The sequence below is a fragment of the Hyperolius riggenbachi genome, chromosome 3 (assembly GCF_040937935.1).
Source record: "Hyperolius riggenbachi isolate aHypRig1 chromosome 3, aHypRig1.pri, whole genome shotgun sequence".
In the NCBI taxonomy this organism is placed as follows: domain Eukaryota; kingdom Metazoa; phylum Chordata; class Amphibia; order Anura; family Hyperoliidae; genus Hyperolius; species Hyperolius riggenbachi.
In genome coordinates this window covers 468142266-468369565 of record NC_090648.1, presented here as the reverse complement: position 1 = coordinate 468369565, position 227300 = coordinate 468142266, and the positions used below count along the sequence as shown (strand labels likewise).

General features: G+C 45.4%; 2 protein-coding genes across 10 annotated transcripts; one reads left to right on the top strand and one right to left on the bottom strand.

The window, feature by feature from the left end:
* Positions 1–56045: 56045 nt before the first annotated feature.
* C2CD5 (C2 calcium dependent domain containing 5) lies at positions 56046–216109 on the top strand. Of its 9 annotated transcripts, none has more exons than XM_068277977.1 (28): positions 56046–56130; positions 62651–62753; positions 78608–78694; positions 78782–78953; positions 84518–84613; positions 88000–88155; positions 96971–97169; positions 107154–107305; positions 110656–110841; positions 120972–121057; positions 123436–123544; positions 157007–157121; positions 161673–161768; positions 171262–171453; positions 174802–174988; positions 175681–175845; positions 180138–180278; positions 182907–182970; positions 187901–187962; positions 188072–188170; positions 189053–189142; positions 189229–189316; positions 192173–192259; positions 194439–194483; positions 194638–194739; positions 204343–204533; positions 205170–205316; positions 211894–216109. In XM_068277977.1, the coding sequence occupies exons 2-28, from the start codon at positions 62664–62666 to the stop codon at positions 212032–212034; spliced, it is 3345 nt and encodes a 1114-aa protein (XP_068134078.1). In that variant the 5' UTR covers positions 56046–56130; positions 62651–62663; the 3' UTR covers positions 212035–216109. The 9 variants fall into 9 exon arrangements, with proteins under 9 accessions (XP_068134078.1, XP_068134076.1, XP_068134082.1 ...); XM_068277975.1 differs by having other exon boundaries at positions 161673–161858; XM_068277981.1 differs by lacking the exon at positions 110656–110841.
* Positions 216110–225758: 9649 nt separating this feature from the next.
* On the bottom strand, positions 225759–227072 carry LOC137562412 (E3 ubiquitin/ISG15 ligase TRIM25-like). Its single transcript, XM_068273753.1, has one exon. The coding sequence runs from the start codon at positions 227070–227072 to the stop codon at positions 225759–225761; it is 1314 nt and encodes a 437-aa protein (XP_068129854.1).
* Between the last annotated feature and the right edge of the window lie 228 nt (positions 227073–227300).

The window sequence follows — 227300 nt, the reverse complement described above, 5'->3', positions numbered from 1 at the left end:
GAAAGATATCACACGTGCAATACACCTGCAACCATGTACTCGAATGAGGAAGAACAGTGCAGTGGCGGACACCGGACAGGTGAAGTATTAATGCACAGCATCTGGGGGGGGGGGGGGGGGGGGGGGGGCGGGGGACTTTGATATATTTACATTTGGGGAATGCAACTGGGGGTTTCCGTCATATTTTTTCTCGATTATCGCAGCCCTTACCACTGCACGCCTGATTGAGCATGCCAACCTGAGATTTTCCAGCATGTCCGATTGATGCATGCGATCGATACATGCAACCAATTTCGGCCCGAAATTGGTTTGATTGTCAACTAGGCATGGTCTTGGTGGCACCGTTTTTTATAATATCAATAATAATTGTCTTATCTGTTGGTTGATCGGCTGACAAGTCTACGGATGTATGACCACCTTTAGCTAGAACAGTGTACATTCCAGAGTGATACGTGAACTGATAAGCAGTAAGTGCTGTGGTCTTCTGGGAAAGAGAGAGTTTTTTTTACAGACACCACAAATTTTTTCATGGACTTTACTGACAGCCCAGATTTTTTGACTTTTTTACTGACAGTCAGTAAATTTACTGACGGTTGGCAACACTGTCTGGAGGACCCTCCCTCAACTACAGTATTAGCTCTCTATTGGTTCTGTGCTCATAATAATGACTTCTATAGATACTTTGAATAGTGGTAATCATTAACAAACTGTTCCTCATCCCCTTCGTGCACGTCTGACACTGTAGCTGCCATTGGCAGGTTTTGGTGCGCCGTATCAGTTATGTATAGATTGGGGGCCCCAATGTAAAACTTGCATCAGGGCCCACAGCTCCACTGCATTAACCAGTGCCTAAATTGAATCTAGCTAGCCACAGACCTGTATATTCAAATGTATCAGATTTTAGGACTCGCCTGACCAAAAATGAAATGTAGTTTTACTTACCTGAGGCTTCTTCCAGAACCTAGAAGTTCCAGTGTCTTCCCATCCTGCTGGCAGCCTGTAAGGATTGCCGACCCCTATTGGGTCTCCGCGTGCATATGAGCACCTGCGCATGAATGCACTCACGTTATTGGGAGCATGGGTGCATTCTCGTGTGGGTTTGGTGCATGCACAGAAGGCGCAGACCCATTGGGGGGTAGGCGATCCTTACAGGCTGCCAGCGAGACCCCAGGTGTGGACTGCGCTGTGGGACTCAAATGACTTCTAGGGGCTGGAAGAGGCTCCAGGCAAGTAAAGCTACATTTCTTTTTTGGCCTTGTGAGTCCTTTAGGAAAACCCGAAACTTTAGGTGAAATATCAAATACTTACGCAAGGAGGCTCCCCCTGCTCGCCACTGCCCAGGAACCTCTGGAACATTGGGGCTGGGCTCCTATTGTGTACAGTGACCAGATTTTTCTGGGTTCAACCTGGGAGGGGGGGGGGGTATTTGCGCAGCGCCGAAAAATGGGCATGGGCATGACATTGTATGGGCGGAGCTAATGTAATGATGTAACAGCGAGGCATAAGAAAGCAGTGTTTCCGCCATGATGTGGTGAAACGAGGATTTGCATTATGGGTGTGCAGAAACTGTGTGATGCTATTTATTAGTATACCGTAACCCCAAAGCAGCAAATATAGCTAACTATGACCATTAAATAATAAATGCAGCAACAGTTACCCCAGACACCAGAAAATACACGCAATGTGGGCAGCATTTCACCAGAAAATAAATGAAATGGGGGCAACATTTCAGCAGAAAATAAACGCAATGTGGGCAACATTTCAGTAGAAAACAAATGCAATGTGGGCAACATTTCTGCAGAAAATAAACGCAATGTGGGCAACATTTCGGCAGAAAATAAACGCAATGTGGGCAACATTTCGGCAGAAAATAAACGCAATGTGGGCAACATTTCAGCAGAAAATAAACGCAATGTGGGCAACATCTCAGCAGGAAATAAACGCAATGTGGGCAACATTTCAGCAGAAAACAAATGCAATGTGGGTAACATTTCAGCAGAAAATAAACGCAATGTGTGCAACATTTCAGCAGGAAATAAACGCAATGTGGGCAACATTTCAGCAGAAAATAAACGCAATGTGGGCAACATTTCAGCAGGAAATAAATGTAATGTGGGCAACATTTTAGCAGAAAATAAACGCAATGTGGGCAACATTTCAGCAGTAAATAATAGTACAGTAGTGGGCAACATTTCAGAAGAAAAGAAAGGCAATGTGGGCAGCATTTCACCTGCAAAAAAAAAAATGTACTCACCTGACAGAAGTCCCCTCACCCAGCCGGCCTCTGGTGTCCAGCTCCCCGGGCGATCTTGCTCCTGCATATCTCCCGCGCTGAATGGAATAGCAGGGCTACGGGAAGATGGCGCCCTAGGGCCTGTGCTGGTGACACAAATAGTCTCCAGTACAGGGCTTCGGACACCATCTAAAGATTTCATAAGAAAAATGTGGTACTTTCTATTCTAGTTCATTTTCCTTCATATTCATCGCTTCCCGACCGCCTAACCCTGAATGGCGATGGGACGGCGGCTCTCTTGCTCCTCCGTGATGCATATATGCATCACCACGCGAGGAACGAGATTTGATGGGAGTCGTCAGTATACGCAGTCTATTATTATAAGTCTATTATTTCGATCTTTTGCTACCTGAGTCAAACTTGCGAAGATGCACCCCTCTGGTTTCAAATGATCTCACAGCACCCAACAATTTACTCTGCTTCCTTTAATGTTCACACGTGACATGCTGCAGCTCCACACAATAGCACACTGGCTGGCTGTGAGTCTGTGACAAACAAATTGTTCTCCCTCAGCCACTCCATTCCTCCTCTGTCAGGGCAGCAGTGCCACCTCCTCCCTTCTGCTGTGCAAGTCAAATGAAGCACTGCTGCTCTCCTGCTTCCCCCCTCCTCATTTACTGACAGACTCCTCACACATCACAACAAGCTGATTTTCCCCAATGATGACCTCTTCACCTCGCTCTCATCTTACTTCTCCTTCTCTGACTACATGCTGTAAGTGTAAACACACAGCGCAAACATACTGCCCCTGTAATCTCTGCACCTGATGCTTCATGAGAGAACCGGCCCTGTAGGTAAGTATGTGATTTTCTACCCGAGCTTCTGTTCCGGTATGATTGAGAAGCTCTTACTGGAACAGGTAGCCGAGCATTCAGAATGCTGCATAGCTCCTGCAATGAAAACACCAACTGTAGTTTACTCAAGTTCACTTGGCCGAGATAAAATATTTGATCTTAGAATGCGTTTCATCCCCGGAAGCTTGCTGCAATAACAAGAAGCTGCAAACATTTACCAAGGTCTTTCAGCAGAACAAGTTTCTGTAGTCAGAGTACCCCGGCTGCGCTGCAATTGGCCAGACTCCCAGGTCACATACAAGTTCATTATATAAAACCAGAAGTGAGGAGCTGGAAAAGCATATAACCCAATTCAATAAGAAACTAGTGATACAGAGGGACCAAAAGGTCCTCAGGGACAGGACAGCGTATAAAGTTGGCACAGCTTACCAGTGGAACGGCCACCCCAGGAAGCACCCTAGAGACAAACCGAAACCTCGTGTACCGACGGGGGATAGACCTCAGCCACATCCCCCCGCAACAGAGGAGTCCGATTCATCAGTAGAGCCCGTTAGTTCAGTGTCAGAGAGCTCGGCATCAGCAAAAGAGGGTTCGCGTAAATACAACACCAGGTCGGGACGCGACCCCTCTAAATCTGTGAAACAAAGAGAGAGGGAAAAAGAAAAAAGATCTAATAATAATAAAAAAAACGATAAAAAAAACGAGACATCATGTCAGGAAAGTTCGGAGGATGCTGGGGCCGCCATAGGAACAGGTGGCCCATTGGGCCAAGCCTGCGCCATGGCCGTCCCGGCAGGCCCCACCTTGGCCTCTTCCTCTGGTTCTGTTTTTTTAGCCAATGGTCACCCAGCAAGGTGACTGGGGGCTCTCGGCCGGGACAGCAGCACCCGGTTGTGACGGACTTACAAGTTATCAATTTAACAGGAGAAGCAATTCCTCAGTCTTATCTTACTCTGCTGTCGAAGGGTCTGGGTTTTTGCCCCACCCACAATGTCGATATCTTTGAGACAGTGGTGGATCTTCACCTTTTTGGTCGGAGAATTTTATTACAATCACTATTCGGTGATACACCGAAACATCCGAACGTGACCTTCGATGACAGACCCTGGACAGATGAGGACTTGCGGGCCCTACAATCCCTACAGGAATTAGCACTGGAAAGTGCACCTGAGGAATGTGATGACACGGGTGTTGGCTGTTTTGGCTTTGGGCCTTGCTTTCACCTACCCAAGCTGGATGATATCGGCCTATATAACAAATCTAAAAAGTTCCCTCCTTTCAGTCTCATTCCCAATCTTAAAACCTTTATTAATGTCGTAGAGAAAGACCTGTTGAAACTAAAAAATCAAAAAACCTCGGCCGACAATTTAAACGACGACGAGCGACAAGCTCTTCGTGAAATTATCGATAAGAACAATAAATGGGTTATCAAACCCTCGGATAAGGGGGGCAATGTTGTTGTCATGACGGTCGATTTGTACAGAAACATGTGCCTGGAAATATTGAACAAACGTGAATGTTATGTGAGGGTCCCCGCATCCAGGGCTACCATGTGCCAACGAAATCTGTTTTCATTAATTGACGATGCAGTAATGAGATCGGTGATCGACGGGAACACGGCGAGATTTTTGAAGGTGGATAAACCCGTCCTCCCGACTTTTTACACTTTACTCAAGGTCCATAAGAGGCTCGAGAGACCCCCTGGACGCCCCATCGTATCAGGCCGTGGATCTTTGACTGAGAAAATCAGTATTTACATAGATCGGTATCTCCAACCGCATGTCCAGGCACTGCCATCATACATTCGAGACACGTCACATCTTCTGCGGATTTTGGAGGGTTTACAGCTGCCCCCTGGCGCATTGTTGGTGGCCCTGGATGTGGAGGCCCTCTATTCAAGCATTCCCCACACTCTGTGTATCCACGCGGTGGGGACATTCCTTAGTGAACTAGGTGTACAATTTCTGGCACACAATGGCTTTTTGCTTGCCCTACTGGAATTTTTGCTGACTAATAATATTTTTATTTTTGAGGGGTCCCACTACCTCCAGGTCCAGGGGGCGGCGATGGGGACCACGTGTGCCCCCTCATATGCTAACCTGTACCTGGGGGAGTGGGAGCGTGACATTTTTTCTAGTGATGGTCTCTCTATGTACCTGTGCCATATTTTGTCGTGGCACAGGTACATAGATGACATCATCATTTTTTGGACGGGTGGACACGATTTACTCACACAATTTGTGAAGGTTCTTAACATCAATTCAAGAAACCTTAGGTTCACTATGCAGTGTAGCCCCTCGGAGATCCCCTTCCTTGACATCTCCATCCTCTTGGATGAGGGTGGCGGTGTGTCCACGAACTTATATAGGAAAACGACAGCTACAAACTCCCTTTTAAGGGCGGACAGTTTCCACCCGTCTCACACTGTAAGAGGCATACCAGTGGGTCAGTATCTTCTGGCAAGACGAAACTGTTCAGATGACAGTACTTTTAAAGCTGAGGCCGCCAGACTTAAGGGGAGATTCAGGGAGAGGGGATACCCTGAGGGTGCTCTGAAAAGGGCGTTCAAGAGAGCGGACGCAAGTGACCGCTCATCCCTTCTTGTTGATAAATATCGGGATACTCGGGACAACAGGGACACCCTACGTTTTTGTACCAAATATTCGGCCCAACATCAACAAATTGTACAGATTATTAACAAACATTGGCACATTCTTACCAATGATACGAAATAAACAAATCAGTTCCCGAAAGACCCCGGTTTTCATTTCGACGGGCACCCTCTCTCAGAGACAGACTGGTCAGCAGTCATTTCTTGAACCCTTCAACCACAACGAAACATTGCAAAGTAACGGGCACCTACACATGTGGAGGTTGCACTATGTGCAGATACATGCAGGTGTGTCGGAATGTTAGGCTGCCAGATGGAAGAGACTGGACATTGGCACATTATGTGAATTGCAATACCACTTTGGTGGTATATATGCTGTTGTGCCCATGTGGTGCATTTTACATTGGGAAAACCAAGCGGGAGTTACGCTCCAGAATTTCTGATCATGTGACTAATATCAAAAGTAAAAATATGTCCAGTCTCACCACGGTAGCCAGGCATTTCAAAACCATGCATGCAGGTAACCCCACTATAATGCGGGTGATTGGTCTTGATCGCATCCATGCCTCTTCTCGAGGCGGCGATATGGACAGACTTTTATTACAAAGGGAATCCAGATGGATTTTCGACCTTGAGGCAACTGTGCCCCCAGGTCTGAATGAAAACACAAGCTACGTCTCGTTTCTGCCAGTGTGATGTCCGATCTGCCCTGACTTTTGTTTGGGGCCGATCGACTCTGGTCCACTCTCGCTCCTACCTGTGTTAATGGGGGGGTTGTTCTCCTCCGTTTACATCGCTGGACAAGCAATTTTTGAAGAAGGTGATTGGAGCCTTACTTAGATAGGCTTCACATTTTTCAGGGGGGGAACAAGAGGTTATTTGTAGATTTCGGTGACTTTGTCATCGACCTTACATAAATCCCCCCTTTACTTTGATTGCTATGTACAATTATTTACCACCCATCTGATATGAGAATGACCGAATGTGCCTTAAATTATTACTTTGTACTTTTGAAATCCTCTGATATATTTTGATATATAGATGTTTATATTTGATCACCTCTGGTTGGGGTTCTTCGCTCCCTCTGGTGCCCCCTCGCCGGGTGTTCTGTCTCGCTCGCCCCCCCCCGGTGGCGCCGTGCGGTGCGGGCGGGGCTGGCGGGCGTCGGGGTGAGTGGGCGTGGGGCCGCGTGCTCCGGATTGCGCCTGGCGCCCTTTGATGTCCGCCTGCCCTCCCCGCTCCTATGCGCGGCTGTCGGGCGGGTGGGCGGGGTCTGGCGGACGCGCCGGCGGGTTGCTATGGCGGCCTGACGTCGTGTCTGCCTGCCCCGCCCGCCTGCCCGGCATTGGCCGCCGGCGGGGGCGTGCGTGACCGGCCTCCTGGTGACGTCGGGCGCATGGGGGGATAAGATCCTCCCCGGGGATGGTGGGGAAGATACGGAAGCCTCCAGTGGAAGCCGGAAGTCCGGCGAAACCGGTCGAGGACGCATGTGCTGCGTCCCGGCCTCCACCTGCCTCCCCTGGGGATCTCTCATGCCTCTCCGCTCTGGCCCAGGCACCCTCAACTGATCATCTGGTGGGAACCAGCCAGCCACTCCACAGCAGGACATTATGGAGCACGTAAGCTAGCCCTACGGGGAGAGACTTTGCCATATATCTGTTGCTACACTATCGGCTTGGCTTGCTTACTGCTTACTGCTCTTTCAGCGGGCATCACTTCCTTCTTGTACCAAGCTTACTAACATGGAAGTATCCATACCATGAATCTTTGCTATATTGAGCCTTGCTTACGTTGAAGTTGCTTACAATATGCCTGCTGGACTTTCTGTGCATGCTGGACTGTCTATATTGTAATGTGCTGGGCTGTGATTCACACCATAGAATGTGCCTTGACCTATCTGCAATCACCATGAATATGTGCTTTTCCATTGGCATCCTGCACCTGTCAGCATATCCACATTGGGACATTGTTCTGAGGAACCCATTGGTATCTTTGCTGCTCATTTCAATCACTCTGATGTGTATAACAGGCCTGTTTCAAATATAAGCACTGAGGATATCATATCCATTGGCTGCAGCCGTGAGCTCTTTTTACAAGCATTGACTGTGATCCTTTATAGAGTTGCTGGATCCCTTGTAGATTTGCTGGACTATGCCTATTAGTCCAACAGCTCTCCCATATAAAATGTTTTGACCTGTTTAAGTACATGGATTAGCGGAGAATGGGGAGGATCATTTGGGGTTCCCTTATCGTTGGGGGGGTGCGGGAGGGGGTGCGGGGTGGGCACTTTTTTATTGGGGATTTTTTAGGGTGTTTGATACAATTTTTGATTAATAAAATAAATTTTGGATTGATTATCTTTTGTGATTTGTGCTCAATCGGGTCATACCTGCTTTTTTACCAATCTCGCTGTTTTTGACAAGTTCATTAAACACCCTGGTTGCGGCATGGAATGGCAGCCCCCTATGGAGTTACATCTGAGTGCAGCCACTGCTATGCTAACACCACTGTCTGTCAAACAATGACACGTGTGGTGTTACCAAACACTGCCATTTGGCTACATGAAATAGCAGCAAAAAGCACTTGTGGTCGGCAGCCAGGAGCAAAATGCTATGAAGTCCTAGGACAGAAACCAAAAGCTCTGTCCAGTGAAGCCTGTATATACAGTGGGATGCGGAAGTTTGGCAACCTTGTTAATTGTCATGATTTTCCCGTATAAATCGTTGCTTGTTACGATAAGAAAAAATGTCAGTTAATTATATGATATAGGAGACACACACAGTGATATTTGAGAAGTGATATGAAGTTTATTAGATTTACAGAAATTATGCAATAATTGTTTAAACAAAATTAGGCAGGTGCACACATTTGGGCACCTCTTTACAAAACATCTCTAGTTCATTCAGGTTTGATGGCTTCCGAGCATGGACAGCTCTCTTTAACTCACACCACAGATTTTCAATTATATTCAGGTCTGGGGGCTGAGATGGCCATTCCAGAATGTTGTACTTGTTCCTCTGCATGAATGCCTTAGTGGATTTTGAGCAGTGTTTAGGGTTGTTGTCTTGCTGAAAGATCCAGTTCCTGTGCAACTTCAGCTTTGTCACTGATTCCTGGACATTGGTCTCCAGAATCTGCTGATACTGAGTGGAATCCATACGTCCCTCAACTTTGACAAGATTCCCAGTCCCTGCACTGGCCACACAGCCCCACAGCATGATGGAACCTCCATTATATTTTACTGTAGGTAGCAGGTGTTTTTCTTGGAATGCTGTGTTATTTTTCCTCCAAACATAATGCCCCTTGCTATGCCCAAATAACTAAATTTTAGTTTCATTAGTCCAATTTGAGCTCCAATAATTAGTTATAAAGGTTTTGGAATCAATAAAATGACAACAGTGCCCAAATTTATGCACCTGCCTAATTTTATTTAAACAATTATTGCACACTTTCTGTAAATCCAATAAACTTAATTTCACTTCTCAAATATCAATGTGTGTGTGTGTTTCCTATATGATATATTTAACTGACATTTTTCATCGTAACAACCAATGATTTATACAGGAAAATAATGATGATTAACAACATTGCCCAAACTTTCGCATCTCACTGTGTTTTAAAGTAATTATTGTAAAGTAAACCTGAGACAAAGCTAGAACCAGTATTTATACTTACCTGGTGGCTTCCTCCTGCCCCCTCTAGCCCGTTAGCTCCCTCCCTGTCGGTCTGTTCCCCTCCATTGCGCCGCAGTGGACTCAGCAGTCCATAAGGGCTGCAGGCTACTGCGTATACATGGTATCAGCTGCGTGCACCACCGATCATGCTCCCATACCCAGGAGTGTTCTGCAATTACAGTGTTAGCAAATAACGCTCCTAGACATGGGAGTGCATTTGGGGATGGGGCCGCGTATGCGCAGTATTCCCCAAATGGGGATTTTACTAAGGCTGACAGCGGCACAATGGAGAGGACGCAAAGGACAGTGAGGAGCAGACAGACTGCAGGGGACTGAAGGAAGCCCCAGGTAAGTATAAATCCTTGTGATAGCTTTATCTCGGGTGCACTTTAAGTTGCTTTACTGGGCACTGCCTGAGGATGCATCATCGGCATGCCAAAATGTTTGCAGCTCTAGTGCAAAACTAAAGCATGAAATGGAGAGTTTGATCAGTCGGTGTAGAGTAGACAGCAATAACAATGCTTTCTGAAGACACTTTTCTGCACATCGTCCGCTGTTATACATTCCAATTGGCTTCTATGAGGGCCATTGTCATCTGGATGATCATATAATACCTCACTATAAGTAACTGCAGCCTGCGTATGGACACAATACCCTTTGACGATCCCTTATAGAGCAGTCAGGCTTCCCTCCCTCACAGTCCCTTCTCTGAGCTATTTTCAGCAGATGTAAATGAAGTTTCCTTGGTTACTGAATCTCTTTCCCTCCCTCCGCAGATGATTAAAGTAGGCTTAATAAGCAATTCTGGGAATTGGCCCAATCCCAGGGACAGATCTGTTACCCCAGCCAGGGTTGACAAGCAACTTTAGAAAAGTTCTCATTTTTTTTGTTCCCATGAAATACAAGACAATGGAGAAATACAATACCCAACATGTAATATCACTTTACCCTGCATATACAATACCTCTCCTACCACATCTACAGCATATTCACCCTGTCGCTGTATGGAGAGTGGGATGAGACTACCTCGTGGTGTTGCCTGGTCTAATCATTGATAATCAAATCAGGCAAGAATTTAATACCTTCAGGTAGAACTTTATTAGACCACCCATCCTTGACTCTATTTGGAAAATATTGTGACTTGCCACGTTAGATGTTCCCTGTCAAATCTGTTGGTAGTATCAACAGAATTACTTTAAACTGCAGTATAGTACAGAAACCTCAAGATGTCACTGTGTGTAAACTGAGGTGATGATCTCTATGGTATTGTGATTTCCTGCATTCACTCTGTGTTCCTCTCTGTTCTAAGTAAGCTGCACTACCTGATGGTTGTGTATGATCTATCTCTGCATGTTTTTCTTCAATAAAGAGTTATACTGGGTGCCTATCTGCGTGTACAGGTCACTTTGCTCCATCAAAGTTGTCAATGCATTTCCTGAAATAAACCACTTTAACCACTTAAGGACCACAGGCTTACACCCCCCTAGTGACCAGGCTATTTTTCACAAATTGGTGCTTTGCATCTTTAATGGCTAGCTGCAGAGCCATACAACTGACCACACAAATAAATCCTGTCCCCTTTTCTGCCCACCAACAGAGCTTTCTGTTGGTGGGCTCTGATCGCTGCTGCAGGTTTTTGATTTTTTTTAATTAATTTAATTCTCATAGGCATTAGTCTATGAGAGCCGATCGCTCTTGAGCCTTTCTAGGGGACAGCCGAGTGACATGGCTGTCCCCAGTATAGCACTGCCATAGATTGCAATGCTGTACAATGTAAATAGACGGCGATCGCCGCTGGGAGATTGATGACGGAGCGGCACCCCAGGACTTGACGTCTTTGGGCATTAGACAGTCCTGGGGCTGCCACCTTGCCGACACCTATCAGTGTTAGGCGATCGGGAAGAAGATAATGAGGGATTATACCCCCAAAATTAAGTTTCAGTAACTACTCTTAGTTACATAAAAGAACATCTAAAAACATTCCCAAGTATTCCCTGTGTGTAAAATAAGTTATGTATTTTCACTGCAGAGAGCAGTAGAAACTTGCTTATCTCTGGTCACTGGCAAAGGCAAGAATCTCCCTGTGCCTGTGTCTTCACTCTGCCCCCCTTCTTTTCTGCTGAAGTGACTCAGCCAGGGCGTTTTGTCTATTCAGCAGAGGGAGGGGGTAGAGTGAAGACACATGCCTCAGAGAGCTTTAGCCAGCAATGATTACATTTGCCGATGACCAACCAGATATAAGCAGCTTCTCCTGCTCTCTGCAGTGAAAGTAAATGGTTTGACACACAAGGAAGTACTTGAGAATGGTTTCAAATGTTCTTTTATGTAACTTACAGGAGTTTTAATATTGGGAGTATAATCCTACTTTAAAGTAAACCTGAAATTAAAGAGTATAAAAGTTTTATACATACAGTACCTATGGTTTCCTCCAGCCCTCTCCACGCCGATCACTCCCCCGCCATGTTCTTCCTCTGCCTGGATTGTCTGGTAGAAGCCAGATTGTCTGGTAGAAGCCGCACGTTCCCAGCCAATGGAGCGCGACAGTGGTGCACGCACAGTTGGACTGCATCCGCACTGCCTGCCCTGGACTGGCAAAACTAACAGAGAATCCAGGAGGCGGAGGAGGATGGCGAGAGAGAGATCGGCATCCCGTGCATAAATACTTTACCTGTCTGTGTCCGCTGCTGTCTCTGCCTCCACAACTCTTCCTCACACACATGCACCCCAAGTGGTTTGCGTCGTATGCATGGATGCGTGTAGAACATCACACTTGCGCCCATATGCAATATGCCTGAAACCAGGAACGCGTGTGTAATGAAGAGTGCGGAAACGGAGCCAGGGGCGGAGAATGGCAGGTAAACTATTTATGCATGGGGCACTGGGAGGGGCACATTTTACACTAGGGAGGGGCAGCACCAGGGGTTCCGTCACGTTCGTCACTCGCCCTGATATCGCAAGCCGTTACCAATGCCCACCCGATCAACCACGACAGCCCAACATCTTGCAACATGTCAGATCAATACATGCAACTAATTTCGGCCCAGAACAGGTCACATCGTCGATCGGGCATGTTCTCGGCGGCACAGATTTTTATCCGATTTGTTTATATTTATTGTATCAGATGGCCAATCGCCTGCCAAGTCGAGTAATGTTTTGGCACCTTTATAGTTTTTTTTCAATAATAAACGTGCTTATTATTGCCCCTAAGAAAGTGACAGTAGAAGCAGGGCGGGGTTTGGGCCCTACGGCGATAGGCATTAGGATGTAAATAAGAGAACATTTACAACTACTCCCTCTATAAAAACTTCCTATAGCACCTTTATCTGCTTATGTGTCAAACAGATGATTGGCATGAGATAGCGGATTGTTATCCTATCTGCCGATAGCGCTGCCTGTGCTCAGCAAACACGCCAATCCGCGAGGAGTGTGCGGGGGTGTGAGTGTGCTGGCCTCGACTGACACGTTCAATATTTAATCTCCAGTGAAAAGGAATGTGCACTTTGCTCACTGTCTCTGTCACAACACAGGGAACACATTAAAATTTCATTAGGTTCACGCTCAAGGTTCTGGGGGTCCTCAGGGGGTGAGCTGTGCACAATGAAGCTAACTGAATGACAGCAGGTGACGATATCGTGTAATGCACCTGAAACTGGAAAATACAACATGGCCGTCGCTAAGTCATGCAGTACATCATCATGTATAAACCAAAGTCTACCTACAAAGGTCAGTGTACAATAGATATACAATAAGGCTACTTTCACACCAGGACGTTGTGTTTAGGGGACGTTATAGGGCACATAACGTGCCCTATAACGCGCCTGGTGGTGTTGGAGCAGGACGCTACCAAGAGCCGCGTTACAAGCAGCTCTTGGTGCGCCTGCTCTGTCGGAGGCACTGCGGAGACCACGTGAGCGGAGCTCTCTGCATCACGTGGTCCCGCCAGCCAATCCGCGGCCGCTCCAGGATGTAAACACTGCAAGTGCAGTGAATAATAAGTAGCCATGTGCCTGGCTACGTAGTGGCCTCTCCCCGCCTCCTCTCCGCCCATAAAAGGAAAAAAACAACAACTACTGAGCATGTGCAAACCGTCTAACGTGGCTTAGCCGCATGTAAAGTACTGCATGCAGTACGTTATGTAGACGTGCTGCGTTACAATGTAACGCAACGTGGGCACTGTAAAAAGCCCATTGATTTTTCATTGGGGTGCGTTACAGGCTTCTCTAACGTGCGCCTGTAACGTCCCACTGTGAAAGCAGCCTAAGGACGGTTTGACACCTGGCCATAGCGTTGCGGTGCGATACTCCGCCCCCAAAAACGACATTGATATGACCCTGTGGCAGAGTGCACCGACAGGGTCATATCATATCCATATCATCACCCATCCCAGCCCCCCCTCCCCCCCCCCCAGCACAACCCTCACATGTCTTTTATCACCCGTCACCATTTTATACCAGTTTCCATATTTGATGTATCTCATTGTCTGTATCATTATGTACCCCTTGCTAGTTTTCTTACTTTATACAGCGCCAGGGAATATGTTGGTGCTTTATAAGTAAATAATAATAACAACAACAGTGTAAGCAGAGTAGGAAATGAGAGACAACAATGAAAAACTTAGAGGTTTTACTTCACAAAGAGGTTTTTTTTAATGAATTTTGAAAACATTTTTGAATTACACACTTCCTGTTGCACAGGAAATTAGTATTTGTTTTTTTATTTTTGTTTTTTATTAACAGTGATAAAAACAAAAAAACAAACAAGGAAAAACTACTAACAGGTCCCTAACCAATTCCCACTTCATGTAACACGGTATAAAAAAAAAATGGGGAAACAAATTGCTCTGATAAATTGTTACAAGCAATTCACCCTTCAGATAGAAAAACATTTTGGAACAGTTTACCAAAGCATAAAAACTGCCTAAAGCCTCTTACACACACTTGACTTAAAGAGAACCGGAACTGAAAATAAAAAAGTCAAAATAACCATACACATGTCATACTTACCTCCTGTGTAGTCTACTCCTCAATCTCTTTCTCCTCTCCTGCGTCCCATTTGTCCACTGTGTGATCAATGGAATTCTTCGTCCTCCATTTTAAAAATAGCCATTACCCCATAACAGCTTCCTGGTCAGCACACTGTTAAACTGTAATATCACCCACTAGAACCATAGGGAAACATGGACATTACCTTGCACATTCAGTTGTAACTGACTGCAACTGGTATATTTCAGTTCTGACAAAATATTGTCAGAATTGGAAGGGATCACTGTAAGAAGAAAATGGTGTGCCTCTGAGAGGAACTGACGGTGAGGTTAGTATGTAATATTCATTTGCAGCTACGTCATGTGTTTATTTTAAATAATTTTACTCTCTTCAGGTTCCCTTTAAGGTGGCCAAGGCAGACGATAATGACCGCTTCAGCCGATAACCAGGCATGTGTACAGAGGCACCCAGGGCCGGATTTACCATAGGGCATTGTAGGCACGTGCCTACAGGCGCCTGATAATGGAAAGGCGGCTCACCGGCCCCCCCAAGTGCCTCCCTCCCTCCCTCCCTATGCAGAGTCCTGAGCAGAGTGTAAATGAGAGGTTACTCATCCAGCTCTTGGGATTCCACTGCTGAGATCTCCCTTCAGTCGGGGGCACCTCTAGCTACTTAATACTGAGGATACCTCTGGCTACCTAATGCTAAGGGGCACCTATAGGCTGTAGCTACCTATGATGAGCAAGGGAAGTAAAGGAGTAGTGACAGCTGGGCCAGCCAGCCCACTTGTGGTGCGGTTTGGTGGGGGTTTGTTGTTTCATGGAGCATGAAGTCTAAGGTGCCAGGACATCTGGGCCTATAAGCTCCTGTGATGTAAATCCGAGCCTGGAGGCACCTGATCCCCAACCCAAAAGCAATCTACATGGCAGTTAAACTCTCCCCCAGCGATGGCCAATTCCTTTGTGTCAGTCATCCCCCAATCCCCCCACCCGATGTATGATGTCACGCGTGCGCTGCTCCATCCTCCCTCAGCATAGCAACAGTACACAGCTGACTCGGATCTGTTCAGCCCCGCCCAGCGATGTCCCCCTAGGGGATCAGGTCCCGATCCTCAATGGGGGACGTCCATCAAAGGTGTGTGTACGCACCTTAAGTTGTGTGTGTGATGATTATAACAGGGAATCAGTTGGGTTTAGTGCCTAGGCGGTCTTAGCTCCAGATGTGTGTTAGCTAGCAGACAGACACTGTAAAATGATTTCAATGTAAATTCCCGTGTGGCCGATGTGACAACACGCATGTGCTGCACTGCAGCCTCATTCCAGGGTGTACACAAACAGTATAAAGTCAGCCTGTTGTACGCATAGAAATAAAATGTCTTCAGTGCCGAGAAACGCCCAATCTTACATTCCTATCTGTAACAAGAACATAACAGAATAACCAGTAAGTCACTTCTTGAAATGTGACTCTGACCTTTCTGAATCATGTGAAGAGTTGCATTGTTGATATGGGAGGATCTGCCCATGATCTGAAGAAGACAGCTGTACACGGGGACTGTAAGGTGCACAAGTGACCACTTTCATACCCATGAGCAGAGAACCTTCATTTGCAAGGGCACGGCTCTCTCACCCTTTTGTGTTGTGGAATTTGTTATACATTTTATTCATCATGTTACTTTTGACACTGTAATTATCAATTCTACATTAATAATTATCTAATTATCAATTCTATATTTTGTATCAGTTCTGTATTTTGTCACTAATTATGTATTTTGTATATTGGTGTATGCCCTTGTCTGTATTATTATGTACCCCATGTTTGTCTCTCACTTTGTACAGCACCAAGGAATATGTTGGCACTTTATACATCAATAATAATAGTGGTTTCCATCCACAGACTTGAAGTTTACCTGAAGTGACCTAAAAAAATGGAAATGATTATTAGGATAAAAGCACTTTGTAGCGGTGTCACTCTTATTCCTACAATGAGCTTGATTCACAAAGCGGTGCTAACCTGCTTAGCACGTCTAAAGTCTTTAGACGTGCTAACCAGGGTGCTAAGTAGGTTAGCACCAGATTTCTCAATCAAATCGCGCGCTAACTTTGCGCGCGCAAAGTTTTACGCGCGCTAAGTTCCATAGGCTTTAATGGGCACTTCGCGCGGAGCGCCCTGTGCTCTGTGCAGTACGCGCGTAAAGTTTTATGCGCATAAAGTTTTGCGCGCGTAAAGTTTTATGCGCGAAAAGCTTGTTTAGATGTGCTAAGGGGGTTTTCACAGGCGTGCTAACAGTTAGCACCGCTTTGTGAATCAAGCCCAATTTGTGCTATGCCACCATCGCAATCACTGTAGCACTACAAGAACAAGACATATCATCAAGTTTCATCAACAATCGTCAATTCATAAAACCGTTTAAAAACATGGTATCAACTTCTCTTTCAAATGAAATTTTCCTTTTGCTCTTTTCTTGTTCTATTTGCACACTGCACTTTTTCTTACAAATTGGTCTTCCACCATAACAGAGGCTGTTACGGTGGTGCTCTGTTCACCACTCCACTGAGGTGAGAGAAACCCTTAGAGTGCAGAATCTAAGTGCCCACGGGTGTTCACCAGAGCGCCCCACAAGGGAAGATGGACTTTCAGCTGCCAATTGTTCACCAGGTTGCACTCCAGAGTCCTCTAACAGTGGATAGGAGAACAGGGGGACACCTCAATGTGGAGGCTGGAACTGAAGTATCCTGGAAAGACAGGTGGCAAGGTCTCGTAGTGATCAGAGGTTCAATACGGTTAGACAATCCAGGTCAGAGACAGGCAGCAGAGGTTCAATACGGTTAGACAATCCGGGTCAGAGACAGGCAGCAGAGGTTCAATACGGTTAGACAATCTGGGTCAGAGGCAGGCAGCAGAGGTTCAATACGGTTAGACAATCTGGGTCAGAGGCAGGCAGCAGAGGTTCAATACGGTACAAGGCAAGCAGGGTCGGGTCTGGCAGCAATCAGGAAGATCCAGAAACAGGCCGAGGTCAAACCAGAGATGCAGAGATCAAGAGTAGTCAAGGCAAGCCGGGTCAGCAAGAAAGATCAAACAGGAAGAACAGCAGGACTGGCGAACAGACACACTAGCTGACAGACAGTTTAGCGCAGTGTGCTGTGAGCAGCTGCCTTTTATACTGCAGGGGGCCTTGCTCCAAGATTAAACCTCGCACCACACATGCGTTATCATGTACACCAGTCACCGTGCATGCGTTCACAATGCCCGGCGCTACTTCCGCCCACTTCCGCATATGTCTCCCGGCAACAGAGGCCAATCCATTGCCAGGGACACACACGCAGACGCCTTTGCCCGGAGACCAATCCGGAAGCGTGAGCCGCGGCAAGCCACGGAACTCCAACTTCCCTGCAGCAATCCAGCTAGACTGCTCAGAGGACCGAACTGACATCCCAGGACATGGTGAGACTGTCACAAGGGCCCGACAGACCACCACATGACCCTGACAGAGGCAAGGTACAGAGGAGGAGGTGACTCTGCAATGGACCAGGTAATAGTGCTTCTGCTGTGGCTGCTCTGCATATGTAGATGGGGCGATGAGGACACTGAATATGGTCGTACTGGGGGACGAGAGATACTACCCTTTCTAACAAACTTCTTTCTAACGCTGTGGGGCAGGGAAACACAGATATTGGCCGCAATTCTTCACTTCTTATCTGGCAGGGAGGTGGCGGGTAGGGAGCTGTGGGGGCACAGTGGCATCAGACGACATTAGAACTGGCCCTGGGAACAGTGCAATGTGTCACTCCATGACGAGACAAACACTGGTGACAAATCACCACTAGCGATGGAGCAACACATAACCTGGTAAGATCAGCAATGAGTGGAATGGAATGACGTGGGATTAGTGATGGGCCGAACCTCTGATTTTAGGTTCGCGAACTTCCGCGGAAGGTTCAGTTCGCGGAAAAGTTCGCGAACCGCAATAGACTTCAATGGGGAGGCGAACTTTGAAAAATAGAAAAAAATATGCTGGCCACAAAAGTGATGGAAAAGACGTTTCAAGGTGTCTAATACCTGATATCTTTCAGTGACTACAAGAGGGGAATTTTTTTTTCAAAAATACCATATAGTTTTTGAGAAAATCAATTTTAAAGTAACTCCTTCTGACCGTGGGAAAATTAAGCGCCCGCCGAATTTAGCAGTTAATAGCAAAGCCGCTTTAAAAGCTAGAAACACCAAACTTGCAGAAAATGTTAAGGAGAACAGTGGGAATAAGAGGAAAAATGTTTTTTTCAAAAAGACCTTATAGTTTTTGAGAAAATCAATTTTAAAGTTTCGATGTAAATTCTCCTTCTGACCGTGGGAAAATATACCCCCGCCGACTTTAATGGTTAATTGCAAAGCCCCTTTAAAAGCAAGCAACACCAAAATTACTGGGAATGTTAAAGAGATACTGAAGCGAAAAAAAAAATATGATATAGTGAATTGGTTGTGTACTATGAATAATTACTAGAAGATTGACAGCAAAGAAAATATTCTCATATTTTTATTTTCAGGTATATAGTGTTATTTCTAACATTGCATCATTCTCTAATATGTGCAGATTACACAACACTCAGCATTCAAAATGATTCTTTCAGAGCAGTCTGTGAACTAATGACCTCTCCTCTAGCAGAGAAAAAGTAAAAAATTAACTAACAGTTGAGATAATAAAAGTCAGATAACAGCCCTCTCCACGACTTTGAAAGTCATAGAGCTTAATGGCTTTTTTGTATAGAGATAACAACTGGAGTTTCTTAAATCTTCCTGTACTGGAAACAATTACACTGATGTATCTGATCTTAATGTTTTATTTCTTAGCTGTGCTACACATACAAATCATAATTTCATATTTTTTTTCCGCTTCAGTGTCTCTTTAAGAAGAACAGTGGGAACAAGAGGAAAAAAAAATTTCAAAAAGACCTTATAGTTTTTGAGAAAATCGATTTTAAAGTAAAAAAAAGAGTCGATTCATAAAAAAAGAACCGATTCATTAAAAAGATCCGGCTCATTCAGGAGCCGTTAGTATAGCAGAGAATGCGTCCTCGGAAGGACGTGAAGCTGCTGGCTCCCGCTGCTGTCTCTCCCCACCTGCCTGCACCTGTCAACCCCCACCTAGGCTGGCACACAGTGCACCCATGGTTGACAGGTGCAGGCAGGCAGGTGGGGAGAGACAGCGGGAGCTAGCAGCTATGCGTCCAAAAGGACTTTTGGACGCATTCTCTGCTATGTGGGTGGGGGGCTTCGGAGATCTTCAATCAACTTAATAGAAGATCGCAACATAAGAGGATACAGTTCGTTGGATCATTTACCGAGGATATTGCCGTGGGAATTTTTTTTTTAAAGTTACAGGTAAGTATTTCTGGTTAATTAAGAAAATTAAAGGACCTTTTTCGTGGTTGTGTTTTTATTTCCTTTAACCCTTTGTGGAAATGGGTACTTTGTACCTCTATACTCATTTCTCCTGGGAGGGGGTGGGCATTTGGGGTCCCCTTCTTAAAGGGGACTCCCAGATGCCACCCTGAACCCCCCCCCCCAGGGAGTCGTCGAAAGGAGGGGAGCCAATGAAAGCCTATGGGGGATTTTACTACTTTTGCACCCCTGTAACTCTGGTTTGCAGAGATGTAGGGACCCCATCTTTGGAATCCAAGTCTAACAATATGTCTTCTACCTGCATGAGACATTTCGTGAAATTCAGACGTTGCTAACGGCCATGGCTGCGATTTATGTACGCCAGGATCTCCTCCATTGAAATTGCCCAAATAAACAGGTTTTTGTGACCCTAGGCTATGACCTCTTTGGCCTAGGGGCCCGAAACTCACCAGTTATGATCCCCCTAACAGTTCCTACAATGCTAGAAAATTTGCCCCTGCTGAGCAATTGCCCTTTGAAAAGGTGTGAGATTTTGGAAAGTGAAATAGGGAGCCAATGAAAGCCTATGGGGGATTTTACTACTTTTGCACCCCTGTAACTCTGGTTTGCAGAGATGTAGGGACCCCATCTTTGGAATCCAAGTCTAACAATATGTCTTCTACCTGCATGAGACATTTCGTGAAATTCAGACGTTGCTAACGGCCATGGCTGCGATTTATGTACGTCAGAATCACTACCATTGAAATTGCCCAAATAAACAGGTTTTTGTGACCCTAGGATATGACCTCTTCGGCCTAGGGTCCCAAAATTCACCAGTTATGAGCCCCCTAACAGTTCCTACAATGCTAGAAAATTTGCCACTGCTGAGTAATTGCCCTTTGAAAAGATTTGAGATTTTTGAAAGTGAAATAGGGAGCCTAATGGAAGCCTATGGCAGAATTCAGCACTTTTGCACCCCTATAATTCTGGTTGGTTATCATCACCCGCCGACTTTAGCAGTTAATAGCAAAGGCCCCTTACATCCTAGCAACACCCAATTTGCAGGCTATGTTAAAAAGATAGCGGGAAACAATATTTAAAGGACTTCCGAGGCCACAAATGTGAAAAAAGTTAAATACCTTTTCATAATCCAGATCCATGGAGGACGCCATCCACGCCCTCCCGTTCATTCCCCCATGGCTCCCGCAGTAATACCAGCCCCGGTCGGGTCCCGACTCTCGACCCCTCCGAACAGGTCGGGTTCTCATTCCCCAGTCAATATGGCCGCCACAGATTGCCTCGGCTGCGCAGTCCGCACAGACGCGATTGCACCTGCGCAGCTCTAGGGCCTCCTCCTGCCGCGTCATCAATATGCGTGCTTACATCGGACGCATCGGGAGGAGGACCTAGAGCTGCGCAGCCGCAGTCGCATCTATGCGGACTGCGCAGCCGCGGCAATCTGTGGCGGACATATTGAGGGGGGAATGAGAACCCGACCCGTTTGGAGGGGTCGGGACCCGACCGGGGCCGGTATTACTGCGGGTGCCATGGCGGAATGAACGCAGCGCAGATGGCGTCCTCCATGGATCTGGATTATGAAATGGTATTTAACTTTTTTCATACTTGTGGCCTCGTAAGTCCTTTAAAAATAAAAAATATATATATATATATGTGTATATATATATATATATATTTATTTTTTTTATGTGCTGAGTGTGGGAAATAAATGAAAAAAAATGACGTGGGGTCCCCCCCCCCGAGCCTCTGTAACCCCTTGTCCCCCATGCAGGCTGGGATAGCCAGAATGCGGAGCCCCGGCCGACTGGGGCTTCGCACCCTGAGCTATACCAGCCCGCATGGTCCATGGTATGGGGGGGGGGAGGGGCGGCCAAGCCTTCCCCTCCTCTCCCCCCCCCGGAGCCCTTGTCCAATCTCTTCCTCACCTCCGGTGCCCCAGGAGGAGGTGGGGGCAACGACTCCCTGGGGGGGGTTCATGGTGGCATCTGGGAGTCCCCTTTAAGAAGGGGACCCCAGATGCCCACCCCCCTCCCAGGAGAAATGAGTATAGGAGTACAAAGTACCCTTTACCCATTTCCACAAAGGGTTAAATGAAATAAAAACACAACCACGAGAAAAGTATTTTATTCTAAATTAACCATAAATACTTACCTGTACCGTTAAAAAAGTTTTCCCACGCCAATATCCACGGTAAACGATCCAACGAACTGTATCCTCTTATGTTGCGATCTTCAGTTAAGTTGATTGAAGATCTCCGACGCCTCCCACATAGCAGAGAATGCCTCCTTTTGGACGCATAGCTGCCGGCTCCTGCTGTCTCTCCCCACCTCCTCACCTGTCACTCTCACCTAGCCTGGCACCCATGGGCACTGGGTGCCAGGCTAGGTGAGGGTGACAGGTGCAGGCAGGTGGGGAGAGACAGCAGCGAGCCGGCAGCTTCACGTCCTGCTCAGGACGCATTCTCTGCTATACTAACAGTTCTTGAATCATCCGGTTCTTTTAATGAATCGGTTCTTTTTTTATGAATCGGTTCATTTTACTTTGAAACTTTAAAATTGATTTTCTCAAAAAGTATAAGGTCTTTTTGAAAAATAACATTCCCAACAATTTTGGTGTTTCTACCATGTAAGGGGACTTTGCTATTAACCGTTAAAGTCGGCGGCCATTAAAGTCTATGGGCGAACCGAACTTTGAAAAAAAGTTCCCGGTTCTCTGCGAACGCGAACCACCAAAGTTTGCCTGGAACTGTTCGCCGGCGAACCCGTTCGGCCCATCTCTACGTGGGATCTGTCTTTTCTGTTCATCTGCCTCAGGCTTTCTTGGAAGCCCTTTTCTGATTTTTCTGCATAAAGGAACTGAATCTGCATTTCTGTTGTTTTCCTGTGTATGAATGTCCACATGTACAGTGATGTGTCACACAGTAATATGAGGAGGTGACAGTCAAAGGTAGCCAACAAATTACAGATCAGACAGCAACTGGCTTATCATAAATGGCTGGAACAGGAACATTTATCTGCTGCAATTCTATCTTCTAATAAAGAAAAAAAAAGGGGAGAGATCATTGACCTCTTTCTGAGGGAAGTTCACAGCAAAACATTAACATGTCAGCAGAAAAGGACAAAGATCAAGGGGTAAATACAGGGAGGAACTGTCTCTGGTTCCAGGAGGTCAGAGGCAGTGAGGTAGCTACAGAACCATGGACACCAAAGTGAATTTTACTTTGTCTGAGATATGTGGACATCATATTATATTTGCCTTTTTGTATCATCAGTTTAATGCCTGAGCTTAATTTCTTAACCGCTGGGGGCTGACAGTGTGCAGGTCATTGAACTGAGGCCTGGGTTCAGCATCAGTGGGGAAGATGGCAGCCATTGCGTCTCTGGGCTGAGGTTCCGCCAGGCAACAGTGAAGTGGCAGGAGGTGACTGGGCAGAAGATGCGGGGGTGGCGGTGAAGACCTCCCAAGAGACCGGCAGCTGTCGTGTTAGCGTTTGTTATTTTTATTCATAGGTCTTAGAGCTAGTAAAAAAAAAAAAATCACTTTTCTGATCATGAACCTACAGTGTGGCCACTTCCTACCCCAAAGAAGTCATTGCTAAAGTCTGCAATCTTCTTAGAGAAATTTGGTCAGTGACTTCTTGCCCGTAGTCTTAAAAGCATCTATGATGCAATCTGAGGGGCAGCTTGACCTACAGCGGAACCCAAGGGCTCTTTCAGACAGGCAGCTGATAGGTGGTGAATTAACTGCCTGCCAGCTGCTCTCTTGCACCACCCGGGCACCTCACAGAACTCGGTACTGGCAGTGGACAGGGGGCACCCCCATAGAATCACATCTGAGTTCGCCTATAGCCGTGCTTAGCTGCCACATGTCACAGTTGTCTGCCGCTGGGTAACTCCACCATGTGGCAAATGCTGACTGCTGCCATTTGGCTTCATTTAAACACTTATTATAAATGTGGCTAGCCCCCACATACTATTATACAGAGGAGTAGCAAGCAGGCTGTCTCACAGAAAGAATGTTCCTTATATCTAATTCCACTAGCAAAAATACAAAACCACCCAATATGTTTCACCTATATGTTTGGGCTTCGTCAGGGATAAATATATCAAAAGTGCAAAGTGCTAAAAGAGGTGAATTAGTGCAAAGCAGTTAGCCCAGTATAGTGACACTGTGCGCTAAAGAGCTACTAACCATTTGCACAGATAGAATCAAGAATGCAGAGGTACAATATTCAAGTGGGGAGAGGAGAGGGAACATTTAGAAGGTCATCACACATTACACATAAAGCATGATGATGAGGAATATTTATCCTCTAACCCCTTCCTATCCATCTAATCTAATGCTGTATTCCCAACCCCAAGTTATATTGACTTATGCATGGCTAACTTTAGGCTACTATTATATAGGCCGAATGTAAAATCATTTACTGTACATGAGAAGGGTGGCAGTTATTGTATGGATCTCCACAAGACATGCTCCGCTGGTGAGACCAGAGAACTGTGATATGTGATACATTCAAACTTTGTGCAGATCTCCATTATACAGAAGAGGAGGAACCTAAACACCCAACTAGCTGATGATAGGAATGTGAGCTGACGCTGCTTTCACCTGTCTGTAGGCCGTGGGTTCCCTAGTGTAAATTAAGCACCTGTGACAGACTTCCAGCTCCCATAGTGGGAAGGTAGCCCCCACTCCCCCACACCTCCTTCCTATCCAACATGTGTCTGCACACACGTAGGGTGGAAGAGTTCTGCCCTTCAACCCAGCTGTATTTTTAACAGTTGAAACTTAATGGAAAATTTAAACTTTTTGTGATAAGACTGCAATAAATGTAGAGTGGTAACAATCTATAGCTCAAAGACAAAGTAAGCACAAAACTGAACTAGGCAGATTCAATGGCAACCATAATGATAAATGAATAAAGTATACAATACTATAACCCTATGTACTAACAGAAGGTTGAAAATATGCATGGACCCAAAAGCACCTGTGGGCGGTTTGCTGCATTAGAGGTCAAATAACATTTTTTACACAAATCCAGGCAGCTGAGCATAACAGAATATTTGATGTTTGCAGAAAGGCAGGCTCCAGCCAATTTACCGCCCGATGTAATTAGCGCCCCCCCTCCCCCAATTAGAGGTGGGGCCAGTATCTGGCCCTCCCCCTGATCCAGTAAAAAGTAGGGCCAGCATCTCTTACCCTCCTCAGCCCCAGTTAGAACTGTGGCCAGTATCAATTCTTCTTCCTACCTCTCTTTTCCCTGTAAGAGGTGGGGTCATTATCTAGTTCCTTCCCCCAAACTCTCTTAATAAGAAGTGCAGCCATATTTTGTGCCCCCTACACCGTAATACAAGAAGTGCGCAGGCCTGCCTCTCTCTGCCCCATTTGAGTGGCCACACAAATACCTGGTTCAACGCCAGGTCTGTTTCTCTCCTGTATTGCAGTCTATCACAGTACAGAAGCAATCCTCTGTAGGCACCTGGTGCATGTTACCGGACATCGGGAGCGTACAAGGGAAGCTGCTGCATGGTGATAGGCTGCAGAGCAGAAGAGGAAAGGGGCTGCTGTATGTGATAGGCTGCAGTGCAGAAGAGGAGAGCAGCTACTGCATGGCGATAGGCTGCAATGCAGAAGAGGAGAGATGCTGCTGCATGGCAATAGGCTGCAGTGCAGAAGATGAGAGGCGATGCTGCATGGCATTAGGCTGCAGTGCAGAAGATGAGAGGCGATGCTGCATGGTGATAGGCTGCAGTGCAGAAGAGGAGAGGCACTGGTGCATGGTGATAGGCTGCAGTGCAGAAGAGGAGAGGTGCTGCTGCATGGTGATAGGCTGCAGTGCAGAAGAGGAGAGGCACTGGTGCATGGTGATAGGCTGCAATGCAGAAGAGGAGAGGCGCTACTACATGGTGATAGGCTGCAGTGCAGAAGAGGAGAGGTGCTGCTGCATGGTGATAGGCTGCAGTGCAGAAGAGGAGAGGTGCTGCTGCATGGTGATAGGCTGCAGTGCAGAAGAGGAGAGGCGCTACTGCATGGTGATAGGCTGAAGTGCAGAAGAGGAGAGGTGCTGCTGCATGGTGATAGGCTGCAGTGCAGAAGAGGATAGCCGCTACTGCATGGTGATAGGCTGCAGTGCAGAAAAGGAGAGCTGCTACTGCATGGTGATAGGCTGCAGTGCAGAAGAGGAGAGGTGCTGCTGCATGATGATAGGCTGTAGTGCAGAAGAGGAGAGGTGATGTTGCATGGTGATAGGCTGTAGTGCAGAAGAGGAGAGGTGATGTTGCATGGTGATAGGCTGCAGTGCAGAAGAGGAGAGGTGATGTTGCATGGTGATAGCCTGCAGTGCAGAACAGGGGAGGTGCTGCTGCATGGTCATAGTCTGCAGTGCAGAAGAGGAGAGGCGGTGCTGCATGGTGATAGGCTGCAATGCAGAAGAGGTGAGGTGCTGCTGCATGGTGATAGGCTGCAATGCAGAAGAGGTGAGGTGCTGCTGCATGGTGATAGGCTGCAGTGCAGAAGACTAGAGGTGCTGCTGCATGGTGATAGGCTGCAGTGCAGAAGACTAGAGGTGCTGCTGCATGGTGATAGGCTGCAGTGCACAAGAGGAGAGGTGTTACTGCATGGAGATAGGTTGCAGTGAAGAAGAGGAGAGGTTCTGGAATAAGCACTTGTGCGCCACTGCAGCTGCTCTGCATAGTCAGTCGATTTTTTACATTAGCATTTTGAATATGCCCCGTTTTGAATATGCATTTTTTTGACAGTTACTTTCTTACATTCAATTTTAGTGACTGTATTGTGAAAATACAATAAATACATTAATGTATCTTAGCAAATATATTTTCAAAATGGAAAATAGCATTTTAGATGCAGAAAAACCTGAACACTGGACATTACTGTCTTCTTTACAGTAACCAGCTTGTGACTGTGGTTTTTGAAACACAGGAGACCTGCTGGAATTTGCTTACCATGTGCTTTTATATGGAAAATATCCAGAAGCACTGAGCACTGTACACAACTAGTGACTCATTAAAACGCTGTTTACAGATCAGCACTAGACTAAAACCGATAAACAACTAATGTACAATTTCACTTTTTTAATAGCAAAAATATGAAATAGGTTTGCATATGATGAGGGGGTGTGTGATCACGCACTCACTAAGGGCCCGTTTCCACTAGTGACGCACGTGTCTGCAAGACGCACGGCGTCACTTCCTGGTGTGCGGATACTGAGATGAATCCTATCAGCCGTGCCATGCATGGCTATAGGATTCGCAGCCCCCACACCATTTCGGATGGTGGTGTCGGCCGAATCACTAGCTCAAGCGATTCGGCCGGCGGCTCCATTATACCCTATGGCAGAGTTTCCCCGCGCGACTTGCCTGCGGGGAAACTCTGTGGATTCAGCGCGGAAACCATGCCAGTGGAAACGGGCCCTGAGATTTAGGCTAAGTTCACAGTGCCATGTTGCAGAGCGCACGCATTATCATGAGTGTGAGCTTCAATGGAGGCTGGACTTAGACTTTAAAGAGACTTTAAAGAGACTCTGAAATCTCACTAAAATCCAGTTTTTACTTAACTAACTTCATTAGCTATAATGCCCTACCTAAAACGCTGCATCCCTGCGGCTGAAATCCCTATAAAACCCCCAAAATACCAGGGCAAAAATCCACGACTTTCTTGGTCGTGGATTTTGCTGCTGGGGGAGGCAGAGCTTCGGGCTGCAGCTCTGCCTCCATTCTCGTCAATCAGCGCTAATCGACTCCTGTCCCCCACCCCTCTCAGTGAAAGAAGACTGAGAGGGGCGGGAAGAGGCGGAGATCAGCGCCGATTGATGGGAGTAAAGGCAGAGCTACTGCTCAAAGCTCTGCCTCTACAGGACACGCTGCCCAAATCTCCCCCAAGGGTTTTTTTTTGGGGGGGGAGGGGGGGGGGAGGATAGCTATTTCAGCCGCAGGGATGCGGCAGTTTAGGTAGGGCATTAGGGCTAATGAAGTTAGTTAAGTAAAAACTGGATTTTAGCGAGACGTCAGAGTCTCTTTAAAGTAAACCTGCAAGGAAAAAAGTGCCCCTGCATGTCAACTCACTGCACATACAATTCTATGGGCCAGTTCACATCTCTGTGTTGTGACTGATTGCGTTATTCAAACTCGCTGCATGCAAGCTGAATTAAAGCAAACCTGTAAAGGAAAAAGGGCCCCTGGGAGCTACAAAGCGATGCTTAAAAGTGATAAACTACCGCTTCCAATTTATATGAATGGAAGCGATTGTTTCCCATTGTTTGCATAAACGATGCACTAGATTCTGTCATCTTGGGATCGGCTATGGTTGGTCGTTCTGTGTCCTTCTGTAGTGGTCAAAACGCGCTGAAGAAACGCCAGGAACCGCCGCCAAAGGATGCCAAATGCTTTTCAAAAGTGCTTCGACTGCACTAATGCTCTCTCACTTATGCACTGCTGCATTCATTGTCAGTAAATGGGATCTGCACCTCAATGGATTGGAACACAGATGCTGTGAGTTGCCTTGTAAGCACATAACCACCAGCGTTGCATAGTGTGAATGGGGCCTTAAAGCGGACATGAACTCAGAGCTTTCTCTCTGCTCTAAAAGATAAGCAAAAGCACAATAACCTTTAAAGAAAAACATTTCTTTCCTATTATTTCCTATAGCTGATACAAATCCTGCAATACATCTGCACTATGCCTACTTCCTGCTTTCATGAAAGCAGACATATTGTTAACAGCCTGTGCTTTCAAATGTGCTTATCTGCCATGGCAGTCAGGTGACACAGGGAGAAATCAAATTACAACTTGTGATTAGTGACATATGAGGGGGAATTAGAGAGGTAAAACTCTTTAAATACATACAGAGTGCATTTCTCTCTGTTTTCCATTTGTCCTGTGCAAGAGTTCAGGTCCACTTTAACCTGTGTTTGAAAACTGTTTAATACAGGTTTACTTTGAATTTTGTTCTTCTGCTGCAGCCTGTTCTGTTCTTTTGTATTTGAAGTCCTTCCCTGAATCAATAAAGAATTTTTCTGCCTTATGTAAAGAGATGTTTTATCTTTCCAATACAACGTTTTGTAAAGTGAAAGAAACCCTCACTTCAGGTTTGATACTTCCCTGAATAGGGGGAAGGCTCTGGATAGCATAGAATCTTCCCTTTGGTCCATCGGCTCATTGTTCCAGCACTGTCCTCCAGTAAAGCTATTCGAAAAGCTCAGTCAAACAACTCTTTGAAACTTTTTGTGTTACCAAGTAGTGCCGAGGACGAGTACATTACTACTGCGCATGCGCGAGTCCGAGCCCATTCTTAGAACTATTCAAAGAGCTATTCGACTGAGCAGTATCACTGGTGGGCAACGCTGGAGAGTAGGGCCAGGCAGAGGAACGGGAAGGCTCCATGGTATACAGAGTGTTCCCTATGCTAGTGTAAAAATTAAACCTGAAGTGAATTTTCCCACTTTCGGTCTGCTTGAGGCTGGTTTTACACCAGGCTGTTGTGTTTGGGGTGCGATGCTCCAACCCCATCGCATTGCAACGCAGAAAAGAAATTCATATAACCCTGCAGCACAGTGCACCATCAGGGTCATATGCATAGCACCGCCCCCCTGCATAGCCTTCGCCGACCATTGCCCAGTGACGTACTCCACACTCAGGGACGGATCTAGACCGAGTTGCCCCAAGTTGCGCCTGGGGCAAGGTCAGGTTTTGGCGCCTAAACTGCCATTCCCCATCCATTTTTTGCCGCCTTTTTAAGAATTCAACAAACTGCGCCTGGGGCAAGAGACCCGCTTGCCCCCCCCTAGATCCGTCCCTGTCCACACTGGACAGGAAGTACATCACTGGGATTCCTGGGTTTCTGTGGTGTATCCACATCATTCTGCGCACGCGCGCCGCACCGCCACCTCCAACAAGTTTAAAATCCCTGCATCCCCTATTAACTTACATGACTTGTGTCAGCGCAGAAGTCTGACGGTAACAGGCCACTGACTTTGCAACTGGTCGGTCCGCCGATAGGGAACTTGCGGTAAGTGTGAGTAAATGTGCTGGGCCCCATTGCCTTGCATGGGGGTAAGTGTGCTAGGCGCCATTACCTTGGATGGGGGTAAGTGTGCTAGACCCCATTGCCTTGGATGGGGTAAGTGCGCTAGGCCCCATTGCCTTGCATGGGGGTAAGTGTGCTAGGCCCCATTGCCTTGCATGGGAGTAAGTGCGCTAGACCCCATTGCCTTGCATGGGAGTAAGTGCGCTAGGCCCCATTGCCTTGCATGGGGGTAAGTGTGCTAGGCCCCATTGCCTTGCATTGTTGTTGAGTTACCATGCGGCAATACAGGGTAACGCACCGCACACTTGCAAGGCAAGTGTAAAAGAGGCCTTACGGAAGAACTATGAGATGTACTCAGTAAAAGTAGCCCTTTTCAGGTATCTATATATATAATAGAGTAAGTGCCTCAACCATCAAGCAAGAAGAAGAAGTAGTGCCCTGCCCCCAGGGCCGGTCCAAGCAAGAAGAAGGGGCTGGTCCAAGCAAGAAGAAGAAGTAGTGTCATATCAAACCAAGGACAAAGAGGGGTAATTTGCATATTTAGTAGCAGTGCATTGTGAGTAACCACAAATGTTCACTTATAGCTTAATTATTGCTGATTTGCTTCTGTTTTAAGAAGGAACATTACACCAATCTTTGCTTTTTTTAGTAGGAGGGCTTTTTGGTCTCATTTATCCTCCTATACATTCTTAGTAGTTTGAGTCACCCTGAGCTGCTTGGTTACTCTGTTGTACTGGTCCAAGCCCTATCTCATACAGCCGTATCAATCCCTGTTGCATACTGATGAGGATCAAACCTCTGAGATAGGCTGTCACATGTGGGTTTGAAATGACTGTGTAAAACTTAAAGCTATAGGCTTGCTTGACTTACCAAGGGGGAAAAGGAATAATTTGCATGTTTAGTAGCGGTGCATTGTGGATAATCACAAATGTTCACTTATAGCTGGATTATTGCAGATTTTCTTCTGTTTTAAGAAGGTAAATTAGACCAAGCTTTGATTTTTTTTAGTAGAAGGTCTTTTTGGTCCCTTTTATCCACCTATACATTCTGAGTGGTGTGGGTCACCCTGAGCTGCTTGGTTATTCTGTTGTACTGGTCAACGGAACTGGAACACGGAAGAGGTGAGTCATCCCCGCCCGCTGCCTCTTACTAATAGTGGCGGCTGCTACTGTGCTTAAGCAGGAGGGAGAGCGCACATGGGGGACCCAGGTGGGGGGGGGTTCCTGCTGAGCTTAAGCTGGAGGGGGAGCGCACATGGGGGACCCAGGTGAGGGGGAAGGTTCCTGCTGAGCTTAAGCTGGAGGGGGAGTGCACATGGGGGACCCAGGTGAGGGGGGGAAGGTTCCTGCTGAGCTTAAGCTGGAGTGCACATGGGGGACCCAGGTAAGGGGGGGCGCACATGGGAGACCCAAATAAGGTAGGGGGGGTCCAACCCCCCCTCCCCGCCTCTGTGCCCAATACCCCCTTCCTGCCCTCTACCCTCCTATGCGGCGTATGCTACGCCGCGGGTCGGCTAGTTGTAATTAATGTTTATTTTTTTACAAATGCTTATTTACTTACATATTGTAAAAAATGTATCATGAAAACACTGTGCATACCATCTTTTTTTTGAGAAATGGCGAGGCTGAACAATCCAGCGGGAGACTCTGGTAGAAGGTGTGGCAGGTAAGCAAGACTGGGGATCTAGGAACAGAGAGGCGGTAAGAAAAAAACAATTCAGTGGGGTGCGCATTAAAGAGACACTGAAGCGGAAAAAAATTATGATATAATGATTTGTATGTGTAGTACAGCTAAGAAATAAAACATTAGGAGGCGAGACATAAGTCTAATATTTTCCAGTACAGGAAGAGTTAAGAAACTCCAGTTGTTATCTATGCAAAAAAGCCATTGAGCTCCACAACTTTCAAAGTCACAGAGAGCTCTGTCTTCATAAGCTTATTATCTCAAGTGTCTGGCACTGTATTGTTTGTTTACCTGCAGAGAACAGTTCAAAAGTTAATTGGCCTGCTCTGCAATGTAAAAAAACTATATAACTGAAAATAAAAATATGAGACTATTTTCTTTGCTACTAATGTTCTAGTAATTATCTGTACTACACAATCAATTCATCATATCATATTTTTGGGGGGCTTCAGCGTCTCTTTAAATAGGTGCTGTAGGTGTGCAGAAGTAAGAACTCAGGAGCACCAGGGTCTCACTACCATGATTCCGCCACAATGAATCTACGATCTGGCAGGTGTATGGGTGTGATTGAGGTTTATTTGCATTTGGTGACAATAGGAAAAAAAAAGCTGTGAAAATATTTTAATTTGCCAAATCGCTCAAAAATCGCACAGCAGCGCCATTGCTATGTGATTTATCTGCGCGCCTATACTTTGTATTTTGCGATTTGATCACGGAAGAGGCAAATAAAACGGATAGATTGCTTATCTCTCCAGCCTCCACCGAGCACCGTAATATCGATTCTGGATGAAAGAAGGTTTTAGCAAAGCTTTTCTCTGAACAGATCACTTCATTTGCGGTCAGACTCTGGCCCTGAGTTGGCTGAAAACAGAGCCAAAAACAATAAACACTTATCACCTCGCTGATGGTTCTGCATATCATGGGATGCTCTATATAGATGCCCCAACCCAGCTCACACAGCCCGGCCTTGTGCTGAACCTGTCCTGTCTGTGTGGAGAGCCAAGGCTGCCAGAGGGTACAAGAAACAGGCAGCAACTGCATCATCAGCATACAGCATTAATTCATTCAGTAGGACATGGTATTCCTACACCCTGAACTAGCATCACCACTGATCAGATCCAAAGGTGCCCATTAACGGAATGATCATATTTTAGATAAGATCAGTGGCATAGCAATAGCGGATGCAGAGGTAGCGACCGCAACAGGATCCCTGAACCAGAGGGGCCCAGTAAGGACCTTCCTTTAACCGCTATATTATATCTTTAGTAGTGCTATGCTGGTAATGATCACTTCTATATGCACTTTGATTAGTTGTAACCATTAATAGATTGTTCCCCTCCCTAGCTTACACCTCTCTGACACTGCAGCTGTCCCTCCCCTGTTTACACCTCTCTGACACTGCAGCTGTCCCTCCCCTGCTTACACCTCTCTGACACTGCAGCTGTCCCCTCCCCTACTTACACCTGACACAGCAGCTGTCCCCTCCCCTACTTACACATCTCTGACACAGCAGCTGTCCCCTCCCCTACTTACACATCTCTGACACTGCAGCTGTCCCCTTCCCCTGCTTACACCTCTCTGACAGTGCAGCTATCCCTTCCCCTGCTTACACCTCTCAGACACTGCAGCTGTCCCCTCCCCTGCTTACCCCTCTCTGACACTGCAGCTGTCCCTCCCCTGCTTACACCTCTCTGACACTGCAGCTGTCCCCTCCCCTGCTTACACCTGACGCTGAAGCCACCCCCTCCCCTTCTTACACCTCTCTGACACTGCGGCTGTCCCTCCCCTGTTTACACCTCTCTGACACTGCAGCTGTCCCCTCCCCTACTTACACCTGACACAGCAGCTGTCCCCTCCCCTACTTACACATCTCTGACACTGCAGCTGTCCCCTTCCCCTGCTTACACCTCTCTGACAGTGCAGCTATCCCTTCCCCTGCTTACACCTCTCAGACACTGCAGCTGTCCCCTCCCCTGCTTACTCATCTCTGACACTGCAGCTGGCCCCTCTCCTGCTTACACCTCTGACTCTGCGGATGTCCCCTCCCCTGCTTACAACTCTTTGATGCTGCTGCTGTCCCCTCCCCTGCTTACACTTCTCTGACACTGCAGCTGTCCCCTCCCCCGCTTACAACTCTTTAATGCTGCAGCTGTCCCCTCCCCTGCTTACACCTCTCTGACACTGCAGCTGTCCCCTCCCCTGCTTACACTTGAAACTGCTGCTGTCCCCTCCCCTGCTTACACCTCTCTGGCACTACAGCTGTCCCCTCCCCTGCTTACACCTCTCTGACACTGCAGCTGTTCCCTTCCCCTGCTTACAGCTCTCTAACACTGCAGCTGTCCCCTTCCCCTGCTTACAGCTCTCTGACACTGCAGCTGTCCCCTTCCCCTGCTTACAGCTCTCTGACACTGCAGCTGTCCCCTCCCCTGCTTACTCCTCTCTGACACTGCAGCTGTCCCCTCCCCTGCTTACACCTCTGACTCTGCGGATGTCCCCTCCCCTTCTTACAACTTTTTGATGCTGCCGCTGTCCCCTCCCCTGCTTACACTTCTGTGACACTGCAGCTGTCCCCTCCCCCGCTTACAACTCTTTAATGCTGCAGCTGTCCCCTCCCCTGCTTACACCTCTCTGACACTGCAGCTGTCCCCTCCCCTGCTTACACTTGAAACTGCTGCTGTCCCCTCCCCTGCTTACACCTCTCTGGCACTACGGCTGTCCCCTCCCCTGCTTACACCTCTCTGACACTGCAGCTGTTCCCTTCCCCTGCTTACAGCTCTCTAACACTGCAGCTGTCCCCTTCCCCTGCTTACAGCTCTCTGACACTGCAGCTGTCCCCTTCCCCTGCTTACACCTCTCTGACAAGGCAGCTGTCCCCTCCCCTGCTTACACCTCTCTGACACTGCAGCTGTCCCCTCCCTTGCTTACACCTCTCTGACACTGCAGTTGTTCATGGCAGGTTTTGGTGGCCCATATCAATTTGTATGTATAGAGAGCTTGAGGGGGAACAATGTAAAACTTGCATTGGGACCCAGAGCTACTAAGCTACGTCACTGGATAAGATTCTTGAAACTGAAATAAAAGTTCCTATTTAAAGAGAATCTCACCTAAGGAGAGGGAAGGCTCTGGGTCCTATAGAACCTTCCCGTTCTCCTCACGGTCCTCGCATTCTAGCGCTGGATCCATGGTTCAAATCTCCCGACACGGGAAGCTCCAGAAGTCTTCGGGAGCACTTGGGCACATGCGCAGTACGGAGCGGCCCGTCTTCGGAAGCCCGAGTGCCTCTGAAGACTCCTGAAGCCCACCAGAAACAGAGGAGAGAAGTGTCCGACCAATCAGAAACTGCTAACGGGGAGCCTGCAGGGAACCGGGAGGAGCAATGGGCCCCGTTGCAAGTTTTACATGCCCCCCCCCCAAACACTCTTTATATGACAATTGATATGGCACACCAAAACCTGCCAAGGACAACCACAGTGTCTGAGGGACAAAAGGGGATGGGGAACAGCTTGTTAATGGTTACTACTATTCAAAGCATTCATACAAATGATTATTATCAGCACAGGCTAGATAGAGGGCAAATACTGTGGTTGAGGGAGGGCCCTTCTGGTCCAAGGTCCCTGATGCGGTTGCATACTCTGCAACCCCTAATGCTACGCCACTGCTGGGAGGAGAATGGGAGGGCTCTATAGGACCGAGAGCCTTCCCACTCCTTAGGTAAGTATCTGTTTTTTTTATTTTTACTTTCTATTCAGATTCTCTTTAATTAATACACACCGCTAAACAATCCACTTCACCAGTTATGATCATATTTATGAAAATAATCTGCCAAGTGGAACAATCATTTCTTAGCAGTATATCTATGCCCTGCAGGACTTCATCTAAAGTCCCAGGGGCGTAGATATAAGTCTCTCACCGTGATCGGCCGTTCATCTTGCCACCCGTTAGTACACTGATCAGTGATTAGGAACGCAGTTCCCATTTTCACTGATCAAAGTGCCTATGATCGACGATCACCGGCATCAATGTGATGAAAGTGAAAACACACACTCTACACTTCCTGTGTACATTCACAGTACCCAGGAATAAACTGGGAACAAACTGGTGTCGGGAGGGGGGGGGGGGGGGGGGGGGTTGGGGACTTCCAGTGGCCGAATAGTAAAATTACACCTACATATATAATATTCAATAAAAATACATAAAACCCCACATTCATTGCAGATCCGATGTTTCTGACTGACGTCTGACTGGATTAGCTACATGCTTGATTCAGGTGTGACTCTACAGCAGCCTAAATGCAAATAGCACACTTGAAATCAACTCTGGACCTTTTATCTGCTCATTGTAATTGTGATAATGAGGGAATAACACACACCTGGCCATGGAACAGCTGAGAAGCCTATCGTCTCATTAATTTTGCTCCACCGTTCACCTGATTTGGATGTAAATACCCTCAAATGAAAGCTGACAATCTGTAGTTACAGCACATCTTGTTCATTTCATTTCAAATCCATTGGGGTTGTGTATTGAGCCAAAGATGTTAGAATTGTGTTGACGTCCCAATATTTATGGACCTGACTGTAAATTAATAATTTAGCGCCTTACAGAGGCATACCTACAATTAAAGAGAACCCAAGGTGGGCTTTAAAGAGAATCTGTATTGTTAAAATTGCACAAAAGTAAACATACCAGTGCGTTAGGGGACATCTCCTATTATCCTCTGTCACAATTTCGCCGCTCCCCGCCGCATTAAAAGTGGTTAAAAACAGTTTTAAAAAGTTTGTTTATAAACAAACAAAATGGCCACCAAAACAGGAAGTAGGTTGATGTACAGTATGTCCACACATAGAAAATACATCCATACACAAGCAGGCTGTATACAGCCTTCCTTTTGAATCTCAAGAGATCATTTGTGTGTTTCTTTCCCCCTGCATCTCTCATGCACTGAAGTTTCAGGCTGCTCTTTTCTTCCTGCAAACAGCTTTGCCCTTGCCTGTAATTCCTCACTATGTGAAAGCCCAGCCAGCTCAGAGGACGATTTATCCAGCTTGTAAAAGATAAGAGAGAAGAGAGAAGCTGCTCTAATCTAAATAACACACAGGCAGTGTGCATAGAGGGGCCTGAAAGGGGGAGTTCATAGCAGAACCACAACACTGAAGAACTTGGCAGCCTTCCAGACACAGGCTGACAAGTCTGACAAGAGAGAGATAAGTTGATTTATTACAGAGACTGTGATAGTACAAAGTGCTGCAGTAAGCCAGAACACATTAGAATAGCTTTTGGAACTTGTAGGATGATAAAAAACAGGATGCAATTTTTGTTACGGAGTCTCTTTAAGAATGCCATTAGGACACAGAGGCTAGTTCTGCATACTATCACCAGCCTCTGTGTCAGTACTGTGCCCCCCAGTCTCCCCCTTGCACTCTGCTATCCCCCATAAATAAAACCGCTGTGCTAGCGACATGCACCTTGTCGTTAGCTGGCTGTTTACCTCTGAGTTTTTGTCACCACCACTCCCCCGCCTCCTCTATATCGCGGCTCTCCGCCTGCGTCCCTTCCCTCCAATCAGCGGGGAGGGAAGGGACGCAGGCGGGGAGCTGCGATATAGAGGAGGCAGGGGAGCGGCGGTGACAGACACTCAGAGGTAAACAGCCTGCTAACGACAAGGTGCATGCCGCCAGCACAGCGATTTTATTTATGGGGGATAGCAGAGTGCGAGGGGGAGATTGGGGGGCACAGTACAGACACAGAGGCTGGTGGTAGTATGCAGAACTAGCCTCTGTGTCCTAATGGCATTCTTAAAACCCACCTCAGGTTCTCTTTAAAGTCATTGGGAATCGTAATTAAGAAAAAAAAAAAGCCAGATATTTACCTAAGGAGAAGGAAGGCTCTGGGTCCTAATGAGCCTTCCCTCTCCTTTCCCGGTGCCCTCCGTGCAGCGCTAAGTTAACCTCCCCGTTTGAATCCCCCGCCGCAGGGGACTTCGAAAGGATCCCCCGTAGCAGCATTCGAACAATTTGGTCAAATGCTGCTGTCTTCACCGCCGAAGGGACTCTTCGGGAAGCCGAGTTCTCCCGAAGACAGGCGGCTCCATACTGTACACCCGTGAGTGAGGGCTCTCGCATGTGTGCAGTCTGGAGTGGCGAGGGCTCCCGAAGACTTCCGAAGCTCCCCTTCGGCAGCTGAGACAGCAGCATTCGACCAAATTGGTTGAATGCTGCTACGGGGAATCCTGCGCTGGAACGGGCACCGGGAGAGGAGAGGGAAGCTCATTAGGATACCAAAGCCTTCCCTCTCCATAGGTAAGTATCTGGCTTTTTTTTTTTTTTTTAAACTGATGATTCTCATTGACTAAGCCACTGGGAAATTTGGGCATGGGGTAAAGCCAAAAAAACGGCTCACCCTGATCCTGCAAAAGTCCCGGCGGCGTTAAATACTATTCCCTTTCCAGGTCACTGTGGACAGTGGGAAAATATGAAATGCAGCTTCCAGCTATTGCTGGCGGCTTAACCCATTTTGGTTCCTGGACGTAGAAACTACGTCCAGGAACCATGCGCGCTACCACGCGCTCCCGCGGCCGATCGCGTGCGTGCACGCGCACTCCCGGCCGCGGATTCGGTAGCCACGGAATCAATGTATTGGGCCATGGTGCCCGATCACTGATTCCTCTCCCCCGCTGAAAAAGCGACAGCTTCTCTCGGAAGCTTCGCTTTTTCTGGCCGTTCCCTCCCCGATGCGTCACTCTAAGCGAGTGACGTCATGTAAACAAACTCATGGCCGCCATCTTGTGGCCAAAAAGTAAAACTACAACAAAAAATAAAAAAAAATTAAAATCAACACACAATTACATTAAAAAACTATGGTTTACATCCCACCCTCCCAAAAATACCCAAATAAAATGTTTAATATAAAAAAAAAACCCATTACAATAAAAATAAAAAAAAAACATGTAAATATTTACCTAAAGGTCTAAACTTTTTAAATATCAATGTAAAGATGAAATATTTCTATATTTTTTTTCCAAATAAAATATTGTCGCCATACATTGTGATAGGGACATAATTTTAACGGTGTAATAACCAGAACATATGGGCAAATACAATACGTGAGTTTTAATTATGGAGGCATGTATTATTTTAAAACTATAATGGCTGAAAACTGAGAAATAATGAATTTTTTTCCATTTTTTCTTATTCTTCCTGTTAAAATGCATTTACAGTAAAGTGGCTCTTAGCAAAATGTACCCCCCAAAGAAAGCCTAATTGGTGGCGGAAAAAACAAGATATAGATCAGTTCATTGTGATAAGTAGTGATAAAGTTATAGGCTAATCAATGGGAGGTGAACATTGCTCAAGTGAAAACGACGGAACGCGAATGGGTTAATTACGCTGGATTTACAGTAATTTGGGCTCTGTCATTTGACGGCGCCCAAATTACTGTCTGAGCGCCGCAACTGTTATTACGGCCTAAGGCGGCGTTACAATCTCCGTTGCTGCTTTTAATTGCTTTGCGTACAGAAAGAGTGTGATTTGGCCTCCCATGTTGTGGACTTCTCGCCATACTGATGTAAGACTGGACAATGAAACCGTTGCACATGACGACACAAACAGCAGTGAAACGCCAAGGAGCAGGTTAACCCAACTGACCGGATTAACCACAATCCACCGCCAGCCTGATCCCCTATTAATGAATCAGATAAAGTTAATTGAAACATTTCTCTCCGGCTCACTAAGAACAAGATCGTACCGGTCTCTGTGCTGGCATCAGATGGACTGAATAAGGGGTCGCTAGTACAGATTCACAGAGGCAGCAGAAAAAGCTTTACTCCGCTCAGAACTGAGATGTTAGCGTTTTACAAATGCCAGAGTAAATTACTCCCCACACACTCCAGTGGTGAGATCTCTGCTCTACCCAGTTCCCAGCTCTGCTGCACCCATTACCACACCCGATTCTCCTTTGTCTGATATTGAGATCTTTAAACGGATGAGCTCCATGCTGTGCCCACCCATTATTGGGACCCCTCTTCTAACTGCACGTTTCATTTCTCAGGGACTGTGGCTCTGAGATCTCTGCACTCCTAAGGTTCTCAGCTTTGCACATCTGTAGCAGACCTTACCGGGGTTTTACATTCCCAATACAATGTGTGTAATAGTTGTCTCAGTAGAACTTCAAAGACTCGAGTCAGAGATGAGACTTCTTTCAAGGCCAACTGGAGTGAGAGGGATGTGAAGGCTGCCATATTTATTTTCTTTTAAACAATTCCAGTTGCCTGGCAGCCCTGCTGATCTATTTGGCTGCAGTAGTTTGTGAATCACACCAGAATCCAGCATGTAACTAATCCTGTCAGATCTGATAATAATGTCAGAAACACCTGACCTGCTGCATGCTTGTTCAGGGTCTATGGCTAAAAGAATTAGAAGCAGAGGATCAGCAGGACAGCCAGGCAACTGGTATTTCTTAAAAGGAAATAAATATGACAGCCTACATATCCCTCTAGCTTCAGTTGTCCTTTCAGGCCCCTTTTACACTAGCAGAGTAAACCTGAATGCAGGATGAGCGAATAAACTTCCAGGCCAAACAAGTATTCAGTTAGCAAAGTCCAGTAACAGTCCAGGGTCATACACGGGTGATCAGATATATTGCAGTACAGGAGGGCTAGGCAGAAAGAGGTCAAAAACGTATCCGAGGTCAAACCAGGCAGCAAACAGTCATATCGATAATTCTGGCAAGAGGTCGGTTCAGGTGGCAGGCAAGGAAGATCCAATAACAGGCAGAGGTCAAAATCCAGGAAATCCAATACAACAAGACAGCGCTGTACAGAGCAACCAGCAAACTAGAGCTATCACAGGCAATATGCAAGTGTCACAGCAAGGTTTAAATACTGACAGCATCCAATCAGTGGCCGGCCACATGCACACAACAGCCAATCACACGCAGGCATTATTCTAGTTTAAGTATCAGCTGAGAGAGAGATCAGCTGACACGGATGGCATTACATGTCAGCTGAGCAACCAGTTCTAAACAGCAAAACATCTTGACTGTGTATCAGCTACAGCATAGTGGTCAAGAGCATCGCCTCCGAAGCGAGAGACCAGAGTTCAATCCCAGCCAGGGTCAGCATCCATAAATTATTATTTATTACATAAACCCCTGCCTAAAGGTGCGTACACACATGCGACTATAGTCGTTTGAAACAATCGTTCACCGATCGTTTAAAAAAAAGCAGCCAACGACCATCAAGTCTAACGACGGACGAGCTAGATCGTTAAAAACAAACGATCTAGCTTGGCGGTTTTTTTCCAACGACGGTCGTTTGCAAAAGTAGTACATCGTTGGAAACGGTCGTTCGTACTAGGCTTGACATGCGCATGTCGCTATTTCTCCATGGAACTTTTCATTTTTATGCGCAAGCGCAATAGTTGCTTTACGTGATGTAACGTTCGTTCTAACGATCAGATCGTTACACACATTTAAAAACAAACAATCTAGCTTGGCGGATTTTTTCCAACGACGGTCGTTTGCAAAAGTAGTACATCGTTGGAAACGGTCGTTCGTACTAGGCTTGACATGCGCATGTCGCTATTTCTCCATGGAACTTTTCATTTTTATGCGCAAGCGCAATAGTTGCTTTACGTGATGTAACGTTCGTTCTAACGATCAGATCGTTACACACATTTAAACACTAACTTTACTTAGGTCGTTCTTTCGTCAATTAAAAGTTCGTTCGTCGTTCACAACGAACGATCGTTGTCGCATGTGTGTACGCAGCTTTAGTGTCAGCTGACTCTATTTCTGTCGCTGCCTCGGACCATACTGCGGCTGAGAGGAGCGATCCCTTCCAGATATTACCAGTTACTCTGTTTGGTATTGGCCTTTGGTTCTTGTGTTGTATTTAAAAAGAATCTGTACTGTCCGATTTGTACAATAAAAAACATACCAATCAAGTCACTGTGATCTCCTGGGTCCCTCTTTGCCATTTCCGGCGCTCCCCGCCGCGATCCTGGCTTTTAATCGCCAGTTTTAGGCAGTGTTTACAAACAAAAACCATGGCCGATGACCAGGAAGTGATGTTTGTGTATGTGTGTGTGTATATATATATATATATATATATATATATATATATGTTACAGTATATTACAAATTTTGACTGCACAGTGAATTATCTGCACTCCAGTCTGGGTTTCTCACAGTTTCTCAGCATGTGACAGGCAGCTCCCTACCCCCTCAGCCTCACAAACTGCATCAGCACACATAGCCTGGAAGGGGTGTGCAGGGGGCGTGCATACCTTGTATTCATTACAACAGAGGCAGCCCATTCCTCCCTGGGTTGACAAAGCTTGACAAAGAGATATATTACAGAGACAATGCAACTAGAAAAGGCTGCAGTAATGCAGACCACATAAGAACAGGTATAGGAAGTTATAGGATAGAAGAAAAAAGGCTGAAAATGTTGTTGCAGAGTCTCTTTAATTGTTTTTAGGGCTTGAATAATTAAAATTTTGGCTATGATTAATATAACTTTAGCATTTTTGAATTTATTGCATTAGTTCAGCTTGAATTATTTCAGTTGAATTATAATATGACAGTGGTGCTATTTTAAAGGAATATATCTCCACAATTATAATGAAAAAAATGGCTTATTTTTTACAATATTCACTTATAGATTGTTCAGTCAGGGTTTGCCCTTTGTAAAAATCTTTCCTCTCTCTGATTTACATTCAGAAATGTATTACAGGCTGCAACATCTTTAGTACTAACAGGTGATCTCTGCGAAATGTTTATTTTTCTAAGAGTTTCTAAGAGTTCTAAAGCCAGTACAAAATACACCTGGTCTTCTGGGATGCTCTGTGGGGAAGAATTCTGCATAATAAACACCATAGTTTAAGCTTCAGTAGGAGATTGATGATACATACCAATAACCAGCAATATACCGTATAGGCATTCTGATGCTAAAATAATTACATTTAATGTAAAAGTGAGTATACTGGAAAACTGACTGCATTCTAATATGTGTTGCTACAGTTCCTGTTTAATTATATTTCAAGTAGACAGTATGACCAGCAACAAAGATTTTCAATGAAGGGTTTATTCACTTAGCATTGTGAATACAACAGCCAACGTCCAGTACTTATAGAAAGATGTAATAATAGCTCTTAGCAGTAGTAATAGCTCTTCGCCGCTCACAGCATAGTAAGGCACACTTAGGGATAAGCTGTGTCTACACTGCAGCTGAGCATCAACAGACAATGGACTGTCGCCGTTTCGAGCGTTCTCCCGTTCTTTGTCAAGTGTATTAGAGCTCTTTAATTATATTAGATCTAAGAGCTATAAAAAAAAAATCACCCTGAGCGCGTCCCACACACCAGCAACTATACAGTGTAAGCTCTTAACTGTAACCCTGAAAGATTATGTTTTATATTTCCAGGAAAGTATTCTATTATTCTCGTGCTCACATAGAAACTAGATAGTAGGTGAATTGTTACAGAACGTTCCATGGAGCTGATAGTTCTCCGCAGTGTGTACATCATGTTATTAATGACACGATGATTAGAGACATTATTGGGTAACTCCCGTCATTGTGTGGCTGAGATACGAACGAGTCCAACCAAACATTAGGATTAGGGGCTGTCCGGCAGAAAGGCACCTGCTTCTCTCCTACTGCAGATAGGAGAGGCACGCACTAAAGGATGATGTAACAGAGTTGCGCATTCTCTCACTAAGGTGACCTGTAATTCAGAGTGTGCCATCATTTAACAGGCTAAGAAATCAGAGCTCTGGAATAATATCTATACAGTACAGCATGAAGGCTGTATCCACCTTAGTTCAAAAATCTACAGTGTACTGTAATTCATCCCTATACACACTGAGTGGCCAGAAAATCAGAGACACCCCTTTTTTGAAAGTAAACCAGTCCAACAGGGACGTAGAGTGACGTAACAACGCAGAGCTGCTTATACAGAAGAATCCCTTTAGAGCTGGTTCACACTTGTTCTAAAAACTTATCCGTGGCTCTGGTTTTTGGCCTGGATCAAAACTGGAGCCACGGATACCAATGTTAAAAATAGCAGCCCTCTTCACTCAAATTAAAAATGGATCCGTCTGCCTTCAGGGGGATCTGTGTTGAAAACCTGAAAGGACGGTCTGAATTTGCAGGATTTTCACAGACCGCACATGGAGCCAAATACACAGAGGGGTAGTGAAAATGAATAGGGAAACGAGTCCCCCTCTACACAGGCAGCTTTGGACACGGAAACAGATCCGTTTTCTGTGTCCCAGCCTGTGGGTGGGGAGGGGGCCGCCATGGCGGAGGGGGTAGCAGCTAGGACGGGGGTGGCAGGGAGGGGGGTTGCCCCCCCCTCACCTGGGTCCCCTGTTCCCCTCCAGCTATTTGCGCAAAAGTTGTTAAAAGTTGCTAAAATGTGATGTAGGCAGCGAGTGGGGAACCTTACTTCAACTTCCTCTGCACGCCGCGTCACTTCCTGCAATGCCGCTTTGTGAAGTATAGAGGGCGTCGTTGCAGGAAATCAAGAGGCGAGCGGTGGAACGCAAGGAAAGAAGGTAAGGTTCCCCGCTTGCTGCCTACACTACATTTTAACAACTTTTGTGCAAATAGCTGGAGGGGAGCGGGGACAGGTGACCCAGGTGAGAGGGCGACTCCCCTCCCCGCCGACACCCCTGTCCTGGCTGCTTTCCCCTCCAGTTCACCCCCCTCCCACGACTGGGCATACGTTTCCACGGACTGGAAACATATGCTGCAAATATATTGACTTTCAGCAGAAATGGAGAGCAAAAAAACCCAAAACGGATCTGTTTAAAAGGGTGGACCTAGATTTACGATACACTTCAATGGACTAGGAAAAGTGGTTTGCAATATCAGAAGTTTACTATATCAGAAATGGTCATACTCAAGCACATAACGTATACTATGTTATTGGATCATAATTCAGTCAATAATTGGGAGTCTTTTTTTTTTTTATTTCCAATGCTTCAGTAAGCGAGCACAGTGTCTAAGCTAAATCATAATACACAGTGCTCAATATGCAGGGATTTGCATGCAATAATTACACAACAGCTTGCACTGGAAGCATAGGTCTCACCTTTTAATTCAGGTACAGTACTCATAGTGTGTCTACATGTCTGTGCAGCCTAGATGATACTGTAGAGTTGGAGCCATGCACAAGCAAGTCCCAGATGACAGGCAATTCCCTCAGTAATTAGGCAGTAGCTTACAAAGGAAACACAAGTCTCACCGGCTGGTGCTTTTGAGGTAATCCACACAGGTCAGCAGATAGTGAGCAGCCTACAAGTGTCTGCCAGCACTCCCACCAACCACGGCTCATGGGTCTCCGACTAACATAAAATGCATGTGCCCGCCCACTTTCCACTATAGCTGGATACAAAATCCAGAAAAGGCCTAAAACAGGTTTACTAAATTACTATAACATACCGTATTTTTCGGCATATACAGTGGGTTGCAAAAGTATTCGGCCCCCTTGAAGTTTTCCACATTTTGTCATATTACTGCCACATACATGAATCAATTTTATTGGAATTCCACATGAAAGACCAATACAAAGTGGTGTACACGTGAGAAGTGGAACGAAAATCATACATGATTCCAAACATTTTTTACAAATAAATAACTACAAAGTGGTGTGTGCATAATTATTCGGCCCCATTTGATCTGAGTGCAGTCAGTTGCCTATAGACATTGCCTGATGAGTGCTAATGACTAAATAGAGTGCACCTGTGTGTAATCTAATGTCAGCACAAATACAGCTGCTCTGTGAGGGCCTCAGAGGTTGTCTAAGAGAATATTGGGAGCAACAACACGGTAAAGTCCAAAGAACGCACAAGACAGGTCCAAGACAGGTCAGGGATCAAGTTATTGAGAAATGTAAAGCAGGCTTAGGCTACAAAAAGATTTCCAAAGCCTTGAACATCCCACTGTTCAAGCGATCATTCAGAAATAGAAGGAGTATGTGACAACTGTAAACCTACCAAGACAAGGCTATCCACCTAAACTCACAGGCCGAACAAGGAGAGCGCTGATCAGAAATGCAGTCAAGAGGCCCATGGTGACTCTGGACGAGATGCAGAGATCTACAGCTGAGGTGGGAGACTCTGTCCATAGGACAACTATTAGTCATGCACTGTACAAAGTTGGCCTTTATGGAAGAGTGGCAAGAAGAAAGGCATTGTTAACAGAAAGCATAAGAAACCCCGTTTGCAGTTTGCCACAAGCCATGTGGGGGACACAGCAACCATGTAGAAGAAGGTGCTCTGGTCAGATGAGACCAAAATGGAACTTTTTGGCCAAAATACAAAACGCTATGTGTGGCAGAAAGCTAACACTGCACATCACTCTGAACACACCATTCCCACTGTTAATTAAATATGGTGGTGGCCAGGGGCGTTTCTAGGGTCCTTGGAGATTGGGGGCACCTGTGGGCACCAGGCGGGGGGGGGGGGGGGGTATATGCGGCACGCGCCGCGGCAAAAAAAAGGGCGTGGCCATGAGGTGAGTGGGTGTGGCCAAATGTACATGAACTTAGCAGCGGTGTAAGCCAGAGTTCCCCAACCCTGTCCTCAAGGCCCACCAACAGTACATGTTTTGCAGAAAACCACAAACATGCACAGTTGAGGTAATTAGTGTTTCAGTAGAGCTGATTAACTACCTCTCTGGATTTCCACAAAACATGCACTGTTGGTGGGCCTTGAGGACAGGGTTGGGGAACCCTGGTGTAAGCTACATATAACGGGCCTGCCCATCGAAATATTAGATGGAGCCCCCTGTCCTTTATTTAGATAATTTACAATCAGTATAGGCATAGATCAAAGATGTATACGCACATACAATTTTGATTGGTCAATCACTGACCCCCAATTTTACCACCCCTGTGCAGTAAGTGTGCCAACAGACAATGAATTTTATGAACAGAGCTAAAATTGGCTAATCAAAATTGTATGTGTGTACCAGGCTTTACAGCCAATACTGTACATACTGAAAGTAGCAGGGATCAGCATACAATATAGCTGGTTTACAATCAGTAAAGGCACAGAGTAACACCTTACACTGTACACACTGGAGGTAAATCAGCACACAGTGCAGGCACTAGAGAACAGCGTATACTGTACATACTGTAGGCAGCAGAATTCAGCACACTGCAGCTAGCGTGTCAAAAATATGAGGATCACGTTGTGCGGTGAGCTTATCGCGCCGCACCGAAAAATGGGTGGGCCATGGACCAGAATATAGGTGTGGTAACGGGTGGAGACAAATTTACATGAACCTAGCAATGGTGGGACATTAGATTATGACAGTGGTGGCGAACCTTTTGGAGGCCGAGTGCCCAAACTGCAACCCAAAAGTCACTTATCTATCGCAAAGTGGCAACAGCAATTTAAACTAAATACTGTACAAACGTTTTAACTCATACATGAACATTATGGAAAATCCAAGTTGAAAGTAAACTGAAGATAAACAATTTCATCCATCCTACTCCTGAAAAATGAGGCACATAAATAGACAGCATTTCACATAAATAGGCAGAATGCCCCCTTAATATGGTAGCCCCCCAAGTTAGGTAGTGAGTGACAGGGACCCCCAGGTTAGCTAGTGAGTGACAGGCGCCTCCAGTTAGGTAGTGAGTGACAGGGACCCCAATAGTGACAGGGAGCCCCTTTAGGTAGTGAGTGAATGCCAGGGAGCCCCTTTAGGTAGTGAGTGAGTGCCAGGGAGCCCCTTTAGGCAGTGAGTGAGTGCCTGGGAGCCCCTTCAGGCAGTGAGTGAGTGCCAGGGAGCCCCTTCAGGCAGTGAGTGAGTGCCAGGGAGCTCCTTTAGGCAGTGAGTGAGTGTCAGGGAGGCCCTTTAGGTAGCGAGTGAGTGCCAGGGAGCCCCTTTAGGTAGTGAGTGAGTGCCAGGGAGGCCCTGTAGGTAGTGAGTGACAGGGAGGCCTTTAGGTAGTGAGTGAGTGAGTGACAGGGAGCCCCTTTAGGTAGTGAGTGAGTGCCAGGGAGCCCCTTTAGGCAGTGAGTGAGTGCCAGGGAGCCCCTTTAGGCAGTGAGTGAGTGCCAGGGAGCCCCTTTAGGCAGTGAGTGAGTGACAGGGAGCCCATTTAGGCAGTGAGTGACAGGGAGCCCATTTAGGTAGTGAGTGAGTGACAGGCAGCCCCATTAGGGAGTGAGTGAGTGACAGGGAGTCCCTTTAGGTAGTGAGTGACAGGGAGCCCCTTTAGGAAGTGAGTGACAGGGAGCCCCATTAGGGAGTGAGTGAGTGACAGGGAGTCCCTTTAGGTAGTGAGTGAGTGCCAGGGAGCCCCTTTAGGAAGTGAGTGAGTGACAGGGAGCCCCATTAGGGAGTGAGTGAGTGACAGGGAGTCCCTTTAGGTAGTGAGTGAGTGACAGGGAGGCCCTTTAGGCAGTGAGTGAGTGACAGGGAGTCCCTTTAGGCAGTGAGTGAGTGACAGGGAGCCACTTTAGGTAGTGAGTGAGTGCCAGGGAGCCCCTTTAGGCAGTGAGTAACAGGGAGCCCCTTTAGGTAGTGAGTGAGTGACAGGGAGCCCCATTAGGGAGTGAGTGAGTGACAGGGAGCCCATTAGGTAGTGAGTGAGTGCCTGGGAGCCCCTTTAGGTAGTGAGTGAGTGACAGGGAGTCCCTTTAGGTAGTGAGTGAGTGACAGGGAGCCCCTTTAGGAAGTGAGTGAGTGACAGGGAGCCCCATTAGGGAGTGAGTGACAGGGAGTCCCTTTAGGTAGTGAGTGAGTGACAGGGAGCCCCTTTAGGTAGTTAGTGACAGGGAGGCCCTTTAGGCAGTGAGTGAGTGACAGGGAGCCCCTTTAGGCAGTGAGTGACAGGGAGCCCCTTTAGGTAGTGAGTGAGTGACAGGGAGCCCATTAGGTAGTGAGTGAGTGACAGGGAGCCGTCGCCGCCGCTCCCCCCCCTTACCTCGCAGTCAGCAGACCTCAGGATCAGCGGCGACCCGACCAGTACGAGCGGGCGCTGGACGCACCCGCTCTATATGCGGAAGTGATGTCACTTCCGCATATCAGTGCGGGTGCTGGGTCCTAGCGCCTGCACGATTGGTCGCCGCCTGATCGAGGTCTGAGTGACGTGGCGGCAGCTGGAGGGAGCCGCTGACAGAGGGGGTGAGCGGCGGCCGGGCGGCGCCTGTGCACCCGCCCAGGCACGGCCCTGCGGAGATCCGTGGCACCCCAGGACAGATTGGGGGCACGTGCCCCCCCCAAAATAGGGCTAGCGACGCCCCTGGTGGTGGCAGCATCATGCTCAGGGGGAGCATCTCTTCAGCAGGGACAGGGAAGCTGGTCAGAGTTGATGGAAAGATGGATGGAGCCAAATACAGGGCAATCTTGGAAGAAAACCTCTTGGAGACTGCAAAAGACTTGAGACTGGGGCGGAGGTTCACCTTCCAGCAGGACAATGACCCTAAATATAAAGCCAGGGCAACAATGGAATGGTTTAAAACAAAACATAACTATGTGTTAGAATGGCCCAGTCAAAGTCCAGATCTAAATCCAATCGAGAATTTGTGGCAAGATCTGAAAACTGCTGTTCACAAACGCTGTCCATCTAATCTGACTGAGCTGGAGCTGTTTTGCAAAGAAGAATGGGCAAGGATTTCAGTCTCTAGATGTGCAAAGCTGGTAGAGACATACCCTAAAAGACTGGCAGCTGTAATTGCAGCAAAAGGTGGTTCTACAAAGTATTGACTCAGGGGGCCGAATAATTACACACACCCCACTTTGCAGTTATTGATTTGTAAAAATGTTTTGGAATGATGTATGATTTTCGATCCACTTCTCACATGTACACTACTTTGTGTTGGTCTTTCACGTGGAATTCCAATAAAATTGATGCATGTTTGTGGCAGTAATGTGACAAAATGTGGAAAACTTCAAGGGGGCTGAATACTTTTGCAACCCACTGTAAGACGCACTTTTTCTTCCCCCAAACGGGGGGGGGGGGGGGGGGAGTGGGTGTGTCTTATATGCCAAAGATACAAAAAAATGGGTGCAGAGTGCTTAGGGAAGCTCTTACCCGTCCTGCCGCAGCGCTCCTTTCCCCCGTCACGCATGACGCGGCGCACGTGCAGTGAAGACGGGGAAGGAGGCGGCCAGCGAGAAGGACCCAGCGTGTAGCGGCAGGGGGCGGCTTTCCGTGAGGTGCATGGAAGGGGATTGCGGATGCGCATAAACTATCGGTAACGTGCCGCTGATGTACCTATCTTTATTTTCATCACAGGAGGAACAGAGGACCCAGCGGCGGCTGCAGCTTCACCGAACTTGACTTCCAGAGGGAGAAGAGGAGAGAAGGGGGAAAGGAGCGCCGCGGCAGGATCAGGTGTAGTATTGATGGTGTTGTAGTGTTAGTATAGTGTAGTGAAGTGAATTGAAGTGGTGTGTTATGTAAGTGCAGGATAGTGTTGTGAAGTGTATTGAAGTGGTGTGTTGTGTTAGTGCAGGATAGTGTAGTGAAGTGTATTTAAGTGGTTTGTTGTGTTAGTGCAGGATAGTGTAGTGAAGTGTATTTAAGTGGTTTGTTGTGTTAGTGCAGGATAGTGTAGTGAAGTGTATTGAAGTGGTGTGTTATGTTAGTGCAGGATAGTGTTGTGAAGTGGTGTGTTGTGTTAGTGCAGGATAGTGTAGTGAAGTGGTGTGTTGTGTTAGTGCAGGATAGTGTAGTGAAGTGTATTGAAGTGGTGTGTTGTGTAAGTGCAGGATAGTATAGTGAAGTGTATTGACGTGGTGTGTTGTGTTAGTGCAGTAATAGTGTAGTGAAGTGTATTGAAGTGGTGTGGTGTGTTAGTGCAGTAATAGTGTAGTGAAGTGTATTGAAGTGGTGTGGTGTGTTAGTGCAGGATAGTGTAGTGAAGTGTATTGAAGTGGTGTGTTAGTGCAGTGTTGTGTAGTGAATTGCTATGTAGCTTAGTTGGTAGGGCAGCAGGGGATAGTGTAGTGTAGATAGAGTAGGTTAGAGACAGTTTTAGGAGGTGAAAGGTCTATAAGATGCCCCTGCATTGCAGACGCACCTAGGTTTAGTTATTTTTTTCCCCCTAATTTTTGCCCTCCAAAGTTAGGTGTGTCTTATATGCCGAAAAATACGGTAAGTCCTATTGTATCAGAGTTTACTATACCAGGTGTTACTCCAATATACTTACAATGGAGCTTGGCTGGGGCCTGGACATACAGTTTGCTATACCTGAATATTTACTATATCAGAGTTTATTATAACGAGATGATACTGTATAAAGAACCCTCAAATTCGTATGAAGTAGTTATCAAGGAAGTTAATGTCAAATGGGTAAGACAGAAGATTTAAGCGGCTTTGAACAAGGGATGATTGCCGGTGCAAGAAGAGATTGTGCTAGCATCTCTGAAACTACCACTCTTTTAGGATTTTCTCGCCCAACAGTATCTCGGGTGTTTAGAGAGGGGCAGTTGAGTAAAAAAATCTTCAAGCGATAAGGACTATTCTGGTCAAAAAAAGGCTAGTGAACGAGAGAGGTGAAAGGGGAGTAGAAGACACAGGCCCGGATTTACCTCACAGGAACCTATAGGCACAGATGTCCTGGCACATTATGCTACACCCTCCATAAACCTACAAACCCCCACCAAACCGCACCACAAGTGTGCTGGCTTGCCCAGCTGTCACTTCTTCCTTATTTCCCTTGCCCGTCATAAGTAGCTACAGGTGCCCCTTAATATTAGATAGCCAGTACCATCAATATTAATAAGCTAGAGGGGTACCCAAGTAATAGGTAGCTAGAGGAACCTCAGTATTAAGCAGCTAGAGGTGCCCCTAACTGAAGGGAGATATGGTCAGTGGAATACTGAGAGCTGGGTGTGTAACCTCTCATTTACTCTTTCATCAGGACTCTGCATAGGTAAAGAGGGAGGAAGGCACTCAGGGAGGGGAGTGAGCCACCTTTCCATCATCAGGCGCCTGTAGGCACATGCCTACAGTGCCTTATGGTAAATCCGGCCCTGAGCACACATAGTCCGCAGCAACATAAGGGCAACAACACAACCAATTACAGCTGAATTCAAGGTAACCTTAACTGAAGGATAAAAAAAACGTTTCACTTACTTGGGGCTTCCCCTAGCTCCCTGTGCCTGCGCTGTCTCAAACCGATCCTCCGGTTCCCCGCAGGTAGCTAGTTTTGATTTTGGCAGTGTAGCACAGATTCTACGTCTGCGCAGGACGGCCATGGCGGCAGGTGGGCGATCGAGCATGTGCGCAGCCAGAGTCGCGCAGGCACACTGGCCAGCCACTGACATGCGGGGCACTGGAGGATCGGCTTGAGCGGGCACAGGACATCTGCAGGGGGCTGGGGGAGATGAAAACGTGTAAAAATGTAGGTCTTTTTTAATCAATAAAAATAGCAGCAGCAGAAATCAGATACCACCAAAAAAAAGCTCTATTAGTGAGAAGAAAAGGAGGTAAAATTAATATGGGTGCTAAGCTGTATGGCTGAGCAACAAACCGTTAAGTTGTGAAGTGCTAAAACATGGCCTGGTCACTGAAGCGGTATAAACCTATGGTCCTCAAGTGGTTAATGCACTTAACACGCTTGCAAACTTACCTACCTGCTGTACACATACGCTGCACATGACTGTACACTCTGTTCATATACAAAAGTCCTGCCTGCCCTACAGCTCTGACCTGGTCAGCAGATACACACCTGGCTGCTCTCTCCACTCCTCCTCCTAACCACACCACGCATCTTGCACTCCCATGCACGACTACAGGACTTCACTAGAGCTGCCCCCAACCTGTTGAACTCTCTCCCACTGCTCATCAGTCTAGACCCCTCCTTCAAACAAGTCCTCAAAACTCACCTCTTCAAGAAGGCCTACCCCACCTCGTAGATGGTCTAACTCTCTCTGCCAAGAACCTCTAGATGCAGCCCCTATTGTGTCACTACCAACTTTCTTTACATTGTAAGTGTAAACCTTTAGAGGGCCCTACCTCCTTGTGTATCCTACTTCATCTTGCATCATGCCCACAGAATAGTGTGAACTTGTACTATTTGGATTACTACTCCAGTGCACGAGCTGGCATTGTGTGTCTTGAAGCTTGTACCCACATCGCGATTTTGTGCGCGATTCTTCTGACAACAGGCAATTTTTTGAGCGATCATTTTCGTGATGTGGGTATGAGTGCACGATTCGGTGAACAACACTTTGCGACGTACGGCGATAACGACCGTCTTGGCTGATCAGATCTTTAAGACCCCTGACGACACTCGCGCAAAGTACCATGATCATTTGAACTCTCATTCGTGCCATCACATGTTTCGGTGGGCAGAAAGATCAGGGAATGATGGTCGTCTCAGTGATCGATCTTCCTGCATCTTCAGGTGAGCATTCAGCATTACTGCTTATTTCCCATATTGCGTTGTCTGTCACCCCTATTATCATTGTCTAGAACCTTTATTTATTGTCCAGGGCTGCATAATATGTTGGTGCTGCATAAATCCAATAAATAATAATACAATACCATGCCTTTGTAAAGCACTTTTCTCCCATAGGACTCAAATCACATCACATTACAACCTAATGTTATTAATTAATATTAATCCCTGCCATGTACTGATGAGGGCAAAAAAAAATCCGGAAACAAGCTGTCTACATGTGGGGTTGATGTGGCTGTGTAATATTTAAAGGGAAGGTTCAGGGAGAGTGGGTAAAAAATCAAAATCAATGTCCACTTACCTGGGGCTTCCTCCAGCCCGTGGCAGGCAGGAGGTGCCCTCGCCGCCGCTCCGCAGGCTCCCGGTGGTCTCCGGTGGCGCGCCCAACCTGGCCAGGCCGGCTGCCAGGTCGGGCTCTTCTGCGCTCCAAGGCCCGGAACTTCTGGCTGGAGGAAGCCCCAGGTAAGTGGAAATTGATTTTGATTTTTTACCCACCCTCCCTGAACCTTCCCTTTAAAGCTATAGGCTTGCTATACACCAGCGGTTCTGAATGCTTGCCAGGCTTACAGGGGCGAAAAGACATAATTTGCATATTCAGTAGTGGTGCATTGTGGGTAACCACACATGTTCACTTATAGCTGAATTATTGCAAGTTTCCTTCTGTTTTAAGCAGGCAATTTTCACTGAGCATTGCTTATTAGTAGGAGGGCTTTTTGGTCTCCTTTATCCCCCTATACATTCCTAGTGGTTTGTAGTGATGGGAATTCCGGCTCTTCTCGGAGAATCGTCTCTTCTGAATCGTCTCCCATTAAAGAGCCGGCTCTTACGGCTCTGAATCGGCTCTTCATTAAATATCACTAGACACCACTCAGAATCGGAGTAAAAGCCCCGCCCCCATCTCCATGACAACTCCAGACTGCTTCTCTGACTGGGGCAATCCCTCCTGCTACTGCTCTGCTACGCCCCATACACTCCCACAAGCTGCAAGAGGAGGACTACATCTCCCAGCATGCCTCAGCGCCTTTTATTACAGAGCAAATCAGATCTGTGTGGGGCGGCTGAGGCATCGGCTCTTTCAAAACTGAGAACCGGCTCTTGTTGTTTGCAGCAAAGAGCCGGTGTAGTGAAAAATTTTGCTACCCATCATATTTTGCAACTTGCCATAGAGGACAGTGTATGACTGTGTAGGCGTGGCTCCTCTCTGTTAACACGCCTGTAATTTTTTGCAACCACAGATCCCATTGGGCTAGAAGAGGGATTGTTCCCTCCAGGGGGGGTTATTAGTTGAGCAAGAGGGGGGGGGGTTGTTCCCTGGGTGGGGGGGGGTATTAGTTGAGGAAGAGGGGGGATTGTTCCCTCCAGGGGGGGTTATTAGTTGAGCAAGAGGGGAGGGTTCTGTGTGAGAGTAGGGTTTGGTTGGGTTGCATTTTCTGATACAGTTAGGTTAAAGTCAATGGTTAGGTTGCACTTTCTGATGCGTACATTAAAAAGGGGCGCTGGGAAAAAAGGGCGCCGGGTTTTTAACGATAAGCATGGATAACGTTTAAAAATGTATTGTACTGTATTTCGTTTAAAATTAATGTTTTTTAAAGTTATAAATCATTAAATAATGTGCATTAAATCGGCAATTGTAAAAACGTTAATCTTTCGTTTAAATACTGAAACGTATAATAACGTTAAAAAAAAAAATTACTAAGTAACCCTCCCTGTACCTACCCCTGACCCCTAGACCCCCCTGTTGATGCCTAAACCTAAGACCCCCCCTGTTGGTGCCTAAGTAACCCTCCCTGTACCTACCCCTAACCCCTAGACCCCCCTGTTAGTGCCTAAACCTAAGACCCCCCTGTTGGTGCCTAAACCTAAGACCCCCCTGTTGGTGCCTAAACCTAAGACCCCCCTGTTGGTGCCTAAACCTAAGACCCCCCTGTTGGTACCTAAACCTAAGACCCCCCTGTTGGTGCCTAAACCTAAGACCCCCCTTTTGGTGCCTAAACCTAAGACCCCCTGTTGGTGCCTAAACCTAAGACCCCCCCTGTTGGTGCCTAAACCTAAGACCCCCCTGTTGGTGCCTAAACCTAAGACCCCCCTGTTGGTTTTTTCGTTTAAAAATAATATAATAAAAAAAAGTACTGTTTTTCGTTTAAAAATAATGTTTGAAAAAAATATTGTACTGTTTTTCGTTTAAAAATAATATTTAAAAATGTATAAATCATTAAATAATGTGTAATCATGAGAAGCAGTAATAAAACATTAAGTCTCCGGGCGCCGCTTTTAAAACGTTATTTTTCACCGGCGCCCTTTTTTCCTATCGGGCGCCCATTAAACGATATTTATTATAGGAGTGAATGGCGGCGCCCGATTTGTCCACTAGCCTCAGGCGCCCGAATTTACTGTTTCCCTTTCTGATAGCTATACGTATAAATAAATGCAACCGGTTGCAAAATCTGATAAAGTTGCAAAAAATTTCACCACACCGGCTCTTTCGCGAACGACCCATCACTAGTGGTTTGGGTCACCCTGAGCTGCTTGGTTACTCTGTTAACAGATTGCTTCCCACCAGTGGCGTATCTAAGGAGCTGTGGGCCCCAATGCAAGTTATACAATGCACCCCCAAGCACTCTATACATAACAATTGATACGGCGCACCAAAACCTGCCAATGGCAACTACAGTGTCAGAGGTACAAGAAGGGGATGGGGAACAGTTTACTATTTAAAGTATCTATATAAGTGATTATTATGAGCACAGGACCAATAGAGAGCTAATACTGTAGTTGAGGGAGGGCCCTTCGGGCCCCGATGAGGTCGCAACCTCTGCATACCCTATTGCTAGTACGCCCCTGCTTCCCACTCCCTACACAGCTGTGCATCATGGACTGTTAGGATGGAGGCATACAGCGAGCTCTGCCATCCCTGCGGATGCCCATCACAAGCACATAATTATCAAAACCAGTGTAACGAAACCTGTCTCTATAGTGGAGCAAAAGCCCTGATCTCCCTGCATTGTGACTGTAGGCTCAGCGCCTAGTCTGTGAATCCTGTCTGCCTCACACCCACAGGCTGAGGCTGTAGGCTGAGTGTGCAGCTCTGCTCTTAACGCAACTCCTCCCTTTCTGTCTCCTAGCACAGCCCGTACTCCCGGGCGGAAGCGGAAGTGCCGAGCTGTGGGGATGTGAGGGGCAGCTAGGGAGATGTTAGGGGGACGAGAAGCTGCAAGGCTGGACCTGTGAGCGGGTGAGTGACCCAGGGGCGCCGCAGTACGGAGGGTTCAGACTGCAGGGGCTGCTGTGATACATTTAAACTCCACCACAGCGCCATTGCACTGACCTGACTGGGTGACAGAGCCTTCACTCCCTGGTTGGGTATGCCCCGCCCACAAGATGGCGGCCTCCAGTGCCTCCTGCCTCTCATGATACGCATTATTAGCTCCACCCACAAGATGGACGCCTTTAGTGCCTCATGCCTCAACCATGACACTGTTACAGTTGCCATCCAGAAGATGGCAGCACTTACTATCTTCATCATTATTATATAGGTCCTAAGATACCTGCTTACAATCAGCTATGATATACAGTGCCCTTATATACTATATGCATATATTTCTCCCACAGGACTGTGGTCTTTATTGTCTCAGCCATGTCATTAATTATAAATTCCATCCACAAGATGGTGGCACACAATATGCTTGACATTGCTGTTTAGTTTTCAAGTTAGGAGTTGTGAGTGCCTTATTCCTTCAAGCAAGTCTGAAGTGTCCTGAAAAAAAGTCAGATACTCATGTATGGAGAAGAAAGGCGCTGGATCTCATAGAGCCCACGCGGTCCTTTTTCAGTGTCCTCACTCCCTTATTGTCCTGCATACAAATTTGCCTCCTCTGGGAGAACTCGGAAGGCTTTAGGAAGCACTGATGCCTCCGAGTCGGATCTGGACCACGCATGCGCGATTGTGCGCTAACATGCACAGTACAGAGGCACCCAGCTTCAGAAGCAGTCGGGGAGACAGAAGTGTTTACAAAGCTGTCTGAGGATATCCAACGGTGTATTCAACCAATTGGTTGAAGAGCTGCAAGGGGAGGGGGGGGTCCGGGGGAAAGCATAAATCACATTGGTAAATTACAGTGCTAAGTGCTTAGCAGTTGCGTTTTGCCGTTTGAACTAAGCCTCAAAGATTTGGTGTGTAGCCCCTAGATGCCTGAAATCACTAACAAATCCTTGAACTTCTGATACTCATATTGTACAATCTTATAGTTTATCAATTCTGTATAATAATCATTCTCAATCATGTAGTCTTAACATGCATGAACTGTCACAAGGAACAGAGGAACTGTAATATGATGGATTTACAGTCTTTAAAGAGACTCCGTAACAAAAATTTAATCCGGTTTTCTTCCATCCTACAAGTTCCAAAATCTATTCTAATGTGCTCTGGCTTACTACAGCACATTCTACTATCACCATCTCTGTAATAAATCAACTTATCTCTCTCTTGTCAGACTTGTCAGCCTGTGTCTGGAAGGCTGCCAAGTTCTTCAGTGTTGTGGTTCTGTGATGCATCTCCCCCCTCCAGGCCCCTCTCTGCACACTGCCTGTATGTTATTTAGATTAGTGCAGCTTCTCTCTGCTCTATTATCTTTTACAAGCTGGATAAATCCTCCTCTGAGCTGGCTGGGTTTTCACATACTGAGGAATTGCATACAGGCACAGCTGTCTGCACTCTGCAGGAAGAAACAGCCTGACACTTCAGTGGAAGATAGCTGCAGGGGGAAAGAAACACACAAATGATCTCTTGAGATTAAAAAGGAAGGCTGTATACAGCCTGCTTGTGTATGGATGTATTTTCTATGTGTGGACATACTGTACATCAACATACTTCCTGTTTTGGTCAGGGCTGTGGAGTCGGTCCGAAAATCCACCGACTCCGACTCCTCAGTTTAGGATTCCACCGACTCCGACTCCACGACTCCGACTCCTCTAATTTGCATATTACAATTTTGTTGCTTAAAAGTATGTAACATGAAATTCGTCTCTTAACTGCCAACGCTTAGGAATTTTACAAGACAACTGAAGTGAGAAGGATATGTAGACTACTATATTTATTCCCTTTAGACTAAAACTAGTCCTTGGTAAGAGTACTTGTAAAAGGTACAAACCGGAACAAAGAACATCTATCAGGCCCTAGGCAATGTAACTGTGGGTACATGTAAGAATGATGTGCAGGTACTCTGCAGGGGAATGAGGAGATTGTAAACAGACAACACCTCTGTGTTCAATGTGCACAGCATTCTCAGTGGATTCCCTGCAGCTCTGTGGGGAGTGCATATGTAGAGTATAGTACTACTTTGTAACAAAGTAAACCTGAGACTGATAAAATTAAAGTTTTATACATACCTGGGGCTTCCTCCAGCCGCCTTCAAGATAATCAGTCCCTCGTTGTCCTCCTCCACCACCTGGATCTTCTGCTATGAGTCCAGGTACTTGAGCCAGTCGGGCGTAGTGCGCATGCACACACTCCGCCGCCGGGAGCGTACTACACCTGTGCAGCACTATTGCGCAGGTGCAGAATGTTCCTGGCTGTGGGAGCGGCATGCGGCCGGACTGCGCTGACTGGCTGAATTACCAGGACTCCTAGCAGAAGATCCGGGTGGTGGAGGACAGCGAGGGACTGATTAGCCTGAAGGGGGCTGGAGGAAGCCCCAGGTATGTATAAAACTTTACTTTTCATCCGTCTCAGTTACCCTTTAATTTGTAGTCACCAAACCAAATTTTAATAACATATCAAATTATTTGATTTCATCAGCAAAGGGAGTGCATACATTTGCATAAATCAGCATCAATGCGGAATTATTTCCATCTCGTTGACCATCTCTATTAGTGACACGGCTACACATCAGGCTTTATTCTTACAGCATAGATGTTATTTAGTATATATAAGAGATTCCTGTGTACACATCATATATACAGTCACAATCAGATATGTATATCTGACCTTAAAAATACGGGGACTGCTTTATTAAAGCAGCACAAGTAACTAATTTTGATTGGTTTATTTCATTTTTGTGGACAAAGCACAGCTATTACTGTATATATACTGTATATATACATTATTTTTAATGACTATTATCTGAGAAATAGAACATTTTATCATATTTTCTATTTTAATTACAGTTACAAATTCATTAGGAGTCGGAGTCGGTGCATTTTTTCCCGACTCCGACTCCAGGCACCCAAAATTGCCCGACTCCACGACTCCGACTCCGACTCCACAGCCCTGGTTTTGGTGGCCATTTTGTTTGTTTATAAACAAACTTTTTAAAACTGTTTTTAACCACTTTTAATGCGGCGGGGAGCAGCGAAATTGTGACAGAGGGTAATAGGAGATGTCCCCTAACACACTGGTATGTTTACCTTTGTGCGATTTTAACAATACAGATTCTCTTTAAACTACATAGATGTACATAGGTGCCTACACATGCTCAATTAGTGTCAGCTTTAGCTATTGTGGATTGATCACTAGGGCAGTATTTGAGGCCACAAGCATGAACTGTTCAGTGGGGAGGGATGACAGGCAGTGCACAATCGAGTTGCATACGGCAGTGCAGGGTAAGTAGTAAAATTGTGCTTGTTAGTCACATCCTGTCAGGTTGCAGGTAGTGGGGGAGGCGGGGGCAGGAGGATTGACTCTACCAACAAACTAAAGGGACAGCAATGGGGTTGAATATGGCTACATCTTATGCAAACATCTTCATGTACACTTACAAAGAACCATTTGCATATACTCATGATACCTTTTTGAAACTGGAAGTTTGTTGGTTTCATTATGTTGTTGATATTTTCTGCATGTGGGCTGATCCACATTTGACTTGAGCCTCATTGAATTTATCCAGTCACTCCTGGATAGATTATTACTATTATTGATTTATAAAGCGCCAACATATTCTGTGGCGCTGTACAAAGTAAGAAATAAACATGGGGTAAAAAATAATACAGAGAGTAGTGTACAGCAGCATACAAAATACACAATCAGTACAACATTTTGCAGTAGGAGAAGAGGCGCCAGCAGAATAAAAGTGGATAAAACCTTTAAAGAGAACCCGAGGTGTGTTTAAAGAATGTTATCTGCATACAGAGGCTGGATCTGCCTATACAGCCCAGCCTCTGTTGCTATCCCAAACCCCACTAAGGTCCCCCTGCACTCTGCAATCGCTCATAAATCACAGCCATGCTGTGAGACTGTGTTTACATCTGTAGTGTCAGTCTCAGCTGCTCCCCCGCCTCCTGCATAGCTCCGGTCCTTGCCCCCGTCCCTTCCCTCCAATCAGCAGGGAGGGAAGGGATGCAGGCGGGGCCTGGAGTTCTGCAGGAGGAGGGAAGAGCAGCAGACTGACACTATAGAGATAAACACAGCCAGCTCTGACAAGCTGTTTGTCAGTAGCGTGGCTGTGATTTATGAGGGATTTCAGAGTGCAGGGGGACCTTAGGGAGGTTTGGGATAGCAACAGAGGCTGGGCTGTATAGGAACACCCAGCCTCTGTATGCAGATAATATTCTTCAAACCCACCTCGGGTTCTCTTTAAAATTTACTAGGAGGAAGTGGTGGACTTGCCTCCATAAAACAGACACGAAAGACTGTCTGAAAAGTAGCAATCACATTTAATATATAGTACCCCAAAAAGTGCAACGCGTTTCGCAGGCCAAGCCCGCTTCATCAGGCAATAAACGTGGGGACAAAACAGAATTTCAGCAATAGCAGGTGTAGCGCTATACCTGCTATTGCTGAAATTCTGTTTTGTCCCCACGTTTATTGCCTGATGAAGCGGGCTTGGCCTGCAAAACGCTTTTCCTCACTGATTTGCCTTACTTCGTTTATGTTTTAACATACTACACTATATTGGGCTCTCGGTTCTCTACATTTTACAATCAGTACAAAATACAGAACTGGTAATTACAGTGATAAAATTACAATGAATAACTGTGTACCAAATTCCAGGACACAAAAGGGGGGGGGGGGAGAGCCCTGCCCATGCAAGCTTACAATCTAAAGGAATGGGGGGGAACAAGAGGTGGGGTAGTATTCAGTATTCATACCTAGAAGCAGTGTGTTTTTATTATCTAGTAAAGAGTACAACTTGGCCAGAAGTCAAAAGAGGAATGGCCTAAGTTAGAGCATATGCTTGACAGAAAAAGTGAGTTTTAAAGGAAGTCTTTAAAGGGAACCTAAACTGTTTGAATTAAAATAAGATTCACTTACCTGGGTCTTCTCCCAGCCCCCTGCAGCCATCCTGTCCCACGCCGGTCTTCCAGTCCCCTGCCACAGCTAAGTTTCGTTTAAGGGGAGCTCGAAGCTAAGTTTTGTAGAAGGGAAAAGCGAAAAAGGTTATGCGCGGCCAGCGGCCCGCAGACTCCGAGTTCTATGAGCATGTCATCAGGTGCATGATGTAGGACGCGAGCAGCCTGGCCAGCGCCTGCGCAGTAAAGCCTGGCTCCTGCTACCCGGGAAGAGGGTCATGGGGGGCTAGACAGGAGAACTGGGGAGCGCTGGGCATCAGGACAAGTGATAGTATATGCTTGCTCCCCCATTTCTCTTACTCTTTTTTTACATCTGGTATCCTTTAAGTGGCTGAGTGTCAGCATAGAAGTCAGGCAACTCGCATTGGTTATTAGAGAATGAAGAGGGCAGCCTCCGTATCACTCTCACTTCAGGTTCCCTATAAACCTTATACCAAAGTTTTCAGTCTTTAAAATAAGAATCATGGACTCTTGGAAAGTTCTTTCTTGGACTAGTTCTACAGATGCAATGATGTAGCTCATAAGTTTATTTTCACCAGGTTTGCTTAAAAAAAAAGTGCGCGTACAAAACTTTTCAGTATTTTTATATCTTAGACTGGGGATTAATTTGGTAGTAGAACAATCTGTGGCTTTACTGATGCAGTACTTAAAGGGGAACTGAAGAGAGAGGTATATGGAGGCTGCCATGTTTATTTCCTTTTAAGCTATACCAGTTGCCTGGCAGCCCTGCTGATCCTTTACCTCTAATACTATTAGCCATGGCCCCCGAACAAGCATGCAGCAGATCAGGTGTTTCAGACTTTAAAGTCAGGCCTGACAAGACTAGCTGCATGCTTGTTTCTTGTGTTATTCAGATACTACTGCAGAGAAATAGACCAGCAGGGCTGCCAGGCAACTGGTATTGATTAAAAGGAAATAAATATGGCAGCCTCCGTATACCTCTTACATCAGTTCCCCTTTAAATATTTAACATTACTCTTGCAGAGTCCACAGACTGGTTACTGATAATCCGGCCCTATAGTTCTCAACACCTGCAACAAAGTGAGGAATTTCTTTTTCTTCTGTTAGATAGTATAAAAAGACTCAAAAAGGTTTGGCATGAGCAGTACATTTGGTGCTAGTCTAGTTTAGGGGTCACAGAAGGAAACCTCATAGGGAGCAGATCTCCAACCAAAGCACCTTCTACAGCACCAAGTGTTGTGATTGGCCAAATAGTGTGGGCGTAGTTTGCTACAACCTATTGGAAACCTAGCAGTTCAAGAGGGTGCCGTCCACCCAATCACATTAGCTGAATTTCCCTATGAGGTTTTCCTGCTATGTCTCTTTGGATCGGTGGTGTGGGCAGGTTTGGATCTTGGAAACTAGTCTACAATAAGAAGTGAGGGCGGTCTGCAATATGACTGATTGCACATCTGATATATGGATGAGTATTGTACTGTGCGGTGACATTGCCATCGTTTGTCCTGCAGGAACCTGTAAAAGATGCCGGGGAAACTGAAGGTGAAGATCGTGGCTGGGCGCCACCTGCCCGTCATGGACAGAGCAAGTGACCTGACGGACGCCTTTGTGGAGGTCAGACATGTTCATGGTGTCACACAGACTGGTCACTGTTTGTCTTGTGTAATGCTCCAAATCATCTTGTTACAGTGAATAGGAAATGCCTTCACCAGCAGAAGAAAAACATGCAGGAGGATTGCACACTACATACATTTTGTTTAGTACTTGAAGAGGAACTGAAGTCAAAATAACATAACAATATAAATTAATCAATCATTTAGTCAGTTTGTCCATTGTAAATGCTTTCCTCTCCCTGACTTACTGAAATGTATCACAGATGGCAACATCTTTGGTACTGACAGCTGATCTTTGCAGAATGTTCACTTACAGAGTTCTAAAACCAGTACACAATATACCTGGTCTCCCAGAATGCTTGGGAGGAGGTGAGGGGATTCAGCCATGCAATGGGTTATAGGCAGTTACATGGCACTGGGTTGCAGGCAGTTACAAGGCAATGGGTTACAGGCAGTTACAAGGCAATGGGTTGCAGGCAGTTACAAGGCAATGGGTTGCAGGCAGTTACAAGGCAATGGGTTGCAGGCAGCTACAAGGCAATGGGTTGCAGGCAGTTACAAGGCAATGGGTTGCAGGCAGCTACAAGGCAATAGGTTGCAGGCAGTTACAAGGCAATAGGTTACAGGCAGTTACAAGGCAATAGGTTACAGGCAGTTACAAGGCAATAGGTTACAGGCAGTTACAAGGCAATAGGTTACAGGCAGCTACAAGGCAATGGGTTGCAGGCAGTTACAAGGCAATGGGTTGCAGGCAGTTACAAGGCTATGGGTTACAGGCAGTTACAAGGCAATGGGTTACAGGCAGTTACAAGGCAATGCGTTACAGGCAGTTACAAGGCAATAGGTTACAGGCAGTTACAAGGCAATAGGTTTCAGGCAGTTACAAGGCAATAGGTTTCAGGCAGTTACAAGGCAATAGGTTACAGGCAGTTACAAGGCAATAGGTTACAGGCAGTTACAAGGCAATGGGTTACAGAAAGTTACAAGGCAATGGGTTGCAGGCAGTTACAAGGCAATGGGTTACAGGCAGTTACAAGGCAATGGGTTACAGGCAGTTACAAGGCAATGGGTTACAGGCAGTTACAAGGCAATGGGTTACAGGCAGTTACAAGGCAATGGGTTACCGGCAGTTACAAGGCAATGGGTTACAGGCAGTTACAAGGCAATGGGTTACAGGCAGTTACAAGGCAATGGGTTACAGGCAGTTACAAGGCAATGGGTTACAGGCAGTTACAAGGCAATGGGTTACAGGCAGTTACAAGGCAATGGGTTACAGGCAGTTACAAGACAATGGGTTACAGGCAGTTACAAGGCAATGGGTTACTGGCAGTTACAAGGCAATGGGTTACAGGCAGTTACATGGCAATGGGTTACAGGCAGTTACAAGGCAATGGGTTACAGGCAGTTACAAGGCAATGGGTTACTGGCAGTTACACGGCAATGGGTTACAGGCAGTTACAAGGCAATGGGTTACAGGCAGTTACAAGGCAATGGGTTACAGGCAGTTACAAGGCAATGGGTTACTGGCAGTTACACGGCAATGGGTTACAGGCAGTTACAAGGCAATGGGTTACAGGCAGTTACAAGGCAATGGGTTACAGGCAGTTACAAGGCAATGGGTTACAGGCAGTTACAAGGCAATGGGTTAAAGGCAGTTACAAGGCAATGGGTTGCAGGCAGTTACAAGGCAATGGGTTACAGGCAGTTACAAGGCAATGGGTTACAGGCAGTTACAAGGCAATGGATTACAGGCAGTTACAAGGCAATGGGTCCTGGCAGTTACAAGGCAATGGGTTACTGGCAGTTACACGGCAATAGGTTACAGGCAGCTACAAGGCAATGGGTTACAGGCAGCTACAAGGCAATGGGTTACAGGCAGTTACAAGGCAATGGGTTACAGGCAGTTACAAGGCAATAGGTTACAGGCAGTTACAAGGCAATGGGTTACCGGCAGTTACAAGGCAATGGGTTACCGGCAGTTACAAGGCAATGGGTTACAGGCAGTTACAAGGCAATGGGTTACAGGCAGTTACAAGGCAATGGGTTACAGGCAGTTACGTGGCAATAGGTTACAGGCAGTTACAAGGCAATGGGTTACAGGCAGTTACATGGCAATAGGTGTGACAAAGTGACAAGGTAATGGGTTTCAGATTTGGTTATTGTAAAGCCCTGAACTGAGATCCCCCAAAATTATTGCAGCCCTTCATCCATTAAATGTACCTCCTCCTGAGTATGCTGGCACTGCTCATTGTCTTTGGGGTCCCCCCTGTTCCTGTCCACGGTCCTCTTCATATTCGATGGGATTCTCCAGTTGAATGCTAAATCCCCCCAAGCGGCACTGCGACTGACTACTACGCACAGTTTTGAGCTCATTCACTTTCTATCAGTGCCCAGGTGCAGCTCGAAACTGGTGAGAGCAGTCCATAATTGCTCTGTGTTGCTCAGAGGAACTTCCGGATGGCTGCAGAGATAAGAGGACCTGGGAAGGGGGAGTGGGGGGGTTCCGAAGACAACGAGCAGCACAGTCTGGAGGAGGTAATCTAGCCTACCATGGGCTTTAATTCCCGATTCAGGAGTACCTTAAAATTGAATTGAACATGTATTGCTGACCACTGCTGTTTACCTTGTAATAAGGGTACTTAAGGCATGTACACTTGACTGACTTTTTCAAACTACGGCTCATCAGACTCGTTCTGACTACAGTTGCATGTGAGTACAGGCTGTCGTCAGACTGATAAGACTGATTTTGACTGATCCGCTGAGATGATCTGCCGACCCGTAGTTTAAAAAAGTCTGGTGTGTGTACGCGCCTTTAGAAGCCTCGTTATGCATGAATGCTGACCATGCATTGTAAGATAATGAGCAGATCAGGCTAAGGCTCAACACACACCATACAATCGTGGTTGTTCAATCTTACCACTTTCATGTAGTATAAAAGCTTATCCAATCAATGATTCAAGGTATTTTCAATCTGTTGACCCTTATACTACTTAGATTTGGTAAATCTGTACAACCAAGATTGTATGGTGTGTGTTGAGCCCACGGGCGATTCTTTTATCTTCTGCTCGTTTTCCTTATCTTTTTCCATTGTCCCGCCCACGGTATCGAGCGCGAAATCGATCCGGCAGGTGATCGGAAATTATCAATCGAGCCATCTAATGGCTCTATCGTACCGTGTATTCCCAGCATTAGACATCAGTTCTAGTGTTGATCACAAAAGGAAACCGCTGCTACTTCAGTTCTGCTCAATGCAGTACAAATCAGTTGCTTGCGCATCACTCACTCTCGTTTTACTTCCACTCAATTACATTAGGAATGGTCTTTCCTTATTTAAGTCTGAGTAAAAAAAAAAAGAAAAAACTACTTAAAGTGGACCTGAACTCAGACCTCCTCTCTGCTCTAAAAGATACACAACAGCATAATAACCTTTAAAGAAAAACATTTCTAAACATACTGCCATTAAGTTACATTAGTTATGTAAATTAAAATAGATAGGTAATATAATCTCTTACCCACCCTGTTTTAAAAGAACAGGCAAATATTTGTTATTTCATGGGGCATCCATCTTTTTCATGGGGGCAGCCATATTTTTGGTTGAAAGGAGGTGACAAGGAGCATGAGACACAGTTCCAGCTGTCCTGTGTCCTGATCACCCCTTCCAGCTGCGCGCGCTAGGCTTCAAATCTCAAATTCAAAATGAAAAAAAAAATTGCGCCAAAACTGCAGAAGGAGAACAACATCAGAAATCCCATCAAGCTTTGCACAGCATCAGGGGAAAAATGCCCAGGCAGTTTTGTTCTGTGCAGCTAAAAATGAGGCTTAGGTAAGAAAAACAGAGGTCTGATGCCTTGAAACTGTTAAAGAAACACCAAGACTTTTCAGTGATGCAGAGTAGATTTTTAGTCTGGAGGTTCCCTTTTACCTCCTTGGCGGTAAGCCCAACACAGTGTCGGGCTAGCCGCCGCAGGGGATCGTATGGCCCGGGAGGATTTTTGCCTATAAAATGTTATTTATAGTCTTCAGCTAGCACTTTGCTAGCCAAGTATGCCCACCCCCAAGTGCCTTCGGTCCCCTCTGATCGCTGCCGATTGCCGCCGGTATACGTACCCCCCAGGGATCCCCCGATGGCGCAGCCTCCCAATCAGCTCCCGGCTTCGCTATGGGGAGGATCGGAACTGCGCATGACGTCATGATATCATGTCCGATCGTCGCCATAGCGACAGTGAAGCTGCATGGAGAAGCTGCGGCTCTTGTGGGATTGCGAACGGGTAATTCCCGGCAGTGATCAGGGGGATCAGAGGGGAACGGAGGCACTTGGAGGGCATACTTGGCTAGCAAAGTGCTAGCTGAAGACTATAAATAACATTTTATAGGCAAAAATCCTCCTGCGGACGCAGACATTGAAACGGTGTACCGCCAGGGAGGTTAAACAAAAACATTTTTGTTACAGCTGATACAAATCCTAAAATAAATCTGCACAGTTTCTACTTACTGATTCATGGAAGCAGACATATTGGGCTTGATTCACTAAGGGTGCTAAGTGTTAGCACGCCAGTGAAAAGCCCCTTAGCACGTGTAAAGTCACTTTGCATGCACTAATACGCACGCAAAGTTTGAGCACTTTTTTTTTTACTTGAGATCAGACACACATGAGAGGGAATTAGACAGGCTAAACTCTCTGAAACATACAGGGTGCATTTCTCTATGTTTTCTTTCTGTCTTGTGCAAGAGTTCCGGTCCACTTTAAATTCATGTTTATTTTCAGTAGATTTTTGTTACATTCAATGTTTTTATTGAGGCTGGTTTTACACTTATTTTTTGCGTTGACGTCTGACATTCCCCGTCCCTGTCTGCATGTCAGGGTGCATTTCCACAGGGCTGCCGCGTCCGTATCAGAAATGGATGTGGCACCCGTACTAATGGGAATTCACATCCATATCCCTTTGCCGTGCCATGCACAGCTATGGGGATTCAGATGCATGCTGCAGAAAACTGCAGTATGCATATTTTATTTATTTATTTATTTATTTTGCTTACACACTATTCAGAGGCAACCTATTGATTTCAATAGGCTACAATGATACATCCAAAACCGCACGTGGAAAACACCTGCGATTCACGGCTAGGGGATATAAGTCTTTGGGCCCTACTGCCCACAACCCCGACGCCCCAAGTACGCACTGGGCACTGCTATAGCCCCAATTAACATTGCAGTCTATGGCTGCACCCAAATTACCTGTCTTGGAGATAAAAGGATAAGATGACGGTCAGGAGCGTTTCTAGGGTTCCAAGAGATCCAGGGGCACTTTGGGCACTCCAGCTAAAAATGGGTGTGGTCGCGCACCAGAATGTGGGTGTGATCATGGGTGGAGCCACATTTACATGAACTTAAAGCGGATCCGAGATGAAAAACTAACTATAACAAGTAACTTGTCTATATATCTTATCTAAGATTTTGATAGTTTACACAGCATATCTAGCTGCAAACAGCTTCAAAAGTTTATGATTATTTATTCCTGTGATAGAATGAGGGCAGCCATGTTCTGTTTGTCACATTGTCACAGGCTGAGGGCTGGAGATGCTATCAGCTTGCCTGTGTGTAAATTCAGTCCCCTCTCCTCCCCTCTGCCTCTGAAATCAATGACTAGTAACCTCCTCCTCCTCCTACCCAGACTCAGGTCCCATAAGCCCTTGCTACAGTGCCAAGGCACGAAAGGAGCTGTGGACGAGGCTTGTTTAGTTTATATGGAATTGGAGTATTAAAACAAAACGAAAAAAGTATTTGGCTTGAGGAATGCCCTATAAACTATATGAAAGGAACACAATTATGCAATAAGTAAAAGAATCTCGGATCCACTTTAACAGCAGTAGGCCTGCCCAGCAAAATGTTGGATGAAGCCCCCTTACTATTAATACGAAAAGAAAAAAACTTGAAAAAAAAAAGTATAAACATAACTAGGCAGCGTTACCTGGTTTCTGGGCTGGCTATTGTGACTTTCTGCTGGGCAGGCTGGCCTGCCACCAGGTTATCTGGCAGTTCCCCCATAGCATTCCCTGACTTTCTAGTGGACCCCCTCCCATGCTACCACAGGCCTCCCGTTGAGGCACCACAACTTCCAGCATGCCCCATAAAAGAATCAGAGCTCCCCTGTATGCCCCCATAAAGGCATCACAGGCCCAGCATGGCACCACAGCACCCAGCATGCTTGCCATTTATGCGCCACAGCTGACTCTGCCTCTGGCTCATCCTGGGTCACCCCAGAATAGATCCGGGGCACCTGCCACTGATCTTTGAGGCTAGCAACGCCCCTGACGACAGTACTCCAAACCTGGCTTGTCCATTATGAAGCCAATGGAAGTGTAGGTGAGCAGATACCTCATACTTAGAAATGTAGATTTCCCTCTCATGATGGTCGCACTCCAGAAAAGGATAAAATAGTGCAGATACAAGAAAGATGAGGCGCCACCCAGAAATAATTTATTACAGTTTGAAATTGTATGAAGACAAGTGTTGGCTTACCTCCAAGATGAGCTGTCATGATCAGCCTTTATCCTAGATAGAAACATTTGGCAAGTGCTAAGCCAGCACCTTTTTTATGTATATTTTTTGTTATAGTGAGCTATTTATTACAACCTTTTTTTCTTGTCTTCTGTGCAATAATTAGAACATTCTTCACATAATTCCTCAATAATCTCAGTCAAATCTGACATATCCATCATCACATGTGTTACTTCTGAGAATTTTAGCCCTACGCAACCCTGCTTTATGTTGTGTACACAGAGGAGAGTGACATTTTTCTTCGCTTGTGTCAGCAGATTCTCACCGCTCCTCTTTTTTTTACCTTTCCCTAAAGTTTTAAATTTCTTTGTGTTGAAAGGTGTGGCCTCGTTCCGAGAATAGGCACATTCTGGTGTCACTGTAACAGGGCTGTGCAGTCTAAGCAATTTTGGGGTACTTGGAGTCGGTGATTTCATAAACTGAGGAGTCGGAGTTGGATGATTTTTGTACCAATCTTTAGCTTTGCCAAGGGCTGTGGAGTCGGAGTCATTTCAAATAGCCGCAGTCGGAGTCAGTAATTTCATAAACTGAGGAGTTGGAGTGGGCTGATTTTTGTACCGACTCCACAGCCCTGGACTGTAAGGCCTGGGACCCACTTACAATTGCAAAAAGCTCTTGAGTACAGTTATGACACATAAAAGCGGAGCGATTTCCAGAGCAAAAGTGATTTTTGGCCCTGGTTTCACTTATGAAATCACTCCAGAAATGCAGCATAAAAGGCGATTGTGATTTCCTGGATCACGGCCATTCACTTTCAGCAGCGAAGTGCTTTTGGAATCACCAACTATTCCTAGAAAGCATAAATCACAGCTGAAAGCGCTTTAATGGGTCCCAGTCCTTAAAGGATACATCCAGGCATATTAACCTGTAGCTGACTGCATCACGCCGGTGGGTGTGGCCGCGGAGGCAGCCCCAGGAGCGCCGATTGCCGTAAAGTCCTGGGGCTCTGTATTGCAGGAGAGCGTGCGCAGGCTGCGCGCACATCTCCTGCTCGGGGGGCGGAGCTCCACCCCGCCTTCAGTAGAGACGGCGAATCGCCTAAGTACTAGTACAGTGCTGCGATCTGCAGCAGCGATGTACTGGGGACAGCCGTGTGATACGGCTGTCTTCTCCAAAGGCACAGGGATGATCGGCTGTCATAGGCTGAAGCCTATGACAGCTGATCTCGGGGATTGGCTGGCGGGGGGAGGGAAGGGGGAGTGCAAGACAGTAAAAAAAAAAAAATTGTAAAAAAAACCCCACATAAACATAAATAAACAAATAAACAAACATCTGGGGGGGCGATCAGATCCCATCAACAGAGAGCTCTGCTGGTGGGGAGAAAAGGGGGAGGAATCACTTGTGTGCTGTGTCGTGTGGCCCTGCAGCTTGGCCTTAAAGCTACAGTGGCCAATTTAATTAAAAATGCCCTGGTCTTTAGGGGGGTTTAACACTGCGGTCCTCAAGAGGTTAAAAAACAAAATCCACTTACTTGGGGCTTCCTCCAGTCCCTGGCAGCCGTCCTGTGCCCTCGCCGCATCTCTGGTGGCTCCCGGTGTCCTCTGCTGCAGAAGCCGATCTTGCCAGGTCGGCTTCCCGGGCGGCTTCTTCTGCGTTCCACTGCGCGGTTCACGTGGTCTGGCCAACGCCATCAGGTCTGTACTGCGCAGCAGTTCTGCGCCTGCACAGTACAATCCTATACTTTTTAGAAAACGGAAAGACAAGTGTGACCCCTGCCTTACAGCAGCTATTGTAAGTTATAGAGAAAACTGACAAATTGCGCAAGATGTCAGTTTTTTTTCTGCGCACAAAATCTGCATTCAAGTGTGATCTAGCCCATTGGTTAAAGGACAACTGAAGCGAGAGGTATATGGAGGCTGCCATTTTTATTTCCTTCTAAGCAATATCAGTTGCCTGACTATCCTGCTGATCCTCTGCCTCTAATACTTTCAGCCATAGACACTGAACAAGCATGCAGCAGATCAGGTGTTTCTAACATTATTGTCAGATCTGACAAGATTAGCTGCATGCTTGTTTCTGGCTTAATTCAGATACTGCTGCAGCCAAATAGACCAGCAGGGCTGCCAGGCAACTGGTATTGTTTTAAAAGGAAATAAAGAGGGCGCATGCGTGGCGCTCACAAGGCATGACATGTCCTGAGTGAGCTCCGCTGACGGTCCGGAGCGAAAGGCCCTCTATTACAACTAGCATGGATGCTACGACCCCCTACTTGCACCCTAACCTGCATGATATGACACAGAAGGGGAATCGATCTGCAAAAAGCAAAAAAAACACGCTCCCAGGGGACTTTGTCAGCACTTCTCTTCTCCCAGGCTTCTACGCGGAGCTCTTCCAAGATGGCGTACGGCTCTGCCTCACGCAACAACTCGCCACCCTCTACCAAAACGAAGCAGTGCCAGACGGATGGATCCCTGCGAACACCCCCCCCCCCCCCCCCCCCCCGAGACGCCCAGCAATCACCCCCATGGGACAGGCAGGAACTACTAGCCGACATAGGCAAAATGCTCAACACTGAGCTAGCCACGGCAGTGAAAGACATCACGGCTCAGCTACACAAGGTAGGCCAGAGGATGGGAGTTCTTGAGAACCGCATGGACTCTGCGGCAGATGCACTTAGCGACGACAAGAAGCGTATCGATGATCTAGAAACAAGGGTTGAGGCCGTGGAGACCAGGCTCGAGGACTACGAAAATCGAGCCAGGTGCTCTAACCTTCGCATTCGCGGCCTCCCCAAATCCTCCGGAGCCATCAAAGAGGTAGCCGTCAATCTGTTCTCTGCATTACTCCCACAAGTCGACCCAGAGATGTGGCGGTTCGATCGCATACACAGAGCCCTGGGAAAACCGAAAACCCCAAACACCCCACGAGATGTTATCTTACAACTACATTTTGGAGAAATGAAGGAACAGATTATGATGGCCGCCAGAGACCTCGAGGACCTTCCGGGGGTTCCCTCATCCATCCACATCTATGCGGAATTGTCTCCGGTCACCCTACATAGGAGAAGGCAGCTCAGACCGATAACTCTATCACTTACTCGCGAAAGAATACGCTACCGGTGGAACTTTCCGTTTGCCCTGAACTTCACCTTGGAGAACTGCTCCCATTCCATTAAAACCCTGGAGGAGGGTAAGTCTGTGCTCGAAGAAGCTAACATTCGAGTTGAGGTACCCGAAGCTCTCCCACTACCACAGCGAGGCCCCAGGCCTCGGAGAGAGTGGTCTGAGGTGGCCCGTCGGTCACCCAGCTCGTGACTTGCTAATACCAGCCATGGCTTTCATTGTTCCTTTATAACCACTGTTTTTTTTTTATTCCAGTTTTGAATTTTTTTACTCTTTATTCAAGCCTGATCTGATCACTGAGGCCCGCTGTGACACCTCTCGCTGAGATGACTGCTACACTACTCCCGCACTTTTTTACCCCGGGTACTCTCTTTACGGTCCATAAGTTCACTTTCTTTTGATTTAAGGATCATCAGCCGTATGGTTTTTGCCACGTATGTGCTCAAAGTTGAACGATTGTTTTGCAAAGGTCACCCCTAGCTCATTTGGAACCTTTATTGAGCGTTCTGGCATGACCCGCCTAATCTTCCATCTACACTTAACTGTGATTTTAGAAGGCCACATTAGCTACTTGCACTTTGTATTTGCATACCAACTTATTATGGAGTTATAATTTCATTGCTTGTGAACTCAGGTGCTGGGGGTGGGGGGGACGGGGGACGGGTCTCGCTCGAGGGCGGGGCATGTCCCCCTGCTCCCCCCGCACCCTCCGGGTCCCCGGGTTCGGGCCTGCCCCAAGGGCTCCTGGGTGACCTACAATCTGGAAAATTGACGTCTATAGAGCTATGATTAATACTGTTGTAACTAATGCTTGGGTCTGGCTGGGGACTCGACCTACATTTTTGGCTTGTGCGGGGCCTGCTCGGGTGGGCTGGGGGCCCTGGGGGGGGGGGGCTGGCTTCGCCCTCGGGCGGGGTGTGCCCCCCCCCCCCCCCCCCCCCCCATCTTCATGGGCCTCCATCCGTCCCGGGCCTGCCTCGGGATTTTACGACCACTACTATTTTCTCTTATCTCGGGTCCGGGTCACGCCCACGCTCTTATGCTGGGGTCGGTGATGCCAAAGTTTATATTATTTTGGGCCCTGTTCCTGACTGTCAGGCTATGTTGTCCCTCTGAAGAGGTCTAAAAGGGGATCATGTACCTCCTTTGGCTTTACTTCATGTCACTAAGTGACGTCCTAGTGCGGCCTGTCTTGTTATAGGTCACCCTAGAAACTTCCCACACTCAAATCCAGGGTAATTTCATATGCTCTACTTCCAATAGGGTTAAATGCTCTTTATCTCATGTGGTCTCACACATTTCTCCTAATAGTTCAGCATTGCTTCCCCACCATATCAATGGTTCTGACGATTTTGTCACATCATGTTAGGGGGTTTAATATCCCGCAGAAGAGGAAAAAAGCGTTCCTAGACTACCAAAAACATAAACCTGATATAATTTGTTTGCAGGAGACTCACTTCTCGGCATCTTCCTTCCCACGCTACCTTTCCCACCATTACTCAAAATCATACTTATCAAATGCTCCTACTAAACGTTGGGGTGTGGCTGTCCTGATCCATAATTCCCTTCCACTTGAAATCTCAAATTCAATCATAGACAAAGAAGGCAGATTTATTATCTTAAAAGCCACCCTTCACACACAACAATTATGTCTTATTAATAGCTATTCCCCACCTGAATCAGCCTTCCGAACCTTTCAGCTCATTTTTAATAAGATTGATTTGTCTTTTAATACACAAATTATCTGGTGTGGAGATTTTAATCTAACACTAAATGACTCACTTGATAAGTGTAATAATTCCTCCGACAAACTTTCAAAATCTCAGAGAGCCTCACTAAACTCATCCCTCCACACAGCATCCCTAGCTGATTCTTGGAGAGAACTCTATGCTAGCAAACGAGGATATACTTACTTCTCCCCTCCTCACAATTCTTATTCCAAGATAGATCACATTATCATCTCAACCACCTTAATCAGAGCCCTTTTATTTCTTAGACATATTTATGCTGCCTGGTCAGACCACGATGTCCTTCTACTCGGGCTTGACTTGAATTCTTCTCTGAAACTCCAACGCACTTGGAGATTAGACGAATCTTTATTACTGGACCGTTCAATTGCATCAGATATTACTGAAAAAATACAGTACTACTTTTCTGAAAATGACTCAGAAGAAGTATCCCCCCTCACTTGCTGGCTAGCCCATAAAGCGGTGATTAGGGGCCACCTAATTAATGCAGCCAAAACTCGAAGCCGTAAAAATACTGAATCTCAAGCTAATCTGGAGCACAGGCTTCATAGACTCATACTAATAAATCAGCAATCCCCTAGCAGATATCTCGCTAAACAAATCTCAGACCTTCGGCTCCAATTAGACATAATCTTATATAGGCACGTAGAGAAAGCTCTCACCTGGACAAAAGCACGCTATTATAAGTATATAAATAAGCCTGATGCCTGGCTAGCCAGAAAATTAAGACAACAGGAAAGGATCAACGCTATTCACAAGATCCAATTAAGTAGTGGACAAATTACCAGTGATCCCTCTAAAATTTACCAAACCTTCCACTCAGTCTATTCTAAACTATTCAACAAGCCTGAAAGTGATCATCTATTAGAAACCACAAAATATTTAAGGCAAAGCTCCCTTCCTAAACTTACTACTACAGCCATCAAATCCCTCAACGCCAAAATATCTGAGGAAGAAGTCTCTGAAACCATTAAATTTCTCAAAAAAGGGAAGGCCCCTGGGCCAGACAGCTACACCTCGACCTACTATAAAAAATTCACAGACTTATTAGTAACCCCATTAACCAAATCATTAAACTTTCTAGCTAAATCATCCCATAAGCCCCCACCAGAATTTCTAGAAGCTAAAATTACTCTCATCCCCAAGCCAGGCAAAGATTCATTACAAGCTAAAAACTACCGGCCTATATCACTACTAAATCAAGACTATTAAATACTCACTGCAATCATGGCTGCGCGCCTCAATAAACTTCTACCTGGATTAGTGAGGAGGGATCAGGTGGGGTTCATACAAAACTGCCAGGCCTCTGATAATATCAGACGTACGCTACTATTAATCCAACATGCCACTATCCACAAAAAACCTCTAGTTGTCCTCAGTTTAGACATTGAAAAGGCCTTTGACAGCATCACCTGGTCCTTCCTCCTGGCGACGGCCAGAACATTGGGCATCTCAGGCACCTTTCACAACTTGGTTGAACAATTATACTCCTAACCCTCAGCAACACTTAAAATGCCATGTGAGTCTCCTGCAACGATTAATATATATAGAGGAACCCGTCAGGGCTGCCCCTTGTTGCCAGCTTTATTCGCATTAGCCATGGAACGTTTGGCCTCGCACTTGCGTCAGGACTCGAGCATTCAGGGCTATGATTTGGGCAAATTGCAACCTAAGTTTAGCATGTTTGCTTACAATATTTTAATGACAATTCAAAATCCCTCTACAACTATTCCATGCCTATTACAAGCTCTTAAGAAATTTGAGGAAGTCTCTGGGTTAAAAGTTAATGTAGATAAGACAGAAATTATCTTGTGTAATATTCCTTGCAATGAGATCACACAAATTGCATCTACATTCAAAGTTCAATATCACCCACACTTCCTCAGATATCTGGGTGTCAATATATGCAATTCCAATTCCAAACTATACGAGTGGAATTATGCACGGGTCATACCTGGTTTGCTCAGAGACTTAGATTTATGGCGCACCTATAAATTATCTTGGACAGGACGCATAGCAGCGTTCAAGCTGCCCCTCCTCCCTAAATTAACCTATTATTTCAGAGTGCTTCCCATCCCTCTTTTGCAAAAAGACATAATTTCACTACCCCAAAAATGTTTCTCCTTAATCTGGGGTCATAAAAAACCACGCATTCCTAAATCTTGTATGTTTTTGCATAAAACTGATGGTGGCCTCTCTGTTCCTCACTTAACAAAATATGTTATTGCCTCCCAATTAGCCCAAATCCCTCTCATTTATGGTGGAGATCAGATGCCTGCCTGGGTTTCCACATTTGTCACATGGCCACTATGTCCGTGGCCTACATGGTTGATCGGGTTTTCAGTGGTAACGGCATGTGATAACCACAAACCGCAAAAGTGACGGAACTCCCCCCCAACACAGTCCACCAATTGTTTACCTATCCGGTGTCAGCCACTGTCTCCGAACGTTTCCTCTTTATTTGCGCCCCATGTAGTTGCCAGTGTATTCCATATGGGATGCATGTGATGTGGGGCGCAAATGAGGAAGAAGAGTGCGGAGACAGCAATTGACACCGCACAGGTAAATTGTAAATGCATGGGGGGGGGGGGGGGGGGGGTACAGTAGGTATGTCTACATTAGGGGGGACTTGGCTGGGAGCGATGAGGTGTTGTCACTTGGCTGATTCCCAAAAGATTTAATGCTGAAATCAATTGGGAATCGGCCATTGGTTTATGGCACCCAACAGATCTCTTTTTGATCAGATTGATCAGAGTGAGATCTCTCTCTCTCTCTCTCTCTCTCTCTCTCTCTCTCTCTCCCCCCAAACCCCTCCCTCCCTCTCTCTCTCTCTCGCACGATCGACTGTCTAAATCGTTTAATGTATGGCTGGGCTACCTTTAGTTTTCTGCTTCTGGAGGGAAGAATTTCAGAATTGTTACCACATCACTAATGCCTCAACTAAAAGCCAAGTAACACTTTTGAAACCGAAGTTTATAATAGAAGCTATAATACAGTTATTCTGCCTGATACCCAATACTTTGCAAATTCAGTTCTGGCTTGCGACAAATTCACACATTTTACTTCTGAATGTAATGCCGCCTGCTAACCGCTTCCATCGGCAAAAAGTTTGTGTGAGCAAAAGACAAATAATCAGTTACACAGAGGGGCATCCCTGCCAAGTGAGGCAAGGAAGGGAGATGGCACAGAAGGGCATCCCCGGTGAGAGCGGCAAGGAAGGGAGATGGCAGTTAGGTTAAGCAATGTGTGTGCAGGGGAGAACATGTCAGCTGCTGCTGAGCTACTGACAGGAGATCCGCTGTTTCGTGAGGAAAAAAAAATGCTACTTGCAGGTATTTTTTCCCTTTTGGAGAAATGAATGCTGTAACTGCTACACAACTGATAGTAGGGATATTAGAATAGCGTAAAGTTCGCCACAGTGCCCCTTTAAAGTACACATTAGCCTCTTAAGACGCTGAAAGTGCAAAACGGACGTTAGGCGGGCCGTCGCTCCCACACTGCCCCACAGCCTGATCCACTTCTAAATGGGTATTTTAGTGTCATAGTGTCATGCTGATGAAGCAACTTTTGCTGCATGCATAAGAGCCACGTTCAATAAAGCTCTTTTATCTGGAATCAAGTAGGCTGTGCCAAACCATTTATTCTTCTCTACAAACCTTCAAAGTACCCATACACTACACAATATTCTAATTCCTATCATAATCGAATGTCCCTGTCACAGTTTATGGACAATTTAAAGAGGAACTGTAGTGATTAAAATTGCTTATTTATTTTTTTTCCCCACAATATTCATTTATAAATCACTAGTTTAAAAACAGGCTCTAGGTCTTTTTTTCTACCGCCGCCACCGCCAGTGCGCATGCCCCGTCGCGCGCACACGCAACCGTCGTGCACCCCTGCACCCGCCCGCCTACCTTGCTCGCTCCTTGGTCCCATCCAGCTGTACGTACTGCGCACATGCGCAGTAGCAAATAACAGGGACAGCTGGATGCAGCGACACATTGAGGTTATTACAGAGGATTAGTGTTTGACAATTGTAAAATCTTTCCTCTTCATGATTTACATTCTGAAATTTATGACAAATGGCGACATCATTAGTCCTGTCATGTGATGTCTGTGCATAGAACTCTCAGTAATCGAACATTCTGCAAAGGGAGATACTGATTGCTTGGCAGTTGGAAACAGCTGTTATTTCCTACAATGCAAGAAGGTTCACAGACAGCCACACTGTCATGACCGTGGTCCTGACATCACACTTTGGGAGGAGTTTCACCACAATATCAGCCATACAGTTATCCCTGAATATCTGTTTGAGATGAGGTAAAGATTTCTTATGGGATACGGGGTATCAACTTAGTTAAAGTTCCTCTTCAACTTATCAGTGTGTTTTGGGGTGTGGGAGGAAACCTCAGTGACCAGAGGAAACCCACACCAACATACATTTTCTCCTTACTCATTATAATCAGTCCTACTTTTCTTTACACAGGTGAAGTTTGCTAATACTACTTTTAAGACAGACGTGTACCCTAAATCTCTCAACCCACAGTGGAACTCCGAATGGTTTAAGTTTGAGGTGAGTTGTCTTTCAGGATGAGGCGCTTTTTATCCTGCAGAGTTGAATGGGAGTTTTAACCCCTCACTGGTTGTGCTGTGTTGGCAGGTGGATGATGAAGACTTGCAGGATGAGCCGCTTCAGATCACAGTCCTGGACCATGACACGTACAGTGCCAATGATGCCATTGGAAAGGTCTACATTGATATTGACCCCTTGCTTTACACCGAAGCAGCTACTGTCATCTCTGGCTGGTTTCCCATCTATGATACCATCCATGGTAAGAAATGACACTGTGTTGTTTATGCATAGAACAGGAACTGAGCACCTGCATTGTGCTAAAACATTGTAAAGAGGCGTAAGGCTGTGTGATCTACAAATGGACATTCGTGTCTTCCAAAGCCAGCCCCAGTAGGTCCCTGAAGATACACAGACGATAGATGTATAATTCAGTGTTCAAATCAGTCACTTCTGCATTACAAAGCACAAATGGTATGAAATGCAACACTAAGCTTCCATCAGGCTTTGCAAAATAAACACACTTGAGTCTGAAATCTGGATGTGTGGTCACAGCTGAGACTATTATGGAAACTTGATGAAATTATCATTTACACTCACCTAAAGGAATATTAGGAACACCTGTTCAATTTCTCATGAATGCAGTTATCTAATCAACCAATCACATGGCAGTTGCTTCAATGCATTTAGGGGTGTGGTCCTGGTCAAGACAATCTCCTGAACTCCAAGCTGAATGTCAGAATGGGAAAGAAAGGTGATTTAAAGGGGTTCTGGGTGTGTGTGTGTGTGTGTGTGTGTGTGTGGGGGGGGGGGGGGGGTGAGGATAAAAACCGCCACTTACCTGGGGCTTCTGTCTGCCCCATGTAGCAGTAATGTGCCACGCCGTCCTCCTCCGATTTGCAGTTTCCTGCCGCCGGCCCTGGTCTAGCGCTGCATGCCGTCCAACTGCGGCTGTGTGGCCATGGCCGCGCAACTGCTCACTCCCGCCCCCGCGTCATCGGAAGCTTACTGCGCAGTACAAGAAAACTTCGTACTGCGCCTGCGCAATAAGCTTCCGATGACGTGAGAGGCAGCGTGCATTATTCGGCTATGTCAGACGAATAATTGCCCAGTTCCGGCGGCGGGGAACGGCGGATCGGAGGACGACGGCGTGGGACATTACTGCTACATGGGGCAGATAGAAGCCCCAGGTAAGTGGCGTTTTTTATCCTCAGCCCCCTCTACAGAACCCCTTCAAGCAATTTTGAGCGTGGCATGGTTGTTGGGGCCAGGTGGGCCAGTCTGAGTATTTCAAAATCTGCTCAGTTACTGGGAACAGAAGAAAACCCCACCAGGTACCACTCATCTTCACTACAAATAGGAAAAAGAGGCTACAATTTGCACGAGCTCACCAAAATTGGACAGTTGAAGACTGGAAAAATGTTGCCTGGTCTGATGAGTCTGGATAGAGTCAGAATTTGGCGTAAACAGAATGAGAACTTGGATCCATCATGCCTTGTTACCACTGTGCAGGCTGGTGGTGGTGGTGTAATGGTGTGGGGGATGTTTTCTTGGCACACTTTAGGCCCCTTAGTGCCAATTGGGAATTGTTTAAATGCCAGGGGCTACCTGAGCATTGTTTCTGACCATGTCCATCCCTTCATGACCACCATGTACCCATCCTCTGATGGCTACTTCCAGCAGGATAATGCACCATGTCACAAAGCTCGAATCATTTCAAATTGGTTTCTTGAACATGACAATCTTGATGATCTTTGGGATGTGATGGACCGGGAGCCTCGTTCCCTGGATGTGCATCCCACAAATCTCCATCAACTTCAAGATGCTATCTTATCAATATGGGCCAACATTTCTAAAGAATGCTTTCAGCACCTTGTTGAATAAATGCCATGTAGAATTAAGGCAGTTCTGAAGCCGAAAGAGGTTCAAACACGGTATTAGTATGGTGTTCCTGATAATCCTTTAGGTGAGTGTAGAACGTCAATAGGCAACCACATTAAAACTGCCAGTACGATTCATATTGTTTTTGCTTGTTTTTTTGTTTTTTTTTACTTGGACTTTAACTACCTGCGGACCGAGCGAGTACGAATCTATGGCGGGCAGGGGGCGCTGCGGTCCCATTGACCGCCCGTCCCCGCCGCTCTGTCCGCTCTGCCCCCACTGCAATGTGCTGCCCTGCTGCCTCTATGATGGCAGAGCACTGTGAGCAGGGCAGAAGCCATTTTCATTGGCTCCTGGCCCTGTCATTCATGTAAGCCGTTCCCATTGGCTTACATGGAGTGACAGGGTCAGGAGCCAATGAAAGCGGCTCCTGACTGGCGCACAGTGCTCTGCCGTCATAGCGACGGCAGAGAGAGCAGCCTACGGTGGGGAAAGAGCGGCGTGTCCGGAGGGAGCGACAAATTATTGCGGCGATTCATCGGGAAGCGGCGGTTTGCTGGACCAGCACCCTCTGGTCCTTAAAGGGAACCAGAGATGAACGTTTCAAACAAAATAAACATATCAGTCGATAGCTTGTAAAGAATAAATGCTCTACCTGATAATTTCGCCGCTCTGGTGTGCCTTTTTTGGTGTTTTTATCCACTATTGCTCCAGGAAAAATCAAATATGGCCGCCGGCTCATATCCCTTCTGCTTCCGGGTTATGAGTTGTTCTGGATGTGCTGTCTAGGCTATATGAGACTAGGCTGCTGCAGCCTTTCATCTGTGTGCTTTCATTTTGGTATGATGTGCAGCTGCCTGTAGGAAGTGTCTATCATAGGAATGAAACTGCAGTCATCATCATTATCTAGTGCACACAGAGCACACAGGGATCATATTGCAGCCACACTTGTCTGTTTTAGAGATTCTCTCTCAGCAGGAGATCACAGCTCTCAGTATGCAAAGCAGGAAATCTGATCCAGGAGGTGGCAGGCTTGGGCTTGAAAAGACTCCACAGAAGAGTGACTCAGCTATAATGATTCCAGGTCAAACCTAGACTGAGCCAGTCGGGGATTCTTATCACAGCTGCTAATAGACTAATTAAGCAGATAAGAATGAAACTAAAAGCAGGGTAGGTGTTTACTGTCATGTTCCCACTGATAAATGTAATAAAATACATGAGGGTGCTTCGTCTCTGGTTCTCTTTAAAGAGACTCCGAGCAGTGCAAAAACTATGGAAAGATGCATATCATTTTAAAGCTCTCTTTCTCCTCTTTCCAATGATATATAACCGCCACCCTACGCCTTTTCGTTTTTGATATTTTCGAGATTGAAATTGCCGCGGTCGCAATTTCAATCGCGAAAATAGAGAAAACTAAAAGGCGTAGGGCGACGATTTAGGGGTCGTCAGAAAGAGGAGAAAGAAAGCTTTAAAATGATATCCATCTTTCCATAGTTACATTGTATTACACAGGGCGACTTTTTCTCAAAGTCAGCAGCTCCATTCAGCAGAATGGAGCTGCTGACTTTAGGAAAAAAATCGGCCTGTGTAATACACTGTAACTATGGAAAGATGGATATCATTTTAAAGCTCTCTTTCTCCTCTTTGTGACGATCCCTAAATCGTCGCCCTACGCCTTTTAGTTTTCTCTATTTTCGCAATCGAAATCACAACCGTGGCAGTTTCAATCGCGAAAATAGCGAAAACTAAAAGGTGTAGGGAGGTGATTTATATATCATTGGAAAAAGGAGAAAGAGAGCTTTAAAATAATATGCATCTTTTCATAGTTTCTGCACTGCTCGGAGTCCCTTTAAGGGGGCAGAGGGTGCTGGTCCCGAAGGGGTTAAAGTAGAACTACAGACGTGGTATAGAAAAACACAGTGGAGGCAGAGGTAGCACAAAGAGGGACGCTGAGGGAGCAGCGGGACAGAGGTGAAGCAGTGGGGGGGGGACACAAAAGTGGCATAGAAGGGGACACAAAAGGCACAGGAGAATAGAGGTGACACAGAGGGGGACAGTGGAGGCATGGGGGGGGGGGCCTTAGAGGAGCTACAAGGGACAGAGATGACATAGTGTTCTGAAAAGGTCAATAGACTGTGTTTCCCTTTGCTGGGAATCTTATCAATTACATGTCAACGTATCACTGTCGTGGAACTTCCCCAGACAATTTGCTGATAAAACTGAGCAAAGACAACAAAGAGTTTTCCTGCCGAAATCGGTGACTGAGCAGCTCTGTAAGCATAGCACACAGAATCCCCCTCACCAAAAATGTTGGAATGAATTTGATTATAAATTCTGACTGTGCAATGACATCCCATAGTAATGGGGCAAATAGGATAGTACTAGTTTTAATGTATGTCTTTGTATGTCAGACTGTAATTACACTTTGAAAGGAACCTTAACTGAGAGGGATATGGATGTTTCCTTTTGCACAATACCAGTTGCCTGGCAGTCCTGCTGATCTCTTTGGCTGCAGTAGTGGCTGAATCACACACCTGAAACAAGCATGCAGCTAATCCAGTCAGACTTCAGTCAGAGCACCTGATCTGCATGCTTGTTCAGGGGCTGTGGCTGAAAGTATTAGAGGCACAGGATCAGCAGGAGAGTCAGGCAACTGGTATTATTTTAAAAGGAAAAAACATTTCCTTCTCAGTTTAGGTTCCCTTTAACAGTCAAGAAAAAGAAAATCACCTCGAGCTTTCCAGAAAAAAAATGTAAACATTAAAGGGACCCTAAGCAGTAAAAAAAATGTAAACTGGAACTTAGGCCCTGTTCACATCAGAAAATGTGGACGGCCATGTGAACGTAACGCAACGCATATGAACGCGTTTATATGCGTTGCGTGGCTGATCCCATTCACTGAAGTGAATGGGTCAGCCGCGTGTTTCGGGAAAAAATGCGTGCAGCATGCGGTCCCGGACCGCACTGGTCCGGAACGCATGCAGTGTGAACATCAGACAGTGCACTCTATGCACTCATCAGCTCATCTCAGATTTACTTGAAAGAGACCCTGTCATCCATCCCACAGTGGTCTTGCTGTGCCCCTCCGAAGCCACAGCCGACAATTTATCAGGCTTTGGCGCAGGAGCAGTAGTACCTGCAATATTTGCCTTCCTCAGCTCCAGCGCTGGCGTAGTAGTGGCACTCGGCTCCGTATCGGGCGGAAATAGTTGATCCCAGTCAGGTCCACTCTACTGCGCAGGTGCAAGTCACCCGAGCAATAGAGCGGACCCGACTAGGATCGGCTATTTCTGCCTGATCGAGAGCCTGTATTGCACCTGTGCTGAAGCCGGGGAAGGTAAATATTTACATGGCTGGCGCTCGGAGGGGCACAGCGAGACCACCGTGGGATGGAGAAGGATGGGGGAAGCCTCAATGGAATCCAGAGGCTTCCCCCTCCCGAAGTAAGTACCTCCCCGGGTCGCTTTTTTCTGTTACAGGGTTTCTTTAAAGAGTGACTGTTAGGCATAAAATACAAAATCAATTCTCTATTGCTTGATAGGCTGTTACATGGGTCAAAAGGATGCTAACCAGGCAATTCAAACTACATACAGTAGTAGGTGAGTTTGTGCCTGCTGCATTTATTCTCCCCGCTGTGCTCAGAATCAGTGCGGGAAGGAAAGGGGGGGATTCTTTAACCTGGAGGACACAAGATGACCACTGCCAGGACGAGGATAATCTTGTGTTAAAATTGAAAAATTAATGAAATCCAAAACATGGATAGTGCAATACATCTGCTTTGTAAGTAGAGCAAGTACTTATCTACTTACGTGTATTGGGGGGGGGGGGGCATATTATGGCTAACAGTTGCTCTATAAAGTCACAATTTCCTTGGCTAGACTGAATGTCGCAGCTGTTTTGTTATTTCTCTCATATGCTCTGTGTTATTCCTTGTCTTGCCTGCAGGGATTCGGGGGGAGATCAACGTGGTGGTGAAGGTGGATCTCTTCAATGACTTGAATCGCTTCCGACAATCTTCCTGTGGTGTCAAGTTTTTCTGCAGTGAGTAGCCCCTACATCTGGATGAAGATAATGTATCTCCAGACTCTTCCAGCCCATCTCCAGGCACTGATATTTTCTTAGACCTCTGCAGTTCTCAGGGGCCGAGCTTTGTGCTTATCTGTATAGAATCTGCTTCATTATCTGTTATGTTAAAGTCGTATGAAACGTAGCATTTCTTCTTAGCTCTAAAAGATTATTTACAGCATAAAGTCGACTACTACAAAAAATTGTAGCAGAACAGCATTCAAACAGTTAAAACCGTTAAACACAGCTATTTCTTCTTCAATGGAAAGTTTGCTGCCACATCTGCAGAGGTGATAACATTATATTTTGTTTACATTCCTTTGTCTGCTACAATTAGTATACATACATTCCTAACTGTGAGCTCTCCTTGCTGTTGAAGCAGAGAGCTGAGAAGTGATCACTAGATACATTACAGTATTATATATAAATACAGCAGCTATGCAATAAAATGCAATGGCAGCTTTCAGAGCAGGTAAACTGTACTTTGGGAACTTGTAATTTGCAAACAGACAATCATACTTGTGCACAAAAGCAAATATGGTAACTGTATGTGTAATAAAAAGTAGGAAAATACATTTTTATTGAATGGTAAGTGGAATAAACTTTAAAGAGACTCTGAAGCCTAATAAAAGACTTCTTTTTACCTTCTACTTATGTTCAGCAATATCAGCAGTCCTCAAACGGTGCAGTCCTGTGGCACAACGATGCCTCTATACTCCCCAAATCCCGGGGCAAAAATCCACGACTAAGTCGTGGATTTTGCTGCCCGGGGAGGCAGAGCTTAGCGCTGTAGCTCTGCCTCTACTGAAGTCAATCTTAGTGCGGATCTCCGCCTCTCCCCACCCCTCTCTGTGAAAGAAGATTGAGAGGGGCAGGGAGGGGCGGAGATCAGCGGATATTGACTACAGTAGAGGCAGAGCTACAGCGCTAAGCTCTGCCTCTTTCAGGAAGTGCTCCCCGATTTTTGCCCCGGGGATTTCGGGGGTATAGAGGCATCGTTCTGCTGCGGGGCTGTGGCGTTTCAGGACTGCTGACATTGCTGAACATAAGTAGAAGGTGAAAAGAAGTATTTTATTAGGCTTCAGACTCTCTTTAAGAACAAAAACCACTGACCCAAAAATGGAAAAACTGAGGTGAGTGATTATCTAAATGTAATTCTTTTGTGGGGCCAGTGGACATTGGCTTATTAGGATAATGTTTTGCTTGTGACTAGTTATCTGATATACCTGAAGTGAATTAAAGATAAAAGTTAGATGCTTACCTCAACAGTGTGAAGCCTCTTCCTGGATGCTTCCACAGCTCACCATTGCAGTGCAGGGTCCCTCTATACCAGTGATGGCCTTGGCACTCCAGCTGTGACAAAACTACAAATCCCATCATGTCTCTGCCTCCCCGAGTTATGCTTAGAGCTGTCAGAGTATTGCAATGCTTCATGGGACTTGTAGTTCCACCACAGCTGGAGTGCCAAGGTTAGCCATCACTGCTCTATACTTACTTAAATCTTGCCAGTCGGATCCATGTGTGGACAAGCACATCCAGACTGGGCATGCACAACTAAGGTCCGCGTATAGCCAATAGAATAAAGCGCTCACTCACGGAGGTAAAATATGTGTAATAGCCACTTCAGTCTACTGGGCATACACAGACATTACTCGCGCTGCCCGGTCCTGCACACAGCTGGAAATGCAGCGTGAAGATAGAGGGACCATGTGTTGGAAGAATGGGCTCTTCAAGTGTCCTTTGGACCTCTTACAGGCTTCCAGCTGCTGAGGCAAGTATCTGACTTTTTTTTACTCACTTAGGGCCCTTTTCCACTACAGCGTTTGCGATTGCTTAATCGCAAAACCGCAAACCGCTAGTGATTTGTCAAATCGCTACAGTTTGCTTTTAACATAGGAATCGCGGTAGGTCATTTCCACTACCGCGATTCGTTTTTGACCGGATCGCGATCGCGCGGCGGAGCGATTATTGCCGCGATTTTGCTATGCAGTGCATAGCATAGCAAAATCGCGGCCGCGAACGTCGGGGAATCGCCGGTAATTGCGATTCAGCAATCGCTAGCGTTCAGCGTGAACGCTAGCGATTGCTAGTGGAAAAGGGCCCTCAAGGTGAACTGTAAAGCACCTGGTCATGTTCCACTCCTCCAGCCATTCCTGCAACACCAGAGCTTTATCCTGTGATGTTCTCAGGGTTCTGTCAGTGCCCAGCCCTGTTGCATTGTTGAGTTGACAACTGATAATTCTAAACTAAGAAACAGCCTCTCCCACATGTCCTATTGTTAACTCCAGCAGGCAGACTACTTTGTCATGTGCCCAAATATTTTAAACATAATAGCATCATTAGTTACAAAAGCATTGATTGATGCACAAAAATGTAAAATCTGAGGATCTGCTTTTACTCAGCTACCAGACGGAGCATTTAGATCTGTCAAGTGTTGGAATTTAAAGTAGAATTGAACAATGATTTGCTCTGCTTGTTCGGTTCCAGAAGCTACCCAAAACGTAACCTTTATTAGGTGTGTAGTAAAGTTCATAAGGGCGCACAAGTATGTAAATGTAGTGTTTATAGAAGTGACAGGTGTGGACCAGTGTCAACGCAGAGAGAGCATAAAGTAATGTCACTAATGTGGTATTTCCCTAACTTCGACATGAACTAGACCTATACATGACCGCTCTTATGTCTCTGGTGGGGGGATTTAGTTTTGATGTTATTTTTACTTTTTGTTTACATGCTGGTGGTCCTCTGATGAAGCCTTTCTCTAAGAATGAAACATATTAGGTTCGGTTGTGTGATTTAGAACTTTGCACCCAGTTGTGCTGTCCATTTGAACCAGTTCATGATTTCTAGCCCAAAATGGCTCCGACTCCTTGACTCTGACTCCTTTTGTCTAATACTTACCAGGGCTGTGGATTTGGTGCTAAAATCATCCAACTCCTTAGTTTATGAAACCTCCAACTCTGACTCCAGGTACCCAAAATTGCTCCGACTCTCTGACTCCACAGCCCTGGACCCTACTACTAGTTCTGATTATGCCTAACTGGGCTCACATGTGGCAATATTATTCTCTGTACCAATCTTTTGGGTTAGTTTAGGATTTATAATGCTTGTTCAGTTCCAGAAGAGTGCACTAGTACAGGGGAGCGAAAAAGAAAAAAAAAAGAAAATAAACAAAAGCAGCACAAGTAATTTAGTGGGAATTTCAGAAAGATCAGATAGCAGTGTGTGAGAGCAGTTAATTTGCAGTGACATTGGCGTAATGTTATACAGCCAGCATAGGTGCAGATATTGCCAGGCCGGTTTGTTCTGTTGTTCTGTGTACTGTTACTTTTTTGTAAACTTTTTATTTATTTTTTACATTTTAGCCACCTCTATCCCAAAGTCTTACCGTGCTGTGGTCATCCATGGTTTTGTGGAGGAGCTGGTGGTGAATGAGGACCCAGAATATCAATGGATTGACCGAATCCGGACTCCGAGAGCTTCCAACGAGGCCCGCCAGAGGCTGATCTCACTCATGTCTGGTGAGAAGATAGGATCTATTTATTTTTTGGTACTCAATTTTGTAAATCCGTGATAAAGGTATAATCCACTGCGCGCTTCCGCACCTGAAACCAGATCATGTATATAGTGTAATCCTGTTTCAGCTATAATTACATATAACACACGTAACCACTGTGCACGTGAAGCTCAATGTTCACTCGTGATCTGACCACCTCTAGTAAAAGAGCGGCTCACCAGATTGTAGCCACCAGATCAGGGTGGGGTACTCGTTCAATATATGGTACATTAGGTGCATCAATGATCCATATGCAGTATTCCATAAGATTAGATCCTTTTATTCCTCAATAAAACATATAAAAAACTTTCATTGCGCAACATATAAAGATAAAAAAACCACACTGCGCTCCTCGCGCCCTCCATACACTTACAAGCTCCCCAAAGGGGTCAGTAGCATGTCACAGCGGCAAGTCTGTTGGGCCTGGTGTGCCTCTCTGAGTCCGCACGCGGCGTCCCGCTCGGTCCCCTCACGGCGTTCACCTAACCCGAACTTCCGCATACAGCATCAGCGTCAGACGTACTGGCTCCGCCCATATACCTTTATCATTGTCTCTACTCAGAGGACTGTTTACACAGCGCACTGACTGTACACCTGTTAAGGACAAGGAGAAGAAAGTTTCACTTGAGTCACTTAGTGGACTTGTGGTTTGTCAATTATATTGAATAGGTGGCGCAGCATCTGATATTGTTTTATTTGTAAATCCGTAACTCCTCCCATCAGGCTGCATATTATTATTGTTATTATTGATTTATAAAGCGGCAACATATGGGGCTGTACAAAGTAAGAAACAATGGTATACACCAATATACAAAATACAAAATTGGTAATAATACAGAATTGGTAAATACACTGACAAAAGTAACATGATTAATAAAGTGTATAACAAATTCCGAGGCACAAAATTAATGAGAGAACTCGGCCCTTACAAGCTTACAATCTAAATGAATGGGGGGGGGGGGGGGGGTGACAAGGTAGTGTACAATATTCATACCCACAGGCAGTGTGTTTTTTTGTTTTTGGTTATCTAGTAAGGAGTACAACTTGGCCTGAGGTCCAAGGGGGAATGGCTTACTGAGACACTGCAAATTGATGCAATGTTAAAAATAAAATAAATAAATAACTGAAAATAAAAAAATATGAGAATATTTTCTTTGCTACTAATGTTCTAGTAATTCTCCATACTACACAACCAATTCATTATAACATAATTTTTTCGCTTCAGTGTCTCTTTAAGGTAGAGCGTATGCTTGTTGGAAAAAGTGAGTTTTGAGGGAGCGTATAAAGATTTCAAAACTTGGAGAGTGACAGTTGTGTTATGGAAGGGTATTCCATAGAAGGGGATGAAGCAGGTGAGAAATCTTGTAAATGTGAATGCAGGGAGGTGATTCTGGAGGAGGACAAAAGAACGTGAGCACTAACTATTTTTTGCTAAACCAAAACTTTTCACAGGGCTAGTTAACGAGTTAAGGTTAATGATTGATACCTACGAGAATAAACTCCTGGAGGTGCCCAATGTATGATAAAACAATTAAACAGTTTAAAATGAAGGTTTGTGTTGTCTTACTTTCTCAACACTCAATTTTCCGACTTTTATTGATATTATTGCACAAAAAGTACTATGCATTTCATAGCCCAAGGCTGCTTCCTCAGGTTTATACAGTGTTAGAGTCACAGTGAAATATGGCTAAAAATATGTAAATTGCTGCACCATCCCCTTGTATAAACATTTACCTACACATCTGCTGCTGCAGGACCTAGCTGTAATGTGCAATATTACATTCCCTAATATTGTTCCTGAAATATGGCTCATAGTGAAACTAGAACTGTACTGACCCGAGGAAGCGTCCTTGGGCTGTGAAACGCATAGTCCTTTATGTGCAATATTTACAATTAAAGAAAACTTACCAGTTGAGTGGTGAGAAAGCCAAAACTTATCTTCCTTTTAAACAGTTTGTTATTGTTTTATCATATACTGTATCAGTCTCCCCTGTTGAGGTATTGAATTTCATGATTTGTTGATAAGATTTGTTTGAGAGCAGAGACCAACATATGCACACTTGAATGGTTGCCTTAAAGGGACTCCGAGCAGTGCAGAAACTATGGAAAGATGCACATCATTTTAAAGCTCTCTTTCTCCTCTTTCCAATGATATATAAACCGCCACCCTACGTCTTTTAGTTTTCGCTATTTTCGCGATTGAAATTGCCGCGACCGCGATTTCGATCGCGAAAATAGAGAAAACTAAAAGGTGTAGGGCAACGATTTAGGTGTCATCAGAAAGAGGAGAAAGAGAGCTTTAAAATGATATCCATCAAGCCATAGTTATATTGTATTACACAGGACGACACTTTCCCCAGTGTCAGCAGCTCCATTTTGCTGAATGCAGCTGCTGACTTTGACAAAAAGTCGCCCTGTGTAATACAATATAACTATGGCTTGATGGATATCATTTTAAAGCTCTCTTTCTCCTCTTTCTGACGACACCTACATCGTTGCCCTACGCCTTTTAGTTTTCTCTATTTTCGCGATCGAAATCGTGGCCGCGGCAATTTCAATCGCGAAAATAGCGAAAACTAAAAGGCGTAGGGTGGCGGTTTATATATCATTGGAAAGAGGAAAAAGAGAGCTTTAAAATGATGTGCATCTTTCCATAGTTTCTGCACTGCTCGGAGTCCCTTTAACCTCTTTAGCGGTAATCACGAGTACAGCTCGGGGTGGAATAAACATGGCAGGAGCAGTGACCCCAAGCTGAACTCGTGGTAGCTGCCGGGAGGTCTATGTAGAGCAATGCACACAGCATCTTATAGATATTTCTGTTTATCAGTATGTAGCTCTGTTCGCTTAGAGAGGCTTAGCCTAGGCTATTTACTATGCAGAATTCTCCCCGCCCCCAAAGCATTTTGGGAGACTAGAGATACTTTTTTATGTTTCATATTTATTCATGAAGTTATTTTCACTACTGTTCCTTTTTAAATACAAATGCTGTAAAGTTATCGTGTCCCTGTAATATTACAGCAGCCTCTAGTCTCCTGTGTTAGAATGACCTGAGGTGTGAGGTCAGTGTTAGCCGTGGCCCATTTTGCGTTCATTACTCCCTGTTCTTTGCTTAGCTTGATGTAATCTCTGAGTACATATGTGTTTCAGGACATTGCGGTTGAAGGTTAGATTAAGCAAAGCAGATTCCAGAGGGGACAGTCAGGGCCAGTTCACACGGGTGGCGCTTTTCAGGAGTATTTCAGCACTTTGCTGATTGCCAGTGATTAGCGTTCCCTGACTGAGAATCACAAAGAGCAATGGCCAACCGTTCGCAATCGCTGGGCAATTACGATTGCATTTTGGGCCAGTTCACACTTGAGAGAATGCAAAACTGGCACGGTAAACACTCTGTCCATTTTGCATCCATTTGCAGCAATGCGCTCCGTGTCCACCCATCCGCTTCACCTGTGATCACCACTCAAGTGTCCCACCACCGATCACTGCCGCTTGGTCGCACGGTACACAGCCTGGAGGCTGGCAGGAGCATGGGGCTCTCCATAGAATACAATAGACCAATTCTCACTAGCAACAGGGAGAATTTATATTGGCCCATCATGAACCAATGAGAATGCTTCCTGTTGCTGAGGATTCCTATTGGTCTTTTGTAACCCAGTGGCGATCCCCATCCTTCTGCCGACCACCAATCTGCTTCCTGGGACCGAGCGAAGGAGTCAACGGCATGAGAACTGGGGAGACGTGAGTATTGAGGTCATGGTTCACACTACGAACCGGCCCTTATTTGGGATAAATGCGTGGTGATTTATTTCTTCCCTTCTGCTTTCTCTGCAGTCTATTTTTTAAAATGCTTCTTTACTTAGAAAAAGAGGGGGGGGGGGGGGGGACACTAGTACAACAGAGTAACCAGGCAGCTCAGGGTGACCCAAACTACTAGGAATGTATAGGGAGATAAAAGGGACCAAAAGGCCCTCCTACTAAAAAAAGCAAAGCTTGGTGTATTTGCCTTCTGTTGTACTGGTCCAAGCCCTATCTCATACAGCCTTATCAATCCCTGCCATGTACTGATGAGGACCAAAAGTCCGAAACAGGCTATCTACATGTGGGTTTGATGTGGCTGTGTAAAATTTAAAGCTATAGGCTTGCTATATACCAGCGGTTCTGGATGCTTGCTTGGCTTATCAAGGGCGAAAAGGGACAATTTGCATATTTAGTAGTAGTGCATTGTGAGTAACCACAAATATTCACTTATAGCTGAATTATTGCAGATTTCCTTCTTTTTTAAGAAGGCAAATACACCAAGTTTTGCTTTTTTTAGTAGGAGGGCTTTTTGGTCCCTTTTATCCCTCTATACATTCCTAGTAGTTTGGGTCACCCTAATACTTCAAGAGAAAGATCTTCGATCTTCATTCGTTTTGAACGATCTAGCTCGTCCGTCGTTAGACTTCATGGTTGTTGGCTGCTTTTTTTCAAACGATCGTCGTTTGAAATGATCGGGGAACGATCGTTTCAAACGACTATAGTCGCATGTGTGTACACACCTTAAGACCTAATAATTACAGTGTAGGCGATCCCAGAGGTGTCGTTCCGACTCCTCATTATAAAATGCCACCAGCACACGCTAGGAGGAAATTGCAAAGACCCCTGACCCTAGTGCAAGATGCTGTCCCCAAAACTGTCATCTCCAGTCTGTAAAAAAAATGGCCAGAAATAGCATTGGAAGAGATGGAAAACAGTAGATTACAATGAGGCCACTACTAATGCTCTGTAGCTGACCAATTGCTAGGAAACTTCCCATTCCCATACAGCAGTATGTGGAGCTGTCCTTCTCCACCTGCTCATCCCTCAGGTTTCTTCACATGGCAGCATTCCCCTCAGCAGTATGTGGAGCTGTCCCTCTCTCTCTCTAGCTGCTCATCCCTCAGGTTTCTTCATATGTCAGCATGCGTGCTACAGGCTGGATCCATTCCAACATGCCCTTATACTGCGCTACAAAAATAGACATTCCTTTTCTGAACAAATAGCGCTTTTGTCAGGCTAGTGATTCTTTTATAAGAGGCCTGGGCTTGTTAAGTGACTGTGTATCCCTCAAGCCCTCACCACACCCTTTGATCACTCATTGTATGATTTCTTTACACGAAAGGTGAAATGCAGCGTATTACACAGAGGGTATCATTTAAAACATGTATGCAGTGTAATATTGACAAATCCTCACATTGCATATTACACTATTGCCCTTAATCTCTGTCTGGTTTAACAAATAAAGGGTTTCCTGTGCAAATTTGATAGGGTATTGGGCATCTGCTTTTATAAAGATATCTAAAACCACAGAAGTTCTGATATCCTATATAATAATTCCCCGTTGATGAGTTCTCCTGTGTCTGTGCCAGCCGCCTGGAGCACATGCGTGGTACACAGCCGTGGGCGGGCTTCAGGCAGCAGATGAGTTCTGTGTCTGTGCCAGCCTCCTGGAGCACATGCGTGGTACACAGCCGTGGGCGGGCTTCAGGCAGCAGTTGAGTTCTCCTGTGTCTGTGCCAGCCTCCTGATGCACATGCGTGGTACACAGCCGTGGGCGGGCTTCAGGCAGCAGATGAGTTCCCCTGTGTCTGTGCCAGCCGCCTGGAGCACATGCGTGGTACACAGCCGTGGGCGGGCTTCAGGCAGCAGATGAGTTCTGTGTCTGTGCCAGCCTCCTGGAGCACATGCGTGGTACACAGCCGTGGGCGGGCTTCAGGCAGCAGTTGAGTTCTCCTGTGTCTGTGCCAGCCTCCTGGTGCACATGCGTGGTACACAGCCGTGGGCGGGCTTCAGGCAGCAGATGAGTTCTCCTGTGTCTGTGCCAGCCACCTGGTGCACATGCGTGGTACACAGCCGTGGGCGGGCTTCAGGCAGCAGATGAGTTCCCCTGTGTCTGTGCCAGCCGCCTGGAGCACATGCGTGGTACACAGCCGTGGGCGGGCTTCAGGCAGCAGATGAGTTCTCCTGTGTCTGTGCCAGCCTCCTGGTGCACATGCGTGGTACACAGCCGTGGGCGGGCTTCAGGCAGCAGATGAGTTCTCCTGTGTCTGTGCCAGCCGCCTGGTGCACATGCGTGGTACACAGCCGTGGGCGGGCTTCAGGCAGCAGATGAGTTCTCCTGTGTCTGTGCCAGCCTCCTGGTGCACATGCGTGGTACACAGCCGTGGGCGGGCTTCAGGCAGCAGTTGAGTTCTCCTGTGTCTGTGCCAGCCGCCTGGTGCACATGCGTGGTACACAGCCGTGGGCGGGCTTCAGGCAGCAGTTGAGTTCTCCTGTGTCTGTGCCAGCCGCCTGGTGCACATGCGTGGTACACAGCCGTGGGCGGGCTTCAGGCAGCAGTTGAGTTCTCCTGTGTCTGTGCCAGCCGCCTGGTGCACATGCGTGGTACACAGCCGTGGGTGGGCTTCAGGCAGCAGTTGTGGACAGGCACGAGGTGCACATGTGGGGGTCACAGCTGTGGATGGCGCTCAGCAGTTCCATAACTTAAAGCAAACCTGTAGTGAAAAAAAAGTCAACTACCTACTGAGAAGGACGGCTCTGGATCCTGTTGAGCCATCCTTGTCCCTTCTTGTTCCTCTCATTCCAGCACTGTCCCCCGGTGAATGTTACACCGCCTCCGTGACCCCTCAGAAGGCTTCAGCAGTTGTGTCCCCGAGCATTGCTGAAGATGTGTGGCTCCATACTGCGCATGCACGAGTGGGCATTCAAGCGCGCTCGTGCATGCACAGTATGGATCTGGCCATTTTTTGGAGCACTCCCCATTTATGGACAAAAATAAACCAAAATGCTTATTGCGGATGTTTTGATGGCAGCCACACAACTGCTAATTCACACATCTCTCAAATACCCATCTCTATGATCTGATAAGACTGCTGCGCACCGAATCAAATACTTGCGTTCATGCGACCATGTTAAGGCACCGATTCTCTTCTAATTTGATAAAATGATAGAATCGGAAGGTCGAGCATGTGGTGTATGGGCCCCTTAATTGTGCACTTTATGGACCTTTACTGCCTTTGATCTCTGCAGTTAAACATAGATAGGAGTTGGTTTTATAGCATAGATAAGATGCTGTACACATCCTGTTAAGGTAGCCATACACTGGCTCGATTCCCGGCCGTTTCGACAGCAGATTCGATCCTGGGATCGAATCTGCTGCCAATCGTTCGCGGTAAACGCAGCCGCCGATCCGATTCCCTCCCGGAATCGGATCGGTCCGTCGATCGCGCGGTGCGGGAAATTACCCTCGATCGCCCGCGGGTAAAGTGCGCGTCGCTAGCGGCGGCCGATCCGATCAGGTATACATTACCTGAGGCTGGCTCCCGGGCGTCTTCTCCGTGCTGCACGGCTCTGTTCCGGCTCCATCCATCCCGGCGCTTCCTGTGTCACTGCAGTGACCAGGAAGTTCTAATAGAGGGCGCTCTATTTGAACTTCCTGGTCACGGAGTAACACAGGAAGCGCCGTAATGGATCCGGAACAGAGCCGTGCAATGCGGAGAAGAGGACCCGGAGCCAGCATCAGGTAATGTATACGGGGGGGAGGGGGGGGGGGGACAGGCGGCAGGAGCAGCTCAGCAGATGGTGAATCGGTTTCAGGCTGAAATCGATTCACAATCTGTTTGCAGTAAAGGCAGCCATACGATCCCTCTCTGATCAGATCCGATCAGATAGGGATCTGTCAGCTGGTCGATCTAATGGCACATCGACCAGTGTAGGGCTACCTTACTCTATACTGTCTGGAGAGCCGTTTCTCCTGCTTCTGAGGTGCTCACCTAAGGTGGCCATACACTTATAGATTTGCAGCAGATTCGACCATCAGATTAATTTTTGTCCGATGCCTATCAAGTCAGAATCTGACAGGAATCTATCTGATGTGTGCCACACACTAGGAACAGATTACCAACAGATTTCAGAATCGGAATATTTGAAATCGATCTAAATGCATTATTGGACCATTAGATCCAATGCAACTCTATGGGCCATCGATCTGCTGGCAGCAGCAGATCGACCTAAATTTTCCATCCTGTCAGATCCATCAAATCGATCAAAATCGTCCGCAATCGATCGATTTGATCGAATCGGTCGATCGATGGCTGAAATTGACCAGTGTATGGGCCCCTATACTGACATACTGTGGTGATTGGCTGTGCTGGCCAGGCATTTCCTGCAGGAAAGATCTTTCATTGCTGAGAGGAAACCTAAAGGGGCCCATACACTGTTTGATTTCAGCCATCGATCGACCAATCGATTCGATCAAATCGATCGATTGCGGACGATTTTGATCGATTTGATCGATCTGACAGGATGGATCACTATATCCTCTATGCTGCTATAGCGTATATGTTATACGCTATAGCAGCATAGAGGGTGATATAGCGGCTGGGAACGTGGAAGATCACTCACGTTCCCAGCCTGTCGGCGGCTGTCGCCGAACCTGGAAGTAGCCGCCGGCGGGGACAGGAGGATCGGAGCGAGGCTGCGAGGGCACCATACAGCTTCAGGGGGCTGAGGGATGCCCCGGGTGAGTAAAAATCATTTTTTAATTTTGACTTAAGTATCCCTTTAAGGGTGTGGTGGGGTGTGTCTTAAAGTACTCTTTTTCTTTTATGGAAAAGTTGGGTGGTATGCAATTACTCATGGCCCCAGTGCAGGTGTTGTAATAGGAGCAGCAGAAGAGACAGTGTGGGATCTGCAGCTTCCTGAATACTTAATGTTCTCTCTTTCTACATTTCTCATTGTTGTCATGTTGTGTTTTTGTTGTGCAGGTGAGCTGCAGAGGAAGATCGGCCTGAAGGTTCTGGAGATGCGGGGGAACGCTGTGGTTGGCTACCTGCAGTGCTTTGATCTGGAGGGGGAGTCTGGTTTGGTGGTACGTGCCATTGGAACAGCGTGTACTCTGGATAAACTCACCAACCCCGCCCCCTTCTCTGCCGCCTGCAATTCCCCATGTAAAGAACTGAAGGAGTAAGTATACATACATGTGGTGTCACATTACTGTTGAGTCTCTCATGCATGTGTGAAAGCCTTTCAATAAGTGTGGGATGTGGGATGTTCTACTTTTACCGGGAACAAAAATTAACCGTAATGCTTGCTGTGGATGCTTCAACAACAGCCACACAACTGCTAATTCACACGTCTCTTAAGTACCCGTCTCTGGGATCTGATATGACTCGGGCTGCCCTGCAGGGGCACATGCTGCTATTAGTTAAAGCAGAGTTCCCCAACCCTGTCCTTAAGGCCCACCAACAGTGCATGTTTTGCAGGAAACCACACACAATCACAGGTGGGGTAGTTAGTGTTGTAGCAGAGCTGATTAACCACCTCTGTGGATTTATACAAAACATGCGCTGTTAGTGGGCCTTGAGGACAGGGTTGGGGAACACTGAGTTAAAGGACACCTTAAGTGAGGGATATGGAGGCTGCCACACAGTATTTATTTCCTTTTTAACAATACCAGTTTCTTGGCAGCCCTGTTGAGCTCTTTGGCTACAGTGTCTGAATCGCACCAAAAAAACAAGCCTGCAGCTAATCTTGTCAGATTGTTAAATCAGAGCTAATCTTGCAGCACGTTGGCGTAGAGGTTAGCACTCTCGCCTTACAGCTCTGGGTTGCCGGTTCGAATCCCAGCCAGGCCAACATCAGTTTGTATGATCTCCCCGTGAAAATTGGCCCTAGACTATGATACATACACTACACGATACATACATAGACACTATGGTAAGGACAAGATTGTGAGCCCCTCTGAGGGACAGTTAGTGACAAGACAATATACTCTGTACAGCGCTGCGTAATATGTTGGCGCTATATAAATACTTAAATAAATAATGTCATAAACATCTGATCTGCTGCATGCTTGTTCAGGGCCTATGGCTAAAAGTATTAGAGGTAGAATATCGGCAGGATACCCAGGCAACTGGTATTGCTTAAAGGGAAATAAATATGGCAGTCTCCATATCCCTCTCGTTTAAAGTGAATCTGAGATGACAGGGAGGGGTATACATACTTGGAGCTTCCTCCGCCTCCTGTATCTTCTGAGATTGGCCCCGGAAAGACCTCCGGTCTGCGGCGTACTCCGCATGCGCGGCCCGGATGCGTGCTCGCCCCAGTCGCACTTCCGTGGCGGGGAGCATTCTGCGCCTGCGCCGACTGACCCTGACTGGAGGACTTTACGGGGCCAATTTCAGAATCCAGGAAGCGGAGGAGGACAGCCTGGAGAGGGTTGGCGTAAGCCCCAGGTATGTATATCTCCTCCCGCCCTGCAATCTCAGGTACACTTGAAGTTGTCCTTTTAACCTCTAATTCACACACCTTTCAGAATTCTTTACTATGACAGGTTGTGACCCAGGCTTCCCTCTATCTGCAGGTGTATGATATACATCTACATAACCACTAATTCACGTGGCTCTTATCAGCCCTCAGTATGAGCTGATCTATCCAGACTGCCCTCTAGCGGCAGAGGCTGCAACTGCAGTCATACAACCACTAAGGGCCCGTTTCCACCAGAGCGAATCTGCATGCAGAAAACGCTTTTTCGCTATTTTCAATGCGAATTTGCGTAAGTTTTCGCCTAAAATCAATGTAAAAGCACACTGACATGGTTACATTTGCATACTTACAAAAATATGCGAAAACGTACGCGTTTTCATGTTGAGATTCGCATACAAATGCGTACGTTATGGCATCCGCAAGCAAATTTGTTTTTGCGTTTTCAGCAACGGAATCGCACCGCACTAGTGGAAACGGGCCCTAATTTACACACTATGATCTTATATAACCAGTCCCAGACTACCATTTGTCTGTAGTCATACAAACACTTATTCACAAATATGGTGATAATTGAATTCATATTCATATTTGTGCCATTGGAAATGTTTTATCATTGTTGCTACAATAATTTAAACTGAACTGCGGATGGCATAAATTCATACTTGCTACAGCTGTTTGATTTTTTTCAATGATTTTTCAAGAATATAGTTGAATAGTGTTCATTAACTTTATTGTTTGTTGCTAATGTTAGATTCTTTCAAAATAATTTGGTTTCCAAATTGATATTTGGCCTTCGAGAACCCCCTCCAAGTTCATTGCTGCCCAGTGGTTAAAATAACAACATAATTAGTTGTACTTTTAAGTACATTTCAAAGTTTCAGTCACATGACTGCTGCAGCTGCTGCTATGGTAGCGATTGACCAATAGATGTTTCCGACTACATCGCTAGCTACAGTGGTCACATGACTGCAAGTTTAATGTGTAAATGAAAGTCCTTTTTACAAATGATTTTTAGCCAACATTATTTAACATATTTTTGTACCATATTTTCTGGTTGAACTCTATTGGACATACCGTATATACTCGCATGTAAGCCGACCCGCGTGTAAGCCGAGGTACGCACTTTCCCCCCCAGAAACCAGGAAAAGGTGATTGATTCCCATATATGCCCCCTTCCCAGTAGCCATATGTGCCCCCAGTACAAGTCATCCCCTCTCATCATAGCCAGATGTACTTCAAGGATGATACAGCTGTGTCTCAAGAGGACATTAGATAGCGTCATAGATATGAGGGACAGGGATTGCCACAAAGGAAAAGTCCCCGATAATTGCACCGCTGACATATTACTGGGCTGGCATGCTCCGCTCCACAAGCCATAGGACTTGTCTTGAGCAGCATGCTCTGCACACACCATGTTGCAGAGGATGTGGCGCACAGACACAGAAGAGCGCCAGCTGGCAAGAGCAGGTGATCGGGTATGATCCTTATGCTCTTCTGCCAGTAACAAAACCTGCTCCACCATCCATTCTGCTCCACCGACTCGCATATAAGCCGACGGGGGTAACTTATCAGCACATTTTTTTGTGCTGAAAAATTAGGCTTATACGCAAGTATATAACATATGTCTTTTTTCAACCCAACTAACAATGTAACTAACATTGTTCTGATGTGTATATACTGACAAAGCAGAGAGATACCGTACTCATTTTGCCTACGAACATTTCTTCTGCATAGTATAATAATGTGCTCATCCATAAATTCTCTATCAGATAATTGGTTTAAAGTTTGGCTGGTAATGATCAGGTGATCAAGAGAGACTTTTGCTTCCTGTGTACACTGATAGTGACCTATACAAACCAATACAAATTGATTACCCAATAAATTGCCCGTGTGCCAGCTATAGTGACGAATGAGTCATCCGTTTATCATTGTAGATGTGCATAGGTGCATGCTCCCTGCTCCTCATGCGTGAACAGCACTCGCTAAGGGGAACAGTTAATGGAAGTGTGCACAAGCCATTAGAGCGCTTTTTTTTGCGCCACTTTGGAATCATTGGCGATTCCAAAAGCACTAGGCTTATGAAAGTCAATGGCCGCAAACCCACAGGAGGAATTGTGATTAGGCAAATGACAATGGAGGCTCCCTGCAGTATTAATGAAGCGATTGCACTCCAATACAAAAAGTGTGAGCGTTGCAAAATCGCTTTGCAATTGCTGTGCAAAAGCATTTTTGCAAGGTATTAACTAACACCCAATTTTTTAATTTAAAAAAAAAAAAATTGCAAGTCGTTAATCACAATAGCTCTGCAAATGCAAGCACTAAAAAACTATCATAGACCCCGGAAATTGCTGTACAAAACGTTAGCAAAATGCTGAGCGCAATTTTCAAATGCATGTGTGTGTCCCAGCCTTAAAGGGAAACATAAAAATGCACAGCTCCAGTATTCTGACCAAGGTGTTTAATACAGCTTGCTAAAATACTCAAAATATATTAACAGGATTTTTTTTTCTTTATTGGGGAATGCTGAGGTACAGTTTAAAGAGAACCAGAGACGAAGCACCCTCATGTATTTTACCATATATATCAATGGGGAACATGACAGTAAATACCTACTCTGCCCTTTGTTTCATTCTTCTCTGCTAAATCTGCCTGTTATCAGCCCTGATAAGAATCCCCGACTGAGCATTCAGTCTAGCTTTGCCCTGGAATGTTATAGCCGAGTCAGTCTTCTGTGATGTCTTTTCAAGCCCAAGTCTGCCCCCTTGTGGCTCTGATTTCCTGCCATGTATCCTCCTAGCAGGAAATCACAGCCACAAGGGGGCAGACCCGGGCTTGAAAAGACATCACAGAAGACTGACTCAGCTATAATCATTAGGGGCAAAGCTAGACTGAATGCTCAGTCGGGGATTCTTATCAGAGCTGATAACAGGCAGATTTAGCAGAGAAGAATGAAACGGAGAGCAGAGTAGGTGTTTACTGTCATGTTCCCATTGATATATATGGTAAGATACATGAGGGTGCTTCATCTCTGGTTCTCTTTAAGCACTGGCCAAGCAATGAGCTATTTGTGAGGGGCCAGCTTTGAGACCAGAGCCACCGTTAAGTATGTTTATGAAAGCAAAACAATTTAATATGATTGAGGAACTGGTCTGATTACCTCATTTATCACATGATGCCATTCGGTTGGACATATGACAAAGTTGGAACCTTTTTAATAGTAAAATTATTAGAGTGCTTGTTCTGGGACTGAAGAGGTTAAATATGTTATCCCTGATAGGAATAATTCCATTCTGCTGACAAAGATCCCATTTCCACTGTGTGCGTCTGTCTGCGGTTTTCTGCACACGAAAATGCATCTGATCTGACGGCCCATAAAAAGTCAGTGGGCTAATCCCATGTCATGCCGTTTTTGTGTGCAAAAACAGAAACTGCCAACATGTTGCTTCTTCCTGGACAAAATGGCCCATATGCAATTCACATTCTCCCCTGAGATTTCTCCTAGACATTTTCACATCTTGTCAATTAAATGCCTTTTAAACCACCAGCAAGCAGGAACATATTTAAAATATATTTTATATTACTTATTTACCCATGTGTGGCTACCCTTTCAATTGCAAAGTGCTGAAAAGTTATTTTAAAGTGAAGATCAAAAAATATCTCCGAGGAGAAAATTCAATAAAAAAAAGTTAATTGCATATGGGCCCATGCGCCTTTGTCCTATTAACCCTTTCCAGTCTATTTTCCTGATCATACACCCCCCCACCCCACTCCGCCCGCTCGGGGTGACCAGGATGTGCGGCGGCAGCAGGAATCCAGAGGGGTGTGTAACATCTCACACTAGAACAAGGGGTATCCTGGCACCAGTAGCAGGGACGGGACTAGCACCAGCTCCCATGCTGTAGTTCTGCCCCCCCCCCCCCCCCCCACCCACACACACACATGCGTGGCAGGGTAATTTCGCTATTACACAGCGCATGAAAGTGTCTGTAAAAGAGTGACGCTGTGCCAGACTAGCAACTGCGCCCCGAGGGATCAGCCCAAATGCACCCACGTAATTGTTATATTACGTGGTGCAGTGGCAGGGGGTGGGGCTGGCAGCCATTGTCCAACACTTTGATCTAAAGGGGCTGACGCTGAGACAGATTTATCCGGCAACAGCGCCATCTAGCAGTAGCCAGTTTTCGTATGACGTATGGAGGAAAATGTCGGACGTAGTCCCACATAGGATTGGAAAGGGTTAATTACACTGTGTATCTGTGGAAGACGCATACTTTTATTTTGGTGTGTGTTGGCGAACGCGCACGGTGTCCAGGCAAGCAAAGCAAATTTTGGTGGAAACTGGGCCAAAAATGGATTATTATCTGAAAAGATTAATGGATTCTTTCTATATATAGATGGACTGTTTATTGTGCCTTTGTTGCTGTGTGACTTCCCTGATCTCTCCTGAGCAGTTCTGTTCCGCTATCTGCATAGTCCTTTTTCTAGAGCCTTGACCCCCTCTGATCTCTTCTCTAGATTGCATGCTTCTAGGACGAGGATCGTCCAGTAACCAGATCTCTGCTTCAGTCATTCTTTAACCTGCACTCCTTGTGTATCCTGTTCTTTCTTTCTCTTCCACCTCGCTGCCATTCCCTTCAGGTCTCCGCTGGTCCAGCCACCGAGCCACGGATATCGATCAACCCACAACAGCCCCATACACACAGCTACTGGCTCCCGACTCACTCAGAACTTCTCTGTGTCTGTTCCTACCCTCATCTACACGGGTACGAGAGCTGGGGGAGGGGCAGCATGCAGGCAGGGTAGACCTCCAGACTCTACTCGGGAGGTATCTCGTCTGGAGGGGTCCCCGGAATCTCCTCCACTGGCTCTCCGCTCCACCCTCATTTGAGAATTAAAAAAAAATCAAAAATAATGTTCCGCTAGAGGGCAAGTCCATCCAAAACTGGAGAAAGTTCTTTTATTTCTCAGAGACTCTGGCGGTAGGATCTCCGTGTTTTTGAGTTCCCAGGTTTTTACACCCAGGCAAGTAGCAAATTTGGGCCCACCATTGGTGGCTACCTGGCTTTTTGGTAAGATTTTGTGGGGTTAGTGTCATCCCGGCACTTTTCACCAGGCCCTAGGCACCTGCCTAAAATTGACTTGTGGATGATTTGACTCTTGGTACATCGCATCTATTGCAAAAGTCCTCTACTTAGTATATTCACGTAACCACTGGACCCCTAAGCTTGTGAAAAAATACAGCAAGTGTTTTGGAACACGAGACTCCGCCTGTAAATAAAGTAGTCAGATCTGGAGTCCAACAAAAGTGATATTTAAAAGGCAGCGGATTTGGTTGCCTTATGCTGCTGCTGCTGTTACTGGAGGTCATGATCTCCCATCCAGAACTAGAAGCAGTTTCTCATCCCACCGGCCACATTCTCTGTATTGTAAAAGGAATGGTGAATCTGTCAGCAAAACATGAAATGCTGTCATACCAGACATGGCAGCTGTGTGGGGCCGGGAACACAAAAGCATAGAAGAACATAAAGCGGAGTAATGGCCCAGAGCAAAACCATGATATTTTGTGTCTATAAACACATATAAACCTTTCCTCGAGGCTCACGTCCCTGTACCTGGGACAATGTGTCACATTTTCTGTCTCTAGCCAGTTGTAGCTCCCATAGCCACAAAAACTAGGTGGCACTTGCATGCACCATTTCATGTTGGTCTGTAGAATCAGGACTGGCCAAAACTAGGAGAGGCCCTACCTCTGAACATTTAGATGGGCGCTAAAGAAGGAGGAGACCGCAAACCCCTCTACACTATGCACTTGACTTTGTGATAAAGTCAAATTTTCAGACTGAAATAGGCAGGGTTGCTGCTATTTTCCATCCTAACATCCTTCCATTCCATCCAAATAAGGGGACGGTAATGGGAGATGGTGATGCGTCAAGCCTAGCTCTTCCTTTCTGAAAACTTGGCTTTAGCTAACTAGAGGAGGGTAACTGTAACAAGAGTAGGAATGGAAACAACACACAGAGGTATATGGCTCCAGCATGAACACACCTCTTTTGCTTAGGTTGGGTAGATTTGCTCAGGTGTCCTTTAACTTCAAAAATGAGATTGTATAAGAAGACAGAGGCGCCAAAAGGATAACATTTTCTAAAACATTTAAAATGAGAGGAGGCAGAGGTGGACTTGCCTCCTCCAAGCAGACACACACCAGTGTTGTGTATATTCAAAACAACAAAAATGTATTTATACACTCCAGAAAGTGCAAGTGCGGCGCATTTTGCAGGCATCTCCGCACGCTGAGCTTTGCACCTGACCTATTTGAGTTTTATGCTCTGTTTCTATTGCCTGATGAAGCAGGAGATGCCCACGAAACGGGTTGCACTTTCTGGAGTATATAAATAATTTTTTGTTGTTTTGAATATACACAACACTCGTGTGTGTCTGCTTGGGGGAGATAAGTCCACCTCTGCCTCCTCTCATTTTAAACGTTTTGGAATATTTTACGCTTTTAGCACCTCTGTCTGCTTATACAAATCCAGTCGAATCCACCCTAGGTGGAGGGGTATTGCCCCTTATTTCCTATCTACAGAGAGCAATTTCTTAATCCTGAGCGGGGACAGGTCTAATCTCCTCACCTGCTGATATAGTGGTGACCTGGATGGTGTTTGTGAGTATAAATAGATACTTACTTGCCATATCCACATATTACACTATATTGGGCTCTCATTGTCTCTATTCTGTGTTCCCTCAAAAATGAGATTGCTTGCTCTAGGCCTCTACTCCACTTTAGAGTTTCATGTTCCTGTCTTGATAAATCATCCGTGAAGGCTTGTACACACTTGCAATAATGGTCTTCCAAAATTATCATTTTTGATCGTTTTGGTCAACCTTTCCCTATAGAAACCTGTTGTTTCTCTATCTACCTATAAATGTATTTTTCTCAGCGGAGAGAGGAGGGGTTAGGATTAGTGTAAGCAAGCTGCTCGCTTTTTTCAGCTGTGTATCACAGCGTTATTGGTTATGGTTCTCCAGTCACAAGCATTTGGTAGCGGTCAGGGGGCATACGCCAGGAATGATCTTGAATAATTCTTTTAGGCAACCTTATTTGCAGTGTGTACAGGCCTTTAGATGCTGCAGAAAGCCAATTAAGGTCCTATGAAGTGTTGGATAACAGAGTGCTATTATCTTCCTGGCATCTGTCCAGAATTGAATTACCAGTTTTTGGATGAAATTGTCGCTTTAAAGGATACAGACACTTATAAATGTGCTGTAATCGATAGATGCCCAGACGTCCAAGCTATTTGATGACACCTCCTACCTAGGATGATCTGCTCCTTGATAATCCATGCTGAGGCCTTCTGCTGCCACCTATGCCCACCACAACGAGGAAAAAAATTAAGCAAACCCTTGATGCTCTGTGGTAGTCAGACAGGTTGGGGTAGTTGTTATAAGTCTCTATACACCTAAAGAGGAACTGTACCAAAAGATGGGGGAAAAGACATTTCAAAGTGAGAAGATAAAAAATAGAAATGAGATCAGAAAATGGGTTATACTCGCAGTGTAATTCATTCATATTGTTTGATCCTCCAAGAGCCTGCAAGTCAGCATCTTTACTTCTGGCAGGCATGAAAAAAGAAAAGGACAGCATCCAATGCCAATATCTATAAACACACCTACTAACATTGTGATAGGCTAACGGTTGGGGTTGAGATGCTGCTTGCTTGGCAGCTGGAAACAACTGTTATCTCTCATAATGCAACGGTTTTCACAGATTAGAAACTGTCATGGCCATGACATCACACTGTGGACTGTTTCATCCCAATATTGGCCACACTGACGTGCCTGATGACCTATTTCAGGAAAGGTCAAGATTTCTCCTGGGAAAGGGAGAATTGGCTACTGATTGAGATGAAGGCCAATCCTGGTCTGCCCCAAAGAAGCTCGCTTGTCAGTAAGGGTTCCTATTTTTTAAGCCCCACCTCTTAATCTGCTATACAGAGTTCTGGTGGTGGGTGACAGACCTCAGCATGGACTTGTAAGGAGCAGTGCATGCTAAATAAGTGTTTCTGTTAACATTTGTGGCAGCGATCTGGGTAGGCTATCAATTAGGGCAGTTTGGTTTACACTTGCCCTTATCCTTTAAATTCTTATCATTAGAATATAACAAAGCATTTTATGTACCCCAGAAATAGCGTATTTGAGCACTGCGGGTCAGGGTAGGATGCTGACTGCCAGTGGACAGGATAGGGGGCGGCAGGTAAGTGATTCTATAGCTGTAGTTGTCGCTATGACCTGCTTTCCTTTTAGCCGCTACTGCTGCTGCACGTACTTACTGCTGGAGGATAAGGAAACTGGCAGAAGAATGGACATTTTTCTTTGTTGTGGCTGCAATCACTGGAATTAGAAGTGTCTTGTATTTACTAGAAAGTTCTCAGCTTACTTTTACTTTGTGCTTTTATGTTTTATTTTGGTGATATTTTTTTTTGCCTGTGCCGTTAGGACGTGTCGTGGCCCTCCTTGTGGCCGATGGCTGCTCTGAAGTGCCGCCGCAATTGCCGCATGGGATGCTGGGAAAGGCGTCCGCCCCGGCTCCTCCAGGGGGAGCCCAGTCAGCCAGCACACCTACGGCTGGGCTGCCACCTTGTACAGTGAGGGGATGTTTAATGCTTCTCCCCCTTCTTCTGGCAGGGCTCCCTTCAGTGAAGAGCTTAACCCCAATGCTCATTCATCAGGACCCTCCACCCCACTGAAAAACCAAACTTATTCCTTTTCACCTTCCAAGTCCTACAGCCGACAGTCCTCCTCTTCTGACACAGATTTGAGTTTGACACCTAAAACTGGTAAGACACATCCAGCCACACGTTTGCTTTGATTTCTTCCTTATGTCTCTTGGTTTGTCATATATCCATGCACTCCTTTCCCACCGTGAAGTTATCAAAGTCATTTTCAGTGGTTACAAACCACCCCCAGATATTGGTATGTGGCAGTTATAACCATATGGGCAGGGGATACCTGGTCTGCCCCAAAGAAGCTTGCTTGTCAGTTTGCTACATTTTTTCCTCTGTAATTTTTATGTACATCTACATTTTTATGTCATATCAATTGTTTTTTTTTCTTTTAACTATCATTAATTTTTAGTGTCTGTATACGTTATGTGTCCTGTTTCTTGCCCAGTATGTCTAGCATCTCCTTATTGTTTTACTGCTCATTGTTGGAGTTTATGCTGGATTCTGGACTAAATGTAGATCTTATAGGACAACAATGGGGAGAACAGCATTCTGGCTTTACCTCCTGAAGGAAGGGAAGAGGAGGGGGCAGGATCACCCTCAATTTTTTTAAGTGAAACTGAAGCCACCAGAAAAAACCCCAAAAAGGTAGACGCTGTCCTGTGGAGAGGAAGGGCTCTCGATCCTATAGTGCCTTCCTGGTCCTCTATCCATGTCCTCGGTCCGCTGCTGTCCCCATGAAAGTTATTAAACTAACTGGTCGAATACACCATTAAGGAGTCCATGTGTAGGCTTCGAGACTTTGAAAGCACTCATGTTCCTGAGTACATAGAAGACAAGCAGGTCTGTACTGTGCTTGTGTGCAGTATGGACGTATAGTCTTTGGAAGAACACGAGCACTCCTGAAGCCTTCTGAGGATTCGCGAAGGTGCAGAGCTTGAACAGGAGACATTAGTAGACTGAGGGCACGGAGAGTGGACTGGGAAGGCTCTATGAAATCCTTACAGTATGAAAGAAACCTTAAAGGACCACTATTGTGAAAAATTTTAAAATCTAAAATACATGTAAACATACAAAAATAAGTAGTATGTTACTTCCAGAGTAGAATGAGCCATAAATTACTTTTCTCCTATGTTGCTGTCACTTACAGTAGGTAATAGAAATCTGACAGAACCAAAAGGTTTTGAACTAGTCCATCTCTTCATTGGGGGATTCTCAGCATGGCATTTATTCTGTATAAAGACATTCCTTGAAAAGGATTTATATAATGATGCTGGCCAGCTTCCATGCTCACAGTACACATTTTTGGCAGTTGGAAGAAGCAACTGCCATTCACTAAAGGCTTTTGAAACTAAACCAGACCCTGATAATCCCAATGAGTAGACGAGCTGGTCCAAAACCTGTCGGTTCTGTTAGATTTCTACAACCTACTATAAGCGACAGCAACATAGAAGAAAAGTAATTTATGGCTCATTTTACTCTGGAAGAAATGTACTTCTTAATTGTATGTGCTTATGTGTATTTTAAATTTGACGACTTTTGCGATAGTGATCCTTTAAGATGGCCATTAACCTTCTGGGGGCAGCTAAGCGTAAATCCTACGCCGCACTTGTGGCTGCTTAACTCTGATGCGACGTAGGATTTACGCCACTTGCTTTTAGCGCTCCCGGTGTGAGCACACGCACCTGAGAGTGGAGATTAAGCTGTCATATGACAGCTGACATCTCCTCTCATTGATCAGGAGCCATGGTGATTGGCTCCTGATCACGTGATTACTACGATTGCCAGCCGCTCGTAGTGATCACTATAAGCAGCGGCGGTAGGAGGAGAGGAAGAGGACCGGGACTCACCTTCCTGGCGTTCTCCTGACGATCGGCGTTCCCCTCCGCTCTGCTCGGCATCCCTGCTCGCTCTGACTCTGATGACGTCATCAAGCCGGGACCCGGAACTTAGTGGCAGTGCGAGCAGGGATGCTGGACAGAGCGGATGAGGGTAGAGCTACTCATTGCTGGAGCTTGAGAGGTGAGTAATGGCTGCTAGCTATAATGGCCCATACTCATGGGCAACTGTTTTGGCCTGTCGCCAGCACACGTGAGCGTGTGCGCGACAGGAAGGCGACAGCTCGTCGCCAGGTCCCTCCGCATACACACGGCGGAGGGACCTGGCAACTGATGCGGCGGAAGCTGTCGCTGTTGCTCCTCCCCCCGCCGGAAACCCAATCTAAACCTATCTTGTTGCTGTCGCTAGTCCGCGTACTCACGCGGACTAGCGACAGTTGCGGCGGAGTGGCGGCGGCGACTGTCGCCAGGCGATTGAGCGACGAGCGGCAGTTCGGGGTGCGTGCCCGTGCAACGCCGCATACTCACGGGCGACCTGTCGCCGCAACACGCGCACGCCGCGTTTTGCGGCGACAATTGTAGCCCGTGAGTATGGGCCATAAGGGAGACACCTATCTATACGGGGACACCCATACCTAGCTATCTGTACTGTGGATACTGCTGCTTGGCTATCTAAACGCCCCCCTCACCTCCCCCAATCGCACAAAATGCTCTGGTTCTTAAGGGTGGTGGAGGTGCCAGTCCCCAGAAAGTTAATGATACAATAGCGGAAGATTGACTTTCCAGTCGATCACATTGGATAGTATTGATGATGCCAATCAACTATATGCAAACGACTTGTCGATCATTTCATTAATCCATTTTTCGGATCGATTCCATTTGAAATGATCGATTGGTTAATTTTTTTTTCTTGTTTATAGGCCCCATCGATCAATTCCTTCTGATCAAAATTATTGGATCGAAAAGGTCGATCGATCGTTTGCTAAATTGTATTGTTAGTGGGCACACATATTGGTCCGCCAGAACTTGAAGTGGCCAGACTTCAGGTCCTGGCTGTACCATATACAAAAGAAAATCAGTGACACTAATAAAATGTGAAGGTGACTGCTCAGGTCCGTACTAGCAATCTAATAATACATTTTATGACGGAGTTGCTCTGAGGTTCTCTTTAGAGTATACAGGTGATATAAGCTACTTCCTGTAACTTTGGTGGACCCCAATACATGATCTTTGGTTCTTGATAGCACCCTGACTCATTGGGGAGTTCCATGTTATGCTTCCCTCCCCCGTGTAGGTAAAGCCATTAACTGTGCAGGAGAACAAATCGCAGAAATCAACAAATGGAAACTGTCGACACATTTTCATACAAAGTTGTGACTTTGATAACTTCAGGGCATATTGTTGATAGTTGTGCCACATGGAGTCTCCAAACACCCAGTTTGTGGCGTCTCTTAGGCAAGCAGTATTTATCTGTGTTCACCCGTCCATTTGCCTTTTCCTTTTTTTTCTCTTTCATATCCATCACATTTTATTTCTTCTATCTTCTGGGTTTCTTTTATCATTTGTTTCCGTTCTGTTCCTCCTCCTCCACCTGAACACTCCATTCTCCGTCTGCCACCTCCACAGCGCCCCCTGGCGTGGGAAAGAGGATCTTCATGTGCCCAAGCTCACCCTCCCTTTTCTATGATCCCCGGAGTCTCCGAGGGTCCTATAGCCATCTGCTGGGCTGCAGCACGTCCCACTCGCCCTTTAGCCGTGCCAGCCCGTTGAGGAAGTCTGTGTCATTCAGTGATGAGCTGTTGCTGTCGGCTGGTAGGATCGCACACCATTTGCCTTGTTTTGCAGAGTTTTCACAAGCATGCTGTTATTTTGTTTATTAGAGAGCTTGATGTGCATAGTTTTGCATCACAAAACTAATAGTTTTACACGCAATAGCAAATACATCATTATATTTCAGTTATGGAAGGTAAACACTAACCACGGACTCTTAAGACAGCAATGCCCATGGGTATTGGATACTGGAAAAGTCTTGGGGCAGCTACATGCCAGGACTGGGGTTGGGCAGTACATAGGGGGTGATTTATTAAATGAGAAGTTAAAGGACACCTGAAGTGAGAAGGATATGGTGGCTGACATATTTATTTTCTTTCAAGCAATGCCAGTTGCTTGGCCTCCTGAAAAGACACATGGGCACTTGTGTATGTACAGGTAATTCACTTATTTCAGCCAACAAGATGCAAATTATACCCATGCCCGTGTTAATTGTATAAGTGACTTGGCAGACGGTGTGTACTGTTTTTGAATGTCTACATAAAGTTGTTAAAAAAAAAAAAAAGCGCATTGGCCCTTATTACATTCACTTTTCTCCTAGAATATGAAGTGGGTGGTCATCTAGTGGCCAAAAAGTAAAAAGACACCTACATACATAGAATTAAATAAAAATCAATTCCACATTATTAAACCCCTTAACCCTTCCCCTTTGGGAGAGTTTACTGATGTAGAACATGATGCATTGCAGTAAGCTGCATCTACTGTTTTAGACAAAAAATTCATTGTAGTAGGTCGAGCCTACTGATTTAGACCATAATGCATTGCAGCTCAGATTAGTACGGCTATCCCATTGTTTCTGCAGATACTACAATTTGTTTTCAGCCTTGTAAATAAGATACCTCACATATTTTCATTAGGAAACTTTGGGTTCTGCTTAGTGTCTTGCAGTTACCTAGAAAAGTTAAATCAGAAGCCATACCGTTAGTACATATACAGCGGGATGCGAAAGTTTGGGCAACCTTGTTAATCATCATGATTTTCCTATATAAATCGTTTGTTGTTACGATAAGAAATGTCAGTTACATATATATCATTTAGGAGACACACACAGTGATATTTGAGAAGTGAAATGAAGTTTATTGGATTTACAGAACGTGTGCAATAATTGTTTAAATACAATTAGACAGGTGCATAAATGTGGGCACTGTTGTCATTTTATTGATTTCAAAAGCTTTAGAACTAATTATTGGAACTCAAATTGGCTTGGTAAGCTCAGTGACCCCTGACCTACATACACAGCTGAATCCAAAAAGAGTATTTAAGAAGGTCTATTGTAAGTTTCCCTCCTCTTTTAATTTTCTCTGAAGAGTAGCAACATGGGGGGTCTCAAAACAACTCTCAAATGTCCTGAAGACAAGGATTGCTCACCATCATGGTTTAGGGGATGGATACAGAAAGCTGTCTCAGAGATTTCAGCTCTCTGTTTCCACAGTTAGGAACATATTGAGGAAATGGAAGACCACAGGCTCGAGCAAGTTAAGGCTCGAAGTGGCAGACCAAGAAAAACTTGGATGAACAGAAGTGAAAAATGGTGAGAACAGTCAGTCAACACACAGACCAGCACCAAAGACCTACAACATAATTTTGCTGCAGTTGGAGTCACTGTGCATCGTTTAACAATTCGGTGCACTTTACACAAGGAGTTGCTGTATGTGAGAGTGATGCAGAGGAACCCATTTCTCCACCCACAGCACAAACAGAGCCGCTTGAGGTACGCTAAAGCACATTTGGACAAGCCAGCTTAATTTTGTAATAAGGTGCTGTGGACTGATGAAACTAAAATTGAGTTATTTGGGCATAACAAGGGGCGTTATGCATGGAGGAAAAACAACACATCATTTCAAGAAAAACATCTGCTACCTACAGTAAGATATGGTGGTGGTTCCATCATGCTGTGTGGCCAGTGCAGGGACTGGGAATCTTGAAAAGTCGAGTGACGCATGGATTTCACTCAGTATCAGCAAATTCTGGAGACCAATGTCCAGGATTCAGTGACAAAGCTGATGCTGCGCTGGGGCTGGATCTTTCTTTGGAAGCTAACGACCCTAAACACTGCTCAAAATCCACTAAGGCATTCATGCAGAGGAGCAAGTACAACGTTTTGGAATGGCCATCTCAGTCCCCAGACCTGAATATAATTGAAAATCGGTGGTGTGAGTTAAAGAGAGCTGTCCTTGCTCAGAAGCCATCAAACCTGAATTAACTAGAGATGTTTTTTTAAAGAGCAATGGTCCAAAATACCTTCAACCAGAATCCAGACTCTCATTGGAACACAGGAAGCGTTTAGAGGCTGTAATTTCTGCAAAAGGAGAATCTACTAAATATTGATTTCATTTCTTTTTTGTGGTGCCCAAATTTATGCACCTGCCTAATTTTGTTAAACCAGTTAATGGCAAACTGACTTATTAAAATGTCCTGTTTGACACTGTTAACAGCAACAGGACGTTTTAATAAGTCACCTGCTTGCGCAATACAAGGTATAATACGCTTTGTACTGTATACAAAGCGTATTATACAGGCTGCCTCCTACACTGGTGGTCCCAGTGATCGAGGGACCACCAGGGCAGGCTGCAGCCCTCCCTATATGCACCCAAACACACTGATCTCCCCCCCCCTTCCCTCTGATCGCCCACAGCACTCCTCAGACCCCTGTTTGCACCCAATCCCCCCCCCCTAGTCACCCATCAATCACTCCCTGTCACTATCTGTCAACGCTAATTTTTTTATTAAGTCCTAATCTACCCTCAGGGGGCTCCTGATCACCCCCCCACACACACCCTCAGATCCTCCCCCCCTGTGTATTGTATACATCTATTCTTCCCTGCAATCACTCACTGATCACCTGTCAATCACCCCCTGTCACTAACACCCATCAGATTAGACCCTAACCTGCCCCTTGCGGGCACCTGATCACCCCCCCCCCCCCACCCTCAGATCGCCCGCACACCCGTCCTCAGATCGCCTCCGAAGTGCATTGTTAACATCTGTTCTCCCCTCTAATTACCCATCAATCACTCCCTGTCACTATCGGTCAACGCTATTTTTTAGGTTAGGTCCTAAATTGCCCCCTGGGGGCTCGTGATCACCCCCCCCCTACACCCTCCGATCCTCCCCAGACCTCCCCCCCCCCCGTGTACTGTATAAATCTATTCTTCCCTGTAATCACGCACTGATCACCTGTCAATCACCCCCTGTCACCACCTGTCACTAACACCCATCAGATAAGACCCTAACCTGCCCCTTGCGGGCACCTGATCACCCGCCCGCACCCTCAGATCGCCTCCGAAGTGCATTGTTTACATCTGTTCTTCCCTCTAATCACTAACTGAACACACATCAATCACCCCGTCACTACCTGTCACTGCTACCCATCAGATCAGGCCCTAATCTGCCCCTTGCGGGCACCCAACCACCCGCCCACATCCTCAGAATGCCCTCAGACCCCAGCCCTGATCACCTCGCCAGTGCATTATTTACATCTGTTCTCCCCTCTAATCACCCATCAATAACCCCCTGTCACTGCTACCCATCATACCCATCACATCAGACCCTCAGTCACCCGCCCACACCCTCGGATCACCCTCAGACACCCCCCCCCCCCCCCCCCATTAACCTCCCCAGTGCATTGCTTGCTTATTTCCCCCTCTAATCACACCTTGAGACACCCATCAATCACCTCCTGTCACCCCCTAGCACACCTAAACATCTGATCAGGCCCTAATTTGCCCCGTGTGGGCTCCTGATCACTCGGCCAAACCCTCAGATCCCCCTCAGACCCCCTTCCGATCGCCTCCCCAGTGCATTGATTGCATCTATTCTCCCCTCTAATCACCCCCTGAGACACCCATCAATCACCTCCTGTCACCCCCTAGCACTCCTATCCATCAGATCAGGCCGTAATCTGCCCACTGCAGGCTTCTGATCACCCGGCCAAACCCTCACCTGCCCCACCGCAGTGACAGAATATTTTTTTCTGATCACTGCTGGTCTCTACGACTTAATTGTCGCTGAGACCAACTGTTATGCCACACAATACGCAACCGCCAATCCAAGAAGCTACCATGCCCAGCCCTTTCGGTGGAAACCACTCCAAGTAACATTTTTTGGGGCCTTCTCCTTAACATGGGTCTAGTTAAAAAGAATGTATTGCGGTCTTATTGGTCTATGCACCCAATACATCACATGCCCATGTTCTCTGCTGCCATGTCCAGGTCACGATTTGAGAACATCCTGCGCTTCCTGCACTTCAGTGCCAATACAACCTGTCATCTAAGAGGCCACCCTGCTTATGACCGGTTCCACAAAATTCGGCCCCTCATAGACCACCTGTCATCAAAATTTGCAGATGCTTACACCCCTGAACAGGCATTTTGAGGCATTTGGTTTCCAGACTACTCCTCACGGTTTTGGGCCCCTAAAATGCCAGGGCAGTATAGGAACCCCACCAAGTGACCCCATTTTAGAAAGAAGACACACCAAGGTATTCTGTTAGGTGTATGATGAGTTCATAGAAGATTTTATTTTTTGTCACAAGTTAGTGGAAAATGACACTTTGTGAAAAAAAAACAATAAAAATCAATTTCCGCTAACTTGTGACAAAAAAAATAAAATCTTCTATGAACTCACCATACTCCTAACAATACCTTGGGGTGTCTTCTTTCTAAAATGGGGTCACTTGTGGGGTTCCTATACCGCCCTAGCGTTTAGGGGCCCTAAACCGTTAGTAGTCTAGAAACCAAATGCCTCAAAATGACATGTGAATAGGACGTTGGGCCCCTTAGCGCACCTAAGCTGTAAAAAAGGGTCACACATGTGGTATCGCCGTACTCAGGAGAAGTAGTATAATGTATTTTGGGGTGTATTTTTACACATACCCATGCTGGGTGGGAGAAATATCTCTGTAAATGACAATGTTTTGATTTTATTACACACAATTGTCCATTTACAGAGATATTTCTCCCACCCAGCATGGGTATGTGTAAAAATACACCCCAAAACACATTATACTACAACTCCTGAGTACGGCGATACCACATGTGTGACACTATTTTGCAGCTTAGGTGCGCTAAGGGGCCCAACGTCCTATTCACAGGTCATTTTAAGGCATTTGGTTTCTAGACTACTCCTCACGGTTTAGGGCCCCTAAAATGCCAGGGCAGTATAGGAACCCCACAAGTGACCCCATTTTAGAAAGAAGACACCCCAAGGTATTCTGTTAGTTGTATGGTGAGTTCATAGAAGATTTTATTTTTTGGCATAAGTTAGTGGAAAATAACACTTTGTGAAAAAAAACAAAAATCAATTTCCGCTAACTTGTGACAAAAAATAAAATCTTCTATGAACTAACCATACAACTAACAGAATACCTTGGGGTGTCTTCTTTCTAAAATGGGGTCACTTGGCAGGTTCCAATACTGCCCTGGCATTTTAGGGGCCCTAAAGCGTGAGGAGTAGTCTAGAAACCAAATGCTTCAAAATGACCTGTGAAATCCTAAAGGTACTCATAGGACGTTGGGCCCCTTAGTGCACCTAGGCTGCAAAAAAGTGTCACACGTGGTATCGCCATACTCAGGAGAAGTAGTATAATGTGTTTTGGGGTGTATTTTTACACATACCGATGCTGGGTGGGAGAAATCTCTCTGTAAATGGACAATTGTGTGTAAAAAAAATCTCAGATATTTCTCCCACCCAGCATGGGTATGTGTAAAAATACACCCCAAAACACATTATACTATTTCTCTAGATTACGGCGATACCACATGTGTGACCCCTTTTTGCAGCCTAGGTGCGCTAAGGGGCCCAACGTCCTATGAGCACCTTTAGGCTTTACAGGGGTGCTTACAATTTAGCACCCCCCAAAATGCCAGGACAGTAAACACACCCCACAAATGACCCCATTTTGGAAAGTAGACACCCCAAGGTATTCAGAGAGGGGCATGGTGAGTCCGTGGCAGATTTTTTTTTTTTTTTTTTGTCACAAGTTAGCAGAAATGGAAACTTTTTTTTGTTTGTTTTATTTTTGTTTCAAAGTGTCATTTTCCACTAACTTGTGGCAAAAAATAAAATCTTCTATGAACTCACCATGCTTCTTAGTGAATACTTTGGGATGTACTCTTTCCAAAATGGGGTCATTTGGGGGGTATTTTATGTATCCTGGAATTTTAGCACCTCATGAAACCTGACAGGTGTTCTGAAAAGTCAGAGATGCTTCAAAATGGGAAAATTCTCTTTTGGCACCATAGTTTGTAAACGCTATAACTTTTACCCAAACCAATAAATATACACTTATTGAACTTTTTTTTTATCAGAGACATGTAGCAGAATAAATTTGGACAAAAATGTATACAGAAATTTTACTTTATTTGAAAAATGTCAGCACAGAAAGTTAAAAAAAACATTTTTTTTTTACAAAATTCATGTCTTTTTTGATGATTATAATAAAAACTAAAAATCACAGCAGCAATCAAATAGCACCAAAAGAAAGCTGCATTAGTGACAAGAAAAGAGGGAAAATTCATTTAGATCTAGGTTGTATGACCGAGCAATAAACCGTGAAAGCTGCAGTGGTCTGAATGGAAAAAAAGGCTCTGGTCCCTAAGGGGTAGAAAGACTGTGGACCTCAAGTGGTTAAACGGTTTAATAATGGGGACAACTGGGCAAATAAAATGTGTTGGTTTTCTCCACAGGAGAACTTTTAATTTTAAAACTATAATGGCCAGAAACTGAGAAAGAATTAATTTTTTCCATTATTTTCTTATTTTTCCATACATCTAGAATAAAAAATATCTTAGCAAAATGTACTACCCACAGAAAGCCTAATTGGTGGCGAAAAAAAACGAGATATAGATCATTTTGTTGTGATAAGTAGTAATAAAGTTATTAGGGAATAAAAGGGAGGAGCACTGACAGATAAAAATTGCTCTGGTCCGTTAGGGTAAAAACCACTTGGGGGTGAACTGGTTAAACAATTATTGCACACTTTCTGTAAATCCAATAAACTTCATTTCACTTTTCAAATATCACTGTGTGAGTCCCCTATATGATATATTTAACTGACATTTTTTATTGTAACAACCAACGATTTATACAGGAAAATCATGACGATTAACAAGGTTGCTCAAACTTTCGCATCCCACTGTACATATAACTATTCATCTTATTGTTCATAAAATAATAGATTGTGCATATCTAATAATAAAATTACCTGACACAGACCATCCTCATTAACACTGAAGTAACCAGACTGATGTAATTGGATGTGATGGGAAAGGATGTTTACTTCCTGTGTATGTCAGTCAGCAGTGCCAGGTCATGTGATCGCAGTTCTGACAGAATTCTCTCCTTCTGCTGTACATACAGTCAGCAGGAAGTAATACGATTAGGAAACACCTGGAGTGCTGCCCTCCTATGACATCTGGGAGGGACACAGACTCTGGAGCATTGCTGTCTTAAAGAATTTTCTAGCTTGCTGATCAGTGTGAACCATGCATGCTCATCACAGGCAGCTGTTTGTTCCTTCAGCTTGTGAAGCATGCTAATTGTAGCACAGCCACCTATTAATTCAACTTCCTTTAAAAATTTCCACAGACTTCTTTTTACAGACATGCTGGTTAACAGGTCCTGCCAGTTATATAATCTGCCTTCCTGGAAAAGTGGAGGCATTGTGGTGGGATACCCCTCTAATGTGAGGCCGTCAAATGCTGGCTGCATTTTTTGTCCCTCCATTTTTTATAGTTTTGTAGTCAACTTCAGGTAAACTTTAGGTTTGGGTACATTAAGGGTAAAAGAGAACCCTAACATAAAAGACAAATGGATACCTGTGTAGCGGGAATCGTCTAGATCACAGTTCCCAAACCCTATCCTCAAGGCCCACCAAGAGTACATGTTTTGCAGAAAACCACAAACATTCAGAGGTGGGGCAATTGGTGTCTCAGCAGAGCTGATTACTTACCTGTGTGGATGTCCACAAAACATGCACTGTTGGTGGGCCTTGAGGACAGGGTTGGGGAACACTGCTCTAGATCTTCCAGAGGCTTCCCGTGTCCTTCTTGCCCTCACCGTTGCCACGCCCAGCCCCCAGGAACATATCTGCCAAGTCAAGTTGTATGTGCTGCTGCTCACTTCCTATATTGGGAACCACCAGGATTCATACTAACACAGTGGAGGTTCCAGGAATAGGAAGTGAGGGGAAGCTTCACAATTAGGAGTACTGATAAAGGGCAGAGAGAATTCAACTTTTGAAAAGACCTCCTATTTATTATATTAGGATGGTTCTCCATTGAAATCAAAACAGGCTCATTGGTAGTTGTCACTGGTGGGTTCAGGGATACTAACGTTTGTCTTTCTTCCGCTGCATAAAATAGAGATGAATTATCATTGGAAAGTTGGACCCTCTTGTGTTGCCTGTGGCAGGTGGGTGGAGCTGTGCTATGTAGAGATGTCACCACCAGTAGTAGATGCACGCTGCCAGCATCCACCCATCGCAGAGAGATTTAACATGGTCCTTCATCACGTGAGTTTTAATTCTGGGAGACAATGCTGGGATTCTAGATCTTCTACACAGCAGACGCTGTCCTTTCTGCTCTGTCACCCTCATTCCTGACTGTCCACTCCCTGTGTCCTGCGCCTGTCCAGTTACGTCAACCAGATGCACAGTATATATTGCTGCTTATTTCTGATTTGTTTTTTCAATAGCTTCTCGTCATAAGCCTGCCTTTTTAGCATGGTATAGTTCTCCAGACCTGACAGTGGGCTATACCACTCCTAACTGTGTTTCCTTATCCAATCACAGCTCCACGTGGGTCACATGATCCTCTTATCTAGCTCAGTAGATTTAGATACAATATCCTCTCATCTGACCTGGCTGATGTTCCACAGGCTGATTTACCTGACTGTAGGGAAGCAAGTGTGTGTCTTCCCCATACTCCCCCAGGCTGATTTACCAGACCAAAAGTATACCTGAGACAGGGGGAACAAGTTCTATTTGACTTACCTTGGGTTTCTTCAAGCCCCCATATAGCTATACAGGTGCCTTGGTTTACTCCCAGTCTTCTCTGTGGTAGCGCTGAACACTCCCAGCTATGGGAGCATGACGAGGAGGGGTGGGGCCACGCATGTGCCTTAGCCAGCGACTGGTCCAGTTGGGGAGCTTTCAGAACGACACAACGGAAAGGACTGGGACAGTGCATAACAACTGCCCTTATGATCCCTGCTGTAGCTGAGGGTGGGGGCAAAGCGGCCCACTCCTTGGTTAACATGCAGAGCAGCAGCAAAGCATACTCCTGGCAGCAGGACAGGTCCCCCTCACACCATGCAGCCTATCACCATGCGGCTGTTGAAGACATGCATTTAGAACCACATGGTACCCTCTTTCCATGAAAATAAGACCTAATCTGAAAATAAGCCAGACCTAGCAGAGGTAGCACAGTGGGCAAGGCAGGAGGTCACAGCACAGGAACACCACAGTACAAGGGAACAGGAACTGTTCTGCTAAGAGACACTTCCTGCTAGGAATATAAGACATCCCCTGAAAATAAGCCTTAGCACATCTTTTGAAGCAAAAAGTATATATAAGACACTGTCTTATTTTCAGGAAAACACTGTATATATATATATATATATATATATATATATATATATATATATATATATATATATATAGCACTGACATCTTCCAAAACATTGGATAGTCTTGTCACTCAGTCCTTTGGGAGAGTTCACAATTTCCTTTTTGATGGCGGGTACCTATTGGCCTATCTGCATTTGTTGGGGGGGGGGCAGAGGAAACAGGTACAAGCAGAAGGATAAATTTAGATTTTAAAGCTCCATGCAGATAGTGTCCTGGCTGAAATTACATCCAAGTACTCTAGCACTGCAAGGAGAGAGAGAGCTACCCACTACACCATCACTGTGGGCGTTACCCAAAGTTATTCTGATGAAATGATCTTCCTTACATACAGGTAGAGTTGTGAGCTGTGCAGCTGATGGCTTGTCCCCAGGAAGGAGAGAATTACTGATATTAGTCTAGTTGCCGTTTCCAGCATTGTTAGCGGCTGTGCAGGCAATCACCATTGTTGTGTGTCTTCATCCCTGAGTATAATTTCACCCTGTAGGTATGGGAAGCGGAAGCGCTGGCAGGGACGGCGGTGCCTTTAAGGCCTTACTCCGACAGCAGACGCAGTCAGCACTGGAGCAGAGGGTGAGTCTTGAGTGATAATGATGATAGTGATGTCACATTAATGTTGTAGCGTGTTTCATCTGCATTTTAAAGTGACAGGTATGCTACCCAGTGTGTTTCCACTCATAACTGAACTATCCTGCTTGCTTTGTGATGTTTGCACTGTGCTAAGAATTTTTTTTGCCTTCTGTGCCCAATTACGTCAGTCTGTAAATTGAAGCATAAACCGTCACACACAAGTCATTTAATTGATACTAAGGGCATCCTAGATGTATTTACAGTAAACAGGAAGTGACCGTGATGCCTAATGTTAATCTGGACCTCTGCTTTTCCAGTTTACAGCCTTAAATTGTTTTTCTGGAGAAAAGTCTGCTGTGGAGGATAAAAAAAAAATCACTATCTGCCACCCCTTTAAAAAAAATAAATCATATAGATATATTTATGAAAATCCAAAGCTACTAAGTGCATTTGTAAAAATTTGCCATGCTAACCACTTAAGGACCGTAGGCTTCCACCCCCCTAGTAACCAGGCTATTTTTTGCAATTCAGTGCTCTGCAGCTTAAAATGCTCGCTGCAGAGCCATACGATGCAGCATACAAATGAATCCCCCCCCCCTTTTCTGCCCCCAACAGAGCTTTCTGTTGGTGGGTTCTGATCGCTGCTGCAGGCAGTATTTTTTTTTTTATTAATGTATTCCTTCTTTTTTTTAAATAAATACGTGTATTTTTATGTACCTCCCCCGACAGCCAATCACAGGAGATCGCCTCTCATAGGCAACAGCCTATGAGAGGGATCTCTTTCCCTGCCACTCGGGGACAGCCAGGTGACAGGGCTGTCCCCAGTACAGCGCTGCATTAGATAAGCCATTTCTTTTCTTTTCAGTTTGCTAGCGGCGATTGCCGCTGGCAGACTGTTGACAGATGGGAGCGGGCGATTCCCTGCAAAACACTCCCCCAGGGCTTGACGCCAATCGGCGTTAGGCGGTCCTGGGGGAGCCACCTTGCGGCCACCAATCAGCGCTAGGCGGTCGTAAGGTGGTTAAAAACCCTATGCAGTCTAAATTAGACTGCAATTCAGAGGGTTATCAGCACAGCAGAGAGAATTATCAGGAAACCCCTTTCCACTCTAGACCTTATCTACAACACCAGACTCCAAAGCAAAGACAATTGCTGGTGACAACTCTCACCCAGGCCATAGCTTCTTCAGTAGGCTCAAATCGGGCTGGAGGTTTCAGGCCATCCCCATCAGGACCACAAGGAGTAGGAACACTTTTTTTCCCCGCAGCCCATAGACTCTTGAACTCTGCCCATGCCCCCCTCCTCCCAGCGGTCCTTCCCCCTTAGGCCTGCTTGACTGCCATCTGACTAACTGTTTACTGTCCTCTGTCTTGCTGTAAGTTGTATTACCATTACTGTTTTACCTTTTTATATCATGTTTTTTCTGTAAATCTGTGCTGTTTCTACTTCCTTTGCTGTATCATTTTCATGTGCCATATTCAATTCCGGGCATGACCCAGTCGTGTTTGGCGAAATAAAATTGATTCTGATCTGATTCTGATTAAACATTCAATGGTTCGTCTTCTTTTATAAGGTTATAATTACCTGCTGGGTCTTCTACTTACGAATCACTCCTGGATCCTCATGTCTGCTGGTTTCCGGTTGTAGCCTAAACGCCATGGCTTTCTCTCTACTTGACAGTCAGAACAATTTTGAGTATTTGGAGTTGAAGTCGGTGGTTTCATAAACTGAGAAGAAGTCAGTGTCAGATGATATTTGCACCAACCCTACAGCCTGCTACTTGAGATAGAGAAAGGGCAAAGGACCTTCACTGAAAGGAGGGGGGGGGGGGGGGCTAGGCTCCAAAAGCCAAAGGACATGGTGCTCCAGGAGTGTTTCAAAAGAAAAAGACCCCACAGGTAATTATATGTTTATATGAGAAGGCGATCCTTTGAATGTTTAATTGAGACTGGTTGGGCCTTTTTAAGTCTAAGTGCTGTAACCTTTAGTCCTGGGCCCTACTAGAAATTGCAAAAACAGTAGCATTTTTGAGAGGGATTTTAACACACGCACACACAAAACAGCGCTTTCCAGAGCGATTTCAAGGTAATGTGATTTTGGGCCCTTCAGTCCTTGAATGAAATCGTTCCAAAATTGCTGCAATCGCTTCTGTGGAGTTACCTCCATGGGTTTACATTGGCCAAGTACTTTTGGAATTGCTGCAAAGTGCTGTAGTGGGCCCCAGGCCAGTCTCTCAAGTTTTCTCTGTCATTGCTGGATCAGCGATGTTATTACCTCACAGGGCATTGTCATTGCCTCCTTTTAACCTGCCATATCGAGCAGATATTTTTTCATTTTCATATTTTGCTGATGCTGTTCTCTCTCTCTCATCTGTTTTGCAGGAATTCCCGTTTTTTACCCTGACAGCTTTTCCGCCTGGCTTCCTGGTTCACGTCGGTGGTGTGGTCAGCGCTCGCTCGGTGAAACTCCTGGACCGGATTCACAATCCGGGTATGTCTGTTAGCCTTGTGCAGAGAATTTTACTGATCAGCCCATCCTACATGATTTACATCCCCTACCGAGGAACAGTCACAACAGTCAGTAGACAGCTCTGTCCCTTGGCCTTAATGAAGCCCTTTCGGCTAAAACCCTTTATTTTGATATAGAGGGGAAGAGTTAGAGTTATGGCATAAGTCAGTGATGGCTAACCTTGGCACTCTAGCTGTGACAAAACTACAAATCCCATCATACCTCTGCCTTCCTGAGTTATGCTTAGAGCTGTCAGAGTATTGCAGTGCCTCATGGGACTTGTAGTTCCACCACAGCTGGAATGCCAAGGTTAGCCATCACTGGCCTAAGTCAAGGCAAATAAAAATAAAAAAAAAAGAAATCTTCATGTGCCTTGATAAGTGCCAAATATATTGTGGTAAAGCATTCGCTGGCCTACAGTGAACATTTATATATCTTATCCCATGATCAGACTTCCTGTTTAGCGCTCATGCTTCTAGAGTTCACCTGCTCAGTAAGGTAATGAGATATTCCCGCCCATTGCTGTTGTATGCTGCAATGCTAGACTGCGGACAAGCAGGAGACGTGCAGGAGGACAGCACTGGTGCGGAAGCAGGAGAAGGTCTTTGCTGTAACCCAACTGGCTTCCACTAAGGACAAGTACTGGAAAGAAAAAGGGCAAAAGGGAAGGGGATACAGGTGAAACCAGCCAGAGACCATTTGATATGTTTGTTTTAGTAACTTTGGGGCCACTTAAAGCTAAACTAAACTCAGAATCGAAGAAGTAAAATTCTAATAGCAGTCACAACAATAAGTGAATAAAAATGGTGTACAGAAGCCAACTGGGTAATTGATTACTTCTTCATGGGGCAAATTTGCTTTAGAGTTTGGTAGAAATTGCTTTGCTTTGTGGATTCAGTCAATGGGCGGGTCAGTCACGCATGACCACGTGACTCACAGAGTAGGATGAACAACAGATGCTTGACTACATTTCCCAGAATGTCGGTGTTTACAGGATAAGGTGGAGCTTGTAGTTCACAAGAAGGAGGTGAAAGTCCTCCTCTCTTCTAACAGGAAATAAAAGGCTCAAGAGGTAATTTGCATAACACACCTTCTACTAGCCACACCCATGTACTGTATATATAACCCAGGTTATGCTATTTGCACAACACACACTTTGTGACTTGCATATATAAGTACTATATAACCCAGGTTAAGATATTTGCTTAACGTGCATTTTGTGACTTGCATAAGTAGAGGTAAAATTCCCCTGTGCTGCCTCTGTGTCACGATTTCCCCATCTTCTAGTAAAGCTACAGTATATAGAATCCAGCCTTATTGCTTGGATAGGACTGGCTGCTGTCACAAGTGCCAGGTTCCCATAAAACTCCTCTATTAATTCAAATACCCACCCTGTCACCATGTGTTTTCTGCTTGGCCTCAGTATACATTGGTGCAGAGGCCAGGCAATGTCAGGTCAGGAAGGGGTGTGTCAAGGCGTGAGAGAAAGCGATGCAGTGGGGCGGGGAGAGGTCCTAGCTTGGCTTCTGTACCAGGAACTCCAGACAGACAGCAGGATTGAGTGTGCATAGCAAAAAATAGGTCTTTAACCCAGAGCTGGTTAGTTGCTTTAAAGCGGATCCGAGATGAAAAACTAAATATAACAAGTATCTTGTCTGTATATCTTATCTAAAGTTTAGATAGTTTACACAGCAAATCTACCTGCAAACCACTTCAACAGTTTATGATTATTTATTCCTGTGATACAGTGATGGCAGCCATGTTCTGTTTGTCACATTACACACAGGCAAGCTGATAGCATCTCCAGCCTTCAGCCTGTGGAAACGTCACTCCTCCCTCCTCCCCTCTGCCTCTGAAATCTCTGTCTAATAACCTCTTCCTCCTCCTGCCCAGACTGAGCTCCCATAAACCCTTGCTACATGGGACTGAGTGCCAAGGCACTCTGAAAAAGCTGTGGGTGGGGCTTGTTTAGTTTATAGGGAGTTACGAGTATTAAAACAAAGCAAAAAAAGTATTTGGCTTGAGGAATGCCCGATAAACTACCAGTGTATGAAAGGAACACAATTATGCAATGAGTAAAAGTTTATCTCAGATCCACTTTAACAGCCATCCCTATAAACAGGAAGTTGTGACGTAGAGCTGCAGTCAGCCAGTTTTAGTCAGGGTTACAAACTTTGTAAAGCTGTTATTACTGTCACTGTTCCCATAGAGATATTTCCCATTTCATAAACGTTCTCACGTGGTAGATTGCGCCCAAGTTTCCTGTAGAGCTCGTCACAGTCAGGGCCAGCGCTACCATAGAGGCAAAGGAGGCAATTGCCCCAGGGCCCCAGAGCCTGTAGGGGCCCCCAGTGGCTACAAGAGGAAAACATTTTTTTTCAAAAAGACCTTATAGTTTTTGAGAAAATCGATTTTAAACTTTCAAAGGGAAAAAAATACACATTTAAAAACCCGCCGACTTTAACGGTTAATAGCAAATCCACCTTAAATGCTAGAAACCCTAAATTTGCAGGGTATGTTAATGAGATCACTGGGAATAAGAGGAAAAAACAATTTTTTAAGACCTTATAGTTTTTGAGAAAATAGATTTTAAAGTTTTGAAGGGAAAAAAGTATACTTTTAAATGTGGTAAATGTCACTTTTAGTAGCAAACCTAACGGTAGTGTAATTTTACATGTATCAAAAGAAAGAGCAATAAATTTCCTGACGGGGTTTCCAGTAGATCCATACGCAGCCGCATCGCTTTGGCCAGGGATCGCTATACAGCCGCAATATGGCTGTATGAAGATCCCTGGCATTTTTTCCAGTTTCCCCATTTTTTATGTTTAGAGAGTGGGAAATGTAAAAAAAAATTATTTGGGGTCCCCCCTCCTGAAGCTTTTTAACCCCTTGTCCCTCATGCAGGCTGGGATAGCCAGAATGTGGAGCTCCGACCGATTGGGGCTTCACACCCTGACTATACCAGCTGCAAAAAAGGTCCCTTAATGCCGATTTTTGTTCCAGGGTATCTGTTGGGGGGGCCCCCAGGTTTATTTTGCCCTGGGGCCCCATTGTTGCTTAAACCGGCCCTGGTCACAGTGATGGTACATGTGACTTCAGTACTTCTCCCATGAGATGGCAAGAAGCTGCTTTGGCAAATATATATATTAGCTTTAGGCTGCTTTTACATGTGGAGCGGTCCGAACGATTGCACCACACTGTGCCCAAGAAGTTGCACCGCTCATTATAGCCGCTGTGCGACCAAATCAGTGAGGCATACTTTCCATTAAAAGTATACCTCAGTTCTGTATACTGTACCCACATTCAACTTTTCCTCACATGAGAAGTAAACATTGAGGCACGCAGCTGGTCTGTGTCAACTCAGGACCTTGAACAGTTTGAAAAATAGTTTATATTAGGAATCACCGATAAGAGGAAATCCAGAGATCAGGGAATTTTTCCAGTCATTTCCCAGTTATCCAGTCATTTTGATGAAACTTAATGCTAGCTTCTTTATGAGTGTGAAATGGGAGTCGCTATGGAAGCTGAGATGCTTTTTAGGAGGGAATTTCTCTGCCAATAACGACAAAAATCTGCTTTATATCTAGTACTAGCTGATGACCCGGCGTTGCCCGGGAATGTATTTGGCTGGTTCGGCTCTTCCCACTTTTTCTAACCCTAACACACAAACACTCAATGACCAAGTTTGTGAGCTTTGGCATCAATCATTTGTATATTCCCATAGAAATTAAATCAGATTGTCGGTTTGTGACTCCGCCCCTTTCCAGCATTTAAATCCCAGTCACCCAATAATCAACTGTAGCAGGTTTGAGGCATCTGCTATTAACAGTGTAAAATGGCAGCAACTTAATTTTTCTCATTGAAAATTAACAGGTGAATTTTGAATGGCTATTATAGACTCCACCCACTTCCCTGAATATTAATCTCAGTCACCCAGTGACCATCTGGGCAAAGATTAAGAACCCTGCCTTTAACAGTGTAAGAAGGCCTGCAGTTTATATTTTCCCAGTGAAATTTGGCTGTTTGTGGCTTTGCCCCCTTTTCTGAATTTGAACTCCATGACCCAGTGACCAACTGTACCATGTTTGAGGCTTGTGCCATTAACCACTTAAGGACCGGGGCTGCTTTCCTAGATCTGTGCTGCGTGGGCTCTCCAGCCCGCAGCACAGATCGTGATTGCTGCAGGGCGATCAGACTTCCCCCCCCTTTTTTCCCCCACTAGGGGGATGTCCTGCTGGGGGGGGGGGTCTGATCACCGCCGCTCACATGTGCCTAGCGGGGAGGGGGGGCTCCTCAAAGCCCTCCTCCGCAGCGCTATTCCTCCCTCCCTCTCCCTCTTGCTATGGGCGGCACAGGACGGCGATCCGTCCTGCACCGCCTCTGATAGGCTTCAGCCTATCAGATGCCGGCGATCCCCGGCCAATCAGAGGCCGGGGATCGCCGATCTCCTTTACGGCGCTGCTGCGCAGCAGCGCCGTATGGATGTAAACAAAGGGGATTTCTTCCCCGCGTGTTTACATTTAGCCTGCGAGCCGCGATCGGAGGCTCGCAGGCTGTACACGGAGACACCATCCGTGAACTGACATTGAACGGCCGCTCGAATGAGCGGCCGTTTCCATGGCAATCCACAAACGACCAGCCGCCACCTATCGGCGTTAGCTGGTCGTTATGTGGTTAACAGTGCAAGAATGGCAGCAGTTTTAATATTCCCTTGAAAATCAACAGGTGAATATTGATTGGCCTTTTTAGGCTCCACCAACTTTTCTGAATATTAATCCCAGTCACCCAGTAACCAACTGTGCAAAGTTTGAGAACCCTGCCATTAGCAGTGAAGAAGGGCTGCAGTTATATTTTCCCAGTGAAATTTGTTTTTGGCTCTGCCCACTTTTTGTAACCTAGACACACAGTCGCTCAATGACCAAGTTTGTGAGCTTTCAGGTCCTTGGCATCAATAAAAACAAATCTGATTGGCTGTTTGTGGCTCTGCCCCCTTTTCTGAATTTGAACGCCAGTGACCCAATAGCCAACTGTACCAGGTTTGAGGCTTGTGCCAACAGCAGTGCAAGAATGGCAGCAATTTTAATATTCCCCTTGCAAATCAAAAGGTGAATAATGATTGGCTTTTTTGGGCTCCACCCACTTTTCTGAATATTAATCCTATTCACCCAGTAACCAACTGTGCAAAGTTTGAGAACCCTGCCATTAACAGTGAAGAAGGGCTGCAGTTTACATTTTCCCAGGGAAATCTGTTTTTGACTCCGCCCAGTTTTTGTAACCTTGACAAAGAGTCACTCAATGAACATGTTTGTGAGCTTTTGGGTTCTTGCATCAAAATTGTGTGAATGGAAGCAGTTTATCCCGCAAATAAATCTGATTGGTTGTTTGTGGCTCCCCCCCTTTAGTGAATTTGAACCCCAGTCACTTAATGACTGACTGTAGCAGGTTTGAGGCCATTTAACAGTGTAAGAATGGCAGCAGTTTCAATATTCTCCTTGAAAATCAATAAGTGAATTTTGATTGGTTGTTGTAGGCTTCAGCTACTTTTCTGAATATTAATCCCAGTCACCCAGTGACCAACTGTGTCAAGTTTGAGAACCCTGCCAATAACCGAATAGCTGAAATCAATCTAACAAATCTGATTGGCTGTTTGTGGCCCCACCCCCTTTAGTGAATTTGGACCCCAGTCAATGACTGACTGTATCAGGTTTGAGGCCTCTGTCATTAACAGTGTAAGAATGGTAGCAATGTAGATATTCCTCTTGAAAATCAACAGGTGAATTTTGATTGGCTGTAGTAGGCTCGTTTTTCTTTTCCTGAATATTAATCCCAGTCACCCAGTGACCAACTGTGCAAAGTTTGAGAATCCTGCCATTAACAGTGTGAGAATGGCTGCACTTTATATTTGGCCAGTGAAATTTGTTTTTGGCTCCGCCCACTTTTTTGTAACCTTGACACACAGTTACTCAATGACCAAGTTTGTGAGCTTTCAGGCTCCTGGCATCAAAAATGTGTGAATGGAAGCAGTTTATTCAGCAAGGAAATCTGATTGGCTGTTTGTGGTGCTGCCCCTTTAGTGAATTTGGACCCCAATCACCCAATGACCGACTGTAGCAAGTTTGAAGCCTCTGCCATAAACAGTGTAAGAATGGCAGCAGTTTAAATATTCCCCTTGAAAATAAGAAAAAACGATGTGAAATCTTGCGCCAAACACGTCTTCTGGTTGCTCTTAATACCACCACTGGCAGCTCCTCGACCCCGGCTGAAGGGTATAACTGTAGCACAAGGAAGAAAAGTAGAAAAAGGAGAAGCGCTCCGTAGTGTATTAAACCTTTTAGTTTCAAGAGTTTTTATTGAAATTTTTTTAACAAAACAGGCTATGCAATAAAGTTGCCCTGTTAGGGCCATAGTTACAATGATATGCTCGGAGTATTAAACCTTTTAATTAAAAACCACGCAAGGGTTAAAAACACTTACTAAAAAGTGATGAACATCAGACATATCGTGGGTAAAAAAACCCAAATCAGTGACCTTGGGTGGCAACCTGTTCCTCCTCTGTGGCCAGCAGTGGAAGTAGTCCCAGATGTTGATGGACACCGGGAGCCTATCCTCTGGTCGATGGGTGCAGTAACTGAGCTAAGTTACTGCACCCATCGACCAGAGGATAGGCTCCCGGTGTCCATGGCTATGTTCATCACTTTTTAGTAAGTAAGTGTTTTTAACCCTTGCGTGGTTTATAATTAAAAGGTTTAATACACTACGGAGCGCTCCTCCTTTTTCTACTTTTCTCCCTAGAAAATAAATAGGTTAATTTTGATTGGCTGCTGTAGGCTCCAACCACTTTACTGAATCTTAATCTCATTCACCCAGTGACTAAAGGTAGCCATACACTGGTCGATTTGCCATCAGATTCGACCAACAGATAGATCCCTCTCTGATCGAATCTGATCAGAGAGGGATCGTATGGCTGCCTTTACTACAAACAGATTGTGAATCGATTTCAGCCGGAAACCGATCACAATCTGTTGTGGTGGTGGTGGTGCTGCTGCTGCCGCTCCCCCCCCCCGCCCGCATACATTACCTGCTCCGCCGGCGCGACTGCCCCCAGTCACCGCTGCTCCGTCTCCGCTCTGGTCCCCAGGTCCGGCATGCTTTACTTCTTGCTGCCCGGCAGGAAGTTTAAACAGTAGAGCGCCCTCTACTGTTTAAACTTCCTGCCGGGCAGGAGGAACTGAAGCATGCCTGAGACCAGCACGGAGACGGAGCAGCGGTGACCGGGGGCAGTCGTGCCGGCGGAGCAGGTAATGTATACGGGGACTCGAACGCCGCTAGCGACGCGCTCCCTACCCGCAGGCGATCGACGGTAATTTTCCGCACGGAGCGATCGACGGGATCAGACGAAATGGATCAAAATTCGGCGTGTAGCGCGAACGATTGGCAGCAGATTCGATCCCAGTGATCGAATCTGCTGTCGAAACGGCGGCAAATCGGGCCAGTGTATGGCCAGCTTAAGTGTGCCAAGTTTGAGAACCCTGCAATTAATTAAGAATGGCTGCAGTTTACATTTTCCCATTAAAAATGAATGGCTGAAATTTGATTGAGGCTAAGTTCACAGTGGGACGTTAAAGTCGCGCGTTAAAACAGCATTTAACGCAGAATAACTCACTGCAATGAAGAATCAATGCCCTGTTCACAGTGCACACGTTGCGTTGGTGTCTAACGCTGCACGTTAAGTAAAAGTACTGCATGCAGTGCGTTATACACGTTATTAGCTGCGTTGGACTATTTGCACATGCTCAGTAATGACTTGGAAGCATACATTTCATTGCCTGTAGTTTTTACTGTATCTGCTGTATGCGACGGTAACGCTGCGTTGCCACTTTTTGGGCGCGTTGCGTTGTAAGCTTGCGGTGCGACTTTAACGTGGCATCAAAACGCAACGTCCCACTGTGAATCTAGCCTCACTGTTTTATGCTCCACCTACTTTTCCTTGATTTGTAACCTCTGTCACCAAGCGACCAACTGTGCCAAGTGTGGGGACTCTGGCTTGATTACTGTGAGAATTGCAGCCTTTTCCATTTTTTCCATTGACATGAATAGGTGAAATCTGATTGGCTGCTTGTAGCTCCGCCCAGGTGTGCAGGGGGACCGCGAGACCCCCAGAACATATCATCCCAGGTAGTAAGGGATCTGCATACCAAGTTTTGTTCAAATCGGTCAAGGCGTTTTCGAGTGATCGCGGCACATACACACACACACACATACATACACACATACATACATACGATTTTATATATAGAGATTTCATTGGCAAATACTATTTTTTTGTTTGTTTGCTATTAAAAAAAAACACTTTAGACTTCTCTTGCTAGAGCTAATAAATATGTTGTGTTTGTCAGTTAGTTGTAACCGGCAGTTCCTACAGGTAACCTGCCAAGTGCTTACAAATATGTATTATAGCAGACAAGCCAGATGCAGTGGCATCAGTAAACCTAAACTGCTTTTAGCATTGCCTGATGTTTTCATAAATCGCTAACCCTAAAGGAAAACTGAAGTGAGAGGCATATAGAGGTTGACATTTCTATTTCCTTTTTAAAGGATACCAGTTGCCTGGCAGTCCTGCTGATCCCTTTGGCTGCAGTAGCATCTGAATCACACACCTGAAACAAGCATGAAGCTAATCCAGTCAGACTTCAGTCAGAGCACCTGATCTGCATGCTTGTTCAGGGTCTACGGCTAAAATTATAACAGGTAACGCATTAGCAGCACAGCCAGGTAATGTGCATTGTTTAAAAGGAAAAAAATATGGCAACCTCCATATACCACTCACTTCAGGTGTCCTGCAATCTGAAAATTTTTTACTCCCTAGTAGATAAGATAACACCACTATGTGGTAGCCATGGTTTCCTGGTGCTGGATATTGGCTTAAAGTGGATCCGACATAAACGTTTACTCATTGCATAATCGTGTTTTTTACATATAGTGTATAGGGCACTGCTCAAGCCAAATACTTTTTTTTGTTTTAATACCCTAATACCTATAAACTAAACAAGCCTCGCCCACAGCTCCTCCAGCACCTAGGCACTCTGAGACCCATGTAGCAAGGGCTTATGGGAGCTCAGTCTGGGCAGGAGGAGGTGTTACTAGCCAGAGATTTTAGAGGCAGAGGGGAGGAGAAAGGAGGAGAGGGGAGTGACGTTTTAACAGGCTGAAGGCTGGAGATGCAGAGCAGCTTGCCTGTGTAATGATCATAAGCGGAACATGGCTGCTCTCATTGTATCACAGGAATAAATAATCATATACTGTTGAAGCTGTTTGCAGCTAGATTTGCTGTGTAATCTAAACTTTAGATAAGATATATAGACAAGTTACTTGCTATAGTTAGTTTTTCATCTCGGATCCGCTTTAAGTGCTAGTACCATCCTCAAGTTGTCATCAACCAGCAGGGTAGTGCAAAAGGTCAATCAAACCTTCTAATTTTTATTTTTTATGCCTGAGCATCAAGTTACCCTCTGGAAACACAGGCAGAACCAAACTCATCATTGCATAAACCCCTGGTATATATCTGCTGAGAAGCATCATGTTTCAACAAACAGTAGTCGGCAGCGATGGTGGTCACGTGATCAGCAGTAGGTCTGCTGACATCAGAGTTCTGTGGACAACCCTCTTTCCTACAGGCACAGCCATTTCCCCTCCAAATTGAGAACTTTTCCTGAGAGTTCCTTCTGACTTCTGAAATGTGTCACCGTTGTAGCACTTCAGTAATGAAAGGTCAATTTCTTGGTTCATTTGTTAGAGACATTGCAAAATAATACCTGTAGCCATGGTGAGATGTGTCTTCCCCTCAGCTCTGAACTTTAATGAACTGTTCTGTGTGTCTTCTCAGTCTGGTATTGTGTGAACTTGTCTTCTCTTCTCTTACTGACCTACTAATTTGCTGTTTTGAACCCAGCCTTTGTCGGGATAATGGGTAACACCAGGTCTTACAAACTGCTAGACTGGAATAGTTACTATGCAGGTATTGCATTAGTCCTTTCATGAAACTTTATATATCTATATCAACATGACGACAAAAATTATGGCTGCTCAGTGAAGGTTTAAATTCCTCTAAATTTCTAACACTGTCCTCCTCTCTGCTGCTGCTGGGTGATGCCTGGCTATGAGCTCTCTGTGCTACACGTGATGTCTTACGCATGCTTTATCCGTTTGGGAGGTTTGGGAGTTTTTATTTAAATTTGTATTTACATGTGTTTCAAACATTTTGAGTATATAAGCGGTAAGTAAATTGGGAAAAGAAAAGTTAATTTCAGAGAGATTGTAGCCTGGAACCCACTTACAATTATGATTGGCCAATCACTGACAAATTTTACATCTTCCATGTAGAATGAGGGTTAACAGATATTGAATTCTATAAGCAGATTGTGTAAGTAAACCCTCATACTACATGGAGGTGGTGACAATGGTCAATGATTGGCCAGTCATAACTGAAAGAGTGTACCAAGCTTAGAACATGGAACGCGCATTCAATTCTGATTGGCTAATCATAGGCCAATTTTTTATACTTCCATGAAGTATGAGAGCTTACCTGCAAGTTTTTAAAATCTGTTGGCCCTCATGCTACATGGAAGTGGTAACATTGGCCAGTGATTGGCCAATCATAATTGGTCTTAAGACTTTTAAGTCTGGTACACACCTTCAATTATGGTTGGCTAATCACTGACCAACTGTACCACCTCCATGTAGAACAAGGGTTTACCTACCTAATCTGCTCATAGTATTCAATATCTGTTGACCCTCATGCTACATGGAGGTGATAAAAATTGGTCAGTGATTAGCCAATCATAATTGAACGTGTATAGCAGGCTTATTCATGATCTGCCTGCTTGATGAGATAGGCACAGTGATTTGAGTATGGTTAGATCTCATTGCTTCAGACTGTGCTCATTTATCGTCCACTATAACAAAAGATTTACCGTAAGTATCACATCAATATGTTGGGTCTGATTTACTAATAGTCTCGCGGACTGGAAATCGACGGATATGTCTTCCTGTAAGCATGGTCTGGATTTGGTAAAAATTGCTGTCAGGTGGGCAAGGTTGGCAATTCTGATCTGGACCATATGAGGTCATAACAGAAGTTGATGATAATTTAGGAAATGAGTGCTTGGGTAACTGCAGTGGCAACAATGTCGTCTATGCAAGAACTTTCTTTTCAGTAATGAAAAATGGGTATATGTGCTGGATGACTTGTGATCAGCCAGGAAAGACATCAGTAAATGTGGCCTAATGGGAGAAATCTGTCAGTAGTGTTATACAGTAATTATGGTTCACATGTTTGTAAAAGACCACTTTTGGAAACATTAACCTGTAAAGTCAACAGAATAACTATTATCAATAAAAATACTTTCCATTAATTTTGTGTGAATCATAAGAAGAGGTAAGATACCTCCAGCTATTTCAATTTTAGTGACCTTGAGCACAATACAGATAGTCTGCGGTTAATGAACGAGATAGGGACTGTAGGCTCGTTCTTAACCTGAATCTGTTCTTAAATCAGAACACTGTGCCATCTCTGTGCCCTGTACCTCCTCTGTGTCACCTCTGCCCTTTGTACCTGTTTATACAAGTTTAAAAGCCATTTTTACTTCACATTTTTTAAAATCAATTTTCTCAAAAACTCCAAGTCCAATTAGAATTTTTTTTTTACTTGCTCCCATGGAAACAGAGAATCCATCCCCTTCGTATCAGTTAGTTGTTCATAAATCGGGGACTGTCTGTATATAGAACACTGCATACTGGGCTCCTCCCAAAGACCCTTTGTTTAGAGTTCAGGCACCTACTCTGGAGGAGATTTTTCCATTGTGTAGTTATGTACAATTAAGATAAGCTCAAGGACTGACCAGAATCCGGAGGATCTGGGATACCTAGCGGAGACAGTTATTTCCTGTAGGTACATACCTTGGTTGCAGGTGCTGCTAATCTCCTGTCTGAGTATCCATTAACCATAGTTTCTGTTTAAATTTATCATTTACAGATACTACACCATTTGGCTCTTGGTTTTCCCTTCACACCATAGGCACCAGAGCTCCTCCAATTGAGGAATCTGAATAACCTAAAAACTGCTAATTACCTGTAAGGTTGTCATCTAACCCCGAAACTGTTTTGACAGGCTGCATCTGGGTAACCTCCAATTCACCATCTATTGTGAGATCAAGGGTCTGTGGGGGCCATGCCATTTGACAAGCCATACTGGGGCATTTGATGTGAGATTAGGGCTTGGTGGGGACCATAACATGTCGTTAAATCAGGGGCTGCATAGGACTGTACCATTTGTTATGAGATGAAGGTTCTGTGGGGGCCGTGCCATCTGATGAGAGATGAGGGCAGCAACATGTTGTTCTTGTACTTAGGTAGGTGTTTGTGTGCAAACTCTGAGAACCTGGACAGGTTTTCTCTAATGTCTGGGTGGGGTTAAGCTTTATGTCTGGACAGCCAAGATCCTCTGTATCCTGTATAGCATCTCAGCAGGGATCAATAAACTCCCAGTGGAGAAAAAAACCCGGCATAATTGCACAAACATGTTGATACCACAAGACCAATGTAACAGGTTGGTTTTTGTTAGTGTTTCTGTGACCAGACATATAGTATAAGTTGTAGACGTAAGTGTAGTATAGTAGACTTTAGTAGGGTAGATTGTGGGTTGTTGAGCAAGTTATGTTATTGTTATGTTCTTGTGGATGGATTTTGACCTCACTGAGTGATGAATTGGATTAAGAAGCTTCTGTGCTGCCATTGATAAGGGTTGTGAATATGTTATTACAGCTGCTTTTTCATTTTTCCTCCGATTTCATGTCTTTATTGCCCAATCCCTCTGAAAAGCCAGCAAGGATTAGATTATTGCTGCCTTGTTAAAACTACTTAACGGCCTTTGTTTGATTGTAAGTCCATAATAGTTGGCTTCGTTTGTTAGCTCTCCGGTTTGGATAGCGAGACATTCTCCTGTGTTGGGAATGGATTTTGTGATGAATTCTGCTGTCTGCAAGCTACAAAACAGTCCCGGGCCTAATGAAAAACTCTCCGTGAAACGTCAGCTTAATTGTGTTTTCATGCCCCCATCTGCTGCAAATCTTTTAATTCCCCCATTCTGTGACATCTGCCGGAATATCACATGGAAATTCCCCAGCCTAAAAAGGACCTTTGGAAATGCTTTGTTGGGCCATGTCCTGCTCCGGAAGCTGAACCTTCATCCCAGATCATTTCTGGGAAACTGGATTTAGCATTTGTTTCAGGCCACAGCCAACAGGCACCTCTGTGAAAACCTGAAGCGAAAATAAACTTATGAGATAATGAATTGTATGTGTAGTACAGCTAACAAATAGAACCTTAAAGAGAAACTCCAACCTAGAATTGAACTTTATCCCAATCAGTAGCCGATACCCCCTTTTACATGAGAAATATAATGCTTTTCACAAACAGACCATCAGGGGGCGCTGTATGACTGATTTTGTGCTGAAACCCCTCCCACAAGAAGCTCTGAGGACCGCGGTACTCTGGGCAAACTGCCACAATGTAACAATGTTCACAGACAGGGAATAGCTGCTTACAGCTGTCTGTAACAGCCAGAACAGCTAGCAGCAGCTACATAACCTGCCCACAGTAACAATGTCACCATGTAATAAATGTCAGAATGTAAATTGGGGAGAGGAAAGATTTTACAATGAGCAAACACTGACTAAATCATTTATACATAATTATGGCAAAAATGAAGCACTTTTTTTACTGCATTATTTTCACTAGAGTTCCTCTTTAATAGCAAAGAAAATATTTTTTCCAGTACAGAAAGAGTTAAAAAAATTCAGTTGTTATATATGCAAAAGAGCATCTCTGAGCTATTCGACCTACTGGGTTGAAGATAGTGCTGTTTTCGAAAGCCCTTATACATGAAAGAACAAGTGAGAGACCGCTTAAGAATAGGTTTTACTGCAGGAAAGTTCAAAGGGTCATTATTATATATTTTTAGACACCGTGGTTTTAAAACTGCAACTGTGACTGAACTATGCAATGATATATATATATATATATATCTATAACTGAAAATAAATATGAGACTCCTTTTTTTGTGTTTGAGTACTGTTAGGGCCCATTCACGACTAATGGCTAAAGCGCTAGTGCTTTGTTATCCTATGGCTGTGTTCTCACGGGCATTTTGCGATTAGCGCCAATCACAAATGCGTTACCTGCAGCCGTTTTGAGGCGATTCTGGAGCGATCGCAGTACGGTGCTATTAAAGCGATGTCTGCGATCGCTCTGAAATCGCGGAAGTGTTCAGTTATTTTTACTGCGATAATCGTGGTAAAATCACTTGCGTAAAACGTATTGTGATTTTAAAGGGAACCAGAGACGAAGCACCCTCCTGTATTTTACCATATATGTCAGTGGGAACATTAGAGAAAACACCTACCTCGCTTTCTGTTTCATTCTGCACTGCACAGCTTGCGTCTAATCAGCCCTGATAAAATCCCAGACTGAGCATTCAGTCTGGCTTTGCTCAGGAATATTTATAGCTCAGTCTGTGTTCTCGTGTCTTTTCAAGTCCAAGCCTGCCCCCTGCTGGCTCTGCTCAGAAATCATTATAGCTGAGTCATTATAGCAAAGCCAGACTGAATGCTCAGTCGGGGATTTTATCAGGTCTGATTAAAAGCAAGCTATGCAGTGCAGAATGAAACAGGGTAGGTGTTTTCTCTAATTTTCCCACTGATGTATATGGTAAAATACATGAGGGTGGTTCGTCTCTGGTTCACTTTAAGTGTGAATAGGCCCATTCCTTATCTGTACTACACATACAACTCATTATCTCTCTTTTTTTTTTTTTTTCGCTTCAGGTTTGCTTTAAAATGACCACTATGCAAGTAAAAAAACTTTATATCACAAATGGTTTGTCCATTTCTTGATATCTTTTTAGTCTATAGGAACCTGGAAACAAGAGAAGAGACAAAAAATGTGAACCTCTAATGCTGGGAATACACAGCTCGATTTTGAGCCATTAAGATGGCTCGATAAATAATTTCCGACATGTCCGATCTCCTGCCCGATCGTTTCGCCGCTCGATTCTTAATTGAAGACAATGGACAAAGATAAGAAAAACAAGCGGAAGATAAGAGATTTGCCTGCAAAATCGAGCGGGAAATCGATCAAGCTGCAAAATCGAGCTGTGTATGCCCAGCATAAGGGTAGTATATCCAGTTAAAAAAAGTTCATGTAGAAAGGGAAATGAATTAAGGAGGTTTCTTCTCTTCAAAGGTAAGGTTGGTGTAGAGGCAAACTAGGTGCAGGTTTGAATGCGATCCCAATATAAAATATTAAAGAACAAGCGACACCCATGCTAACCTAGAAATAAAAAACACATATATATAAGTAGATAAATACTACTTCTACTTACATAACAGATGTATTGTGCTATCCACGTAATGATTCCTGTGAATTTTATAAAAGAAAAACAGAGAATCCTGTTCTAGGCAGTGGCCATCTTTCCAAGCTAATGCTGACATCATATCCTCCCTGACTCTTGTTCTCTCCCCCCCCCCCCCCCCCCCTTCTCTTGCTCATTGTGTATTCATTAGCTGCCCTCCTCCCAGAGTCTTCAGACACTCCCACTGAGGTGTATACTAACAACTCCACTGTCTTTTTTTATTTACACATCCAATCACTGAGTCACCTCAGCCTTGCTTGTAAACACAAGTAATCAGAGCAGCAGCTAGGCAGGGAAATAAATGGAAGAGGAGGACTATATTATAGATAAAAAGAACTCCCAGCATTCAACTCTTTGGCACTGTGTGATAACTACAAACCATAACAGCAGAAAAAGTTTTGCAAGTTTCAAATGCAGGATTAGCATCTTTATTACTTAATACAGTGTTTCTCAACTTTTTCGGCCCAAGTACCCCCTACCGCAATTCAGTTCCAGCCAAGTACCCCCCACGTGTATAATATATATATATATATATATATATATATATATATATATATATATATATATATATATATATATATACACACACACACACACATATACATACACATACACGCGCGCGCACACACACGCACACACTTATACCGCATATATACCGCACCGCAGGTATAGGTGCTCCCAGTATAGATAGATAGCCAGGTATAGGTGCCCGCCCCCCGTATAGGTGCCCTCAGTATAGCTAGGTATAGGTGCCCCCAATATAGCCAGGCATGGGTTGGTGCCCACAGTATATATAGGTATAGGTGTCCTCATAGCTAGGCATGGGTGCCCCCAGTATAGCCAGGCATGGGTGCCCCCAGTACAGCCAGGATTGGGTGTCGCCCAGTAAAGCCAGGCATGGGTGCCCCACAGTATAGCAAGGCATGGGTGCCTCCCAGTATAGCCAGGCATGGGTGCCCTTAGTACAGCCTGGCATGGATGCCCCCAGTATAGCCAGGTATAGGTGCCTACAGTTTAGTTAGGCATGTGTGCCCAAAGTATAGCCAGGAGGGGATGCAGCGCAAAACGGGGGAGCATGCCCACACATAGCGGCGGGGAGGGGGGTCCACTCCCCCCCTCCCTCACCTTGGACTCCCCCGTCAGTGCTTCCCCCTCCGACACGTATTAATAGCAGCGGCGGCGGCATTGTAAAAGGAACGCACACTTACATCTGCGTTCCATGCCGGAGGTCCGATCTTCTCTGAGCCTGACACTACTTCCTGATAAACAGGAAGTAGCGTCATCGCTGAGAGAGAAGGACCTCTGGCGTGGAACGCGGAAGTAAGTCCGCGTTCCTTTTACCATGCCGCCGCTGCTATTAATGCGTGTCGGAGGGGGAAGCGCTGACGGGGGAGTCCAAGTTGAGGGTGGGGGGGAGTGGACCCCCCTCCCCGCCGCTATGTGTGGGCATGCTCCCCCGTTTTGCGCTGCATCCCCTCCTGGCTGCGTACCCCCAGCTATGGTCTCGCGTACCCCCTGGGGTACGCGAACCGCGTGTTGAGAAACACTGACTTAATACACTCAGACCAGTTGCTTTTGAAATTTGATTTTTATGTTGACAATACCGCTTTAAAAGGCGTGTAAGTGTAGTACTTACCCCCTAAAGATCAATCAATAGGAAAAAAGTTTTTATGAAACCAACAGAAAGGGTGTAATTTTTAGCTGATGAGCCTATGGGGCAAGGACACAAAAAGCGCTGTAGTAGTGTAATGAAATGTATAACTATACATACCGGTAAGTGATGATATATCATCAGAAGAAATAACAATAGATTGGTATCAAGTCTATTAGGTCATTAGATGATGACATAGTAAGCCATCAAGGGTATGAATAAATAGGTTATAGAATAGTGCCAATAGTAATAAACGGCTTGAACTTAAAGAGGAGCTGTCAGCCATACTATCTCAGAAAAAAAAACACATATATAAGTAGATAAATACTTGCTCTACTTTATATAACATTTGTATTGCACTGTCCACGTTTTGATTTTAGTGATTTTTCTACAATAAAAAAAAGGGAAAATCTTAGCATTTCCCATTTTAAGTGTGGCTATTTTGAAGCCAATTCTGATGTAATTTCCTCCCTTAGTCTCCTCTGCCTGATTTGCCTGCCCTTCACTATAGAAAGTGCATTGTCTCAGCCCAACCCAGCATGCCCTGCAACTTCCTTTTTGTGTACCAAATTTTGTGTGTACCAAACAGGCGTCAGGTAAACTGGGGAATGATCATTTATCAACAAGAAAAGTAATAGTGATTTTAACATTTGGATTGCCTGGTTAGCATCCCTATTACTTGTTTACCAGATAAAAATAAAGATTTTTTTTTTTTTTTGTGCCCGACACTTTGAGTGTAGAATTCCATCCGCCCTATTTAGGCCACTCATGGCTGGATAGATGTTGGTAAAGTTCTTCAACATGGGTTCCTGCTTAGAAGTGTTCTCCAAACCAGCTGCCTTGGGGTCACCTCTGGGAGGATCAGCAACTTAATATAATGTTACAGATTACCCAGCAAGCCCATGGTGAACCAGAGCTCCTAGGAGTGTGTAATGCTGGGAATAGACGGGTCGACCGGCGGCTCAATTAGCCGCCGGATCGACCCCAGCCGCGTTACCGCTCGTCCCCGCAGGCGCTCCTTGTCAGCTGTTCGATTCCCTGCCATTGTCCGCCGGCGGGAATCGAGCGGGCGCGGGTCGAGCGGCTTGATCGGGCCAGCTGAATATTATCAGCTGACCGGATCAGCTGGTCGATACACTGTACAGAAACGTACCGTGTATCCCCAGCATAAGGGGCTGAAAGGGATCAAGTAAATTACAATGCACATAATTTGTCAGATTTCAAGTGTGGTGAGTACATTGTTATAATAGGATCTATTATAACTATGTACTCACCACACTTAAAATCTGACAAATTATGTGCATTGTAATTTACTTGATCCCTTTCAGCCCCCTATTAAATAGATGGTCAAAGCATTCAAGGTTGAGAACAGGGATTCATATTTACTGTAGGTAAAATACCGGGTGACAAGGCCTCGTTCACATCATACGCGCTTCCGTGCGCATTTGGAAGCGCGTATGATGTGCTGAAATGCAGGAACGGCAGAAGGGCATAGACTGCCCTTCTACAGTTCACATCTACAGCGCTGCGCAGCAGTACGATGCGCTGGGAAGCGCTTGCGTACTGCTGCTGCATTTTGCCCGCAAGCGCAGAGCTGATCCCATCACTGTCAATGGATGGGATCAGCAGCACAGCAGGCAGCGGCGCAGTTGGCGTGCGATTGTAAGCGTTGCGTTCGGATCACACGGCCATCTGTGCTAGCTAGATGTGAACGAGGTCTAAGGCTGCACGATTTTAGGAAAAAATTGAAATTGTGATTTTTCTCTCAAAAATTGTGATTTCGATTTTTTCACAATTTTCTTCAATTCAAGCTTTAGCACTAAATTCACAATGCCCCCAGTATAGTTTAGCCAGGTAGTTGCCTCCAGTGTAGTTGCCCCAGTATAGGTTATTTAGGTAGGTGTCTCCAGGATAGGTAGCGGCCAGCATAGTTGCCCCAGTATAGGTTAGCTAGGTAGGTGCCTCAAGTATAGATAGCCAGTATAGTTGACCCCTTTATAGGTTAGCTAGGTAGGTGCCTCAAGTATAGATAGCCAGTATAGTTGACCCCAGTATAGGTTAGCTAGGTAGGTGCCTCAAGTATAGGTAGCCAGTATAGTTGCCCCCAGTATATGTAGCCAGTATAGTTGCCCCTGTTTAAGGTTAGCCAGGTAGGTGCCGCCAATATAGCCTCATAGGTTAGCTAAGTAGGTGTCTGCCTCCAGTACAGGTAGCCAGGCAGCATAGGAGTAGCAGTGGGGGAGAGCGGGCATAGTAACAACTTACCTTTCGGGATGACAGACAGGGGGCGCGTTGATTACAGCGCCCTCTGTGATGATGAAACCGGAAGTCATCACAGGGGGCGCTGATATTAATGTGATGGACGGCTGGGAGAGGAAGAAGGAAGAAGATAGATCTTCTTCCTTCTTCCTCTCCCAGCCGTCCATCACGTGAATATCAGCGCCCCCTGTGATGACTTCCATTTTCGTCATCACAGGGGGGCGCTGTACTCAACGCGACTGACGACGCCTGAGAGAGGAAGTAGTAAAAGGCTGGTAGTAGGAAGGTTAGTTGTGTCTTATTATTATACGCATCGGGTTGCAGCGTGATGCGGAAAAACATATGCATCAAAAAATTGCTGCTTTCACGATTACGTAATCGTCGTGCCCCACATCGCGATTTTGATTTTAAAACGATTAATCGTGCAGCCCTACTGGATGAATATTAGGCAGTTGGGGTCCTTTTCTACTTTCACCATTTTTGACCTATTTTGATGTGCGTTTTTTGTGCGTGTTTTTATGCATTTGCGTTTCTGTTTTTCTAATTGGCAAGTGTTGTCTTGATTTTTGAAAATAGATACTAGTGGTTAAATCAATACAAAACGTAAAACACATTTCTATGCGTTTTTCATGCGTTCCTATACTTTACATTGAAACGCAAAACGCATCATAATCACTCAGACATGCTCTTAAAGAGAGTCTGTAGCGAAATTTGTTTTTAAAATAAAACACATTTCTGTGCAGTACAGGTAGTCGCCCGACATACGAACGACCCGCCGATACGAACGGGCCGATCCCGTCGCAATGACGTCATTTCCGCATGGGGGAAGTTTGAAGAAATGGCTTCAGTGCCCGCGCATGTCCCCACAGCAGCACCAGCAGGGTTGGACTCATCTCCGAACCGAGTCCAACGCTGTATATTGTCCGCTCTCTGCCTCCTGCTCCCAGTAGCCGCGTACAGCCACCGCTAAATGCAGCATCCATTCACTTCCTGTATGTCATGTGACATACAGGTTCCTGTATGTCACATGACATACAGGAAGCGAATGGATGCTGCATCTAGCGGTGGCTGTACGCGGCTATTGTGAGCAGAAGGCAGAGAGCGGACAACAGACAGCGTTGGACTCGGGCTGGAAGGTAAGTCCATAGAGAGAGCGAAGGGAAAGAGGCACTGGGGGTAAAAACTGAGCCACTGGGGGATACAAACGGAGGCACAGATGGTACAAATGGAGGCACTGTGGAACAAACAGAGGGGGATCAAACAGAGGTGGAGACATAGAGGTGCACAGAGGGGGGACAAACGAGCACAGAGGGAGAACAAAGGCACTGAAGGGGACAATCAGGCACAGGGGAAGACAGAGATGCACATAGGGGGACACTGGAGCCAAAGGGGGGGCACATAGGAGGCAAAGGGGACAGAGATAGCACAGCGTTCAGACTTAAGAACGGATTCAGGTTAAGAACAAACCTACAGTCCCTATTTTGTTCGTTAACCGAGGACTTACCTGTACATCATTTTTGGCTGTTACTCTCCCCATTACCGCCGCTCTGAGCCCTGTAATTTTTATTTTATAAGCCTTTATAAAAACAGCACTTCCTGGTTAAAATGGCCCCGACCCCTCTTCCTTTTTCCAGGTCACGGCTCTAGCCTGGATAATTTATTTATCTTTATTTTTTTTCCTACTAATATATCAGGCATAATGAATTCACAAGACCTCATACAAATGTAGCTGATATACATTTCTCAAGCCTTTTCACACTATCTACTTTACACCGGAGAGTCCAGCATAGCACATCCCATATACATATAAATAGTGTACCTAATATAACTTTATCCTGCCTTTTCACTCCCCTGTGTACTTCTTACCTTACAATTGGAGTACACAGGAGAGTATAGCTCAGCACATGTCTCAGCTTCTTCCTCTGCAGCTATGACTCACTCTCTCTGTGAGAGGAGTCTAGCAGGCACTGGCAAGTAGTGTTGTCCGGATCATGAACGATTCGTATCTTTGATCCGAATCTATTTTGTGAGTCGAATCATCCGAATCATCAAAATGAGTGATTCGGATCGCAAAAGGGACGGGCCAGGAGCGACACGCCACCCCCCCCCCCCCTCCCCTTCTCAGCGGGCAGCGGGGTCCTGGAAGCAGAGCAGAGATGGATCGCTCTGTTGGAGGGGACTCAGGGGAGCCAGCCTTGCAGGGACAGGTAGAGGGGACATAGGTGCCACTGCCAGATATGTGTAGAGCACACATACTGGCTGAAATGTGCTGCTCATTATAGGCTGTCTGTTCCAGTTGTGCACAGTGAACACATTGGAAACTTTTGGCTCAGCTCAGCATAGCTCAGTAACTTTGCAGGCACTGTGATTGCAGGGCAATATGATCCTCCTGCACTCGCTCTAAACAGCTGCACTTATCTTTAGAGCTGCACTTATCTTCCGGGAATGCTTTGGGGAATGCTTTATTTCACTGTGCGACGTTTCCATTCAAAGTATACAGATGAACATGTAGGTGAAATATATGTAAAGCATATGACTGCAGCATGTGGGTATTGTGTGGAAACAAACATTTCTGCTCTCTGCTCGTCCCTCCTCCCTTCTCTGTCCACTCCCTGCCCTCTGTGCATCTTCTCCCCTTCTCTGTGTGTCCACCCCCCTCCCCTTCTCCTGTCCTGCTAGTCATTTCACCCCCGAATGCTTCCCTTATAAAATGATCCGAGATTCGGATCAAAGATCCGGATCTTTTCAATGATCCGATTCGAATCATCCGGATCATTGAAAAGATCCGAACTTCCCATCTCTACTGGCAAGCATGAGGGGGCAGAATAATTACAGTTGAATGAACAGAGGGGCGGGGAGAGGCAAGGAGAGACACACTAAAGGGGCCCATACACCTAACGATTTTCCCGCCGATATACAGCAGATTCGATCACTGTGATCGAATCTGCTGTGAAATCGTTGCGCAAGCGCTGACAGAACGATCGATTTCCGTCCCAAATAAATCGTTCCCGTCGATGCGTCCGTGCGTAAGATTTTTCTCGAATGCCGGCAGGTTGGGAGTGCGTCGATAGCGGCGTTCGAATTCCCGACGACCGACGCTAGCGGCAATACATTACATGCTCCGGCCGGCGCGTATCCCCACTGTCACCGTGTCTTCTTCTCTGCTGGGTTCCGTGTTCCAGTCCGGCTGCCTTCACTTCCTCTCCCAGCAGGAAGTTTAAACAGTAGAGCGCCCTCTACTGTTTTAACTTCCCCGGACAGAAAGAAGTTAATGCAGCCGGACTGGAACGCGGAACCCAGCGGAGAAGAAGACACGGTGACAGTGGGGATACGTGCCGGCCGGAGCATGTAATGTATTGCTGGCGGGGGGGAAGGCAGTGGCAGCACCACCACAGATTGTGATCGGTTTCAGGCTGAAATCGATTCACATGCTGTTTGCAGTAAAGGCAGCCATACGATCCCTCTCTGATCAGATTCGATCAGAGAGGGATCTATTATCTGTTGGTCGAATCTGATGGCAAATCGACCAGTGTATGGCTACCTTTATTAGAGGCAGAGTTCCTGCAAACAGCTCTGCCTCCCCCCTGTCACTGCAGGGCAGCAAAATCTGTGACCAGGAAAGTCATGGGATTTTTCCTGCCTATTTCAGTGGGATAAACCACTCGTTTTTTTTAACAGGAAAGAGGCGATTATGCTTGGCTCATGAAGACATAGGCGAGCCAAGAGAAAAAAACAGGAAAAAAATAAGTCTTCAGTGTCTCTTAAAGAATCAGCAAATGCATGCATTTTGGCAAATACGCAGCTAGTGGAAAAGGGCCCTTAGTCTCTGTAGCAGTTTACCAAATATAGGCATCTGGGGTGACCAAAAACACTTAAAGCAGTCAACTGAACCACTTAAAACAGTCAGCGGAATCAAAAACAAGAAAAAAAACAAAGGAAAACTTAGAGTTACAGAGTACCTAGCAAGCTCATGGCAAACCAGAACTCCTAGGGGTGTGTAAGGGGCTACAATGCACTGGGAGACATCGCAGAATTCACTCCAACCTGAATAATTGCAAATACTTTCTGTTTTAAAGGGAACCTAAACTGAGAGGGATATGGATGTTTCCTTTTAAACAATACCAGTTGCTTGGCAGCCCTGCTGAACTCTTTAGCTGCAGTAGTGGGTGAATCACACACCTGAAACAAGCATGCAGCTAATCCAGTCTGACTTCAGTCAGAGCACCTGATCTGCATGCTTGTTTAGGGGCTGTGGCTGAATGTATTAGAGACACAGGATCAGCAGGACTGCCAGGCAACTGGTATTATTTTAAAAGGAAAAATCCATATCCTTCTCAGTTTAGGTTCCCTTTAAGAAGGCAAAGTTTTTTGGTTTCCAAAGGAAAACTTAATAAACCATAGGAACAGGATGTTTTTTTATAGGTTGAAAAACTGCACGTTTGGTATTTCGTGACCTTCATTGATATTGGCAACTATGGATGTTGCTCTTGAATGTAGATTGTATGCCAATGGGCAGCAAATGTTTACCACCTAATAGCAAAAAAAATGCAGGCCAAGTTTATAGGACCACTTAAAAGTTCTCCAAATTTCTGGAGAACATCAGTGAATCAGGCCCAACGGATCATGACTCCATGATGGTCTACAGGTTTTATTGGGACTTATGGACAGGAGCCCAAACAAAATAATTGAAAGCTTGAGGAGAAGAATGACTGTAGGGCCCGTTCACACTACACGCGTTTCCATATGCGTTTTGGAAACGCGTGCGGGGGGGCCGACACGCAGGACATCAGACATTGCATAGAGTGCAATGTCTGATGTTCACACAGCATGCGTTCCGGACCTGTGCGGTCCGGGAACGCATGCTGCACGCAGATTTTACAAAAACGCGCGGCTGTCCCATTCACTTTTCAGTGATGGGATCAGCCACGCAACGCATACGAACGCGGACATGCGTGCGTTCGTACGCGTTGCGGTCCGCATGCGTTGCGGTCCGCATTTTGTAGTCTGAACGGGCCCTTAGAGGAACTGCATAAAAAAACATGTTTAGTGAGTCAAAGAATGACTTCATCAGGTTACTAGTGTATAGTTAGAAGCAGTGAAGGGACAGAGGTGTCTCAATTTCTTCACAATGAATAGCTTTGCACTACTAATCTGAAGAATTTGTGTTTTGAATCACAAAGAACATTTTAAAATGCTAATAAAGCTTTGTGGCCATCAGTGTACATCTGTAGGTGCGTGCTTACATGCCTTCATACGTTTTTATTTTTTGGGGGTGGGGGCTGCTTCCACTTCTGTCCATTATTACATTACCCTCACCTTTTTTACAATTATTTTTATTACCATTATTTTATTTTTATAAAAACTGTTTTGATGAAGAGTGACCACACTCCCACTGTTGAACTGGAGCAGCTGTACCTTCGTACCATAATAAGGATTTGTTTTTCCTTACCTCCCCATACAGTGGTTGCCAGTAGGTAACCCTATTTTTGAGTACTTATCGGTAATTCCTTTTTCCTTTTATTAGGGCCCGTTTATACAAAACGCGAATTTGTATCATGATTTTCCGCAATGGCTTTGCGACCAATGCATATCATTGGAGTCGTTTCCATTGAATGCGGTTGAGCCATTGCGGAGCGATACGATATGCTGTATGGAGAAATATGGATTGCGTGCTGCAGATCTCTGCAGGCATTCCCCCCAACAGTGAGTGACACCCGCATCCGGACTACCGGAAGACACCCACGGCTGTCTGCATGACGGAAGGCCAGATGTGGAAACCGGCCCTAATACACCACACTGGTGCCTTTTAGCTTCCCAATCTCCTTTTTTTCTTGGGTTCCATAGATCTCATTAAGTTTCACTTTGCATCTGTTTGTTGTGTTGACATAATTATAATGCTAACATTTGTATAGCGCTTTTCTCCTGATGGACTCACAGCGCTCGAGAGTTGCAGCCACTAAGGGCACGCTCAGTAGGCCACCCTGCAGTGTTAGGGAGTTTTGCCCAATGACTCTTTACCGAATAAGCACTGGTTTCAGCCTTGTCCATTAAAGCGGACCTGAACTCTGAACGTCCTCTCAGCTCTAAAAGATAAGCAACAGCATAATAACATTTAAACAAAAAACATTTCTTTGTTACAGCTGATACAAATCCTAAAATAAATCTGCGCAGTTTCTACTTACTGATTCATGGAAGCAGACATATTGTTAACAGCCTGCGCTTTCAAATGCGCTTATCTGCCGTGGCAGTCATATGACACAGGGAAGAGATCAAATTACAATTTATGATTAGACACAAAGGAGGGGGAATTAGACAGGCTAAACTCTCTAAATACATACAGGGTGCATTCCTCTATGTTTTCCTTCTGCCCTGTGCAAGATTTCAGGTTCACTTTAAGTTGAACCCTGGTCCCCTTAGTCAAAGGCAATGCTCTTAACCAGTACATTATCCAGCCACTACCATGTACTTTATGTCGGAGAAACACAATATGCCTCCAACCCTCCACTCTTTTGCAGACTGGAAGCAACTGCATGGCATTTATTAAATAAATATCAGTGCATCTGCTGTCCCCAAAAAATGTGCAGTGCTAATTACGTTGTATCACAGCACACCAAACCACAACCAACATATGTGAAATGGCCCACGTGACAGCATGGATCCGTTACACCCCTCTTATTCATGTCCACTGCATTAAAGCACATTGCATCAAATACTGTCGTGAACTGGACCTAAGAGTGGATGATTTAATTGGTGCAGAACTTTTTTTTTTTTTATCACTGGAAGGTAACAAGTAGATACGATTGATAATGATACCCATATATCTTATAAAATGTCATTAGTACAATTAGCCACTATGAGCTTGGCCTCCATTTTGATATACTTAGCTGGGCTAAGCTGTGTTCCTGTCTAACATTTGACATTGTGAGCAAAACAAAAACTTGCCGCCACACCATGATAAATTGGGGGCTCAATTCACAAAGCAGTACCACATAAGATAAAGCAGAAAACAACAGATTTTACCGAATATTTTGTCAGATGTCAATTCACAAAGGCTGTTACCACATGGAAAATTAAAATAGCTGACTTGTGAGGTAAATGCCTCATAAATGTCCATTCACAAAGGCTGTTACCGCATGGAAAAGTTTAATAACTGACTTGTGAGGTAAATGCCTCATAAATGGCAATTCACAAAGGCTGTTACCGCATGGAAAATTAAAATAACTGGCTTGTGAGGTAAATGCCTCATAAATGTCAATTCACAAAGGCTGTTACCACATGGAAAATTAAAATAGCTGACTTGTGAGGTAAATGCCTCATAAATGTCAATTCACAAAGGCTGTTACCGCATGGAAAATTTTAATAACTGACTCGTGAGGTAAATGCCTCATAAATGTCAATTTACAAAGGCTGTTACCACATGGAAAATTAAAACGACTGACTTGTGAAGGATATAACTCATAAATGTCAATTCACAAAGGATAACACGTGGTAAAACAAGTGAGATGTTTGATATTTTATGTCCAGTCTGGAGCTTTGGGTATAATAACAAACAGCTATTCGGTAGGTTACAGAAGGGTGTTAAAGGGACCTGGAGCAGATACTGCATATGCAGTGCTATTTTGTAAAGACGAGACACTTATGTAAGCGCTCCTGCTCCCACTGCCGCGCATCATATCGCAGTTCACACGTGGAGGGAAGGAAGAAGCCAGGAAGCCTGCACATGTGCAGAGAGGACCCGCAGACTTCCTGTTCTGGGTCACAGCGCGACTTTATGTCAGAGTGCCGAATCTAATATAATTGATAGCGGTCAGCCCGGGAGCAGGAGCACTTACATAAGGGGACGGTAAGTGTCTCGTCTTTACCAAATAGCCGTGGGAATGCTAATATACATACCCACGGCCTCTGCTTAGGGTCCCTTTAAGTAGTAGAGAGAAGGGGAAACAGAGGGTAGAGAAATAAGGAAAGTTAATTTAACCATTCAGGAAAGTTAAAAAAAAGTAAAGAAAACCATTTTGTTGTAAAACACAAGGCTAATAAGATGCTAATGGTTTTGAGATGATACAAGGGATATGTTGGCGCTTTATAGCTCAATACCGTAATAATAATATTGTTAATTTTATGCAGCTTTGACTTGCTCTTTACTTTTTAGTAAAAAAAATGCTATCTGTATCACAACCTGGTTCGATTTTCCATGCACTGTAAAAATCCATCAAACACCAGATTAAATACTTTTTCCTTAAAATCAAATGCTTACCTAAGAAAAGAGAATCCTCTGTATCCTGTACAGCAGGGGTGTCAAACTCAAATGCAAAGTGGGCCGACATTGAACACTGGGACCTAGCCACAGGCCAACCTCAATGTCTACTGGCCACTTTATAAAGTTCCCTGGTGTCCAATTGCTCCCTTCCAACTCCTATACTGTTCCCTAGTGTCTAGTAGTCCTCCTTCCTGCCCTATACAATTCTCTGGTGTCTAGTGGTCCTCCCTCCCATACTGGGACCTAGCCGTGGGCCAACCTCAATGTCTACTGGCCACCTTATAAAATTCCCTGTTGTCCAATTGCTCCATTTCAACTCCTATACAGATCCCTGGTGTCTAGTGGCCCCCACCCTCCCCTGTACAGTTTCCCTGGTGTTTAGTGCTTTACCCCTACCTCGCCCATATGGCTTTCCTGGTGTTCTAGGGCTTCACCTCCAATATAGCTTCATTGGTGGTCTAGAGAGGGCCAAACATACTGCAAAGTGGGGATTTGAGGGCCAAATTGAATGGCTCTGAGGGCCAGATTTGGCCCACGGGCCGGAGTTTGACATGTATGCTGTAAAGGGTTCCCATGCCACCCTCCGGTCCACCGCTACCAAGCGTGGACCCCCCCAAAGGAATTCAACAAGCTCTTGTTGGATTCTAAACTTACAACCGACCATACTGCGCCTGCCTGAAGAGAAGTGTAGTCGTGCTGTGCAGCAAAGCAGCAGGGAAGGTGTGGAGGATGCTTAGGTAAGTATTTGACTTTTGACCCAAGGTTCCCCCCGGGTTCTCCTTTTTTTTTTTTTTTTTTTTTTTTTTTTCGTACTTCTTGGACAGCACACCTATCTTGCTTCAACGGCTGTGCCAGGTCTAGCCTGTGTGGCTGATACAGACTTGATGCAAGCAAAAAAGTAAAGATGACCAGCACTTGCCAATTCTTAAAAAGCAGAATATTTATTCACAAAAAAGAGTGAATAAAAATAGCCATGACGTCCGGACTCCCAGAATGTAATTATAGCTCTTGGTAGTAAGTATAGCTCTTAGCTGCATACAATGGCATCAGGACTTCCTCCAGAATAGGTTACGCCTCCATTGCAGCCCAATTCTAGTCACAACGGACTGTCGCCGTTTTGAACGGATAAACCGCTCTTTGTCAAGTGAAAGCATGCTGGTCATCTTTACTTTTTTCCTCGGGTTCTCTTTAAAATACCAAATGAAATACAGCATGAGGTAAAATTCTTTGCGAATTGTCCTGAAGTTTTTTGATAAATTACCCAACTATTACCACATGTGTTAAAGAGTATCTGAAGTGAATCTGAAAAGTAAACCCAGATACTTACCTAAGGAGAGGAAAGGCTCTGGGTCCTATAGACCCTTTCCATTCCTTTCACGGTCCCCGCGTTCCAGCGCTGGCTCCCCCATTCAAATCTCCCGCTATGGGAGACTTTAGAAGTCTTCGGGAGCCTGAGTGCTCCCGAAGACAGGCGGCTCAGTGCTGCGCATGCGCAAAAGAGCATGCTCACACGTGTGCAGTACGGAGCGGCCCATCTTTGGGAGCACTCAAGCTCCCGAACGAAGACTTCCGAAGCCTCCCGCAGCGGCAGACAGCAGTCTCCGACCCATCGGTCGGAGACACCTAACGGGAGCCAGCTGGAATGTGGGGACCTTGAAAGAAACAGGAAGACTCTATAGGACCCAGAGCCTTCCCTCTCCTTAGGTAAGTATCTGGGTTGTTTTTTCAGTTTCACTTCAGACTCACTTTAAAGTCACATACTCAAAAAATAATAATTGCAGCATGAGGTAATTTACCTCACTTGAAATTTTTAGCAAACGGGTCTTAGTGAATTGAGCCCTTTGTCTTTCCTGTGTGGTCCAGAATCTGTCTGATGCCTGCCACAAGCTCACACATGCGTTTGGTTTCATAATCGGGGTTAGCCACAAAGGTAAGACCTGCAGTAGCTTGATGGCATCATAATCTATGGAGAAAGGTTGAGGAGTGGGGTAGGAATGATTCTTTGTGTCCTCATTTCACTGAGCTGCCATAGTTTCTGTATGTCGTGTCACTAAGTCCGAGCATGCACCGTTGTACCCATCAATGGCTCCTGTCTGCTAACTGCCTTGCCAAACCCAGCTCACTTAGCTTCTGCTGCTGCCTCCTCCCTGCTCCTCCCAGAGGACAGGGATACCCTGTGTTATACCACTGAAACCTCCCCCACCCCAACCCTGTCCTTCTGCTTCGCCCCCAACTCTCCTACTAGTGCCTCTGTAACTCCTTTAGTATTCAGATGCTACTATGGTGACATATTGTGGATTGTGTGGCTCGTGTCAGTTTACATGCAGCTGCTTGTGTCCATACGCCCACATAACCCAATAGATGGCCCTGCATTCTCTGGTTAGTCATGTTGCAGTTTTTGAACTTTTGCACAGCGTGTACACGATGAGGCAGGTAAGTTACCTATGTTATGTCTGCACTCGCCACCTCTCACCCCCGGGCGGAGACACTGTGGGGTGCGAGGGAGGCTCTGTACTCCTTCTGCATTTGCCCAGCTTGTGGGCAGTACGTGGCTGGTCCTGTCTGCTCTCTGTCCATTCTGCATGCTGTATGGCAAACAGTATTATTTTGTAATATTTTCTTCCTTTTTCTAAATTCACTCATGTCCAGTAGAGGAGATCAATATTTCTTGGAAGGAAAATTTGAGTTGCCTGTGGATGATAAACCCTCATTTATGGAAATGAAACCCCTAGTTCTAAAGCTTTTCTTTTGAACGTATGCATTAGAAGTGTGTGTAATTTAATTTTTAATGCATTGAAAATTTTGTTTCAAAAAGTAAATGGTATGTTGCAGTTCTCTTCAGTGCATGCATACAGTTCCTCCCCTCTCCTTCAGTTATGACCCGCCCCCAAAGTGATGGAAGTAGCAGTGGGAGGGGTAGATTGCACTTCCAGCTGAAACCACGCCTCCCAGCCGCTGAGAGCCAATGCTAGTCTCCCATGCCCCTTACATCACTGCAGGGAGGAGGTGGGCAAATGCTGGAAACCTGCAATAAGGAGATCAGCGCCAGTGAACTGCTGCTCCATGTATTTTATTATTTTATTTTCATTGCAAAAATTAAGGGGAAAAAATGTACCGTATGTTAGCTTTGTGGAAAGGGGTTAGAAACATTTTATTACTATCACTTGGACTGCCATGGTTATGATAAAAATTGTATTGGTCAGGTAATGACGAAGAACCTTTATTGCAAAAAAAAAGTGTAAATTTTAAATGCATGCATATAAGAGGTACATTAGTCCTAGAGTAAAATTCACTTTAAATTACTTTTCCCAATGTTAATGTCAGTTACAGTAGGCAGTAAAAAATCAGGTGCAGCCAAAGCCAGAAAGATCTGCAGGATAGCCAGGCAACTGGTACTGTTTAAAAAGGAAGTAAATATGGCAGCCTCCATATGTCACTCCCTCCCTTTAAGTTTCTTATGCTAGGTACACACGATTCAATTTCCCATCCTATGGAAGGCTAATCTGATGGGAAGTTGTCATGTGTACATGTGCAAGCTGTTCCCGATCATAATGATAATAATTTTCTGATAGCTTTGCAATATCTATACTGTTATCAAATGGGAGCAGATTGGGCATGTTGGAAATAATTGTCTAATTCCCGTCAATGGAACAGGAAATTGCATGGTGTGTATTTAGCATTACAGTGACTTACCATTTTGCATTGTGTAGAAATTGAGTTAAAGGATACCCGAGGTGACATGTGACATGATGAGATAGACATGGGTATGTACAGTGCCTAACACACAAATAACTATGCTGTGTTCCCTTTTTTTCTTTTTGTGCCTGAAAGAGTTAAATATCAGGTATGTAAGTGGCTGACTCCGTCCTGACTCAGACAGGAAGTGACTACAGTTTGACCCTCACGGATAAGAAATCCCAACCATAAAACACATGTCTAGCAAAAAATGGCTTCTGAGAGCAGTAAAAAGAGATATAAAGGATCAGTAGTTCATGTATTGTAGCTCTGGCATACTTCCATGAATACACATGAGCAAAAACAATAAAGTGAGCAAAAACAATAAAATGAGCAAAAACAAAACTGTTAAAACTTAAAAGTAGATTTAAACATAAAATAAAACTATGGAATATCTTTAAAATATTGTTAGGAGAAGGAAGATAGATACAATTGTTTATTTCATTAGTTTATTTTCTCTTCGGGTGTCCTTTAAGCCATCCCATTTTGTTCATAAGAGGAAGCCTAGTGTAGAAACACTCTCCTATAATGGCATAGGCAGCTCCAGTGCCATGGAAGAGAAACGTAACATCCATTGGGATGTGTAGATAAAAGGCAATGCCGCAAACATTTTTATTTTTTACCTGGTGCTTTGTGCAGACTGCTAAGAAAAGCAGTGATCCAGTAGTCAGGGCAGGAGATGAGACTTCCAACATGTCCTACACAGTTAATGTGGCTATAAGGAAGAAATGTGTGGATTTTTTGGCAGGTTATGAAGTTTAATAAATGGCTAAATGGCTGCGGAAAAAAGTAAAACAATACAATTACGAATTAAATTGTGCATTATGAGTGAAAAGACTTCCTTCCCTTGCTAAACTCTACATTTTGTTCAGAGCTACTTGTACAATTTTTAAATACCTACATTACGTTCCTTGACAATAAAGGTACGTACACACAGCCAATGTTGATTGGCCAATTTTACCTCCATGCAGTATAATGCTAGGCATACACTGTGCGATAGTTATCAATCGAGCCACTGATAGCTCGATTGATAATATTCAACCTGTCTGATCACCACGGCGGATCGATACCGAGATCAATCCCCGCGGGCGGATAATGAAAGAAATGAGCGGCTGATAAGGAACTGCCCACGGGGACGAGCGGGAATCGATCCACGCGCCCATGCGGACGAGCGGGGAGGTGCCAGCATCGAGCCAGCGGCTCGATTCCGCCGCATAAACGCACCGCGTATGCCCAGTATAAGATCTCATCTACACAATCTGTTCATAGACTTCAAATGTGTTGGACCTCTTGCTCAAGTGGTGACATTGGCCAATCAAGACCGGACGTGTTTACCTGGCTTAAAGGACACTTGAGGTGAGAGTAATATGGAGGCTGGCATGTTTATTTATTTTCAAACAATACCAGTTGCCTGGCCATCCTGCTGATCTCTTATGCCTCAGCAGAGTCTGAATCAAACACCTGAAACAAGCATGCAGCTAATCTTTGTTGAGCCTACAGAATCATATATAAGTTTGCATTTCATTCTAAACTTCTTATTGTACGGTTCTGATACAGTTCTGTATAATGCCTGAAGAAGAAACTCAACGTTTCAAAAGCTTGCAATAAAACATGTACAGTTAGTCATTAAATGTATCACCAGAATCAATGTTTGTTGGTTTGATGTTTGCATTTCAGCTAATCTTTGTTGTGAAACATCTGATCTGTATGCTCATTCAGGGTCTATTAAAGACAGAGGATCAGCGGGGCAACCAGGTTATTTGTATTGTTTAAAATTAAATATGACAGCCTCCTTATCCATTTCAATTAAGGTTTCCTTTAAGACTGATCAGTAAAGTCTGGATACCTATAACTGATGTGGACAAGTGCAGGGATAGTAGGATTATTTTTGTAATCCTTCTGGGGCCAGCATTCAAAGTCTCTGGGTCACCACTGATGCAATTATCAGATTTGGCAGAGAAAGAGGGAAACCACTATTTAAGTAACATGTTTGGGGCATAGGATCGTACTGTAGACAGATGAAGCCGAGGTGACTGCATGTCGGTGGCAATCAGCTTCTCTTTTCTCTTCCCCCAGATGAACCGGAAACACGAGATGCCTGGTGGGCCGAAATCCGCCAGGAGATTAAATCTCACGGCAAAGCGCTGGGTTGCCATGCTGTCGTTGGCTACAGTGAGTCCACCAGTATCTGGTAAGTGAACTCTAAATGGCTGCATCTCTCACACAGGAGAAGGGACTTCTGGGTAGACACCTTTTTTAACTGGCCTTGGATATATAACTGCAATTCCACACATGTGTACAGATACCTTCCCCCAAACCCCCTCTCCCCCCCCCCCCCCCCCACACACATACACACACAACGCAATGAGGTTCACAGACAGGAAACTGTTAGGACTATGGGCCTGACATCTCACTGTGGGAGGAGTTTTACCACAATAACAGCCATACAGAACCCCCTGATGATCCGTTTGGGAAAAGGAATAGATTTCTCATGGGAAAGGTGGTATCAGCTACTGAATGGGATGAAGTTCAATTCTTGGGTCTCGTTTACTTTTTAATCTTGTTCAGCAACAGACTAGGTTGACTAGTATTTCTCTGAGTTTCAAATGAATATTTGACACTTTATGACCTTCCCTACCTCATTTAACCGAACTCTTCAACTTTCACCACTTCTCATCTATTCTGTATGATTGTATTTGTACTCACATCCTTCTACTAAGTGGTACATTGCATTCATATTTCTTATAAAGTATGATGGTAGGATGAATCCGTTATTTCTGGGCCTGGTAAAGAAGAGGTCATGCTTCCAAAACCTAATCCTTAAAGAGTATAAACATACTACAGTCTCCTGAAGGAAGCAATGCGGTAGATTGGGAGGCACGGTTTTCAATGGCCGGAGTCATGGACTCTGAGATCAGGGTGTAGGCCTCTACATTTAGAGGTGGGGCTTCCATTGGGGCGCTAGTCTACTTTAGGGGACCCACCGCAAATCCCCATAGACGCTTTCAGCTGTGCTGCAAAACGGAACAAATGTCCGCTTTCACCCATATACCCACGGGGATAGGTAAGCAATGTCCTCTAACGAATTTTGAGGTTTTCGGTAACAAAAAGTAAAAATTGGCCGTGTAGGAGCCACCGAACGGCCTAAATCTCGGTTCCGTCGGCCATCTTAGTTCTGCTGTGCAGGTCGTTTCTTCCTCCTCATTGGAGGGTTTGTTAGCTGCCAACAAAAGCTGGCACGCCTCCACCTAACAATCCCTCCAATGAGGAAGAAGAAACAACCTGCAGAGCAGAACCAAGATGGCCGACGAACCTGAAATTGCGGCCGTTCCGCGGCTCCTATACAGTCAGTTAAAACTTTTTTTTTTACCGAAACCCGCAAAATTCATTAGAGGACATGCTTAGCTACCCGGGGATATAAGTCTTGTGAGGGTTTAAACAAGCAAACGGAAATAACGGAAATTGTTGCGGTGGGTCCCCTAAAGTAGACTAGCGCCTCCATTGGTACCGCTATAGACTGCTGAGATTTCGAATATTACTACTGTGCCTTCATGAGCCCCATAACTAGCCATTTTTATATACTGTTTCTCTTTTAATTTATTATTTAGAACTCACAGGGCTTTTTGAGGGTGCAAAGCCAGAGGAGCCAAATCTCCGTATCAGGACATCTTATGTAGGAGGTCCAATTAATTTACTTAAAGGGGCACTATGGCGAACTGAGTGGATGTTTAGTTAATAAAATATATATGCAGAAGTGGTCCAAGTAGTAAAACAAATGGAAATGGCTGGTAAAGTGGTGAGTCTCAGTACTTATAGCTGCAGCAGGGAAGACATCAATAGATGAGTTACTGTTGAAGCTGAAGAGCAGGTCACTCACCATCTGGGGAACAACTGGAGCAGCTGCTGTTCTGGCTAGAAAGATTATCTCCCTGTGTCAATGAGGGAGGAAACATGGGATGTTCCTATCTCACTCATCTCTCTCACGTGGCTGGTGAGGTGTCAGTTGTTCTCTGAGGCTCCCTGCAGTACCTCCGGCTCTGCTGAGGACACATGCACAATACAAGCTCTGTGTGAGAGAAAGGACTCACTGAGGTGTCTTCAGCAGAGCCAGAGGTATTGCAGGGGGGGCCTCAGAGATCCACAGACACATTGCTAGCTGCATGAGAGAGATGTGGGAGGTAGGAACATACCATGTGCATACATATGAAATCACAGCCGGTATATGGCTTATCCTGCTGCTGCACAAGTCCCGCGGGGCTAATTACTATTCCCCCTCCAGGTCCACGTGGATAGTGGGGAATAATGTCATTCAGCTTCCAGCTATTACTGGAGGCCAAATTACAGTGTTTTAAAAGTAACTTCAGCTCCGGTTTCTGACGGCGCCGAAGTTACTCAGTGTGCTCTGCTATAGCCGCAATTCCTATTACGGTCTATGGTGGTGCTGGCTGCGCCCAAGTCTCCTGTGCTATTATTACAGCGGGTGACATACCATGTTACCTACCTTATCATCACAAGGGGAGAGTCTTTCTGGCCAGAGTGGCCACTGCTCCATTTGTCCCCCACATGGTGAGTGAGCTACTCCGCAGCTCCGTCAGTACCTCGTCCACTGACGTCTTTCCTGCAGCTATAGGTACTGTGACTAGCCACTTACCGTAAGTTTTTACCAGGCATTTTATTTATTTTTACTTGGATCTCTTGTGCATATACTGTAATGTATTCTATTAACTAAAATCCTCTCAGGTTGCCATAGTGACCATTAATCCAAAGGTCAGACCGTACAGTAGTCAGAGAGTCCTTCCATCCATCATGGCTTTAAAAAACCAGAACATTGAAATAACAAAAGAATAAGCAGTTTCCTAGTTTGATCAGTTTCAGAGTAGATATTCAAGTACAAAGTACAAATACATATGGGGACAGGTTCTCTTTGAAGCCCAGCGAAACGCAAAATTGAACAAGGCCAATTCTCAAGGCAGTTCTCTTGAATATGTCAATTATGCACTGGAAATTAACCTAAAGCTTTTTTTATTTTCTTTAATTGCTTTTCTTTAGCAGCATTATTATTTCCTTTTACTGCTTTCTTTACTAGCAACTGTGCATCTGAATGATCAGATTTAGGACCACTAGCTTGTGAGCAGTATCCTGTGTGCGGTTTGTAGTCTTAAAACTGCCCAATACCTTCTCTCTCTTTCTTTTTCTGTCTTTCTTTCTCTCTCATTCGATTGGGGTTTTCTGAAAGTAGTTTCCGATAGTAATACTGTACCTTTCAGCTTGAAAAAATAGATATGCTTAATGAGTTGCTAACTATTTTGAGTTAATGCAAATTTTATGTTTTATTTTTTTTAACCTCCCTGGCAATATGATTATTTCCTGATTTTAGGGTCTAAGCGCGGTACCATTTTTTTATGTGCTTTTAGAACCTAAGAGCCGGAAAAATATTGCAGAGAGATCTGCAGTAGCCTCTACACAGACTCACCTCTCCGGGATCCAGTGCTGCAATTCTTCCTCCTGTCCTGTGGTTGGTGCTCTACCCTTATGATGAGATTGCCTTCTGTAGTCATGTGACAAAGGGCAATCTCACCTGAGGAATCGAGGACCAGAAGAGGATGGGCAGCAAGTGCCCAGATCCCAGGGAAGGAGTTACAACTATCGCTGCACTGCATCCCCACGCTTCCTGGCAGCTACCCTGAGCCAAGCTCGGGATTACTGCTTCTTTTTCCACCACAAGCCTGGCTCGGGGTTACTCCCAAGGAGGTTAAAGTGCACCTGAACTGAGAGGGATATGAAAGCTGACATATTTATTTCCGTTTAAACAATACCGGTTGCATGGCTGTCCTACTGGTTATGTGCCTCCAATACTTTTAGCCATATACCCTGAACAAGCATGCAGATCAGGTGCTCTGACTGAAGTCTGACTAAATTAGCAGCATGCTTGTTACAGGTGTGCGATACAGACACTACTGCGGCCAAATTGATCAGCAGGCCTGTCGGGCAACTGGTATTATTTAAAAGGAAATCCATATGTCAGCCATCACATCCCTCTCCATTCTGGTGTACTTTAAGGACACACTAGACAAAAATAAACTAATGAAATAAACGATTGTATCTATCTTCCTTCTCCTGAAAATGACTTTTTTAAGATATTGTACTGTTTTATTTTATGTTTAAATCTACTTTTTAAATTGTAACTGTTTTATTGTTCTTGCTCAATGACACATTCATTGAAGTATGCCAGAGCTAAAATCTATGAACTATTGACCCTTTTTTACCTCTTTCCTGCTCTCAGAAGCCATTTTCTGCTACAAAAGTGTTTTATAGTAGGAATTTCTTATCAGTGAGAGTCACACTGCAGGCACTTCCTGTCTGAGTCAGGACTGAGTCAACCACTTACATACCTGATATTTAACTCTTTCAGGCAGATAAAGAAAAAAAGGAACACCGCATAGTTATTTGTGTGCTAGGCACTGTACATAACCCATGTCTATCTCATCATGTCACAGGTTACCTCGTGTATCCTTTAAACCATTCAGTTTTTAATTGGACCAATCAGAATGTTCAGGTATGGCTTTTGGGTGTTTCAATTCCATGTTGCATACATTTTTATAAACTCAACATAACATTTGCATCAACTTGAAATTAGCATCTCACAAACTGTCTCTACTGGCAAATGAGAATGCAGCGTTGCTGGATTTCTGTCTGGAGTAACTGTAACTGACATTCTCTGTTTCTGGCTTTATTTTTGTAGCGAGGAGGTGTGCATCCTGTCCGCCTCGGGGACCGCCGTTGTCCTGAACCCCCGCTTCCTACAGGATGCAGCCAGCGAGGGCTGCCCGGAACCAAGGTTGTCCACTCAACCGGCCTTCTTTATAGGTTCAGAAAAGGCAGACTTTGATAATTTGCCACACAGCAAGGATAGTGTGCTACGTCCAGGGTAGGTAGGGCGGAGGGAGGCCGGGCAGTTCTCTCCTTGTGTGACTAACCCCGGCAGAGGTAACGCCTCGCTGCACCAGACCACGCGGATCGTTTAACGGGGCAGTCCCAGACTCAGCCTATCAGTCCTTCCAAAGATTTCCTTTTATTTTGACATCAATATACCCCTAGGTTTGTTGTACATTTAATTATGTATTCTTTGGGTTTAAAGTGGACCCAAACCAAAATTTTTTTTAATTCAAAATATATAGTTGCACCACTCTGACACATACAAAGATAAATAAACACTCCTTCAAGCCTATGAGCATTTCAGTGCATGCTTTTCACCCTTCTCTTTTCATAACTAGAGTTATACAGGTGGCAGCCATTAGCAATTCCTCCTTTGCCGGACACCACCTACTCCACTAGTTTGCTGGATTCTGTCCCGGCACTATGAAAGGAAGATGGGGGGTTCCTCCAAAAAATGTAAAATATTTTATATTTGTCATCATGCAGCTGAAAAAAAGGCTACTTATTATTATAATTTAGAAAATAGATTTTATTTATAAAATCTTGTATTTTTAATTTGGGTCCACTTTAAGTGAGAGGAGACTACAGAGGCTGCCATTTTCATTCCATTATACACCATGCCATTTGCCTGGCTGTCATGCTGAGCTTTTGGCTTTAGTTGTTTGTGAGACGCACCTCCAACAAGTGCGCAGCCAGTGGAGTCGCACCCGAGTCAAAGCATCTGATGTGTATGCTCGTTCTCGGCCAGTGACTTAAAGTGACGCTCACACATGGGAATTCATCCTGCCCCTCGGTGTCTCTCCTGTCCCATCTGTTCCCTTGCAGTCAGCCCTGGTTAAGATCCCCAACTGTGCCAGACGGGGACTACTGAGTATGCACGGCCCTGACTGCGTGCCCCTTGGGCCTGTGAGCGTTCTGCACCTGTGCAGTTACAAGCCTCACTAACTGTGCCGGCACAGAATGCTCCCAGCCAAGGGAGCGCGAACAAGGAGGTGTTTGGCCAAGGCCACGCACGTGTAGTCTGTAACTACCGCAACTTAAAGCGGAAGAACATAGTGAGCCCAAGGACAACAGGGCTATGTCCCCTTTCCCCTCCGTCACATTTTTCATCAATACGCTCCTTGTCATCCCCTTGGTCATCTTATCAGCCCTTCAGCAAACACCAGGTAAGGAGGAGTATGTGTTAGTGATGAGTTATGTACTCAGGTAAACAGTGGGAGTTAAAATCAGTCATGGAGGAATTTTTCTTTCAGTCATGGATGTATTTTTGGAGGCGTTAAAGTAAACCAGAGACAAGTAAAAAAAAGTTTTATACAAATTTAGGGCTTCCTCCAGCCCCCTTCAGGCTGATTGGTCCCTTGCCATCCTCCTCCGCCCCCTGCATCCTCCGGTAGGTGGCCCAGTAACGTTGCAAGATGGGGCATACTGCACAAGCCTGTCCCGGCTGTGCTTGAGTGCCCCATCACCGGGAGAGTTCTGCGCCTAGGGGACTGCGGGAGCGCAATGGTGGAGCACGCGCGGCCGGATAGTGTCTGCGCCGACTTGCGAGATTACTGGGCCGCCTAGTAGAGGATCCAGGCGGTGGAGGAGAACAGTGAGGGACTGATCAGCTTGATGTGGGCTTTTTTTTTTCTTTACTTGTCTTAGGTACACTTTAAGCCACATGTACGCTGATACGTTAAAGCCCTTTTTGGGCTATGATCACAGCTCGGGTGTTCGCTCTCTAAAGACACTGTGTGGGCTAACATTATTGATTGAGAGCTAAGAGCACCAGAAACAGGAAGCTGAGCTACAGACCTAGCCAAGAGGGGGGGCACACACCTGACAGGGATAGAAGGCATGAGTGTGACCGCGATTAGAATCTTGTCGGATCTCTTTTGTGGTGTCCGTGAGGCAACGGTTGCCTGGAGAACAGCGCAGGAAGCCTCTACCGGATCCAGAGGCTCTCCTTTTCTTAGGTAAGTATCAATTATTTGCCCCTAGGTTCGCTGCAGGTACACTTTAATTTCATCTGAAGGAAGGCTGTGCGCTGTGCAAGGAAATGTTCCAGTTAGTGTAATGGGACTGTCCCTTTAAACTTAACAGGTGATCCTAATAGCACGCAAACCTAACTATGGGGGAGGGGGGGGACGTTATAATCTAATGGCTGCCAGCATTACATCCTGCTTCCCATAATTATGTGTTTCACCTTATTAACCTTTGAATGCTGATGACCGAGTTATTCCCATGAGATGGTGTTGTTTTAATATTATTCATTAATGTGGCATCTTGCACACTGATCAGTTCATATCACTAGCTATCCCTCAGAGATTCTAACTGTCTAATGTTCCCGTACACACGCTCAATCGGTGTCACCCGATTGGGATCGAAACCCCAGTCCCTCGGGCGAACTTGCAGGGCCACGGCTGTGCAGATGCATCACTAGCTTGCAAGTGAGCAACCTAATCTGCTGTATGGGGAGGAGGGGGGGTCGGCTAGGTGGCGTGAGACTGACATTACGTGGTGGGCGGGGTCAGTGAGGAGATCAATGCACTAGGGTCAGATTGCTGGCCCAGGGATCAGGGACTGCCGTATGCACACTGGATTCTCAGCAGAGGCACTGGTTATGGCACTTAAAGCGGAACTCTCGCGAAAATCTTAAAATTTCAAACACATACAAATAAGAAGTACATTTCTCCCAGAGTAAAATGAGCCATAAATTACTTTTTTCCTATGTTGCTGTCACTTACACTAGGTAGTAGAAATCTGACATTACCGACAGATTTGGGCTAGCCCATCTTCTCATAGGGGGGTTCTCAGGGTTTTCTTTATGTTTAAAAGCACTTAGTGAATGGCAGTTGCTCCGCCCAACTGCCAAAATGGTGAGCAGGGAGGCTGCCAGCATCTTTGCATTAATCATTTTCAGGGAATGTCTTTATAACGAATAAAGGCCATGCTGAGAATCCCCCACGAAGGGATGGACTAGCCCAAAACCTGTCGGCAATGTCAGATTTCTACTACTTACTGTAAGTGACAGCAACATAGGAGAAAAGTAATTAATGTCTCATTTTACTCTGGGAGAAATGTACAGGGTGGGCCATTTATATGGATACACCTTATCTATGGATACACCCCATATACCACACGATACCATCATTTTTTTTGTTCCAACAGTCTCGGAGGAATCTATACAGTGTGGGTTAGTGTCAGATCAATAGCGGTGGTTTTGTTTGTTAACTTCACCATTCACATAAAATGGTGTATCCATATAAATGGCCATATTAAGGTGTATCCATATAAATGGCCCACCTTGTACTTCTTATTGGTATGTGTTTTAACTGTTAAGATTTTCACGACAGTTCCTCTTTAATTTCCCCTACCGTGAGCATAGTATAATAAGCCTATCTAGTTCTATCCTTCTAGTTGGTGGGAAAGCCAATTCCACTACCAGTATGCTCTACAGGGGGTGGAAGTCAGTGTGCCCAGAGGAAACTCAACATAGATAGAGAGACCTTGCAGTCTCCATGGAAATAGTATACTCAGTGATAATTGAACCTTCTACCATAGTGCTGCAAAGCGGCAGTGCTAACTACATAGTTGCCATGCTGTGCTGGTAGCTGACTTGTTTTTGAGGGCTGCCATTATTTGGTTTCAGAATTTGTACTCATAATACATCATAGCACAGTCTGTCAGCTTTAAAGCAAAACCAAGAATCGATGTTAATCAATAGCCTTGTTCACACTTGAATGTGTTTTTAATGTGCAGAAGTAAAAAACTGACAGCAGTGCAATACTGTACTGTGAGCATTTTCTCAGTCAATTACAGAAGCTTGTTTTTCGAATGTTTTATTGATAAAACGTTCAATAAATCTATAACACCTTAGTGAATTCAAAATTAGATTTTACTCATGAGGTAAATTATCAAACGTTCGATAAAGTGTTTGATAAAGATTAGTGAATTGAGGCCATGGTGTGCAGAAAACGCAGGCCGAAAAATGCACTTGGACCGACAAGAGTGAACAATGTCTCAAGGATGACGTAATATACTGTGCATTTGTAAAGTATTTACAGTGCCAAAACCTCAAGTAAACTTTTTTCATGTTGTCATTATGGAGCGTTGTTTGTAGAATTCTTAAAGAGGAACTTTCGCAAACATTTAAAATGTAAAACACATACAAATAAGAAGTACATTTCTCCCATAGTAAAATGAGCCATAAATTACTTTTCTCCTATGTTGCTGTCACTTACAATAAGTAGTAGAAATCTGACATTACCGACATATTTTGGACTAGCCCATTTTCTCATAGGGGGGGGGGGGGGGGTTTCTCAGGGTTTTCTTTATTTTTAAAAGCACTTGGTGAATGGCAGTTGCTCCGTCCAACTGCCAAAATAGTGTGCAGGGAGGCTGGCCAGCATCTTTGTATTAATAATTTTCAGAGAATGTCTTTATAAAGAATAAAGGCAATGCTGAGAATCTCCCATGAAGAGATGGACTAGCCCAAAACCTGTTGGTAATGTTAGATTTCTACTACCTACTGTAAGTGACAGCAACATAGGAGAAAAGTCATGTATGGCTCCTTTTACTCTGGAAGAAATGTACTTCTTATTTGTACTGTATGTGTTTTAAATTTTAAAATTTTTGCGACAGTTCCTCTTTAAGGAAAAAAAATGAATTTGATCCATTTTGGAATAAGACTGTCTGTAACATAACAAAAGTGATAAAAGCGCTGTGAATACTTTCCAGACGCACTGTATATCTTGTATAGCTGGTTTCTGGTGTTTTTATCTTCGGATTTGTCAACATGGAACCCCAATTTCTTAAATCTTTTTTTAATGTTCTGTGTGGGGCATGGAAGGCTGACGATCTGGCGGTTCTCTTTGCTGAGTAACAGTTGTAGATATTTCCATACATCTGCTGCCCCAGTGACAGTTGGTCAGCAGCACAGGAGGTGAGGGGTGCTTTATTCTTAAAATAAACCTGAGACATGGGAACAAATTTTATGCTACTTACCTGGGCTTCTTCCAGCCCCCCTGTAGCCGTACAGGTCCTTCAGTTTCCTCCTGGTCTACTTTGCTTTGCCCCTCTGTAGGATTGCCCATCACGGGCTACTGCACATGCATTGCCCAGGTCACAGACATGCCTCCTCGATTGCTCTCCCATGGACAGCAGACATCTGCGCATGCGCAGAAAGCTCCCGGCAGTGGAAGTGCGATTGAGGTGGTGCACGGGCAGCGCATGTGCAGTAGCCTACGACTGTTCCAGTTGGCAAGCTTTTGGAGGGGCACAATGGCGAAACCTGGGAGTAAACAAAGGGACGCATAAGATTTACAGGGGGCTAGAAGAAGCCCAAGGTAAGTAAAATAGAACTTGTGCCCCCATCTCAGGTACACATTAAGAAACCAGATTCCTATGTGCAGAGGGGCCCTGCAGGCAGCATTATAATTCTTCCTAAAACACTTGCAGACCCTTCCTCTGCTCTGTCAAAACACAGATGCTTCATATACTGTAACACTTGGGGTTAAAGGAATATGGACCTCTTTATTCTCTTTATGATGTACAGTATGTATAGTTTCCCAGATCACACACACACACACCTACACACACCTACACACACACACACCCCTGCACACACACACACACCTACACACCCCTGCACACACACACACCTACACACACACCTACACACACACACACTTACACACACACACACACCTACACACACACACACACACACACACACACACACCTACACACACACACACACACACACACACACACACACACACACACACCTACACACACACACACCCCTGCACACACACACACCTACACACCCCTGCACACACACACACCTACACACACACCTACACACACACACACCTACACACACACACACCTACACACACACACACACCTACACACACACACACCCCTGCACACACACACACCTACACACACACACACACCTACACACACCTACACACACACACACCCCTGCACACACACACACCTACACACCCCTGCACACACACACACACACCTACACACACACACACCTACACACACACCTACACACACCTACACACACACACACACACACCCCTACACACACACACACACACACCTACACACACACCTACACACACCTACACACACACACACCCCTGCACACACACACACCTACACACCCCTGCACACACACACACCTACACACACACACACCTACACACACACCTACACACACCTACACACACACACACACACACACACCTACACACACACACACACACACACACACACACACACACACCCCTACACACACACACACCCCTACACACACACACACACACACACCTACATACACCTACACACACCTACACACACACACACACCTACACACACACTTGACCTGCTGGTTCTGTAGTTTTAGTCACACCTGGAGCATGCATGGAGTCAGCAGGGTCACCTGATTGGCATACCGCTTCTGGGTCAGCGGTGCAAAGTATCAGAGGCTGAGGATCAGCATAACAGCCAGACACAGCATTTTTCAGAAGGGAACAAAGATGTCAGCCTTCCAGATCCCTCGGATTACAGAACTAGGAGTTTATCACCTATCATCAGCTTGCCTTTTTCACTTTACAATATTTAGCCTACTAAAATCACATTCTGGGTATTTTAATCTAATCGCTTCCTTCTGGGCTTCTTTGTAAATCAAACATGTGGGCAAAATCGCTTAAAGTTAAATTCCACTTGTGTCAAGAAAAACTCACTGCTTTTAATTTGGCTTAAAGGACCACACATACAGTGATATTCTGAGGGGAAGTTCAGCGAGTGGGTTAAAAATATACTGCAGGTTTATTTGTCAGCCAAACAGTGAAACGAAAAGGGAAATGAGGTATCTTACCTCATTGACGAAATCTTTGCAACTTACAAAAGATTTTTATTTAGCACAGGCAACGCGTTTCACAAGTCTGGGCCCGCTTCCTCAGGCCAATAACAGTGCCAAATGATAGGAATCAATTTAGCATAGGGAGCCTTTTTGTTTTTAAACTGTTTTTAGAAGCTTTTTTTCAACCAGGGTGCCTCTTACCCCCTATTGTGCATCGTACACCCCCGTACATATCCTGTCCGAGGGGTGGTGACGGAACACACGTGGTTTCTACCATGGTGGACACCTGTCCCCTTTTTCTTCAAGAGAGCAAACACATCCAGGACCACCCAGAGTGGAGTCGGGTTTATGGTCTCTACCTGCTTCCTGCGGTCGGTTGCCCCCTTGCAACCCTCCTCTGTGAGTAGCATCTTACTTATTCATTATCGCATAAGTAATTGACATATTGCACTACTGGGCTCCAGTCTTTTGTCTCCTGTGCCTTTATCTACAGGGTGTCAGGACTACAGTACATGTGCTATTGATGCAGGTGAGTTGATTAACCCTGCATCTGCTGAACTCACCACTAGGCTTCCCCCAATACGCCGCTGTCTGTGGGTCCCAAATAAATCTGTATGGCAGATGAGTTGCTAACTTGCAACAACCACAATCATCATCCAGGATCTGTTCCTCCAAACTCAGAACAGAACTCAGACATTTGCTCTCTACCTTACCATATAGAATTTACATTTCTCCCAGAATAAAAGGCACTGTAAATTATGTTTCTCCTATGTTGCTGGCACTTACAATAGTCAGTAAACTTTTAACAGGTCTGACAGGTTTTGGACAAGTTCACCTCTTCGTGGGGGATTCTTAGTATCTCCTTTGCTCTTTGCAAAAGCACTGCCTAGAAAGGATCTATACAAAGATGCTGGCTGGCCTCCCTTCTTGCTTGCTCACCAGGATGCTCAAATAACGAGTTCAGATGAAATCTGAATAGGTGTTATTCGGATTTCATCCTGCTAATTAATTCACCTGTGCGGGTGGGCAAGGGGGCAGGTTAATCTTACCCATCAGGCGTCTTCTTCGCTCCGTCCCTCGGCGCCTCCCACAATGCGTTAAAATCCAGCGCCATGTGACTAAACACTTCCTCCTTCAACCCGGAAGGAGGAAGTGTTTGTAATCACGTGATGCCGGATTGGAATGCATCGTGGGAGGCGCCGAGAGACGGAGCGAAGAAGACTCCTGATGGGTAAGATTAACCCACCCCCTTGCCCACCCGCACAGGTGAATTAATTAGCAGGATGAAATCCAAATAACAACTATTTGGATTTCATCGGAACTCGTTATTTGAGCATCTCTGTTGCTCACTATTAGGGATGATCACAGAAACGCAAATTGTTCCGAGTTGATGCAAATGTATGGGAATATTTATGCAAATGTATGCAGCTTGAAAATGGACCAATCAATTTAAACCTGAGTTTAAATTGATTGGTCTGTTTTCAAACTGCATACATTTGCATACAATTTGCATAATTTCGGAACAATTTGCATCTCATTGATCATCCCTACTCACTATTTTGACAAGTAAACTGAGCAACTGCTGTTCAAGGGGAACTGAAGTAAAAGGTATATGGAGGCTGCCATATTTATTTCCTTTTAATCAATACCAGTTGCCTGGCAGCCCTGCTGGTCTATTTCTCTGCAGTAGTATCTGAATAACACCAGAAACAAGCATGCAGCTAGTCTTGTCAGATCTGACTTTAAAGTCTGAAACACCTGATCTGCTGCATGCTTGTTCAGGGGCTATGGCTAATAGTATTAGAGGCAGAGGATCAGCAGGGCTGCCAGGCAACTGGTATTGCTTAAAAGGAAATAAACATGGCAGCCTCCGTATATCTCTCTCTTTAGTTCCCCTTTCAGTAAGCGCTTTTGAAAATAAAGAGAACTCTAAGAGTCCCCCATGAGGAGCTGGACTAGTCCAAAACCTTTCCGATCTGTCAGATTTTTACAACCTATTAGAAGTGACAGCAATGTAGGAAAGCGCATTTTACTATGGAACAAATGTACATTTTATACATAGGCATACACATGCATTTTAAATGTTACATTTTTTTTTTTATTTTAGTGGTCCTTCAAGGATTTTACCTGAATTATCTTTTTTTGTGCATATAAAACACAGCCATTCCGTGGTGTTTTTTTTTAACAGAAACTGGCATGATGGAAGTGTTCTCTGTCTGTCACTGGATTAGTCAAGATAATGAGTAACACAAATAGACTTGTACAGCACTCATCTCTGTTCATCACAAAGTGGGATTTGACTTTAACAAGACGGTGTGATGTGTTGAGTACAGTAACTGGTAGCAGCCGATCAGGGATCAGTTTACTGCAGTCTGTTGAGCAACAGATTCTGATTGGTTGCTGTGACTTACCAGTTGCTGCTAATTTCCTCCTTGCTTTCTGCCTTACTGGATAATTTGTAGAGTGTTTCATAAAAGACATGAAAGCTGCTTTCTCTGTAATGCCTCCACCTATTTCTCACCTATAGAACGGACGAGGCTCCCTCTCCCGCCTGCAGCTTCTGTCACATCCCGTACGATGAACTGAACATGCCTTTCCCAGCTCATCTCACCTACTGCTACAGCTGCCGCAAGCAGAAAGTCCCCGACGTCCTCTTCACCACCATTGACCTCCCTGGCGATGCTCCAGTGATCGGCAAGGGCTGCCTCATCCAGGCCAGGTAAAATGGGGCTCTCATATTGTCTCTGGTGTACCATTGTGTGTGTATGTGTAAGTTCGGTTCACACTGCGACGCAAACAGTGGATTCAGAAACAGATTGTATGCCCGTCCATGCTGGATGCGCTGGAGTCCGCGCCACATTGTTCACATACCAGCCTTTTTGTATCCAATTACATCGCCACACGTCCTCCATTCGTCCTGAAACCAGTTGTAGCCTGGTAAAAACATGGGGCTCCCTGTTTGATTTTAACCACTTAATGACATGCTGACTTATAAAAAACATCCTTCTAGAGCCTCTTAATGGCTCCAGAATGTTTTTATAAGTCAGACAGTGCTGCTGCGCTGTGCGCGCTCCCGCACATGCACGTGCATTCCCATGCATGTGAAAATAGTGGGGGGAAAAAAGGGAAACAGTAAAAAAGGGCGCAGGAGGCTAGTGGACAAATCGGACGCCGCCATTCACTCCCATAATAAATATCGTTTACTGGGCGCCGAACAGGAAAAAAGGGTGCCCGAGAATAATAACGTTTTCCAATGGCGCCCGAAGATTTTTAATGTTTTATAACTGCTTGTGATGATTTACGTTTCCTATTTCAATAAAACATTATTTAAAATGTTATCCCTTACTGTTTGTAAAACATTATTATTCACAAAATAAAACGATCAGTACGTAACGTAAATTGTAATATATTTTATCCCTTACTGTTTCTAAAACATTATTCTACACACAATACAGTGATCACTAAGGGGGGGTCTTAGGTTTAGGCACCACCAGGGGGGGGTCTTAGGTTTAGGCACCACCAGGGGGGGTCTTAGGTTTAGGCACCACCAGGGGCGTCTTAGGTTTAGGCACCACCAGGGGGGGTCTTAGGTTTAGGCACCACCAGGGGGGTCTTAGGTTTAGGCACCACCAGGGGGGTCTTAGGTATAGGCACCAATACGGGGGGTCTAGGGGTTAGGGGTAGGTACAGGGAGGGTTACTTACTAATTTTTTTTTAAACGTTATTATACATTTCACTTTTTAAACGGAAGATTAACGTTTTCACAATTGCCGATTTCATGCACATTATTTAATGATTTATAACTTTATAAAACATTATTTTTAAACGAAATATAGTACATTATATTATTAAACGTTATCCATGTTTTTTCGTTTAAAACCCCGCGCCCTTTTTTCCCAGCGCCCCTTTTTAACGTACGCGAAAAAAGCACCAAAGAAAAAATACACCTTTATTTCCAAATAATATATAATATATTGTCACCATACTTTGTACTAGGGACATAGTTAAAATGCTGTAATAACCAGGACAAATAGGCAGATAAAATGTGTGGGTTTTATGTACAGTAGCAGTGTTTATATTAAAATCATAAGGGATGAAATTGGAGAAATAGTGTGTTTTTTTTTTCATTTTTTCCTTGTATTTCCCTTTAAAATGAATAAAAAATAAAGTAATTACTGAAAACAAATATCAACCCCAAAAAGCCCAATTGGTGGTGAAAAAAACAAGATATTGATCATTTTATTATGATTAGTAGTTATTCAGCTATTGGCAAATGAAAGGGATGAGCACTGAAAGGTGAAAATCGCTCTTGTCCGTTAGGGTAAAAACCTGTTTTGGGGTTAAAAAAATCAACAGGAGTCCTACCAAACGAAGAATTCACATTGGGCCACCGTGAACCAATGAGAATTTTCCCTGTTAAAGTGGAATTCCTAATGGTTTTGCGGGACACCAACTCACAGGACAGGTGAGTTGGTGTTTTGCATTCAGCAACCAGCCTAGTGGGAGGCGGCACGCCAGCATGACAGGTGAGCCTGCAACACGGGCTTGGGGGAGGTACATATATACTTGGGAGTAGACCAGGGGGAGGTACATATATACTTGGGAGTAGACCAGGGGGTGGTACACATACACTTGGGAAGAAACCAGGGGGAGGTACACATACAATTGGGAAGAGACTGGGGGGAGGTACACATACACTTGGGAAAAGACCAGGGGAGGGTACACATATACACATACACTTGGAAAGAGACCGGGGGTAGGTACTCATACACTTGGGATGAGATTGGGGGGAGGTGACTTGGTGTTCTACATTCAACATCCAGCCTAGTGGGAGGTGGCGCGCCAGCATGACAGGTGAGCCTGCAACACGGGTTTTGAGGAGGTACATATACACTTAGGAAGACACCAGGGGGAGGTACACATACACTTAGGAAGATACCAGGGGGAGGTACACATACACTTGGGAAGAAACCAGGGGGAGGTACACATACACTTGGGAAGAGACTGGGGGGAGGTACGCATACACTTGGGAAGAGACTGGGGGATGTACACATACAATTGGGAAGAGACCAGGGGGAGGTACATATACAATTGGGAAGAGACCGTGGGGAGGTACGCATACAATTGGGAAGAGACCGCGTGGAGGTACACATACACTTGGCAAGACGCTGGGGGAAGGTACACATACACTTGGGAAGAGACCGGGGGAGGGTACACATACACTTGGCAAGACGCTGGGGGGAGGTACACATACACTTGGGACGAGACCGGGGGAGGGTACACATACACTTGGCAAGACGCTGGGGGGAGGTACACATACACTTGGAAAGAGACTGGGGGGAGGTACTCATACACTTGAGATGAGATTGGGGGGAGCTACACATACACTTGGCAAGACACTGGGGAGAGGTACACATACACTTAGGAAGAGACCGGGGGAGGTACACATACACTTTGGGGGAGACTGACTGGGGGTCCATCGGTCATTGGGAAATTGAACACTGTTACCGACGCGCACCTGATCAAACCCTTTCAACCAAGATTTTCCAGCATACCGACTCAATTGTCTCAATTTGGCTGAATTATCGGCCAGGTGGCCATGTTACTGCATAAGTCTCTGCTAGATTTGGTCATTATGAATCAGCTGGATATCAATGTTAAAAAAAATAGTAATGCATGGGCACCCTAACAAACACAGAGGGGAAATACAAAGCTCCATAGAGATAGTACCCTGGCTGAGATTCAAGCTTGGGATTCTAGCACTGCCAGGTAAGAGGCTGCCCTGATTCTGATGTCAATTCATAAAATCATGGCCATGCGCCAGTCATTACAGTACTTGGTCATGTGATATCTGCTACTGCCAATCACAGGACGCTCAACCACTGACCGTGTTTAGCCCAGTTTTAGTGCTCCAAGGACTGGATTTACTTGTCTTTACTTACTCTGCAGCCATCTTTGAAACCTTGTGTACTGACTGAGGTTGGAGAATCGCTGCTGGGAGGAGATGCTGTGCAAGTCTTTATATCCCCAGGAACATTAACCGTTTCATTTGGTCTCCTTGGGTCAGGTTGTGTCGGCTGAAGAAGAAGGCGCAGGCAGAGGCGAACGCCACGGTTATCAGCAACCTTCTGCCATTCATGGAGTATGAACTGCACACGCAGCTGATGAACAAGCTGAAGCTGAAGGGAATGAACGCTCTGTTTGGTCTGAGGATACAGATCACAGTCGGGGAGACCATGCTGCTGGGACTGGCCGTAAGTAGCTGTTTCCTCCTCCTTCTAGAGCCTGCGCATCAAGCAGATCATTGGCCGTTAGTGCCTCTCCACCACATATGTGTCTTGACAGTGCCGAACTCTTTAGAGCTCGTTCACACTGTACGCGCTGCTGTGTGCATTTCGGCAGCGTGTATGGTGTGCGATCAGCGAGAACATCAGAAGTGCATAGGCGTTGCCTAATGTGAATGTGACCTTACTTGTTTATCGGTGGATACAGTGCAGCTGCTCACCCTATTCAAGGAGAAACCATTACCAAAATTTTAACTTCATCCCAAGCTGATTCAGTAGCTGATACCCCCTTTCCCATGAGAAATCTTTTCCTTTTCACAAACTGATCATCAGGGGGCTCTGTATGGCTGATTTTGTGGTAAAACCCCTCCCACTGTGTGATGTCAGGAGCATGGTTCTGACATCACACTGTGGGAGCCTTTTTGCATTGTGTTTTAGCTGACATACTTCAATGAGGGTGTCATTGAGCAGAGACAATAAAACTGGGATATCTATAAAAAGTAATTTTTAGGAGAAGGAGGATAGATACAATTGTTTTTCTCATCAGTTGATTTTCACCTTGGAGGTCCTTTTATAAAAAATCAATAAAACTGCCTAATTTGTGAATAACAAAATGCACCTAGTTCTGTTATTTCCAGCTTAGTAACTCTTGGGATTTGTAGTCCGCTACAGGGGTCTATCTGACTGCGTTACCCACCCCCGGAGGGATCCAGATCGCCGGCAAGACCCCCAGTGACGCCGCCTATGAGCAGCACGTCTCGCACATGCAGAAGAAGATCAACGAAACCATTGCCAAAAACAAAGAGCTTTATGAGATTAACCCGCCGGTAAGTCAGCTGGAGGAAAACAGTATGATAGGTTTGGCATGGTGCAGCTTTTGTGGTGTCAGCAGATTTCATTGCTTGTATAGATGTACAAAATAACCAATAGAAAACCCCTCCACCTCTGATACTTTCTTAGTAACATTAAAGCTGTACTCTGGGCACAGATGTTCTCCTTGTCCCGGCCTCATTGGCTCCCGCACCAGTGCCTGCCAGTGTAATGTAAGTCGCTGCTACCATCACATTTTCCTACCATTTTCATACCTTTTAAAGCAAACCAGTGGCTTTAAAAACAGAGAAAGTCACATGCTTACCTTGGTAGAAGATCCTCCAGAGGTTTCCTACGTAGTTCTCGAGACCACCAATCCAGCTGCACTGCTCTGGATGCCTAGTGCTTGTGCAGTAGCTTGCAGCCACTCCGTTTCAGTGGAGAAAGCCAGGCCTTAGCAGCTCTGTGTTACTGTGCAGGTGCGAGGGTCGAAGGTTCTTGCTAGAGCTGCAATGTCGTCCCCCCCCCCCCCCCCCCGAAGGAAAAAAAAAACATAAATGAATCGCATTAGGCAGTTTCCCCCTCCCCCCCCCCCCTTCTAAAGCGCTGAAAGGGCCGCATGTGCTGGCTGCGGGCCTGTGGCTCACTAACCAGCACACCGCGTTCCAGCACTGAGAGAAGAGTGACATCAGCGCTTGAATGTGGGAAGCAGATTAGTGAGCCCACTACAGAGGACTTTCTATACTGGGGCACCACCTATATCCTGCTACAGGCTACTTATACTGGGGGAACGTATACCTGGCTACCTATACTGGGGGCACCTATACCTGGCTAGGGCAAGGGAACGAGCTGAGACAGAAGGGGATGAAAGAGGCACAGGGGGACTAAAGGTGGACAAGAGGCACAGGAAGAAAAGAGGGGGACAAAAGAGAATGGATAAAGGATAAGAACGGACCTACAAGTCCCTATCTCATTCGTCAACCGGGGACTACCTGGATTTTGCTAGTATTTGGCTCCACCCACAACATGCCATGGTCATGCCCACTTTTTGCCACATCACCCACTTCCTTCGCGCACGGACACTGGGGTGGGGTGGTTAGTGGGCGGTCACAGCAACCAGTGGGTTGGCCCGGGGGGGGGGGGGGGGGGGGCAGGTCTGATGTGTCAGGGGCCCCAAAATTTCTGATGGCTGCCCTGTAAGGCAGCATCCCCCCCCCCAGTATACATTCCTTGGTCAGGAACCTGTAAATACTAAAATAATTAACTCACCTGGCAGATGACTCCTCCAGCGCTGGTCTTAGGGCAGTCCCTTGCGCAGCACTTCCGGCAGCTAAATCTCATGCTGAGACGGCCAGTAATGAGATCCGGCCGGGTGATGCGGTTCGAGTCCGCATCATCTCGGGACTCATATACAGCCGGCTCAGTGTGGACTGAGATCGCTCCGCTGCCGCTCTGCATTCCGGGATGTCAGCAAGAAAAGCCAGCGACTGGTGGGCCACAGCAGGTGGCCTGACGGGCCGAATGCACGACCTCCAGTTGGACACCGCTGATCTAGAGGCTTCCCTCTACTGAGGTAAGTATTTACATAGAGCACTTTTTTCTCTAGAGCATACATGTCAAACTCTGGTCCATGGGCCACTAAACACCAGGGAACTGTATAGAGGAGGGATGGGGCACTAAACACCAGGGAACTGTATAAACGAGGGAGATGGCCACTAGACATTGAGGTTGGTCCGCGACGAGGTCCCACTGTTCAATTACAGCCCACTTTCCATTTGAGTTTGACACCCCTGCTCTAGAGGTACAGTGATGTGAAAAACTATTTGCCCCCTTCCTGATCTCTTATTCTTTTGCAAGTTTGTCACACTTAAATGTTTCTGCTCATCAAAAACCGTTAACTATTAGTCAAAGATAACATAATTGAACACAAAATGCAGTTTTAAATGATGTTTTTATTATTTAGTGAGGAAAAAAAACTCCAAATCTACATGGCCCTGTGTAAAAAAGTGATTGCCCCCCCTTGTTTAAAAAAATACCTTAACTGTGGTTTATCACACCTGAGTTCAATTTCTGAAGTCATCCCTCAGGCCTGATTACTGCCACACCTGTTTCAATCAAGAAATCACTTAAATAGGAGCTATCTGACACAGAGAAGTAGATCAAAAGCACCTCAAAAGCTAGACATCATGCCAAGATCCAAAGAAATTCAGGAACAAATGAGAACAAAAGTAATTGAGATCTATCAGTCTGGTAAAGGTTATAAAGCCATTTCTAAAGCTGTGGGACTCCAGTGAACCACAGTGAGAGCCATTATCCTCAAATGGCAAAAACATGGAACAATGATGAACCTTCCCAGGAGTGGCCGGCCGACCAAAATTACCCCAAGAGCGCAGAGAAAACTCATCCGAGAGGCCACAAAAGACCCCAGGACAACATCTAAAGAACTGCAGGCCTCACTTGCCTCAATTAAGGTCAGTGTTCACGACTCGGCCTGCATGGCAGATATCCAAGACGCAAACCACTTTTAAGCAAAAAGAATATTAAGGCTTGTCTCAATTTTGCTAAAAACATCTCAATGATTGCCAAAACTTTTGGGAAAATACCTTGTGGACCGACGAGACAAAAGTTGAACTTTTTGGAAGGTGCGTGTCCCGTTACATCTGGCGTAGAAGTAACACAGCATTTCCGCAAAAGAACATCATACCAACAGTAACATATGGTGGTGGTAGTGTGATGGTCTTGGGTTGTTTTGCTGCTTCAGGACCTTGGAGGCTTGCTGTGAATTCTACTGTCTACCAAAAAATCCTGAAGGAGAATGTCCGGCCATCTGTTCGTCAACTCAAGCTGAAGCGATCTTGGGTGCTGCAGCAGGACAATGACCCAAAACACACCAGCAAATCCACCTGGCTGAAGAAAAACAAAATGAAGACTTTGGAGTGGCCTAGTCAAAGTCCTGACCTGAATCCTATTGAGATGTTGTGGCGTGACCTTAAAAAGGCGGTTCATGCTAGAAAACCCTCAAATAAAGCTGAATTACAACAATTCTGCAAAGATGAGTGGGCCAAAATTCCTCCAGAGCGCTGTAAAAGACTCGTTGCAAGTTATTGCAAATGCTTTATCTACGGTTATTGCTGCTAAGGGTGGTTCAACCAGTTATTAGGTTCAGGGGGCAATTTCTTTTTCACACAGGGCCATGTAGGTTTTGAGGTTTTTTTCTCACTAAATAATAAAAACCGTCATTTAAAACTGCATTTTGTGTTGAATTATGTTATCTTTGACTAATAGTTAACGGTTTTTGATGAGCAGAAACATTTAAGTGTGACAAACATGCAAAAGAATAAGAAATCAGGAAGGGGGCAAATAGTTTTTCACACCACTGTATACCTTAAACTTCCTGGCGGTAAGCCAGAGCTGAGTTCGGGCTATGCCGCCGGAAGGCACCGCTCAGGCCCCGCTGGGCCGATTTGCATAATTTTTTTTTTGCTACACGCAGCTAGCACTTTGCTAGCTGCGTGTGCAATACGATCGCCGCCAATCCGCCGCTATCCATCGTACCGCAGCCAAACACCCCCCCCCCCCCAGACCCCGTGCGCTGCCTGGTCTATCAGTGCCAGGCAGCGCTGAGGGGTGGATCGGAGTCCCCTTTGACGTCACGACGTCGAGGATCTCCTGATCGCCCGAGCCGATCGGAGGGGCTGGGGGGATGCCGCTGTGTAGCGGCTATCATGTAGCGAGACCTTGTCTCGCTACATGATATAAAAAAATAAAAAAAAACAAAAAAAACTGCTGTGCTGCCTCCTGGCGGATTTTAATAAACCGCCAGGAGGGTTAATGTCCATAAAAACATATAACACCATCTTGTCTAAGTTCCCGTTTAGTTTAAGCTTATACCAGCAATGTTTTTTTGTTAGTTTTTGACATATTAGGAAGGGTAAGTTACATCCTTTTTCTGCTGTCTGTGTTACTTCCTGCCTTAGTGCCCACCAGGATTCTGATATGAGCCCTGGTTCCCCGGTAGACAGGAACTGGGGTACAGCTAAATGAATTAATAGATTCCAAATCATTCCCAATGCTTCAAAAATGTGTATGTTCTTCCTTTGCTTGCTCTGTCCTCTGCAGGAGAGCTTCACCACAACTCCCGTGAGAAAAGGAAGTGGGGAAAATTCTCCTAAAGGAGTCACAAACCGCAATAAAACATCAAAGATTGTAACCCTTCCCTACAGTATCAAATATAAGGAAAATGATTTGGCCCTTCTTGTCACTTTGCAGGGAGTTTTTTTTGCATCTCATATTGCACACTTTGTTACAGGAAGTTTTGGAGGAGATTGTGGGGTCCCCGATCCCTGAGCCACGACAGAGGACGAGGCTTCTCCGGTCACAGTCTGAGAGCTCAGATGAAATCATAGAGCTGGACCTGTCTCATGGCAAGAAGGACGCATTTGTGCTGGAGGTGAGAAAAGAGAACTGCACCAGAATCGCAAGGAGATGATAGAAACTACTGCATATACTCACATATAAGCCGACCTGCAGTTAAGCCAAGGTACCCACTTTTCCTTCAGAAACCAGGGAAAAGTGATTGACTCATTTATAAGCCTCCCCCTCAGTATAGCCCCCTCCACAGTAGCGAGATGTGCCCCCAGTACAAGTAATTCCTTCTTCCCATAGCCAGATGTGCCTCAAGGATAATACAGCTGTGTCTCAAGACACCACTACATGGCATCATAGATATGAGACACAATGATTGCCACACAGGAAGAATCCCAGATCATTGCACAGCTGACATGTTGCTTGCACGCTTTGCTCCACAAGCCAGGGGACAGAGCAGCGCACTCTGCACACCATGTTGCAGAGGATGCGGGGCAGGAAGACAGCAGGGAGCCAGCTGGCAAGAGCAGAATCACTAGTGCAAGATCCTTATGCTCCTCTGCCAGTAACAAAACCTGCTCCAACATCTGTTCTGCTCCACTGACTGGCATATAAGCCTAGAGGATAACATTTCAGCACATTTTTGTGTTGAAAAAATTAGGCTTATACGTGAGTATAGAAGGTGTTTCATTTCTAGTGTTGGGGCGGCTTACCTATCACTCATGTTGTCGAATGCAGTGTTCCTCAACATTTTCACAGCAAGTACCCCTTTATGAACGACAGTGTTTGCTGAGAACCGTTTTTTGTAGGTAGCGCCATCTCTCATTCATGTTTAATGTCATGGCCTCAATTCACTAAGCTTAACTCCAGTCTTTAATAACTCTTCTGAGCTGTTTTACAGTTATCACAATTATATCACCATGGTGATAACTGTAAAACAGCTCAGAAGAGTTATTAAAGACAGGAGTTAAGGTTAGTGAATTAAGGCTGTCCTCTACTGCTGATATTAGCCCTTGCTGTAATTTGGGAAATGTGGATGGGGAAGATTTTCTGGTAAGTACTCTTCTGTGACTGTAGTTAAGGCCGTTTCCAGGCATGGGCCACCCAGGAAGCGATCGAGCTACCGTACTCTTCCCTTTACATCTGCCACATCCATTGCCACATCTGCTAACGCTGCCAGGGAAACGTAAGTGCCAGCATCCAGCGCTAAAAGACATCCACTGCAATTTACCAAACATTGTTACTTGGTGCCTATTGTAACTTGGCACCCAGTGCTGCTTAGCACCCACCACACCTTGACTGTTTAGCAACTTGGCACCCAGTTCTACTTGGCACGCATCGCCTGTCCTAGTGTCACTGTACCATGACTCTGGATAGTGTAAACACATTTTTCAGCCCTGTGCATGCTGGCCAGGTGTAAAATAAGGCACTTCTATTGGGAGAGGAAGGCGTAACAGTCGTATTCAGTCAGAAAACATTTCCTTTTGTGGTGATATCAGTCTAAAGCTTTGTATGCATGGTGAACATTTGCCAACTGTGATGTTTTGGGGTGACATTGCTGCACACTCTGTCAAACATCATGTTCTGTCTGATGAAGAGAGGAGGCATGATACTATGGACCACTATTTAGAGCTACAGGTTCAGTCGCTTAATGCAATCGTCCAAAGAGATGCAAATCATCAGATCACAAAAAAATGAGACTGTTACTAAAAACTAGTGGCATTAACCCTTTCCACTCTGAGTTTTTTCCTAAAGGGAGTCGTTTCTGCTCGGAGTTTTTTTTTTTTTACAGAAATACACTCTCCCTCTTACTCTCTCTCCCATTTTAACATGGAACATAACATAGTAACATGGTATATCTTATTTTAAAGAACACATTATAACGTTTAACTTAATACCTTATTTGGACAGTATGTCATCTTATATTGGCTGGTAGCAGAGAAGAAAGCCAAGGTATGGTATATTTTACGCAATCATAGGTGGTTTTATGCCTGCCACCCGGTGTCTTCATGTCACTACACACGATGCAACCTTTTGTATTTCAATTGGGAATTAGAGCAATGAAATACTGGCTACTATTTAGACGCTCCTCCACGTCCATTGCATAGGATGCCATTGATCCTCTATGCAACTTTGCAAGCAATCTGCAAGCAATCTGCATGGAATCTGCAGAAAGGAATCTGCAAGAAGGAATCAGCAAGGAATAAGCAAGGAATCTGCAAAGAATCAGCAAGGAAATTGCCAGGAAAATTCAATGCATTGATCACTTCCTGGTAGTGCTGATCGCGCACTTCCGGTTTGGGGCAGGGGGGTACCACCTGTGTGGGCATGTACTCCTACATGCCCACTATACAAAGGGAGAGAGATCGGACTTTGCCCCCCACAGATGTGCCTGCAAACTGCCGCTGAAATTATGTCCTGCATAGCGGGACATATGAGTGCAACGGGAAATTCGTGATGTCCCGCTATGCGGGACATACGAGTGGAAAGGGTTAATATTATTTGAGGCTGAAAAGATCTACTACATGTACATAGCTTGATCTAGGACTATACTCCCAAAACTACAATTTCAGTAACTATTTTTAGGTAAATAAAAGAACATTTGAAAGCATTCTCAAGTATTCCCTGTGTTTAAACAAAACAAAGGCACGCATTCACGTCTAAAATTTACAGAGAGATTTTTAAATATGTATGTGTGTGGTTTCTTTTTTAGATTGATGACACGGATGCAGTGGAAGATGTTCATTCCCTTCTTACCGATACACCGCCCCCTCCAGGTAAGATTTGTGTACTACTGACTCCACTTAAAACTTTTACCCTGTACAAATCACTCGATCCCTTGGGTGACAGTACAGAGCTGATGTTGTACAGATGCGTCACTATATAGAAAGAAAGGAAAGACAATCGAGAGCCCCCAATAGTGTATTACTGGTAAATAATTGGCATAGGTCGTAGATAAATGGATTATACTCACAAGACTGGGTTGCCGGATTCAGGCAACCGCTCTCATCGCCTATGGGGAAATTAGAACCTGTCCCCACTTAGGTTAAAAAGTCGCTCTCTGTAGAAAAGAAGGGGGTCCACACTCATCTACCAGGTGGATAACAATGTACGGAAAAAAACAGAGGCGCCAGCAAAATAAAAACAGTATCAATTTTAAGACAAAATAAAATGTGGAAGGTAAGGGTGGACTCACCTACCCAACAACTGACACAACCACTTTGTATGGTATATTAAATATAATTTTAATTAGTACTCTAAAAAGGGGGGTATGCAATGCGTTTCACTGGTCCCAAGCTCGGTTCTGCAGGCAAAAAATCACAGATAGGAGTAACCACGAGGTTGTGCGTACTGGTGTAGCGCCTCTAGCGCTAGCGTCACTAGCTTTCAGGCTAGAGATGTGTCGAGGAACAGTGCACAATGGAGCAGTTTACTGCAGGCGCAGTGGGTAAGGAGGACAATGCGATTGTTGCTCATTTGCTCATAATTCTTGGCCTAGGTGGCCCTTATCGTCCGCCACGACCAGTATACACTCTGAAGCTCCGTCTACACGGAGCGATGTAACAGCAATGTTACTTATCAATCGAGCCACTAATGCTCAGGTCGGATTTCGCCACTGCCGATTCCCTGCTCGTTCCCCATGAGGGGACAATGGCAGGGAATCGAGCGGAAGATAAGCGGCGGCAGCGGGGACGAGCGGGGGAATGAATCCGACGTGCGAGTGGGGATGCGGCTGGTACCCGCGGGGATGCGGAAGAGGTGATCTGGCGGCTAATTGAGCCGCCGGATCGCCTCGTGTAGATGGGGCTTTAGAGGTTAAAATGTTCAAGGTGGCCACACGTTACAGCTTTTCTGTTTGATTTTACCCCAATTTTTGGTACCGATGAATCGAAAGATTTTTTTTATTGAGATATCTGATCTAATTTCCCTAAATTTTTTTTTATTGGATGTGTTGGAAAACTCAGACCAACTCTACCAATAATTATATAGCATGTGATGGATTTTCAAATTGCATTCAACCAGAATACATTGTTTATAACTATTCAGTATACTGTATACCAAACTTTGTGTTTGTATAAAGAACAAAAAGGCTGGATTCATGAAAAGAGTGTGTGTGTGTGTGTGTGTGTGTAGATCAGGGGTGCCCACACTTTTTTGGCTCGCGAGCTACTTTAACATTTGCCAAGTCCAGGAGATCTACCAACATTTAAAGTGTTGCAGACCCCCCCCCCCCCCGTCACGAATAGCCCCCAGGTACAAGTGCCTCCAGTATAGGTAGCTAAGTATAGGTTCCTTTAGCAAAGGTAGCTGGGTACAGGTGCCTTTAGCATAGGTAGGTGGGGATAGGTACCTTCAGCATAGGTAGGTGGGGATAGGTACCTTCAGCATAGGTAGGTGGGGATAGGTACCTTCAGCATAGGTAGGTGGGGGTGGGTCCCTTTAGCATAGGTAGGTGGGGATAGGTCCCTTTAGCAGAGGTAGGTGGGGATAGGTCCCTTTAGCATAGGTAGGTGGGGATGGGTGCCATTAGCATAGGTAGGTGGGGATGGGTCCCTTTAGTATAGGTAGGTGGGGATGGGTCCCTTTAGCATAGGTAAGTAGGTGGGGGTGGGTCCCTTTAGTATAGGTAGGTGGGGATGGGTCCCTTTAGCATAGGTAGGTAGGTGGGGATGGGTCCCTTTAGCATAGGTAGGTAGGTGGGGATGGGTCCCTTTAGCATAGGTAGGTAGGTGGGGATGGGTCCCTTTAGCATAGGTAGGTAGGTGGGGATGTGTCCCTTTAGCATAGGTAGGTAGGTGGGGATGGGTCCCTTTAGCATAGGTAGGTAGGGGTGGGTTCCTTTAGCATAGGTAGGTGGGGGTGGGTCCCTTTAGCATAGGTAGGTGGGGGTGGGTCCCTTTAGCATAGGTAGGTGGGGATAGGTCCCTTTAGCATAGGTAGGTGGGGATGGGTGCCATTAGCATAGGTAGGTGGGGATGGGTGCCATTAGCATAGGTAGGTGGGGATGGGTCCCTTTAGTATAGGTAGGTGGGGGATGGGTCCCTTTAGTATAGGTAAGTAGGTGGGGGTGGGTCCCTTTAGCATAGGTAGGTAGGTGGGGGTGGGTCCCTTTGGCATAGGTAGGTAGGTGGGGATAGGTGCCTCTAGCGTAGGTAGGTAGGGATAGGTTGCATTAGCGTAGGTAGGATGGGTGCTCAATCACTTACCTCTCTCCAGTGGCGATGTCTGGTCTCCCCTCTCGGACTCGGAGCGCTTCGGTGTAGCGTCAGCTACTGCAGCCCCTCACATTGTGCAGCCCCGCATGCGCAGTAGGAGCCTGCGTCCTGTGCAGCCACCGTCCAGTGTGTGCGCGTGTGCCCGGCGCCGCCGCCGCCAGCCAGCCATGACGTCGCGTCATGGCCTCTTCAGCCGCGCCTCCTCTCTCTTCCCCGCTTCCTATAGGCCGGCGGCTGGCAGCAAAATATGATGGGAAAGCTGCCGGCCGCAAATTGTGATGGGACGCGGCCAAGAGGCCGCGATCTACCAAATAGGCGGTCGCGATCTACCGGTAGATCGCGATCCACCTATTGGGCACCCCTGGTGTAGATAATGAAAAGATGGAAAGAGTTGGTTATGGTACGTAGTGAGAAAAAAATATGCATGACATTTTTTGGGGGGTAGAATTATCATAATATGTAACTGTATTGTCCTTAGTTTTCTGTTTATTAATTTCATACATAATCAGTGAGTGTTTGTAGCACACAGGACTGGTTTTAGACTTTTTGCTGCCTGAGGCAAGCTTGTGAGGATGCACAGCATACAACAATTTACTCTGCTTCATTTAATGTTCTCACATGACATGCTGCAGCTCAACACCATAGCAGGCTGGCTGTGTGTCTGTGGTACAAAACATCCACAAGTTCTACAGGGACCTCCAGGCATTGATTCTGAAAGAGATCTTACCAGCTTTCCAGGAAGATTCCACCTCAGCTTGTGTTGTTATGGGTTTTTTATTCATACAGTGGGTTGCAAAAGTATTCGGCCCCCTTGAAGTTTTCCACATTTTGTCATATTACTGCCACAAACATGAATCAATTTTATTGGAATTTCACATGAAAGACCAATACAAAGTGGAGTACACATGAGAAGTGGAATGAAAATCATACATGATTCCAAACATTTTTTTACAAATAAATAACTGCAAAGTGGTGTGTGCATAATTATTCAGCCCCCTTTGATCTGAGTGCAATCAGTTGCCTATAGACATTGCCTGATAAGTGCTAATGACTAAATAGAGTGCACCTGTGTGTAATCTAATGTCAGTACAAATACAGCTGCTCTGTGATGGCCTCAGAGGTTGTCTAAGAGAATATTGGGAGCAACAACACTGTGAAGTCCAAAGAACACACAAGACAGGTCCAAGACAGGTTAGGGATCAAGTTATTGAGAAATTTAAAGCAGGCTTAGGCTACAAAAAGATTTCCAAAGCCTTAAACATCCCACAGAGCACTGTACAAGCGATCATTCAGAAATGGACGGAGTATGGCACAATTGTAAACCTACCAAGACAAGGCCGTCCACCTAAACTCACAGGCTGAACAAGAAGAGCGCTGATCAGAAATGCAGTCAAGAGGCCCATGGGTACTCTGGACGAGCTGCAAAGATCTACAGCTCAGGTGGAAGACTCTGTCCATAGGACAACTATTAGTCATGCACTGTACAAAGTTGGCCTTTATGGAAGAGTGGCAAGAAGAAAGGCATTGTTAACAGAAAGCATAAGAAGTTCTGTTTGCAGTTTGCCACAAGCCACGTGGGGGACACAGCAACCATGTGGAAGAAGGTGCTCTGGTCAGATGAGACCAAAATAGAACTTTTTGGCCAAAATGCAAAACGCTATGTGTGGCAGAGAACTAACACTGCACATCACTATGAACACACCATCCCCACTGTCAAATAGGTGGCAGCATCATGCTCGGGGGGTGCATCTCTTCAGCAGGGACAGGGAAGCTGGTCAGAGTTGATGGGAAGATGGATGGAGCCAAATACAGGGCAAACTTGGAAGAAAACCTCTTGGAGACTGCAAAAGACTCGAGACTGGGGTGGAGGTTCACCTTCCAGCAGGACAATGACCCTAAACATAAAGCCAGGGCAACAATGGAATGGCTTAAAACAAAACATATCTATGTGTTAGAATGGCCCAGTCAAAGTCCAGATCTAAATCCAATCGAGAATCTGTGGGAAGATCTGAAAACTGCTGTTCACAAACGCTGTCCATCTAATCTGACTGAGCTGGAGCTGTTTTGCAAAGAAGAATGGGCAAGGATTTCAGTCCCTAGATGTGCAAAGCTGGTAGAGACATACTCTAAAAGACTGGCAGCTGTAATTGCAGCAAAAGGTGGTTCTACAAAGTATTGACTCAGGGGGCTGAATAATTACGCACACCCCACTTTGCAGTTATTTATTTGTAAAAAAATGTTTGGAATGATGTATGATTTTCGATCCACTTCTCACATGTACACCACTTTGTATTGGTCTTTGACGTGGAATTCCAATAAAATTGATGCATGTATGTGGCAATAATGTGACAAAATGTGGAAAACTTCAAGGGGGCCGAATACTTTTGCAACCCACTGTATAAAAGCTGTTGTTTTTTTGGTGTGACATGCAGTGTTAATGTTCCAGCAAGTGTACACCCCTGCTCACCCATTCCCAATGTCTCCCATATAGGGTTTTACATCTGCAACACAGAGATTATGCCTGGGATCAATAACTGGACCTCCGACATTCAGGTGACCCTCACATCTCTTGTTGTTCTCTTTGTGTTTCTTAGGGTGTCACATCTTCTCTCTATTATAATCTATAATGAGAAAGGTCAGCCTTTGATGTTCTTATTTTCAGATGTTCACCTCTGTCAGAGTTATCAGAATTAATAATATAAATCCGACCAATCAGACGCTCAACAAAAACTTCAATGACGTGTGTGAGAATGTGCTGAAGGTACATGCTTCCTTTATTCTCTCTTTATCATTCACTTTCTACAGCTCCCTCTTCCTCATCAATCCATCCCTTGCCAACCCTCCCCTTCTTTCCTCCCCAGTCTCTCCTATTCACTCCTCCCCAGTCTTTCCTCTTCACTCCTCCCCATCTTTCCTCTTCTCTCCTCCCCCATCTCCCCTTCTCTTCACCCCCATCCCACCCATTCTGTTCTCCCCCATCCCTCCGCTCCTTCCCCATCTCTCCCCTTCTCTCTGTGCCTCTTTCTCCCTTCCTCTACTTCCCCATCCCACCCCTTCTCACCAAACCCATCCCTCCCATCCTACTTCCCCATCCCTCCCATCCTACTTCCCCATCCCTCCCCTCTTTCCCCATCCCTCCCCTTCTCACCTTGTCCATCTCTCCTATCCTCTACTTCCCCAGCCCCCTTCTCTCCTCCCCATCCCCCTTCTCTCCTCCTCCATCCCTCGGGTTCTCTCCTACCCCATCCCTCACATTCTCTCCTCCTCATCCCTCCCATCCTCTCCTCCCCATCCCTCACATTCTCTCCTCCTCATCCCTCCCATTCTCTCCTCCCCATCTCCCCTTCTCTCCTACCCCATCACTCCCCTTATCTCCTACCCATACCCTTCTCTCCGCCCCCATAACTCCCCTTTGGTTCTCCCCATCCCTCCGCTCCTTTCCCATTTCTCCCCTTCTCACCTTGCCAATCCTCTCCTTCCCCATCCCTCCCCTTGTCCAGCCCCCCTTCTTTCTTCCACTCTCCTTCTTTCCTCCTTCTCCATTTGTCTCTCACATGGATACAATCATCCTTTTGTATAATCTTTCCCTTTTATTTGCTGTGACTCCATACATGAATACATCTATATATCTTCTTATTTACAGAGTTTGTATTTCAAGTTGCGTTCGATGATTCCCTGCTGCCTGTGTCAAGTTAATTTTACGGTGGCAGTTCCTGAGGATGAAGCCATACAGGTAGGCTGAGTTGTATCCTCTTCTCCTCTGTCTTGTGATTGTCCGTCCACCAGCTGTGTCCTTATCGACATCTCATGTTCATCCAGATCGCAGTCACAGCTGTTGCCATCACTTTTGACAAACAGAACGCCCTACAGCCCTCTAAGAGCAAGTTGGAGCGTGCCCAGGCTCGGGGTAAGCTGGACAACCCGTTATGTCACTTGTCAATGGGGTCATTGGCTAACTTGGCTCTCCAGCTGTTAGGGAAGTACAAGTCCCACAATGCATTGCACGAGTCTGACAGCCACAGTCATGATTCATAAAGGTAAATTATTGTGGGACTAGTAGTTCCTTAACAGCTGGAGAGCAAAATTTGCAGATCACTGGCCAATGTAGAGCTTTGAATGATAGGGTGAGTAGTTTAAACTGGATCCTTTGTATAATAGGTAGTCAATGTAGAGATTGGCAGACAGGGGCTGCATCAGAGGAGCGAGAGGAAAGGTGGATGGGAGGTGGGCTTTAGCATTTAGTAGGAACTGGAAGGTGCCAGTCTGGCATTTGGTAAATGTTACAGACTTATGGGTGTCTGCAGTCTCCTTCTGTGATCTGACAGCTATCCAGAACACATGTGCTATGCAAATTCTAATGCTTCACAAACTCATTATTCATCTCTGTCTAAGCTGACCAGCGGAACCGTCCAGTGGAGAATAAAAATCTATTAGTGACACTAAGACCCCACCTGCTCATATTTGTCATGACAGTTGACTAGGTCAAAAGGAGGACTTCTCAGTAAAACATTTTTCAGATTATTTAAATTTTAGACACCTTAAATGGAATTAAAGTGTACCTGTCACAAAGGGAACAAGAGGACTTATACTTATCTCGGGTTTCTTCCAACCCCTTGTAGTCCATCAGCTCCCTCTGTGTCTGTCTGGTCCCCTCTTTTCTGGCGCTGTTAGCCCTGGTAATGTCCGTGATGCAGCTCTGTCGCGGACTACTTCGCATTTGTGGCCTTGGCCGGGCACCCTCTTGATCGCACTTCTGTGGCCTGGGAGAATTCTGCATCTGCGCAATTGCAAACTGCACAGGCTCAGCTGCAGGAGCATGTTGGAGGAGGTGTGCGGCTGGGGCTGCAAATGCACAGTAGACTTTGGGATTGCAGACTTTAACTTGGCTGCAGCTCATTGGATTGGCCCGGGAGGATGCCAAGGGAGCTAATGGGCTATAGTGGGCTGGAAGAAGCCCAGGTAGGTATAAAACCTATGGTTCCTCTCGTCTTTGGTTTACATTAGGCTGGATTTACACCTGGCCGTTGCGTGGGCGGTGCGATGCTCTGCCCTTTTGCAACGCAAAAAATGTAATTCATTTGACCTTGCAGCAGAGTGCGCCGACGGGGTCATATGCATAGCGCCACACGCCCCTCGCTGTCCCTCCACACATGACCCTGCTGGACAGGATGTACATCACTGGGATTCCCGGGTTTCCACACTGCATCACTCATTGACTTCCATTACTTCCGACACACTGTTGACTATGCGGTGGCTCAGCGGCTGATCAGGCACTTCAGGCGCAAATCAATTAGTGTGCTAGGCCCCACTGCCTTGCATTGTGGCTGCGTTACCCTGCTATAAAACAGTAAAGCAACGGACAGTTGCAAGGCGAGGGTCAATGGGGACTCGAAGGTAGACCATGTAAATAATATTGATGATATCTAAAACCAAGTAAGGAAAATGCAAAATTAAATAAAATTTACCAGTTAAAAAAAAGGAAGACCAATATATGTCAGGGTATTAGTATGAAGGTTATAATCAGGGCAGTTTCTAGGCTAAATTGCACCCAGGGCGAAGGTGTAAAAATCGCCCCCCCTGCCGTATAGGTTAGCTAGGTAAAGGTCCCCCCAGTGTAGGTAGCTATTGATAGGTGCTCCAAGTATATGTAGCCAGGCATAGGAGCTCCCAGTATAGCCAGGCATAGTTGCTCCCAGTATAGGTAGCCAGGCATAGGAGCTCCCAGTATAGACATAGGTAGATGCTCCCAGTATTGCCAGGCATGTGTTCCCAGTATAGCCAGGGATAGAGCGGGCAGCATAGCGCTACAGTGGGTGCCGGGTGCTTCCTTCTCCCCCCCCCCCCCCCAACAGGAGTGACAATGGGTGCTGGGCACAGGGTTGTTTGCCCCCCGACCCCAGACAGTGAGTGCTGGGTACAGAGATGCTCTCCCTCCCAGCAGACAATAGGTATTGGGCACAGAGGTTCTTCCTACCCACCCTCACATCCAAACAGTGGGTACTGCCCCCCCCCCCCCCCCCCCCGCACGCACACACTTTGGTGCTGTGTACTGGGCACTAGCCAATGAGACTAAAGCAGCTCTGGCCGCTGCGTAAATTCAATTCTGCTGACAGGGACACAGCGTAGGGGCGCCCGAAATCCGGGGAAGATGCGGTTGGGGGGAAATCTCCCCAATTCCCTCAGGCCAGTCTGCACATGATGACCACCGCAGCGCCCTTCTACCTGCAGCTCCACCTGGCGCTCAGTGCTGTCGCACTGACCGTACGGCCCTGGAAACGGGCCTGGTTATAATGAGTTTAGATGTAAACTTTAGGACACTGTTAGGATAAGTTTAAAGATTAGTGTTAAACAAATAGAGAGTTAACGGTATAGGCATATCCAGGTAAAGGCTAGAACTTGGCAAAGTTTGGAGATTTGATTTGGGTCAAGACTTTACGCAGCACCAAAAAGTGTCAAACCCAACAAATTGTGCTCAAAACTATGGTGCTGAGATAATGGCATCAAACACAACAGACTGGGGTAGATGGGGAATCTCTGATGCAGTACTCTCCAATACAGGAGGATGGAAGGCCTGGGATTTTGCTGACGAGTTGCTGTGGGTTACTGGGTCAGAAATAGGCATGTAACTTGTTACAAGTTGTACTATTGTCTTTTTCAAACCAACTATGTAGGTATGGGTTCAGGAGGTTGCTTCTCATTCTTGTTGTAGCCCCTCATCATACAATGATCTCCTTTTCAGTCACTATGTCTCTGTTTCTTCCAGTCTCCTCAGATACAGACGAGCTGCTGCAGTTTCCTATGGAGTTAACTTCTGATTCCCCATCAGTGCAATTTTTCTCCTTCCCCAGAGGTGGGTGTATAACCATGGGAATGCCTTCATGTTTGGGTCAGTCCTTGGGACTGGGTATGTGTCTTAGTTTTATGAAACAGCTTGGTAAGAAAATCTAGGTTCTTTCTCTTTATAAGAGCAATAAATAGATGAAATTAAAAAGTTGCAAGAGCTTTTTTGTAACCCATCACATTCTCATACATGCACAGAAGCTCAAGAGAATGAAACACAGTACCTTACTGAACACCAGTAAACGCATCAATCTTATAAACTAAACAACGCACCTGTGTGTGCACAACACAACTGCCGCCTACAATGCAAACCTCACTCTGCTACTTACACCGCGAACACCACCTCTGCCCAAAGCTTACCACCAGCCAAAGCCTGTGCACACGCACATTAAAGTGAACCGAGGTGAGAGGTATATAGAGGCTGCCATATTTATTTCCTTTAAACTACCTGAGGGCCCAGTCACTGAGGGGTATAAATATCTGGCCATTTTTTACAATTCATCACTTTACAACTTTAACGGTTTATTGCTCAGCCATACAACTTGGCACCCAAATGAATTTTACCTCCTTTTCTTCTCACAAATAGGGCTTTCTTTTGAAGGTCACTGATTGCTGCTGTGATTGTTGGAGTTTGAACGGTGAAATATTTACATTTTTTAACCACCCCATCCCCACTAAATTGGCCCTACACTACTATCCATACACTACACTACTATGTCAGGGATTAGATTGTGAACCCTTCAGAGGGACAGTTAGTGACAAGCCGATCCTCTGTGCAGCGCTGTGTTAGATGGCAGTGCTATATAAATACATTTTCTAGAGTAAAGAAAGATCACAGCCTGCCAACGATGATCAACCGCTGGCAGGCTGCTCGCTTTGCCCCGCTGTGTTGTCTGAGCCATCTACTCTCGCTCCACACGAGATCACGACATATGGCGTGATCAAGGAACGAGAGAGCCACTCTGTGGCCGCCATCCTGCATTAAGGCTGTCGCACAGTGATTAGACATTACCAGTTGCCTGGCAGCCCTGCTTATATATTTGGCTGCAGTAGTGTCTGAAGTACACCAGAAACAAGCATTCAGCTAATCTTGTCAGATCTGACAATAATGTCAGAAACACCTGATCTGCTGCATGCTTGTTCAGGGTCTGTGGCTAAAAGTATTAGAGGCAGAGAATCAGCAGAACAGGTTTTGCTTATAAGGAAATAAATATGGCAGCCTCCATATAACTTTCACCCCGGGTTCACAATAAAGCCTGTGAACACCCACCACAACCGCCGCCTAAAATGCGAACACCTCCCCCCATGACATTTTTCCACCTGAATTACTTTCTAAAATTTATAACAGCCAGCAACACCATTAGTAATGAGGAATGTTCGTTTACTGTGAGTTCTAAAGTCAGTACAAAAACATAGCTGGTCTCCCAGAATTCTCTGGGGGAAAGAATTCCGCATAATAAACGGCCTAGGCTCAGCCTTAGTGGGAGAGCGGGGCTATATACCAATATATAGCTATAGAAAGTGTTTTTGAAACCAGGATGTTTAGTGTACAAGTGGGTATCCTGGATTATTGACTGCATCCTACTATGTTTCGTTGCAGTACCTCTTTAATGATACATCACAAAATATAGAAAAAGGGGGAAAAAACTGATTGTGAAGGAGCAAACACAGGTGTGGTGACCCCAGACCTCTGCAGGCCCGGATTTACCTCACAGGAGCCTATACACACAGATGTCCAGGCACCCTAGACGTCGCCCTCAATGAACACACAAACCCCAACCAAACTGCACTGCAAGTGTGCTAGCTGGCCCAGCTGCCACTTCTCTTGCCCATTATAGGTAGCTACAGATGCCCCTTAGTATTGGGTAGCCAGAAGTACTTCATATTAAGTAGCAAGAGGTGCCCCCAAGCATTAGGTAGCTAGAGGAACCTCAGTATTAAGTAGCTAGAGGTACCCCTGACTAAAGGGCGACCCGGTCACTGGAATGCGGAGAGCAAGGTAAGTAACCTCTCATTAGGACTCTGCATAGGGATGGTAAGAGGGAGGCACTAGGGGAGGGGCATGAGGCGCCTGTCCATCATCAGGCGCCTGTAGGCACGTGCCTACAGTGTCTTATGGTAAATCCAGCCCTGGACCTCTGTAAACGATACACATAAGTAACAGTGCTGTTTGTATGTCCTGATTGCAGATCTCCAGGATCGAGGCTCCTCCCCGGCCAGCGTCCCCCCGCGAGGTAGGTCCTTTCTATCCCGCAAACCCCGACTCCTAAATGCTGCCGATCTTTTCTTTCCGAGAAGCCGACAATTTGCTTCATCAGGGCACGTTGTGATGAGCGAGAGACGTCATCCATGTTTTTTTCTTTGTCTTCTCTATCGCTGTGTTTCCAGTTACTGCCGCTGATTACAGTTCCTTTGCAGACAGATGCAACAGCTGGATAGAGCACATAAAAATGAGGGCTCAGACCATAAGACGTGGATCAATTAAAACAAGTAGGCCCGCTGTGTGTTTCTTCATTGTCCTGATTGTCCCAGGCCTGCCTGTGACACGCCGTGGTGACGGGAGTGGGAGGGGACCTGTCCACCTACCAAGATCAAACCACTTGCAGAGTGTGAAAGTTATTGTTTGTAGATAAGCGGGGCCACCAATTCTGCGATGTCATTGCACATAACACTACAGAGCGATTTGCATTATGATCAGCAGTAGGCAGAGGTCACACCAGAGCTGTCCATAGGAGTAATTATGTATGGCCAGCCCATCTTAAAGTAATCCTTCAATTACAGGTGGAGTCTACTGCTGCAGTGAGTCGCCCCCCCTTGCCTTTTGTATTTCGTCCTCCATTGACACAATCCCCCTTATGAGTGTTTGGACCTTAGCCTGTGTTCACTCCAACTTTTGTATTCCTAAAGGGAATGTATAGTGTTTTTATATACTTTTCATTTATTATGTCTTGTGGTAAACAATTGATTTTTTTTACATTTATGATCAGTTTTCTGTATCTGCCCATGAACTGGTGCCTGCTGGGCACAGAGAAGGTCAAAGGATAGTGAGTAATTGTATAACAAAACGTTTTGATCGCTGATGGTTACTCGTAAGCTCTGAGTCTCTGTGAATGAGAGAGACCAGGAGCCCAATGGTGCAGTATCATTAGACAAAGGGATGTAAGCACACGTGTATCAGTATTATACTCACAAGGATGGGTTGCAAAACTTGCATCCACCGTCTGAGCCTGCGGGAATATACCGTAACCGTCCCTGCTCGGTGTTCCAAGTCTGTTCATGCAGATGCCTGTTGGTCACTCTCTGTCTCCTGGATTAGTTGTGAGAACTAAAGGTCCTCGTGACTGAAAATCCCCTGTGCTAAAAATAACACTGGTGGAGGCGCCCTTGATGATATGACAACATTTTTAGGTGCTCACATTCGTGATCAAAAGTTCTACAGGCCCTTGTAGTGACCTGAAGAAGCAGGCCAAGACCCGTGAAATGCGTTGTCTACCATGCATGAATAAACAGTACTTTTTCCAGTAAATAATGGTTTGTCCTTCTGAAAAGGTAAGAACAACTACTGACTGGATATATCATAAAGGGAGCCTCCACCAGTGTTTTTTAACTGTACAGTATAACTTATGTAGTAATGTACAGTGCATGTGTACAGAAAGTGCATTATGGGTAGATGTACAATATGTGGGTAAGCGTACACCATATGCGAAGCAGGTGGTTTCGGCACCACGCCCTGACTGTGTAGTTCCTGAGTTGTACGCCGCTATAGCAGCAATGCTGTAGTCTGCAGCCTGCGTATGGGTAATTTGGGGTTTCGGCGATCATTGGACCCTGAATTACATCTCCCTCAAAGTTGCTACGACTCAGAGGGGGAATAGTATTTAAAGTGTAACTGTCGGGCATAAAATCAAAAATAAATTCTTTATTTTTATCTGGTAAACAAGTAATGAGGATGCTAACCAGGCAATCCAAAAGTTAATAATCACTATTACTTCTTGTTCATAAATGCTCATTCCTCAGTTTACCTGACTCTTATTTGGTACACACAAAATTTGGTACACAAAAAGGAAGTTGCAGGGCATGCTGGGTTGTCCTTTTTTGCTTCTCTACTTCCCCTCAGACATAACTAATGCAGCCTGATTGGCTGAAGCCTCTTTCCCTCCTGTTTTCCCCTCCCACACCTCTAATCCTCTCTAATTGGCCAATATTTCTCATGCTGAGACAATGCACTATCTATAGTGAAGGGTGGGCAAATCAGGCAGAGGAGACTAAGGGAGGAAATTACATCAGGATTGGCTTCAGAATAGCCACAGTTAAAATGGGAAATGCTAAGAAGGATTTTCTCTTTTCTTTTTTTTTACTGTAAAAAAAAAATTACTAAAATCATAACGTGGACAGTGCAATTCATATGTTATGTAAGTGGAGCATGTATTTATCTACACACACACACGTGTGTGTGTGTGTGTGTGTGTGTGTGTGTGTGTGTGTGTGTGTGTGTGTGTGTGTGCGTGCGTGCGTGCGTGCGTGCGTGCGTGCGTGCGTGTGTGTGTGTGGTTTTTTTTCCTGAGATAGTATGGCTGACAACTCCTCTTTAACACGGCCAGGACTTTGAGCGGCAGCAGGGTGTGCCATAATTCGGCCCACCCTTCACCCAGCTTACCGATGTCGTACACATAGATACACCACCATATGTTCACAGCGTGTGGTTGCACAGGATGTAAAAGTACAGTGTGTAGGTGTACAGTCCACGTGTACAGACAGAGGGTAGGCTTACACTAGGTCCTTTGTTGGATCATTTTCTGGATCGGACTGCAACGGGCCAATGAACATGTAGAATGAACCCATGCTTTCCTATAGGCTCATTCACAAAATCCTTTTGTAAAAAGGCCAATAGTTCATATATATTAGCTCTGGGACACTTGGAAGACTGTGTCATTGAGGAGAGGCAATAAAAACATTTAAAGCTACTTTTTACGGTTTTAAACATAAAATAAAACCGTGGCATAGTTTATTTTCACAACTCGGGTTCACTTTAAGCCGGGCTGAGATGACCTGTAAACAACAGGAGAGGAGAGCCGGGCACTTTCCAACATTCAGTTTATTTGTAACTTCAAAAACACTAATCCATGTTACGCACCATAATGAGTGTGGTGGATGAGTGCTGAGGGATGGGTACAAGGCAATAAGCAGACGAGGATGCCAGGGAATCCCAGTGATGTACTTCCAGCCCAGTAGGGAGTACGTCACTGACTGGGGCAGCACTATGCATATGATCCTGTCGTGCGCACTCTGCCGCAGGGTCATATGTTTGTCATTTTTTGTGTTGCTGTGGGTTACTGCAGGGGCATCACATCCCCACTGCAGCGCAAAAAATAGATGTAAAACCTGCCTTAAGGTAAGGCAAATGAGATGGGTATGACATTTCTATGACAGATGATATTACTGTGCAGACTTTGGCACTAAATAAGACAGATGGTACATTATTTTTCTCCCACAATGCTGTGCGGGGTCGATGCTTGTTTTCATCAATGTTGGGTATCATATTGTGATGCAGTGTTGTGCTTTTTATTTTGATTGCCTGGCCTGCTACCTCCTTTACAAAGTTACTTGTGCTGTCACTTTTAATGTACATAGCCAGTATATGTTGCGTCTGGCAATACCTTTAATGACTAACCGTATATGGTTTGTTGCAAGCTTTAGAAACGTTACGTTTCTTCTTCAGTAATGAGCCCAGCTGGGGCACAGAGCTGAAAATGCAGAATCCCCAAGGCATAGAATAAACCATTAACTGGTTTATATGAAGTGGCCAGACCCTAAGAAAAAAGCACAGAGACACTGGGAGCCCAGATAGTGTGGTATATTCAAGATTATGCTGGATAATAATATTTTATATGGTGCGGTACTCCATATCTGTCTCCAAAAGGGTATGGGTTAGACATGTATGTCGGTCGCTCTCTGCAGAATAGAATGGTTAGCTTACCTCACTGAAGACACTACTTACGGCACAGTACAAAAAGGATTTTTATGAAGTGCAAGGCAACGCATTTCGTGAGACCAAACCCACTTCATCAGGCCAATAAACCGTGCCTTCAAATTGATACAGAGGACACTCAATTTTAACATGTATATTTCTAAATGTTTCAGGTGTTATAATTGTGATTTTAAAATGTTAAATATTTTATATTCTTGGGCGCCTCTCCAGCTTGTGATTTAATTAACTGGCTTAATTGCCCAGTCTTCACCAGGAGTTTTATGGTAACTCAATATCACAGCTTGCAAATTTGTTAGAGCTGTCGAGATTTGGGAAAATCTTGTGGTCTGATAGGACAGCCGCTGTGAACAGCTCTGGTGTAACTGGTGCCTTTGGGGTTATTCATATGCGAGTCTCTTTTAAATTATTATTATTTTTTACTGTGTTCAGTGCTGAAATTGAAGCTGTGTTCACATCCGACATCCCAGAACATGTCTGGGAAGAAAACTCCACCAAAAATGTGCACTGTGCACTATCCATTGCTTTATGTATGGGGCCACACCTCTGCATGTGCAGCCTAGCATTTGCACCTGAAAATATAAGGGCTCTTTCACACCATAGCCGTTTTTCAGCGTTTAAATGCAAAGTCTATACTTTACGTTAACCAAGGTAAAAGGAAAGTCCATAGACTTTCATTTTACCTTTCACACCCGACGCTGCATTTCGATGCGTTGCGGTACGACGCATCCCGGCACATTTTATCGCCGGGAATCGGCGTTTCCCCGTCGGATTAATTGATACTACCGCTGCCACTCAGCGTCGCACCGCAGGTCCCCGACGACAGCCGCAGGCTAGTAAAACGCATGCAGGAGAGCGGCTCCTGCACGTGTTGTAGATGTGTAACAGGCCTTAGTATCACAAGCTTCTTAGCTTCCTAAGGTGTCGTCTGTTAATAGGGTCTGTCTGGCCCCCACTGTGGGCAGGTCTGGCCTGGGGAGAGAGTAGTGCAGGGCTCAGCCGAGCCAACAGAAGCAAGCAGGGAGCACATGCTGTCCCTGAGCAATGAGGGGAATGTGCAATTCACATGCTATAGAATCCAAAGCTGTTCCACATACTCTAGTAAAGGTAGCGTTGCCCCATCCCAAGTGTAACAGAATCCATCATATATAGTTACACCTTAAAGTGACACTGAAGCGAAAAAAATCTTATGATATAATGAATTGTATGTGTAGTACGAATAATGAATAGAACATTAGTAGTAAAGAAAAAGCATCATATTTTTATTTTCAGATATATAGCTTTTTTTATTACATTGCATCATTCTGTCATTCTGTCAATTCTGTCTGCAATTTACAAACCATACTCTGTATTTTAAACTATGAAACTGAGCAGGGCTAATGACCCTTTGAACTTCCCTACAGTGCAATCTTATCTGAAGTTGTCTTTCACTGTTTCTTTGATGTATATGTGCTTCAGAAAATAGCACTGTAGCCTAGGAGAGCTCAGGGAAGCTCTTTTGCATAGATAACAATTGAAGTTTTTTTTTTAATTCTTCCTGTACAATAGGAGACTATTTTCTTTGCTACTAATGCTCTATTTCTTAGCTGTACTACACATACAATTCATTATATCATAAGTTTTTTTTTCACTTCAGTGTCTCTTTAATGGAATTGATGATCACAGATTTCCTGGACGTCTACATGAGCAGCCCCTAAATATGTTTCTGATCATCCAAGTCATGATAGTAGAAAAGTCAAACCTAAATAATATGCATAGCCTTTTAATATTTTAATTACCGTGTTCAGTACTTGTAATTTTTTTTTCTTTTTTTTACATTAAGTAAATTTAAAATGTCGTGTTGGAAATTCTCACATTTTCCACTTGCAAGCAGCAGGTGTCACTCTTGAACAACAGCAGCTGCATTTTTAGGTTAATCCAATAACAGCTGGCAGGGTTAATATTGTACAGCAGTGGCCCTCCGGCCTGGAACCCACTAGGAGCGCTTTTCTGAGCGCTTTGTGATTTGTAAAGTTCTTGCTGATGTAATGCTATGGGTGTGATCCCACTTGAGCGATGTGATTTTATAAAAATCCGCCATAGCATTAAATTAGCAAGAGCTTATTTAAATCGCTAGTGCTTAGAAAACGCTGCTAGTGGGTTTGAGCCCTCCAGGTTGATCCAACTGTGGTGGCTCTGGTAGGCTCATCCTTTTCTTTGATTCCTCACCCCCAGGGGCGTAACTAGGCCCCACCAGGCCCCCCTGCAGAATTTCTGAGCGCCCCCCCCGGGGCCCGCTCTGGGCCGTTTTGTGGGGGTTGGAGGGGACGCAGCATGAGGGGAAAGCCATGCATCAATTCGGCGGGGAGGGGGGAAGGTCCCCCCCCCTCCCTCACCTCGGGGCTCTCCCCTCTGCGCTCCCCTCCGCCTTAAATCTAAGTCCGGGCAGTGTCTGGGCAGCGGCGGGCAATCTTCGGGTGATCCGGATAGTAGTTATCCGGATGACACCCAGTACTGCTGTGCTGTGTGGGCTGGGCGGAGGATCAAGCTTACCCTTCTGACGTCTTCTCCGGCCGTCCCTCGGCGCCTCCCACGATGCGTTCCACTCGGCGCTCACGTGACTTCAAACACTTCCTCCTTCAACCCGGAAGGAGGAAGTGTTTGAAGTCACGTGAGCGCCGAGTGGGAGGCGCCGAGGGACGGCCGGAGAAGACGTCAGAAGGGTAAGCTTGATCCTCCGCCCAGCCCGCACAGCACAGCAGTACTGGGTGTCATCCGGATAACTACTATCCGGATCACCCGAAGATTGCCCGCCGCTGCCCAGACACTGCCCGGACTTAGATTTAAGGCGGAGGGGAGCGCAGAGGGGAGAGCCCCGAGGTGAGGGAGGGGGGGGGACCTTCCCCCCTCCCCGCCGAATTGATGCATGGCTTTCCCCTCATGCTGCGTCCCCTCCAACCCCCACAAAACGGCCCAGAGCGGGCCCCGGGGGGGGCGCTCAGAAATTCTGCAGGGGGGCCTGGTGGGGCCTAGTTACGCCCCTGGGGGTGAGGAATCAAAGAAAAGGATGAGCCTACCAGAGCCACCACAGTTGGATCAACCTGGAGGGCTCAAACCCACTAGCAGCGTTTTCTAAGCACTAGCGATTTAAATAAGCTCTTGCTAATTTAATGCTATGGCGGATTTTTATAAAATCACATCGCTCAAGTGGGATCACACCCATAGCATTACATCAGCAAGAACTTTACAAATCACAAAGCGCTCAGAAAAGCGCTCCTAGTGGGTTCCAGGCCGGAGGGCCACTGCTGTACAATATTAACCCTGCCAGCTGTTATTGGATTAACCTAAAAATGGGAGGCGCCGAGTGGGAGGCGCCGAGGGACGGCCGGAGAAGACGTCAGAAGGGTAAGCTTGATCCTCCGCCCAGCCCGCACAGCACAGCAGTACTGGGTGTCATCCGGATAACTACTATCCGGATCACCCGAAGATTGCCCGCCGCTGCCCAGACACTGCCCGGACTTAGATTTAAGGCGGAGGGGAGCGCAGAGGGGAGAGCCCTGAGGTGAGGGAGGGGGGGGACCTTCCCCCCTCCCCGCCGAATTGCTGCATGGCTGTCCCCTCCAACCCCCACAAAACGGCCCCGAGCGGGCCCCAGGAGGGGGGGCCGGGCCCCCCCGCGGGTGCAGGGGCTGCAGGCCCTATCGTTACGCCAGTGCTCACCCCTGCTGTTTTACCCTTGGACAGCTGACAGAGTCATCATCCACCTCCAGGCTTTCAGACACCACACAGGTCATTGAGTGGATGCCCCATCAGTCAAGGCAGATCTCATTACTAGCACTGCCCAAGATGTCAGCGCTATATAAATACTGTACTAATAATACTACTACTAGTGCAGGTGGCGGGAAAGTTTGAGACATGTAGTCCTTCTCGGAGGTGCTTTAGGAAAGAACATAAATGCATTTCAGGGATACCAGACACCAGTGGTAGACTTCTTGGGGATGTGAGTGTAGTGTTTTTTTCCTGTAGTTCAGTTTCAATGTCATGCCTAGAGTAGAGTTCTACAAGGGGGAAAGAAAAGTTAAAACAGGATGCAGCCATAGTAGCTGGCTTCTTTTAGTAAGAGGCTTCCAAACCCTGAGTGTGGATCTGAGTTAGGTTCTCAGGAGAGAGTGGGTGGGGTCTGTGGGACGTGGCATAACCTGGCCTCAATGGGTGTAATAAAGCGAGTTTCCTTCTTTGGTATTCATGCCTCAGTTGGCACATACGTAATACAGTAATACAGTAGAGTCTCGGTTATCCGGTACCGATGGGGATCGGCTGATGCCGAATAAGTCTTCTTTCTAGTTGCTTGAGACTCGATGTAAAGAATAGGCCTAGCTAATACAGTACTATACCTCACTCTATATACATACCATAAACTTTATATTAAATGCTAAAATACAGTAACTGAAAGTACATTATCCTTGGGGGAGCTGTGGAACCCAGTCTTTAAAGTGTATCCAAGATAAACGATTACTCATTGCATAATTGTGTTCCTTACATATAGTTTATAGGGCATTCCTCAAGCCAAATACTTTTTTGTTTTAATACTCCTGATTCCCTATAAACTAAACAAGCCTCGAAAACAGCTCAAAGTGCCTTGGCACTCTATGTGGGAAGGGCTTATGGGAGCTCAGTCTGGGCAGGAGGAGGAGGAGGTGTAACTAGCCAGAGATTTCAGAGGCAGAGGGGAGGAGGGAGCAGGAGAGCAGAGTAGAGTGAGCTGATGGCTGGATATGCAGTTGCAGCTCGTCTGTGTGTAATGTGACAATCAAAACATGGCCGCTGTCATTGTGTCACAGGAATAAATAAACATGAAACTGTTGAAGCTGTTTACAGCTAGATTTGCTGTGTACACTTTAGATAAGATATATAGACAAGTTACTTGTCATAGTTCGTTTTTAATCTCGGATCCACTTTAAAGTAAATGGGAACCGAATTTTAAAAAATGAGACAGATACTTACCCAAGGAGAGGGAAGGCTCTGGATCCTATAGAGCCTTCCCGCTCCTCTCCTGGTCCCCTCGTTCCAGTGCTGGCTCGCCCGGTAGGAGTATATGACTAAATTAGTCAAATACTGCTTTACCCGGCCGAAGGAGGCTTCAGAAGTCTTCAGGGAGCCCGAGTGCTCCTGAAGAAGGGCGGCCCTGTACTGCACCTGCGCAAGCACGCTCTCTTGCACGCTCACGCCTGTGCAGTATGGAGCCGCACGTCTTCGGGAGGACACGGCTCCCGAAGACTTCCAAATACCCTTTCGGCGGGGAATTGAAATGGGGGGGAGCCAGCACAGGATAGAGAGCACCGAGAGAGGAGACAGAAGGCTCTATACGACCCCCAGCCTTCCCTCTCCTTAGGTAAGTATTTGCTTCATTTTTTTAAAAATTCGGTTCCCATTCACTTTAAGCATAGCAGAGCCCGCAAACGGCCTAAGAAGTTGGCCTTCACCACTGTGAGTACTGCTGGCGAGTTGTTTTAGTTAGTTGAGTTCTGGATAACTGGGACTTCTACTGTAGTTCTCTACGATGTTTCATATTTACCTGTGTAAAAAATATGAAAAATCTATTTTCTTTTTTGTTCTGATCATAATATATAAAAATCTATACAGTATATAAACTCTCTACATTCCCTTTAGCGTGAGAACAAATAGCCAAACGCTTAGGCAGAAAATGATAGCAGGGCGATCTACGCTACAATTTTCACACTCTACCGAACCTGATGATCGATTCTTCCGGCTCACAATGATCCAGATTGTCCATGTGCCTCTCCCACCCCTCTTGATTGGCTCATCCTCCTTCTTTTTCAGATTTATTTTCTTCCATTTTTTCCGGCTCATTCATGATTCTTTTTGCAGGAATGTCACTTCTGTTTCAAGCCACCATCTTTCCACCTGCGCTCGCATGTTCTGCATGACTGTCCTCCAGCTAAACACGTTTCTCTTCTCTCCATCTGCCTGACTCCACAAGGCTGAGCTTCACTCGTACTGTGTCTGTCAGCTGGTTCATGCCAATTCTCCAATAAGACCACTTCCTGTAGCGTCTTGTCCATTTACCACCCATCCGCTCTCAGTGGACACTCTTCTTTCTCTTTCAGTCACCACAATGGACAAAGCCAGCCCACTGGCCGAAGGTCAACTGAGGCAGAAACTGGGAACTTCTTTTGGAGGCCCTACCGTGACTGTTGTCAAGATGACTCCCCTCTCCTTCCTCCCAGGAGCCAAAATCACCAAATATCTGGGAATTATCAACATGTTTTTCATACGGGAGACCACATCACTCCGTGAGGTGAGATGTCTTTTTGTTTAACTTGCAAGCCCAAATCCATACAACATTTGGTAGAATTTCCCTCACATTATGTGGCTAGATTTCTCTGACCGGTAGAGGCAGGTAAAAATGTGATTTGTTTTTTTTTTTAGTAGAGTGGGAATATTTAGAACCTTTATCATTTATGTTTTATTGCTTCTCCTCATATGTTGGCTCTGGAAGCCCCAATGTTTATAGATAAGTAATAGCGGTCCCAGGTAAGGACCGGAAATTAGAGAAAACCACTCTAGTGGGATAATTGTTAATTTTCAGAAGTTGAAACTCTTCCATACTGTGTGCAGAACTAGAGTTGGTTCACACTCTAGCATGTGTTTAAATATATATATATTTGGAATACTATTTTTTGGCAATTTTTTTATTTACAACACCCTTTAAACATGTTCAAAACATTTTAATGTATCCATACTGGCCCTCTTTTATATACACAATTTTTTCCAGGTAAATCTGAAGAAGCTGAAAACCTCACGTACACCATAGACAAATGACAACAGATGGCGCTATACAGCTGTAACAATGATGTTTGCTGTGCTTTCGGCAGTCTTGATGCATAACTAGTCTTCTTTATCAATGGCTGTGACAGTTGTTTTGTTTTTCTAGGAGGGAGGAGTCAGCGGTTTTCTCCACGCCTTCATTTGTGAAGTATTCGCCATGGTCCGGGCACACGTAGCTGCTCTCGGAGGCAATGCCGTTGTGTCATACAACATGAAGCAGTGTGTGTTCATGGAGAACGCCAATAAGAACCAGGTGAGCCGGCATCAATTATTTCTGTGCAGTTTAAAGTGGAACATCAGGTTACTGCTACTAAATCAGCTAAAGTACCACTAACTGGCAGCAACAGACCATCTTTGCGGGGGTCATCACTGCTGGCCAGAGGGACTCAGGGATGGCGGGGGAACAGGATAACTGCAAGAAGCCCCAAGTACCATATATTCCGGCGTATAAGATGACTAGCCATATAAGACGACCCCCCAACTTTTCCAGTTAAAATGTAGTTTGTGATAAACTCACCATATAAGACTACCCCTCTTCCAATGCACACCAAATAAAAATTGAAAAAATAATAATGTCCAGGTTCTATGTATGAACAGATACTGGTACTGTATTGTATGTGGTGCCCCGTCTATAACAGTATACAGGTGATTGACTGGTTGGATTGGTCAACTCTCCCTCTCCATAAGCAGATTGGTCAGCTCTACCTGTCTCCCTGTTTATCAGAGATGTATGGAAGAATAGATTGCGCTGTGCCCATAAAACACGCCTCTATCACCCGTCTGGCCCACCCTCGTATCCTATTTACCTCCTTCTCTGCCTCTCAGATCTTTTTTTTACACTTAAATAACCTTTTAAAAGTAGAGATATCCGTTATGTAGATCTCCAGATATATCAGAAACCACAGGCACAGCACCAATCACTGTGCCTGCTTATTTATGAATGTAGCCATAATGGAACACTTAAATCGGTAGATGAATGTGGGAGCAGATTTAAAGAGGAACTCCAGTGAAAATAATGTAGTAAAAAAAAGTGCTTCATTTTTTACCATAATTATGTATAAACGATTTAGTCAGTGTTTGCTCATTGTAAAATCTTTCCTCTCCCCGATTTACATTCTGACATTTATTACATGGTGACATTTTTACTGTGGGCAGGTTATGTAGCTGTTTTGGCTGTTAGAGACAGCTGTAAACAGCCATTTCCTGTCTGTGAACATTGTTACATTGTGGCAGTTTGCCCAGAGTACCGCGGTACTCAGAGCTTCTTGTGGGAGGGGTTTCAGCACAAAATCAGTCATACAGCGCCCCCTGATGGTCTGTTTGTGAAAAGCATTATATTTCTCATGTAAAAGGGGGTATCAGCTACTGATTGGGATAAAGTTAAATTCTAGGTTGGAGTTTCTCTTTAACCACTTCAGCACCACAGGGTTTTTTGCTTAAAAACCAGAGCAATTTTCACATTTCAGCGCTCCTCCCATTCATTCACCAATAACTTTATTGCTACTCATCAGATGTAAATGATCTATATCTTGTTTTTTTTGCCACAAATTATGCTTTGTGAGGGTGATATTTGCTTTTAGTAATTATGCTATTATCTGTGCATTTTAAAGGGAAAAATGAGGGAAAAAATACACTATTTCTCCATTTCCATGCACTATAGTTTTCAAATAAACAATGTTACCATAGGTAAAACCCACACATTGTATTTGCTAATTTGTCCTAGTTATCTCAACATTTAAATAATGTTCCTAGTACAATGTATGGCGATAATATATTCGTTTCTGGTTTGTGTTTTTTGTTTTCTCATTGTACTCTATCAGTAATTAAAAGCCCTTATCTTCATGATTAACAGTACTACACTCTCATGGCATACATATTTTAAAAGCTAAGTCCCTAGGGTAACTGTGTATTCTCTTTTCAATGCTGTCACTTTTGTTTTTTTTACAAGTATTTATTTAGGGGTATAGAGCACATGTAAATAACAGTTTTATTCCTTTTTATTCAGTTTTCCGGTAAAAAAAATCACATGACTTATCCCTCAGTTGTCAAACACCACAAAATCTATTCCCTCACTTGTCACGGTTAAAATGATACCCTATATACATAATCAGATAGCTTATTGGGCATACAGCACACTGTTTACCACAAGTACGCCTATCTACTCCCCTGAGCTTCAAGTAAAGTTTTGTGGGGAGTAGATAAGCGTAGCAAGGGAGGTAAAGTGGTTAAAGTGTACCTGAGATCTAACAAATATAAGGATTTATACTTCACTGAGGCTCCCGCCAGCCCCCTGTAGTCTGGAGCCTCCCTCAGAGTCTGTCCATTCCCATACGCTCTCCTACAATCAGCTCTGGTAAAGTCCCTGACTGAACCAGTTAGAGACTACAGTGCATGCGCTGTACTGGTATTCTGTTGAAGGACCGCTCCAGCCAAAAAAGTAAGCACAGACTCTCAGGCAGGGGTCACACTTGTCGTCTTTTGTGCGCGTTTTCTGCACAGAAAAACTGTTTTCAACTGAGAACTCATGTTAATCAATGAGTTAGGTCACACTTGAATGCAAATTTCGCGTGCAGAAAAAAAACTGACATCTTGCGCAATTTGTCAGTTTTCTCTATAGATTACATTAGCTGTTGTAAGGTAGAGGTCACACTTGTCTTTCAGTTTTCTGAAAAGTGTAGAAACTGAAAGACAAGTGTGACCCCTGCCTCAGGGTTTTCTTTGTTTTCAAAAGCATTTTCTGCACAGCAGTTTAACTGCCAAAATAGTAATATGCCACATTCCTTACTTGCGTGCACACTATTTTGGCAGTTAGACTTAGCAACTGCTGTTCAGGAAATGATTTTGAAAACAAATAAAACTCTGAGAATCCCCCATGAGAAGATGGACTAGTCCAAAACCTATCAGCTCTGTAAGATTTTAACTGCTTACTTTTTTTTCACTGGAGCTGTCCTTTAAATTTGTACTTAGAACCTGTGAATTTAAAGAGAGGCCCAACACCTCAGAGTAAAGTTGGCAGTGCAGACTCCCATTAGTAGGCTGCAGCCTAGGCCCCAGTAACCTTGAGGAGAAGCAAGACACTGACACGCTCATCAGTTTCCAAAATGCTTCACAAAGTTTATTAGAAATCCATCTTTATACCATTCAGTTACATAAAAATCACGTTACTTAGTTAATTACTACTTCTAGGAGTGTGATCCTTAAAGGACAACCGAGGTGACATGATGAGATAGACATGTGTATGTCGAGTACCAAGCATACAAATAACTTCGCTGTGGTCCTTTTTTCCTTTCTCTGCGTGAAAAAGTTATACATCAGCTATGGAAGTGAGTTTCTGTCCAGGTCGGACTGGGTCAGACTATAGCATAACCCTCTCTCATAAGTAATTACAGCCAGGCCCGGCCCTAGACTTTTTGCCGCCTGAGGCAAGCTTTAAGCAACCCCCCCCCCCCCCGTGGGTGTGAGGGGCCGCCGGAGCTGGAGGGGATAGCGGGCAGGAAGGGGTTATTGGGCCTAGCAGCGGGGAGGGGGGCCGGGCCCCCCTCCCTCGCCTGGGTCCCCCGTCCTCCGCTCCTCTCCAGCTTTAAAAAGTTGCGTGGCTGGCTGCAGCTGTAAGAGGCAACGGGCGGGGATCCCTCACCTCTTCTTCGTTCCAACGTGCGCTCCACTGACGTCACTTCCTGCTACGCCGCAGGAAGTGACGTCAGTGGAGCGCGCGTTGGAACGAGGAAGAGGTGAGGGATCCCCGCCCGTTGCCTCTTACAGCTGCAGCCAGCCAGCCACGCAACTTTTTAAAGCTGGAGGGGAGCGGAGGACGGGGGACCCAGGCGAGGGAGGGGGGGGGGGTCCGGCCCCCCTCCCCGCCGCTAGGCCCAATACCCCCTTCCTGCCCGCTATCCCCTCCTGCTCCGGCGGCCCCTCACACCCACGGACGGGCGGGTGCCGCCCCCCCAAAAGTGCCGCCTGAGGCAAAAGTTTCACCCCGCCTCATGGGCGGGCCGGCCCTGATTACAGCCATAAAACACTTTCCTGTCAGTAAATGGCTTCTGGGAGCAGGAAAGAGATTCATAGATTTGAACTCTGGCATACTTCAGTGAAGGTGTCATTGAACAGAGACAATGAAACAGTAAAAACTTAAAAACTAGATTTAAATGTAAAATAAAACTGTGGGATATCTTTAAAAAAATGTCATTTTTAGGAGAAGGGGGATAGATACAATTGTTTTTCTCATCAGTTTATTTTCACCTCGGATGTCCTTTAAAAAAGCAAGTCAGCAGATAATTTTGCACAAAAAAAAAAAATATTTCAGCAGAAAAATACCTTATCAGTTTCACGTCCTGCGACACGTCCTAAAAGGCCCTTGTCACTTTGTCATTTCTAGCTTAATCAAACATACAAAGTAAAGAATAAGAGAACTTTGGATTTATCTCTCTTTGCAAAAATCAATAACTAGCTTTTATCTATAAGCTAAAAATCTATCTGCTTCTATCTATCTAAGCTGACTCTGAAGAGGACCTATCATTTAGTTTTTATATTGGCTTATGTCAGGCTTTCTCAACCAGGGTCCCCTGGAACCCCAGGGTGCCTTGAGGACTCTGCAGGGGTTCCTTGGCATTTTCCCCCATCGTGGGGGATGTATAATAGAGCACATTATAATAGGTGGTACTGTAACAAGAAGCACTAAATTGGGGGTTCAGGAGACAGTATAATGAGTGGCAGTGTAATAGGAGGCAGTGAAATTAGCAGCCTACCATGCCTCCTGAAAAATAAATGTAGGGGTTCCTCGAGACCAAAAAATTGTTTGCAGGGGTTCCTTGAGATCCAAAAGTTATTTACAGGGTTCCTCCAAGGTAAAAAGGTTGAGAAAGGCTGACTTATGTATATGTAACTTTATAATAAATCTTTATTGCAGGCGGCCGCATTGTGCTGTTTTTATATTAATTTTGGCTCCGTCTTTTTATGGCGCCCAAATTACCGTATTTTTCAGACCATAAGACGCTCCGGACCATAAGACGCACCTAGGTTTAGAGGTCAAAATCCAGGGGAAAAAAAATATGCTAAACCTGGTGCATCAATGGTGCAGGGGCGTCTTGTGGAGGTTCTCCCCTCAATCCCCCCAATTATTTTCCCTTGTACATTTTGTGTTCTCAGTCCCTTCTGTGTCTACACTAGTCTGTTCCCGTGTCGTCCTTTGCCCCATGTCATCCAGTCGCATTGTCTGTCACCCTGTGTCTCTTTACTCTCCATGTCTTCCTTTGTTTTCTCTGCCCTCCTGTGTCACCCAATCTGGTGTCGCCTGTCCCCCTGTGTCACCTGTCCTTGTATGCCTGTCCCCAATGTCTTCCTCATTTATGTCTTTGCCCTCCTATGTCGCCCACTCCCATGTCACTTGCCCCCAATGTCCTGCTTCCTGTAGTCTGTAATGTCCGCTTGTCGTGTTGCGTACAAGCATATGTGCCCAGTGCATAATCACAATAATACATATATCCAGACAGAGGGATAGAGGTGAAAACACTTTGGGAAATAGTTTGCACCTGTTAAAGGCACAGGGAGATTTAGGGAAAATTAAACCATGGTCAAAAATGAATGCTGGGCACCTTACATCGTAACACTGTACGCACTATAAAGTTGCTGTGACCTCCACAACCCCTAATGTGAAGCCTGGGACCCAGGCAAATTGCTCAAGTTGACTTTATGAAAGCACCATCCCTGGTCGGATAGTGTACTGGTTAAGGGCTCTGCCCACCCCCATGTCACTTGCCCCCAATATCCTGCTTTCCGTAGTCCGTAATGTCCGCTTGCCGCGTTGCGTACAAGCATATGTGCCCAGCATCCCCTCAGTACATAAACCGCTGTCTTTGAAAGAAGGATCGATACTTACAAAACAGCTAATGATGCGGCAGGAGTCCCACGCCGAGATGAGAAGCCACGCATTCGTTACCGATCACCGGGACTCGCTTCAGCTTGATCCAGCGCTGTGCAGCCAATCAGGCGTGGGAGCTGCGTCACGCTCATCCAATCACCGCTGCCTGCTATTCTGACTGGAAGCGCTAGTGATTGGCCTCCAGGATCATCGCTTCCAGTCAGAATAGCAGGCGGCGGTGATTGGATGAGCGTGACGCAGCTCCCACGCCTGATTGGCTGCACGGTGCTGGATCAAGCTGAAGCGAGTCCCGGTGATCGGTAACGAATGCGTGGCTTCTCATCTCGGTGTGGGACTCCTGCCGCATCATTAGCTGTTTGGTAAGTATCGATCCTTCTTTCAAAGACAGCAGTTTATGTACTGAAGGGACGCTGGGCACATATGCATGTACGCAACGCGGCAAGCGGACATTACAGACTACAGGAAGCAGGACATTGGGGGCAAGTGACATGGGTGAGGGCGACATAAGAGGGAAAAGACATACTGTAAATGAGGAGGACTTTGGAGACCGGGACAAGACACAAGGGACAGAAGAGACGGGAAGGAGGATGCAGGGCAACAGAAACCACCTTTGTTGGGCACCTTCGGACCATAAGACGCAGGGACTTTTCCCCCCCATTTTGGGGGGAGAAAAAGTGCGTCTTATGGTCCGAAAAATACGGTACTGTCTGATCGCCGCTATAGTCGTTATTCACATCACTAGCGGCACCCAAATCTTCAGCGCCATTTTGCGCTGTTGCGGCAAACAGCGTTTCTCACCCTCATACGGGGACACGAAGGGGTGGTGGTAAATAACCGGTCAACGATGGGAAAAATAATGAAAAAAATGTGGCGAACCAGCCGTTGTTTACCAAGCAGAACAATGCACTGCACACAGTAACACAATTCTTCTTACTTCTCCCCGCCTCAGGCTCAGTGTCTCATTAACGTCAGCGGAGACGCCGTCATCTTCACGCGAGAGCTGGAGTCTGACACAACTCCGCCCACACCACAGCAGCATCGGACCAATTCCACAAGTCAGGCCACAGCAGCGGGCGTAGACGGGACCTGAGGGAGAATCAAGCCACATCTCTGGTTCAGCAGAAAAGAATGGTGCTGCCAGGAGGGTGCACGGTTTTATGAAATATTCAGCAAAACTGTGATCGGCTTTCACCTCGGCTTCATGGAAATTAAACTTGGTACATAAACATCTATAGACAACAGCAATATAATCATAATAAGTATGTGCATGTTAGCATCTCGGTCATGGGACATAAGCCTTCCTCGAACTTTAAACTGGAACTTTCCGGAAGGCCAAGAGCTCAATCTTCACTCTCTTACAGATGGCCCTTGTATTCCCACACAGAAGTTAAGGTGTAAGAGACACACCCCACCACCAGGTGGAGCTGCAGTAGATTCCTGGCTTTACCTGACTGGATAACATTTGTGATCTGTAATTCTATTTATTCCAAACTCCATTGTGCTGCATTAGCAACCCTTCTGCCTTTCTGTTGCTGCTGGTGTATGATTGGGCTGTGCAGGTTCTGTGGGAGGTCCCTGGCTTCTATTTACATATACAGCCACCAGTCCTACAGTTACAGAGAGACAATAGGTTACTGTCAAGTATAAATAATATCCAAGAGGGGGTTGTATTAAAGTCAAACTCCAGACTTGAAGTGTTCTCAGAAGAGAGGAGGATTACTGCTTCCAAATGTTTGTTTTTTTACTTTGTTTTTTTTTCTTCTTTACCCTGTAGCCATCCAGATTCCCATCATTCCTCTTACATCTCTCACAACAGGAAGTAAGAGGGCTTTTTGGTCTCTCTTAGTCCCTTATATTTTCCTGGTGGTTCTGGGTCATAATGAGCGATCTGGATATTCTGTCACAACAGGAAGTGAGTGATAACTCTTAAAGAGACACTGAAGTGAAAAATTATGATATAATGATTTGTATGTGTAGTACAGCTAAGAAATAAAACATTAGGAGCAGAGACATACGTCTAATACTGTTTCCAGTACAGGAAGAGTTAAGAAACTCCAGTTGTTATCTATGCAAAAGAGCCATTGAGCTCCACAACTTTCAAAGTCGCAGAGAGCTCTGTCTTCTGAAGCTTGTTATCTCAAGTGTCAGTCATTGTAATTTCTTTTTCTCTTCAGAAGACAGATCAATAGTTCACAAGACTGCTCTGTAAAATCATTTAGAATGCTGAGTAGTGTGTAAACTGCAAATATTAGAGAATGATGCAAGGTTATAAAAAAACACTATATAGCTGAAAATAAAAAAAAAGAGAATATTTTCTTTGCTACTAATCTTTCAGTAATTATCTGTACTAAACAACCAAATCATTATATCTTTCTTTTTCGCTTCAGTGTCTCTTTAAAGTGTACCTGAGAACACACACACACGCACACCTTCCTGTAGCCCCCTGGAATCTGTGGGCTCCCTCAGTGTCCATCCGCTCCTCTGCATTCTACCACAGTCAGCTCTGGTAAAATCTCCAACTGAGCCAGTCAAGGGCTACTGTGCATGCACAACCCTGGCCGCTTGTATCCTAGGTCACCCTTCTGTGGTCGGGAAGCCCCAGATAAGTATAAATCCTTGTGTGCGTGTTTCATCTCAGATTTGAATGAAACTGTCAACATTTCTGCCTGCTTTTTTTGCACTGCAGAATTGAGAACTCCCCTTTTTGTCCTCTGTGAGAATTTCCATTCCTTCCTGAAAATGGATTAAACAAAAAATCTCTCCAGCAGGGGCACAAACATTCACAAGGAAATCCTTTTCTTTCTTTTTTTGAGTGAGAGATTTCGATATCAAGTGTCTAATGCTCCCTCTCACTTCCTGTCCTCAGGACCACTAGGGTTCAGGCCAACGCCACAGAGGTCCCAAAAACAGGAAGCGAGGGAACATTTCCACAGGAGAGACAGTTTAAACATCCCAACTGGAGTTATAACTTCCCCAACTCGAGCTCAAAGGCTGTTATCCTCATCCTTGCTTCTTTGCTTGGTCCCCGGGACAGGTGTACATATCATCTGTACTGATTCTTCATTGGCTACTTGCTTGTTTGGACCAGCAAAGTTATAAAGCATAACAAAGGCTGCACCAGCACTCGCACCTTTAAAAACAAGTCAGCTTTTATATTTATATAATGACTAGTTCCTTGCATTGTTGATAAGAGAAAATGCTTTGATGTATCACTATTACACAATGTAAGCTCAATAAGTAATTGTATTCCCCAATAATGAAACCAGTACAATTTACTGCTCTCTCTGACTACATACTGCTCAGTACGTCCCATGTTCCTGTGTGAGTAATTGGCTGCACAGAGCAGGATGCATTGCTACTTTAAAGTAACCACCTGCAGTAACTGGCAGGCTACCACGCTCACTAACCACTGTGCTGCCAGTGCAGCTGTAAGGTGGCTGGTTTTTTTGTTTCTTCATAAATTAGGATAAGAAAAATCAAATAATGTTTGTAAGGATTCTTGCCATGCACAAATCTGAAAATGGAATCTCATTTTCAAGCACGCCTCTGTTCAGTGCCATCTGGTGGTGAAGGTGAGTATGGTCACGATGACCATATGCCTGTGGTGGGGCTCATTAGTAGAGATGGCTGGTGAGGTGCAAAAATTCAGGCCTGTACATGTATTTAATGCAAATTGCATTCAGCTTGGAATGGGGCCAGTAAGATGCAGCTGCTGATGATCTGGGCTGGTGCAATTACAAGCTGCATACAATTTGCTTCCAAATCAGTGTCTCGTTGATCATCTCAATTCATTAGAAGTCTTCTCTTGGAATTTTTGTCTCTCTCTATGTGTCTGATATGTTCCAGGTTCTGGGCTGTGTGCTGATGGTCTCTGTAAGCTCTATAGACTCCAGTGTGGGCTGACTGCTTCCAACACACACTTGAACTTACTGTACACACTTGCAGCTTAAAGTAAACCCAAGATGACTGTAAGGACAAAAAAATTAGATACTTACCTAAGAGGGAAGCCTCTGGATCCTGAAGAGCATACATGTCAAACTCCGGCCCACGGGCCAAATCTGGCCCTCAGTGCCATTAAATTTGGCCCTCAAGTGGTTTCCCCACTTTATATTGGAGGTGAAGTCCTAGAACACAAGGGCAGTCCTATGGGGGAGGGAGGGGGAAAGCACTAGACACCAGGGAACTGTATAGGGGAGGGTGGGTCCTGTAGACACCAGGGAACTGTATAAGGGAAAATGGGGGCTATTAGACACCAGGGAACTTTATAAGGGAGGGAGGGAGCCACTAGACATTGAGGTTGGCCTGTGACTAGGTCCCAGTGTACAATTTCGGCCCACTTGTTGAGTTTGAAACCCCTGCTGTAGAGGCTTCCTGTGGCCTCCTCCAGACCTCTGCTGCTGCCTGGGACCCTCTTTGTGATCGCGAGCATGACAGTGCTGCACCCTGCTTACTGCACAGGCGTGGCCGTATTCGCACAGGTGCAGAAGGGCCGTGCTCATGCATGAAGAGCAATGCGGTAATGATCAGAAATCTGACAAGCTTGTGGGAGGAGCTAAGGGGAAGTGGTAAGCCACTGCTGCATCCTGAGGCTTTCCTCTTCTTGGGTAAGTATCTTTTTACTTGAGGTTGGCCTCGAGTACACTTTAAGCATCATACACATGTACAAGGCATGTCACCTGACGGGTCAGGATCCAATCCCTTGAGTGACATTGTAGGGGTGAAGCTGTACAAATGTGTCGCTAGCCTGCAGGCAAACGACAGGTTCTATTGCTATGTGAGGGGGGGGGGAAGCGGAGTGCTGTTGCAAAGTGACGTCACACTGCGGGAGGAGTGAGTGGGGAGAACAATACAATCGGCCGAATCAGCCCGATGCGCTGATCGCTGGCTGAGGCATCAAGGGGCATTGGGGCCATCCATTCTTAGCAAAGGCAGTCCTTATTGGCCACCCAGCCAAGTTTCATCTAGATGGTGTACAAGGCTTTAGGTCGCCTAAAACAATTGCTCAAGAGCCTGTTTGGCCCCTCGAATCGTGTACAGGTGAGCAGGATCATCCACCAAGCAACCTAGGCAGGTTCCTGGGGCCTAGCCGGAGTCCAGGGGCCCACCAGCCACCTTCTCTGACCTCTCTTCACTTTAGCTTACCAAAAAGACCACGGGGGGGGGGGGGGGGGGCAAATCTACTACCTTGCATAGGACTCCATTACATCTTAATCCATCTCTGGTCACCAATCAGTCATTTTGAAAAACCATGCTCAATAGTAGAACACGCTGATTGGCAGAGAGCTGAAAAGGAAAGGCCATTCAAAATGAACAAGAATGGTCTTTTTATATGACCACTGCTGCAAGTGTGTACAGTGCTCAACACAGCGCAGATGGCAGAAATGCAACAAGTGTGGAAAAAAGGCTTCATAACCGGTGATCCCAACAGAAGATACAAACACAACAATTAACATGCCTGCACTTTCCACCACCAACAGCGTTTGCTGGAGTTCTGCTTTAACCAGATCACCACAAAATCATTTCAATCAAGCTGCCAGTAGAGGCCAGCAGACGCAGCATCTGGGGAGCTCTGCATGTCTCCTGAGTGGCTGCAAAGCATAAACGCTTTATGGGAATGGAGGCTGGAGGGCATCTGTAAAAAGATTTGAAATCATATATATATTTTTGATACTTTATTCATAGAGTTTTAGGTTCTCAGCATTGTCATTGCACCAAAAGACACAGAGAGACGGCAGCTGCAGGGGGCGCTCTGACTGGAAACAGCCTGTAAACTTGAATGTAAATAGTCATTTCTGGTGGATTCTGATTTGTCCAGAGCGTACGGAGAGCAATAAACTGCTTGTTTCAGCGACAGTGTGGTCCTGTGTGTTCTGTTTTATGTCCTTTTCCGTTAGTTGGGATTTGATCCAATAAAATGGTCCATTGCTTTTTACAGGTCGGAACAGAGCTGCGTTTAGTAAAGGACAGCTGAAGTAAAGGGATATGGAGGCTGCCATATTTATTTCTTTTTAAGCAATACCAGTTGCCTGGCAGCCTCTGCCTTTAATACTTTTAGCCATAGCCCCTGAACAAGCATGCAGCAGATCAGTTGTTTCTGACAATATTGTCAGATCTGACTGGATTAGCTGAATGCTTGTTTCTGGTCTTCTGCAGCCAAATATATTAGCAGGGCTGCTGGGCAACTAGTATTGTTTAAAAGGAAATAAATATGGCAGCCTCCATATTCTTCTCACTTCAGTAGTCCTTTAACATGTGAATTGCAGTGCTGCAATTCATTTTTTTGCCGGTGTAACGACTGATCGTGCTGCGAGGAAGCTGCCCTCCTCACTGAGTGACACGCATGCTTAGTGGGAACGTTAATATAATCCCCACTAAATATCTCCGCAGCCACACCTCCTACACTCCTTAAAGAGACACTGAAGCGAAAAAAAAAATATGATATTATGATTTGTATGTGTAGTACAGCTAAGAAATAAAACATTAAGATCAGATACATCAGTCTAATTGTTTCCAGTACAGGAAGAGTTGAGAAACTCCAGTTGTTATCTCTAATGCAAAAAAGCTATTAAGCTCTCCGACTAAGTTAGTCATGGAGAGGGCTGTTATCTGACTTTTATTATCTCAACTGTAATTGAACTGTTTACTTTTCCTCTGCCAGAAGAGAGTTCATTACTTCACAGACTGCTCTGAAAGACTCATTTTGAATGCTGAGTGTTGTGTAATCTGCACATATTATAGAATAGTGCAATGTTAGAAAAAACACTATATACCTGAAAATAAAAATATGAGAATATTTTCTTTGCTGCTAATCTTCTAGTAATTATTCATAGTACACAACCAATTCATTATATCATATATTTTTTTTCGCTTCAGTGTCTCTTTAAGTTTTCAGGGTAATGAGGGGACCCCCCTAAACAATCTGTTTGCCAAATTGCAGCCTCTAAGCCTCGCTGGTTCCCGAAATAGATTACATAAACCTATTTTGTGAACCAGCGTGCTGCAATTTGGCAAAGAGGTAGTTTGGGGGGTCCCCTCGTTACCGTAAAAATTTGGGGAGTGTAAAAGGTGTGGCTGCGGAGATAATTGGGGTGTGTAGCGCCCGCAGCATCATTGAAGAGGAAATATAGCAGCACTGTGGGCAGCGTAAATTTACAGATAGCATGATCAGACTCCACACCGGCCTGCTGAGTTCTTTTTATACGTTTACACTCCTATACAAAGTATAGAAGCGCAGGAAAATTTCATAGCAATCGCAACACTATGTGTTCCCCATTTTTTGCCACTCAGTAACCTGCCGTGTGTCAGGCATCGACATGTGTGGCGTTACAAATGTTGCTGTTGGGCATTAGAGGACACCTGAAGTGAGGGACAAGTGAAGGCTGTTATATTTATTTCCTTTAAACAATACCAGTTAGTCAGCTAGGAAGGTCCAGAGGTACTGCCCCTGCCTGTGAAGCATGAGGTCATGAGTTTTACTACCATGTCGGAAAGAAAATAAAAACAAGTCCTGTTGCCTGGCAGTCCTGATGATCTTTTCATGCATCAGTAATAATAATCCGAACATTTGTATAGCGCTTTTCTCCTGTTGGTCCCAAAGCTCTCAAGAGCTGCAGCCACTGGGACGCGCTCAAGAGGCCACCCTGCAGTGTTAGGAAGTCTTGCCTTAAACTCCTTACTGAATAGGTACGGACTCTAGCTACAATTTGAACCCTGGTCTCCCATGTCGAAGGCAGAGCCCTTAACCGGTACACCATCCAGCCACTACACAGTAGTGTCTGAATCACAAACCGGAAACATGCATGTTGCAAATCCAGTCTAGCTGATCTGCATGCTTGTTGCGGGTCTACGGCTAAAAGTATTACAAGCAGAGGATCAGCAGGACAACCAGGCAATTTGCATTGTTTGTTTAAGAGGAAATAAATGACAGCCTCCATATCCCTCTCACTGCAGATATTTTTTACATTGCAGCTGAAAGGAGCTCAGTGGCCAGCAGATGAGAGGCATGTAGTTCAGCCGACTGAAAAGGTAAGGTAAGCAGTGATTGTGGAAGGCAAAAGCATTAAAGGGAACCTGAAGTGAAAATGAACGTATGATTTAAAGGGAAGGTTCAGGCACAGGCAAAAAAAAAAAATATCCAAATCCACTTACCTGGGGCTTCCTCCAGCCCGTGGCAGGCAGGAGGTGCCCTCGGCGCCGCTCCGCAGGCTCCCGGTGGCCGACCCGACCTGGCCAGGCCGGCGGCCAGGTCGGGCCTCTTCTGCGCTCCATTGTGCGTTCCACGCCGGCGCGCTGACGTCATCGGACGTCCTCCGGGCTGTACTGCGCAGTACAGCCCGGAGGACGTCCAATGACGTCAGCGCGCCGGCGTGGAACGCACAATGGAGCGCAGAAGAGGCCCGACCTGGCCGCCGGCCTGACCAGGTCGGGTCGGCCACCGGGAGCCTGCGGAGTACTGAGCCTGCGCAGTACAGCCCGGAGGACGTCCGATGACGTCAGCGCGCCGGCATGGAGCGCAGAAGAGGCCCGAGCTGGCCGCCGGCCTGGCCAGGTTGGGTCGGCCACCGGGAGCCTGCGGAGTGGCGCCGAGGGCACCTCCTGCCTGCCACGGGCTGGAGGAAGCCCCAGGTAAGTGGATTTGGATTTTTATTTTTTTTATGCCTGTGCCTGAACCTTCCCTTTAAAGGAAACCTAAACTTAGGCCTGGTGCACACCAAAACCCGCTAGCAGATCCGCAAAATGCTAGCAGATTTTGAAACGCTTTTTCTTCTTTTTCTGTAGCGTTTCAGCTAGCATTTTGCGGTTTTGGGAAGCGTTTTTGGTGTAGTAGATTTCATGTATTGTTACAGTAAAGCTGTTACTGAACAGCTACTGTAACAAAAAACGCCTGGCAAACCGCTCTGAACTGCCTTTTTCAGAGCGGTTTGCGGTTTTTCTATACTTTACATTGGAGGCAGAAACGCCTCCGCAATCCAAAAAATGCCTCAACCCGGGAGTCTGCGTTTCAGCAAAACGCCTCCCGCTCTGGTGTGAACCACCCCATTGAGATACATTGACCAAGCGTATCTGCAGCCGCCAGCGGCTGCAAAAACGCCAAAAAACCCGCTCGGTGTGCACCAGCCCTGAGAGGGATATGGATGTTTCCTTTTAAACAATACCAGTTGCTTGGCAGTCCTGCTGAACTTATTGGCTGCAGTAGTGGCTGAATCACAGACCTGAAACAAGCATGCAGGTAATCCACTCTGACTTCAGTCAGAGCACCTGATCTGCATGCTTGTTCAGGGGCTGTGGCTAAAAGTATTAGAGGCAGCCGATCAGCAGGCGAGTCGGGCAACTGGTATTATTTTAAAAGGAAAAATCCATATACTTCTCAGTTTAGGTTCCCTTTAATGACTTGTATGTGTAGTACAGCTATGAAATAGAACATTAGTAGCAAAGAGGAGTCTCGTATTGTGTCCAGCACAGGAAGAGTTAAGAAACTTCACTTGTTTTCTATGCAAAAGAGCTTCTCTTAGCTCTCCAACTAATTTAGTCAGAGAACAGTGCTATTTTCTGAAGCACTTATACATCAAAGAAACAGTGAAAGACAACTTCAGATAAGATTTTACTGCAGGGGAGTTCTGCACTGTTTCATAGTTTTAAATGATAGTAGTAAAAATGTTTCTGTATAGTTTTAAATGCAAAGTGTAAACTGATGCTATGATGCAATGCTGTAAAAAAAACAAACTATACAATTGAAAATAAAAATGAGACTTTTCTTTGCTGCTGATGTTGTATTAATCATCCGTACTACCAGGGCTGTGGAGTCTGTACAAAAATCATCCGACTCCTCAGTTTATTAAGACCTCCAACTCCCGGTACCAAAAATTGCTCCGACTCCTCGACTCCAAATCCACAGCCCTGCATACGACACATACAATTCATTACCTTATACGTTTCGTTTTGTTTTGTTTGTTTTTCACTTCAATGTCACTTTACAGTAAACCAGAGACCTGCAAATGTAGAGATTTTTTACTTACCCGCGGCTTCCTCCAGCCCCATAAGCACGGATGCCTCCCTCGCCGTCCTCCCGCGGTCTGCCGTTCAGCCGCAATCTTCTCCGGTAAATGGCTCAGTCGCGTCCAGTCCGGGTCTACTGCGCATGCAAGGGAGGTCCACGCATGCGCAGAAGGCCTAGACTGGACACCTTATTTGAATGTGAAAGAGGGACAAAATGGAGTTTTTTCAGTTACTTTATCAAGGGGGTCAGTGGTGGGTAGTGCTGTCCTGGGTGGGAAAGGAACAAGATAGGAAGAAAAATAAAATAACTAAGGCAGTAATATTCATATAAATGTGTTTATTGCTGAAATTTATAAGTATTATTGTACTGAAATAAAACATGATCACATGCAAACTATTCATACAGGTATACTCCATATTTATTTATATTCAACTAGACATTTAATAAAATATGTTGTAAAAATAATAATAATAATGAAGACCAACATCTTTCTCCTATGACAGCAGCAATCCAGAGTGTGAGTTGCACAGATATGGCCACTGGGTGGCGCTAATGGATGAGGCCATATTGTCTGCCAGTCTTCTGGTGAAAACCATAACATCAGCATCACTCCTCAGGTATGGCAGATACAGGAGAAGAGACCATTCCTTTTATGTGGCTTTTAGGCCACTTATACACAATGGCATTGCAGTAAGGTATTTTACCACAAGAGGCCGCAAAGTCAATGTAGGTCTATGGAGACTTATGAAACTATCTCCATGCAATAGTTTTGAGTGTCAGTTTTGAAATGATTATTGTACAGACATGCTGTTCAGATCACCAATAGGCACCGTGTACTGCTCTATAGAGAGAGGAGGGTGGATGCACAAGTGACATTACATTGTTGTAACTTCTCTCTAAAGGTAGCCACTAAGAGCCCCAATATATTAGTAAAGAATTGTTCGAGCAACCAGATAATTGGATTGGCAGAAAGTAAACTCTGTTGATGTTCCCAATCATTTGCAAATGTTTCTTAAAGTGAACCGAGCACCATTTTTAGCACCCAGGGCATCTCAATAGCACATTAAAAATACATGCCAACAATATGTCTCATTATTAAAATAAACTTCCATTTTACATTCAAAGTAGTTTTATTAGCCTACTTCAGCAAGCTTGTGTGTCCATCCTCGGCCACAGAGATTTGAGGAAGCTAATTGTTTTATTGAGGTAATTACCAAGAGCTAAACAATACCTTTTCATCAACTGAGGGGGGTTAGTAATTAGGACTGTTTCTTCAAAGAGATTGTGTGTGTCAATGTGTCAAGGTAGCATCTCTGACTTGTATAAATAAGGACTGTGAGAAGGGGAGAGGAGAACATGGCAGCTTCTATGCCAGGAGAAATTCCAGTGAAAGAAAAAAAGGGCTTAGTTCCCTTTAAAGGGATTCTAAACTGAGAGGGATATGGATGTTTCCTTTTAAACAATACCAGTTGCCCGACTCTCTTGCTGATCTCTTTAGCTGCAGTAGTGGCTGAATCACACACCTGAAACAAGCATGCAGCTAATCCAGTCTGACTTCAGTCAGAGCACCTGATCTGCATGCTTGTTCAGGGGCTGTGGCTAAAAGTATTAGAGGCAGAGGATCAGCAAGACTGCCAGGCAACTGGTATTATTTTAAAGGGAAAACTCCATATCCTTCTCAATTTAGGTTCCCTTTAAAGGATACCCCAACTGGAATGTGACATAATGAGATAGACATGTGTATGTACAGTGCCTAGCACACAGATAACTATGCTGTGTTCCTTTTTTTCTTTCTCTGCCTGAAAGAGTTAAATATCAGGTATGTAAGTGGCTGACTCATTCCTGACTCAGACAGGAAGTGACTACAGTGTGACCCTCACTGATAAGAAATTCCCATTTTTTACCTTTTTCTTGCTCTCAGAAGCCATTTTCTGCTAGGAAAGTGTTTTATAGTTGGAATTTCTTATCAGTGAGGGTCACACTGTAGTCACTTCCTGTCTGAGTCAGGACTGAGTCAGCCACTTGCATACCTTATATTTAACTCTTTCAGGCAGAAAAATAAAAAAAGGAACACCGCATAGTTATCTGTGTGCTAGGCACTGTACATACACATGTTTATCTCATTATGTCACATTTCAGTTGGGGTATCCTTTAAAGTAATCAGGCAACCACAATGTTGTTGATTTAAAAAAACTTTTTATAATTGGTTGTGATTACAACATGTTATTTCTGATCACATTTATCTGGTCGCTTGAATGATTCTTTTCTAAAAATTGGACCATTAGTGGCCACCTTTAAAGTTCATGCAGACAAAAAAAAAAAAAAAAGAAATCACAGCTTCAGGATGTGGCAGCTGTTTAGGGTGGAGTTTAAAGAGGAGTAAAGTTGTTTGTTGGATCCCTTACTTGATACCTATTCGGAGCTGAAGTCCATATAACAGCTGCAGAGAGCTGATAAGCAGTGGAGAAAAAGGGAAAGGATGTGGCAGCTATTGAGGGTGGAGTTAAAGAGGGGTAAAGTTGTTTGCTGGATCCTTACTTGATACTAAGGTGACCATACATCAGGTGACTTGGCAGCTGTTTGACCATCTGATTTGATTATTATAATTGGAATCGGATGAAAATCGGCGACGCCAGTGCACGCCCGACTAACAATGCAACCAATTTTGGGATGAAACTGAGTGCTTTTATCGTTCAGACATGCTGCAAGGTGTCCGCTCATCGTGGCGGGTTGGGTGCGCTATAGTATGGGCGAGCGATATTGGGACGAGCGATGAACACGACAAAACTCCTGGCATTATTCCCACAATGTATAAATGTGTATGTAATGTGTGCATTTATACCTTACCTGTCCCGTGTCGCGGTGCCCGTCCGTCTCCTGAATCCCCCCTCTTCTGTTAGCCCCACACACGCTGCTGGCGTATAGCACGCCGGTGCATGTGACATCACACGCCACACCGGCAGCATGCATGCGGCTATGGAAGAGCGGGGGATTCAGAAGAGGGATGGGCACCGCGACACAGGACAGGTAATGTATAAATACACACATTACATACACATGCATTAGTGCAACAGTGGTGAGGAAGCGGGCTCGGACGATTCCTGAGAGATTTCCTGCTGAAATCGTTCAGGAATTGGCTTGCAGTGTATGGGCAGACGACAGATCCCTCTCTAATCAGATTCAATTAGTCTTGGTCGTATCTGCCCATCATCGCTAGATGTATGGCTACCTTTATTCTGAGCTGAAGTGCTGATAACAGCTGCAGAGAGATGATAAGCAGTGGAGAAAAAGGGAAGGGATGTGGCAGCTAGGACTGGCACTCACTGTGGCTAGTTTAGCACAGAACAAGGACTGGGTCACACTGCAAGTGCTTTTTTAAAGGGAACCAGAGACGAAGCAGCCTTGTGTATTTTACCATATATATCAGTAAGAACATTAGAGAAAACACTTACCATGCTCTCTGTTTCATCCTCACTGCTAAAAGTGTCTGTTATCAGCTGTGATAAGAATCCCGGACCTAGCATTCAGTCTGGCTTTGCAGGGAATAATTATAGCTGAGTCATTATAGCAGAGCCACAAGGGGGCAGGCTTGGGCTTGAAAGACACCAGAGAAGACAGACTCAGCTATAATCTTTCCATAGCACGGCTAGACTGAGTGCTCAATCAGGTATTCTTATCAGAGGTGATAACAGTCAGATTAAACAGAGAACAATTAAACAAAGAGCAGATTAGGGGCTTGATTCACAAAGCGGTGCAAACTGTTTAGCACTGGAGTGCTAAACAGTTAGCACGTGAAGTGCTTTTCGCGGACTTTTGCGCCCGCAAAGTGCCGCGATTCACGCGATCGCGGACTTTTGCGCGCGCAATTTGCCGCGCGCTCTCAAAAGTCCGCGATCGCGCGAATTGCGGCACTTTGCGCGCGCAAAAGTCAGCGAAAAGCACTTCACATGCTAACTGTTTAGCACTCCCGTGCTAAACAGTTTGCACCGCTTTGTGAATCGAGCCCTAGGTGTTTACTGTCATGTTCCCACTGATTTATAAGGTAAAATACAAGAGGGTGCTTCATCTCTGGTTCTCTTTAAGCGCCTGTGATTTTAAATGCTCTTGCTAATGTAATATTATGTTTTGTAATATTATGTAATGTTATGTTTAAAAATCACCCACAGCATTGTATTAGCAAGAGCATTTGAAATAGCTGGCACTTATAAAGCTCCGGTGGTGTGAACCAGCACTAACACCCGGTGCCATTCATAGTAGAAGTAAATTGTCAATATAAACAGACCTATACACAGTACTGTAATGCAATCAGCACCTTACTGTATGATATTTAAAACAAGTATATCTAAAGTATAAAACACTGGCATTGTAATGAGATGTAATGAGATGAGCAGACAGATGGAACAGAAGTAAATGTTGGTAGAGACATTAGATAATGAGCACCTGAGGGACACAGGTAATATCTCAGAGATAGGAGGCGGGTATCTGATGAGCTCAATGTGTCAGCACTATGTACACAAGAAAGAATTATATAATAACTACCGTAATCAATTCTCTCACCTCATGATTTCAAGGCGTTATCTTTATACAACTATAATGGTCTACCCAAAATGCCGCATGGAGCGGTTCAGTGAATTCAACAGAGAATGACTGTAATAGCCTGATAGGGGTACACAGGGTATAAAAGGAGACCCTCCCACCCTCATAATCTAGATATATCCTCACTCTATCAATGGAGAAATTACCACCTGAGCAAGAATTATCAGATCTGTAAGCGCACCAGGATTTGGAATAACCGCCATAACGATCAACCCATCCAATCAGTGACCGATCACCTGTCCTGGGCTGGCTATACTGGGGTAACACACCCCCACTTTCCAGTAGAGTGCTCCTCTGACATCCACTTCCCAGCAATGCACCCCTGAGGAAAAACTATTACTGCTCAACACCTGAGGGTGATGCATAAACTTCTCTGCTGTACCTGGATGATTCTGGTCTACAGGGGTCCAGGATATAGTCTTCCTGTCATCTGATATGTGTAGATGATTATTAGATGTGTTTACATCTAGTAGTATTCCTGCAGACTCCTGTATACTGATGGGTTTCTTTACTCCAGACATTATATCAGATAACCCCGTGTATAATGTACGTTGGAAGTCAGCCACATTCAGATCCCCTCCATGCTTATCAAGTCTCTCTCCGCCCTCATTGTCCCCCTCCTCAGTGTCACACAAGTCCCCTGTGCCTGGTTCCTGTAGGACAGTCAGTGGGTCAGTCATGTTACACAGCTCCTCAATGAGACGCTTCTTCCTGGACAGCTTGTCCTGCTCTACCTCCAGCTGCCTGATGGTATCATCAAATGCATTGGATACTTGTTCTGCCTGCTTGGTGATGTCACCCAGGACTCTTCTCTCCAAGTCATCCAGCTGTGTCCTGAGGTCTCTAAACAGGTCTGTGACTCTCTCTGTTTCACCATCTGCTTTCTCTTGTGCTTTTCTCTGCCTTTTCTGCAGATTCTGGGCTCTTTTCTTTATGTCCTTTATTTTTGCTGTAAGTTTCTGTTCAAAATTTCTCAGCTGATTTTTCTTCTTGTTTGAGGCCTCCTCCAGCATCTCCACTTGGTGACCTCTGTGTGCTCCATCCAGCCTGCAGGCCAGACAGATACATGCAGCATCCAGGTGGCAGTAATACTCCAGAGTCTTCTTGTGGATGGGGCATTTCCTGCTCTCCAGGCTAGAGGTGGGGTCACACAACACGTGTTCTGGAGACTTGCTGTGGACTCTCAGGTGTTTATCGCACAGAGACGCCTCACAAAGCAGGCAGGACTTAACAGCCAATACTGGAGAGTCCACACAGTGAGTACAGAAGACTTTTCCCTCCTCCTGCTCAGGCTCGGTAGAGAGGAAATTCTTCAGTATGTTCCGGAATCCTATATTTCTGTACAGAGCAGGCCTCTCCCGAGACTCCTCTCTGCATTCAGGACAGGAATATCTTCCAGATGCCTCCTGTGAGTCCAGCACACGATCAATACAGACCTGGCAGAAGTTGTGGCCACATTTCAGCATAACAGGATCTGTATAAACATTCAGGCAAATGGAGCAGTCCAGCTCTTTCCTCAGATCAGCAGCCGCCATGACTTAGGAAGTGGAATGGTTTGGTGTGTAGGGAGAAAGGCAGAAGAGGGAGGAGAGGGGGTGGTGCAAGTGCACATATTCCCGCCAAGAATGAGGATGAAACTGTGAGTGAGGCTGTGTGTCCAGATTTACTTATTAACTTGTGTGCCACATGTTTACCTTCAATGGGACAGGGACCTGAACATTATTTTAACCACTTCACTCCCACTTCACTGCTGTCTCTGTTCA

What these genes read in the sequence shown, in the direction of transcription:
- LOC137562412 (XM_068273753.1), bottom strand. Translation starts at nt 227,072, where the DNA reads ATGGCGGCTGCTGATCTGAGGAAAGAGCTGGACTGCTCCATTTGCCTG.
- C2CD5 (XM_068277975.1), top strand. Translation starts at nt 62,664, where the DNA reads ATGCCGGGGAAACTGAAGGTGAAGATCGTGGCTGGGCGCCACCTGCCC. An exon ending in CCATGTAAAGAACTGAAGGA is followed by an intron (nt 97,170 to 107,153) that starts GTAAGTATACAT and finishes TTCTTCTGGCAG; the next exon opens with GGCTCCCTTCAGTGAAGAGC. An exon ending in TTTATGAGATTAACCCGCCG is followed by an intron (nt 175,846 to 180,137) that starts GTAAGTCAGCTG and finishes ACTTTGTTACAG; the next exon opens with GAAGTTTTGGAGGAGATTGT.